This window comes from Acipenser ruthenus, chromosome 34 (genome assembly GCF_902713425.1).
Source record: "Acipenser ruthenus chromosome 34, fAciRut3.2 maternal haplotype, whole genome shotgun sequence".
In the NCBI taxonomy this organism is placed as follows: Eukaryota; Metazoa; Chordata; class Actinopteri; order Acipenseriformes; family Acipenseridae; genus Acipenser; species Acipenser ruthenus.
The window spans coordinates 4860281-5078178 of NC_081222.1; the positions used below are offsets into that span (position 1 = coordinate 4860281).

Consider the following 217898-nt stretch of genomic DNA (forward strand, 5'->3'; position numbering starts at 1 on the left):
CAGCGCCCAGACGGGGGGGAGCCCGTGCATCCAGCGCCCAGAAGGGGGGAGCCCGTGCATCCAGCGCCCAGAAGGGGGGAGGCCCACAGGTCCAAAACCTAGGCCTCCAGCAACAGAGGAAGAATACCTGCTGCCTCTGCCTCCTCCACCTCCACCGCTTCCACCAGCAGGAGCTGCCTCTGCCTCCGCCACCTCCACCGCTACCACCACCAGGGGCAGAGCAGCGGGAGCTGCCTCTGCCCCCTCCACCGATAGGAGCAGAGCAGCAGGAGCTGCCTCTGTCTCCGCCACCTCCACCAGCAGAGGGTGAGTACCTGCTTGTTCCATCTCAACCGCCGTGGGAGGACTGCTTGCCCCTCCCACCTCCACCAGCAGAGGGTGATTACCTGCTTGTTCCATCTCAACCGCCGTGGGAGGACTGCTTGCCCCTCCCACCTCCACCAGCAGAGGGTGAATACCTGCTGGTTCCATCTCAACCGCCGTGGGAGGACTGCTTGCCCCTCCCACCTCCACCAGCAGAGGGTGATTACCTGCTTGTTCCATCTCAACCGCCGTGGGAGGACTGCTTGCCCCTCCCACCTCCACCAGCAGAGGGTGAATACCTGCTGGTTCCGTCTCCACCGCCGTGGGAGGACTGCTTGCCCCTCCCACCTCCACCAACAGAGGGTGAATACCTGCTGGTTCCACCTCCACCGCCATGGGAAGGACTGCCCAAGGATGCCTGCCTCGCACCGCCCAAGGATGCCTGCCTCGCACCGCCCAAGGATGCCTGCCATGCATCGCCCGGGGAGTCCGCTGCTGCCGTCGTCTCCCGAGGGTCCGCTGCTGCGGTCGCCGCCTGGGGTCGCCACCGGCTCTGCTTTGCCTGGGAAGCTGCCAGCTATGAAGATGGGGGGTGAGGTCAGGAGACCAGCTCCCCCCGCAGCAGTTTCGCTGCAGGAAATTCGGTGGCTGGAGCCCCAGAAGAGGGAGCTGCTGGCTACAGAGAGTGGGGGGGAAGGTCAGGAGACCACCCCCACAGGCCGCCAGATGGCCGCAAGTTTGCTTTGGCCGGAGGACCCGGCCTGTGTACGGTCAGCCTGGCCACTACAGCTGTTGGGGTGGGAGGAGGACCTTCCATCGTGGCCGGCACCTTTGGCCCGTTGCTGCCCCTGTTCCTGGGCCGGGACTATGAACCGGGACTTTGGGGACTGAGGGGGGAGGTGGCCTTTTAAGGCCATGTGTGCTGCGCACAAGGGGGGGCATGTGTGGCGGAGTGTCCCGCCCCTTTACTCCTTTGTTTATTATTTATTTTATCTTATGATTTATGTTTATATTATGACGAAAGCCAATTGTTATTTGTTATTGTTTTATATTTTAAAACCTCGGAGGATGCGTGACTGATCAGCTACTGATTATTTTTTTTTTTTAAATTTCTATAAATTTAGTCGTTGCCAATTATTTTTATTATTTTCTCCCAATTTAGAATGGCCAGTTATTTTTTAAGCTCAGCTCACCGCTGCCTCCCCTGCGCTGACTCGGGAGGGTGAAGACGAACACACACTGTCCTCCGACGCGTGTGCCGTCAGCCGACCGCTTTTTTCACACTGCGGACTCACCATGCAGCCACCCAAGAGCTACAGCGTCGGAGGACAACGCAGCTCTCGGGCAGCTTACAGGCAAGCCCGCAGGCACCCGGCTATGGAATAGCCTGGACTTGAACTCGCGATGTCCAGGCTATAGAGCGCATTCTGCACTCCACATGGAGCGTGTTTACTGGATGCGCCACTCGGGAACCACAGCTACTGATTATTTAACCAGCTGACAGTCACGCATCCTTACTAAAGTCATGCAGACTGTGGCCGAGGGGTAATAAGATAATTAACAGCTAGTTAACCCCTCGGCCAGAATATAAAAGCCTGCAGCTGTCTGCGCAAGGGGGGAGAGACGAGACGTGCTTTGTGGAGAGAAAAACAATTGCTATATTTAAATATACTTGTTTCGTTATTGTTTGTTTGGCCAACGTGCCCTTTTGTTTTGTGGTGTTTTGTGTTTGTTTAAATCTTTTGCTTTATTATTTAATAAAATAGCTGAGTGCCGTAGCTCCTTTCTGGTCCGTGATGTCATCACTGCAACAACCACTCTGCCACAGGCCCACTTTCCTAAAACTTTACGTATTTTCGGTTCACAAATTGTTTTTCAAGAGCCCGGAGTCTCATTGAAAGAAGCTGAAAGAGCGCTCATGTCCTTGTCGTGTTTCTTCTTGATGCGTGTTGTAGTTCACAGTATTACTAGCATTCTCTGTCCTTGTAGCTACTTCAGTATTACGGCATCTACCCATTGACAATGGCAATTGACTTAACCACAGCTAGCAATGTTATAATAATACAGTACAGAGATGACTATCCAGAAGTCTCATCAGCCAGATTTCCCAATTTCTTCATTGGTTTAAAACAGTTTCTTAAATGGCTGCGTTGCACTTTTAAAGCACTTTTAAACACTTTTGGCGCTTTCAGTAGTTTTCAGAAGATAAGCAAGACTGCTCACACTCCCATTGTGTGGTTACTTGACTTTGTACTGTAATGTACTGCTTGGTTTCAGACTGCTGGCAGTATTTTCTGCAAACATGGTACTTCTCACCTGTACTGGGGAGGGTTACACTATGGTATACTGGCTGTACTTGCAGGTTAAACATGATGCTGAGAGCTTTGAGGCCACAGAGGTGCTTTAAAGTTACAAGTCTTTGACGTAGAGACTGCAGTGCAGATCCTTTAGCTCAGCAGTTCCAAGTCTTTGTGAATTCATTTATTGCCACAACAACAAACAATAGAGGTGAGGGGTCACGGGGCAGCTGAGTGGCTTGTGGATTTGGGTTTTGAGGTTTTGCTTCTTTCTCACTCCCTCCCTCCTCTCTATCTCTCCCCTTGCTTCACAAGGTCCAGGTAGATCTTTGACTTGAGGAATCGCGGGTACGAATCCTTCTCCATGAGGCTGTAGACCCGCGTTTGCGCCGCGTCGAAGCAGCTTCTCGTGGGCTGAGCCAGGCTGTGCATGATAGCCTCGCGGGTTTCAGAGTCCAGGTTAATCTGCAAGAAGGAAACTGGGAATTTTTATCTGAAAGTGAAAAAACACCATTACAAAGAACTTAAGACTACTCTCAAGTTCCTCAGTTAAAAGTCACAGTTGTTTTATCTGGTTTGGTAACTTTATTGGGTTTGTTTCTCCTCTCTGAAAAACAATTGCCAATGATGAATTGGAGTAAACAGCTTTGAGAATTTAGCCCAGAGTCTTACTGTAGAATATCGACACAGCTGTACGTAGATGTAAATTTAATAAATAGGTTCAGGTCCAGTTTGTAGATTTTGTATTTTTCTTCACAGGAGCAGTGTTGTTTATTTTTTTCTCACCTCTTTGGGAGCCTGTATTCCGATGTAGTCCGAGAATATTTTCCGGGCTTTGGGAATGACGTTTGTGGCTGGCTTGGTGCCGCGGTAATCCTGGCAGGCCAGCCAGAACTCTATATTCTCTTCACTGAACTCGGAGCGCAAGAACGAGCGGAATGCCGCCACCCCATCTGAGAGAGGAGATGAGATAGTGAGAGAGAGATAGAGAGGGAAAGAGGAGGGGAGGATAGGTGGGAGAGAGGAGATGAGAGTGAGAGTGAGAGAGAGGGGAGAGGTAGTAGAGAGGGGATAGTGAGAGGGAGATGAGAGTGGAGATATAGGGAGACAGGATATAAGAGGGGAGAGAGATTGGGATGAGATAGTGGGAGGGAGGAGATGGAGATAATGAGAGGAGGAGGGAGGAGATGAGAAGAGATAGAGAGGGAGACCGGATATAGGAGGGGAGGGAGAGTGGGACGAGATAGTGGGAGAGAGGAGATAGAGATAATGAGAGGAGGATGGAGGAGATAGAGAGGGAGACAGGATATGAGAGGGGAGGAGAGAATACGATGTTAGAAAAGCAGGAGTTGTCTGACTGAGAAAGCCTTCCAGGTTGTTGACTCTCTGACCTACCCAGAGCAGTTTGTCGTTTCTTCCAGCTTTTTTACAAATAGTTTTTTTCTTTCACCATTCATTTATATTATGCCATTTTTTTTTTTTTTTTGTAAGACAGGGTGTTGTCACTCACAGTGATGGGACAGGAGCACCTCGAGTGATCGACTCCATTCCAGCGCCTCCAGTGAGGTCGGCCTGCAAGAGAAACAGGGGTCACTGCCGTGAACAGATACTGCACAGGGTGGGGACAAGGGTCACTGCCATCAACAGATACTGCACAGGATGGGGACAGGGGTCACTGCCGTGAACAGATACTGCACAGGATGGGGACAGGGGGCACTGCCGTGAACAGATACTGCACAGGGTGGGGACAAGGGTCACTGCGGTGAACAGATACTGCACAGGGTGGGGAGGGGTCACTGCCATCAACAGATACTGCACAGGGACAGGGGTCACTGCGGTGAACAGATACTGCACAGGGTGGGGAGGGGTCACTGCCATCAACAGATACTGCACAGGGTAGGGAGGAGGGCTGCTGAATTCTGTTTCATTTCCTAAATCTTTACACTTTAGGATTAAACATGGTTAAACGTTTCAGTTTTAACACATTGTGAATTTTTGTAACCAATCAGAAAGGCCATCATGAGAAGCTCTCCATTAGAGAGCTTTTATGATGCAACATTAATGAGGGTGAGACTAGACAAGGAGAGTGGGAGAGGGGTGCTGCTGCCCAAGAGGAGAGGAATGAGTGCTGCCTTTTTCTTTCTTTCATTTTACAGTACTTTCTCTTTTTGTTTTTAATTTGTTTATGTAGATTCTGTCGTGGTTAAACGTTTCAAATGCATTGTCATTGACATTCTGAGTGCAAGAGTTCTGTACACTGTCAGAGAAATAAGTGTCGTTGCTGCAAAGGGGACTGTTAATAAAATGTTAATGCTCACTTGTCATCCTTGTCTGGCTTCTCAGAGCTACCCTCGCTGGATGTGTTCTGGTCGCTGCAGGACTGGTCAGGTTTCTGAAGCAGAAAACTCAGCCTATTCTTCACCTCTTTAGTGCTGGAGCGAGAGAGAGAATGAAAGGAGGAGTGGATAGAGATGAAAGAGAGAGAGTGTAAAGCTATGCAAGGTGTTTCTTGAGTTTGATTCAGTATCCTCCATCCTACTGGTGTAGTCGAGGGTAAACTTGGATAAACTGAGTTTATCACTTCTCATTTAAGAAATAAAGTGTTTACTCGCTCCTGTCCTGTCCTGCGATAAGCAAATCCTGGCTATTCCAAGGGTTAACGCAAAGGCACATTCCAATTTATTATATGAAGTGACTCGGTCATTTAAAGACAAGCAGAATCTCTTCCGATTTAACCTTTAACCCACAATTCTGCACGTCCACCACAACTGACATGCACGTAATCAGGGGCGTGGGAGCTGGGGGTGCGGCAGCCCCCCTGGCTTGAAGTACAGGGGTGCTGTGCACCTGCAGGTGCAATGATAAATCCTGATAGTTTCATGGATCTTATGATCTGTGTGTGTGCAGGTCACTGCTTCTTTATATTGCTTTGGAACACAAACGATAACAGCAATCAGCGCTGACAGTCACAACAGGGCGGATATTTTACAAATCACACCGTTGCAATCTCGTGAGAGTCGATTAGTTGTTGGAACGCATAGAAGCTAGCAAGTACAGTAGAATGCTTCTTGAAAATGTCCCAAAAAGAATATCAGATTCTTCAGCAGCACCACCTGCTAAAATCAACAAATGCTGCTAACCGGAGGTGCTGCTTTCTAGAGCAATACTAGTAAAAACACACGTATACAATGACATTCCCTCGTGACAAAAAATCAACAGCATCGCAAGTCAATCATTGGAACCTGCTGACTGTCCTTGTGTAAGACTACTGTAAATAAAATACAACTGTTATGTGTTTTTACAAGTGAACATTTCTAAATTGCAGTACTTAAGTGGATCACAGCATTATAATCTACTTTTCTGGAAGCCAGCACTCCTCTCTGCGCTGGTTATGTGTGGTGAAGTGTTGCCCTGCCTTTGCTAGACCAGCTGTGTTGTGTTGTGTTGTGTGGTGAAGTGTTGCCCTACCCTTGCTAGACCAGCTGTGTTGTGTTGTGATGTGTGGTGAAGTGTTGCCCTGCCCTTGCTAGACTAGCTGTGTTAGTCGGAAGTCGGCCATCTAGAAAGGGGGCGGAGCAACAGTACACTAAATCATACACTAAAGGAAACGATGTGGTAGCCGCGGATTGGAGGAACGGTTGCACTAGTTAACCAAGGGTCATGCTTGACGGTACAAAAGGGGACGTAGCGAAGTGATCTGTTCCTTTTGTATGGTTAAATTGAACCGGAAGGAGAACGTGAATCGTAATCGTGAGTGTTTTATTGTTTTGTCGTGTCTAAGGAACCACTTTGTTATTAGACAGCTGAACGATCCGGAGCTGTCGCCAAAGGCCAGCACTTACCCGGACAACGCTGCACCAATTGTTTCACGAATAAACTGCATTTATACCACGAGCACTGTATCACTCACTGTGGGCTTGTGTTTGTGTTACGTGTGGGAGTTAAAAGATCGGAACTATTATTATTTCGGGACCAACCCGTGGATGAAAACAGAGCAATACACGCCACTGTATTGCCTGTTATCATTGTTATTATTTACTGTCTTTGTGTCATCAGACCAATTGGAATGCAAATAAAATATCATTGCACCTGGTTTAGCGGTGTTTATCTGTTTATTGATCACCGCTGCATTCCTGCACCTGCACACTGTTAACCACTTTGCCACAGCAACACAGAACTGTGTACAATCCTTGGGGACCAGGATTAGGGAGGAAATACACTGAGATGTTTTGTATTCACGCTAGATTTGCTCCAAGCGTTTTATGGTAAGCATGTTGTAAACACTGTTGCAAGGTCCATGGTTAAAACATTTGTTTTACTGAAATAGAGAAACAGGTGTTGATGCTGGCTTTGTTTAATTAACACGTTCAACATAATAGCAACTGAATGCACGGCTTACATGGGTTACAGGGTTACATGGGTTACAGTTTTGTTCAATGGCTTTCAGCACTCCCACTATGAAAATTGTTCCAGTGCCTCTGCACACCAGCCACAGTTGTTGTTTTACCACTACACCACTGCTCCATCTCCACCCTTCTTCTATCTGACCTTTAATGAGGAGTCCTGACCAGGTGCTGTGGCCAATCAGAGGCCGTCAATGCTCATGTGTAACGGGTATAGAAAACAGGGTCAAACAACAACGCGTGATTTCATTTTAATTTATTATTTATTTCTTAGCAGAAATTTGTAGCTAGACTACTTATAAGTAGTTTAATGGGTTCTTCGCAAATTCTGAAAAAGCAGATTTGTAACTACATGGCACAGGGTCGCAGAGATGACACAGACCCAAGATTTAAAATAAATATTGTTTTATTATTGTGCAGGAATTTCATTGCAGCAGTTAAAATAAATAGTGTTCTGGTCCTTATTTAAGACAACAGTTATACATGACACACAGTAGCAGCACGAGAGGTTAGCAGCTGGCTGGGGAGAGAGTGGAGAGAGAGAGGTATAAGAGGAGAGGGGAAGAGAGTGGACAGAGTAGAGAATAGAGAGGGTAGAGTGAAGAGAGGATGGAGGGGGAAGGAATGGAGTGAGTACAGTGGAGAGAGTACGAGAGAGAGTACAGGGGAGAGAGTGGTTTGAGCAGAGGTGGAGACATTTTTGGTAAAAAGGGAGGGGAGGTGTTCACATGGTTCCATCCACTCCGCTCCCCCTGCTGGTTTTGCACCTGTTTTGGATCCTGAGTCAGTCGGTATCTGGTGCTTTGCATTTTCTCTTTGGAGAACTGCTGCTTTTGAAATGGAAATGCTCTTGCTGATTGGAAGGGTCATCCTTGTGAATGAGCCTCACAGCTCTCCTCTGTGTGGATGTGTTTGTGTGTGTTCTTCTCAAGGAAATGCATTTCAATAAAGAAAGAAATAGCGAAGCTAACAGTCAGTTACCATGAGAATGCTGTCCAATCAACAGGGTTGCGGTTTAAAAAAAAAAAAAAAAAAATTGGTTTAAAGTTTGGATTCCTGGGCAGGATAATAAGTGATCAAGCCAAAAGTTTTTATAATTTTCTTGTAGAGATTTGGAATTCTAAAGTTTTCTCATTGAATTGAATAATAAAATGCGCAGGCGTGTTTTCAGGTGCATTTCGACAATAGTTTACACATTGATTGTTCTTGTTTTTGAGTAATAGTCCTCAATGTATTGATTATGGTCAATTAAGACCTGCCAGCTATTCAAAAAGGAAACTGGTTTCTGATTGTATCTCTGCTGCTTTAGGGACCAAAATTACCATACGCTAACCCGTCCAGCTGAGCCTGACTCTGTTGCTATAAGGGTGTCTCCTTGTGAGCACTTTTGGGTGGACAGCAGGATCCCGAGGCGATGCTGAGTGTTTATGTTCTAAAACAGGGAGACAGTGGTTTGTTTGTTTGTTTGTTTGTTTGTTTCGTTTCTGTTATGAAACGGAGACACTCTGGTTTGTTTGTTTCGTTTCTGTTATGAAACGGGGAGACACTCTGGTTTGTTTGTTTCGTTTCTGTTATGAAACGGGGAGACACTCTGGTTTGTTTGTTTCGTTTCTGTTATGAAATGGGAAGACAGTCTGGTTTGTTTGTTTCGTTTCTGTTATGAAACTGGGAGACACTGGTTTGTTTGTTTGTTTCGTTTCTGTTATGAAATGGGGAGACACACTGGTTTGTTTCATTTCTGTTATGAAACGGGAAGACGCTGGTTTGTATGTTTCATTTCTGTTATGAAACGGGGAGACACTGGTTTGTTTGTTTCGTTTCTGTTATGAAATGGGAAGACAGTCTGGTTTGTTTGTTTCGTTTCTGTTATGAAACTGGGAGACACTGGTTTGTTTGTTTGTTTCGTTTCTGTTATGAAATGGGGAGACACACTGGTTTGTTTGTTTCGTTTCTGTTATGAAACGGGGAGACACTCTGGTTTGTTTGTTTCGTTTCTGTTATGAAATGGGAAGACAGTCTGGTTTGTTTGTTTCGTTTCTGTTATGAAACTGGGAGACACTGGTTTGTTTGTTTGTTTCGTTTCTGTTATGAAATGGGGAGACACACTGGTTTGTTTCATTTCTGTTATGAAACGGGAAGACGCTGGTTTGTATGTTTCATTTCTGTTATGAAACGAGGAGACACTGGTTTGTTTGTTTCGTTTCTGTTATGAAACTGGGAGACACTGGTTTGTTTGTTTGTTTCGTTTCTGTTATGAAACGGGGAGACACACTGGTTTGTTTGTTTCGTTTCTGTTATGAAACGGGAAGACGCTGGTTTGTTTGTTTCGTTTCTGTTATGAAATGAGGAGACACTGGTTTGTTTCCTTTCTGTTATGAAACAAGGAGACAGTCTGGTTTGTTTGTTTCGTTTCTGTTATGAAACAGGGAGACACTGCTTATTTGTTTTGTTTATTTATGAAACGGGGAGACACTGGTTTGTTTGTTTCGTTTCTGTTATGAAACGAGGAGACACTGGTTTGTTTCCTTTCTGTTATGAAACGAGGAGACACTGGTTTGTTTGTTTAGTTTCTGTTATGAAACGGGAAGACACTGGTTTGTTTCCCTTCTGTTATGAAACGAGGAGACACTGGTTTGTTTTTCGTTTCTGATATGAAATGGGGGACACTGGTTTGTTTGTTTCGTTTCTGTTATGAAACTGGGAGACACTGGTTTGTTTGTTTGTTTCGTTTCTGTTATGAAACGGGGAGACACTGGTTTGTTTGTTTCGTTTCTGTTATGAAATGGGAAGACAGTCTGGTTTGTTTGTTTCGTTTCTGTTATGAAACTGGGAGACACTGGTTTGTTTGTTTGTTTCGTTTCTGTTATGAAATGGGGAGACACACTGGTTTGTTTGTTTCGTTTCTGTTATGAAACGGGGAGACACTCTGGTTTGTTTGTTTCGTTTCTGTTATGAAATGGGAAGACAGTCTGGTTTGTTTGTTTCGTTTCTGTTATGAAACTGGGAGACACTGGTTTGTTTGTTTGTTTCGTTTCTGTTATGAAATGGGGAGACACACTGGTTTGTTTCATTTCTGTTATGAAACGGGAAGACGCTGGTTTGTATGTTTCATTTCTGTTATGAAACGAGGAGACACTGGTTTGTTTGTTTCGTTTCTGTTATGAAACTGGGAGACACTGGTTTGTTTGTTTGTTTCGTTTCTGTTATGAAACGGGGAGACACACTGGTTTGTTTGTTTCGTTTCTGTTATGAAACGGGAAGACGCTGGTTTGTTTGTTTCGTTTCTGTTATGAAATGAGGAGACACTGGTTTGTTTCCTTTCTGTTATGAAACAAGGAGACAGTCTGGTTTGTTTGTTTCGTTTCTGTTATGAAACAGGGAGACACTGCTTATTTGTTTTGTTTATTTATGAAACGGGGAGACACTGGTTTGTTTGTTTCGTTTCTGTTATGAAACGAGGAGACACTGGTTTGTTTCCTTTCTGTTATGAAACGAGGAGACACTGGTTTGTTTGTTTAGTTTCTGTTATGAAACGGGAAGACACTGGTTTGTTTCCCTTCTGTTATGAAACGAGGAGACACTGGTTTGTTTTTCGTTTCTGATATGAAATGGGGGACACTGGTTTGTTTGTTTCGTTTCTGTTATGAAACTGGGAGACACTGGTTTGTTTGTTTGTTTCGTTTCTGTTATGAAACGGGGAGACACTGGTTTGTTTGTTTCGTTTCTGTTATGAAATGGGAAGACAGTCTGGTTTGTTTGTTTCGTTTCTGTTATGAAACTGGGAGACACTGGTTTGTTTGTTTGTTTCGTTTCTGTTATGAAATGGGGAGACACACTGGTTTGTTTGTTTCGTTTCTGTTATGAAACGGGGAGACACTCTGGTTTGTTTGTTTCGTTTCTGTTATGAAATGGGAAGACAGTCTGGTTTGTTTGTTTCGTTTCTGTTATGAAACTGGGAGACACTGGTTTGTTTGTTTGTTTCGTTTCTGTTATGAAATGGGGAGACACACTGGTTTGTTTCATTTCTGTTATGAAACGGGAAGACGCTGGTTTGTATGTTTCATTTCTGTTATGAAACGAGGAGACACTGGTTTGTTTGTTTCGTTTCTGTTATGAAACTGGGAGACACTGGTTTGTTTGTTTGTTTCGTTTCTGTTATGAAACGGGGAGACACACTGGTTTGTTTGTTTCGTTTCTGTTATGAAACGGGAAGACGCTGGTTTGTTTGTTTCGTTTCTGTTATGAAATGAGGAGACACTGGTTTGTTTCCTTTCTGTTATGAAACAAGGAGACAGTCTGGTTTGTTTGTTTCGTTTCTGTTATGAAACAGGGAGACACTGCTTATTTGTTTTGTTTATTTATGAAACGGGGAGACACTGGTTTGTTTGTTTCGTTTCTGTTATGAAACGAGGAGACACTGGTTTGTTTCCTTTCTGTTATGAAACGAGGAGACACTGGTTTGTTTGTTTAGTTTCTGTTATGAAACGGGAAGACACTGGTTTGTTTCCCTTCTGTTATGAAACGAGGAGACACTGGTTTGTTTTTCGTTTCTGATATGAAATGGGGGACACTGGTTTGTTTGTTTCGTTTCTGTTATGAAACTGGGAGACACTGGTTTGTTTGTTTGTTTCGTTTCTGTTATGAAACGGGGAGACACTGGTTTGTTTGTTTCGTTTCTGTTATGAAATGGGAAGACAGTCTGGTTTGTTTGTTTCGTTTCTGTTATGAAACTGGGAGACACTGGTTTGTTTGTTTGTTTCGTTTCTGTTATGAAATGGGGAGACACACTGGTTTGTTTGTTTCGTTTCTGTTATGAAACGGGGAGACACTCTGGTTTGTTTGTTTCGTTTCTGTTATGAAATGGGAAGACAGTCTGGTTTGTTTGTTTCGTTTCTGTTATGAAACTGGGAGACACTGGTTTGTTTGTTTGTTTCGTTTCTGTTATGAAATGGGGAGACACACTGGTTTGTTTCATTTCTGTTATGAAACGGGAAGACGCTGGTTTGTATGTTTCATTTCTGTTATGAAACGAGGAGACACTGGTTTGTTTGTTTCGTTTCTGTTATGAAACTGGGAGACACTGGTTTGTTTGTTTGTTTCGTTTCTGTTATGAAACGGGGAGACACACTGGTTTGTTTGTTTCGTTTCTGTTATGAAACTGGGAGACACTGGTTTGTTTGTTTGTTTCGTTTCTGTTATGAAATGGGGAGACACACTGGTTTGTTTGTTTCGTTTCTGTTATGAAACGGGGAGACACTCTGGTTTGTTTGTTTCGTTTCTGTTATGAAATGGGAAGACAGTCTGGTTTGTTTGTTTCGTTTCTGTTATGAAACTGGGAGACACTGGTTTGTTTGTTTGTTTCGTTTCTGTTATGAAATGGGGAGACACACTGGTTTGTTTCATTTCTGTTATGAAACGGGAAGACGCTGGTTTGTATGTTTCATTTCTGTTATGAAACGAGGAGACACTGGTTTGTTTGTTTCGTTTCTGTTATGAAACTGGGAGACACTGGTTTGTTTGTTTGTTTCGTTTCTGTTATGAAACGGGGAGACACACTGGTTTGTTTGTTTCGTTTCTGTTATGAAACGGGAAGACGCTGGTTTGTTTGTTTCGTTTCTGTTATGAAATGAGGAGACACTGGTTTGTTTCCTTTCTGTTATGAAACAAGGAGACAGTCTGGTTTGTTTGTTTCGTTTCTGTTATGAAACAGGGAGACACTGCTTATTTGTTTTGTTTATTTATGAAACGGGGAGACACTGGTTTGTTTGTTTCGTTTCTGTTATGAAACGAGGAGACACTGGTTTGTTTCCTTTCTGTTATGAAACGAGGAGACACTGGTTTGTTTGTTTAGTTTCTGTTATGAAACGGGAAGACACTGGTTTGTTTCCCTTCTGTTATGAAACGAGGAGACACTGGTTTGTTTTTCGTTTCTGATATGAAATGGGGGACACTGGTTTGTTTGTTTCGTTTCTGTTATGAAACTGGGAGACACTGGTTTGTTTGTTTGTTTCGTTTCTGTTATGAAACGGGGAGACACTGGTTTGTTTGTTTCGTTTCTGTTATGAAATGGGAAGACAGTCTGGTTTGTTTGTTTCGTTTCTGTTATGAAACTGGGAGACACTGGTTTGTTTGTTTGTTTCGTTTCTGTTATGAAATGGGGAGACACACTGGTTTGTTTGTTTCGTTTCTGTTATGAAACGGGGAGACACTCTGGTTTGTTTGTTTCGTTTCTGTTATGAAATGGGAAGACAGTCTGGTTTGTTTGTTTCGTTTCTGTTATGAAACTGGGAGACACTGGTTTGTTTGTTTGTTTCGTTTCTGTTATGAAATGGGGAGACACACTGGTTTGTTTCATTTCTGTTATGAAACGGGAAGACGCTGGTTTGTATGTTTCATTTCTGTTATGAAACGAGGAGACACTGGTTTGTTTGTTTCGTTTCTGTTATGAAACTGGGAGACACTGGTTTGTTTGTTTGTTTCGTTTCTGTTATGAAACGGGGAGACACACTGGTTTGTTTGTTTCGTTTCTGTTATGAAACGGGAAGACGCTGGTTTGTTTGTTTCGTTTCTGTTATGAAATGAGGAGACACTGGTTTGTTTCCTTTCTGTTATGAAACAAGGAGACAGTCTGGTTTGTTTGTTTCGTTTCTGTTATGAAACAGGGAGACACTGCTTATTTGTTTTGTTTATTTATGAAACGGGGAGACACTGGTTTGTTTGTTTCGTTTCTGTTATGAAACGAGGAGACACTGGTTTGTTTCCTTTCTGTTATGAAACGAGGAGACACTGGTTTGTTTGTTTAGTTTCTGTTATGAAACGGGAAGACACTGGTTTGTTTCCCTTCTGTTATGAAACGAGGAGACACTGGTTTGTTTTTCGTTTCTGATATGAAATGGGGGACACTGGTTTGTTTCATTTGTACTCACATGGTGCTGTTTCTTTTCTTCTCATTGGACTTCACTGTGCTCTTGGATGAGTTAGTGCTGTCAATCAGCTGGAGACAGACAGACAGACAGACAGATTTAAAACAATGATCAATGATTAGTCCAGTGGTCTGATGTAGGCCATCCATGTTTGTTTTATTTATATTATTTAAAATTGAACTATGAGGAATGCAGAGTTAGAAACTCACTCTAGCCCTGCTGCACCCAGACCTGGTTTTCAGAACTGCCCTTGCTTAGGTAGTGTATATTACTAAAATGATTAGGAGGCAGGACTGGGTTCTAACCCTGCTCAAACTCATTGAGGGGAGCTCTGAACCCCAGGACTGTGTGCAGGGGCTGTTGTGCACAGCAGGATGGTTTCAGAAGAGGGTGTACTCACCAGTGTGGAGGTCTGGAAGGTGTTGAAGGCAGAGTCCTGCTTGGGCGGGGCTTGGTTCTGGGTTTCAGGCAGCGAGCTGACAGAGATTTCCTGGTACACAAGATCCTGTGACATCAGCGCTTCTTGTGAAAGCACCTGAGACTCCTGCCCCCCCGGCGCCCCCCCAGCCCTCGCGGCGCCATGACGACGTAACAGGAAGCAGTCACACAGTCCTGATGACATCACTGTGATGACTTCACTGCTTCAGCCAGACAACGTGGGCTTCGATCCGCGAATCCCGCTACCTCTCTCTTTAAGTGCCTCTGTGTGTTGTCACTCGTCTCTCTGAGACGGGACTGGGATTGGAAAGTGTCCCATCGTGTACCCCCCTCTCCGGGAGAGTCCTGTGCCACTCTCTGCCCTGCCAGGGTAGGAAGCGAGCAAAGTGTGAGATTCCGTTTCGGTTCCAACAACTTTAATGCAAAACTAAGTTTAAAAAAAGCTAAATATATAAACATATAAAACACAAAGTCACCCAGTTCAGTGACATATTCAAAATATTTATTTTCAAACTATTAACGCCGTTGCCAAAATCTAATAAACAAAGTAAACGCCGTGTTCTTAAATTGAAGAATCTACCCTATCTGCTTTGATCACTGCATGTATAATTGTACCATGTTAAGTTTCCTATCTGTGGTATTCATTATAATGTATACAGTGCATGTTTTGGCAAGGAGACTTTTCTTACCCCTTAAACAGTTTTAAAAACTTTCAAAAAATCTTGACCAAAGGGTTTATGAAAGTAGTTTCCCATTCTTATACTTCAAATCTAAACTACTCTGCTTTACCATTGCAGCACAGTGCCTGTGCTCTTCCTTGATCTCACTATGCTTTTGCATTGCTTTACCGCTTCTGCTTGTATCATGGTAAACCACAGTAAACCTTCATAAGATTTAGCGTGCACACAGGGCTGTCAAATAACCAGTGCCTGCCAAAGATGAAATGAGGACCACAGGAGCGACCCTGGGGCCTCAGCAGAGCTGAACCTGCACAGAAAACCTTTACAAAGATGAAATGAGGACCACAGGAGCGACCCTGGGGTCTGAGCAGAGCTGAACCTGCACAGAAAACCTTTACAAAGATGAAATGAGGACCACAGGAGCGACCCTGGGGTCTGAGCAGAGCTGAACCTGCACAGAAAACCTTTACAAAGATGAAATGAGGACCACAGGAGCGACCCTGGGGCCTCAGCAGAGCTGAACCTGCACAGAAAACCTTTACAAAGATGAAATGAGGACCACAGGAGCGACCCTGGGGCCTCAGCAGAGCTGAACCTGCACAGAAAACCTTTACAAAGATGAAATGAGGACCACAGGAGCGACCCTGGGGCCTCAGCAGAGCTGAACCTGCACAGAAAACCTTTACAAAGATGAAATGAGGACCACAGGAGCGACCCTGGGGTCTGAGCAGAGCTGAACCTGCACAGAAAACCTTTATAAAGATGAAATGAGGACCACAGGAGCGACCCTGGGGCCTCAGCAGAGCTGAACCTGCACAGAAAACCTTTACAAAGATGAAATGAGGACCACAGGAGCGACCCTGGGGTCTGAGCAGAGCTGAACCTGCACAGAAAACCTTTACAAAGATGAAATGAGGACCACAGGAGCGACCCTGGGGCCTCAGCAGAGCTGAACCTGCACAGAAAACCTTTACAAAGATGAAATGAGGACCACAGGAGCGACCCTGGGGTCTGAGCAGAGCTGAACCTGCACAGAAAACCTTTACAAAGATGAAATGAGGACCACAGGAGCGACCCTGGGGCCTCAGCAGAGCTGAACCTGCACAGAAAACCTTTACAAAGATGAAATGAGGACCACAGGAGCGACCCTGGGGCCTCAGCAGAGCTGAACCTGCACAGAAAACCTTTATAAAGATGAAATGAGGACCACAGGAGCGACCCTGGGGTCTGAGCAGAGCTGAACCTGCACAGAAAACCTTTACAAAGATGAAATGAGGACCACAGGAGCGACCCTGGGGCCTCAGCAGAGCTGAACCTGCACAGAAAACCTTTACAAAGATGAAATGAGGACCACAGGAGCGACCCTGGGGCCTCAGCAGAGCTGAACCTGCACAGAAAACCTTTATAAAGATGAAATGAGGACCACAGGAGCGACCCTGGGGCCTCAGCAGAGCTGAACCTGCACAGAAAACCTTTACAAAGATGAAATGAGGACCACAGGAGCGACCCTGGGGCCTCAGCAGAGCTGAACCTGCACAGAAAACCTTTACAAAGATGAAATGAGGACCACAGGAGCGACCCTGGGGCCTCAGCAGAGCTGAACCTGCACAGAAAACCTTTACAAAGATGAAATGAGGACCACAGGAGCGACCCTGGGGTCTGAGCAGAGCTGAACCTGCACAGAAAACCTTTACAAAGATGAAATGAGGACCACAGGAGCGACCCTGGGGCCTCAGCAGAGCTGAACCTGCACAGAAAACCTTTACAAAGATGAAATGAGGACCACAGGAGCGACCCTGGGGCCTCAGCAGAGCTGAACCTGCACAGAAAACCTTTACAAAGATGAAATGAGGACCACAGGAGCGACCCTGGGGCCTCAGCAGAGCTGAACCTGCACAGAAAACCTTTACAAAGATGAAATGAGGACCACAGGAGCGACCCTGGGGCCTCAGCAGAGCTGAACCTGCACAGAAAACCTTTACAAAGATGAAATGAGGACCACAGGAGCGACCCTGGGGTCTGAGCAGAGCTGAACCTGCACAGAAAACCTTTACAAAGATGAAATGAGGACCACAGGAGCGACCCTGGGGTCTGAGCAGAGCTGAACCTGCACAGAAAACCTTTACAAAGATGAAATGAGGACCACAGGAGCGACCCTGGGGCCTCAGCAGAGCTGAACCTGCACAGAAAACCTTTACAAAGATGAAATGAGGACCACAGGAGCGACCCTGGGGCCTCAGCAGAGCTGAACCTGCACAGAAAACCTTTATAAAGATGAAATGAGGACCACAGGAGCGACCCTGGGGTCTGAGCAGAGCTGAACCTGCACAGAAAACCTTTACAAAGATGAAATGAGGACCACAGGAGCGACCCTGGGGCCTCAGCAGAGCTGAACCTGCACAGAAAACCTTTACAAAGATGAAATGAGGACCACAGGAGCGACCCTGGGGTCTGAGCAGAGCTGAACCTGCACAGAAAACCTTTACAAAGATGAAATGAGGACCACAGGAGCGACCCTGGGGCCTCAGCAGAGCTGAACCTGCACAGAAAACCTTTACAAAGATGAAATGAGGACCACAGGAGCGACCCTGGGGCCTCAGCAGAGCTGAACCTGCACAGAAAACCTTTATAAAGATGAAATGAGGACCACAGGAGCGACCCTGGGGTCTGAGCAGAGCTGAACCTGCACAGAAAACCTTTACAAAGATGAAATGAGGACCACAGGAGCGACCCTGGGGCCTCAGCAGAGCTGAACCTGCACAGAAAACCTTTACAAAGATGAAATGAGGACCACAGGAGCGACCCTGGGGCCTCAGCAGAGCTGAACCTGCACAGAAAACCTTTACAAAGATGAAATGAGGACCACAGGAGCGACCCTGGGGCCTCAGCAGAGCTGAACCTGCACAGAAAACCTTTACAAAGATGAAATGAGGACCACAGGAGCGACCCTGGGGTCTGAGCAGAGCTGAACCTGCACAGAAAACCTTTACAAAGATGAAATGAGGACCACAGGAGCGACCCTGGGGCCTCAGCAGAGCTGAACCTGCACAGAAAACCTTTACAAAGATGAAATGAGGACCACAGGAGCGACCCTGGGGTCTGAGCAGAGCTGAACCTGCACAGAAAACCTTTACAAAGATGAAATGAGGACCACAGGAGCGACCCTGGGGCCTCAGCAGAGCTGAACCTGCACAGAAAACCTTTACAAAGATGAAATGAGGACCACAGGAGCGACCCTGGGGTCTGAGCAGAGCTGAACCTGCACAGAAAACCTTTACAAAGATGAAATGAGGACCACAGGAGCGACCCTGGGGCCTCAGCAGAGCTGAACCTGCACAGAAAACCTTTACAAAGATGAAATGAGGACCACAGGAGCGACCCTGGGGTCTGAGCAGAGCTGAACCTGCACAGAAAACCTTTACAAAGATGAAATGAGGACCACAGGAGCGACCCTGGGGCCTCAGCAGAGCTGAACCTGCACAGAAAACCTTTATAAAGATGAAATGAGGACCACAGGAGCGACCCTGGGGTCTGAGCAGAGCTGAACCTGCACAGAAAACCTTTACAAAGATGAAATGAGGACCACAGGAGCGACCCTGGGGTCTGAGCAGAGCTGAACCTGCACAGAAAACCTTTACAAAGATGAAATGAGGACCACAGGAGCGACCCTGGGGCCTCAGCAGAGCTGAACCTGCACAGAAAACCTTTACAAAGATGAAATGAGGACCACAGGAGCGACCCTGGGGTCTGAGCAGAGCTGAACCTGCACAGAAAACCTTTACAAAGATGAAATGAGGACCACAGGAGCGACCCTGGGGCCTCAGCAGAGCTGAACCTGCACAGAAAACCTTTACAAAGATGAAATGAGGACCACAGGAGCGACCCTGGGGTCTGAGCAGAGCTGAACCTGCACAGAAAACCTTTACAAAGATGAAATGAGGACCACAGGAGCGACCCTGGGGCCTCAGCAGAGCTGAACCTGCACAGAAAACCTTTATAAAGATGAAATGAGGACCACAGGAGCGACCCTGGGGTCTGAGCAGAGCTGAACCTGCACAGAAAACCTTTACAAAGATGAAATGAGGACCACAGGAGCGACCCTGGGGTCTGAGCAGAGCTGAACCTGCACAGAAAACCTTTACAAAGATGAAATGAGGACCACAGGAGCGACCCTGGGGCCTCAGCAGAGCTGAACCTGCACAGAAAACCTTTACAAAGATGAAATGAGGACCACAGGAGCGACCCTGGGGCCTCAGCAGAGCTGAACCTGCACAGAAAACCTTTACAAAGATGAAATGAGGACCACAGGAGCGACCCTGGGGTCTGAGCAGAGCTGAACCTGCACAGAAAACCTTTACAAAGATGAAATGAGGACCACAGGAGCGACCCTGGGGCCTCAGCAGAGCTGAACCTGCACAGAAAACCTTTACAAAGATGAAATGAGGACCACAGGAGCGACCCTGGGGTCTGAGCAGAGCTGAACCTGCACAGAAAACCTTTACAAAGATGAAATGAGGACCACAGGAGCGACCCTGGGGCCTCAGCAGAGCTGAACCTGCACAGAAAACCTTTACAAAGATGAAATGAGGACCACAGGAGCGACCCTGGGGCCTCAGCAGAGCTGAACCTGCACAGAAAACCTTTACAAAGATGAAATGAGGACCACAGGAGCGACCCTGGGGCCTCAGCAGAGCTGAACCTGCACAGAAAACCTTTACAAAGATGAAATGAGGACCACAGGAGCGACCCTGGGGCCTCAGCAGAGCTGAACCTGCACAGAAAACCTTTACAAAGATGAAATGAGGACCACAGGAGCGACCCTGGGGTCTGAGCAGAGCTGAACCTGCACAGAAAACCTTTACAAAGATGAAATGAGGACCACAGGAGCGACCCTGGGGCCTCAGCAGAGCTGAACCTGCACAGAAAACCTTTACAAAGATGAAATGAGGACCACAGGAGCGACCCTGGGGCCTCAGCAGAGCTGAACCTGCACAGAAAACCTTTACAAAGATGAAATGAGGACCACAGGAGCGACCCTGGGGCCTCAGCAGAGCTGAACCTGCACAGAAAACCTTTACAAAGATGAAATGAGGACCACAGGAGCGACCCTGGGGCCTCAGCAGAGCTGAACCTGCACAGAAAACCTTTACAAAGATGAAATGAGGACCACAGGAGCGACCCTGGGGTCTGAGCAGAGCTGAACCTGCACAGAAAACCTTTACAAAGATGAAATGAGGACCACAGGAGCGACCCTGGGGCCTCAGCAGAGCTGAACCTGCACAGAAAACCTTTACAAAGATGAAATGAGGACCACAGGAGCGACCCTGGGGCCTCAGCAGAGCTGAACCTGCACAGAAAACCTTTACAAAGATGAAATGAGGACCACAGGAGCGACCCTGGGGCCTCAGCAGAGCTGAACCTGCACAGAAAACCTTTACAAAGATGAAATGAGGACCACAGGAGCGACCCTGGGGCCTCAGCAGAGCTGAACCTGCACAGAAAACCTTTACAAAGATGAAATGAGGACCACAGGAGCGACCCTGGGGCCTCAGCAGAGCTGAACCTGCACAGAAAACCTTTACAAAGATGAAATGAGGACCACAGGAGCGACCCTGGGGTCTGAGCAGAGCTGAACCTGCACAGAAAACCTTTACAAAGATGAAATGAGGACCACAGGAGCGACCCTGGGGCCTCAGCAGAGCTGAACCTGCACAGAAAACCTTTACAAAGATGAAATGAGGACCACAGGAGCGACCCTGGGGTCTGAGCAGAGCTGAACCTGCACAGAAAACCTTTACAAAGATGAAATGAGGACCACAGGAGCGACCCTGGGGCCTCAGCAGAGCTGAACCTGCACAGAAAACCTTTACAAAGATGAAATGAGGACCACAGGAGCGACCCTGGGGCCTCAGCAGAGCTGAACCTGCACAGAAAACCTTTACAAAGATGAAATGAGGACCACAGGAGCGACCCTGGGGCCTCAGCAGAGCTGAACCTGCACAGAAAACCTTTATAAAGATGAAATGAGGACCACAGGAGCGACCCTGGGGTCTGAGCAGAGCTGAACCTGCACAGAAAACCTTTACAAAGATGAAATGAGGACCACAGGAGCGACCCTGGGGCCTCAGCAGAGCTGAACCTGCACAGAAAACCTTTACAAAGATGAAATGAGGACCACAGGAGCGACCCTGGGGCCTCAGCAGAGCTGAACCTGCACAGAAAACCTTTACAAAGATGAAATGAGGACCACAGGAGCGACCCTGGGGTCTGAGCAGAGCTGAACCTGCACAGAAAACCTTTACAAAGATGAAATGAGGACCACAGGAGCGACCCTGGGGCCTCAGCAGAGCTGAACCTGCACAGAAAACCTTTACAAAGATGAAATGAGGACCACAGGAGCGACCCTGGGGTCTGAGCAGAGCTGAACCTGCACAGAAAACCTTTACAAAGATGAAATGAGGACCACAGGAGCGACCCTGGGGCCTCAGCAGAGCTGAACCTGCACAGAAAACCTTTACAAAGATGAAATGAGGACCACAGGAGCGACCCTGGGGCCTCAGCAGAGCTGAACCTGCACAGAAAACCTTTATAAAGATGAAATGAGGACCACAGGAGCGACCCTGGGGCCTCAGCAGAGCTGAACCTGCACAGAAAACCTTTACAAAGATGAAATGAGGACCACAGGAGCGACCCTGGGGCCTCAGCAGAGCTGAACCTGCACAGAAAACCTTTACAAAGATGAAATGAGGACCACAGGAGCGACCCTGGGGCCTCAGCAGAGCTGAACCTGCACAGAAAACCTTTATAAAGATGAAATGAGGACCACAGGAGCGACCCTGGGGCCTCAGCAGAGCTGAACCTGCACAGAAAACCTTTACAAAGATGAAATGAGGACCACAGGAGCGACCCTGGGGTCTGAGCAGAGCTGAACCTGCACAGAAAACCTTTACAAAGATGAAATGAGGACCACAGGAGCGACCCTGGGGCCTCAGCAGAGCTGAACCTGCACAGAAAACCTTTACAGAGATGAAATGAGGACCACAGGAGCGACCCTGGGGTCTGAGCAGAGCTGAACCTGCACAGAAAACCTTTACAAAGATGAAATGAGGACCACAGGAGCGACCCTGGGGCCTCAGCAGAGCTGAACCTGCACAGAAAACCTTTACAAAGATGAAATGAGGACCACAGGAGCGACCCTGGGGCCTCAGCAGAGCTGAACCTGCACAGAAAACCTTTACAGAGATGAAATGAGGACCACAGGAGCGACCCTGGAGTCTCAGCAGAGCTGAACCTGCACAGAAAACCTTTACAAAGATGAAATGAGGACCACAGGAGCGACCCTGGGGCCTCAGCAGAGCTGAACCTGCACAGAAAACCTTCATAAAGATGAAATGAGGACCACAGGAGCGACCCTGGGGCCTCAGCAGAGCAAGGTTGATGCTACAAGTAGAAGCTATCATAATATATACACGTTTAGAAATGCTACTGTATCGAGGCAGATCTGTTTATTAAAGTCGAGAGAGCTAAAGCTGTTACACAGACAGATAGACAGACAGACAAGGGGATGCCCTTTTCAGCAACCTTAAAACGAAATTAACCAACAATAAAAATGCACAGTTGCTAAACTTAGAAACACTAAAAGATACAAACTAAATTAAATGACAAACATTTGGATTAGGAGTCTGTCGGTAGACATAACATGCATAACTATTAAACACTCAGTTATGCTGACTTTAGAAATATTCAAAGAAAGGTACTGATTTAAATGATGAACTTTCTAAAAGATAAACATACCTTTTTTTTCTGTAGAAGGCCTGTTTTTCAGGGACGGATTTGAAATATTCTCTCTGATTCTTTACCAAAAAAGGTGTTTAATATCTAGAAGTTATATATTAATGCAAATAAAATATCGATTTCTTTGCTGATGATTAATTCTGAAGCCGAAAGCCGTGATGAGGTTAATTCAAGAAAGAAAAGCGAGTGAGAAGAACAGAAGGAGGGGGATGAGAGGGGAGGAGGGAGGAGAAGAGCATGGACCGGCTTAATAAAAAAGTGTTGTTTTAACCTTTTAAAATAGCAAAATCATCAAAAAGTTCAAAATATGGCCGTCCTGTTTAGTTGTGACTTGTCCCTTTTGAGAAGCTCCCAGATCCTTGAGGCTGAACTGTGAAGAAAGAGAAAGAAAGAAGCCAGAGTCTGCCCCTTGGTCTTTCTTTCATTTCTTTCTTTTTTCTTTTCGTATGTTCCTTCGTTCTTTTTTCTATTGTTTTTTTTTTATTTACCGTTTCCCAGGAAAATATAAATCCCCCTTTCTTTGTTTTTCCTTAAAAAAAAAAATCAACTCAGACATACACACAATAACACTCACACAGACAAAAAAAAATCCTCACTCTTAAAAATAACAACCAATCAGCATGCTCGATTGAGTCTTGGAAACGGTTACCCGTGACAACGCTCAAGCAAAGAGATGCAAAGCAATCTTCAGTTGGCCAATCAGAGAGCAGGAAAATAATAGGGGAGAAACCAGGAGGGGGGTGAGGGGTAATTCTGAGGGGGTCTGGGAAGAGTCCAGCGTTGTCACAGTAACACACCATTATGGGATTGTGTGTGAAAGGTTCCAGTGAACATGCAATCTTTATTAATGAGCACAAACACACACATTACACAACACAATAACAATACCGTGTCTGTCTTTCTGTCTGTCTGTCATAGAACTGCCTTGATTTCTCACAGTCCTCCCCACACTTTTACTCTTGCAGACGATTTGCATTGCATTTAAATGCAATCCGACAAAACTATTTTATACAAATATTTTGCGTAGGTACTGTTACGATGACCGTGTGTGTGCGCACTGGTTTAGATATGCAGGCTCAGGTCTGAAGCACAGAGCAGCTTCTGAGTATGTGAGTAGGTATCAGCTTCGATTACATAAGGTGTGTGTGTGTGTGTGTGTGGGGAGGTCTCAAAGGAATTACAAGGCAATGTTTTTTGTTTTGTTTTTTACAAAGAATCGGCTGTACCCTCATTATTAACTGGACTAGAGGGAGCACCCTTTCTCTTACAGAGTGAGGGAGGGAGGAAGCAGTTCAGTCTCCATGCCTCGAGCCTGCCCTGGACTGGAGGGAACATCCTTTCTCTTAGAGGGTGAGGGAGGGAGGGAGCAGTTCAGTCTTGATTGTTATCAGAACTTTCCCATTTCTGGTAGACTGTTTGCAATTGTGCTACTCCCTACAAATGTATAGTGCTGCAGGGATCACATGTCACTTCACATGACCAACCTAATCTGCACATCTGTAATTCAGGGACAATGCCAAATCCACTCGGGTAGGCAGGTCCCAATAAAGTGACCAGGCAGTTTGTGTAACAATGATAAAAATAGACGCCCAGGTTTGATCCAAGCAAGCATGCAATGCACCTGTCTCTCAATCGCACCTGACATGCAAACCTAGCACACAATACAGGCCTGATTGGGTCTGATAGAAAATGTTTGTTTTTTATCAGTGACAAAAAAAATCTATAATTTCAACAACAACCTTAAAAAAGTCTTTTAAAACCGCAGCCTGCTGCCCACGCCCAGGCTTTGAGAGGATCTTGATAGACGCCATCACTTAATAAAAACCTTAATAATAATAGGAAAACTCAAACGCAAATGAAAGACTGGCAGGCAAGGCGTTGAGAGGTCGAGGGCTTTCTAGTGCCCGTGTCTGATTGCTCCATGGTGTTCCCTCGTTATCTCACCCTGCCCATCTTGTCAGCACTCTGAAGGTCAATGCCATTAGCTGCCATTGCATAATTGCTGCTTCTCGCCAGTTTATTGGCTACTCGCGTTTGTTCTTGGCTGTTATACAGAATATATATTGCAGCTTCTATACAAGTACTGACTTGTATCTGTAGAGCGCACCAAACAGGATTCAGTTCGAAGGCATTTCATTTTAAAACTACTCTACAAAAAGTACACACAACACTTTTATTTCTGTTCATTTTGGGGAATACGAGACCGCCGTCAAAATGTGCAAGGGACTGTCCGCACTGCCATCCACTTGTTTGGAGAGGTGAGATTGTTATAACAGCTTGTGACAACGCCACAATATATGTGCATGGTAATTCTTGCAGTTGACAAGTGTTTTTTTCCATTTGCTTATCTGTGTGTTTTCTGTGCTTTACCCCCGTTTGTTACCAGTGAGTCTCCATTCTTACTCGTGCTTTACCATGCTCCCTCTATGCTTTCACTACACTTTGCTTTTACAACTCTCATCTTTTAGGGGGTTGATTTTTGTAAGCTTTTCTCTTCCATGTACTTCTATAAGGACACATTTCGGGACATACTGTACATGTACTGTACAGAATCAAAGCTGTTTTGTAATGCCAAGAGGCGGCTGTATTGCAGTTTAAATCTCACCCTTCTCGTGTTGTCTTGCATTATATTGTATTGTATTGTATTATATTGTGTTATGTTGTGCGGTATTGTATTGTATTCTCTTTGTCTATAGCAGAATTAACACATCCATATCCAGAGTCTGTTCTATCAAATGTTCATCAATCCTGTGATGATTATGAATCACTTTAACAAGAAAGTCACTGACATTAGAAATCAGATGCCTAACTGCGTACCAAATGTAGATGTGTCATCTAACAGAAATAATGATACTCTTACCCTTGGTCATACAGCACCCAGACACACTTTACAAACTTTACAGCATTTTTCCTTCCTTTGTGAACTGGATCTGGTTACTACAGTTAAAAAGGTGAAAACCACAATACGTGTGTTGATCCTATTCCCACTTCACGTTTTAAAGAAGCATTCCCCAGTATTCCCCTGCAGTTTTGAATATTGTTAACCGTTCTCTTTTATCTGAACTCATTCAACACTGCTGTAGTAAAACCTCTGCTCAAGAAACATTGGAGCCCAATGTTCTTAACAACTACAGGCTTATTTCCAGTCTGCCATTTCTATCTAAAGTCTTAGAAAGAGTAGTGGCTGAGCAACACATTTCTGGGAGTTCATAACATTATGAGAAATTTCAGTCTGGGTTCAGGTCTTCTCATAGCAGTGAGACAGCACTTATTCGAGTGGTAAATGATGTGCTGTGATCCTCGGTCATGGGCTCACCTTCGGTTCTTATGTTACTAGATTGAAGTGCTGCGTTCAACACTATTGATCATTCTGTTTTATTAATTGATCGCTTTAAGAACGTGGTGGGATTGACCGGTAGTGACCTGTCTTGGTTTTGACCCTCCCTACCCCTGGGCGGCGCTCGGCCAATTGAGCACCGCCCCCTGGAAGCTCCCGTCCTCGGTCGGCAAAGGAATAGCCTGGACTCGAACTCGCGACGTCCAGACTATAGAGCGCATCCTGCACTCCACGTGGAGCGCCTTTACTTGATGCGCCACTCGGGAGCCCCGATATATTCATTTTCATTTTCACCTCTCACTCTCAAACAGGGTGACACCTCTCTCTCTCAAACAGGGTGACACGTGTATCTCTCAAACAGGGCGACACCTCTCTCTCTCAAACATAAGAACATAAGAGAGTTTACAAACGAGAGGAGGCCATTCAGCCCATCTTGCTCGTTTGGTTGTTAGTAGCTTATTGATCCCAGAATCTCATCAAGCAGCTTCTTGAAGGATCCCAGGGTGTCAGCTTCAACAACATTACTGGGTAGTTGGTTCCAGACCCTCACAATTTTCTGTGTAAAAAAAAAGTGCCTCCTATTTTCTGTTCTGAATGCCCCTTTATCTAATCTCCATTTGTGACCGGTCCTTGTTTCTTTTTTCAGGTCTAAAAAGTCACCTGGGTCGACATTGTCTATACCTTTTAGGATTTTGAATGTTTGAATCAGATCACCGCGTAGTCTTCTTTGTTCAAGACTGAATAGATTCAATTCTTTTAGCCTGTCTGCATACGACATGCCTTTTAAACCCGGGATAATTCTGGTTGCTCTTCTTTGCACTCTTTCTAGAGCAGCAATATCCTTTTTGTAACGAGGTGACCAGAACTGAACACAATATTCTAGGTGAGGTCTTACTAATGCAGTGTAAAGTTTTAACATTACTTCCCTTGATTTAAATTCAAAACTTCTCACAATATATCCGAACATCTTGTTGGCCTTCTTTATAGCTTCCCCACATTGTCTAGATGAAGACATTTCTGAGTCAACATAAACTTCTAGGTCTTTTTCATAGTTCCTTTCTTCAATTTCAGTATCTCGCATATGATATTTATAATGCACATTTTTATTGCCCGCATGCAATACTTTACACTTTTCTCTATTAAATTTCATTTGCCATGTGTCTGCCCAGTTCTGAATGCTGTCTAGATCATTTTGAATGACCTTTGCTGCTGCAACAGTGTTTGCCACTCCTCCTATTTTTGTGTCGTCTGCAAATTTAACAAGTTTGCTTACTATACCAGAATCTAAATCATTGTAGATTAGGAATAGCAGAGGACCTAATACTGATCCCTGTGGTACACCACTGGTTACCTCGCTCCATTTTGAGGTTTCTCCTCTAATCAGTACTTTCTGTTTTCTAGATGTTAACCACTCCCTAATCCATGTGCATGCATTTCCTTGAATCCCTACTGCGTTCAGTTTGAGAATTAATCTTTTATGCGGGACTTTGTCAAAAGCTTTCTGGAAATCTAAATGTTGTATGCTTTGCAGTTATCCATTTTCAATGTTGCATCCTCAAAAAATCAAGCAGGTTAGTTAGACACGATCTCCCTTTCCTAAAACCATGCTGACTGTCTCCCAGGATATTGTTACCATATAGGTAATTTTCCATTTTAGATCTTATTATAGTTTCCATAAGTTTACACATAATAGAAGTCAGGCTTATTGGTCTGTAGTTACCTGGTTATTGCGTTTGCAGTTCCGAGTAGTCTTTCTGTGTACTTTTGTTTTTGGTCCCTTTTAAATGCTCTGTAAAGTGCCTTTTTCCGCTGAATATTTTTTTTTAAATTTATCTATTAAACCATTTTAGCCATTTTGTTTTAGATTTAGATTTGTCTACTTTTGGGATGTAATTGTTTTGCGCCTCTAGTACTACATTTTTAAAAAACAGCCATCCTTTTTCTGTGGATGTTTTCTCTATTTTACTCCAATCTACTTCTGTTAGTCTCTGTTTTATACCTTCATAGTTTGCTTTTCTAAAATTGTAAACCTTGTGTTATTGTAGTTTCAGCTGGTTGCTTACACCCTCCTGTTGTCTCGTTCCCCTGACAGAGCCAAGGAGATGAAGGTGAAGCTGGCTCATCTGGCAGACAAGCAGGACCGTGCTCCGCGCCACAAGTGAGTCTTATTGCTTTGACAAGAGGGAAGGAATCGGCAATCTCAGCAATGACAAGCTCAGGGTCTTCCTCAATGACAAGCTCAGGGTCTTCTTCAATGACAAGCTCAGGGTCTTCCTCAATGACAAGCTCAGGGTCTTCTTCAATGACAAGCTCAGGGTCTTCCTCAATGACAAGCTCAGGGTCTTCTTCAATGACAAGCTCAGGGTCTTCCTCAATGACAAGCTCAGGGTCTTCTTCAATGACAAGCTCAGGGTCTTCCTCAATGACAAGCTCAGGGTCTTCTTCAATGACAAGCTCAGGGTCTTCTTCAATGACAAGCTCAGGGTCTTCCTCAATGACAAGCTCAGGGTCTTATTCAATGACAAGCTCAGGGTCTTCCTCAATGACAAGCTCAGGGTCTTCTTCAATGACAAGCTTAGGGTCTTCCTCAATGTCTGCACTGTTTTTCTTTTGGCACAGTATTTCTAAATGTACCAGATTCACGCGGCCCCTGTTTCTATTTATTTATTTAAAGTTCTTGCCTGTTTCTGGACTAACAGATACAGCACGTAACTAGTTGGAGGGAGGGAGGTGGGGTTGTCTGATTTTCTGGTTATTGTGGTCTGTTGTAATGATGTAAACAGTGTGCAACAAATAAACCTGTGATTTGTAACCTTTGATAAATAATAAAGTACTTTTAGTTACTTATGAACGAACCTAATAACACAAATTAAATTCATGTCCTTCGTTACGTCTTTTACAGGGAAGAGGGCTTGCTGCAGGATTTTGAGAAACTCCTGAGCAGTAAACGTACGTAACAGTTTTTTTATTTTGTATTTAATCATATGTTTATCATATGTTATTCCTACTGTGCCCATCCACTCTCTCATTTTTATTGTTTAAATCAATTGCTACAAAAAAAAAACTTATCACACTTTCACAATACAGCTGGGCTAATCAAGGGAAAATTAGCGAAAATTACCAGAGGCTACATTAAAATGTGCCTGCTATTCTGTTTAGCTATCGCTCTCCTCTCTCCCTCTCATTCCTGTACTCTAACTTCAGCAAGGAGAACCTTTGTCTGTCTGTTCCAAAATGTGGAGAAAAAAAAAAAAGTTTACACTGTGGCTAATCAAGCTCATATTAAAACCTGGCATGAGAGAAACTGCTATGCAAAGGAGTCTTATTTCCATCCCTATAACCACATCTCATCCCCTCTCCCTCTCCTTCCCTTTCTCTCTTCCTCTCTCCCCCTCTCCCTCTCTCACCCCCTCTCCCTCTCTCTATCTCTATCTCTTTCTCCATCTCCTCCCCCCTCTCTCCCTCCCCTCCTCTCCCTCTCTATCTCCTCTCTCTCTCTCACTCACTCCCCTCTCTCTGACTATCTCATCTCCTCTGTCAGATGGGGTGCAGGCATTCCGCTCGTTCTTGCGCTCGGAGTTCAGTGAAGAGAATATTGAGTTCTGGCTGGCCTGCCAGGATTACCGCGGCACCAAGTCCCCCGGCAAGCTGGTCCCCAAAGCCAAGCGCATCTACAGCCAGTTCGTGGCAGTGCAAGCTCCCCAGGAGGTGAGAAAGAGAGAGCCTTTACTTTCGCTACCCTCGCCCCTGATTAATCTTTACTGTTATAAAAGCTGAGCAAAGTGTAATAAAGCATGGTGAAAGCATGATGGCAAAGGAAAGGTAAGCACTGTAAAGCACAGAGAGGTACGGTACAGGAGTATTTAAGTATAGTGAGGTATGGTAAAGCATATAAAAAAGCAAACCATGGTAAACTACTGTAACCCTTAGAAATGTTTACTTTTCCAAGGTTGCGGTCACAAACTTTTATGACTTTTATGGTCCCCGACTGGCTCATCCAGTTAAAGCGCTGCCGCTGGGAGTGCAGAACGAGTCACACAGCTTGGACGGCGCCAGTTCGCGTCCGGGTTGTGCAAAGAAGCCGAATTTTGCTGGGGACTCCGAAGGGGGCGTCACATTGGCTCTGACACTCCCCGGTGGGGGATGGGAAACCGGCAACAGCTAACCCTACTGACCAGACACCGAGCACATTCAGAGTGGATCAAAAGTAGGGCTGATCTCTGTTCTCTGGGATCGGTAGCCCGCCCACCTCTGCTCTGGTTTGCTCGGCGTAAAAGCTATTCTGGCTTTAGGCTTGTGAGATCGGAGGACGCTCACACGCCCTCAGAATGACTGTGCTGTGTGGAGACTCACCGCGGTGAGGAGAAAAAAATAATTAATAAGAGCTGGACAAGAGGCAGTGAGGTGGAAGAGGAATGTCAGAAACGGAAGACAATAACAATGATGATCCTGATTCACAGGCTCCTTCTATTAGGAGGATTCCACTATAATTGTACCAATTAGACCTGTTAAGGCTACTGTGGAGGCTTTTTCCTTGATTACCTTACAAGAACTGACAGAGCTAGCCCTGCATACGAGACCCCCTACATACGCTCTTCATCCCATTCCTACTAAAACTATTTAAAAAAAAAAGTTGGTGTTATAAATACTCACATTTTAAATTATAAATGTATCACTTTCCTCTGGTACAGTTCCCTAAGCACTTAAGGTAGCCGTGGTAAAGCCACTGTTCAAAAAAAAGAAGTGGACCCCTTAAGTCCTTAATTACAAGGAAATCTGCCATTTTTAAATATGGTTCTAGAGAGAGTTGTTGCAAATCAATTATACTCGTAATAGAGCGTATGAAAAATGTCACTCGATTTCATGCTGCACTGAGATAGCCCTTGTTCGAGTAGCAAATCATCTGTTGATAAGCTCCGACTCAGACTTTCCATCAATTTTAATTCTCCTAGATCTAAGTGCTGTTTTTGATACTGTGGACCACTCCATTTTATTGAATGGTCTTGAAAGGTCAATTGTTCTGACCAACACAAAAAATATTTGTGAGAGAAGATTGTTTTTTTTTTTTTTTTATTACCCGCAAGCACGCAAGCTGGTCTAACAAAAATATTTCTTGTTTTCCTACTCCCCAACCGCTAGGGCAGCTGGGATATCAGAATCAGCACTGTAGACTGAGATACAGGATTCAGTTGCATTCCAGTGTCATGGGAGGAGACAGTGCTTGGCTGGTTTAATGTCAGTTCATACCGCCGATCTGAGCCCCCCCATACCATTGCAGGAGGCAGCCGACAAAAACTCTGAATCCTTTTCACTCATTCCCTTGCCTGGAACATCCTCGTCACAATTTCTGCATTTATTTGAATTGTTGTTATTATACAAACAGCCGATCTGATTTTACAGAACTTGTAAAATTTTCGTAGCATACTGTCTGTTTTCACACACCACCGTTTTGTGAGAATTTGTGACGCTACAGTCAGAACATACTTCCTTCGACTGTTTGAACAAATGCCACATTTCAGAACACTGTTTGTGGTGCCAGATTATGAATGTTTCTGAAGTTTTTTCTTTAGATTTTTCCAGTCCTTCACTCCATTTTCAGTGAAAGCGGGGTCTTTTTAACTTCTCAAAAAGTGTCTGCAAGGAAAGCAGAAAACCGCATCTTCCTGCTTTACTGTACTCTAAATATGAAAACATATTTTAATATTCTGATGAAAATGAATGGTTTTGCTTACCAGACAGTTTTCGGATAAACAGGTATACAAGGATATGACGGTCCTGTTGCGGAATCACCAAGGTCCAAAATACAGGATTTAGTTGCATTTCAATGTCATTGGAGGAGACAATGCTTGGCAGGTTTGACATCCATTCTTCCTGCCGATCTGAGCCCCATATAGATAGTCGAAAGTTTATGGTAAGAGTGCAGTTATTTTTTTGCAAATATACCTTATAAAATACATTGAATGGCCCTTGATTATAAGTATGATAGTAAGTACGTGTTTAGAAGCTTAAAAAACAGTATTAATAATTGATTTAAATAGGTGTGAAGTGATGGAAATGGTGTTTGAAATTGGTGTAGGTACTGTAGGACTGCAGAACAGGTTAACAGATTTAAAGGTTTAAAAAAAAAAAAAAAACAGTGCAAATTGTTGTCCTGACTTTGTTTGTTTTTCTAATTTGCTTAAATAGGCATAACATGTTTTAAAGTACAAGCTAATGCTATATTAAACTTAATTTATTTGACCACCTTATGTTGGGGGAAAAAAAAACAAAAAAAACATGTCAAATATATATATATATATATATATATATATATATATATATATATATATATATATATATATATATATATGTATGTATAATCACTGAGTGGTTTCGAGGTCTGTTTTGTGCTATAAATTATTAAACAGTACAAGTTCTCAAAAAGACGCAGGAGAATGAATCCAGTTTACAGCTTTTATTTGTGACTGTCAGTCCGACTATTTTTCAAACTCAACACAATGAATGAAACTTAGTATTCAGACTCACTTGTAACATAGTAATAAAAAAATAAAAAATGCAAGTCTTAATTATACAGTGCTGTCACAAAGACGGCCGGAGTGGGTGGCGTCAGACCAGATGCAGGAAATAAACAGACAGAGAGGTGTGGTTTGGTGAAGCTGAGCGAATGCTTTCGCTCAGCATTTAATAACAGAACAGAAAATAAAAGGTTTGAACACAAAAACAGGACACGGCACTTGAGGCCAAAATAAATAGACGAACAAAACGAACTAACACTTAACAAACGGTGCACGGAGACAAACAAACACGGTGAGAACAAACACTTTACGTTTACGTTTTTCTTTCTCCTTCTTTCTCTCTCCCGTTCTCCACTCTCGAACACCCAACCACGACTGCAAGAAATGTGCGTCTATATATACTATTGTGCTGGGATTCAATTACTAATTAATTATTCACTTGAATCCCAGCACGTGAATTAATTCTGTGCAACCCCGTGCTCACATATTACATTTAACCAGCACGTGAAGTGATTTGTGCCCTCCTCGTGCCTAAATACAAATCTACACTTTTTAAATACACGTGAAACACAGACCCGTTTATATCCCATGTACCAATGACTATACACCAACATTAACACACGCACGCAACATACAACACATAATATGCACACAGGGGCGGGGCACATTGCCACAAGTGCCTATAGTAAGCATTCACCCCCTTGGACGTTTTCACAGTTTATTGTGTTACAACCTGAAATCTTGATGCATTTAAATGGGATTTTTTTTCTTTTTGATTTACACAACCTACTCAACACTTTGAAGAGGCAAGAGAATTTTGTGAAACAGCAGTTATTGAAAAATAAAAAAAACTGAAATGTCTTGGTTAGGTAAGTATTCACCCCCCTGAGTCAATACTTGGTAGAACCACCTTTGGCAGCAATTACAGCTGTGAGTCTTTTGGGGTAAGTCTCTACCAGGTTTGCACATCTGGATCGTGCAATATTCGCCCATTCTTCTTGGCAAAATTGTTCAAGCTCTGTCAGGTTGGATGGGGATCGTTGGTGGACAGCAATCTTCAAGTCTTGCCACAGATTCTCAATCGGATTCAAGTCTGGGCTTTGACTGGGCCACTCTAGGACATTCACTTTCTTGTTTTTAAGCTGACTTCTATTCAATTGTTTGTCCTTTCATTATAATATTTATGTTATTTTTCAAATTGACCGGTCACGGTTGTTCTAGGTATGCCTATAAACGCAGTAGTTCTAGTGTTAAGTAATTGAGAGCTCAGCTGGAATGAAAACCAGAAGACACATGGGGTCCCCAGGACCAGGGTTGGGAAGCCCTGCTTACTCCCTTCACCACACAAAAGATTTATCCTTCATATACAACTGGCCATTCTCCAATTAGCACTCAATTACCTAATTGGGGAATGGCCACACCTGTGATTGTTGGCCGGGACAGATTTAACCCCATCACTGCCAACCTAACATTCCCACACGCACTTTTCACAGCAGTAAGGCTTTGCCCTGCAACATTCGCTTTGATAATAGAGATACCAGAGCCAACCGACATGAAAAAGACAAATTGGCTGCTATCAGGAAGTGTGGGATAAATGGCAAGACATTTTGCCTTTGCTTTACAACCCAGGACCAAAAGTTACAGTGGATGAATGTCTTGTCCTCTTCAGAGGAGGCTGCCCTTTAGGCAGTATATGCCTAACAAGCCCGCTAAGTATGGCATAAAAATATGAGCAACCTGCGATGCTAGATCCAGCTATGCATGGAATATGCAAGTGTACACAAAGAAACTGCCTGGAGAAGCACCTGCAAGAAATCAGGGGACACGAGTAGTGTAGGAAATGTCTCAAGAACCAAGGTCATGATGTCATGTGTGACAGCTTCTTCCATCCTACAGACTTGGTGCTGATTATTTCTATAGGAATGAGATGTTGGAGAAGTTTCAGTCTGGTTTCTGTTCAGGACATCGCACAGAGACTGCGTTAGTAAGGGTCTGTAATGATCTCCTTCAGGCTGCTGATTCTGGTCAATTATCTGTTTTAGTTTTACTGGATCTTTCGGCCGATTTTGATACTGTAGACCACAGAATCTTATTGGAGAGAATGCATAATCTTACTGGAATTGGAGGCATTGCCTTGGAGTGGCTTTGCTCCTATATATCACACCGGCACCAATTTGTTTTTTTGGGTCATTCATTTTCTGAAACCGGTGATGTGAAGTATGGAGTTCCACAAGGCTCTGTGCTTGGCCCTTTGCTGTTTAGCATATATATGCTCCCCCTTGCATCCATCATTGCTAAATATAACCTTGGATTTCACTACTACGCTGATAACACACAAATATACTGTTCATTTCTACAAAATCAGAATGGCAGCTGCTGTTCTGTCTCAGTGTTTGGTGAGATCCAAGCATGGATGACTGCTAATGATCTGAAAATGAATCCACAAAAGACAGAGTTGGTTGTTGGTTGGCTCCAGGCACAGTTTGGCTAAATCGTCGTGTGTTAATATTCCTTTTGATGGTCATTTTTTGAATCCCTCCAAGAGTGAAAAATTTGGGAGTTATCATGGATTCTGAATTGGGTCTGGATGTCCACATTAGTTCAGTAGTTAAGACGTCTTACTTTCAGCTGTGCAATATAGCTAAATTGAATCCGATCTTGTCTTGCAAAGATGCTGAAATGCTGGTGCATGCTTTAGTGATGTCTAGATTGGACTACTGTAATGCTCTGTTTTCTGGCCTACCGGACTCTACATTACAGCGGCTCCAACTTGTTCAGAATGCGTCAGCTAGAGTGCTTACTAGCACGCGTTGCTCACAGCACATCACTCCTGTTCTCAAGTCACTGCACTGGCTTCCTATTAAATTCAGGATTGATTTTAAGATCCTGCTTCTTACTTATAAAGCCCTTCATGAATCTGTGCCTTTGTATCTGCACGATCTCATTGTACCTTATACTCCCAGTCGCACTCTATGGTCAGCAAGTGCTCATCTTTTGGTCCTTCCTCGCAGACACTTAAAATCAGGAGGAGGAAGAGCTTTTAGTTGTTGCGTACCTCGTCTCTGGAACTCTATTCCAAGTGATATCAGATGTGCAGCTACAATGTAATCTTTTCAGTCAGGTTTAAAGACGTATTTGTTTTCACATGCTTACTGTTAGACTGGGTTGTTAGCCATTTGTTTTTGGGTCCTGTTGTAAAGACCCCTGGGATGCTTCACATGAAGAGCGCTATATAAGAGCAAATTGTATTGTATTGTACTGAAAAGAAAGTTGACCACGCTTGAAAAAGTGGGAAAAAACAAGACTGAGCTTCCAAATGAGATTGCAAAAATAAAGAACTGAATTGTGCACTCATCAAAATGAGATTTTACAGAAAGTGCAGAAGTTCAAAGAGCATACAGTCCAAAAAAAAGAAAGAATGTTATTGTGATGAACACGATGCACAAGGATACCCCAGTGTGTACCAGGGATGACAAGCAGCCAGAGGTGATATTGACTACAATTCCTCCAAAGGGGTTGACAACGTGGATAAACTGACAGCAACCTACACCTGTCAGCACATGACTGTCTGCTGGCCTCTGGTCATCTTCTACAACCCCGGTCCTGGAGAGCTACTGGGTCTGCTGTTTTTCATTTCAACTGAGTTCTCAGTTACTTAATGGCACCAATTATTGGCTTAATTAGTCAAGATTAACAGGTGTTCCAGATCTTTAGCCACTAATTATGTAAAGACACCTATAAAACCTGCAGGTGGAATTGGACGGGATCTGGATACTAAGCAGGCGCAAACATTACACTGTGTAACAAATTTGTTTTTTTATTTTGGTTCCTGGGTAGTGTTATTTCTTAATTGCTTATGCCTCAAAAGTATAGAAAATGGCTATTATTCCCCACAAACTTTGCTTTTGTGACCAGGACAGTGATATTTTGAAATTTACCTATTTTCCAGAACATTCCGGATAGATTCAGTGCTGAGTAAACTTGGAGTAACTTCTAGAACTTTCTAGAACTTTCCAGTAATATAAATAGTAGTATAAATACAGGGGCCTTAAGCCCACCAGTTCAGTTTAGTTCCAGCTGCCTAAGTGGATACATATCTGCATTTTTCTGAGATGGCATCTGGCAGACGCATTTTGAGACTTCAAAATAGTGGCATTCCTGATGGGTCTCCAAGGCGGTTTTACCAAGTTTCCCTGCTATCTTTGCCTTTGGGACAGCAGGGGCACCAAGGCGCACTACCACAGGCGGGACTGGCCACAGCGGACCGAGTTCTCTGTGGAGAGGAACAAGGTCAAGTGGGAGCCACTGGTGGACCCCCGGAAGGTGCTGATGCCACCACTGCACATCAAATTGGGCCTTATGAAACAATTTGTCAGAGCTCTAGATAAGGAGACGGCAGCCTTCAAGTACCTTCAAGAGTTCTTCCCTAAGCTGTCAGAGGCAAAGGTCAAAGCCAGTGTCTTCGTCGGACCACAGATAAAGAAGATCCTGGAGTGCAATGAATTCCCCAAGAAGCTCACTAGTAAGGAGAAAGCGGCTTGGAACAGCTTTGTCGCAGTGGTTCGAGGTTTCCTGGGCAATCACAAGGCCGAAAACTATGTGGAGCTGGTTGAGACTCTGGTGAAGAACTATGGCACAATGGGCTGTAGGATGTCCCTCAAAGTCCATATCCTTGATGCTCATCTTGATAAATTCAAGAAGAACATGGGAGCGTACTCGGAGGAGCAAGGCAAGTGCTTCCACCAGGATATACTGGACTTTGAACGTCGCTACCAAGGACAGTACAGAAAACATGTTGGGAGACTACATTTGGGGGCTGATTCGTGAAAGTGATTTACAGTATAATCGTAAATCTCGAAAAACTACTCGCTTCTAAATCTTTTGTAGTCATTTTTGTATTACTTTAGTATAAATACATGTTAATTTGGATTCATATGTTGTTTTTTTCTGACTTTATGTGAACGAAAAGACACAAATTTGCCCATTTTCTCATTGGAAATAGGTAAATTTCAAAATATCACTGTCCTGGTCACAAAAGCAAAGTTTGTGGGGAATAATAGCCATTTTCTATACTTTTGAGGCATAAGCAATTAGGAAATAACACTTACTACCCAGGAACAAAAATTGTGTTACATAGTGTTATAATGTGAGAAGGATTTTGCCTTGCATTTAGGCAATTGCTGACCCTACAAAAACTTTACACCTCTTATACAAGGTGAAAACCATTGTAGAAGCGAGTAACTAGGACCTGTATAAAAGCACACACCTGCAGAGACCTGTCATTGTCAGGATGGCTGCTGTGGTACACTTCCTGATGCGGTGACACTTGGCTCTTATTGAGGAGAGGCAGGAACACGTTCGGAGGAGAAGGGCAAGACGAAGAAGACCCTGCATATTCAATAGCAGGGTCACTTTGTTTGGGATGCCGGAGGATGCGATGCTAAAGCGTTACCGTCTCACTCCACTGGACCTAATAGCTGAATTGAGGGGATGAGCTAGACCCCAGCGTCAATCTAGGGACTGCTATCCCTGCACATGTGAAAGTGCTGTGTTCTCTACACTACTTAGCCTCTGGTTCCTTTCAGACCACAGTTGGAATGTCTGGAGGGATCGCCCAATCCACCTTTTCCAGAGTGCTAGGCACATTTCTGGATGTCATGCTAATAAGGGCAGGCCAATACATATCATTTCCTAAGGATACTAGTATAACCGATGTTGGCTGAGGCATTTACAAACAACTCTGTTTCATGCTGAGTGGCCTCAGCCGTAAGGACTCATCCTCTTTCTCAGAAAACTTTCCTGTGCGCCTAGTGGACTTTGCTGCCCTTCCTCTGACATATTTGTTTTTTGGTATGTACAACAAATGTCATACAGCGACTACTGCTCTCTGTTCTCCTAACTCTGCAAGTGCAGTCGCTAAATAGACCGATGCACTCATTGAGAGCCTCATTATCATAATTGCGGCTCATTATTTGTGCGTGTTGAGTAATTTGCATTGCTCTTAATCTTGCATAGGGTGTCGTGCAAAATAATTGCCTTGCCGCAATGCAATTTGAATTTTGCATCCACAATTATTTGTACTGCCCCTATACTTACATCACCCCTTAATGTCCTGTTTTTGTGTGTATCCACATTTATTGGGACATTTATCAAGAAATGTTATTGGAAATTATTGTACCAGGTATAATTAGTGGTTTATGAAAGTTTTCTAATATTTAATTTAAAACAGTAAAAGCTATGCAAAGAAAAAATATTTAATCAATTCAAGGCTGTTTCAATGTGTTTAAAATTGCACCGGGTCAATATGACCCTAAACATTATTATTCTTCTTACTGTTATTAATATTTATTTATTTGGCAGACACCTTCATCCAAGGCGACTACAGGTTTTACAGGGCAGTAGAGGGTTACAATGCTAGCTCAATATTTAAATACAGTGTAGTTTACAGTATGTGCAAATAATACTTCTAAACAATATGAACCAGGATTACAACAAGTTATATCTACAATGACATACAGTAGTGCAGTAGTGCAAGGATAGTGGATTAGCTGAGAATGCAGTAACGTGATGTACAGGTCAGGCAAGTCCAGTGCATAATAGGATGGGTAGAGCAAGAGATCTACAAGTGCAGTCTGAACAGGAGGAGGCAACGGAAGGCGGTGAGAGGCGGGGCAGTCAGGAATTTCTCCGGTAGCTGGTTCCACCACAGAGGGGCTAGGGAAGAGAAGGAGCGGGCATGGGAGGATGGAGATGACCGGTCAGCCTGTAGAGCAGGAGCGGAGAGGGTGAGAGGGGATGTAGGGGACACGAGGGATTGGAGGTAAGAGGGGGCAGTGTGATGAACAGAGCGGCAAGTAAGAACCAGGGTTTTGAATTCAATGCTAGCAGAGACAGGTAGCCAGTGGAATATGACCATAATGAGAGGGTTAAAACACTGGCCCCCTCTCACTCCTCCCAATACATTAATAACACTGGCCCCCTCTCACTCCTCCCAATACATTAATAACACTGGCCCCCTCTCACTCCTCCCAATACATTAATAACACTGGCCCCCTCTCACTCCTCCCAATACATTAATAACACTGGCCCCCTCTCACTCCTCCCAATACATTAATAACACTGGTCCCCTCTCACTCCTCCCAATACATTAATAACACTGGCCCCCTCTCACTCCTCCCAATACATTAATAACACTGGCCCCCTCTCACTCCTCCCAATACATTAATAACACTGGTCCCCTCTCACTCCTCCCAATACATTAATAACACTGGCCCCCTCTCACTCCTCCCAATACATTAATAACACTGGTCCCCTCTCACTCCTCCCAATACATTAACTATCACCTCAATGAAAATGTTCAGAGGAAAGACCCTAACTTACAACTATCTTGTTTGTGTGTGCCTGTGCATGTGTGTTGCATGTATATGTGTGTGTATGGATGTTGCATGTATGTGTGTATGTGCATGGATGTTGCATGTGTGTGGATGTTGCATGTATGTGTGTGTGTTGCGTGTGTGTATGGATGATGCATGTGTGTGTGTATGGATGTTGTGTGTGTGTGTGCGTGCGTGTGTGTGTTATCCAGGTGAACCTCGACTCAGAGACACGTGAAGCCGTGACTGTGTGCGTGTCAGAGCCCACACCCGCCTCCTTTAGCGCGGCCCAGCAGAGGATCTACACCCTGATGGAGAAGGACTCCTTCCCTCGCTTCCTGAAGTCTTCTTACTGCCTGGAGGCCCTGCGCAGCCTGTGAGCGGCGCCCCCTGGAGGAGACAGCACGAATCTGGAACTTCACTAAAACAGAGCAACGCTAACTACCTTCAATTACCTAGGGCAGTACTGCTGGAGCTGCAGTAGTATTAGTCTGCCCATGCCGTCATATCTGTCTGTGTTTGTAGTTTATTTCGTCCACTAACCTCTGGGATTGTAACTTTGTTTAATTTTGAATACTGTACTAGACAGCTCCCTTTATATATAAGCACTGTAACAAACGCACACCATCATAAATCCTAATGTGTTTTATTTTAACAGTGAAGAATATAACAGATTTTAAGATAACATTCTGTAGCTATTTTTCCATTTATTAATCCTTTCACCTCTGGAATAGTATGTTGTTGTTTTTCTGTTTGTTTTTTGTATAGAGCACTGCACGATTCCAAACCCCTGTATATTTAATATTGAACTAATACAAGCTGTCATTAACCCTATACTTTTGCAGTCTCCTTTTTTCTAATACTGTACTGCACAACAAACCAGTACACCATGCTGGTTCCCAGTCTTTCACTCATTTAGTAATACTAAAATAACCTTGTTTTTTAATAACATGGTTTTAATAACATATCAAGGTGAGAATTATTTCTAGAAATACAAATAGAAACTTAGTACATTCAATAACAAACATTTTTACAAGTCTTTGTCAATGTCTTCGGGTGTGCATTTCTTTGTCAGTATCTTTTTTTCGAGTCGAACCATTATTGCATGTATTAGGTTTCTTTTAGTATTTCTAAATTCAGCGTTATTGAGTGTCAAATAGTTATGGATGAGAATTCATATTGCTACGAACGATGGTTTAACCCAGAAGTCAAGCAAGTTCTTTGACTAAACCTGAACTCAGCACTGTGGGCTCAAACTCTGATATTATTTCAAGTACCGGAGGGCCCAGGTAGACCTGGTTTCTCCAAGGAAGTGAGGTGGTGCAGTGGGCTAGAGCAGCAGCCTGCTATCAATTCATCTTTGAGGACTGGGTTCAAAGCCAGCTCAAGTCTTTCATTATTTTCAAATAATTGGTTATTTACCTAAAAGTCTGTGTGAAACAAAGCTTTCCCGTGGTGCAGTGGGCTAATAAAATAGCCTTTTCTGCCTGCTCTCCTTAAAGACCGGAGTTCAAATCCAGTCCCTGTCGTAAGTATGGGTGTTGGTAGTGTGGAAGAGCAGGAAGAACATTGGTGTTGTGGTTCAAGTCTTGTGTTGTGTGTAAGTGTTTTTCCCAGCACTTTGACATTGAGTTTAGCTCGATGATATTTTAAACGCAATTCTATTGCACCTTTCACAAACTGGCAATCACCGCCTTCACATTGTGAAAAGAATGAACTCCCACAGTGGTGGGCATTTGGCAGTGACATTAAGGGTTAGGGTATTGACAGTGGTATTAAGTGGCTCTCTGGTTAGCTCAGTTAAAGAGCGTGCTTTCTATGTTGGGTTCCTTTTGTTTTTGCTTCGATTTCAAACGTTGTCATTTTTGACAGACTCACTTTCACGCAAGGTGGCACAGTGGTCTAATTCACCAGTCTTGAGGGTAATAATAATATAAAGAGGTTGATATGATAGACTGTCACAAGAACCCAGGTGGCACAGTGGGCTAATTTAATATCCTACTGTGCTGTTCCTCCTTGGAGGACTGGTTTCCGACCCAGCTGGTCTTACTTCATTTTCAAAGAACAGGTTCATTTTCAACATACACAATGAATAAACAAGCTTCCTAGCAATGTAACATTGCTTCAAAAAAGCTGGGTTTTCTGTGTTGAGGAGGAGAGTGCTTACAAAAACACAACCGAAATTGAAACTGACAACCAGAGAGGATGTCAGCAGAAGAATTCTCAGCTCTGTCACCTTTGCGACCCTGATGCTCTGCCTGAAGCAGACACTGTTGATGTAAGCGTGCGTGCTGTGCTTTTAACACTGCAGCGTGCTATGGAGCAGCATCCAGATATAAAGACGAATTGGGATTTTTTAGAAAACGCTGACAAAGTTTGCTGTCCATACTTGCAAAAACAGACTGTCCAGGTGCAGAGTTCTTCGCTGGAAACAATTTGCAGTACTGTAGCCTACCTGTACTGTACATTTCTGCTCTTGCATTATTTTTTATTACATTCATAGTTTTTTTTTTATTAGTGTAATGTGTGTCTTAATAAAGATTTGTAACCGCATACACACGTGTTTGTTTTGTTTACTGGGCTTGTGATTGGGGGTCATTTTGAATGGCAGGTTATTTTGTTGGAGTTTATACCGTCCATCGCTTGCTGTGGACGAATCACGTTCTCACAAAACGCGCCCGTTCTAAGCGGCGACGACTGTACTGAATTGTTGGTCATGTGACCCCAGCATGGGACGCGAGTGTCAATCTAGCAAGGGGTTCATAAACATGTGCTGTAAATGACAATGTGACGAAACAAAACTGCCGCTCTCCCAGCTCCCATTGTTCTGGTTAAGTCTGATCTCTGTGGGTCCAAAGAGTTTAATCATTAGCGCTGCTGTTTGTTTTTTCTGGCTGGAAATATGGACATAGCTTTTTTAATAATCACGTGCGCAGGAATGGTGTCAAAGTTTGCACATGTGCAGTACACTGTCAGAATACGTTTTCTGAAAAGCATGTTCACATGACATACATTGTATTAGTTTTTGGAGTACTATTGGAATATTTTAGGTGGTGTTTTCCAAAAACTCACTTTCAAATTTTTTCAAATGCGTTTACGTGACTTTTGATATCAGATGGAAAACTATATACTGTATTCCAAAAAATATCAGAATCCTTATGTTCATGTAAACACACTGATTGTCTTGTTTTGTAAAGTTGAAATGATTAAATCAGTGTCTGGACTTTGTCTGAGAGAGTGCGGTCAACATTTTTTTTTGTGAATGTATCAGTTTCTTTCTTTATTACGCACCTCATCAATTGTGATGAGAGCTACACCTTTTTGTGATTAGTGAAACTGAGTCTGTCAAAAAGGACAAAGTCTTTGAAAATGAAGCAAAATCAAAGAACCCAACATGGAACTTGGAAAGCAGAGTCCCATGCTCTACCAGTTGAACTACCCAGAGAGCTGCTTAATACCACTGTCAAATGCCCACTACTACCTGAATTCATTCAATTTACAATGGGGTGGTGGTGATTGTCAGGTTTAATGTGAAATGCATTTAAAATAAAATCCAGTTACTCAATGTCAAAGTGCTGTGAAACACACTTGCACATGGATCGAACCACAACACAGTGTTTATTTACATTTAAATCTCTTAAATCAGAGAACACCAGTCGTGCTGTGCCACTGTGTTGTGGATCTGGTTTCACAGTTCACTTGTACTGTGACTGTGAGCTGGGTTTGAACACAGACTTCCAGGGGGTAGAGGCACACAAAGCTACTGAATTAGCCCCATGCACCACCTGGCTCCTTGTGACAGTCTAGCACTCTAACATTGTACATAAGACTAGCTCAAGCTGCCCTTTTCGTTTCTTCATATTGCACAGCTGTGGCGTTGCATGCCAGCAGTGAGAGGAGTGATTGAATCCAATAACTAGTCGAAGATCATAATGTCACTTGTCCTGGAGGCTCTCGGTCAGCTGTCGACACACGACCCTGGCAATGACATTCCTACACTGGAGCCTCACTGCTCACCCACAGGAGCGATCGCCTTATAGACACTATTACACTTAGCAGCCAGAGGGGGGGGGGGGGCTGTGTGGTGCAGCCTTCATCATTTATTCTTGGAACAAGCTGTATTTGGAGTTTATGATGTGCTTATGCACTGTACAGCGCCTTGCAGTGTTAATGTGCTGCAAAGGATCTTGTTTAACATACAGCAGAATTGATTTAAATAATTGGTTTGCTTAAATTCATGTAGAGCAATGGGTTGAAACCTGGGTCTGGTTGTTAAGAATTACATTCGGTATATTTATTTCTTCATCTTCAAAGCATTAACTTTGTAGGCAATGTTAAACAGTGCCTTAGCAAGGAACTGAGGCTGAGCAGTGGTCTGCTTCTCTGTCCATGCAGACACATTCATGTGGAGCCCTGGAATTAAAATCCAGATTTGGGGGTTAATTATATTCAGTGTATTTCTTTATTTCTACAGTTTCAAAGTAACTTTGGAGGTCGACTGTTTAAAATCCTGCTTGTGCTACTAGTATTAACCAGAGGTCTAGTTCTTTTGCTTTGCATAGCGGTCACCCTTAACTGACTGGGTTCAACACCTGGCTGGGTATGGTTTTGATTCCTTCAGTTTCAAAGAATTGACTAAGATGGAGCAGTGGTCAGTTCAGGGGTTTTCAACCAGGTCTTCTAAGGGTCATAGGGGGTACGCAGGACGACTCAGAAATGCACAAATAAAAATGAAAGTAAGAGAAAATAATGATCTTGAATGTATTTGATGGTATTATATATTCTCTAAACCACAATGTATACTTATTTAAGCTTTGTTTAGCAGCTCAAAGTTAACCGCTAATGAAAAAAAACACACAGAATCTTTCAAATCCAGGCGTCTGGCGCTTGTGCCTGGAGAGCGCTCTGTGCTGCTGTTTTCAGTTTGTCCTATCAGTGACGCACAGTGTTTCTGCGTTTTTTAGAAGTGTAAATGATCTGGTAAACATAAAGAGTCATCACAATACTCATACTTTTACGTTTTTTGTTTATTACCGCAGCTGCATTTTATTAACAGCAGTAGCGGCTGGTTGAATATGTGTTCGGTGTTAAATACATTTCTTACTTGCAATAGAAAACAAAAAAGTCAGAAAGTGCAAAGCAACAAAGTTATACAGAGTCCCTTTGGATCATTTTTAGTTAGTAATTAATTATAGTTTTATCTTGAGGTTAATGTTTTTGATACTGTAAACATTTTAAACGCCACACAATTATGCTGAGGTGGGAAATAGTAATGTGATAAACATTTACAGTGCAGACTATTTTGTATTATTTGTAATGACTTTTCCCAATAGAAAGCGAAAGATTCCTAAATACTACCTTTTAATTATTTGCATCCACGTTTTAAGAATGAAGCCTACTGCTTGGTTTTCTATCTCAGCAATTTGTCAGTCCCAGACTGTTGTGTAAAATTCTATATTAAACAGGAGAAAAAAGAAATGTGTTAACCAGATTATTCTGCCTTTTATTGCAACTGTGGTACCATTCACTGAGTGAAAATTATAAAGGGTACTTTAGCTAAAACCTCCTGACAGAAGGGGAACAATTTTAAAAAAAGGTTGAAAACCCCTGGTCTAGTTCACTAGCCTTGTATACCTGTTTTTCTTGACTGACTGGGTTCGAGCCCATAAAAAGAAGATGTATGCTTTCAGTTTGAAAGAATGAACCTTACAGGTAATGAACACTCCTGTAGAGCCGAGGCAGAGCAGTGGTCTAGTTTGCTAACCTTGCATGCCTGTCACCCTGAACTGACTGGGTTCAAATTCAGGTTGGTTGTTTCTTTATCACTTCAATTTTCACAGAATAAACCTTATAGGCAATGTCAAGCAGTCTCTCCTAAAGACCAGGTTGGTACAGTGGGCTAGTTCACTAGCCTTGAGACAGGCTATGGGAAAGACACATGTGAAGGACGTCAGGCCCAACTGAGCACACATATGGAACCAACTGTACCAGAGTAACACCACACGTGAAGTGTGACTGGAACTACCTGGACAAGGTAACATCCAAGGACACAAGCAAAGACCACCTCCCTCCACCCCTCCAACAGCAAAGATCACCTCCCTCCATCCCTCCACCAGCAAAGACCACCTCCCGCCATCCCTCCATCAGCAAAGGTCACCTACCTTCACCCCTCCAACAGCAAAGCCCACCTCCCTCCACCAGCAAAGACCACCTCCCTCCAGCCCTCCAACAGCAAAGATCACCTCCCTCCAGCCCTTCAACAGCAAAGATCACCTCCCTCCAACAGCAAAGACCACCTCCCGCCATCAGCAAAGATCACCTCCCCACCCCTCCAACAGCAAAGACCACCCCCCGCTATCCCTCCATCAGCAAAGACCACCTTCCTCCATCAGCAAAGACCACCTCCCTCCATCCCTCCAACAGCAAAGACCACCTCCCTCCATCAGCAAAGACCACCTCCCTCCATCCCTCCAACAGCAAAGACCACCTCCCTCCATCCCTCCAACAGCAAAGACCACCTCCCTCCATCCCTCCATCAGCAAAGACCACCTCCCTCCATCCCTCCAAGTCACTTTAGCTGGATTTTAACTCCAGGTCCCCAGGTAAAGGTATAGCATGCTACTGAATCAGCCGTGTTGCTAGTTGCAGCTAAGTGAAGCAGATGTGTTGCTGTTTATCACATTCATTATGAGATGTAAGCACCAGCTTTCAGGACCTCTGAAGCCTCTTCAGGTGTGTACATTGAAAGTGGAAATGTAATGAAAACCTGGAGCCGTATTTTACATTTTATTTTATTAAAAAACAAACAAACAAACAAACAAACAAGCACAAAATGAATTGTAAAAATCAGAATAGTAAAAACGTAAAAACAAGAGTTTTCTATTGTTTTTATTGTAATACATATATCTGGTGTTTAAAGTTTCGTTTAATTTTCTCTGTGCTGTTCCGATTCAGCACGCCGGCGCCTCGCAGCGCTGCTCCATTGAAACCTTGGGATCCCCAGTCAGGGACGCCTCAGGGCAGGTCACAGGTAGACCCTGCGTAGGTCAGCTGGAGAGGTGATGGTGCTGCACTGCGGGCATAGCTTCTTCAAACCCTGGAGGATTAGAGAGGGAGAGGGAGAGAGAGGAGAGGGGGAGAAGCAGAGAGGCGTTGAATAAGAGTTGCAATCACAACCACTTTCTGCCAGGTAATTATGGAACTCATTGAGAACACTTCATACAAGAACAGACCCTTCTTCACAAACTTCGAATGAAAACATTATTCACATAGTAATAAAGGCATCAAGAGAGATTGTTGTATTCTTATTTTAAACAATTTTAAAACATTGGCATATCTAGTGACCAGCGTTTGGGTTCAGCCTTCTCTAAACCACCTTGTTTTGTGTTGAGAGGCACACATTTACGAGATGTTAGTTCACTTGCTTTTTTCTAAAATAAGACATATACATGTTCTTACACCTTTATCTAACATAAATAGCTAATGTTATTGTTGTGCTCAATGTAGTGCAGCACAAGAAACTAATGTCACCCTTCCACAGGAAAAAAGTTTGAAGTGAAGGGTTTTATCACTTGTACAACATGTAATGTAATCTACATGACAAAATGCCATGTGGACTTGCTTACATAGAAAAAAACATCACGACAGTTAAAACAGAGAATTAGCGAACACAAGGAAAGGGGTCTTGCACTCTGTAGACACAAGAATACAGAGGGGAATAGGTGGGGTTCAGTACTTCAGGACAGACCTCCACTACACAGAATCTGTAATGAATGGTAACAATTCAGAGGCTGTGTGGTCCAGTGGTTAAAGAAAAGGGCATGGAACCAGGAGGTCCCCGGTTCAAATCCCACCTCAGCCACTGACTCATTGTGTGACCCTGAGCAAGTCACTTAACCTCCTTGTGCTCCGTCTTTCGGGTGAGACGTAGTTGTAAGTGACTCTGCAGTTGATGCATAGTTCACACACCCTAGTCTCTGTAAGTCGCCTTGGATAAAGGCGTCTGCTAAATAAACTAATAATAAAAAATAATAATAACAACACTGCATATGAATTGAGAGAGAGGGGTCTATTACAAAGAATTTCAGATGGCTGTATCACATATCTATACATACAGATAGATAGATATTATACAGTATATTATTACAGTCATTGTTATTATGGTAATGTACTCACGAGTGATCTGAGCCAGCAGTCTTCGCAGTGGATGTGCCAGCACTGTATAGAAGCCACAGGGACAGAGTAAGAGCCCTACCAGAGAACAAAGAGACCAGCACAATTCAGAACCCAACATCAAACACAGGCTCCAGACACAGCACAGAGAGACCAGCACAACTCAGAACCCAACATCAAACACAGCACAGAGACCAGCACAACTCAGAACCCAACATCACACACAGGCTCCAGACACAGCACAGAGAGACCAGCACAACTCAGAACCCAACATCAAACACAGCACAGAGAGACCAGCACAACTCAGAACCCAACATCAAACACAGCACAGAGACCAGCACAACTCAGAACCCAACATCACACACAGCACAGAGACCAGCACAACTCAGAACCCAACATCAAACACAGGCTACAGACACAGCACAGAGAGACCAGCACAACTCAGAACCCAACATCAAACACAGGCTCCAGACACAGCACAGAGAGACCAGCACAACTCAGAACCCAACATCAAACACAGGCTCCAGACACAGCACAGAGAGACCAGCACAACTCAGAACCCAACATCAAACACAGCACAGAGACCAGCACAACTCAGAACCCAACATCAAACACAGCACAGAGACCAGCACAACTCAGAACCCAACATCAAACACAGGCTCCAGACACAGCACAGAGAGACCAGCACAACTCAGAACCCAACATCAAACACAGCACAGAGAGACCAGCACAACTCAGAACCAAACATCAAACACAGGCTACAGACACAGCACAGAGAGACCAGCACAACTCAGAACCCAACATCAAACACAGGCTCCAGACAGAGCACAGAGAGACCAGCACAACTCAGAACCCAACATCAAACACAGCACAGAGAGACCAGCACAACTCAGAACCCAACATCACACAGGCTCCAGACAGAGCACAGAGAGACCAGCACAACTCAGAACCCAACATCAAACACAGCACAGAGACCAGCACAACTCAGAACCCAACATCAAACACAGCACAGAGACCAGCACAACTCAGAACCCAACATCAAACACAGGCTCCAGACACAGCACAGAGAGACCAGCACAACTCAGAACCCAACATCAAACACAGCACAGAGAGACCAGCACAACTCAGAACCAAACATCAAACACAGGCTACAGACACAGCACAGAGAGACCAGCACAACTCAGAACCCAACATCAAACACAGGCTCCAGACACAGCACAGAGAGACCAGCACAACTCAGAACCCAACATCAAACACAGGCTCCAGACACAGCACAGAGAGACCAGCACAACTCAGAACCCAACATCAAACACAGCACAGAGACCAGCACAACTCAGAACCCAACATCAAACACAGCACAGAGACCAGCACAACTCAGAACCCAACATCAAACACAGCACAGAGACCAGCTCAACTCAGAACCCAACATCAAACACAGCACAGAGACCAGCACAACTCAGAACCCAACATCAAACACAGCACAGAGACCAGCACAACTCAGAACCCAACATCAAACACAGGCTCCAGACACAGCACAGAGAGACCAGCACAACTCAGAACCCAACATCAAACACAGCACAGAGAGACCAGCACAACTCAGAACCCAACATCAAACACAGCACAGAGACCAGCTCAACTCAGAACCCAACATCAAACACAGCACAGAGAGACCAGCACAACTCAGAACCCAACATCAAACACAGGCTCCAGACACAGCACAGAGAGACCAGCACAACTCAGAACCCAACATCAAACACAGCACAGAGACCAGCACAACTCAGAACCCAACATCAAACACAGCACAGAGACCAGCACAACTCAGAACCCAACATCAAACACAGCACAGAGACCAGCACAACTCAGAACCCAACATCAAACACAGCACAGAGACCAGCACAACTCAGAACCCAACATCAAACACAGCACAGAGACCAGCACAACTCAGAACCCAACATCAAACACAGCACAGAGAGACCAGCACAACTCAGAACCCAACATCAAACACAGCACAGAGACCAGCACAACTCAGAACCCAACATCACACACAGCACAGAGACCAGCACAACTCAGAACCCAACATCAAACACAGCACAGAGACCAGCACAATTCAGAACCCAACATCACACACAGGCTCCAGACACAGCACAGAGAGACCAGCACAACTCAGAACCCAACATCAAACACAGCACAGAGACCAGCTCAACTCAGAACCCAACATCACACACAGCACAGAGACCAGCACAATTCAGAACCCAACATCACACACAGGCTCCAGACACAGCACAGAGAGACCAGCACAACTCAGAACCCAACATCAAACACAGCACAGAGACCAGCACAACTCAGAACCCAACATCAAACACAGGCTCCAGACACAGCACAGAGAGACCAGCACAACTCAGAACCCGACATCAAACACAGCACAGAGACCAGCACAACTCAGAACCCAACATCAAACACAGCACAGAGAGACCAGCACAACTCAGAACCCAACATCAAACACAGCACAGAGAGATCAGCACAACTCAGAACCCAACATCAAACACAGCACAGAGACCAGCACAACTCAGAACCCAACATCAAACACAGCACAGAGACCAGCACAACTCAGAACCAAACATCAAACACAGGCTCCAGACACAGCACAGAGAGACCAGCACAACTCAGAACCCGACATCAAACACAGCACAGAGACCAGCACAACTCAGAACCCAACATCAAACACAGCACAGAGAGACCAGCACAACTCAGAACCCAACATCAAACACAGCACAGAGAGATCAGCACAACTCAGAACCCAACATCAAACACAGCACAGAGACCAGCACAACTCAGAACCCAACATCAAACACAGCACAGAGACCAGCACAACTCAGAACCCAACATCAAACACAGGCTCCAGACAGAGCACAGAGAGACCAGCACAACTCAGAACCCAACATCAAACACAGCACAGAGAGACCAGCACAACTCAGAACCCAACATCAAACACAGCACAGAGACCAGCACAACTCAGAACCCAACATCAAACACAGCACAGAGACCAGCACAACTCAGAACCCAACATCAAACACAGGCTCCAGACACAGCACAGAGAGACCAGCACAACTCAGAACCCAACATCAAACACAGCACAGAGAGACCAGCACAACTCAGAACCCAACATCAAACACAGCACAGAGACCAGCACAACTCAGAACCCAACATCAAACACAGCACAGAGACCAGCACAACTCAGAACCCAACATCAAACACAGGCTCCAGACACAGCACAGAGAGACCAGCACAACTCAGAACCCAACATCAAACACAGGCTCCAGACACAGCACAGAGAGACCAGCACAACTCAGAACCCAACATCAAACACAGCACAGAGAGACCAGCACAACTCAGAACCCAACATCAAACACAGCACAGAGACCAGCACAACTCAGAACCCAACATCAAACACAGGCTCCAGACAGAGCACAGAGAGACCAGCACAACTCAGAACCCAACATCAAACACAGCACAGAGAGACCAGCACAACTCAGAACCCAACATCACACAGACTCCAGACACAGCACAGAGAGACCAGCACAACTCAGAACCCAACATCAAACACAGCACAGAGAGACCAGCACAACTCAGAACCCAACATCAAACACAGCACAGAGACCAGCACAGGCAACAAACCAACCCTTCCTTGACGCATTTAGCTGAAAAACGACGGTGTCCATAACGCATTGACTGTCTACTGAGACAAGATTTAAGGCCAAATCTGGTGTTTAGAATATAAAATAAACAGCCCTGCAACTCCTCACCCTGCCCTGGAACTGTGAGACTTACACAAGTGCCCTCATTGGAACCTACAGCAGCAGCTACACCTGTAACAGCACTGACAGTGTGGATCACACACTCACAATGTCAATGACAGAACCTACAGCAGCAGCTACACTTGTAACAGCACTGACAGCGTGGATCACACACTCACAATGTCAGAACCTACAGCAGCAGCTACACTTGTAACAGCACTGACAGCGTGGATCTCACACTCACAATGTCAATGACAGAACCTACAGCAGCAGCTACACCTGTAACAGCACTGACAGCGTGGATCTCACACTCACAATGTCAATGACAGAACCTACAGCAGCAGCTCCACTTGTAACAGCACTGACAGCGTGGATCACACACTCACAATGTCAATGACAAAGCATTCAGAACGTTTAAACCACAACAGGTTCTCTATAAACAAATTAAATAAATCTGTTAATATCAGCTTGTTTATTTAGATTTCAAGATTCTATAATTAAATTATGTTGGGTGGCTCCCTCTAATCAAGTTGAGAGAGTACCGATGTCCCAGGAAATAAGTTGATCGTGAAATAAGTTGATCAAGTTCTAGAATTTAAAAAGGGGAGGTTCCATTGTTTCTAATGTAAACGAGCCTAGGCTAGGAAATAAGTAGATCGGATATATTAATGAACAATAAATAATTTTAAATTAATTTTGTAAGTATAATTTATATCAATTAGTAGATCTGATTTATTCGGCAGTATGCTGCTAGATAAGATGATGTGAATATTGCTTTAGATCCGATATATTAGCCTAACAAAAATGCATAATTTAAAATGACTTTTGTACGTATAATTTACATTAACATGTAGATCGGATATATTCGACAGTATTACGCTAGATAAGGGAATGTGAATATCGCTGTAATATATATTAGCAGCAAATCATTTCAAATGAATTGTATGATTGTACATTTCTGATTGTGTATTTCTGTTTGTGTAACAAATGTTAACTAGCTAAACATGTTGCGTATTGATGTTATTTTGCATTTCTGGAGGTGTTTTTGTTTTGGGAAGCACTACAGTATGGATAGCAGGTATGCGAGCGATTGACCAAAAGTTAAAGCATGAGTTTCAATCATGGAAAAAATGAAGCTCCATGCTGCGATTACTAACTAGGCCACGGAGCACATCAATCACACGATGTACTTGAAAAACGTTGCTTATACAGTATTATTATTTTATATTTGTTCTTTCATTTATTTTTACATACAGTACTTTGTATAATTAGGACAGAAAACAAACAGGAGACTGGTTATCATAGTGCATGTATTTCAATTACAAGTTTGGGACGAAACAATACATTAATTAATTAAAAACTAAAGAGTTAACGTCTTTGCTAAACCGTGGTAAATACCTGTAGTTCAATACCAACCATGATTTTGTGTTGTGAGAGAGATCATACAGTATATGCAGGATACTATATATCCGCATCATTTTAAAATGGTAAATCCCTGTAGTACAACAACCAATAAGACATATAACGAGAAAGAGATACAGTATATTGAATTAAAGTGAATTATCACGATTTAAAATCATGTAGATATACACATATATAAGGTATCTCTCTTCCTCATTATATATGTCTGTTGTCTTGAATAAAATACGACTTGCCCTGCTAATATGATGGATGCAGCATGTCTATTACTGAAACATTTTAATTTTGAATAAAGATTGACAACATTTTGACATGTAAAATCATTTAATATATAAATAAATCTCCGTGATCACACATAAACTACATCAGACTGATACTGATGTTATAAAAGCATAAAAAGACAGAAGTTTAAAACAGTTTACCACAGAAACAGCCGTCGATCACACATTTTAAAGTTCATACGAAAAGACAGTGGCACGAACACGCACCAACATACACAGTCTAGTAAATAAAAATAAAAAGCCATATAAAAATAAAAAGCCATGCAGTGAACCTCCCCTTTAATCAAACTGGAGCCCCGCCTTACTTTTGTCTACTTTTGCCTTACTGCTCTTGCGAGATCAACTTATTTCCTACGACACCGGTATTTCATTCTCTTGCACTTTTTGTATGATAGACACAGCAGAGTGCCTGACAATGAAATACACTCCCAACTCGATTAGAAGGAGCCACCCAACACTTACAAACACACATTCTAGCCAAGCACTGAAGCAATGTATTGAAAGAGTTATTTTTCCGGGAGCTCACCAGACAGACGTGGCAGTGGTACAGCTCCCTCTGCTGCAGTCTTCGGGTGAGGGCGCTGATCTGAGCCCTGAGGGACTCCGCACTCTCCCTGGCACTGCTGAAACATCACACACACACACAGCAGCGGGGTTAAAACAACAATCACTTACACTTAACTTCATAATAATCCTGCTGGTGCCATCCCCCCATCCCCCACATCCCCCCATCCCCTAGCCTACTGTGGGGTCTCCAAAAGTGTCCCACAGTAAAAGCACAGCAAAGTGTAACAAAGCACGGTAAAGAATAGCGATGTATGGTACAGCATATTAATAAACATGGCAAAACAGGGTAAGCTATAGTGAATGTATGGGAAAACTGCAGAAATATGACAGTAAATTTTTATAAGGGCTGTCTTACAATACAGTTTGTTCATAACTTTTGATTATTTTTCCCTAGTTTATTAGCCCTCGCTGTGTGCATTCGAAATACAAGCCTTCCGTACACAGCTTGATAACTGTCCCCACCTCCCCCAACCCGCTTAGAACATGCAGACTGGACTGGACAGTGTGAGTCTCTTACACCAGGACATACAGAACAAACACAACATGCAGGCTGGACTGGACAGTGTGTGAGTCTCTTACACCAGGACGTACAGAACAAACACAACACGCCGAGCAGATTGGACAGTGTGTTTGTCTCTTACACCAGGACGTACAGAACAAACACAACATGCAGGCTGGACTGGACAGTGTGTGAGTCTCTTACACCAGGACGTACAGAACAAACACAACATGCCGAGCAGACTGGACAGTGTGCGAGTCTCTTACACCAGGACGTACAGAACAAACACAACATGCAAGCTGGACTGGACAGTGTGTGAGTCTCTTACACCAGGACAAAACAAAAACACCTCCAGAAATGCAAAATAACATTAATACGTAACACATTTTGCTAGTTAACGTTTGTTACACAAACAGAAATACACAATCAGAAATGTACAATCATACAATTCATTTGAAATTATTTGCTGCCAATATATATTACAGCGATATTCACATTCCCTTATCTAGCATAATACTGTCGAATATATCCGATCTACATGTTAATGTAAATTATACATACAAAAGTCATTGTAAATTATGCATTTTAGTTAGGCTAATATATCGGATCTAAAGCGATATTCACATCATCTTATCTAGCAGCATACTGCCGAATAAATCCAGTCTACTAATTGATATAAATTATACTCACAAAATTAATTTTAAATTATTTATTGTTCATTAATATATCCGATCTACTTATTTCCTAGCCTAGGCTCGTTTACATTAGAAACAATGGAACCTCCCCTTTAAATTCTAGAACTTGATCAACTTATTTCCAGATCAACTTATTTCCTGGGACATCGGTACTCTCTCAACTTGATTAGAGGGAGCCACCCAACATAATTTTATTATAGAATCTTGAAATCTAAATAAACAAGCTGATATTAACAGATTTATTTAATTTGTTTATAGAGAACCTGTTGTGGTTTAAACGTTCTGAATGCTTTGTTATTGACATTGTGAGTGTGAGATCCACGCTGTCAGTGCTGTTACAAGTGTAGCTGCTGCTGTAGGTTCTGTCATTGTGAGTGTGAGATCCACGCTGTCAGTGCTGTTACAAGTGTAGCTGCTGCTGTAGGTTCTGTCATTGACATTGTGAGTGTGAGATCCACGCTGTCAGTGCTGTTACAATGTCAATGACAGAACCTACAGCAGCAGCTACACTTGTAACAGCACTGACAGCGTGGATCTCACACTCACAATGTCAATGACAGAACCTACAGCAGCAGCTACACTTGTGAGAGTGTGAGATCCACGCTGTCAGTGCTGTTACAAGTGTAGCTGCTGCTGTAGGTTCTGTCATTGACATTGTGAGTGTGTGATCCACGCTGTCAGTGCTGTTACAAGTGTAGCTGCTGCTGTAGGTTTCAATGAGGGCACTTGTGTAAGTCTCACAGTTCCAGGGCAGGGTGAGGAGTTGCAGGGCTGTTTATTTTATATTCTATATATTTTATATGAACATGGCTGGCTGCCTGACGAGTCCACATGCTGGAAGCCCCTTGGCTCCCAGACCCTTTTCCAATACATTCTATAAAATTACATGAAACATAAACCACTCGCAGCCAATAAACACCAGATTTGGCCTTAAATCTCGTCTCAGTAGACAGTCAATGCATTATGGACACCGTTGTTTTTCAGCTAAACATGCAGACTGGACTGGACAGTGTGAGTCTCTTACACCAGGACGTACAGAACAACCACAACATGCAGACTGGACTGGACAGTGTGTGAGTCTCTTACACCAGGACGTACAGAACAAACACAACATGCAGACTGGACTGGACAGTGTGTGAGTCTCTTACACCAGGACGTACAGAACAAACACAACATGCAGACTGGACTGGACAGTGTGTGAGTCTCTTACACCAGGACGTACAGAACAAACACAACATGCAGGCTGGACTGGACAGTGTGTGAGTCATTGCAGCTTAAAGCCTTGCAGCTGCGTGTATTTTTCTGATCAGCTGAAACTCGGAGCAGCTGATTCAAATCCCGCGGCGTTCTGGGACACGGGGGAGGAGCGGAGCACGCAGCACAAACACAAACAAACACAAACAAACAAAAGGCAGGCAGACTTCCCAGCGACATCGTGAGAGAAGTACGAGTGGACAAGTACAACGCAGTTAGAAGCAGTTGAAAGCAGGTTGACAGCTGCAGAAGCTAAACTAAACAAAAAAAAAAAAAATAAAAAATGGTCTTCAAGCCAGTAATCTGTGACAACTGCATGATGTGGGAAATCCGAGAAAACCCAACAGAGCTCAACCAAGTTTGTGTAAAGTGCCGCACCATCCAGGACTTGCTTCAGCGATTAAGCCTGCTAGAAAAGGAGCTGGAGGAAATGAGACAGCAACAGGAGCTTGAGGAGCTGACACACCCACAATTCATGGAAGTCTGCACCCCTAGCAGACTGAAAGCCAACAGGGAGATGGAAGAGAGTCGAAACAGCTGGGTTCAGATAGGCAGAAGCAGGGAAAAAAAGAAACTTCGTCAAACACAACCACCAGAAATCCAGACAGTCAACACATTTGAGCCACTTCAACATTTAGATGACCAAAACCAACATCACGAGAATGAAAGAAACAACACCCAGGACCCTATAAACAGTGCTGACCAGGCAGCAAAAAGAAGGGAGGTCATGATTGTTGGGGACTCCATACTGAGAAACACAGCAAGTTCAGTTTGCAGTTTGGACCCCCTTACTACAACAGTGTGCTGCCTTCCAGGAGCCTCAGTCAAGCACATCACTGAGAATGTGGACAGGCTCCTAGAACGAACAGGAGACAACCCGGTAGTAGTCGTCCACATTGGTACAAACAACATTGGAAGAGACAGGCCAAGATCCCTGCAAAACAAATTCAGAGAGCTAGGAAGGAAATTAAAAGACAAGACCAAAACTGTGGTATTTTCAGGGATACTGCCGGCGCCTTGCAAAGGACCATATGGACAGCTGGAAATACAAAATCAAAATGCATGGCTGAAATCGTGGTGTACACAGGAAGGCTTCAACTTTCTTGAACATTGGAGCACATTCTACAACAAGGACTATCTATAAAGGTGGGACGGACTGCACTTAAACAGAAAGGGAACCAATCTACTCGGAGAAAGGATCCTTCAGGCGGTACAGAAGCATTTAAACTAGAAAGGAAGGGGGGAGAAAACAAAAAAACAGAAGGGAGACTACATCAAAACAAGGGCAACAACTCAGGTAAGACAACTATTAAATGTATTTATCTTAATGCTAGAAGTCTCAGAAACAAAATGTTAGAACTTGAAGCTACTGCACTAACAAGTAACTACAATGTGATAGGTGTTACAGAAACTTGGTTGTCAGAGAGTGATGGAGACGAATATAATATTAGTGGGTACACACTGTATAGGAAAGACAGGCAGGACAGAAGAGGCGGAGGGGTAGCGCTATACATAAAAAATAGCCTTGAAGCCCAGGTGTTAAATCAGGACAAAGAAAACAATGCAGAATCAATATGGGTCAGAATAATGGACACAAATTCAAAGGGCATAATAATAGGAGCATGCTATAGACCGCCAAATTCAGACGCTGAGCAAAATAATCTGTTATACAATGACATTCGAAATGCGTGTAGCAAAGGAGAAGCCATACTAATGGGGGATTTCAACTTCCCCCGTATAAAATGGGAGAACCCGGTGGGGAGCATGACGGACGAAATTGAAATGGTGGAAATGACAAATGACTGCTTCCTAACGCAATTTGTCAAGGCACTGACTAGAGGGGAGGCATGCCTTGACTTAGTCTTTTCAAATAATGAAGACAGAATAACTAAAACAGAGGTCAGAGAGCCATTGGCAAACTCAGACCATAACATGGTCTCATTTGAAATATTTTTTAAAACCCCAAAAGTAATGACTAAAGCTAAGGTTTACAATTTTAGAAAAGCAAACTACGAAGGTATGAAACAGAGACTAACAGAAGTAGATTGGAGTAAAATAGAGAAAACATCCACAGAAAAAGGGTGGCTGTTTTTTAAAAATGTAGTACTAGAGGCACAAAACAATTACATCCCAAAAGTAGACAAATCTAAATCTAAAACAAAATGGCCAAAATGGTTTAATAGATCAATTAAAAAAAATATTCAGCGAAAAAAGGCACTTTACAGAGCGTTTAAAAGGGACCAAAAACAAAGCACACAGAAAGAGTACTTGGAACTGCAAACACAAGTCAAAAAGGAAGTTAGAAAGGCCAAGAGAGAGATAGAAATCAATATTGCCAAGGGGGCTAAAACCAATTCCAAAATGTTTTTCCAATATTATAACAGCAAGAGAACATTCAAAGAGGAGGTTAAATGTCTAAGAGACACAAATGGCAAAATCATAGATGAAGAAAAAAAAATAGCAAATATATTAAATGATTACTTTTCACAGGTTTTTACAAAGGAGGACACGGACAACATGCCCCACATGTCGACCTGTTCCTATCCAATTTTAAATAACTTTAGCATAACAGAGGCAGAAGTGTTAAAGGGCCTAGGAGCTCTTAAAATAAACAAATCCCCTGGGCCGGATGAGATCCTCCCAATAGTACTCAAAGAAATGAAAGAAGTTATTTACAAACCGCTAACCAAGATCATGCAACAGTCTCTTGACACAGGGGTTGTACCAACAGACTGGAAAATAGCAAATGTAATACCAATCCACAAAAAGGGAGACAAAACCGAACCAGGTAACTACAGACCAATAAGCCTGACTTCTATTATATGTAAACTTATGGAAACTATAATAAGATCCAAAATGGAAAATTACCTATATGGTAACAATATCCTGGGAGACAGCCAGCATGGTTTTAGGAAAGGGAGATCATGTCTAACTAACCTACTTGACTTTTTTGAGGATGCAACATTGAAAATGGACAACTGCAAAGCATACGACATGGTCTATTTAGATTTCCAGAAAGCTTTTGACAAAGTCCCGCATAAAAGATTAATTCTCAAACTGAACGCAGTAGGGATTCAAGGAAATGCATGCACATGGATTAGGGAGTGGTTAACATGTAGAAAACAGAAAGTACTCATTAGAGGAGAAACCTCGAAATGGAGTGAGGTAACCAGTGGTGTACCACAGGGATCAGTATTAGGTCCTCTGCTATTCCTAATCTACATTAATGATTTAGACTCTGATATAGTAAGCAAACTCGTTAAATTTGCAGACGACACAAAAATAGGAGGAGTGGCAGACACTGTTGAAGCAGCAAAGGTCATTCAAAATGATCTAGACAGCATTCAAAATTGGGCAGACACATGGCAAATGAAATTTAATAGAGAAAAGTGTAAAGTATTGCATGCGGGCAATAAAAATGTGCATTATAAATATCATATGGGAGATAGTGAAATTGAAGAAGGGAACTATGAAAAAGACCTAGGAGTTTATGTTGACTCAGAAATGTCTTCATCTAGACAATGTGGGGAAGCTATAAAAAAGGCTAACAAGATGCTTGGATATATTGTGAGAAGTGTTGAATTTAAATCAAGGGAAGTAATGTTAAAACTCTACAATGCATTAGTAAGACCTCACCTAGAATATTGTGTTCAGTTCTGGTCACCTCGTTACAAAAAGGATATTGCTGCTCTAGAAGGAGTGCAAAGAAGAGCAACCAGAATTATCCCGGGTTTAAAAGGCATGTCGTATGCAGACAGGCTAAAATAATTGAATCTATTCAGTCTTGAACAAAGAAGACTACGCGGCGATCTGATTCAAACATTCAAAATCCTAAAAGGTATCGACAATGTCAACCCGGGGGACTTTGACTTGAAAAAAGAAAAAAGGACCAGGGGTCATAAATGGAGATTAGATAAAGGGGCATTCAGAACAGAAAATAGGAGGCACTTTTTTTACACAGAGAATTGTGAGGGTCTGGAACCAACTCCCCAGTAATGTTGTTGAAGCTGACACCCTGGGATCCTTCAAGAAGCTGCTTGATGAGATTCTGGGATCAATAAGCTACTAACAACCAAACGAGCAAGATGGGCTGAATGGCCTCCTCTCGTTTGTAAACTTTCTTATGTTCTTATGTTCTTATGTTCTTATGAGTCTCTTACACCAGGACGTACAGAACAAATACAACATGCAGGCTGGACTGGACAGTGTGAGTCTCTTACACCAGGACGTACAGAACAAACACAACATGCAGGCTGGACTGGACAGTGTGTGAGTCTCTTACACCAGGACGTACAGAACAAACACAACATGCAGACTGGACTGGACAGTATGTGAGTCTCTTACACCAGGACGTACAGAACAAACACAACATGCAGACTGGACTGGACAGTGTGTGAGTCTCTTACACCAGGACGTACAGAACAAACACAACATGCAGGCTGGACTGGACAGTGTGTGAGTCTCTTACACCAGGACGTACAGAACAAACACAACATGCAGACTGGACTGGACAGTATGTGAGTCTCTTACACCAGGACCTACAGAACAAACACAACATGCAGACTGGACTGGACAGTGTGCGAGTCTCTTACACCAGGACGTACAGAACAAACACAACATGCAGGCTGGACTGGACAGTGTGTGAGTCTCTTACACCAGGACGTACAGAACAAACACAACATGCAGGCTGGACTGGACAGTGTGTGAGTCTCTTACACCAGGACGTACAGAACAAACACAACATGCAGACTGGACTGGACAGTATGTGAGTCTCTTACACCAGGACGTACAGAACAAACACAACATGCAGACTGGACTGGACAGTGTGTGAGTCTCTTACACCAGGACGTACAGAACAAACACAACATGCAGGCTGGACTGGACAGTGTGAGTCTCTTACACCAGGACGTACAGAACAAACACAACAAACACAAATTCACAAGCACGTCCCTGAATTATTTCAAACGGACTGTGTGTGTAATATTTCAATGTAAATGTATTGCCCATGTTTTGTGATGTCTCGTGTGAGAGACTCTCTCCCAGGACCCTCTTGTAAACAAGATGGTGCGCTTCAATGGTTATTCTCTTGGGACCAAATAATTAACAAAATACCAATTGCAATTTCACTAAGATTTGAATAAAGTACCAATTGAAATTTCACTAAGATTTGAATAAAATACCAATTGAAATTTCACTAAGATTTGAATAAAATACCAATTGAAATTTAAATAAAAGATTTGAATAAAATACCAACTGAAATTTAAATAAAATATTTTAATAAAATACACATTTCATTTCAATAAAAGCTCTCTGAGTGATCGACCCTCTCCAATTGGTTCACTTACCCTGTCCCCTCATTCGCTAAGCCTTCTTCCTGTAGTGTGCTGGGCTCCGCATCCCAGGACTGGACCCTGTCTTTGATTGGGTTTCTACAGTGTCCATGGTTACAGAAAGCAATAATGTCATTGGATCACTGAAACATGAGTGTAATCAGGCTCACTAACTAACCAAATGACCAGGAATGACCTCATTAACATCAGGTACACAAATCAAAATGTCTTTTTGTAAAAGTTCCAAATGACTGATGTGTAATTCGATACAGATGGAAGTAGTTTCAAACCCTGTAATAAAAAGCAGGCTGCTGTAGTACATATTATATACAAGCTGCTTAAAAGAAGGAAAAAAACATTTGAAGGGAAAGTAATAGAATTCCCTAGTAGTTGATCGTTCCCTGTGCACTGTAAAGCAATTTGTTTAGACGGTCCTGGTAGTAAAGTGTCCTGGTTGCTTGTGTGAAAGGATACTGCGTGTGAGTGAGGTGTGAGGAGTCGTCAGGGTCCGAGTCAATCTCCAGCTCACTGTCAGGACTGGGCGGGGTCCCCACTCTGCAGCCTAGAGATAGGGAGGGAGCACTGAGATCACGAAGCTAGCGCAGAACATCCCGCTCGTACACTACCAACTACAGACATAGATACATGAATAAAGGGAATTAACTCTGGACTGTGTTCTTTTCTTTTAACATGATTTCTAACATGGACTTCTCTCTCTCCTGCAGCCATTCTTCTAGTCATTATTATTTTTTTATTTAAGAATTCTAACAATTCTATATAACAGGATCAAGATATGCTGAAACCGGAGAAGCACAGACCCTCCCCCACAAACCCAAACTAAACCTGAATTTGAATCTTAGAAATACTTACCCAAATACTAAAAAATAGACTACAAGTCTTTTTCAATGTCTTCCATAGAAATACTAATAGAAACCTAATACATTCAATGGCAAACATTGCCTTCAATTGCCTGTGCTTGCCCGGTGCGTTCTGGTGCTGCACACTTCAATGCTCTGCAGTACCTTTGCTGTCCAGCAGTGTGTGTGCGCTGCTCTGAGCTGGGCTGCGGTACTCCAAATCCTCCAGACTGTCCCCCTCAGACTCTGGCAGCCTCACCCCCTTCAGAGAGAGGCTCTCCAACTGCACAAAGAAACAAGAGGGGAGCCCATCAGCACAGCACCCACACTGACGCTGACACACACACCAAGAGGGGAGCCCGTCAGCACAGCACTCACACTGACACACACACACACACCAAGAGGGGAGCCCGTCAGCACAGCACCCACACTGACACACACACACACCAAGAGGGGAGTCCATCAGCACAGCACCCACACTGACACTGACACTGACACACACCAAGAGGGGAGCCCATCAGCACAGCACCCACACTGACACACACACACACACACCCACCAAGAGGGGAGCCCATCAGCACAGCACCCACACTGACACACACACACACCAAGAGGAGAGCCTGTCAGTACAGCACCCACACTGACACACACACACACACCAAGAGGGGAGCCCATCAGCACAGCACCCACACTGACACACACACACACACACACACACCAAGAGGGGAGCCTGTCAGCACAGCACCCACACTGACACTGACACACACACCAAGAGGGGAGCCCATCAGCACAGCACCCACACTGACACACACACACACACACCAAGAGGGGAGCCCATCAGCACAGCACCCACACTGACACACACACACACACCAAGAGGGGAGCCCATCAGCACAGCACCCACACTGACACACACACACACACACCAAGAGGGGAGCCCATCAGCACAGCACCCACACTGACACACACACACACACCAAGAGGGGAGCCCGTCAGCACAGCACCCACACTGACACACACACACACACCAAGAGGGGAGCCCATCAGCACAGCACCCACACTGACACACACACACACACCAAGAGGGGAGCCCGTCAGCACAGCACCCACACTGACACACACACACACACACACACACACCAAGAGGGGAGCCCATCAGCACAGCACCCACACTGACACACACACACACACCCACCAAGAGGGGAGCCTGTCAGCACAGCACCCACACTGACACACACACACACCAAGAGGGGAGCCCGTCAGCACAGCACCCACACTGACACACACACACACCAAGAGGGGAGCCCGTCAGCACAGCACCCACACTGACACACACACACACCAAGAGGGGAGCCCGTCAGCACAGCACCCACACTGACACACACACACACCAAGAGGGGAGCCCGTCAGCACAGCACCCACACTGACACACACACACACACCAAGAGGGGAGCCCATCAGCACAGCACCCACACTGACACACACACACACACCAAGAGGGGAGCCCGTCAGCACAGCACCCACACTGACACACACACACACACACACACACCAAGAGGGGAGCCCATCAGCACAGCACCCACACTGACACACACACACACACCCACCAAGAGGGGAGCCTGTCAGCACAGCACCCACACTGACACACACACACACCAAGAGGGGAGCCCGTCAGCACAGCACCCACACTGACACACACACACACCAAGAGGGGAGCCCGTCAGCACAGCACCCACACTGACACACACACACACCAAGAGGGGAGCCCGTCAGCACAGCACCCACACTGACACACACACACACACCAAGAGGGGAGCCCATCAGCACAGCACCCACACTGACACACACACACACACCAAGAGGGGAGCCCGTCAGCACAGCACCCACACTGACACACACACACACACACACACACCAAGAGGGGAGCCCATCAGCACAGCACCCACACTGACACACACACACACACCCACCAAGAGGGGAGCCTGTCAGCACAGCACCCACACTGACACACACACACACCAAGAGGGGAGCCCGTCAGCACAGCACCCACACTGACACACACACACACCAAGAGGGGAGCCCGTCAGCACAGCACCCACACTGACACACACACACACCAAGAGGGGAGCCCGTCAGCACAGCACCCACACTTATAAGTGAGAGTACAGAGAATTCAAAAATCAGGATCCACATCAGTGACTAGAAATACTTCATGAAGAAGAAAAGCAATTGATAAGCCGAAAACTCACTATTTTAATAACCAGCTACAGCGTTTAGGCTTCTGCCTTCTTCAGATAGCATGGTAGAAATAGTTAGGTAGACTGATGATGATGTCGTTGTTATATATATATATATATATATATATATATATATATATATGTGAATCAGTGGCTGGAAATCCTGGCCTGTGATTGGTTAAAACCTCATCATCAGCGCAAAAACAGATTACACCACTGGGCAATAGTCTCCATCTGTCATGTGATTGGTTTACATCACTGTCAGTCCCGCCCCTTTTCAAAGGAACGCCCTTCTCCCCGCACTCACAACAAGACGAAATGGCTGAGAACAATTCTGTGATTTACAGAAAATGAATTATAAAAAAAAAAAAAAAAAAAAACTACAAAAGAAAGATGCTCCAAACACTAAAATGGTGATTAAAATGTCACTGTCACTGTTTACATTCGACGATGTAAACAAATATAACAGCTGGGATATGAACTGGACTATGCAGCAGTCAGCAAGACGCACGGAGAGCTGGACGCCAGAAGAACTTTTATAACTACTGTATGTGGACTTCAAAAAATGTTTTATTTATTTATTTACTTATGCTGTATCAGCTATCTTTAAACAACATATATAAAGTCGTATTTATTATCCAACCTTGCCTCGCTTATTTTTTTGACTGATTCATATATTAAATATGTACAGCAGACTCAGCCATAGTGGAAAATTAAATGCCCCTCGGGAAGACTATTGTTACCTGAGGCTTCGGGCATTATAGCCCCGTCGGTAACTATAGTCTTCCCTTGGGTCAATCATTTTCCACTATAGCTCTCCTGTCCAGTCCATATTTACTATATATATACCAAGACCTACACTCACCAGACAGTAGATCCATGTTGTACAGAGAAGCAGTTATAACCAAGTTTTACAGCTTATCTGCTGTCCACCAGGCAGCCACCAGGTGTCACTGTTGCAGCTATTTAACTGAAACATACACTGCAGTGCTGTCACTTTCTCTAAATGCAGATGGTATGTATTATATTATGTACTGTAGCATTTTTATGTATATTAAAAGTGGTCTAGATTGCTGTCTATTAAAGTCCCATGCATAGGAAAACCAATTAAAAAAATATATGTCAGAAAGTTGCACCTGCTCATCATCGGCCATCTTCATCCTTTTACACCGGCCAGCTCTGACTGCAAAAAGAACAAACAGAGATAAACACAGAGGCCACCAGCAGGGGGCGCTGCAAGACACTGGGGGAGCACGAGAGAGAAGATAGGGGGATACAGAGTGTGGGAATAAGAAAAAGGTAAAGAGGGAGATGAGGGAGAGAGGGCATATATAAAAAATTATTTTCTCCAATCTAAAAATAAAATAAAAAAAGTAACAGACTGAGAAAACAAAACATAGATTTTCTTTATTCTAGTCTTGGAAACTGGTGTACTTCTGCATTTCTGATCACAAGGAGGGGTTTATGGACTGTGAAAACACGACTACTACTGTTCCCAATGATAAGAATGATAAGAAGCAGCAGACCCTCCTGGTGACGGTTCTCAGACTGTGCCTCACCTCCCAGTCTGCCCTCTCTGTTAGTCTTCACCTGCTGGAATATCTGAAGGGTTAAAAGGAGAAGCTCGTCAGATGGGATGCCCCGGATTCCTGGCTGTGTGAAGTGAAGTGAAGACTCGGCACTCACCTGCTGTCTGTCCAGTTTGTGAGCCTCGTCCCCCGATAGAGGGGACCCCAGGGGTGAGTCACAGGGACGTACACTGCACACTGGGGACAGAGACTGAAACAGAGACACAGGCATTAGTGCACACACACACTCACACACACAGACAGACGCACACACTCACAGACACACAGAGACACAGACACACACACACAAACAGACGCGCACACACACACTCATACAGAGACATAGACACGCACATAGACACACACACACACACAGACATGCACTCACACACAAACATACATACAGAGACACACGCACACACACACACACACTCACGCACAGAGACACACGCACTCACACACACACACACAAACATGCACACAGAGACACACACATAGACACACACACACATAGACACAGACACGCACACAAACATACCGAGACACACACACACAGACACACACACACATATAGACACACAGAGACACACATTCACACGCACACACAGTAATGCACAAAAACACTGAATCACTCATTTATGTACTCCGTGATACACATATACACACACACACACACACACACACACACACACACACACACACACACACACACACACACACACACACACACACACACACACAGTCTTAGTTACTTTCACCCTTTATAAAACTTCACATGTTGCATGTTAAGCCTGCAGTTACTAGATTTCCCCCATGTTTATATTCTGCATTTCCTCGGTCTTGTTTTCCGCACACTGACTCACCTGTGCTGGGGGCTGTGTCAGGCTCTCCAGCACTGCTTCACTGTGAAACTGGCTTCTGTAAGACAGACAGAGAGAGACACACAGAGGGTTAGTTTGAGATCTCCATTGCACATTGGCATGCAGTAAAACTTATTGAAATAGAAATCAAGGAGACAAATGTTTTGGCTGTGCCTTCATTCACAGTTGTAACCCTTAACTAACATGACTGCAGTTCTTGGGTTTTTTACTGTAAAATAATTTTAGAGATGGTGTTGAGCTCGTCTCTGCATGTCCTGCTCGAGGAGTGACTGTGCTATTGGGGGGAGGGGGGGGGGGCACATTTTGTTTAATGTCCTAAACTTTTAAACTTTAGGATTGAACATGTTTAAATGACTAACATATTGGGACATTTTTTGTAAGCAATCAGAAAAGCCACCATGAGAAGCCCTCCATAGAGAGCTGTTACTTTTCAAGGATGCAGCATTAGTGTGGATGAGACCGCATACTGTTTGTTTTTTAAATACCTTCTCATACAATCGGTCAATTGCTGTGAACATTTTGTTGTTATGAAATCTATTCTATTTTTTTTGTTTTATACTTTACAAATCGTACATATAAATATATTTCTATTGCATATGGGGGGGTCACGGGCTCATCTGGGACTGAGCTGAGCCAGTCTCTGAGCCACTAACCCCCTACACTGTGCGGGTCTCTGAGCCGCTAACCCCCTACACTGTGCGGGTCTCTGAGCCGCTAACCCCCTACACTGTGCGGGTCTCTGAGCCGCTAACCCCCTACACTGTGCGGGTCTCTGAGCCTCTAACCCCCTACACTGTGCGGGTCTCTGAGCCTCTAACCCCCTACACTGTGCAGGTCTCTGAGCCGCTAACCCCCTACACTGTGCGGGTCTCTGAGCCACTAACCCCCTACACTGTGCAGGTCTCTGAGCCACTTACCCCCTACACTGTGCGGGTCTCTGAGCCACTAACCCCCTACACTGTGCGGGTCTCTGAGCCGAAAACCTCCTATACTTCGGGTCTCACCTGGGGCTGAGCTGAGCCAGTCTCTGAGCCGCTAACCCCCTACACTGTGCAGGTCTCTGAGCCGCTAACCCCCTACACTGTGCGGGTCTCTGAGCCGCTAACCCCCTACACTGTGCGGGTCTCTGAGCCGCTAACCCCCTACACCTGTGCAGGTCTCTGAGCCGCTAACCCCCTACACTGTGCGGGTCTCTGAGCCGCTAACCCCCTACACTGTGCGGGTCTCTGAGCCACTAACCCCCTACACTGTGCGGGTCTCTGAGCCGCTAACCCCCTACACCTGTGCAGGTCTCTGAGCCACTAACCCCCTACACTGTGCGGGTCTCTGAGCCACTAACCCCCTACACTGTGCGGGTCTCTGAGCCGCTAACCCCCTACACCTGTGCAGGTCTCTGAGCCACTAACCCCCTACACTGTGCGGGTCTCTGAGCCACTAACCCCCTACACTGTGCGGGTCTCTGAGCCGAAAACCTCCTACACTGCGGGTCTCTGAGCCACTAACCCCCTACACTGTGCGGGTCTCTGAGCCGAAAACCTCCTACACTGCGGGTCTCTGAGCCGCTAAACCCCTACACTGTGCGGGTCTCTGAGCCGCTAACCCCCTACACTGTGCAGGTCTCTGAGCCGCTAACCCCCTACACTGTGCAGGTCTCTGAGCCACTAACCCCCTACACTGTGCAGGTCTCTGAGCCGCTAACCCCCTACACTGTGCAGGTCTCTGAGCCGAAAACCTCCTACACTGCGGGTCTCACCTGGGGCTGAGCTGAGCCAGTCTCTTGAGCCGCTAACCCCCTACACTGTGCAGGTCTCTGAGCCACTAACCCCCTACACTGTGCAGGTCTCTGAGCCGCTAACCCCCTACACTGTGCAGGTCTCTGAGCCGCTAACCCCCTACACTGTGCAGGTCTCTGAGCCGCTAACCCCCTACACTGTGCAGGTCTCTGAGCCGCTAACCCCCTACACTGTGCAGGTCTCTGAGCCGCTAACCCCTTACACTGTGCAGTTCTCTGAGCCGCTAACCCCCTACACTGTGCAGGTCTCTGAGCCGAAAACCTCCTACACTGCGGGTCTCACCTGGGGCTGAGCTGAGCCAGTCTCTGAGCCACTAACCTCCTACACTGTGTGGGTCTCACCTGGGGCTGAGCTGAGCCAGTCTCTGAGCCACTAACCCCCTACACTGTGCGGGTCTCACCTGGGGCTGAGCTGAGCCAGTCTCTCGATCTCGCCGCGCAGATGATCCCGCAGGTCTGCTCTGGTGAGCTCCAGGTGACACAGCGGGCATCGCAGACTCAGCAGCGCCCCTTCGCTGCGCTTCTCTGTGAAAAGAATCAACATGATCATCACCAGTGCAGAAATATCTACTGGCTCTGTCTCTTATAACTTCATCCATAACCGTTACACACTCTTGTAATGAATCAGCACCTCATTGGTCTGAACGGAGAGGCTGTTTCAACCACAGGGGTCAGGATTCTTCCCATTGGCGCCACTGTAATGAACTGGCATCTCAGCCCATTCAATTGAATGGCGAGGGCTGGACATGAACCGCAAACCTCACGGTTTGAAGAGGAGTGACTTACCGTTCAACTAAAGAGCCAGTTCTGCACTCCACAGGCATCTTGTGATGATATCAGTATTATTACCTCAACAGCCACTAGGAAGAGATCCATTACAACACAATCACACTAAATTAAAAAGTACATTCAATGACAAACATTTCTGCTAGAAGTCTTTCTCAATGTCTTCAGTGTACATTCAATGACAAACATTTCTGCTAGAAGTCTTTCTCAATGTCTTCAGTGTACATTCAATGACAAACATTTCTGCTAGAAGTCTTTCTCAATGTCTTCAGTGTAAATTCAATGACAAACATTTCTGCTAGAAGTCTTTCTCAGTGTCTTCAATGTTGTATTAGGGGAAATATGCCAAGCAATGAGTTGATTAGTTATGGACGAAGCTCCACTGCTGGAATGAAAAAGAAAATCATTTATTGAATTTAAGACATTGGGAAAGACTTCTAGTCAAAACGTTTGTTGTTCGTGAATTTATTTGGTATTTCTCTTAAAACTTCAACTGTGCTCAATGTTCCACTGCTTTGCTTCTATATCGGAAAGGAAACAGCCCCAGCTGACAGGCCAGTTGGTTTGCATTCTCCATAGGTACGCTCTTCCAAGCTCATGAAGAGAGAGGCAGTCTCTGTCTGCCGTAGCCATGGTGTGGGGAAACAACATTACCCTACTCTGTGCGTAGACAGCAGAGATGCAACAATGAATCCGTTATTGATCATTCTATCAGCATCCACTGATCGATCTAACTGAACTGGTGTCCTATTTGGTGTCTCGCGCCTCACCTAGTACCGGAAAATCATTCTGCATTAATGAGGAACTGTCAAATATAATACTGTACCCCAAAAAAATAAAGGTAGCAACACTTTTAAAAACAGAACATGAAGTAGAAATAGTGTCCAGGTACACCCTGTAATTCAAGGACTGTACTCATTTGAATTGTACTTCCTCCATTAATTAAACAAGGGTTTTACTGTACAATACCCCAGAGACATGTGTGTATTTAAGCAACATACCTGATTATAACCTTAGAAAAGAAAAATCACATGACTCTGTGTCGGACTGCAGTCAGACTTCCATTGATTTTAACTAAAAGAGACTTTCAAATCATGACAGGTGCCAGATTGTAGACAGATCACTCCATTAGTTTCAATAGGGATTTGATCGGCATCCCAAAATGATGCTGAATTATATAGAATGCTGCTTTGTAGAGGGGCAGTATATATCACGGAATACATATTATTGTCAGCACAGGCATGTCTTCAGTTGAATTGAAAGGTTTTTGTGCAGAGTCAGTCGACACATTTGTTCTTTTATTTTTTTGCTTCTGTTTTTTTTAATGATGAAAGTGATCGACTACCTCACCTGATATTCTAATAGGAATCTCTAATAATTAGACAGGACTGTTCTTTCTCAATCATTGTACAGCAGTACCAAAAACAAACACTAAAACATTTCAGCGGAAGTTTTAAAGCTATGAGCTACCACCTCCACCCCCGGGCGTGTAATATCTGATGAATACATCCCCATGTCAGATACAAGTCTGCGGAGCAAAGTCTTCCTGCGGGATGAAATCGGGAATTTTACGCTGCCTGGGTGGGAAGGGTAATTGGAAAGACGTGAGAAATAATAAGATGGAACTGACTCTCCCCGCCCCCCCCACACACACACTATCCCTGAGTCTAAAGTCAAGCAGGTCTGTTTATTGTGCTATCTTTTTCAACTGTCCCTCCCTCCCTCCCTTTGCCCTCTGAAACACACAAGATGTGCCAAACGCTAGTAGGACAAATTAGCAGACTGGCTGTGCTGGAAGGGGGGTCTATTATTGCCGTGAAACAAGGGGAGGGCCACTCCTTGACCCGTGCTAATCTGCAACAGCTGACCTTTGCCGACACCCTCTTACCCCTGCGCTGTAATTCATCTGGGAGGATGAGAATGGAATACATTGACACACACTGTGGGACAAGCTGCTGAGCGAGGGGGTAAGGGGTCATCTACAAACTACAGCATTGAACGAACAGCGTACAATTGGAATGGGGATTCAAGTGGTCTTTGCTCTTTTCAATTCTTTTTTTGGTTTGTTATTGTTCTTCCTGTTAATTGACAACCTCCCCAAAGTAGAAAACTGCAGGTTTAATCATCCTCTTGAAAAGACTGTGAAATTTGATTGACTTTGTATTTAAATAGAATAAGAAAAGCACTTCCACCTGCACTACTGTCTATAGGGACCACTGAATTAAACAGCCCTTCATTTGAATGTGTGTACCCTTAAACAACATCATAGTGATCTTCAATGGCAATGCTGACACACATTGGCACTGCAATGGCAATGGTTGTGAATTATACAAAGGGGCAATGGTAGCACAAGTATAGGGCAGCTACAGCACGCTAACTATATCCTTCCCAAATGATCTCAAATAACAATGCAGACAGACATTGGTGATCCAATGGCAATGCAATGGTTCTGCATTCAGGGGCAATGGTAGCAGTCTGGAATGGGACGAGGCTGCCATTGGTAGAGAATGGAACCACACTGAGAATATTTCCACAATGATATATGAACCAACACACAGTGCTGGTAATCCATTGCAGTACCATGGTACTATATCAGGACACTGTACACTACTGTGTAATATTTGTTTCCACACAAATCCATTCTGTGTCCATTGCTAGTGGTCTGCTAATGGTTGTGCTAAACTGTGGTTTCTGGAGGGTAATGCACTGGGATTGTAATCTCAATGGGATTTGGCAATATGAATTTCTGTAAGGATCCCCCCCCCCAAAAAAACTATATATATATATATATATATATATATATATATATATATATATATATATATATATATATATATATAGTGGTTTGCAGAAGTATTCACCCCCCTGCAAAGTTTTCATATTTTGTTGGCACCTGAGCGTGCTCCACGACGCTTTCAAATTAGACTTTACATGTAGAATCTACACAAACTACTCCACATTGATAAAGTTAAAAAATGCATATAGAATATAAATAAGTAAGATTTACAGAGAAAAACAGATTAATCTCAGTTGCATAAGTATTCAACCCCTTTGCTACTGCAGCCCTAAATCAGCTCAGGTGCAAATGATTTGTCTGAAAGGTCACAAAATTAGTGAAATGGTTTCAGCCAGCATGTACTCAAAGTGGTTTAACTTGTAGATAATTTTCCTCAGGTATATAAAGACTTTCAAGCTGCAACTCGCATAGTGATCCAACAAAGCAACCATGAAGACCAAGGAGCTTTCGAAACAAGTCAGGGATAAAGTGGTAGAGAGGCACAGAGCAGGAGAAGGGTACAAGAACATTTCAAAGCTGCTGATTATCCCTCTCAGCATAGTGAAGTCCATCATTATGAAGTGGAAGATGCATCATACCACCCAGACACTACCCAGATCAGGTCGCCCTCCAAAACTGAGCAGCCGGGCAAGCAGGAAACTGGTTCAGGATGTCACTCTGAAGCCAACAATGACCTTGAGAGATCTGCAAAGTTATGTGTCAGAGCTGACCTGTATGAATGGGTGGCAAGAAAGAAGCCATTACTCAAAAAGCCTTATCTTAAAGCACGTATGGAGTTTGCGAAAAAGCACGTAGATGATACTGCAGACATGTGGAAAAAGGTTTTGTGGTCAGACGAGACAAAAATTGAACTTTTCGGTCTAAATTCCAAGTGTTACATCTGGCGCAAGCCCAACACTGCACATCACCCAGTCAACACCATCCCAACTGTCAAGCATGGTGGTGGCAGCATCATGTCATGGGGATGCTTCTCTTCAGCAGGGACTGGGAAGCTTGTCAGGATTGAGGGGAGAATGGATAGTGTAAAGTACAGGTGAATCCTTGAGGAAAACCTGTTTGAGTCAGCCAAGACACTGAAACTGGGGAGGAAATTCACATTTCAGCAGGACAATGACCCGAAGCACAAAGCCAAAGCCACAATGGAGTGGTTGAGCAAGAAGAGAATTAATGCTCTTGAGTGGCCCAGTCAAAGTCCTGACTTGAATCCAATCGAAAATTTATGGCGAGACTTGAAGATTGCAGTGCATTTGTGACAGAGAGCGAATTAATCTCCCTCCCGACCTGTGAGGGCGCTGTATAACAGCAACAACGTGCCCCATACCGGATGGTTTGGCAGTTCATTCCAGGGTGAGTCGGAAGTCAGCCATCCAGGAAGGGGTGGAGTCACAATACTAGAAGTCATCGCCTTAATACGGTAGACGATGTGTCAGTCATGGATTGGAGGATACGTGATTGCACTCGCTACCGAAGGGGGCGTGACGGAGGGTATTTCAGGAGATGTGACGATGCAATCTGTTGCTTTTGTTATGGTTATGGAAAGACCTGTAAAGGACGAGTGAAACTGAAAGTAACAGTGAGTGTTTGTATTTGTGTTTGTTATTTTTGTAATTATTAGACGGCTAATCAAACCGAGAGCTGTCGTTGTTAAGCCAGCATCCAACCCGGATTACAAACACTGAACCAGTCACAGTTAACTGTGTATTCAGCACCAGCACGGGAGCACCGCCAAAGGACGCGGAGCCATGCCTTACAGTGCCTTTGTGTAGTATTATTATTTCAGGACTGAAACCCTGTAGTTGCCAGCATTATTATTTAACGGTGCCAAACCATGAAAACAATTAAAGAACTGTTGGGACCGTGAACACTGTTTGTTGTCGTTGTTTGAGCACTGCATCACCACTACACCTGCGCACTGCAAGCCACTTTGCCACAGCATTCCAAAATGTTTTGGACATATGAATTGCTTTTCAAATTGTAAGTTCTTGGAAAAATGGTTCTATTATGTGAAGCAGACATGCCCATCTGTAAGGTTGCTATAGTGGTGGCAGATCCAGCAGCTTGCACTGAGATAAACAGGAGCTCTCTCGAACCAGAGGCACCATTCTCTACACTGTAGGGTTACTGTAGTGTAGCTTTATTATACTTTGCTGTACTTTTACTGTGAGAAACTTGTAGAATTTATTTATTTATTGCATTCATACAGCGCTTTTTATACAAAAGTATCGCAAAGCACTGTACAGTACATCGCAGAAAAAAGATCAAACCACAAAACATTTGTATAGCGTGTCACACATACAACTGCCACAGTCATTTAAATAACAGTATACACAATACAAAAGCAGCAATTATAAAGTTACATTAACACCCACTAAGAAAGCCAATTTATAAAAGTGCATTTTCAGTCTTGACTTGAAAACTGTAACGGTCCCAGCTTCCCTGACAAACAAAGGCAGAGCATTCCATAATTTAGGAGCTCTGCAAGAAAAAGCCCTCCCTCCTCCCGTGTTGCTTTTGTTGACCCTAGGAATAACCAGCAGCCCCGCATCCTGTGATCTCAGAGTGCGGTTTGGAAGATACGGGGTCAGTAACTCCTGCAAATAACTAGGTGCTAAAGTTAACAGCAAAATATTAAAATCAATTCGATATTGCACAAGGAGCCCATGTTAAGAGGCCAAAACAGGGGTAATGTGTTCACTTTTCCTGGTTTTAGTCATAATTCTAGCTGTGGTATTCTGAACAAGCTGCAGGCGGGATACCACACGTTTTGGGACACCAGAAAAAAGTGCATTACAATAATCAATTCTAGATGAAACAAAGGCATGCATTAGCCTCTCGGCATCAGATATGTATAATTGGTCTAAGTTTGGCTGTATTTCTCAAATGGTAAAAAGATACTTTAGTAACTTCCCTAATATGAGTCTCAAATGAGAGATCAGGATCAAAACTCTTAATTTCTAGTTGTTTGTTTTTATGAGAGACTGCAAAGGTCGAGCTCATGTAGTCCCACATTTCCTTTTAGTTGGTTCTGTGAGTCCACTACCATAACCTCTGTTTTATCTGAATTCAACATTAGAAAATTATGTGACATCCAATGCTTGGTGTCTAAGGCAAATAGCTAATAACACCCAGGCAGAAGAAATTCCTGGCTTTAGGGACAGATATAGCTGGGTATCATCAGCATAGCAATGGAAGTTCACTCCGTGTCTGGGGATAATGTCACCTAACTGTAGCATATATAATGAAAACAGGAAGGGACCTGGAATGGAGCCCTGTGGAACACCACAGACAACTTCCGATAATGCTGATTTTACCTGCCCAATAGAGACAAACTGAAACCTATCAGAAAGATAAGATTTGAACCAGGATAGGACAAGGCCAGACAGTCCCACTGTGCTTTCAAGATGATTCAGTGGGATGGAATGGTCTACAGTATCAATGGCAACACTTAGATGAAGAAAAAATTGATGGAAAGCCTGAATCAGAGTTTATCAGCAGATCATTCACTCTGACAAGGGCCGTCTCGGTGCTATGTGCAGCACGAAAACCAGACTGAAACTTCTCGAATATACCATTAAGAGTTAGAAATCTTGTAACTGAATTGCAACAACTCTCTCTAGAACCTTATCTAAGAATGGTAGTTTGGAGATTGGCCTATAGTTATTGAGGACTTCAGGGTTCAAATTGTGCTTCTTAAGCATAGGCTTTACCACAGCTACCTTAAGTGTTGAGAGAACTATACCGGAGGAAAGTGAACCATTTATAATTTTTTTTTTTAAACGTGGGTATTAATAACACATTTTAATTTATACATTATACATTTGAAGCACCCAATTGTATTTTAGGCTCAGCTCACCGCTACCACCCGTACTGACTCGGGAGCGGCGAAGAACACACGCTGTCCTCTGAAACGTGTGCCGTCAGCCGACCGCTTCTTTTTACTCTGCAGGCCCACCATGCAGCCAGCCCAGAGCTGCAGTGTCGGAGGACAACGCAGCTCTGGGCAGCTTACAGGCAAGCCCGCAGGCGCCCGGCCAGACTACAGGGGTCGCTGGTGCGTGGTGAGCCGAGGACACCCTGGCCGACCTAAGCCCTTCCACCCCGGGCGGTGTTCGGCCAATTGTGCACCGCCCCCTGGGAACTCCCGTCCACGGTCGGCAGTGGAATAGCCTGGACTCGAACTGGCGACCTCCAGGCTATAGGGTGCATCCTGCACTCCACGCGGAGCGCCTTTACTGGATGCGCCACTCGGGAGCCCCAATAACCCCAAGAACATCTTTTAATAGATTTGTAGGAATGTAGTAGCTCTCATATGTAGAATTAGCTCTGTCAGTTCTTGTAAGGTAATGAAAGAAAAAGCCCCCATAGTAGCCTTAACAGGTGTAGTTGGTAAAATTCTGCCAGAGTCCTCCTTAATAGAAGGTGTCTGGAATCTCATTTCTGATGTCTAGTATTTTTTTAAAGAAATGTAGGAAGTCATTATAGCTGTGAGAGGAGCCAATGTCAAGGGTAGGACTATCGGGGAGGATTCATTAATTTATCTAGGATAGCAAAATAAATCTAGGATTATTTTTATTTGTTTCAATTAAATTAGAATAATATGATGATCAAGCCAACGCCAGAGCCTTCCTATATTTAACCAGGTGGCCCTTCCATGCGATGTAATGAATGTCCAGTTTAGATTCCCTCCATCTCCATTCTAGTTTACGACCCTCATATTTCATCTTACGAGTTGTATCATTAAACCACGGTGAGCTTTTTTTAAAAGACACTCTGAGTTTTGATTGGCGCTACAGTATCTGTAGGTATTAACCAGCTCATCTACTGATAAGGACTCAGAGAGTGGTAATGAGCTCAATACATCAGAAAGCTTAACAGCAGTTGAAGAATTAATTACCTGGGATTTAAATGTACGGTCCACAGTCTTTGTAGATACTGGCAGATTCACCTCAAAAAGAATGGCAAGATGATCAGAAATAGTAAGATCTAGGGTTGTGATGTTCTTAACAGCTAAACCACGAGAAATGACCAGATCTAAAGTATGGCCACGATGATGCGTAGAACATTTGACATGCAGGATATAATCCAAGGAATCCAGTAGCCTCAAAAATTAGAAAGAACATAAGAACATAAGAAAGTTTACAAACGAGAGGAGGCCATTCAGCCCATCTTGCTCGTTTGGTTGTTAGTAGCTTATTGATCCCAGAATCTCATCAAGCAGCTTCTTGAAGGATCCCAGGGTGTCAGCTTCAACAACATTACTGGGGAGTTGGTTCCAGACCCTCACAATTCTCTGTGTAAAAAAGTGCCTCCTATTTTCTGTTCTGAATGCCCCTTTATCTAATCTCCATTTATGACCCCTGGTCCTTGTTTCTTTTTTCAAGTCAAAGAAGTCCCCCAGGTTGACATTGTCTATACCTTTTAGGATTTTGAATGTTTGAATCAGATCGCCGCGTAGTCTTCTTTGTTCAAGACTGAATAGATTCAATTCTTTTAGCCTGTCTGCATACGACATGCCTTTTAAACCCGGGATAATTCTGGTTGCTCTTCTTTGCACTCTTTCTAAAGCAGCAATATCCTTTTTGTAACGAGGTGACCAGAACTGAACACAATATTCTAGGTGAGGTCTTACTAATGCATTGTAGAGTTTTAACATTACTTCCCTTGATTTAAATTCAACACTTCTCACAATATATCCAAGCATCTTGTTAGCCTTTTTTATAGCTTCCCCACATTGTCTAGATGAAGACATTTCTGAGTCAACATAAACTCCTAGGTCTTTTTCATAGTTCCCTTCTTCAATTTCAGTATCTCCCATATGATATTTATAATGAACATTTTTATTGCCCGCATGCAATACTTTACACTTTTCTCTATTAAATTTCATTTGCCATGTGTCTGCCCAATTTTGAATGCGGTCTAGATCATTTTGAATGACCTTTGCTGCTTCAACAGTGTCTGCCACTCCTCCTATTTTTGTGTCGTCTGCAAATTTAACGAGTTTGCTTACTATATCAGAGTCTAAATCATTAATGTAGATTAGGAATAGCAGAGGACCTAATACTGATCCCTGTGGTACACCACTGGTTACCTCACTCCATTTCTATGTTTCTCCTCTAATCAGTACTTTCTGTTTTCTACATGTTAACCACTCCCTAATCCATGTGCATGCATTTCCTTGAATCCCTACTGCGTTCAGTTTGAGAATTAATCTTTTATGCGGGACTTTGTCAAAAGCTTTCTGGAAATCTAAATAGACCATGTCGTATGCTTTGCAGTTGTCCATTTTCAATGTTGCATCCTCAAAAAAGTCAAGTAGGTTAGTTAGACATGATCTCCCTTTCCTAAAACCATGCTGGCTGTCACCCAGGATATTGTTACCATATAGGTAATTTTCCATTTTGGATCTTATTATAGTAGAATCAATGTCAACATGAAGGTTCAAATAACTCAAGGGTTTATAATGTGTTATGGGTTTATAATGTTTTTTTTTGTTCAAAGTCTTGACTGGGCAATTTCTCTTAACCCTTTGTGTTCACATAAACTGTTTGAAAAATGTCTAAAAGTGAATGTGCCTCGATGAACAATACGCCTCCAGACATCTTTTTTTATAATTCATTTGAAGCCTGCGCATGAAGACTGTCCACATCTTTTTAATGCGTTTGAACTTTTTCGTCTCTGCCTCTTTCTTGCTCTTTTTTTCTCTCCCTCCTCCCTCAAAGCTCCATCTGGTGCGTCTCCGCTCATAGCCCCCCCCCCATAGGAACAATAACCCCAGTGCTCAAAATAATGGGGGAATGAATAAACGGTTGTGATTACCATGACAAAGAGTCGAGTTGCCAGGGATTGTGCTTCTAAAGGCCACCATGGTTTAGTCAGAGGGGAATAAAGTCCAGCCTTCTTTTCACTTTCCCAGCAATGTGACAGACAGACAGAGGCTCAACATACAAAGGGTTAAACTATAAGAATCATCCATTTCAACTTAAACGCTCAATCAAAATTGTAATATAAAACTTTAAGAAAGTCAAGTAGACAAACGTTTAGGCTAGTGCCTTCACACTAGTACTCTAGTGTGTTTCTTCAGTGTACTCTAGTGTGTGTTTCTTCAGTGTACTCTAGTGTGTGTTTCTTCAGTGTACTCTAGTGTGTGTTTCTTCAGTGTACTCTAGCGTGTGCTTCTTCAGTGTACTCTAGCGTGTGCTTCTTCAGTGTACTCTAGTGTGTGCTTCTTCAGTGTACTCTAGCGTGTGCTTCTTCAGTGTACTCTAGCGTGTGCTTCTTCAGTGTACTCTAGCGTGTGTTTCTTCAGTGTACTCTAGCGTGTGTTTCTTCAGTGTACTCTAGCGTGTGTTTCTTCAGTGTACTCTAGCGTGTGTTTCTTCAGTGTACTCTAGCGTGTGCTTCTTCAGTGTACTCTAGCGTGTGCTTCTTCAGTGTACTCTAGCGTGTGTTTCTTCAGTGTACTCTAGCGTGTGTTTCTTCAGTGTACTCTAGCGTGCTTCTTCAGTGTACTCTAGCGTGTGCTTCTTCAGTGTACTCTAGCATGTGCTTCTTCAGTGTACTCTAGCGTGTGTTTCTTCAGTGTACTCTAGCGTGTGTTTCTTCAGTGTACTCTAGCGTGCTTCTTCAGTGTACTCTAGCGTGTGCTTCTTCAGTGTACTCTAGCATGTGCTTCTTCAGTGTACTCTAGCGTGTGTTTCTTCAGTGTACTCTAGTGTGTGTTTCTTCAGTGTACTCTAGTGTATGTTTCTTCAGTGTACTCTAGCGTGTGTTTCTTCAGTGTACTCTAGCGTGTGTTTCTTCAGTGTACTCTAGCGTGCTTCTTCAGTGTACTCTAGCGTGTGCTTCTTCAGTGTACTCTAGCATGTGCTTCTTCAGTGTACTCTAGCGTGTGTTTCTTCAGTGTACTCTAGCGTGTGTTTCTTCAGTGTACTCTAGCGTGCTTCTTCAGTGTACTCTAGCGTGTGCTTCTTCAGTGTACTCTAGCATGTGCTTCTTCAGTGTACTCTAGCGTGTGTTTCTTCAGTGTACTCTAGTGTGTGTTTCTTCAGTGTACTCTAGTGTATGTTTCTTCAGTGTACTCTAGTGTGTGTTTCTTCAGTGTACTCTAGTGTGTGCTTCTTCAGTGTACTCTAGTGTGTGCTTCTTCAGTGTACTCTAGTGTGTTTCTTCTTGCTCTTCAATGCAAATGAGGACAAAAGAGAAATAATTCTGGACTTTGAAATGTTTGTCATCGAATTGCAGTTTCTTTTATTATTTCTAAATTCAGCACTGTTGAGTGTTTAATAGTTATGGATAATGTAATGGTTCTGTATTACATTAAGGGGTAATGGTAGCACAAGGGCAGGTACAATGGGATTAGGCTGGCCTTGGTAGAGAATGGGACCAGAGTGGGATCATAGTGACGTATCAATGGCATGACAATGGTATGAACCAGTACACATCTCAGGAGAGAGAGAAGAGAGAGAAGGAAGATGACTGGTAGAATCTCATTTTGAATTAGAGATGATGGAGGGAGGGGGAGAGGGGATTCAGTCCATGGGGTTGAACTAGTTGCTCATTTTGCAGAAGAGAAGGTAGGGCAGGGGTGGAGAGCACGCTCACTTGCTAGTGAAAAGCTTACATTTGTACCAGATCAGCGCTCCTCGTCGGGAGACACAGCTCTGAGAGGCGGCACACCAAGCCGAGCCGACACACCCGATAATTACCACCACCAGGCGGAGACTCTGACTCTGAGACTCAAACACACACACACAAACACACACACACTCAAACCCTCAAGCGCACACACACTCAAACACACACAGTAAAACTCTCAAACACACACACTCAAACCCTCAAACACACACTCATACACACACACACTCAAACCCTCAAACACACACACACAAACCGTCAAATGCACACACTCAAACCCTCAAACGCACACACTCAAACACACACTCAAACCCTCAAACACACACACACTCAAACACACACACTCAAACCCTCAAACGCACACACACACTCAAACCCTCAAACACACACACACACTCAAGCACACTCACTCAATCACTCCAACATTCAATCGCACACACTCAAACACACACACACTCAAACCCTCAAACGCACACACTCAAACCCTCAAACACACACACTATCACTCAAACACACACACAATCACTCAAACACACACACAATCACTCAAACACACACACAATCACTCAAACACACACACAATCACTCAAACACACACACACACAATCACTCAAACACACACACTCAAGCACACACACAATCAATCACTTAAACACTTTTAATGTGCAAAAATACTGTGGTAAACTTAATAAGGGTTCCACAATAGTAACATTGCTGCCATTTAAACTCATTTATCATTTCTCTTGTTGAGTTCAGATTTATGCAAAAAATGTTTATCCTTCTGTGCACACTGCTTTATCAGAATACAAAGCAGACCTTGCTGGCATGCCACCCTCTTACACTTGCAGCACTAGGAGGTAATAAACCGAAGCGGCTGACTTGCGGAAGGATTTGTGTCATTTTAAATCAACCCCTAACTCAATGCAAAGCTATTACAAGTGGGACTAATCAAAAAAAACAAAACAAAACAAAACATAATTGCAATTATCTTCATATGCCAGTTTTAACTGACACTCAGCTCCCCTAACCTTCTGATCTGTAACCAGCAAACCGTATAAAACTTGTAAAAGCCTTCCATTGCTACAGAAACTCTCTCTCTCTCTCTCTCTCTCTATGCCTCTCCCTTTCCTCTGTTTCAGATGCATGGCACACAGGTGACAGCAGTAAACCACAACTACTACTAGTCTCTCTTTATGATCCCCACAAGCCTCCTGATTTACGAGCGCACAGCTCAGAAGACTAGTAAATAATTTAAGTACTTGGGGGGGAATTGGAGGGTACCTTCTTTTTCTTTTAAATCTTTTATTTTTTTAACATCCTGTTGTTCCACTTACTACTGCACACCCCCCCCCCCCCCCCCCCCCCAAAGAAAAAAAAGAGCAGCTCTCCTTAACCTTCTTGCAGGTGGCTAAACAATACCCCCCCCCCCCCCCCCTGCAGTGCTCAGCTCATCCTCTAATTTCCATGAGAAGAGAGGGAAGTGCTTGAAGGAAGATATCACAGCGATCTCAATGGACGTGTGAAAGTGGAAATGATAGCACTTGGGTGGGCTGTAGAGCGAGCCAAGGAAAGAAAAAAAAGAGCAGTCTGTTGAAAAGAAGGACAGAGTACAGAGAGAAAGGGGGTGGCTCTTTTTATTAAACTGACTTCAAGGTCCGTACGACGATGATAAAAAGGCTCTTTGTAGAAGCGATTGTCTACCTTTTAATTTAGTTTCTCTTCATGTTATTAGTATTGTAGTATTTAGGTCTATTCAGTTGACCTAAACGCTGGTCAAGATTTTACTTTAGGGCCCTCCATGCTATTATCTTTATGTGTTAAGCTAAATTTGTACAGTATGGCTCCCCTGTGCTACCCCCAACTGTGCTGCACCCTGCTCCCCTGTGCTGCACCCTGCTCCCCTGTGCTGTCCCCTGCTCCCCTGTGCTGTCCCTTGCTCCCCTGTGCTGTACCCAGCTCCCCTGTGCTGCACCCAGCTCCCCTGTGCTGTCCCTTGCTCCCCTGTGCTGCACCCAGCTCCCCTGTGCTGCACCCAGCTCCCCTGTGCTGTACCCTGCTCCCCTGTGCTGTCCCCTGCTCCCCTGTGCTGCACCCTGCTCCCCTGTGCTGCACCTTGCTCCCCTGTGCTGTACCCAGCTCCCCTGTGCTGTACCCTGCTCCCCTGTGCTGTCCCTTGCTCCCCTGTGCTGTACCCAGCTCCCCTGTGCTGTACCCAGCTCCCCTGTGCTGCACCCAGCTCCCCTGTTTTGCACCCTGCTCCCCTGTGCTGCACCCTGCTCCTCTGTGCTGTCCCCTGCTCCCCTGTGCTGCACCCTGCTCACCTGTGCTGTACCCTGCTCCCCTGTGCTGCACCCTGCTCCTCTGTGCTGCACCCTGCTCCTCTGTGCTGTCCCCTGCTCCCCTGTGCTGCACCCTGCTCACCTGTGCTGTACCCTGCTCCCCTGTGCTGCACCCTGCTCCCGTGCTGTACCCTGCTGCCCTGTGCTGTACCCTGCTGCCCTGTGCTGTACCCTGCTCCCCTGTGCTATACCCTGCTCCCCCTGTAATAGGGTATACACAATGTTCTTTCTCTTAAAGACTCCCAGGCCATGTTGTTTTACAGAACTTACTGGTGCACAGAGCATGGCTTCAGGGGCCGGAAGTGTTTAGGTACGGCGCTGTTTACATCAATAGGGTAGAACCCCTTTCTTCGTAGGTGTTAATTTGCACCAGGGGATTATTTAAAAGGAATACACTACTCTTCCTTCCTTCCTTCCTTTCTTTCACTCTCCCTTTCTATACCTCCTCGCCCCCCTCTCTTAATCCTGTTAATCAGGAAGTTGGTCTTTAGGAATGATAATAAGAGGGAGAATAAGAAGAGCAAGCGGTGGAAATAATCTGGAAATGGGAACTAAACCCGGCTCCACCCGTAGCAGCCAAGGTCAGGGGGTTTGAAAACTTGAGAATCAGAACTCCCCACAGTAAAAGTGCAACAAAGGGAAATAAAGCACAGTGACAACATGGTAAAGCATAGGGAAGCATTGTAAAGCACAGAGAGGTGTGGTAAAGCATAGGGAAGCATTGTAAAGCACAGAGAGGTGTGGTAAAGCATAGGCAAGCATTGTAAAGCACAGAGAGGTATGGTAAAGCATAGGGAAGTATTGTAAAGCACAGAGAGGTGTGGTAAAGCATAGGGAAGTATTGTAAAGCACAGAGAGGTGTGGTAAAGCATAGGCAAGCATTGTAAAGCACAGAGAGGTATGGTAAAGCATAGGGAAGTATTGTAAAGCACAGAGAGGTGTGGTAAAGCATAGGGAAGTATTGTAAAGCACAGAGAGGTGTGGTAAAGCATAGGCAAGCATTGTAAAGCACAGAGAGGTATGGTAAAGCATAGGGAAGTATTGTAAAGCACAGAGAGGTGTGGTAAAGCATAGGGAAGTATTGTAAAGCACAGAGAGGTGTGGTAAAGCATAGGCAAGCATTGTAAAGCACAGAGAGGTATGGTAAAGCATAGGGAAGTATTGTAAAGCACAGAGAGGTGTGGTAAAGCATAGGGAAGTATTGTAAAGCACAGAGAGGTCTGGTAAAGCACAGGCAACCATTGTAAAATACAGAGAGGTATAGTAGAGCATAGGGAAGCATTGTAAAGCACAGAGAGGCACAGTAAAGCATAGGGAAGCATTGTAAAGCACAGAGAGGTGTGGTAAAGCATAGGCAAGCATTGTAAAGCACAGAGAGGTGTGGTAAAGCATAGGCAAGCATTGTAAAGCACAGAGAGGTGTGGTAAAGCATAGGGAAGTATTGTAAAGCACAGAGAGGTATGGTAGAGCATAGGCAAGCATTGTAAAATACAGAGAGGTATGGTAAAGCACAGACAAGCATTGTAAAATACAGAGAGGTATGGTAGAGCATAGGGAAGCATTGTAAAGCACAGAGAGGCACAGTAAAGCATAGGGAAGCATTGTAAAGCACAGAGAGGTGTGGTAAAGCATAGGGAAGCATTGTAAAGCACAGAGAGGCACGGTAAAGCATATTTCAAAAAGAACATGGCAAACTGGTAAATGCATTGTGTAACCATGGGGGAAAGCTGCAAAATCACTTTGCAAGGGAGGTTAGTGTAAGAGCTGTTTCTTGCCAGTTCCTAGATGCATTGTAGCTATGGCCCATATTCTTAAGACTTTGATAACTTCTAACTGACTTGCACGGCTTCCTTCACTTCAGATTAACTAGCTAATTTAAAAGTTTTCTTTTAAGGTTTCAACTTTACAACCCTCCTGGATGTATTCTAAGCAGCTTTCTGAACATGTAGACTTCTACAGTATTACTATCACAGTCCCTGACCCTTTCACCTTTACCCCCACCCCCCTCGGAGCACATTTAAAAAGGGTCAGGGGGGGTCTTCCTTTTTTTTGTGTCTTTCCAAGAAGAAGAAATCTTTACATCGCATGCACCCACCCATACCACCCCCCAGAGATTGGACACATTTGTGAATTGCTCAGAACAGCTTGCTACTCCCCCCGCCTGCCTCCGCTCCCCTCCTCCCCTCTACAGTGCCCCCTCCTCCTCTCCCCCGACACAAAGGGACCAGCTTCTACTGACTCCCCTCTTAACACGGCAATTACCAGGACAAGGCCTCTACACAGGGTCCTTTCTACTTCAAATAGGAGATCATTTCACACCGCTAATTCAATCTGTGTTCAGGACAGACGCTCAGAAAGAAGACAGACGAGGAGAGAGAGACAGAGAGAGAGAGAGAGAGAGAGAGAGAGAGACAGAGGGAGAGGGAGAGGGAGAGGGAGAGAGAGAGAGAGAGAGAGAGAGAGAGGTGTGAGAAGGGGAGAGGGTAGTATGAGAGGGAGAGAAGGGGCGAGGGGAGTGTGAGACGAAGAGAAAGGGAGAGAGGAGTGTGAGAGGGAGATAAGGGAAGAGGGGAGTGTGAGACGAAGAGAAAGGGAGAGGAGAGTGTGAGAGGGAGAGAAGGAGAGTGTGAGACAGAGAGGAGGGGAGTGTGAGACAAAGAGAAGGGGAGAGGGGAGTGTGAGGTGGAGAGAAGGGGAGAGGGGAGTGTGAGAAGGAGAGGGAGAGGGGGAAGGAGGGGAGAGGGAGAGACACTATAGGATGGGACTGTTACACTTATACCAGCTTTTTAAAAATGAACAAATAAAACACAAAGGATAAAGATGTGCGATTTTTTTAAAGCTATAAGCACTCCTTAAAAACATATTTTCCATTCCAAAGCTTATACGATGCAATGACTGTGCCACTGGTAACCACGGTTTTATTACTACAGTACTATACTTTCCTATACCTATTGAAACATGATAAACATGTTCAATAATGTAAGCAGTTCCTCACCTCTCTTGCCCACGCTGGATGCCAGGGGGCTGGGAGTTCGTCTCAGATGCCCGGCCGGGGTGCGGGCTCTCTTCCCCGCGGAGCTGGACCCTGGTGGGTGGGAGAGGGGGGAGGAGGGGGTCCCCTCCTTGTCCAGCGGCAGGTATCTGATCTGGGGGGGCTCCACGGGCAGCTTGGTGCGGTGCTTGACTCCGCTGGCGGCAGCGACAGCTGCAGCGTAGGCGCTGGAGAAACGCTCCACCTCGTCTGGGAAGGGCAGGGGGGGCGTGTGGAAGGGCCGCAGGGCTCCGTACCCCCCCAGGCCGGGGTGCCTGAAGGCGGGGGGGTGGGGGAAGGGGAGGAGGTGGGAGGAGGAGGGGGAGTAGTCGCGAGCTCCGCTCAGCCTCTCCGAGTGGTGGTACATGGCTGCCAGAGAGTAGGAGGCGCCCAGGAAGGGCATGGGGCTGTCCACCCCAAACTGGCGTCCCGGCTGCTGCTGCTGGCAGGGGGGGCTCCCCCGAGAGGGATCCCCCGCTGAGGAGGCCAGGACCATGAGGGCAGGAGAGGCCAGTGGGTTCAACAGGCCAGGGGGGGTCTCCATGGCTCTGTGAGGAGGAGGCACTGCCACACACACACACAGGTATGCACACTCACAGTAATCCACACACACAGTAATTCACACACACACACACACAGGTATGCACACTCACAGTAATCCACACACACACACACAGGTATGCACACTCACAGTAATCCACACACACAGTAATTCACACACACACAGAGGTATGCACACTCACAGTAATCCACACACACACACACACACACACAGGTATGCACACTCACAGTAATCCACACACACACACACACACACACAGGTATGCACACTCACAGTAATCCACACACACACACACACAGGTATGCACACTCACAGTAATTCACACACACAGGTATGCAAACTCACAGTAATCCACACACACTGGTATGCAAACTCACAGTAATCCACACACACTGGTATGCAAACTCACAGTAATCCACACACACTCTCTCTCTCTCCAGTACTCGTCCTTTCTGATGTCTGTCTTCTTCTTTTCACCAGTCGCTGCCAAAAAAATTAAAAGCATTAAGTTAAGGAAAAAAAACCAAACAGCCAAATTACAAAAACAACAAGGACTGAATTGAAATATCTAACACCAGGGAGGAAGCAGAAAGTGAAAATACAACAATTAAAAAAGCAAGGACCAGAGGAATGTATTATCAACAAGGCTAGTAAGTTATTTCTTTCAAGTTTTATGCATTTCCAATTGATTTAAAAGTAAAATAAGTTCTTGGTTTATGTGTGTGTGCATTTGTGCGTCTGTGTCTGTGTGTATGTGTGTGCGCATATGTGTGTGGGTGCGTGCGTGTGTGTGTGTGTGTGTGTGTGTGCATGCGTGTCTGTGTGTATGTGTGCTCATGTGTATGTGTGTGTATGAGTGCGCATGTGTGTCTGTGTGCGTGCATGTCTGTATGTGTGCACATGTGTGTCTGTGTGCATGTGTGTGTGTGTATGTGTGCGCATGTGTCTGTGTGTGTATGAGTGCACATGTGTGTCTGTGTGCATGCATGTATGTGTATGTGTGTGTGTGTTGTCGCAGTTTTATGTCATTGCAGTTGTTTTATTAGTGAGAGTCCCTGTGTGTGTGTGTGTGTGTGTGTGTGTGTGTGTGTGTCTGTGCAGCGGGGGGAGCTGTGCAGATAGAGTCTGGAAGTCTTTGACAGGAGAGCTCTAACTGGGCCCCAGTGAGTAAGGGCAGTCCCTGTAAAAGCTGTGTGCTGGGGACACAATGGTGAGGTGACAAAGTACATTAGAGATCACTTAGAGCCATGAGCTCCTCACACCAGCTCTGTACCTGCATAAGAGGTGACTATCACTGACTATCACAGTGGAGTAGCGTATTCCCCTCCCCCTGAACACCCCCTCTCTTCCTCTCTTTTCACCTTTTCACTAATAAAACAATTACAGTAGCATAAAACTTGCACATTTGAAATCACCAAATTACAAAACAGCAACAATTCTGACAAAGACAACACACCATACGCTGGTCCTGATTTTACCAATTAAACCATTAAATAATGTCTCAACGCCTGGAGGAAGCACCCATCCTATGCTTTCAAAACCAGTGCCGCTGTCAGTATTTAAAAAACGACCAAATCACAAAACAAACAACAACTGTGATAAAACCGACACTTTTGTGATTTGGCAATTATTTTAAACGTAGCAATGAGGATAGCAGTTCCAATAATAACATCTGATCCCAGATTAAATGGTTTCTTACAATGCTTTCACAATGTTTACACTCGCATTACATTATTTGCTTTTTTGCATCCTAACTTTTTTCTACCTAAAAACTACAGATTGTCCAGATTTCACCTTGAAATCAAGAGAGACATATTGTGGCACTCAGTGAAGCATAGACTCAACAGCCGTGCGCGGGACAGCCCTGTCTAATATTTAAAAATTGTCGGAAACATTGCTATACAGTAATTTGCTGGACTTACTATACTGTCATATTTGATACAATCATGCAATTATATAACACATTGTAAACAGCTACACTTAACATTCCCATGTTGTTTTTGTTAAAACAGTCATTATTTCCCATAAAAATATGTTCAGGCTTTACAGACCAGCTTTAGGTATAAAGAATCGGACACTGTAAATAAATAAACCATTAGCGCTGAGAAAGTTAAGGTGTGGGGGCTGTGAGCCTTGGACAGCGATCATGACTAAACCCGACAGCTTCAATCTGTCAGGATGTTTCGATTGGAAAGCAATAGGATATGGAAATCTCCGAGTCTGGCGTGGAGATGAGCTGTTTAAAAAATCACCCCTCTGTCCTCGAATTAACCACCAGCAACCTCCAGCAGCAGGGTCAGCATTTGCAATTCTAATTCCTGAAGAGGATCATTTATAACATACGGGATGCAACTCATATGTATAAGGGTCCTATCCTCCAAACCTTCAGGACTTATCGTGCTAGAAATGTATTTTTTTTCTATATGCTCAATGTTTTACTAGTTTTGTAAAATCTTTCAGCTTAAAATCTTTGAATTCATATTTTCACTTAAAAATCTTTCAATTCTTTATTATTTAAATCTTTGGAAGTCTTTGGTTATTGAAATATGTTTTGTTTTCTAAATGACTTGTTCATGTTGTTTACAGGCATCCACCCAACACTTGGAGAACATGTTAGAAGTCATTAAATCAACATTAAAAAGTACTGCATCTGTTTCTACAGAGCATGCTGTAGTTTAAACGTTCCGAACGCTTTGTTATTGACACTCTGAGTGCAGATCCACACTCTCAGTGATGTTATACATTGTGAGTGCAGATCCACACTCTCAGTGATGTTATACATTGTGAGTGCAGATCCACACTCTCAGTGATGTTATACATTGTGAGTGCAGATCCACACTCTCAGTGATGTTATACATTGTGAGTGCAGATCCACACTCAGTGATGTTATACATTGTGAGTGCAGATCCACACTCTCAGTGATGTTTTACATTGTGAGTGCAGATCCACACTCAGTGATGTTATACATTGTGAGTGCAGATCAACACTCTCAGTGATGTTATACATTGTGAGTGCAGATCCACACTCTCAGTGATGTTATACATTGTGAGTGTAGATCCACACTCAGTGATGTTATAACTGCAGCTGCTGCTAGTAGGTTCCAACGGGGACTGACTTATAATGAACAAAAACAGCTTTAAAAAAAATATATTATATATATATATATATATATATTGTAAAAGGCACTAGAATGGAAGATTGGGGGCTCGAATATATGCAAGTACTTGTTTAGTTTAACTGCATTGAAAACAAGCATTTTCTCTCAGAAACTAAATACTGTTGTAATCATTCTCTGCTGATTGTAAGAGCTGCATCCGAATTTACTTACTTGATAACAATATTGCAAATTAAATTCTAAAGAAATGGGTCGATACGGTTTTCTATTCTGTAAATGACTAACAAACAAACAGATTAGCAATCTGGATTTTTTGTTGATGTCTAAGAACCAGCATGTGTTAGCTTGTGAAAGCAAAAAAGATAAGCTGATTTGAGTGTGTACAACATGTCCACTCTTATTAAAAACACTTAATTTATAGTTCATTTATTTCATTTTGATTCTTTCTTTTAACTTTGTTTGCAGTTCTTTGGGTTTTCTTCAATTACCTCATTACATTTTTGTTCAGGTCAAACCAAGGTTTGAAAATATTAAGATGAAATATTATTCCATATTATTTGTTATTCATTAAAACATTGACACAGTCAATGAACCTTGGTCTAGTGTCTGACTAGACTAGGATTTATGATAACCTGTTTCATACAAGGCTTTCAGAATCAACTTCCATTTGGCTGAATTCAACTGACTTTAAAACAGAGAAAATACAAATTAATGAATAGGTGAATGGGTAGCTGTGTTTATAATGTGTATCTGTGAGGGACACCACATGTGCTTCTTTAACTGTGTGGATTCACAGCTTCTTCAAACACATTGTAACCCAAATAAAGAACCCGGACTGAAGCGCACGCTTGCAGCCTCACCGCCAGCATCTTATATTCATTGTTTATTAATTCATTATTAATTGGTTGATTGATTGGTTGGTTGGTTGGTTGGTTGATGTGTCACAATTTACAAATCTATAACCCATTACAATCCAGAAACACAATGCAGGACCTGCCAGTCACATTAAACTGTGGATAAATACAATATTGAATTTAACAATAACGTTCATTATTTAATAATACACTTCCGTATTGATGTCTGTGTGTGTGTGTGTATATATATTTATATATATATATATATATATATATATATATATATATATATATATATATATATACACACACACACACATATATATATATATTTTTTTTCTTAACAATAAAAACATACAGTTCACCCATAACTATTACAACACACAATCGTCCTGAATTTAGAAACACTAAAATTCAATGTTTTGAATAGAAGTCCTTTTTGAAGACACTGAACGTTTGTCATTGACTTCATTAAGTTTATTTTAGTGTTTCTATTGCAGGCATTGAGAAAGACTTCTAGTGGAAACGCTTGTCAATGAACTCACGTTTCTTACAGTCTTTCTAAAAATAAATAGTTCCAAAATAATTAAAAAGATTTTTATTTTAAGTGAAGTGTGAGTAGCTGTTCCACATAGAATATGCATGAACAAGACTTATTTTTGGTGCTACTGTACCTTTAAGAGTCTAAGATAGGATATATATATATATTATATACACACACACACCACTAGCTTTCCAAAAGTCTCTTCTTCAGATAAGAGGTAGAAGTTAAAGACAAAGAAAAGTCACAATCTCAGACTCAGAAAATTACAAATCCGTTGGCTCATTCTGCAATGTTAGTTTGTAAAAAACACAATGCCATGCCCGTGGAGATATGAAACAGTTCTTACCGTGTCGTGGGTTTGTGTTGAGCTGGGTATTCAGGATGGGGTAAGTTCCAGGGATGATGAAATGTTCTCAGTTTACTGACAAGCACCAAAAGCACTTTTTAGAAGGCAGTGTTTTCAAATATCCAGTTAACTCGGTTAAATGGATATTTTTTCTTTCTTTCTCTTTCTTTCTTTCTCTCTTTCTTTCTAGTTCTCCTTGTCCAATCTAAAACTACTATCTTTCTTGTTAAGAACAATATATATTTTAATACAATTGTAACTTGTGGCACCAATTCTGCATTTGATGAAGCATATTCTGTAAACCTGTTTTCTTTTCTATTGTCCTTGTTTCTTATTCTTTCACGGAGCCTCTTCTCCTGTCCTCTTCTTTTTGTGTCTTGTCTTTTTCTATCCAGTACCCTAGCAGTCCTCCTTTCTTTCTCTCTCTCTACGACAGGAACAGTTGATCCAGTCTCAGCAGTACACTTTAAAGCCTTGTCAGTCCAGTGTCCAAGAAGTCACCGCAGCACCTTCTCAACACCAGAGTTAAATACCAGTCTCAGAGGTGACAATGAGATGGAGGGAAGTAAGGGGGGGGGTTACCAGCTGCCTACGACTCCTATTGGTCCCGTCCCCCCCCCCCCCCTCACACTGTCTCTCATTCTCTGCTTCCCTTGCACATGAAGAAGCAGTCATGAAATCATTTAGACAAAAAGGCAGACAGACAGACAGAAAGTTGACACATTTTCTTAGCTTTTTTAACAAGCTTTGTCTTTCTCCGGTGCAGAACGTGGTTTCTACTGGTTAGCACTGCACTCTGTCCTGTTTCCAGCCTTGATGAGAAGCGGTGCTACTGTCCCAGCCTGAATCTAGCAACCTGAGCCTCCTATGGCTTAGGCTATGACATGTATATGAAAATAGATATGTGTGAACAATGATGCGTGAATATGTACTGTATGTAACTATATACTATAACTTAGATTCTGTTTAATTTACGAAACTTTTAACCTTTAGGACTGAATACGTTTAAACAACATTAACACACTGGGACTTTGCAAGCAATCAGAAAAGCCATCATGAGAAGCCCTCCATCAGAGAGCAGTTACTTTTCAATGATGTTAACATTAGTGTGGATGAGACTGCATGTGTGCACTATCTACGTGTGCATGGAAAAGACTTTGAATCAATAACCGCACACTGCACACATCCTGCTGTACAAACACTACAGCTGACCTCTGTGTTCAACAGGCATGTCTTTGATAATGGTGACCCCTTTTAAAACATCAAAGCAGCGCTCCAAATAAGGTTTTGGGGCGGGGAGTAACTTACCCTCTAATTAACACTGAGAGAGTAAAATGTATTTTCAGGGGGTAAAATGCAACGTTAATTTGAAGTCATGAGTAATCTCGATAAATACTGTACAATCTTTAACGGTAGTGGGGTAGGCATTAAAAAAGAGCCTTCCATTTTAACTGCAATGTTACTTTGAACTACTGTACAACCACACATGTGTTCCACAAGACTCTATCGGCTCAGCGCATTTCTTTCAAGGTATCACACTGACTCTGCAAATTACATTACTTATATTTTTAATTAAATTAAATTCTTAAACTCAGTGAACATGTTAAAACTTCAATATAAAGCCATACAGATAAATAAAATAAGGAAATGTATTAATAAGTTATAAAACAGTTTGTTTAATATTATAAGCACCTTTTTTTAGTGGTTGCCTCGGACGATGGTTCCAGTTGGGTTTGTAGCTTCGAATTGTTCAACCTGTAGCTTCGAATTGTTCTTATTCTTACTGTGATTGGCTGCAAAGACAACAGGACTAGCCAGAGATTGGATAATGTGTGTTGGGTTGTTTTTTGTTCTGTACTGTTTTCTTGTAATTGAAGACATTGCATTCTGGGAGATGTAGTTGTTAGTGGAAGTTAAATTTAAATTGAATTGAACTGATATATAATAATAATACAGTCACTACTCACATATCCAACACTATAAAACTTTGACTTCAGTGACGGTTAAACGAGTGTGATGCATATCTGATTATTTCATTTTGGCCTGTTCCATCCCTAGTCTGTTTTTCAGGGTACACAAAAAAGATACGTCAAAATGTCAAAAATACATATCTGAAAGGACTGTGTTTTAAGATAAGTAGGCTTCCATTTAGATGTACTGTAGTTGGTTTTGTTGTTACAGTAGTAGATTTTCAACAGAAATATTTTAATTCAGAATGATATGATTGTGAAAATATCACTTGCCAAAAGAGACGACTGCGGACACATGGACTATAATACAGTACATACTTTTAAATCCGCTAAGTATTGTAGCAGTATGTAAATTTCCCCATTAACGACCCAACAGCAAAATGAAATCAAAATGTTACCGATTCACAGAACTGCGTTAAACGTAAAAGGCAATGCAATTTAGCAAAAGATTAAAAAAAACAACAACAGTTTCCAGAATTAAAACCGTATCCAAAGTCAGTATTCAAAATTGCAGAATATAGTGCTCAATAAGGCCCAAATGTTACAGTTCACTTGCAAATGAAAATGCCCAAAAACAACTAAAGATCACAGATTTAAAAAAATGCATCCCAGTATCTAAAACTGTTTACTGATTAACTTGTACATTACTGTAGCTTGTCTCGCTCGCTTTGTTTTTGCTGCATTTTCATCATGTGAAATTGGAGGAAGCGCTGTGTAACTGCAACATAAAGACAGACTGATTTGACATGCGAGAAAAAAACAAAACACTGGCTGTAATGGATAAACAAGTACATTGTAACATTGAAGAGATGGGCTTTGTATCAGAAAACAGGTGACGGAAATCGTGTGTGACTGGTATGTGCATTAATTTGTTACATATATATAATGGGGATTATCCGAGTGCTGACTGTAATTGATCTCTGTAATTAAATCACAACATGTTATAATACGTTAGTCCACATGTGTGCATTGACTGTATGTTTTACTGGAAGACTTAAACACTACAGCTACTCTGAACTGGTTGAACTGGTCAGAGGGCTGCTCTGAACTGGTCAGGGCTCCCTGTCCCCCCCACCCCCGGCAGCTGCCTGATCTCTCCAGTATCAGCAGTCAATCACTTGTCAAATACTGGCTTCACACTCAGGTTGGGAGGCTTGCTAAGAGCTGCACAGCTGCTATAAAGAGCCATGACTGTGAGGTACTGTGACAGAAATACAATGAATCTTGGTGGTATATCTCCCTCCCGACCTGTGAGGGCGCTAAGCAGCGAGAACAGTACCTTGGACGGGCTGGCCCAACAGTTGTTTCTCAGGGTTCAAGGGAAGTCGGTGCATTAACTCATTGACCTGGAAGGGAAACGATGTGGCAGTCGCGGATTGGAGGGGCGGCTGCACTCGTTTACCAAGGGGTCATGTGTGACGGCATAAAAGGGGATGGAGAGACGCAATCTGTTCCTTCGCTTTGGTTTACAAATTGAACCTGAAAACCAGTGATAAAAAGTATTGTGAGTGTTTGTTTGTTTTGTCTATAATTGTTCTTGTTTGTAATTATTAGACGGCTAACACGTTCCGGAGCTGTCGCTAAGGGCCAGGACCAAACCCGGAACAGCACTGCACTACTGTCACTTATAAACCTGTATCACCCACCACGAGCACTACAGCACTGCACTACTGTCACTTATAAACCTGTATCACCCACCACGAGCACTACAGCACTGCACTACTGTCACTTATAAACCTGTATCACCCACCACGAGCACTACAGCACTGCACTACTGTCACTGTTATAAACCTGTATCACCCACCACGAGCACTACAGCACTGCACTACTGTCACTGATAAACCTGTATCACCCACCACGAGCACTACAGCACTGCACTACTGTCACTTATAAACCTGTATCACCCACCACGAGCACTACAGCACTGCACTACTGTCACTGTTATAAACCTGTATCACCCACCACGAGCACTACAGCACTGCACTACTGTCACTTATAAACCTGTATCACCCACCACGAGCACTACAGCACTGCACTACTGTCACTGTTATAAACCTGTATCACCCACCACGAGCACTACAGCACTGCACTACTGTCACTGTTATAAACCTGTATCACCCACCACGAGCACTACAGCACTGCACTACTGTCACTTATAAACCTGTATCACCCACCACGAGCACTACAGCACTGCACTACTGTCACTGTTATAAACCTGTATCACCCACCACGAGCACTACAGCACTGCACTACTGTCACTGTTATAAACCTGTATCACCCACCACGAGCACTACAGCACTGCACTACTGTCACTGTTATAAACCTGTATCACCCACCACGAGCACTACAGCACTGCACTACTGTCACTTATAAACCTGTATCACCCACCACGAGCACTACAGCACTGCACTACTGTCACTGTTATAAACCTGTATCACCCACCACGAGCACTACAGCACTGCACTACTGTCACTGTTATAAACCTGTATCACCCACCACGAGCACTACAGCACTGCACTACTGTCACTTATAAACCTGTATCACCCACCACGAGCACTACAGCACTGCACTACTGTCACTGTTATAAACCTGTATCACCCACCACGAGCACTACAGCACTGCACTACTGTCACTGTTATAAACCTGTATCACCCACCACGAGCACTACAGCACTTCACTACTGTCACTGATAAACCTGTATCACCCACCACGAGCACTACAGCACTGCACTACTGTCACTGATAAACCTGTATCACCCACCACGAGCACTACAGCACTGCACTACTGTCACTGATAAACCTGTATCACCCACCACGAGCACTACAGCACTGCACTACTGTCACTGATAAACCTGTATCACCCACCACGAGCACTACAGCACTGCACTACTGTCACTGTTATAAACCTGTATCACCCACCACGAGCACTACAGCACTGCACTACTGTCACTGATAAACCTGTATCACCCACCACGAGCACTACAGCACTGCACTACTGTCACTTATAAACCTGTATCACCCACCACGAGCACTACAGCACTGCACTACTGTCACTTATAAACCTGTATCACCCACCACGAGCACTACAGCACTGCACTACTGTCACTGATAAACCTGTATCACCCACCACGAGCACTACAGCACTGCACTACTGTCACTTATAAACCTGTATCACCCACCACGAGCACTACAGCACTGCACTACTGTCACTGTTATAAACCTGTATCACCCACCACGAGCACTACAGCACTGCACTACTGTCACTGTTATAAACCTGTATCACCCACCACGAGCACTACAGCACTGCACTACTGTCACTTATAAACCTGTATCACCCACCACGAGCACTACAGCACTGCACTACTGTCACTGTTATAAACCTGTATCACCCACCACGAGCACTACAGCACTGCACTACTGTCACTGTTATAAACCTGTATCACCCACCACGAGCACTACAGCACTGCACTACTGTCACTTATAAACCTGTATCACCCACCACGAGCACTACAGCACTGCACTACTGTCACTGTTATAAACCTGTATCACCCACCACGAGCACTACAGCACTGCACTACTGTCACTGTTATAAACCTGTATCACCCACCACGAGCACTACAGCACTGCACTACTGTCACTGTTATAAACCTGTATCACCCACCACGAGCACTACAGCACTGCACTACTGTCACTTATAAACCTGTATCACCCACCACGAGCACTACAGCACTGCACTACTGTCACTGTTATAAACCTGTATCACCCACCACGAGCACTACAGCACTGCACTACTGTCACTGTTATAAACCTGTATCACCCACCACGAGCACTACAGCACTGCACTACTGTCACTTATAAACCTGTATCACCCACCACGAGCACTACAGCACTGCACTACTGTCACTTATAAACCTGTATCACCCACCACGAGCACTACAGCACTGCACTACTGTCACTGTTATAAACCTGTATCACCCACCACGAGCACTACAGCACTGCACTACTGTCACTTATAAACCTGTATCACCCACCACGAGCACTACAGCACTGCACTACTGTCACTGTTATAAACCTGTATCACCCACCACGAGCACTACAGCACTGCACTACTGTCACTGTTATAAACCTGTATCACCCACCACGAGCACTACAGCACTGCACTACTGTCACTTATAAACCTGTATCACCCACCACGAGCACTACAGCACTGCACTACTGTCACTGTTATAAACCTGTATCACCCACCACGAGCACTACAGCACTGCACTACTGTCACTGTTATAAACCTGTATCACCCACCACGAGCACTACAGCACTTCACTACTGTCACTGATAAACCTGTATCACCCACCACGAGCACTACAGCACTGCACTACTGTCACTGATAAACCTGTATCACCCACCACGAGCACTACAGCACTGCACTACTGTCACTGATAAACCTGTATCACCCACCACGAGCACTACAGCACTGCACTACTGTCACTGATAAACCTGTATCACCCACCACGAGCACTACAGCACTGCACTACTGTCACTGTTATAAACCTGTATCACCCACCACGAGCACTACAGCACTGCACTACTGTCACTGATAAACCTGTATCACCCACCACGAGCACTACAGCACTGCACTACTGTCACTTATAAACCTGTATCACCCACCACGAGCACTACAGCACTGCACTACTGTCACTTATAAACCTGTATCACCCACCACGAGCACTACAGCACTGCACTACTGTCACTGATAAACCTGTATCACCCACCACGAGCACTACAGCACTGCACTACTGTCACTTATAAACCTGTATCACCCACCACGAGCACTACAGCACTGCACTACTGTCACTGTTATAAACCTGTATCACCCACCACGAGCACTACAGCACTGCACTACTGTCACTGTTATAAACCTGTATCACCCACCACGAGCACTACAGCACTGCACTACTGTCACTTATAAACCTGTATCACCCACCACGAGCACTACAGCACTGCACTACTGTCACTGTTATAAACCTGTATCACCCACCACGAGCACTACAGCACTGCACTACTGTCACTGTTATAAACCTGTATCACCCACCACGAGCACTACAGCACTGCACTACTGTCACTTATAAACCTGTATCACCCACCACGAGCACTACAGCACTGCACTACTGTCACTGTTATAAACCTGTATCACCCACCACGAGCACTACAGCACTGCACTACTGTCACTGTTATAAACCTGTATCACCCACCACGAGCACTACAGCACTGCACTACTGTCACTGTTATAAACCTGTATCACCCACCACGAGCACTACAGCACTGCACTACTGTCACTTATAAACCTGTATCACCCACCACGAGCACTACAGCACTGCACTACTGTCACTGTTATAAACCTGTATCACCCACCACGAGCACTACAGCACTGCACTACTGTCACTGTTATAAACCTGTATCACCCACCACGAGCACTACAGCACTGCACTACTGTCACTTATAAACCTGTATCACCCACCACGAGCACTACAGCACTGCACTACTGTCACTGTTATAAACCTGTATCACCCACCACGAGCACTACAGCACTGCACTACTGTCACTGTTATAAACCTGTATCACCCACCACGAGCACTACAGCACTGCACTACTGTCACTGTTATAAACCTGTATCACCCACCACGAGCACTACAGCACTGCACTACTGTCACTTATAAACCTGTATCACCCACAACGAGCACTACAGCACTGCACTACTGTCACTGATAAACCTGTATCACCCACAACGAGCACTACAGCACTGCACTACTGTCACTGATAAACCTGTATCACCCACCACGAGCACTACAGCACTGCACTACTGTCACTTATAAACCTGTATCACCCACAACGAGCACTACAGCACTGCACTACTGTCACTGATAAACCTGTATCACCCACAACGAGCACTACAGCACTGCACTACTGTCACTGATAAACCTGTATCACCCACAACGAGCACTACAGCACTGCACTACTGTCACTTATAAACCTGTATCACCCACCACGAGCACTACAGCACTGCACTACTGTCACTTATAAACCTGTATCACCCACAACGAGCACTACAGCACTGCACTACTGTCACTGATAAACCTGTATCACCCACAACGAGCACTACAGCACTGCACTACTGTCACTGATAAACCTGTATCACCCACCACGAGCACTACAGCACTGCACTACTGTCACTTATAAACCTGTATCACCCACAACGAGCACTACAGCACTGCACTACTGTCACTGATAAACCTGTATCACCCACAACGAGCACTACAGCACTGCACTACTGTCACTGATAAACCTGTATCACCCACAACGAGCACTACAGCACTGCACTACTGTCACTTATAAACCTGTATCACCCACAACGAGCACTACAGCACTGCACTACTGTCACTGATAAACCTGTATCACCCACAACGAGCACTACAGCACTGCACTACTGTCACTGATAAACCTGTATCACCCACAACGAGCACTACAGCACTGCACTACTGTCACTGATAAACCTGTATCACCCACAACGAGCACTACAGCACTGCACTACTGTCACTGATAAACCTGTATCACCCACAACGAGCACTACAGCACTGCACTACTGTCACTGATAAACCTGTATCACCCACAACGAGCACTACAGCACTGCACTACTGTCACTTATAAACCTGTATCACCCACAACGAGCACTACAGCACTGCACTACTGTCACTTATAAACCTGTATCACCCACAACGAGCACTACAGCACTGCACTACTGTCACTTATAAACCTGTATCACCCACAACGAGCACTACAGCACTGCACTACTGTCACTTATAAACCTGTATCACCCACCACGAGCACTACAGCACTGCACTACTGTCACTGATAAACCTGTATCACCCACCACGAGCACTACAGCACTGCACTACTGTCACTTATAAACCTGTATCACCCAACACGAGCACTACAGCACGCACCCAGGACTGGTGACCGTGTTTGTATATTGTAGGAGGGATATCTGTGTTTATTATTTGGGACTGCAACCCCGTTATTATTTACTCCGTGCACTACACATCTACACATTGTTGTGTATTTCCGGGGATTATTATTTGGTCACCAGACCTGGATTATAAAAATAAACCATTTCCAACTGGATTATAAACCTCTCTGTCTATTAATTACGCACTGCATCTCTCCTGCACCTGTACACAATAAACCACTTTGCCACAGGTAACCTCTCTGTCTATTAATTACGCACTGCATCTCTCCTGCACCTGTACACAATAAACCACTTTGCCACAGGTAACCTCTCTGTCTATTAATTACGCACTGCATCACTCCTGCACCTGTACACAATAAACCACTTTGCCACAGGTAACCTCTCTGTCTATTAATTACGCACTGCATCACTCCTGCACCTGTACACAATAAACCACTTTGCCACAGGTAACCTCTCTGTCTATTAATTACGCACTGCCTCACTCCTGCACCTGTACACAATAAACCACTTTGCCACAGGTAACCTCTCTGTCTATTAATTACGCACTGCATCACTCCTGCACCTGTACACAATAAACCACTTTGCCACAGGTAACCTCTCTGTCTATTAATTACGCACTGCATCACTCCTGCACCTGTACACAATAAACCACTTTGCCACAGGTACTGATCAGCACCCAGCTTGGTCCTAGTTTAGCAAGTGACTGACAATCAGGGGAGGGCTGATTTACCATTCAGAGTGAAACGAGTGAAGCAGCTGTTTGGGTTTGTGTGGATCGCTGCCCAGTCAACACCAATGACCCTCAGCTGTGGAGATCTTGACCTGAATGATAATCGAACAATTGGTTTGTGCAACTCTATTATCAAGGTGTTTAATCCAGACCAATGTGATTTATAACAAGCTCTATATTTAACACATGTAAGGTGTCTCTCATTCTAGAACAGTAATCTTGTGCAAGTCTGCCTGCTGTATGTTTCTAAGTGTATTTTTCTTTGCCGTGTCTGTTCTGTGGCAGGGAGAAGCCCTGCTGGTGTAAATAGTGTGTGTGGAAATGTAAGGTCGGCAGGGATAGGGTTAAATCCTTCCCTGCCAGCAATCACAGGTGTGGCTATTCCCCAATTAGGTAATTGAGTATAAAAAGTAAGCAAAACCCTTTGTTTGTGGAGGAGGATGTTGGAACTGTGATTTTTGTATTGTTTTGCAACGTGGTAGTGAAGGTTAATGCCCAGCGTACAAGTGTGTTTTTCTTTTGTTAAACCTTTTATTTTGGCCCTTGTCGCGTGTATTGTTTGTTCCTGTTTGTTTTTTTGTTTAATAAACGTGTGCTTAAACTGCAGCTTTCTGTCCCTGGGTCTAATTCCTGCCAGCAGCTAGACTGAGCCGTGGCGCTACCCTGTCACATGTGGAGTCAGAAGTGAGACCCAGGGCAGGACTGCAAATTATATGTATATATATATGTATATATATATATATATATATATATATATATATATATATACATATATATATATATACACACACACACACACACACATAATTGGATCTGCTGGAACCCCAACCCAATGAGATGGTGGACTGGAGAACCTCCTCGTGGCCTCAAGGAGCAAGGTTGGTGCCTTACGTGCGCGGAGTTCGGGCACGTGTGCTGCCCCCTCCAAGAGGAAGAGGAGGAGCTGCCTGCCCGAAGGCTGGAGAAGGGGAGGAGAGGCTGTTCCCAGAGGCGAGGAAAGGAGCCGTTGCCAACTCCAACGCCAGAGAGGGAGCCGCTGTCACCCAGACAGCCAAAAGGGGAGGAGTCTCTGCTGTCTCTAGTGCAAAAGGAGAAGGAGGCGCTTCCGTCTCCAGCACTGGAAAGGAAGGAGCCGTTGCCATCTCCAGTGCCAAAGGAGGAGGAGCCGCTGTCATCGTCAGAGCCGGAAGGGGAGGAGCTTCCACCTCCACAGTGAACAGGGCAACTGCCAGGCCAACCTCAGCATCCGCTCCACCTGCTGCTGAGGGGAGCACGGAGAGAGCCAGCCGCTCCACCTGCTGCTGAGGGGAGCACGGAGACAGCCATCCACTCTACCCGCTGCTGAGAGGAGCACGGAGAGAGCCAGCCACTACACCTGCTGCTGAGGGGAGCACGGAGAGAGCCAGCCACTCTACCTGCTGCTGAGGGGAGCACGGAGAGAGCCAGCCGCTCTACCTGCTGCTCGGGAAGCACGGAGACAGCCAGTCGCACGTCCACATCCAGAGGGCTCAGTGCCCCGCTGCTGCCAACGGCACTGCCAGAGTGCCCCGCACCGCGGCCAGCATCACCACTGCCAGACTGCCCCACGCCTCCTCCACCGCCGGAGCGCCCCACGCATCCTCCACTGCCGGAGCGCCCCACGCATCCTCCACCGCCAGAGCGCCCCGTCCGTCCTCCACCGCCAGAGCGCTCCGCGCCTCCTCCACCGCCGGAGTGCCCCGCGCCTCCTCCACCGCCGGAGTTCCCCACGCATCCTCCACCGCCGGAGTGCCCCGCGCCTCCTCCACCGCCGGAGTGCCCCACGCGTCCTCCACCGCCGGAGTGCCCCACGCGTCCTCCACCGCCGGAGTGCCCCACGCATCCTCCACCACCGGAGTGCCCCACGCATCCTCCACTGCCAGAGTGCCCAGCGTCTCTGCCTACGTTGCCATTGCTCAGGCTTAGGGGGTAGAAAGCGGGTTAACCAGGCACCTCCTCACAGAAGCCCAGGGGTCACAAGAGGAGTTAATCGGGCGCCCCTGCAGAAAGCACAGGACCACCATGGCCCAAAGGAGGAGGCGAGGGGAACACCTCCACCTCAACCCCGGGCAACCCGCCCGCCAACCCACCCACAAGAATCCGTGGGGGAGAAAACCAGACAAGGGGGAGGGGGGGAGGTGGCTGATAGTAAATCTGTCCCTGCCAGCAATCACAGGTGTGGCTATTCCCCAATTAGGTAACTGAGTACAAAAAGGAAGCAAACTCCTTTGTTTGTTGGAGGAGGTTTGTTTGAAAGAGTGCAAGAGGAATTAAACTCTCAACTTCATTAGAGGCATCTACTGAACATTTAGAAAGCATTTCATATACACCTGTGGTGGTTTAAACATTTAGAATAGGTACTGCTAATAGGTTCCTAATAGCAGCAATCCCATGTAGACCTTGCCCTTTACAGTAACTGTCTACAGTACGTGTGGTGGTGAACATTGAAGCAGTTCTTTATGACCACCAGAGGAAGCTATGTGATTATTACACGTTCAAAGTTGCAGCCTCTGGTTGCCGAGAATGTCAGTGTCCTGATTATCAAGGCTGGAGGGTAGGGGGTAGCAATATTTATTTATTTTATTTATTGCATTTATATTTTATATAAAAGTATAGCAAAGCACTGTACAGCACATGGCAGAAAAAAAGAACAAACCACAATACATTTGTATAGCGTGTCACACATACAACTGCCACAATCAGACCATTTAAATAACAGTATACACATAATACAAAAGCAGCAATTTACACTAGTTACACTAAAACCCACTATGATAAGAAAGACATTTTATAAAAGTGCATTTTTAGTCTTGACTTGAAAACTGTAATGGTCCCAGCTTTCCTGACAAACTAAGGCAGAACATTCCATAATTTCGGAGCTCTACAAGAAAAAGCCCTACCTCCCGTGTTGCTTTTGTTGACCCTAGGAATAACCAGCAGCCCTGCATCCTGTGATCTCAGAGTGAGGTTTGGAAGATACGGGGTCAGTAACTCCTGTAAATAACTAGGTGCTAATCCATTCAGGGCCTAGCAAGTTAACAGTAAAATCTTAAAATCAATTCTGTACTGCACAGGGAGACAATATAATAAAGAGGCCAAAACAGGGGTAATATGTTCACTTTTCCTGGTTTTAGTCAGAATTCTAGTGGCGGTATTCTGAACAAGCTGCAAGCAGGATACCACACGTTTTGGGACACCAGAAAAAGTGCATTACAATAATCAATTCTAGATGAAACAAAGGCATGCATTAGTCTTGTGGCATCAGATATGGAAATAATTGGTCTAAGTTTGGCTACATTTCTCAAATGGTAAAAAGATACTTAAGTAACTTCCCTAATATGAGTCTCAATGATAGATCAGGATCAAAGACGACCCCCAAACTCTTAATTTCTAGTTTATGTTTTGATGAGAGACTGCAAGGGTCGAGCTCATGTAGTCCCACATTTCCTTTTAGTTGGTTCTGTGATCTCACTCGCATAACCTCTGTTTTATCTGAATTCAGCAATAGAAAATTCTGTGACATCCAATGCTTGATGTCTGTAAGGCAAGTAGCTAATAACTCCTAGGCAAAAGAAATTCCTGGCTTTAGGGACAGATATAGCTGGGTATCATCAGCATAGCAATGGAAGTTCACTCTGTGTCTGCTAATAATGTCCATGGAATGGAGCCCTGTGGAACATCACAGACAACTTCCGATCATGCCGATTTTACCTCCCCAATAGAGACAAACTGAAAGAAAAGATTTGAACCAGGATAGGACAAGACCAGACAGTCCCACTGTGCTTTCAAGATGATTCAGTGGGATGGAATGGTTGACAGTATCAAAGGGAATAGGACTTGTATACATTCAAAATGCTAAAAGGTATAGACAATGTCGACCCAGGGGACTTTTCTGACCTGAAAAAAGAAACAAGGACCATGGGTCACAAATGGAGATTAGATAAAGGGGCATTCAGAACCGAAAATAGGAGGCACTTTTTTACACAGAGAATTGTGAAGATCTGGAACCAACTCCCCAGTAATGTTGTTGAAGCTGACACCCTGAGATCCTTCAAGAAGCTGCTTAATGAGATTCTGGGATTAATAAGCTACTAACAACCAAACGAGCAAGATGGGCTGAATGGCCTCCTCTCGTTTGTAAACTTTCTCATGTTCTTCTTATGTTCTTATGTTATTTTATCAACATCGTCATGAAAACAGATCGAAATGTATATAAAGTGAGTAAATCTACTCAAAATCAGAGCAAACATTTGGGGGAAAACTGGCAATAGTAAAAATGCTGCAGTCCAGTAGTTATACGTGGTTAGACTATGCATTTTGGTTTGCCATGCTGTGTAGCACGCTTTACTATACCTCTCTGTGCTTTACAATGCTTCCCTATGCTTTACTATACCTCTCTGTGCTTTACAATGCTTCCCTATGCTTTACCAGACCTCTCTGTGCTTTACAATGCTTCCCTATGCTTTACCAGACCTCTGAGATTTACAATGCTTCCCTATGCTTTACCATACCTCTCTGCTTTATAATGCTTCCCTATGCTTTACCAGACCTCTCTGTGCTTTACAATGCTTCCCTGTGCTTTACCATACCTCTCTGTGCCTTACAATGCTTCCCTATGCTTTACCATACCTCTCTGCTTTATGATGCTTCCCTGTGCTTTACCATACCTCTGTGCTTTACAATGCTTCCCTATGCTTTACCAGATCTCTCTGTTCTTTACAATGCTTCCCTATGCTTTACCATACCTCTCTCTGCTTTACAATGCTTCCCTATGCTTTACCATACCTCTCTGCTTTATGATGCTTCCCTGTGCTTTACCATACCTCTGTGCTTTACAATGCTTCCCTATGCTTTACCAGACCTGTCTGTGCTTTACAATGCTTCCCTATGCTTTATCATACATCTCTGTGCTTTACAATGCTTCCTTATGTTTTACCAGACCTCTCTGTGCTTTACAATGTTTCCCTATGCTTTACCAGACCTATGTGTGCTTTACGATGCTTCCCTATGCTTTATCATCCATCTGTGCTTTACAATGCTTCCCTATGCTTTACCAGACCTCTCTCTGCTTTACAATACTTCCCTATGCTTTACCAGACCTCTCTGTGCTTTACAATGCTTCCCTATGCTTTACCACACCTCTCTGTGCTTGACTGCGTTTTCGACCCTGTGCTCCGAGCAAACACCTGCAATGACGAGAGACAGAGAGAGAGAGAGAGAGAATTACAGGAGAGAACAAAAAAATGTATCACAAAGTTTATTGTTATTACTATTGCACCGTAAAGCAAATATGCCCCCTCCCAAAAGCAAAAGGGTTGTACAAGGGGAAGAGAGGGGGGTTGCTGAAAACGAGTCAATGTTGAGAAAGGTATTACTGGTTTCTGCATCTGCAATAAATAAATAGCAAAATCAACACTGAAGTATCTATTATCTTCTTAGTCAACCAATTCCTTTTTTTCCATACCCACACTGCCATCTAGTGGGGAGAATATAAATGACCCTGAAGCCGGTCAGGAGTGTAACAAACGCTCTCCAGTGAGCCAGTTCAGAAACTTTCTAACTGAACCATATTCTTAAAAATACAAAAAATACAAAATACAATATTTAATGTGAAAGAATACAAAAGAAAGAAAGAAAGAAAGAAAGAAAGCTCCATAGTGCAGAACCTTCAAAAGTTGGCTCATGAATGAATGCTAATTAAGAGGGGAGGGAAAAGGAAAAACCTCTAAACCTTTAAAAAGAACACTGGCAGTCAGTGAAACCAGCCTCCTAGCCTGCTCTCCAATCAGAATCAGAGGCAGTCACGCTCCTAGCCTGCTCTCCAATCAGAATCAGAGGCAGTCACGCTCCTAGCCTGCTCTCCAATCAGAATCAGAGGCAGTCACGCTCCTAGCCTGCTCTCCAATCAGAATCAGAGGCAGTCACGCTCCTAGCCTGCTCTCCAATCAGAATCAGAGGCAGTCACGCTCCTAGCCTGCTCTCCAATCAGAATCAGAGGCAGTCACGCTCCTAGCCTGCTCTCCAATCAGAATCAGAGGCAGTCACGCTCCTAGCCTGCTCTCCAATCAGAATCAGAGGCAGTCACGCTCCTAGCCTGCTCTCCACACACCCTGACACACGCGCACACACACACACACACACACACTGAGACACACACAGAGACAAAATGACACACACCCTGACACGCACTGACAGACAGATACACACAGAGACACACACATACGCACAGAGATGCACACAGAGACAGAGAGACACACACAGACACAGACAGAGACACACACACAGAGACGCAGAGACACATACAGACACACACAGAGAAACACGCTGACACGCAGAGACACAAACACAGACTGACACAGAGACACACACTGACATGCATGCAGAGACACACACAGAGACACACACTGACACACACAGACAGACAAGAGACACGCACTGACATGCACACTGATAGAGACACGCACACACTGACACGCACAATGAAACACAGAGACACGCACACACACAAACACACTGACATATATACACACACAGAGATACACTGACACACACAGAAATGTAATTACTCTGTTCATCTGTTTGGGGGGCTGAATCTGAGCTCTGGCTTTCATTCAGTTCTTTTAAATTTGCCTGACTTGTGTTTACTTGCAGCGTTTAGGATAAAAAATAAATAAAAAGAGAGGGTTGTGTTTTTTATTCTGGGAGGGCACCTGGTAATGCTCTACCCGACAAGCCACAGGGTCTCAGGTTACATCTTTTAAAACATTCAAATCCTCACACTGGTACTTCAAAACATGCCGCCTGATTGCTAATTGTTTGCTGTCTGTGTAGTTTAGTCTAATGTCTCTTTCAAGTAACAGAAAAAAGAATACCATGGCTTGAGTTACATACAAGGAGGGAGAAACTGCTTTAGACGCAAACAGTGAGGTCATCTTAAATCTGAAAGTACCGCAATGCCAATACACCTACAGATTACAAAAATCACACAAATTCACGTTTTAGTTGCACATTGAACTTGAGCTAACATTTACTAGGTAATGCCTGCGTCTCACATGCGACTTTTATAGGCTACTCCCCCTTGAGTGCTGCCAGATTGGCAGTTTTGAAAGCATCTTGCGGGTAAATACTGTCTTTGGTGGTTTGGTTATTTTTATTGTGCATGTTTTTTTTTCTATTCCTTTTGATTATTATTATTATAAGAACATAAGAAAGTTTACAAACAAGGAGGCCATTCAGCCCATCTTGCTCGTTTGGTTGTTAATAGCTTATTGATCCCAGGATCTCATCAAGCAGCTTCTTGAAGGATCCCAGGGTGTCAGCTTCAACAACATTACTGGGGAGTTGGTTCCAGAACCTCACAATTCTCTGTGTAAAAAAGTGCCTCCTATTTTCTGTTCTGAATGCCCCTTTATCTAATCTCCATTTGGGCAGCAGTGTGGAGTAGTGGTTAGGGCTCTGGACTCTTGACCGGAGGGTTGTGGGTTCAATCCCCAGTGGGGGACACTGCTGTTGTACCCTTGAGCAAGGTACTTTACCTAGATTGCTCCAGTAAAAACCCAACTGTATAAATGGGTAATTGTAGTAAAAATAATGTGATATCTTGTCACAAAGACGGCCGGAGTGGGTGGTGTCAGACCAGAGCCAGGAAATAAACAACGGAGACTTGAGGTTTTGGTGAAGCTGAGCACGTGATCGCGCTCAGCATTCAATAATTAACAGAACAGAAAATAAAAGGTTTTAAACACAAAACAGGACACGGCACTGGAGCCAAAATAAACAGGTAAACAAAATGAACTAACACACAAAACAAGTGGACGAACATTAAACAAGTACCGTGCTGGCACTTCCAGCACGCTGTAGCAATTGTTATTCTTCCTTCCTCTCTCTCCTGTTCTCCACTCTCGAACACCCAACCCCGACTGAATGAAACGTGCATCTATTTATGCAGTTGTACCGAGACTCGACTGCTAATCAATCATTCAATTGGAGTCGCGGTACAACTGCACGTGAATCAATAAAGTGCAGTTCCCCGTGCTCACATATTACATTTTACTTGCACGTGAAGTGCTGTGCCATCCTCGTGCCTAAATACAAATATACATTTTAAGCACTCGTGTTACACAGACCCGTTTATATCCCGTGTACCAATGACTATACACCAACATTTAACACACCCAACATACAACATATAACACAGAAAATACACACAGGGGCGGGCACTTCGTCACATATCTGTATAATGTGAAATAATGTATAATGTGATATCTTGTAACAATTGTAAGTCGCCCTGGATAAGGGCGTCTGCTAAGAAATAAATAATAATAATAATTTGTGACCCCTGGTCCTTGTTTCTTTTTTCAGGTCAAAAAAGTTCCCTGGGTCGACATTGTCTATACCTTTTAGGATTTTGAATGTTTGAATCAGATCGCCGCGTAGTCTTCTTTGTTCAAGGCTGAATAGATTCAATTATTTTAGCCTGTCTGCATACGACATGCCTTTTAAACCCGGGATAATTCTGGTTGCTCTTTTTTGCACTCTTTCTAAAGCAGCAATATCCTTTTTGTAACGAGGTGACCAGAACTGAACACAATATTCTAGGTGAGGTCTTACTAATGCATTGTAAAGTTTTAACATTACTTCCCTTGATTTAAATTCAACACTTCTCACAATATATCCGAGCATCTTGTTGGCCTTTTTTATAGCTTCCCCACATTGTCTAGATGAAGACATTTCTGAGTCAACATAAACTCCTAGGTCTTTTTCATAGTTCCCTTCTTCAATTTCAGTATCTCCCATATGATATTTATAATGCACATTTTTATTGCCTGCATGCAATACTTTACACTTTTCTCTATTAAATGTCATTTACCATGTGTCTGCCCAGTTCTGAATGCTGTCTAGATCATTTTGAATTACCTTTGCTGCTGCAACAGTGGTTGCCATTCCTCCTATTTTTGTGTCGTTTGCAAATTTAACGAGTTTGCTTACTATATCAGAATCTAAATCATTAATGTAGATTTGGAATAGCAGAGGACCTAATACTGATCCCTGTGGTACACCACTGGTTACCTCGCTCCATTTTGAGGTTTCTCCTCTAATCAGTACTTTCTGTTTTCTACGTTAACCACTCCCTAATCCATGTGCATGCACTTCCTTGAATCCCTACTGCGTTCAGTTTGAGAATTAATCTTTTATGCAGGACTTTGTCAAAAGCTTTCTGGAAATCAAAATAAACCATGTCGTATGCTTTGCAATTATCCATTTTCAATGTTGCATCCTCAAAAAAGTCATGTAGGTTAGTTAGACACGATCTCCCTTTCCTAAAACCATGCTGGCTGTCTCCCAGGATATTGTTACCATATAGATAATTTTCCATTTTAGGTCTTATTATAGTTTCCATAAGTTTACATATAATAGAAGTCAGGCTTATTGGTCTGTAGTTACCTGGTTCAGTTTTGTCTCCCTTTTTGTGGATCAGTATTACGTTTGCTATTTTCCAGTCTGCCGGTACAACCCCTGTGTCAAGAGACTGTTGCATGATCTTGGGTTAGCGGTTTGTAAATAACTTCTTTCATTTCTTTGAGTACTATTGGGAGGATCTCACCCGGCCCAGGGGATTTGTTTATTTTAAGAGCTCCTAGTCCCTTTAACACTTCTGCCTCTGTTATGCTAAAGTTATTTAAAATTGGATAGGAACATGTCGACATGTGAGGCATGTTGTCCGTGTCCTCCTTTGTAAAAACCTGTGAAAAGTAATCATTTAATATATTTGCTATTTTTTTTCTTCATCTATGATTTTGCCAATTGTGTCTCTTAGACATTTAACCTCGTCTTTGAATGTTCTCTTGCTGTTATAATATTGGAAAAACATTTTGGAATTGGTTTTAGCCCCCTTAGCAATATTGATTTATATCTCACTGTGTGGAGTAGTGGTCGCCTTTCCAACTTCCTTTTTGACTTGTGTTTGCAGTTCCAAATACTCTTTCTGTGTACTTTGTTTTTGGTCCCTTTTAAACGCTCTGTCAAGTGCCTTTTTTTGCTGAATATTTTTTTTAATTGATCTATATTTGGGCCATTTTGTTTTAGATTTAGATTTGTCTACTTTTGGGTTGTAATTGTTTTGTGCCTCTAGTACTACATTTTTAAAAAGCAGCCATCCTTTTTCTGTAGATGTTTTCTCTATTTTACTCCAATCTACTTCTGTTAGTCTCTGTTTCATTCTTTCATAGTTTGCTTTTCTAAAATTGTAAACCTTAGCTTTAGTCATTACTTTTGGGGTTTTAAAAAATACTTCAAATAAGACCATGTTGTGGTCTGAGTTTGCCAATGGCTCTCTGACCTCTGTTTTAGTTATTCTGTCTTTGTTATTTGAAAAGACTAAATCAAGGCATGCCTCCCCTCTAGTCGGTGCCTTGACAAATTGCGTTAGGAAGCAGTCATTTGTCATTTCCACCATTTCAATTTTGTCCGTCGTGCCCCCCATTGGGTTTTCCCATTTTATTCAGGGGAAGTTGAAATCCCCCATTAGTATGGCTTCTCCTTTTCTACACGCATTTTGAATGTCATTGTACAACAGATTATTTTGCTCAGGGTCTGAATTTGGCGGTCTATAGCATTCTCCTATTATTATGCCCTTTGAATTTGTGTCCATTATTCTGACCCATATTGATTCTGCATTGTTTTCTTTGTCCTGATTTAACACCTGGGCTTCAAGACTATTTCTAATGTATAGCGCTACCCCTCCGCCTCTTCTGTCCTGCCTGTCTTTCCTATACAGTGTGTACCCACTAATATTATATTCGTCTCCATCACTCTCAGACAACCAAGTTTCTGTAACACCTATCACATCGTAGTTACTTGTTAGTGCAGTAGCTTCAAGTTCTAACATTTTGTTTCTGAGACTTCTAGCATTAAGATAAATACATTTAATAGTTGTCTTACCTGAGTTGTTGCCCTTGTTTTGATGTGGTCTCCCTTCTGTTTTTTTATTTTCTCCCCCCTTCCTTTCTAGTTTAAATGCTTCTGGACCTCCTCAAGGATCCTTTCTCCGAGTAGATTGGTTCCCTTTCTGTTTAAGTGCAGTCCGTCCCACCTGTATAGATAGTCCTTGTTGTAGAAAGTGCTCCAATGTTCAAGAAAGGTGAAGCCTTCCTGTGTGCACCACGATTTCAGCCATGCATTTTGATTTTGTATTTCCAGCTGTCCATATGGTCCTTTGCAAGGTGCCGGCAGTATCCCAGAAAATACCACAGTTTTGGTCTTGTCTTTTAATTTCCTTCCTAGCTCTCTGAATTTGTTTTGCAGGGATCTTGGCCTGTCTCTTCCAATGTTGTTTGTACCGATGTGGATGACTACTACCGGGTTGTCTCCTGTTCGTTCTAGGAGCCTGTCCACATTCTCAGTGATGTGCTTGACTGAGGCTCCTGGAAGGCAGCACACTGTTGTAGTAAGGGGGTCCAAACTGCGAACTGAACTTGCTGTGTTTCTCAATATGGAGTCCCCAACAATCATGACCTCCCTTCTTTTTGCTGCCTGGTCAGCACTGTTTATAGGGTCCTGGATGTTGTTTCTTTCATTCTCTTGATGTTGGTTTTGGTCATCTAAATGTTGAAGTGGCTCAAATTTGTTGGATGTCTGGATTTCTGGTGGTTGTGTTTGACGAAGTTTCTTTTTTTCCCTGCTTCTGCCTATCTGAACCCAGCTGTTTCGACTCTCTTCCATCTCCCTGGTGGCTTTCAGTCTGCTAGGGGTGCAGACTTCCATGAATTGTGGGTGTGCCAGCTCCTCAAGCTCCTGTTGCTGTCTCATTTCCTCCATCTCCTTTTCTAGCAGGCTTAATCGCTGAAGCAAGTCCTGGATCGTGCGGCACTTTACACACACTTGGTTGAGCTCTGTTGGGTTTTCTCGGATTTCCCACATCATGCAGTTGACACAGATCACTGGCTTGAAGACCTTTTTTTTTTTGTGTTCAATTTTTTTTTTGTTCTTATGTTCAATCCCCACGATCGCCTGCACACAGTGATGCTGGTTCCGATGATCCCGCTGCACACACAGTGATGCTGGTTCCGATGATCCCGCTGCACACAGTGATGCTGGTTCCGATGATCCCGCTGCACACACAGTGATGCTGGTTCCGATGATCCCGCTGCACACACAGTGATGCTGGTTCCGATGATCCCGCTGCACACACAGTGATGCTGGTTCCGATGATCCCGCTGCACACAGTGATGCTGGTTCCGATGATCCCGCTGCACACACAGTGATGCTGGTTCCGATGATCCCGCTGCACACACAATGATGCTGGTTCCGATGATCCCGCTGCACACACAGTGATGCTGGTTCCGATGATCCCGCTGCACACAGTGATGCTGGTTCCGATGATCCTGCTGCACACAGTGATGCTGGTTCCGATGATCCCGCTGCACACACAGTGATGCTGGTTCCGATGATCCCGCTGCACACAGTGATGCTGGTTCCGATGATCCCGCTGCACACAGTGATTATTATTATTATTTATTTCTTAGCAGACGCCCTTATCCAGGGCGACTTACAATTGTTACAAGATATCACATTATTTTACATACAATTACCCATTTATACAGTTGGGTTTTTTACTAGAGCAATGTTGGTAAAGTACCTTGCTCAAGGGTACAGCAGCAGTGTCCCCCACCTGGGACTGAACCCACAACCCTCCGGTCAAGAGTCCACAGCCCTAACCACTACTCCACACTGCTAACCAGTGATGCTGGTTCCGATGATCCTGCTGCACACACAGTGATCACACGTTGGTTGTCTGTTTGCTCACCCTGGTTAAACACGCAGCCTTGAGGGTTCTCCACCAATTCATCTCTAGGCTTGAAAAAGAACAAATAACTGCTTTTCCAGCTCCCTTTTCCAGCATGTGGCCAGGGCTAACTGACTATCAACTGATCAATTAACACACGGCCAAATTCCACACTTGTTCCAATCTAACCCCAGCCCTGCCATATTCAGCACAAACCTTTCAATAAACTATTGACAAATACAAAATACAAAAAACCTTATTTACATAGAATGTACATACTGTGGTAGTCTAACATAATATTGTACAACTTTAGGGCGTTCTTTTAAAGTTTTGAAATTCTGATTGCCTTTAAAAAAGCTTTTTGTCATAGTAAAATATAAAATAGCCAGAGTTTAAATTACTGGAAGTGCGATTGTTTGTGTTGTTTTTGTGAATGACAGTAATTTAAGTCATTTCAGTATTTCTCTATTCTTTGTTGTAAGCCTTCGTTGTATAACTTGCATGATGTACTGTATTCCGTGATTAAGGTTACCAGTGCAGCAACTGTACATACTTTGATTATCAGTGGCTCTGAATTCCTTTGTACTGAAGAATGCCACACGTGCTTCATTTTAAAAGAGAATCATCAGCACATCAGACAGCAGCCTCCCCCAGGAGCTCTCCCAAGTCATTTACCTGATCCCAAGGTGCACTGTGTGTGGGTGTGTGTGTGTCTGTGTACGTCTCAAAGTGTGTGTGTGTTGCAGTGTGTGTTTTTGTGTGTGCGTGAGTAGTGTAGTGTGTGTGTGCTCTGTTGGCGGTCTGTGCGGAGAGTGGAAGTGAGTGCTGGAATCCCGGTTGCCGTGGAGACGGAGTGTTTGTTAGCAGCAGCAGCGAGGGCCATGGCGTGTGAGTGTGAGTCAGAGTCAGGGGGAGACGAGCAGGGCTGGCACACAGCCACGCAAAGAGAGAATACTATAGAATACATACACTGCACTGTACAATACACACAGCCAGATACACTATCTAGAGCTCTATATATTTACACAAGAGACATAGGTTTTTGCTATTGATTCCAGTCCGCTGTGCTGCAACGCTGTTCATAAAATAAGCTACACATTTGTATAGTGAAAAGATAAGAAAAGAACAAATGCAAAGTTTCATTCATTTAGTTTCTAATACAAATAAGTGTGTGAAGTGCAAAGAGAGAGAGCGAGTGTGTGAGTGGGGGGGTTGTCTGAATGGAAGGGTTTTTGTTTTTTCTAAAGAGTTTGTTCTATTTCCGTACATTCACAAAAAACTAAAAAAAAAAAAAAAAAAATGAAGCCAGCAGGAAGTGTGTGTTGCTAGGAGACCCAGATGTGAAAGGGCGGGGCAGCTGTTCTGGGAAAGGGAGAATGTGGTGACTGAAATTAAACTAAAATAACCAGAGAGCCACGCAAAATAATACATGCCGTCATGTCTGGGAATCGGGGGAGGGTGGGAGAGCGGGAGAGAGAGAGAGAGAGGGAGCTGTAGAGAGGGGTAAAGGGTAGAGGGGGAGACAGCCAGTGAAACACTCAGCAGTACCAGGTGCATTAAACAATATGATACATCTATCCTTATAAACGTTTCCCACAGTAAAAACACAGCAAGGTGTAATAAAGCACAGTGAAATCAGGGTGTAGCACAGGTAAGCATTTAAAGCCCAGAGATGTATGGAAAATCATGTGTAGCAAAGCATATGATAAAACATGGTCAATTATGGTAAATGCATAGTAGAATCATGATAGGAAAAGCATGGGGAAGAACTGCTAAATTGCACTGCAAATTTACCACGCATGTCTACAGTCTGAAACTGACCAGCAGTATATCTACACCAGCAGTGCACCCAGACACTCCCAGTACATTCCACTGCACAGATATATATACTCTAACACACAGACACAGAGGAGCCCTCTGTCAATGCAATTTCAGACAGCAATACACAACTGTAAAAGGTTGCTCCAGTAGCTGTACGTTCCATTGAATTGTTGCTTTCCTGCTAGACAACCTGCCTCAATGCTGTGCGCTGGCTTTGCTTTGAGTGTGATTATTAAGCCAAGCACACTTTATAGGAAAACGGCAATCCAACAGGGACATCCCCATATCTTTTGTTTTCTTGTTTTAGTTTCCTCCCCAAAACAAGTACAGTGCCGTGAAAAAGCATTTGCCCCCTGTCTGATTTTCTGCATTTTTGCATATTTCTGACACTGAATGTTATCAGATCTTCAACCAAAACCTAATATCAGATAAAAAGGGACCCTGAGTGAACAAATAACGCAAAAAAATGATACATATTTCATTTATTTATTAAAAAAAGTTATGCAACACCCAATGCCCCCGTGTGAAAAAGTAAATCGCCCCCTTAGACTTAATAACTTTAGCAGCAGTGGAGCCCCAGAGCCTTAGAAATGGCTTTGTAACCCTTTCCAGACTGATAGAAATCAACAGCTTTTTTCCAGAGGTCTTCAGGAATTTCTTTTGTTCGTGGCATGATGTGCCTCTAGAACAGGGGTGGGCAATCCTGGTCCTGGAGGGCCGGTGTCCCTCCTGGCTTTTGTTCCAACTGTGCTCTAAATTACTTAATTAGACCAATAATTGGTAATAATCAGTACAATTAAGTAATTTAGAGCACAGCTGGAACAAAAGCCAGGAGGGACACAGGCCCTCCAGGACCAGGATTGCCCACACCTGCTCTCAGACTCCCTCTATATACTACTACAATCCACAAAAAAATCTGACCAAATACAATGTGAAAAATGTGCAAAAATGCAGAAAATCAGACGGGGCAAATACTTTTTCACAGCACTGTACATGTTGTTCATCCACACAGGAACACACACACACACACACACACACACGTCTTTTGTTAAATGCAGTTTTGAAAGCCAGGGATCTAAACATAACAACTTAACAATAGGCTGCAGCACATAATAATTATCCCAGCTCCTCTCGCTCTCTCTCCGTCTCCTCTCACGACAGCACAACCCTGTCCCGAGGCTAACAACCCGAGATTACAGCCAAGGTGTTCGTTCTGCAAAAGAAAAGCTGCAGTTTGTTTTTGAAACACGTACATCAGGGTCTGCGGCAAAAAGAAAAAAAAACCACATGTCCCGCAGAAGTTATTCAAAGAACGTCTGTATGAATAATACCAAATAAATAAAAAAAAAACTAAATAAAAATGAAATCACGCAAAAAAAAAATCAAAATAATGGAAGCATGGCGGTAACACTTGGCGGTACTACTTTCTGGTCTCTTTCCCTCTGCCTTCAAAAAAGCCTCTATCACTCCCCTCCTCAAAAAACCTACCCTCGACCCCACCTCCCTCCAGAGCTACCGTCCTGTCTCCCTCCTACCCTTCCTCTCCAAAACCCTCGAGTGGACTGTACACCGCCAGCTCTCTGCTTTCCTGTCCAACCACTCTCTGCTTGACCCTCTCCAATCTGGCTTCCGCTCTGCTCACTCCACTGAAACCGCCCTCCTGTCTGTCACCAACTCACTTAAGTGTGCCCGAGCTGCCTCTCTCTCCTCTGTCCTAATTCTCCTCGACCTCTCTGCTGCCTTTGACACTGTTGATCACTCTATTCTACTATCATCTCTTGCTGACCTGGGGATCTCTGGCACTGCTCTGGCCTGGTTCTCCTCCTACCTCTCCAACCGCACTTACCAGGTAACCTGGCGTGGAGCAACCTCCACACCTCACCCTCTCTTAACTGGAGTCCCCCAAGGGTCAGTCTTGGGTCCTCTCCTGTTCTCTCTCTACACCCGCTCCCTGGGCCCCCTCATCGCATCCTATGGTTTCTCATACCATTTCTATGCTGATGATGCTCAGATTTTCCTCTCCTTCCCCACCTCTGACTCCACCATCTCCTCCCGTATCTCTACCTGTCTGTCTGCTATTTCCTCCTGGATGCACTCGCATCACCTCAAACTCAACCTCTCTAAATCTGACCTCCTTTTCTTTCCCTCCTCCTCCCCCTCCTCTGATCTCTCTATCTCTGTTCCTCTGGAATCTACCACACTCTCTCCCTCTTCCTCCGATAAGAACCTTGGAGTCACCCTGGACCCCTGCCTCTCTTATTCCCAGCACATCTCCACTCTGGCACGCACTTGCCGATTCTTCCTGAGCAACATCCGAAGAATCCGACCCTTCCTCACCAACTATGCTACCCAGCTCCTGGTCCAGGCCCTGGTACTCTCCCGCCTAGACTACTGCAACTCCCTCCTGGCTGGCCTCCCTGCGTCCGCCACCCGTCCGCTCCAGCTCATCCAGAACTCTGCTGCCCGCCTGGTGTTCTCTCTGCCTCGCTTCGCCCACGCTACTCCACTACTCCGCTCACTCCATTGGCTCCCGATCACCGCTCGCATCCAGTTCAAGACTCTTGTACTAGCCTACAGATGCCTTGACCAGACTGCACCCAGCTACCTCCAGACCCTCATCTCTCCCTACACCCCCACTCGACCTCTCTGCTCCGCCTGCACTAGAAGACTAGCTCTACCTCCGCTACGCTCCTCTGCCTCCAGAGCCCGCTCCTTCTCCAACCTTGCTCCGCAGTGGTGGAATGACCTTCCTACAGATGTCAGGACTGCCCAGTCCCTGACCACATTCTGGCGCCTCCTTAAGACTCACCTCTTCAAACAGCACCTGTAGAACTCCTCTGTTTGTATCCTGGGACACTATCACCCTTCATGTAAATGTGCTTTATTTTGCTCTTATCTGCCCCCTATTTTACTGCATTTGATCCTGTACTTCAGAATACTGTAATCTGCCAAGTGTTTAACCTGTAGTACTTTGTATTTAATCATATCCTGATGTAACTATCACTATTATCTGCTGTATTATTGAATTGTGGTTTGTCACACTTGTACTTTGCTTGAACAAAAGTTATTGTATTTCTTGCTCTTATTGTATTACTTGTATTGTAACACTTGAAATGTATTTGCTTACGATTGTAAGTCGCCCTGGATAAGGGCGTCTGCTAAGAAATAAATAATAATAATAATAATAATAATAATAATAATAATAATAATAATAATACTGCTCTTCTACCCGACCCCGTGACTTTAAACAGAACAACAAGTAGGGCACCATGACCTGCACACACTGACTACTTTCTTAGAGAATACACCATGACCTGCACACACTGACTACTTTCTTAGAGAGTACACCATGACCTGCACACACTGACTACTTTCTTAGAGAGTACACCATGACCTGCACACACTGACTACTTTCTTAGAGAGTACACCATGACCTGCACACACCGACTACTTTCTTAGAGAGTACACCATGACCTGCACACACTGACTACTTTCTTAACAGCGTACACCACGACCTGCACACAGACTACTTTCTTAGAGAATACACCATGACCTGCACACACTGACTACTTTCTTAGAGAGTACACCATGACCTGCACACACTGACTACTTTCTTAGAGTACACCATGACCTGCACACACTGACTACTTTCTTAGAGAGTACACCATGACCTGCACACACTGACTACTTTCTTAGAGAATACACCATGACCTGCACACACTGACTACTTTCTTAGAGAGTACACCACGACCTGCACGCACTAACTACTTTACATAAGAACATAAGAAAGCTTACAAACGAGAGGTGGCCATTTGGCCCATCTTGCTCGTTTGGTTGTTAGTAGCTTATTGATCCCAGAATCTCATCGAGCAGCTTGTGGAGTAGTGGTTAGGGCTCTGGACTCTTGACCGTTGTGGGTTCAATCCCAGGTGGGGACACTGCAGCTGTACCCTTGAGCAAGGTACTTTACCTAGATTGCTCCAGTAAAAACCCAACTGTATAAATGGGTAATTGTATGTAAAAATAATGAGAACTTGTAACAATTGTAAGTTGCCCTGGATAAGGGCGTCTGCTAAGAAATTAATAATAATAATCAAGCAGCTTCTTGAAGGATCCCAGGGTGTCAGCTTCAACAACATTACTGGGGAGTTGGTTCCAGACCCTCACAATTCTCTGTGCAAAAAAGTGCCTCCTATTTTCTGTTCTGAATGCCCCTTTATCTAATCTCCATTTGTAACCCCTGGTCCTTGTTTCTTTTTTCAGGTCGAAAAAGTCCCCTGGATCGACATTGTCTATACCTTTTAGAATTTTGAATGCATGAATCAGATCACCGCATAGTCTTCTTTGTTCAAGACTGAACAGATTCTATTCTTTTAGCCTGTCTGCATACGACATGCTTTTTAAACCCGGGATAATTCTGGTCACTCCTCTTTCTACAGCAGCAATATTCTTTTTGTAACGAGGTGACCAGAACTGAACACAATATTCTAGATGAGGTCTTACTAATGCATTGTAAAGTTTTAACATTACTTCCTTTGATTTAAATTCAACACTTTTCACAATATATCCGAACATCTTGTTGGTCTTTTTTTATAGCTTCCCCACATTATAATATTTTATAGCTTCCCCACATTATTATTTTTTATAGCTTCCCCACATCTGTATTATTGGGGCAGCAGTGTGGAGTAGTGGTTAGGGCTCTGGACTCTTGACCGGAGGGTCGTGGGTTCAATCCCAGGTGGGGGACACTGCTGCTGTACCCTTGAGCAAGGTACTTTACTCACTGACTACTTTCTTAGAGCGTACACCATGACCTGCACACACTGACTACTTTCTTAGAGAGTACACCATGACCTCCACACACTGACTACTTTCTTCGAGAGTACACCATGACCTGCACACACTGACTACTTTCATATAGGGGAATGCCATTTCACAATTTCACAGCAAAAAATTTTCACAATTTGATTTCTCACACACCAGAACACGAGCACCGTCCAGTCCATTAGTAAAGTGCCAGTCGACCAGGGAGAGTGTAGTTCACAATATAATCCCCTTTGTGTGACTATGAAGAAGAGGAAACGGAGGAATCCAGGATAACAACATTATTATTATTATTATTATTATTATTATTACAGACAGGTTTCTCACTGCAAGGGGATCAGAACAAAAGATTTCCAGTAGCAGCTATTATTTTATTTTCTCAATGGTAAATCAGTACATTTTCTGGGGTGTAAAAGATTAGCAGAAACAGCTCCTCAATATCAGGGGTGTGCTGATACTTGTACTCAGTAACTGCCTTCAATAAGTATTAAATAAATCAATTTATTAATGTGTTGATTTCAAAACAAGAAAAACTGTCCTCCCCTCACCTTTACAATTGAGTACTACATCAATGGTAATAACTTCCGTGTTTTAAAAGCCGACTGCAAGGGAATTTCCTTCTCATCTGGTGCGCTGACATTTTTACTGCTGCACTGCAGTTACTCCATTTTATAGAGAGAGATACAGAGAGACAGACCCTTATAAAACATTATTATTATTATTATTATTATTATTATTATTATTATTATTACAGACAGGTTTCTCACTGCAAGGGGATCAGAACAGCAAAGTGTAATAAAGCACAGTGAAAGCACACTAAAGCATAGGCAAGCATTGTAAAGACCATGGCAAAACATGGCAAACCATGGTAAACTATGGTAAATGCAAAGTATAACCATGTGAAAAGCATGGGGGAACACTGCAAAAATCCCGTGGTAACCTTTTCTAAGGGGAGAACAGAGAGACATGTGTTTTGCCTCAAGGGGTTCTGTGCTCAATCAGTCTTTCTTCCCACATCCGGGGAAGCCACAGTGACGTCACGAGTCTCTCCTCACTCCCTCACTGGGAGTGGGCAGGGGGAGAGTGCGCTCGCTGCTTTTATTTGTTTGTATTCCCTGTTGCCCTGGCGACGACATCTCTGTGAAAGAAGCAATGAAGAAATAGAAAACGGAAGCAGAGCAGAGGCGTGGCTGTGCTGTAAGGAGGTGCAGTGCTGCATTGTGTAGGACTGTAAATACAACAGGGCTGGGCAAACTGACTGAATGAGCCGGTTACGTGGAGCCAGGATTAAGCCTCTGACGCCATCAAGATGAGATTAGCGCTTGGCATGAACTGGACTGACTTCACACACCTTTTTAGTCACTAATTTTCAGTGCTTAAATAAAGAGATTGGACTGCTGTACTGGGCAGGCACACAGCAGACAGACCTAAACATACCCCTTATAAGAGTGTCCCATAAGAAAAGCATAGCAAAGTGTAATAAAGCACAGTGAAAGCATTGTAAAGCACAGAGAGGTATAGTAAAGCATAGGGAAGCATTGTAAAGCACAGAGAGGTCTGGTAAAGCATAGGGAAGCATTGTAAAGCACAGAGAGGTCTGGTAAAGCATAGGGAAGCATTGTAAAGCACAGAGAAGTCTGGTAAAGCATAGGGAAGCATTGTAAAGCACAGAGAGGTATGGTAAAGCATAGGGAAGCATTGTAAAGCAAAGAGAGGTATGGTAAATACAAAATGACCGTGGTAAACTGTGAAAACTGTGTAAACTGAACTGTGTGGTGGTTTCTGGATTGGGAATTGAGAAACCCAGGCCTGAATTATAGGCTGTCTGTCAGTCAAAACAAAGTAGTCAAAAGAAAAACTAATCATGAAAAAAAAGGAATTTTAAGCAACAATTAAAAAAAGCTTAAATTCTTCTTTAGAACAGTGCACAGTCGTTAAGTAGTACATTTTTTTTGTTTATTTGTATTTTTTCATTCTTTGCTGCACTTTGCAAATTCTTTTATGTAAGCTGCTTCAGGGAAAACACGAAGCAGCATGGCTGGAGAGCACGTGGAGTGAGCAGAGAGAGAGCAGGAAAGAGAGGGAGAGGGAGCGGGAGGGATTCCCTGGGTTTCCCTCCTAATCACCTGCTCAAAAAGATATCTGTGGAAAAAAACCTCTCCCACACACAGAACCTCTCCCACGCACAGCCAGACACAGAGAGAGGGGGCATCCTGTTATCCCTCCCCAGAGAGAAGACACTGTGCCAGGGCCATTCCCATTTCCTGTTTGGAATGGTTGTATAATTAGGTCCCAGCTGCCATAACAACCAAACCTTTTACATTTTTTTTCATATTCCAGCCCCGTGCTTCCCCACATGTGAGCTCACTTTACTAAATAAGGTCTTCTTTGTTCTCTTAAATACTTCAATTCCTTTTAAAAGAAAAAGGAGTTCAACAGCAAGACAACTAAAAAGTATCATGTACAGATAGACACATAGATTTAAAATAGTTTTAAAACCATACAATGTTTCTTTAAAGAATGTTTCTTATTTGCATGCAGTGCTTTTATCACTAAACTGTTTCCACATCTAACTACATTTTCAAGCCATATGTACTACTATTTTACTCTTAATTTTCTATCATTTTGCATTTTTTTGCATTTAGTACAGTAATCTAAATGAAAAATATTACTCCGGGACCACATCTGAATATGATTGCTGATTGTTTAAGGTCGGGGACAGTTGATGGGTAAAGGGGACTGTCTCGGTCAAGCCGGGACGCTTGGTCCCCTACGTGTACACAGCAGGGGAGAACAACTACTGACCTAAGTCCAATAGTCGAGGGAAAAACAGTCAGTCAGCCAGTCACCACTGTGAACGTACTGTGAGGATGTGGGAGAGGTTATAGCCGAGGGGAATTCTGTTTATATATATATATATATATATATATATATATATATATATATATATATATATAAAATGATTTCCATTACATGAGGGTAGATGTTAAAACTTCATGCTGATTTGAACTCGGCTCTCGCCAAAATAAGCACCAACTAAGACGTAGCTTTACAGTAAACTAATGTGATCCATCTGCGTCTCCATCCATTTACGTTTCCTTCCATATGATGATGTAGATATCCTTCTGCCTGGTGTTGATGGCTGAAGTGTAATGCTGGCTCCAGGGATCAGATTATTTTGCCTCCCCAGTGCATCAGCACACACAATGGCTCCGGGGATCAACCACAGTGCGGTCTCCCCAGCGCATCAGCATGACAACCGTCTGGACTGAGCTAATTAGGGTACATCTCTGGGGTCTTCAAGTGGGCACCGTCCATCCTCTGTGTTTCGTCGACTAGCCCACGACACCTCAAGAGGGCTCAATGGTGATTCTGGCGTCCCAGCATCACCCCCCTTCGTCCCCCACTCAACTCAACCCAGCTTACTTACCGGTACATCAGCGTTTCTTTCTTTCTATTGTGCTTGAGATCCCCAACCAGAATCTTTCCGTCTCAACCACAGCCAGTTGCTGCTCCTCTATGCTGCTTCAGATAAGTTCTTCACTGTGCAACGCAACTCTTGGCCACTGAATCCGACATCTCTGAGAAACCGGTGCCACAAATCCTCGACAACCCACCTCCACTGGGTAAACCTGGACTTTCACTGTCCCACCTCAGTGGCTAGTTGAGCATACCGCAGTTTCTTCCTCTCATATGCCTCATCTACATTATCCATGTTAACTCTACCAGGTGAACAAGGCATGCTGATCCAGACCACAAGACAATATCTGGTCGAAGATTAGTGGTGGCAAAAATAAGCCGTTGACCAACATCTGCCAGCATTTTCAGTCTCTAGCAGCTTCCAGTTGTCCTGGGCGAGGCTTGGTTTTAACACCTTGGTGGTTGCTCTCCTGGGCGGAGGAATGTTGTCTTTTGTGTGTAATGTTTTGATGGAACTGGTGGCAACTTATTGGTCATGTTACGCTTGTCATCCAATGCTAAGGCCAAACATCGCAGCACCTGGTCATGTCGCCTTGCTCCAACCGCAGACACAAACCTGGAGTTCCATGTGTTTCCTAACTGTAGATCTTGAACTAGTCTTTTGTGAAGTACTCTCCATACTCATATCCGTTTCAGTTCCTAAGTCGTTAACCGTGTTGTCCAACGTTGAGTCATCTTCCGCCCCCGCTCTCGCAGACTCTAGGGGTATTTTTCTCTTTAATTTCTTAGAAGCCTTGTGTGGGTGTCTCCAGCATCCTGTAAACACAGAGCTGGATACTGCCGACAAGGGTTGCTAACCCTTGCCAGCCCCAATGGGGTCTCTTTCCTCCTGTCAGCAGTCTCTCCAGGCTTTCACAAGGTCTTTCCCTTGTTGCCAGCTGCACTATTCACAGCAGTCACTGGACGTATCCAGATCTTCATGATTTCCATTATATGAGAGTAGATGTTAAAACTTCATGCTGATTTGAACTCGGTTCTCGCCAAGATAAGCACCAACTAAGACGTAGCTTTACAGTAAACTAATGTGATCCATCTGCGTCTCCATCCATTTGCGTTTCCTTCCATCTGATAATGTAGATATCCTTCTGCCTGGTGTTGATGGCTGAAGTGTATTGCTGGCTCCAGGAATCAGCTTATCGTAGTTTTAGTGGACTTCATGGCCAGTGCTTCTAACACAGTGTCTAATATAATATATTAAGCACCAAGTTTTGAGAAATTGAGCATTTAACAACTTTTCTGTATTCAATGCTGCAGAGTGAATGTTTTTTTTTTACCGGATTTCATTTTGGAATCTGTCATGGTATTCATTCATTGAAATCCAGTGACGGAGCAAGCGGGCGAATCGCGCTGATCCGGATCACGCCGCCACCGCACTGCTTAGCAGACAGGGAGCCTGTTCAAACAGAATCATCCTCGGAACTCCTGGTTCATTTAGGGTTAAACAAACCTTTTTTCAAAGCACACTCGTTGTATAAACAGATTTTCTCTGAATGCTCAGGCAGTGCTGTGGTTACTTCACTCATGAAGACAGATGTTCACAACCACTTCATGGAATGACTCAAGTGCTCTATGAAGGTTCATGCTGTATCCTCTAAATATAATACCATTTAATACTGCTGTCTTCTCCCCAGCCCCAGTTTTAATTCACTTGCCGGGAAAGCAGTTTGTTCATTAGTGTAATTACATGTTGTTGCAGGCAGACTGCCATAAAGATATTGCAAGGCAAGTTCAGGAGGTGTTCTCTACATGTGCCTGTCTGCAATAGAAATGTTGGGTTGTGTGCTGGTGCAGAGCTCTGTGTCTAGTTGCTGAGCTCTGTGTCTAGTTGCTGAGCTCTGTGTCTAGTTGCTGAGCTCTGTGTCTAGGTGCTGAGCTCTGTGTCTCGGTGCTGAGCTCTGTGTCTCGGTGCTGAGCTGTGTAGTTGCTGAGCTGTGTGTAGTTGCTGAGCTGTGTGCCGTCACTGTACAGCTCCCAGCAGTGAAAGGGTTAGGTGTTGTGGAGTGTGTGTTTCCCCGTTGCCAGGCAACACTCCCGCTCTCAGTTCTTTGATGACTGTGAAGAATGCTGTGACGTCGGCCAGGCTGCTGCCGTTGCAGTGGGGAGTGTCAGTCTGACTGCTGTGTTATAAGCTACTGTTTTGGTCTGGTTGTCTGTACACATTACCACGTCAGGACAAGCCGCGATGGGCGGGGGGCAGCCGAGCTGTCTCGAAATTACCGTAAACCACCTAGAGCTAGGCACAACGTGTTTTGCTGTTTCTTAATTTTAACCTAAAGTCTCTGTTTTTTCAAGTACTTTATCAGAGATTGTCCCTAATATGAATTAATGTTTTTCTTTATTTAATTTAAGAACATAAGAAGAACATAAGAAAGTTTACAAACGAGAGGAGGCCATTCAGCCCATCTTGCTTGTTTGGTTGTCAGTAGCTTATTGATCCCAGAATCTCATCAAGCAGCTTCTTGAAGGATCCCAGGGTGTCAGCTTCAACAACATTACTGGGGAGTTGGTTCCAGACCCTCACAATTGTCTGGTAAAAAAGTGCCTCCTATTTTCTGTTCTGAATGCCCCTGTGGTATTATTATGATCATAAAACGAGGACCAGTCCTGTGCTTTCTGCTGCACCAGCTTTCCAAGCTCATAACTCAAGTGCCTGTCAGTGAGTCGCACACCCCCATCAGGCTTCCACTGACAAGGAGGGAATTACATTCTGAGTTTAACCACAAATCCACAGGGACATGACCGAGCACAGGGTTACAAGCAGAATTAGAAAGCGATGATAATATACGGTCAAAACTGCCAAAAAAAGGTAAGACATACAGTATACCTGTATATGTGCAGGGGTGATGATGTTTATTAGATAAAGTGCGATATAAAATTGCTAGCATTCAGGACCTCCAGTCTCTCTTCATCAGGTGTGTTAGCAAAAATGTGAAGCCCTTTCAAAAATATTAGACATACCAGAGAGTGTAGCAATGGAATTATTTGTGGAGCTGCCATTTCCTCCACGGTTCTTTCTTTCACTTGCCCTGTCCACAGTGTGCAAAGCAGCAGAATGGAGTTTATCTGATCTGTCCATCAAATAAAGCATAACGGGGGGGGGTGGGGGGGGGGGTGGACTAAACTATGGTAAATGCATAACATAACCATGGGAAAAGCATGTGGGAAAACTGAAAAAATAATGTACAAAAATACAATGGTAAACTTTTGTAAGGGCAGTCGCTGACAGGGAAGCTGCAGCTCTTCTACTCGGAGCTGTGTGGTTCCAGCCCCTCCCTCCCTGTCAGTAATTGCAGGGGCAGTGCCAGACGGATCTGTCATTTCACAGGGGGAGGTGGCCTTTGTTTTAAAAGGATATCCCTTCTAGGCAGGGTGAGGGGCTCTGGAGCATGCCACTGACACTGCGCTGCGTGCCGGCATCTCTGCTGAGAACAGGACAGCTTGAGTCTCTCGGACTTTAATAACCCCAGGCAGCCTGGGGAGAGGGGGTGGAGGGGCAGCAAACTTATTTAATAAGCATGTTTAAAAAAAAACTGAAGAGAGAAACCACAGCAAGTGGGAAAACTACTTCCCCACCAATGTGCAGCAGTTACGGTAAGTTCAAACTAAATTATGTTATTTTATTTACTTATCTAGAATTCTGCTGTTAAAAAAAAATACTAAATATAAAGATTTATTTTGTTGTTGTTTCACTGTGGTTGTTGGATTATCACCACAATGCTATCTGGTGCAGCTCTGCAAGGTAACAGTGTTTTAAACTTTCTTCAGTTTTGCTTTTTCATCACCTTCTCATTGTGTGCAAGAATAAGAAGAGCTCTCTTTGTGCTGATATACTTAGATAAAAAAATGAATCTCAGTTCATCTTGGTGTTAATCGCATATTTAATTGATACAATTACTGCATCCATCTCATTTAAGTTTGTTTTCATTATTATTATTATTATTATTATTATTATTATTATTATTATTATTATCCAAAAAACAACCCAGCATAAAAACCCATTTTCCTATTTCTGAATTCTCTTTATAGTTTTATATTTATTTACAATCCTGCATTTGCTGTTAAATTGTTTGAACCTCCTGCTAAATCCTAATGGAGTCAGTTTTATTACTCACCTTACTGCATTTACAATGATCCGTTTCCTTTACTCATAAACTGATGTTTTTCACTGCCGTTTAAATAATAATAATTTTAAATTCTCTTTTATTAATAACTTGAAATTGCCTAAATATAACAAAACATTCACAGAGTAACGGTTATATCCTCCATAACTGTAAATAATATAGTTCAAAATAAATGTGGTGATTGAAATAAAACAAAGCTGTAATGTTAATGGGTCTGCAGTCGGTAGCTATCCACTTTGAAACAGCACTGGTTATAGTATCGTACTTAGCTTGATTCATGGATCTGCAGCGATCCTGAATTTCTAAAGAGTACTCTATAGAAACGGATGGGTTTCATCTGTTGTTGTATTGTTGTGTCTGTAACTATTAGAAAGTGTATTTTGAGCATGTTTAGCACGTAGGTGGTACAGCAGACGAGATGCACGTCTGTGATACTGGAACCCACTGTGACAGCTGATACAAGTGACCCTCTTTCTATCCAATGAACCATCAGAAAGTTTAAAAACAATAAACTTCCCATTCACAAGTGAGTGCTTCGCTACATAATGCGGTTCCGTGACTAATTTTATATTCAAACGATGACTTCACTCATTCAGCACTCGAGTGTATTAAAATGGTGGTGCTGGAAATGAATTACAGTATGCCATGAGGGACAAGACAGAGGAGTGCGTAAAACAGCCTTAATATATATATATATATATATATAAGAAAAGTAATTGATAAACTCAAAACTCGCAATTTTAATAATTAGCTACAATGTTTGTTTCAGATATCATGGTATAGATAGCCAGGCTGATGATGTTTGAACATTTCAACATGTCTTTCCCAGTGCACTCTGGGCCACACCTGCCGTGAGCACGCACACATGCACATGCACATGCACAAGTACACACACACACACACACACAAAGTACATGTACACACACAAGTACACACACACACAGACACGCATATTAAAAGAAGTGCAGGTTTTCAACTACAGACTGCACATGCTTTAGTCTCGCCACACTCCTAACAGCTGTTGACTAAACTAAATACTTTAGAAGTTTCTAACAACTTTTAATTCAAAAAAAAAAAAAAGAAAACATAATAAAGATTTCAATATTTAAAAAAAAAAAAAGCTAACTTTACAAGAACATGTGACAGATTTTAACAAGCTATGAAGCTAACTTAAACTGCCTTAAATAAATTTTACCTGCGGCTGTGTTTACTTCTAGTTTTGTTACTTTACCAGGAGGTTTTTTCTCTTTTCAGAAAAAAGGTTTTGGAAAGCAGCAAACTCAGTAGACGTGTACTCTAGTCTACAGTAGCGTGCAGTCATGGGTGTGTCATTTCTTCAAAAAATAAAACCCAAAACATGGTGCAACCCCTACTGTCAATGACTTCTTTATATAACATTGACAGCAGTGCTACAGCAATCCAGGCTCTCTGGCTGATTCTCACATTCCCTGAATAAAGTGTTCCACAGTAACAGCACAGCAAAGTGTAATAAAGCACAGTGAAAGCATGGTAAAGCACAGGTTAGCACAGAGAGGTATGGTTACCCAAACACAAAATAAAAAAAAGCATGGTAAACTACAGAAAAAGCACTGGATAACCATGGGAAAAGCATGGTGAAAAACTGCAAAAGTGACTGTGCAGATTTACTTTTATAAGGGTTAAGTTCCAGTACAAAAAAAAAGCTCTAATCGGCACTTTAAATAAAAGAAATAAACACAATTATTTTGCTCTCAGTTTAAATCAGTCTACACAAGAACAGGGCGGGGGGGAAGGGAGACTCATTAATTACACTTTAATTTAATTTCCTTTTAAATTCGGAAAGCACTTCAAGACCAAGGCACTAGGTAGCTAAAATTACATTCCCCATAATTACACGGGCCTTGGGACCACAACGTGCAGATGACTGTGGGATTGTACCCTATAATGGTTAACAGATTGTGCAAAAACAACTGCAGACTTGTGTGTACGCCATCTTTCAGGATGTGTCAGGCTCCTGTAGAGCGCTGCTGGGCATTAATGAGCGACATTACTCAAAGCTAAAACTAACCAGGAGCTATAATGGGACGCTCTGAAACTTTATTTGCGGGCTGGGTAAAATGTACTAACGAGGCCCCTGGACGATCGCGCTTTGTGCAGAATTAAAAAACATTTAAAAAAGAAAACAAATGAAAAGATATTCCTGTAGTGGATCCAAGGAGTAAAACAATGTGATTATTATTATTATTATTATTATTTATTTCTTAGCAGACGCCCTTATCCAGGGCGAGTTACAGTCGTAAACAAAAATACATTTCAAGAATCACAGTACAAGTAATAATACAATTAAGAGCAAGATAAATACAGTGACTTTGGTTCTGGCAAGTACAAGTATGACAAAATTCAATAACGGAGCAGATAACAGTGTCAGTGATAGTTACATCAGGATATAATTACATACAAAATACTACAGATTAAATAACACTTGACAGATTACAGTACTCTAAAGTACAGGATTTAATGCAGTCAAATAGGGGGCAGATAAGAGCAAGTAAAGCGCATTTAAGGAAGAGTGATAAGTGTCCAGAGGGAAAAAAAAGAGGAGTTCTACAGGTGCTGTCTGAAGAGGTGAGTCTTGAGGAGGCGCCGGAAGGTTAGATTAATTATTATATTAAAACTAAGACAATTACAGCAAAAACTAAAAACTGGTACACAGTGAAGTTACTCTTACTGTAAGAATCTCAGATAAAGTACAGTTCTACATTAACAACTTCTGATTGCTATTTTTCTTGCTGGTTTTGAGATATGTGTTGTTTTATTAAAATACAATAAAATGGGGGCATGTTTTGCTTTGTGCCTTTTTAAATATATTCAAATTCCGCTTAAACTTTTCGTATTTCCCTGGGATTGTGAGTGAGGGAGAGATGGAAGATTGGCTGATCAAACTGTAAAGATTTGATCAGTTTGGTGAATATCTTGCGTCTCTATAATCACATGAACTTATTCAAGGGTATTACAAGTGTGCAGTGTGTGCTTGTGATCACCCTTTGCTGGTTATTACTGTATACTCGCTTCTGGTAATACATGCTACATTTTGAAAGTTTTGTTGTAAAGCACAAAACGTTTAAAATATAGGGGGGTTTTAAACTTTTGCAAAACAAAAAATACTAAGTGGCCGATTTCACACAGGAGAAGAATGCTTTGGTAATCGGCCTTTAAGAACCTTAATTAGGAAAACTATGAGTCGATTAGAGAGCCGTATCTGTGTGTTACATGCATTTAAAACTATGAGTCGATTAGAGAGCCGTATCTGTGTGTTACATGCATTTAAAACTATGAGTCAATTAGAGAGCCGTATCTGTGTGTTACATGCATTTAAAACTATGAGTCAATTAGAGAGCCGTATCTGTGTGTTACATGCATTTAAAACTATGAGTCAATTAGAGAGCCGTATCTGTGTGTTACATGCATTTAAAACTATGAGTCAATTAGAGAGCCGTATCTGTGTGTTACATGCATTTAAAACTATGAGTCAATTAGAGAGCCGTATCTGTGTGTTACATGCATTTAAAACTATGAGTCAATTAGAGAGCCGTATCTGTGTGTTACATGCATTTAAAACTATGAGTCAATTAAGAGAGCCGTATCTGTGTGTTACATGCATTTAAAACTATGAGTCAATTAGAGAGCCGTATCTGTGTGTTACATACAGTGGCACGCTTGAGGATTGATTTATTTTAAATCAATTTAAAGAGTTTTTTTACTACCCAGGTATCGATTTATTAATTTGAGAATTTAATGAAAATGTAGAAAATATGACAATGCAGTTGTAAGCGCAGGTCTCTGGCTGGCATAAGAAAGACAACGCTAAGACAAGTTCCTAAAATTCGTTTGAACTCTGTCGGAGCCGGGGCATGAAGTTATAATGCCCCTTGTCTTTGGAACTTGCTCCTGATTCATATCAGGGATGCTAGCACAATTGAATCTTTTAAATTGTGTTTGAAAACGTATTTGTTTGGGTCTGTTTATTTGTAGCTGGATTATATATTAAACACAGGGTTTTTTATATTTATTTTGTAAAGCACCCTGGAATGCTTGCATAAAGGGTCCTATATAAGTGAAATTTGTATTTTATTGTAGTTGTATTATTATTATTATTATTATTATTATTAGCATCCAAAAAACAACCCAGCATAAAAAGAAACTGTTGTCCTATTTCTGGATTAATGTTGTTGCCCCTTCTTTATAGTTTTATATTTATTTACACAGAATTATACAGAAATTCCAGCATTTGCTGTTAAATTGTTTGAAACAACTGCTAAATACCAATTGAGTCAGTTTATTGCTCACCTTAATACATTTCAAATTATACTGTATATTTTCTTATCAGTTTCCTTTCATATATGTATCATTGTGTATAATAATAATAATAACTATTTTACAAAAAATGATAGTAGTCAATAGATAGATCACAGGCATTGCTCCGTTTCATTTTGTTGTGCTGGCATATTATAGAACACTTTGACAAATCCATACATGTTTTATATCACTCTGTAGGTATGAGCATTCAGTGTTTGAATGTAATTTAAACCACGTTAATAACTGTAAATATAAACTCACACACACACACACGTGTGCATTATTATACATTTATACTTTTTTATTTATTTATTTATTTTTTCTTATTTTCGGCACACACTTCCTCGCCCCTCTGTTACCAGGGAAAGTCAGGAAGCAATCAGCACAGCGCACACACAAACTAGATGAAAGCCAGGTATTAATACCAAAAAAAAAGGAAAAGTCAAGAACTAATACAGATATTGAAATACTTTCTGTGGTATATTTCTATTGAAGCAGCGCGGCGAGTTACGTGAGAAGGTTGCTTTGATTATCTGCTGTCTGAAGCGCAGTAAGGGTAGGTCCAAAATAGGTTGTTTTAAACTGACAATTATTCAGCTTGAAAACAGACAGAAATGTAATCTCGACATATTAAGGAACAAAATGATACCGAAAAACCTTAGTGTGATGGGGGGTGCAGCCACTCAGAAACAAAAGGCTTTCTGAGTTGGGGCTCATGGACTATAGCTTCCTATGCAAACACAGACTGCACTCGCTGCATTGCATTCGCTCCAGTACCGTATATTAAACAGGGTCAAGAAAGAGGAGTGCAATTAACATGTGTTAAAAAAATGAATCTCCAAAGAAATGAACGCATTAATCACAGAAGATAACCCTGATTCATTGACAGCCCTAATAGATAGATAGATAGATAGATAGATAGATAGATAGAGAGATATAGATATATGTGTTGCTTTCCTAAATAAAGCCTAGCTCAGATTATAACTGAAGGGCACAGGTGCTGAGGGTGTCTGCTCTGGAGAGGTGTACTTCATGAGGTGACACTGACAAGGGGATAGCTGAATCGAGTGTCTATCAAGGACAAATATTTGAATTGTCAAACAAGCACTGCTTGGAATGTTTTAGATTGCAAGAAATACCATGTTTCACATCCGTTCATTTAACACAATGTATAAATGACTAACAAAAAGATGCATGAATGAGGTCTGGTATAAATCACCCCCATTGTACTGCACAAGAGTGTTTCAGTCTCTTTCTGTAATGGGATTTGATTGACTGTACAGAACAGTGTTTCAGTCTCTTCCTGTAATGGGATTTGATTGACTGTACAGAACAGTGTTTCAGTCTCTTCCTGTAATGGGATATGATTGTACTATACAGAACAGTGTTTCAGTCTCTTCCTGTAATGGGATTTGATTGTACTGTACAGAACAGTGTTTCAGTCTCTTCCTGTAATGGGATTTGATTGTACTGCACAAGAGTGTTTCAGTCTCTTTCTGTAATGGGATTTGATTGTACTATAAAGAACAGTGTTTCAGTCTCTTCCTGTAATGGGATTTGATTGTACTATAAAGAACAGTGTTTCAGTCTCTTCCTGTAATGGGATTTGATTGTACTGTACAGAACAGTGTTTCAGTCTCTTCCTGTAATGGGATTTGATTGTACTGTACAGAACAGTGTTTCAGTCTCTTCCTGTAATGGGATTTGATTGTACTATACAGAACAGTGATTCAGTCTCTTTCTGTAATGGGATTTGATTGTACTATAAAGAACAGTGTTTCAGTCTCTTCCTGTAATGGGATTTGATTGTACTGTACAGAACAGTGTTTCAGTCTCTTCCTGTAATGGGATTTGATTGTACTGTACAGAACAGTGTTTCAGTCTCTTCATGTAATGGGATTTGATTGTACTGTACAGAACAGTGTTTCAGTCTCTTCCTGTAATGGGATTTGATTGTACTGTACAGAACAGTGTTTCAGTCTCTTCCTGTAATGGGATTTGATTGTACTGTACAGAACAGTGTTTCAGTCTCTTCCTGTAATGGGATTTGATTGACTGTACAGAACAGTGTTTCAGTCTCTTCCTGTAATGGGATTTGATTGTACTGTACAGAACAGTGTTTCAGTCTCTTCCTGTAATGGGATTTGATTGTACTGTACAGAACAGTGTTTCAGTCTCTTCCTGTAATGGGATTTGATTGTACTATACAGAACAGTGTTTCAGTCTCTTCCTGTAATGGGATTTGATTGTACTGTACAGAACAGTGTTTCAGTCTCTTTCTGTAATGGGATTTGATTGTACTATACAGAACAGTGTTTCAGTCTCTTCCTGTAATGGGATTTGATTGTACTGTACAGAACAGTGTTTCAGTCTCTTCCTGTAATGGGATTTGATTGACTGTACAGAACAGTGTTTCAGTCTCTTCCTGTAATGGGATTTGATTGTACTGTACAGAACAGTGTTTCAGTCTCTTCCTGTAATGGGATTTGATTGTACTATACAGAACAGTGTTTCAGTCTCTTTCTGTAATGGGATTTGATTGTACTATACAGAACAGTGTTTCAGTCTCTTTCTGTAATGGGATTTGATTGACTGTACAGAACAGTGTTTCAGTCTCTTCCTGTAATGGGATTTGATTGTACTATACAGAACAGTGTTTCAGTCTCTTCCTGTAATGGGATTTGATTGTACTGTACAGAACAGTGTTTCAGTCTCTTTCTGTAATGGGATTTGATTGTACTATACAGAACAGTGTTTCAGTCTCTTTCTGTAATGGGATTTGATTGTACTATACAGAACAGTGTTTCAGTCTCTTCCTGTAATGGGATTTGATTGTACTATACAGAACAGTGTTTCAGTCTCTTTCTGTAATGGGATTTGATTGTACTATAAAGAACAGTGTTTCAGTCTCTTCCTGTAATGGGATTTGTTTGACTGTACAGAACAGTGTTTCAGTCTCTTTCTGTAATGGGATTTGATTGTACTATACAGAACAGTGTTTCAGTCTCTTTCTGTAATGGGATTTGTTTGACTGTACAGAACAGTGTTTCAGTCTCTTCCTGTAATGGGATTTGATTGTACTGTACAGAACAGTGTTTCAGTCTCTTCCTGTAATGGGATTTGATTGTACTATACAGAACAGTGTTTCAGTCTCTTTCTGTAATGGGATTTGATTGTACTGTACAGAACAGTGTTTCAGTCTCTTCCTGTAATGGGATTTGATTGTACTGTACAGAACAGTGTTTCAGTCTCTTTCTGTAATGGGATTTGATTGTACTATACAGAACAGTGTTTCAGTCTCTTCCTGTAATGGGATTTGATTGTACTGTACAGAACAGTGTTTCAGTCTCTTCCTGTAATGGGATTTGATTGACTGTACAGAACAGTGTTTCAGTCTCTTCCTGTAATGGGATTTGATTGTACTGTACAGAACAGTGTTTCAGTCTCTTCCTGTAATGGGATTTGATTGTACTATACAGAACAGTGTTTCAGTCTCTTTCTGTAATGGGATTTGATTGTACTATACAGAACAGTGTTTCAGTCTCTTTCTGTAATGGGATTTGATTGACTGTACAGAACAGTGTTTCAGTCTCTTCCTGTAATGGGATTTGATTGTACTATACAGAACAGTGTTTCAGTCTCTTCCTGTAATGGGATTTGATTGTACTGTACAGAACAGTGTTTCAGTCTCTTTCTGTAATGGGATTTGATTGTACTATACAGAACAGTGTTTCAGTCTCTTTCTGTAATGGGATTTGATTGTACTATACAGAACAATGTTTCAGTCTCTTCCTGTAATGGGATTTGATTGTACTGTACAGAACAGTGTTTCAGTCTCTTCCTGTAATGGGATTTGATTGTACTGTACAGAACAGTGTTTCAGTCTCTTCCTGTAATGGGATTTGATTGTACTATACAGAACAGTGTTTCAGTCTCTTTCTGTAATGGGATTTGATTGTACTATACAGAACAGTGTTTCAGTCTCTTCCTGTAATGGGATTTGATTGTACTATACAGAACAGTGTTTCAGTCTCTTCCTGTAATGGGATTTGTTTGACTGTACAGAACAGTGTTTCAGTCTCTTTCTGTAATGGGATTTGATTGTACTATACAGAACAGTGTTTCAGTCTCTTTCTGTAATGGGATTTGTTTGACTGTACAGAACAGTGTTTCAGTCTCTTCCTGTAATGGGATTTGATTGTACTGTACAGAACAGTGTTTCAGTCTCTTCCTGTAATGGGATTTGATTGTACTATACAGAACAGTGTTTCAGTCTCTTTCTGTAATGGGATTTGATTGTACTGTACAGAACAGTGTTTCAGTCTCTTCCTGTAATGGGATTTGATTGTACTGTACAGAACAGTGTTTCAGTCTCTTTCTGTAATGGGATTTGATTGTACTATACAGAACAGTGTTTCAGTCTCTTCCTGTAATGGGATTTGATTGTACTGTACAGAACAGTGTTTCAGTCTCTTCCTGTAATGGGATTTGATTGACTGTACAGAACAGTGTTTCAGTCTCTTCCTGTAATGGGATTTGATTGTACTGTACAGAACAGTGTTTCAGTCTCTTCCTGTAATGGGATTTGATTGTACTATACAGAACAGTGTTTCAGTCTCTTTCTGTAATGGGATTTGATTGTACTATACAGAACAGTGTTTCAGTCTCTTTCTGTAATGGGATTTGATTGACTGTACAGAACAGTGTTTCAGTCTCTTCCTGTAATGGGATTTGATTGTACTATACAGAACAGTGTTTCAGTCTCTTCCTGTAATGGGATTTGATTGTACTGTACAGAACAGTGTTTCAGTCTCTTTCTGTAATGGGATTTGATTGTACTATACAGAACAGTGTTTCAGTCTCTTTCTGTAATGGGATTTGATTGTACTATACAGAACAATGTTTCAGTCTCTTCCTGTAATGGGATTTGATTGTACTGTACAGAACAGTGTTTCAGTCTCTTCCTGTAATGGGATTTGATTGTACTGTACAGAACAGTGTTTCAGTCTCTTCCTGTAATGGGATTTGATTGTACTATACAGAACAGTGTTTCAGTCTCTTTCTGTAATGGGATTTGATTGTACTATACAGAACAGTGTTTCAGTCTCTTCCTGTAATGGGATTTGATTGTACTATACAGAACAGTGTTTCAGTCTCTTCCTGTAATGGGATTTGATTGTACTGTACAGAACAGTGTTTCAGTCTCTTCCTGTAATGGGATTTGATTGTACTGTACAGAACAGTGTTTCAGTCTCTTCCTGTAATGGGATTTGATTGTACTGTACAGAACAGTGTTTCAGTCTCTTTCTGTAATGGGATTTGATTGTACTATACAGAACAGTGTTTCAGTCTCTTTCTGTAATGGGATTTGATTGACTGTACAGAACAGTGTTTCAGTCTCTTCCTGTAATGGGATTTGATTGTACTATACAGAACAGTGTTTCAGTCTCTTTCTGTAATGGGATTTGATTGTACTATACAGAACAGTGTTTCAGTCTCTTCCTGTAATGGGATCTGATTGTACTGTACAGAACAGTGTTTCAGTCTCTTCCTGTAATGGGATTTGATTGTACTGTACAGAACAGTGTTTCAGTCTCTTCCTGTAATGGGATTTGATTGTACTATACAGAACAGTGTTTCAGTCTCTTTCTGTAATGGGATTTGATTGACTGTACAGAACAGTGTTTCAGTCTCTTTCTGTAATGGGATTTGATTGACTGTACAGAACAGTGTTTCAGTCTCTTCCTGTAATGGGATTTGATTGTACTATACAGAACAGTGTTTCAGTCTCTTCCTGTAATGGGATTTGATTGTACTATACAGAACAGTGTTTCAGTCTCTTTCTGTAATGGGATTTGTTTGACTGTACAGAACAGTGTTTCAGTCTCTTCCTGTAATGGGATTTGATTGTACTATACAGAACAGTGTTTCAGTCTCTTCCTGTAATGGGATTTGATTGTACTGTACAGAACAGTGTTTCAGTCTCTTTCTGTAATGGGATTTGATTGTACTATACAGAACAGTGTTTCAGTCTCTTTCTGTAATGGGATTTGATTGTACTGTACAGAACAGTGTTTCAGTCTCTTTCTGTAATGGGATTTGATTGACTGTACAGAACAGTGTTTCAGTCTCTTCCTGTAATGGGATATGATTGTACTATACAGAACAGTGTTTCAGTCTCTTCCTGTAATGGGATTTGATTGTACTGTACAGAACAGTGTTTCAGTCTCTTTCTGTAATGGGATTTGATTGTACTATACAGAACAGTGTTTCAGTCTCTTCCTGTAATGGGATTTGATTGTACTGTACAGAACAGTGTTTCAGTCTCTTTCTGTAATGGGATTTGATTGTACTGCACAAGAGTGTTTCAGTCTCTTCCTGTAATGGGATTTGATTTTGTGTTGCCAGGTTTATTCCCCCCACCCCCCCAGAGAGATTGTTTTTACTGTATGAATTATATTTTTGTTACCCAACTAAATCAAAACTGAAGAATATTTGAAAATTCATTTAAATTTGAAAGAATATTACAACACGTTTGTCCCAGCGCTATTTTAAAGGAACGGACCAAATCATACTGGTATGAAGTGTTGCAGGTTACAAAGTGTCAGAAGGCTGACAGGGATTCCGCTGATCTGAAAGAGGTTTCACTGGCAGTGTTATTGTATTAGGCGCAGTGTAATCATCTTGGAAGTTGTCGCACTTACGACCCTTTGGAAAGTTTACCACTTTTGGAAATGTGCACAGATGTTGTGCATTTCTCCCATGCGTCTCCTTTTACTATATTTGACCCTGGTTTTCCATGTTGTTTAACGTGCTTTACCACACCTCTCTGTGCTTTACGGTGCTTGTTCTGCCATGCTGTCACTGTGCTGTATTACACTTTGCTATGCTTTTACTACACGCTTTCTATTTATGGATTTCATTTTACTTGAATGAACTCCGGTTTGGTGTTTAGGAAACTGTATCTATACAGTCGCTGGAATGTAATTCTCATGTTAAAAACAATCCCCAATAACCCTTAAGGCCACACAGCTTGTTGCAACGTTAGGCAGCTGTTGGAAGAATTTATCAGAGGCGATGCTTTCTTTGCACGTTCAAACACAGGGAAATACCTGTCACCCAGATCAAGTTGCCATGAGGGAGAGAGAAAGGGGGAAAAACAGGTAGTAGAAATCTGTGCACAATATATTGCAGCTGCAGCCACCTCATTTCAACACATATCTGTTCTTACTGGTACTTTTTATATCTATATACAAATACACAAATATTTCCGTACATTTTCTGCACTAACTCTGGCAGACCTTGTCATGTGACTTTTCACTCCCCCCTCACAGTGTTGCAGGTACCGCCCAGCACTCCCCCTCACTGTGCTGCAGGTACCTGCCCAGCACTCCCCCTCACTGTGCTGCAGGCACCTGCCCAGCACTCCCCCTCACTGTGCTGCAGGTACCTGCCCAGCACTCCCCCCCACAGTGCTGCAGGTACCTGCCCAGCACCCCCCCTCACTGTGCTGCAGGTACCGCCCAGCGCACAGCCCTGCATTGTTCCAATGTTTTCGCATTACGTTTGCCCCCGTCTTCAAAGTCTTACAGCATCTAGAGAATCTCTCAACATGCCTTTCTACTAAACCCTTTAGGTTCCCTCTCAGATAGTAAATACTTGGAAGACAGCCAGGCGGTTTCAAACTAAACCAGTGTTTCTCAACCCTACCAGGGCTTGAAACTCACACTAACCCTGCTGCTGCACCCAGTCCTGGCATTCAACCCTCAATGAAGTCTATTACTGAAATCATCAGGAGTTTAATAATGTTAAATACATTGTTCCTGCATTACAGCTGCATAGAAAACTCCAATGCGGTGATGAGAAGTGTGGTCAGTTGAGAGCTTGTTTACTGTCAATGTTGGGGTACATGCCTTCCGATAAAGGAGGCGGCACTATTTAATTTTAAAAACATACCCCTGCTGGATCACACAGTTTATTTGATTCCCTGTTTCCATTCACACCCTGTGATTTACATCGCTCCAAACTTCAGGGAATTATAATTTATGTTAAAAAAATAAAATAAACAATAATAGTTATTATAATTATACCAGGCTCTAAATTAGTAAGAAAAAGGGAAAGGCAAAAATGGCCTTCAGTTCAATACATTTGAGGGCACCAAGCCAGTAAACTTAAGTCAAGGCCAAAGTTAGGAGGATTCATATACTATTATTTATTCAGAAAATGCAGGGGGGAGGGTTGCCAACCAGCAGCCTAGACAGGGCTCCAAACCCATCTGCTGTGTGTGTACTGTTCATGTACAGCAACTATTTATAGTTTCAGTGAGTTTCATTCTGTTATTTACGGTATTAAAAATAACAACACACTATCATATATGAGATATTTCCAAACCATTCCTCTTCATTGCCACAATCGGAGAGCTAACTTTAGTGAACGGCAGGGTTTCTACTGCAATCAAATAAGCTGCAGTGCATTTCATTTGGAATTCCCTAAATGTTTTTGGGTTTCTTTCCCCTGTACACTTCCCAATTACAGTCCCAAGTATTTATATGTGTTCTGCTGTCACAGTTCTTAAAATGGTCACTGAGAAATAAACTCTGCAGCAGCTGACCCTGCTTTAGTACAAACCCATTATGGTAATGCCTTACTGGAGTTCACAAAGAAAACTTTTTTCAGCTTGATACGGTAACCTTTTCACTTCCGTTATTTATTTATTCATGTTTAATTGTTGACCTTTTGCTGCGTTTCAGTTCATTATCATTATTTTCTTCATTTGAACTTTTCAGGGCATTTTGTTAATGGCACGGGTGCAACACACAGACCTTAAGTGTATTTGTATTTATATTTTTCGTTGTTATTGTTCAAAATTTCTTGAATGCAGCGTTTCATTTCAAGCAACATTTTTATAAAACTACTGGCACGCGTTTGTCCCACAGCTGCTGCAGGAAACTGGGGTTGCCGTACTGTGCCGGTGTTAATACAGCACATCTGGACAGACTGGTGAAATAACTAGCATTTTTTAATGGAAATTGTACACATGCTATATGTGTAAGTAGACATGTTTTACAGTAACTCGCTTACAAAAAAATCAAGTCCAGCAAAGTTTCTAGACTGACTGGTGCATTTACAGTATTTCACATTAGATAAAGTGGGAACACAAAAGCGAGCCTAGACATCCCTGTAAATTTACAGCTCACAGGCATAACATGTCAAACAAAAATGCGCTTGCTCCAGGTTTCAGGCACTTCCAAGCACGGTCTGCAAGCAATGACAAACATTTTTTCTTTTAAACTGCTACAGTCTTTCTTTTTGCTTGACTTCCTGCAGTACTGTCTGTACATGAACACGTGATCAAGTGAGCACTCCCAGGCTTTACCAGAAACCTGCTCTTCACGTGAGGTATCTAAAGAAATCTAAAACAGAATAAAACTACCCCGAACTTTTTATTTTTTAATTAGGAGTTGAGTGAACGTTTGTGTATTTGTGTAAGTATTAAAAGTTGCCAACAGCTGCTAAAATGTATTAGCGAAAGTAAAATAAAAAAGTTGCAGTAATTAAAAATATCTAGTAGACTACATGTGTTAGTGCTGACCGTGCTGTTTGTTCAGTAACTTGCATTCAAAGTAATCAGTCTGCAGCCAGTTGTATGATTTCTAACTTGTCATTCAAGCCGGAGACTAGCTCCTCTTCCTGTTGGGCTGACTGTACTGCCACTGATTGACAGACGGCATTCAGTGGGTGCGACTAGAACAGAGATTTTCTTTCATTAAGCAGAAAAAGGTTAAAGGGAATTTCCGATCAATTATTTGAATATACAGATATTCCTCTTACATGCCTTAGAGACTCATAGTTGGGGGGGGGGGGGGGGGCAGGGGGAGGCAAAAACATTTCGGGGGGGGGGGGGCAAGCACCCCCTCCCGCCCCTGCTGTTCTGCCACCTATTAATTTTATAGTCTGTATATCAATATTGAAATATTGTATTTATTATTGTTATGTGTACTACACATGCACAACAATCAAATTAGCTTATTTGTTAACGTGGATTTAAAACAAACATGCATGCAAACAATACAATCAAGTTTCACGTGCAACGCTACCTGCTGAATTATTATTTACTGACTCCTAATCACAGGAACAGTTAGTACAGCTCTTAGAAACACTTACCGTAGACAAATGCATTGCAAACTTAATGCTCCATATTGAAGCAGTGAGGTATGGAAGCAACGACATTTCTGAAGCAAAAAGTAAGCGTTTGTCAAAGAGTGATTTCAAGCACACACAAACATACACTTATAACTACAAATTCAGTTTTTTTAATTCTATTTTATTTTTTGCTAAAAACACATTTCAGTAAATATTCAAATACAGCCATTTGTTAAAGAAAGAAAAAACATTTCACATTACAAATCGATCTCCTGAAGATAAAAATAAATTAAACATTTATTTACTTTACACCTAGACAGATAAGATGACAAATGTAACATTAAAAAAAAAGGTTTTGTATCTGAAAAATAACTAATGTGGTGCTTTGGTCCTGTATCTTTATTCAATTCCCAACGAACCCGGACCAGAATTTCACGCATGAGCAGTACAGACGAGATCTGCTTTTTCACGGTCTACCAATTTCCTGTGTCATCTGCTTTTTTTCCTTTAAGATCGACGTCTTCACGCATTCGTAAATAATGACCCAAGTGTTGTGAGTGGAACTGGCGCGAGTTAACCACGCAATATCATGCAATCGTGTTATTGTTTGGACCCAAACACTTCCTAATACAGAAGTCTCTCTCGTTGCTGTAGTTGAAAGGGCACTAGTCTGCGTGAATAGACAAACATTTTGAGGGGCATTGCAGCAATAAGGGCACCCACAGCAACTGCAGCATGGCCAGCGTTATCTTCGAGTGTACACACACACACACACACACACACACACACACACACACACACACACACACACACTGTATAAAGATAATACACATTTAAATAATAATAATAATAATAATAATAATAATAATAATAATAATAATATTAAATCAAAATATTCCAACCTGGAAAAATGTTGAGTGGGAGGGAATCTGTAATGGAAATGTTTAACCAGGCTCAGTCTGGATAGAACTGTCTCATGTGCCTATTTGTGTGTGAGTACTGTAGGTCTGATGGTCTAAGGAAACTATGCAACAGATTTGCCATGGAAAAAGAGCCTGGGTAACATACTTCTATAGTTAACTCACTCCCCAAGCACTGTCTGCTACACTGAACTTCCTGAACATTACAGTGTCAAATGCTGCTGGCGAGGCGGGACCCTGCTAATGCTATACTTGCACTGTTGTTTTTAACAAGGAACAAATGAACATCCATTATCAATCCATTCTATCCAAGTAATGCATCTAATTCCCAACACCGTTTATTAGAATAGCACCCTAAATTCCCTTTAAGAGTGTCCCCCGCAGTAAAAGCACAGTGAAAGCATGGTTAAGCAATGGTAAACACTAAGCCTCGGGAAGTATGGTAAAGAGTTAAAAAAAAAAATAATACAAATGACAGCATTTGACTTGGGAAATATAATATAAACAAACTGGACTGTCAGCAGTGCCCGGAGGGATATGTGGCTGGAGGGATGTGTGGCTGGAGGGATGTTGCTGTGAAAAGACACGAAGGAATTGTATTTTGGTGTAAAGCTGAACCTGACTGGGACACTGACTGCCTGCAGCTTTTAATGAAACTAGAACTATGGAAGACTGCAGCAAACCAACACCAATTACACTGTAGTGTAAAATGAAACCTGATCCTGCAGCACTGCAGCCCTGAAGAAGCTTGTCATGTTTACATACAACGCTTGTGTCGGGTCGAATGAGAAAGAAAGAAAAATAAATACTTTGTGTTTCCAATTATTATCAACATACAATAAATACTTATTAAAAATTTAAAGTAGAAAAACATCAATAATAAGGAAGAAAGAAAGAAGTTATGGTTTCACTGAGCATTACTGAACTGGACTGCATTGCTTCTGAGTCATTGCATCATGTGATGCCCTCTCTCTCTCTCTCTCGCTCTCTCTCAAATATAAAGATTGAAAAACCGCTCAACCAAAAATAGCTGCCTGCTCTGAATGTGCTTCTCACGCACACCGTACAGGCTCTGCCAGCTGTGAGGCAGGGAGGGAGGGAGAGTCTGTACAATGGAGGTACAGGAAAAACCAACTGTCAACATTTAATTAAACTATTCTTGCTGTATATGTCTGTGTGTCGTGTTCTTGTTTACTTGAGTCAGCAGTTAACTATTTCGGCAAAGCTTTGGAATAAAACTCTTAGCATGCCAAGAAACAGACTGGTGAGAGAGAGAGCGAGAGAGAGAGAGAGAGCGCGAGAGCGAGACAGAGAGCGAGAGAGAGCACGAGAGAGGAGACAGAGAGAGAGAGAGAGAATGAATGAATGAATGAATGAATGAATGACAATGTCCCAGGGTTGTCTTTAGCAATGGTTTAGGGTTTATTATTTCTGTTTTACTTTAAAATAATATATATATATATATATATATATATATATATATATATATATATATATATATATATATATATATATATATAATTTCAAGTTTTACACAGAGATGTGAAGTAGTTCCAAGGACGAGCATAGGTTTTCATTTTCGAATATTCGTACAAAATTGTTATAAATATTTGGATATTCTTTCATTTTGAATTAACTGTGAAAAGTCTATTAAACAACCCAGACATTTAATTTAGGGGCTTGTGAGTGATTAGACTAAAATTGCTTATTATTCACTTTAGAAATGCAGATTATGTTTTTGTTATTTTTCTTTTTATTTCAGACAGAAAATGCGATAGACGATTTCGAGTAAACAGCTTTCAGAATTTAGCCCAGTGTTGAGAGAACTTTATATAGTATCTCCACAGTCTCTTCTTCTTATTATTATTATTATTATTATTATTATTATTAATAATAATAATAATAGATGTCCTACTCTCTTGTTTTCTTTGTAGGCACCAAGCTGCAAGCTGCACGGTCGCAGGGGTGGCCAGTCGTACTGGTTTTGAGCTGTACATACTGGAACAGCAAGGCAGGTAAAGCCTGTAGCTTATCTGTAGTAAATACATTTAACTGCAATAGAACTTCATAAGTCCTGCTTTTTACTGTTCTTTTATCTGTAGTTTTTGTCCCACTGGTTTCTGTCACAGTAACAGAGGTTTTTCTACTCTGACTTGTCCAGAAACATTAGAGCTGCAATCAGCAGGCAGTTTCCTAACAACAATGATCATCAATAATCAATGCATTGAGAACGCTTAGCATTCAAAAGCAAGGAGCACAACGATAAAAACGTGTGACTCTTTACAAACCCTCGAAATACAACTAAAACATGCCTGTGCATATTATTACACACATGAATAAAATATATGCATTGACACAACTTTACTATTAAACAGCATGGAGCAATAAGCCTTCTAATTCAACGAGAAACACACGTGTGCTAGTAATATAATCCATGCATGAGGCTCCAAAGAGAGCACCAGGGCGGAAACCATCACTGAAATAAAAGCTGTGTTGATCTATAATCCACTAAATCAATGAGTTGTTGCGTCTCTACTAAACAATGCTACTCTGAGGGGTACAATACCTGGATAACATGGAACTGCTATTCTGCACAGAACACTACCTTGGCATACTGTATTAACCAAAGCCGACATAATGGATGGATCAGTTGGCTTCACTAATGATCTGTACATTTTAACAGCTCAGTGTGTGTGGGGGGGGGGGGGGGGTCCCTTATAAAAGTGTCCCTGTAGTTAAAGCACAGCAGAAGCATGGTAAAGCATCGGCAAGCATTGTAAAGCACAGATGGTAAAGTGTATTGAAGTAACATGGTAAGCCATGATAAACTATGGTAAATGATCATTTGATCTTATTTTGTGTATGCACACTGTGACTTTAGTATATCGTTACACGCCTAGATATCACACCTTTAACATGTCAAGTTTGCACAGGTTTCCGAAGGCTGGATGCTTCAGAGTAATGTCAGTGACAGAAGCAATGCTAAGTGGTGCTGTGGTGCTCAGGCACAGTCATTGTGAAACTGGGCCAGGCGTTCTGCGGTTCAGATCGAGAGAGTGGAGAGCTGCGATGCAGAGCGACTTCTAGGAAAACAGTTAGGTTTATTTCCAGGATAAGGCAAGATCAAGGCAGATAAGATAGGCGCTTTAGAAAATTGCACTACTGTTACATTTGTTCTTATTATATAAAGATTATAATATTATACACAGTTTTAATATATGTAGCAACAGGAAGAGAACATTTTTGGTGAACGTTTTGACTTGAAGTCTTTCTCAATGTCACGTCAAATCGATTGAAGAAATGAATTTCTTGTGAAAGAATTCTAGTCGTTCTCAGACTGCTCCAAGTTTATTTCAGCATTACAACAGATGTTTAATGCAGAATTACAGTTTTTGTATTTTTAATTTTAAAAGTAGCAAACCCAAAAACAGTTTTTGAACAAACAACCGAACTCCCTGGTAGCTCTCTCTAGCTCTCATTTTTGATCATCCAGAACTGTTAAACACTCAACAGTGCTACATTTAGAAATACTAAAATAAACAAAATCAATTCAATGACAAACGTTTCAACTTGGGGTCTTTCTTAAAGAGTAAGCAGCAGGGTTCCAAAAAATATAGCGTTGCCCATCCCCGCGTGCTGCTACAACTGTTTAAATAACGGACCTGTCATTTCTCTTTTCATTGTTAACACCCTGACAACTTTTTACACTTATAACTTTAAAGTGCGTTTCAAAACTCCTTTCAAATTGTCTGCTCCAGTGCACTGATAGTGTCAGGATTACTGCCCACATTGTCAAACAGGTAACACAGCGATAACGATCCATGATGTGGTACGGAACAGAAAAGCCAGAGCACTTGTTATGTTTTGTTTCGGATTTAGAGGGCAGATCTCAAACCTCAGTGCACTAGAGCGGACATTTTGAAAAGAGCTTTGAAACAGACTTTAAAGTTGTAAGTGTAAAAAGTTGTCAGGATGTTAACAATGAAAATAAAAATAACAGGTAGGTTATTTAAACAGTTGTAGCAACACGTGGGGGTGTATGACACTATTTTTCGGAACCCCGCTACTTACTCTTTAATTGGTTTTAATAGAAATACTAAAAGAAAGTTAAAGTAAATGACACACATTTGCACTTCTCAATGTTCTGTTGTGCTCGATGCAGCTCAGCCCTGGTTTTTAGGCTTTTTGTTTTGTTTGTTTTTTTCTCTGCCGTTTCCTCGCTGAACAGCTGTTGTCGATGGGGATTCCTGGCGGCGTGATTTCAGAATAAATGGCAGAATCACATTGCCAGGGATTTCCAATCGCTGACAAGCAACAGATCACAGAGGCAGCAGACATACTATCAGAGAGGCAGAAAGGCAGAGGGTGGAGGGGTTGAAAATAGCGAAGCTCCTGTGAAGGAGGGGGTCTCTTTGGTAAAAAGAAAGCTTAGGAAATAAGAGCATGGAGCACCACGTTGGAGTGTTAATGTTTCTATATATATATATATTATTGGTGGGCAGCGATATGAACATTCTATAGGCCATTGATATCGTGCATGTATTTCAATATCGATAATATCTAAGTCTTCCAAATCACAGCAAAATATAATCACACAATTGTAATATCAAAATATTTATATTTACATGAGATGTAAACAGATATTTCCATATGAAAAGCAATAACTGACTTTAACTTAGTGGTGCTTTGCTTCACAATATCCATGGAGAAAGACAAGGTCTTGTTATCTTGTATGATTCCATTACCAGCCGCCTCCATCCCACAATATTTCCATATTCACTGCACACAGACTCCGGGGGTGTTCTTTCTAGCCATTCTAGCAGTAATTGAATCTTCAGCTGCTCTGCGTGTGAATGCTGACTCACGACACCTCAAAGTATTAAGTACAGTGTCATGCCGAATTTTGCATTATTTTGAGATGTGTTTTGATGTCTAAAAAGTTTGTAATACCAAAAGTCCACATTTAAACCACGGCGATGAATAAATTCATAATAGTGTAAGGAATCACACAGAAAAATGAAATGAAATGCGGACGCCTGCGCATATCTCCAAATAATGCAAAATTCACAAGGTGCAAAACACACCGGCAACACTCTACGGACGGCCAACAGTGCCAAACTTAATGCAGCATGCAATGGAATAAAACGGTTAAATAATACTTGTGTGTGTGTGTGAGGCGTTTCATTGCCTAAGAGACTGACAGTGATGGGCATGTATAGTGTTTACTGTATCTTAATATAAAATAAACTTCATTATGTGTTTGTATTTTAGCAGTATAAAAGTGTATCTCTGCAAGCTTTCTGTACGAGAAAAGCATTTTAAATCCCACGATATCGCGATATGGAAATTTCAAATATGGAGCTATCATTTCAAAATATGGATATTGGTGCCCAACACTAATTATATATATATATATATATATATATATATATAGACACACACACACACACACACTCACTGTAAAGAGTGTTAAAGACAATATAAAACCTGTATTGATCAGAGCAGTACTGTCTGTTATTTCGCAGTTGACAACAATACCTATACAATCTCACAGAGCATGATTGACGGTCGCTTTATTGGGCTCCGCGGTGAGGATGTAAAGAGGGCAGAGACTGGGAGGGATGTTGCAGCTCTCGAGAGGCAGGGCTTAGTTCGCTGGTGAACAGAGTTATAAATCTCCCTGTGTTCACAGTGGCTAAGTTCCGCTGCTCTGAGCACTGGCACCTCTCCACACAGGCACTGCTGCACATTTAAACTGAAACTTTAACACACTGTGAATATACTGTACTAATGCAAAGGCAAAATATTAAATAAGCATATGTATCTAGTTATCTACATATTTAGACTTTTGTTTTGTTTTTGTAATCTGTCTGTGTGAGTCTGTGTTTGTCTGTGTGAGTCTCTTCGTGCCTATGTGTCTGTCTGTCTGTCTGCCGGGCTGGCGACAGGTTTTTGTGCACCTGCAGGGGGCTACATGACTTCAGCGCATTTTCTTTTTTTTACTGTAGCCTACTTAGTACACAATTAACAGACAATAGAACACACACTTTACAGAAATAATATATTTTTTTAATTTAGATAAAAAATTATTTACTGCAGTTTTTTTTTCTTTTTTGTAGTCTTCCTGTCGTTTTTGACATCCGGATTTGTGTTTCTTTTCATGATGGTTTAAAATCGTATAACTATAATAGGCGTTCAGGCGTTATGGTAATAATAGATTATAATGATAATGAGGCTCGAAAAAACACTTGTCAAATGAAACTCTTGATTGTTGGAAAGTAAATGTGACAATTATAGGATGTCTTTAACTGGCGTTCAGCTTTAAAAAGACCTGGGGAGGACGGAAGCCAATAGGGATTGAGAAAAGGCAGGACTAAGGGAACAGGACGCAAGCAGGAAAAGAGAAAAGAAAAAAGGGGAGCTCTGAAAAGTTTCACTGCACTGCACGTATACAGTTCAGTTTTGTGAAAACTAAACGTTTTGTCTTAAAGGTTGCTTGAGTAGGATAGCTGACACAGAAATACTACATATACTCTGAATTTGCAATTTCCTTTGTGTGTTTGTGTGTGGGCCCCCCTCTGGCGTCTGTGTGAGTCTGTCTGTGTGTATGTTACAGGTTCCAGGCTCCCCAGATCTTGCCTCCTGTGCCTACTGAGCTGATAATCAGTGCTTACAGTCTAACTGGCTCAGTTCAGCAGGAACAGGAGTCCTGCTCCCATCACCCACAGCCTCCAAATTCCAGGGGCTGGCTGCACCAACAGTATTCACATCTGACTTTAAACTATTTCCGACTTAAAACAAGGAATAAACCGGATGTAAAATGTACGGCTGTTGCACCACCAGGACGGAAGTGTGTCTAAGTTACACCTGGGCTTAAATCCTACGCCTTACAAAGGGTAGGCCTAAAAAATGAGTCTGAGGTGCATCTCCATGGACACGTCAGTTTAGAGCTACACTTCAACACCATGAAAGGAAACTGAAAAGTAACAGAATGACACGTGTTGTCACGCTCTGAAAGCAGCACCGGGGCTCTATGGAGTGAACCAGGCTGAGGGGCAGGAGGAATCCTGACGTGCCAAACAGAAACGCTGCACACTCACCGGCCAAACAGGAGGAATCCTGGCGTGCCAAACAGAAACGCTGCACACTCACCGGCCAAACAGGAGGAATCCTGACGTGACAAACAGAAAGGCTGCACACTCACCGGCCAAACAGGAGGAATCCTGACGTGCCAAACAGAAACGCTGCACACTCACCGGCCAAACAGGAGGAATCCTGACGTGCCAAACAGAAACGCTGCACACTCACCGGCCAAACAGGAGGAATCCTGACGTGCCAAACAGAAACGCTGCACACTCACCGGCCAAACAGGAGGAATCCTGGCGTGCCAAACAGAAACGCTGCACACTCACCGGCCAAACAGGAGGAATCCTGACATGCCAAACAGAAACGCTGCACACTCACCGGCCAAACAGGAGGAATCCTGACATGCCAAACAGAAACGCTGCACACTCACCGGCCAAAGAGACACTCATTGCCGTGAGGTTTTTCATACAATTGACATTTTTAATGTTAATACGTTTAGAAAGTTTTTGATACAATTGCAAATATTGTTTTATTACCCATAAAACAATGTCATTATTAACTACCTGAAAATGAATAATCCTTTTAGATAGCAATATATGACAGCGGACACAAAAATGTTTATAACATAATAATAATAGTAATAATAATAATAATAATAATAATAATAATAATATATTAAAAGCAAATAAACTTCCATTAGCAAATGTTATAACCTGATACACTGACGTTTATTTTTATTATGTAAGAACATCGACACACTGAACATTAGCTTCTAGCAGCCAGAAGCGGCTCAATAAATATGAGACCAGTATTTTTTTTAACATGTAGAAAACAGAAAGTACTGATAAGATGAGAAACCTCAAAATGGAGCGAGGTAACCAGTGGTGTACCACAGAGATCAGTACTAGGTCCTCTGCTATTCCTAATCTACATTAATGATTTAGATTCTGGTATAGTAAGCAAACTTGTTAAATTTGCAGACGACACAAAAACAGGAGGAGTGGCAAACACAGTTACAGCATCAAAGGTCATTCAAAATGATCTAGACAGTATTCAGAACTGGGCAGACACATGGCAAATGACATTTAATAGAGAAAAGTGTAAAGTACTGCAGGCAGGCAATTAAAATGTGCATTATAAATATCATATGGGTGATACTGAAATTTGAAGACAGAATCTATGAAAATGACCTAGGAGTTTATGTTGACTTAGAAATGTCTTCATCTAGACAATGTGGGGAAGCTATAAAAAAGGCCAACAAGACGCTCGGATATATTGTGAGAAGTGTTGAATTTAAATCAAGGGAAGTAATGTTAAAACTTTACAATGCATTAGTAAGACCTCACCTAGAATATTGTGTTCAGTTCTGGTCACCTTGTTACAAAAGGATATTGCTGCTCTAGAAAGAGTGCAAAGAGCAACCAGAATTATCCCGGGTTTAAAAGGCATGTCGTATGCAGACAGGCTAAAAGAATTGAATTTATTCAGTCTTGAACAAAGAAGACTACGCGGTGATCTAATTCAAGCATTCAAAATCCTAAAAGGTACAGACAATGTCGACCCAGAGGACTTCTTTGACCTGAAAAAAGAAACAAGGAACAGGGGTCACAAATGGAGATTAGATAAAGGGGCATTCAGAACAGAAAATGGGAGGCACTTTTTTACACAGAGAATTGTGAGGGTCTGGAACCAACTCCCCAGTAATGTTGTTGAAGCTGACACCCTGGGATCCTTCAAGAAGCTGCTCGATGAGATTCTGGTATCAATAAGCTACTAACAACCAAACGAGCAAGATGGGCCGAATGGCCTCCTCTCGTTTCTAAACTTTATGTTCTAATGCTGTGTGCAGTCTCTTACAGGCAACTCATTTGTGACTGCTAGTAACAGGTTAGACACTGCTGTGTGCAGTCTCTTATTGTACAGGGAACTCAAGCAGGGATTGCCAATATTGGCTGAAAACAAGGCAAAAAGATTACAAACAACAAAATACGTTTACGGTATGTATGCATTTTGCTATTACAAGCATTGTATGATTAATTAGGTTTTTACATTTCATATGCAAATCTTGTTCACATGAGCGCGCATTCCTTACACCAGACATAGGATATTAACGCTGGACGTGGTTGAGCAGGTTTGTAGGCCGGTGCAACAGGCAACATTAGAATATTTAAGATTGACTTTTAAGACTTGGATTTACATCCGGCTGGTGCAACCCACCCAGGACTCCAACATCCACTCACTCCACTCCCTGTAGAAGAGTTCCCCACAATAAAATCATAGATTAAGACGCAGTGAAGCATGGCAAAGCATAGGCAAGCATTGTAAACCAGAGAGAGGTAAGGTAAAGCATAGGCCAAGGTCTGGTGGTACTGTGTTACACTGTATTACAGTATACTGCAGTTTTGATAGCCCTAGGCTGACTGAGGAATATGTCCAGGTTTGGGCTGTGGAAAAGGCTGCAACCCTAGTCAGTCCAGAGCACTCGGTAACGGTTAGAGTGAACCGCAAAAAGAGCGGTAATTAAACAGGAAGTATGAGTAATCACCATGGCAACAGGGCAAACAGGGCAAAAACAAACCAATAGTGATCTCAGCTTCCTGGTATTAGCTGAAATCAATTTCACAGCAAACCACATTTTCCGCATTTGAATCATATTTTAAATAAATACTGTTTAAGCGTCTTGATTACAAACTCACTGTAGTCTTGCTGCTGCTGCACCCAGTCCTGGGGTTCAGGGCTCCCTTCAATGAAGTCTATTATTATTGAAATAGCTCAGGAGACAGGAATTGGAGCAGGGTTAGAAACTCACTCTAGCCCTGCTGCTGCTGCTGCTGCACCCAGTCCTGTGGTTCAGGGCTCCCCTCAATTAAGTCTATTATTACTGAAATAGCTCAGGAGACGGGAACTGGGGCAGGGTTAGAAACTCACTCTAGCCCTGCTGCTGCTGCTGCTGCACCCAGTCCTGGGGTTCAGAACTACCTTCAGTAAAGTCTTAGTGAAATTATCAGCATCCACAATAAGGTACCTTCTTAGAATTTTGTATTTATTTATTTATTTTTATTTAATGCACCCAATTTTATAACGTACTTCACAAACCTCAGCTTCCACAAAGAGCAGTTGCCATGGCAGCACAGCAAAACAACACAGCAACACAGCAGGCAACAGACAGGAAGTGGAATGTAAACCACCGCTTGAAAGTAACAATGAAAGCACCAGAAACGTACCCACAGAGCAGGGAAATGATGTCACGCAGCAGTCAGCGTTTTCCTGTCTCTGTCTGACAGCTCTGCGGTAAAGGTCACACAGTCGCTGATCATGCTGGGTCAAATCACTCCTTAGGCAGCACCCTACCACCACAGATACTAGCGAGTTTAAACAAATACATGCAATCAAACTACCAAGACGACTATATCTTCAATATATCCTTCTTTATGTTCATGTATACAGTTAATTTAATATTTTAAACAGAATTCCCCATTAACTTAATAGGTATCATAGCTTAACAGTGCTTTAATTAAATAAAATCAGACAGCTCAGTTTAAAAGTAAAATTACTTTTGTTTATTTCAATGTTACAAAATGTCTACGCACCCTGAAATCTAATAAATCATCATATAGTTACCAAACTTTCATTTAGAAATTGGTTTTCCTGGTTGAGAGAAAGAGACGGCAATCTGTCTTGAGAGCATGCTTGCAGACTTCCCCAGTACAAAAGGTGACATTTAGATTGTGCGAGATCCCTATAACCTACACAATACATGTAAACATGAATACATTGTAACCACAGTAGTGTTTGCACTGCAGGATGTGTGCAGTTTGAGCTTACTGGTTCAAAGTCTTTTCCATGCACACATAGATAGTACACACATGCAGTCTCATCCACACTAATGTTAACATCATTGAAAAGCAATGGCTCTCTAACGGAGGGCTGTTCTGATTGCTTCCAGACATTCCTAACTTGTTAAAGCTTAAACTTTTTCAGTGTGTTTAATCATAAAGTTTAAACGCTTTGGAACTCAAACTGAACATAATATCATTAACAGACATTGCAGAAGACATTGTGCCCTGTTCCCCAGTGTGCTAGGATAAGGCATGACTTCAATCATTTAGTAAATCAGGCTATAATCAAATGTTCTGTATTTCTGTAATTACACCTGATTCATATTGCATCTCTCTTAAACTGGGACACAACTCAAAATAAAGGGGGCATTTTCAACACAACTTCATAAAAAAGTGCAAATTCTAGGCCATTATATTTAGGGTGCTGCGATACTGGGAGGTTAGGACCCCCGGATCTACAGAGTGCACCCTGAATATATGTGGCAGGAGAGGGTGTTTTTTGTGGTGGTACTCCAGCACTGCCCTCTGTGTTACTGGTCTGTGTTTATAAACCACAGGGGCACTGGTGTTCTTCCATAGTGATGTGGCTGCATGTGAACCCAAAATAATTTTAACATTGAAGACACTGAGAAAGACTTCTACTTGAAATGTTTGTCATTGAGTTTACATTGAAGACACTGAGAAAGACTAGTGGAAACGTTTGTCACCGAATTTATGAAGTTTCTTTCAGTATTTTCTAAACTTTGCACTGTTGAGTTTTTAATAGTTACATATGGCTTTACAAAGATTTACAAATACGTTCTTTAACGTTTCATCCACTAAACGGAGATTCATACCCAATAAAGGAAAACTTTTTATTTTTTTATTATTATTTTTTTTACACAGTATCTACTCCATGTCCTTGTGCTGTAACAAGATCTGACCAAATAAAATGTTTACAACAAAATGCATGGGTGTCGATTTTCTTGTTAACTAAAGGTGATTTGCTGTATAAGATGATATTACATTATATTATATCAGAAACAGGAGGTGGACGCTGGATGACCTGATATGAACAGCAGCCCTGTATTAGAATATATATTACATGGCAGACAGCGAGTGAGTTACTTATTAAATCCCTCTCTCAACTCTTTTCTTGCTCACATTTAGAACTATGGAGTGTAAAAGTCTGTACAGACCACCCACCCCACAAAGTCACTCGCACACACACACAGATATAAACACAAAAAGACACAGACATTCTCACACACACCTGTACAGACACACTCTCACATGCAGACACACACAGTCTCACACACTCATGCACACAGCACTGCTCACGCGAGTCGCTGGCCTGTGCTAACGTGGCAGATTCTCTTTTTATTACCATCACTATTGGGAGGCGTGGGATGCAGGGAGGCCAGCAGGGCAGTCTCCACTGTGTTGTCTCACACTCTCTACTCAATCAGCACGGTGCAGATACACTAATACCACATGCAGGTCGCCACATGATCTGTGATGGGCCTCATGGGCTTCTTGTTTGATGCATAAAGAGATCAAATTATCATTTAATGAAGGAATATTTTGTTAACAGACTCAAATGAAATGGAATAGGGAGAGTATGTAGGGTCGTGGGTAGCTTATGAGGTTCGCTTTCTCAACATCTGCACCAAATCAACCCACTGATTCATAAAAAACAAGACAAAAAGAAAGGCATCATTGGAGCCGCACACTGCTCTCTGCACTTCGTCCTCGCTCTCTCACGGCCGCTCTGCACAAAGGTCTCAATAACAAGAAGTATAAAAAGAAAATATTTCGAGTCATTACAGCATTTCAGGAAATGACTGTTTGTGTCTGATGGGCAGTAAACGTAGTCTGTGGAGAGTTATAAATATCCACTGACATCACAGCCTCGTTGCCCTCCTTCAGTTAGTCACCACTGCATTCAAATCTCAAAAAGCACAGGTGTGCAATCAGACTCCCCCTTGCAGAGCGGTTTGAACCAGTCCAGTTTTACATTCATAATCAGACTCCCCTTGCAGAGCAGTTTGAACCAGTCCAGGTTTACATTCATAATCAGACTCCCCTTGCAGAGCGGTTTGAACCAGTCCAGTTTTACATTCATAATCATACTCCCCTTGCAGAGCGGTTTGAACCAGTCCAGGTTTACATTCATAATCAGACTCCCCTTGCAGAGCGGTTTGAACCAGTCCAGTTTTACATTCATTCTGTGAGCTTAATAATAACAAGACTCCCATTGGAAGGCGTCCTTGTAATTACTTAAATGACAATAAGTATTGTATTTGGACTGACAACACTTTTCATATTATTATTATTATTGGATAAATGCAGACGCCTTTATCCAAGGCGACTTACAAGTATTACAATAGAAAATTCAATATTCAAAAATATTGTATACAGGGCAGTACAGAGTTATAATGCAAAATTAATATTTAAAATTAATATTTAATACAATATGAAATATTACAACTAAAATACAATATGAAATAGGATGCAACAAGTTAGGATTACAACAAGTTATATCTACAATGACATAATAGTAGTGCAAGGATAGTGCAAGAGTCCAGTAACGTGGTTCTGAGGTCAGGCAAGTCCAGTCACAAACTTGAGCATATTTAAAATCCATATTTACTTTAACACTGGTATTCACATTGCTTGTGTTCTGCCATTATTTGCTACCCAACACTTTTTGCCAACTTCCTATACTGCGCATGCTCACCACTGTTTATTCAGTGAGAAACAGCTACCCAGGTTAGAGCGCTTTCATTTATACAAATCGAGTATCAAGACACAGAATTATTAGAATTACTTCAAATGACAATATAATGCATATTATATGATCGATAGGAAAACTATTACGTTTTTGTAAAACACCCATTTATAAGGTTAGCAAAATATATTTTATTTTGTGTGACAAGTTCTTTATTATTATCATTATTTAGAATGAATGAGAAGATTGCTGCTGTCTAATATTTGCAAGGTTGGCATTTTCAGACACCACAATACGGCATGACAGAATTTATTATTGCCTTTTCCCTATAACAAACAAGGATGGCAATTTCTGACAACATTTTGACACCTATAAATTGTCAGAAATTGCTACGGGTAGCACATTCTGACAGGGAGGCACATTGACGATGCTGCTGCACAGTAAGTTTCAGTCAAGGTCTGAAAGGGGGTTGTGCATTTCTTGAACAAGGGCGCCTTCCTGTGGCTCACCCAGTAAATGACACCACCCCCTCCCCACACACACACACAGAGCTAAACTACAGGAGCTTATGATGTTGTGAAGAGTGGCGGCTGACAGCCAATAAAAACAGGGAGGCAGAAAACAGGCAGCGGGTTAGGGTTAGAGTTAGGGTTAGCAGCAGCAGAATCGTATTATTGTATTTGGACTTTAAATATTATTATTATTTATTTGGCAGACGCCTTTATCCAAGGTGACTTACAGGTGTTACAGGGCAGTACAGGGTTACAATGCAAGATTAATATTTAAATACAGTATAGTTTATAGTAAGTACAAATAATACTACTAAAATACAATATGAAATAGGATGCAACAACTTATAGCTACAATGACATCATATTAATGCAAGCCATTTACTTCAAAGTTGATTCTCTACTTACCCATATGTATTTATCCCGGCACAAACGGATTTTGGTATAGGAACAGCAGGCATGCATGGCACAGATAGCAAGCTGGCATGTTATCCAATGAACTCAAACTGAAGTAACTGGGGTATTTCCGGTGTTAAACCGCTTTGGGACACTCATTTCAAAGTTGAATCTCACACTGGGGGAACCCCTCTACCTCAACCATATTCAGTGCTTAGCTAGGGGGCTGGTTTTAGCCGTGCGTTATTAACCATCAGCAAAAAATCTCCATCCGCCCCCGAAACTAAATCCTGGCTACGCCACTGCATATGTATTTATCCCGGTCCAAATACAAAAACAGCAAAACTCATACAAAAATCAGGGACGTCATCATCTGCAAGACTGTAACTCAGTGAGAGTTCCTGCACTCATCCAGTCTGCAGTAACGAGGTGTGAACTCAAAACCTGTCATATAGTAAGAAAAAAAAAATCAAACAACCTCAAGTGTACTTTTATTTAATATATAAAGCATTCTAAAACAAAGACCTTTCAAACAACTTCTTCTTCAGATTAAGTTGAGTTCAATGAAAACCTTTCCTCACCTCGGTTTAATAATATTTTATGCGCCGAGTGTCTAGAAGAGCGAGTGCGAGCTGTTATTGAAGCTGACACCCTGGGATCCTTCAAGAAGCTGCTTGATGAGATTCTGGGATCAATAAGCTGCTAATAACCAAACGAGCAAGATGGGCTGAATGGCCTCCTCTCGTTTGTAAACTTTCTTATGTTCTTAAGAGCCACTGTGAGCTCTAGTTGTTGTTTATTCTATATATCTGAGCTCCCATATAAATAATAAATGTAAATAAAAAGATTCAATGTACATTTTACTGTTGTATCGTCATTATTATTATTATTTATTTCTTAGCAGACGCCCTTATCCAGGGCGACTTACAATTGTTACAACATATCACATTATACATTATTTCACATTACTTTTACATACAATTACCCATTTATACAGTTGGGTTATTACTGGAGCAATCTAGGTAAAGTACCTTGCTCAAGGGTACAACAGCAGTGTCCCCCACTGGGGATTGAACCCACGCCCCACAGGTCAAGAGTCCAGAGCCCTAACCACTACTCCACACTGCTGGCCGTCATGCTGCCTCGCTGTAATTAAGCAACAATATCAATTTAGAAAAAGGTTTAACACTTACTTTACAGATTAATTTCTTTCAGTTTCGGGTCGATGTTACAAGCTTGTCCTCTCAAAGTGTCTTGGGATAATGGACCCAGCTGCCTTTAGATTTACCTCCGTCCATCAGGGTGCTGCTTAATTACAGTTGTGCCTATGGCCAAACAGACGTTCATGAAAAACGAGAAAACTAAAAACGGGATATAAATAAGCATTGACTAAACTTGTGGGGACAAGGGGACATGCTACCTAAAAAGAGGGCTGTCCCGGGAAAACTGGAGCATTACTACTACCAGCACTACTACTAATAATACTATTATAATAATAATAATAATAATAATAATAATAATAATAAACAACAACATTTGAATATTGTATTTTCTATTCAAATACTTAAGTCACCTTGGATAAAGGTGTCAGTTAAATTAATAAACAAATAATAATAATAATAATAATAATAATAATAATAATAATAATAATAATAATAATAATAAACACAAATGTCTTCTCAGTTCATGAAAATTAGTACTGTGTTATGATTAAATCTAATTATTGATCTTAAGTCATATATTTTCATATGGTCATACAGATAAGTCATATGCTTTGAGTTCACACTTCATTTACAAACCGCTAACCAAGATCATGCAACAGTCTCCTGATACAGGGGTTGTACCGACAGACTGGAAAATAGCAAACGTAATACCGATCCACAAAAAGGGAGACAAAACCGAACCAGGTAACTACAGACCAATAAGCCTGACTTCTATTATATGTAAACTTATGGAAACTATAATAAGATCCAAAATGGAAAATTACCTATATGGTAACAATATCCTGGGAGACAGTCAGCATGGTTTTAGGAAAGGGAGATCATGTCTAACTAACCTGCTTGATTTTTTTGAGGATGCAACATCGACAATGGATAACTGCAAAGCATACGACATGGTTTATTTAGATTTCCAGAAAGCTTTTGACAAAGTCCCGCATAAAAGATTAATTCTCAAACTGAACACAGTAGGGATTCAAGGAAATGCATGCACATGGATTAGGGAGTGGTTAACATGTAGAAAACAGAAAGTACTGAGTAGAGGAGAAACCTCAAAATGGAGCAAGGTAACCAGTGGTGTACCACAGGGATCAGTATTAGGTCCTCTGCTATTCCTAATCTACATTAATGATTTAGATTCTGGTATAGCAAGCAAACTTGTTAAATTTGCAGACGACACAAAAATAGGAGGAGTGGCAAACACTGTTGAAGCAGCAAAGGTCATTCAAAATGATCCAGACAGCATTCAAAACTGGGCAGACACATGGCAAATTAAATTTAATAGAGAAAAGTGTAAAGTACTGCACACAGGCAATAAAAATGTGCATTATAAATATCATATGGGAGATACTGAAATTGAAGAAGGAATCTATGAAAAAGACCTAGGAGTTTATGTTGACTCAGAAATGTCTTCATCTAGACAATGTTGGGAAGCTATAAAAAAGGCCAACAAGATGCTCGGATATATTGTGAGAAGTGTTGAATTTAAATCAAGGGAAGTAATGTTAAAACTTTACAATGTATTAGTAAGACCTCACCTAGAATACTGTGTTCAGTTCTGGTCACCTCGTTACAAAAAGGATATTGCTGCTCTAGAAAGAGTGCAAAGAAGAGCAACCAGAATTATCCTGGGTTTAAAAGGCATGTTGTATGCGGACAGGCTAAAAGAATTGAATCTATTCAGTCTTGAACAAAGAAGACTACGCAGTGATCTGATTCAAGCATTCAAAATCCTAAAAGGTATAGACAATGTCGACCCAGGGGACTTCTTTGACCTGAAAAAAGAAAAAAGGACCAGGGGTCACAAATGGAGATTAGATAAAGGGGCATTCAGAACAGAAAATAGGAGGCACTTTTTTACACAGAGAATTGTGAGGGTCTGGAACCAACTCCCCAGTAATGTTGTTGAAGCTGACACCTTGGGATCCTTCAAGAAGCTGCTTGATGAGATTCTGGGATCAATAAGCTACTAACAACCAAACGAGCAAGATGGGCTGAATGGCCTCCTCTCGTTTGTAAACTTTCTTATGTTCTTATGTTCTTATTACTGCAGACTGGATGAGTGCAGAAACTCTCACTGAGTTACAGTCTCGCAGATGATGACGTCCCAGATTTTGTACGAGTTTTGCTGTTTTTATTAGAGAATTTGTTTTGGGTCGGGTTAAATACATATGGTTGACATAGAGGGGTTCCTCCTCTGTGAGAATCAGCTTTGAAATAAGTGGCCCAAAGCGATTTAACCCCTGAAATACCCCAGTTACTTAATCAATTTGTGTTAATTGGATAACATGCCAACTTGCTATCTGTGCCATGTTTGCCCGCTTTTTTTTGTATCAAAATTCGTTTTGGGCCGGGATAAATACATATGGGTGACCCCTCTACGATTATAAGCAGCACTAAGACCTTGGGCATAGGGAGCATGCACTTCATCTTTAGTAAGGGCAGGTATTAGGTTTCACCTGAAGTATGGGCAAGGCAGCTAAGGTGATTGAGGACGTTAGCACAGCTCAATCACCTAACCGCCTCAACTGATAATTTGAATCAGCTGCACCTGATTCCAGCCTGTGTAAAAGCTGAGGCTTGGAGTCAGAGTGTAAGACTCGACTCTCGGCCCGGCCCAAAAGTCTGCATTTGACTCAAGTCATACATAGTCTTCATGATAAAATAAAATGCACAATCAGTTTTGTTTTCAATGACCGCAGCCTTCTGATGCGTACAAGCAGGGCTGCCAGACACTCCTCTCAAAATCCCCCCTACCGGTGAATAAAAAATCCCCCATTTTCAGCTACAGACTATTATTAGGTGTACTTTGCATGGACATAAAATATGAGTGAATAAATAAAACTATCAATGCAGATGTATTAAATATATGTAGATCTTACTAGGGCTCTAAAAACTGCGGCTTCCAGGAGTAGAGCTTCCAGGCAGTTCTGTTCCTTGGTGATGTTATACATGTTGCTGTTGAACTTCTGCAGTATTTGTGGAGTTGGCTGAAAGCTCCTGCAGTCCTGTCCCCTCCACTCCACTTTCCAAAGTTTTGCACTGAAGTCGATTTCTTAGTTTTGTTTTCATCATTGGAACAGTGCTGAAAGTTCGTTCCACTGCTGCATTTGATACTGGCAGTGTCAACATGGCGAGAGCAAGCTGAGCCACATGATCAAACCGCCTGTCCCTGCAGCATCCCTATCTTCACAGACCTCAAACCAGAAGGATGACTCGTTAGCTGTTTTGTCCCAGGTCTTGTTGGTTAAACTGGACCATTGCTTTTCAGTTCCTCTTATCTCTTGACAAACCACCTGGAATTCCTGAGCAATACTTGTGATGGGTCTCTTGAGTTGTGATAATGCCTCTTTTGGGTGCAGCATGTCCAGTTTCTCCAATATGCTTATATTGGCTGGTAGTCGAGCCCACAATTGATGTGCCATCTTGTGGCAAAGTGCCCACCCCTTGCGTATTTATTTATGTATGTTTTCACTTCTTCTTCTTCTTATTATTATATTGTATTTTTATGCAGGCGGACGAAGCCGTCCATCTTATTATTTACTGTTTGAGACCGGTGTAAAAGCCGTTCTTATAATGTGTAGTCGGTGGGGATGGGGTTAAAACCCCTTCCCTAGAACCCTCGTGGGAATGTGGCTGGAGCCTTAACCCTTTGCGGTCCTTTGTCGGACTGGGTCCAACATCATTATAGCAACGCAATAAACGGGTGTCTAGTTGTTTTTTCTCCGGAAAAAGCAGAGAAAACCATTAAATTGCCGAGTGGGAGCGACAGGAGCAGAGACCAGTCGAAAAAAATAAATAAATAAATAAATAAATAAAAAGGCGTATCTCATGAATAGTCATACATGGTATCAGGTATCAGATAACGGGGGTGGTCGTAAGTAAACAAGTTGGCTGACTGAATCAGCGCACAGAAAACACAGACATTTGCAGAGCTTTTTTGAGATGTTATAGTAATAAAATAATGACTTGGATCGCATTATTGAGGAGTTTGGTGATAAAACGAGTGATCCGGAGATGATCGATCAGTATGTACGACTATTATTATTATTATTATTTATTTCTTACATAGGTGAACGCTATAGCAAACGAAAGGGTGGGGCGGGGCTGGAGATGCCTAGTGAGTGCTTTGTTGATATGCAGGGCCATTTAAACCCGTTTGACTGTGGAAAAAAATACTTTTAAAAAGTGCGTCTAAAATTAACTGCGCGTGTGAAAATTAATTAGACCTGGCGTGCCTGACGCGCAATTAATAAATGGACCGCAAAGGGTTAAGGTAATTAGTGTATTAAATTAGGTAATTAAGGCTCCAGCCACAGAATATAAAAAGACACACTCCAGGCTTATTGAGGGGGAGAGTGTCAGAGGAGAGACGTGAGTCTAAATGAATAGAAAAACAATTGCTACATCGAAAACATACTTGTTTGAAAGTGTTTGTGTTTGTTTTACTTTGGCCAGAGTGCCCTTTGCTTTGTTTTGTGTGTTCTTTTTGTTTGATTATTAAATACGAGCACAGCAGCGCTGTTTTGCTGTACACACTTTGTTATTATTTCATTTCCTGGTCCGTGACATCACCACACCTGCGCACTGCAACCACTCTGCCACATATGGTGTCCTGCGTGGGATAAACGCCTCCAGGGGCCGGTTGTTCTAAAGGGATCCGATCCCGGATCCGGGCTCAGATGTTGATCTTGATCCTAGTTGCGTTGTACTAAACGGATCAGAGCTCAATCTGAGCTCAAATCTGAGCTCAAACCTGATCTTGCTTTTGAGCAGGATTAGAACTTGATTCCACTTTTGAAAAATTGAGGAACTAAACAAGATTGAAACAGAGATGATTTAACGTTTTAGAAAACATTAAGCAACAAGGCATTTAAAAGTAGCTGTAACAGTACTGTATTAAGATAATATCAAATTAGAAAAAAAACAACTTTGTACAATACTAGTTTGTGTTTAGCTATATCTGACATTTCTGTTTTCGTCGTAAAGGTGATTTAAAAAAAAAAAAAAAAATAATAATAATAATAAAAAAATTGGAAGGCTGGAGCTGGAGAGACGGCTGCGGGGAACTGGAGGACCTCCTCAGTGGTCTGGAGGACCAAGGCTGGTGCCTTGCTTGTGGGGTATATGGGCAGACGGTGGTTGTCTGCTCCTTCCAAAAAGAGGAGGAGGAACCAGCCCAATAGAGGAAGGTGGAGAGAAGGAGCAGGAAGAGAAGGGGGAAAGGAAAGCTGCAGCAGCCACAGGTGTGGTGATGTCACAGAGCAGGAAATGAAACAATAACAAAGTTTGTACAGCAAACAGCGCTGCTGCGCTCGTATTTAATAATACTATGTAACACAATTTTTGGTTCCTGGGTAGTAAGTGTTATTTCCTAATTGCTTATGCCTCAAAAGTATAGAAAATGGCTATTATTCCCCACAAACTTTGCTTTTGTGACCAGGACAGTGATATTTTGAAATGTACCTATTTCCAATGAGAGAAAACGGGCGAATTTGTGTCTTTTCGTTCACATAAAGTCAGAAAAAAACAACATATGAATCCAAATTAACATGTATTTATACTAAAGTAATACAAAAATAACAACAAAAGATTTAGAAGTGAGTAGTTTTTCGAGATTTACGATTATACTGTAAATCACTTTCACGAATCAGCCCCCAAATGTAGTCTCCCATCATGTTCTTGTTATACTGTCCTTGATAGCGGCGTTCAAAGTCCAGTATATCCTGGTGGAAGCGCTCGCCTTGCTCCTCCGAGTACGCTCCCATGTTCTCCTTGAATTTATCAAGATGAGCATCAAGGATATGGACTTTGAGGGACATCCTACAGCCCATTGTGACGTAGTTCTTCACCAGAGTCTCAACCAGCTCCACATAGTTTTCGGCCTTGTGATTGCCCAGGAAGCCCCGAACCACTGCGACAAAGCTGTTCCAAGCTGCTTTCTCCTCACTAGTGAGCTTCTTGGGGAATTCATTGCACTCCAGGATCTTCTTTATCTGTGGTCCGACGAAGACACCGGCTTTGACCTCTGCCTCAGACAGCTTAGGGAAGAAGTCTTGAAAGTACTTGAAGGCTGCCGACTCCTTATCTAGAGCTCTGACAAATGGTTTCATAAGGCCCAATTTGATGTGCAGTGGTGGCATCAGCACCTTCCGGGGGTCCACCAGTGGCTCCCACTTGACGTTGTTCCTCCCCACAGAGAACTCGGTCCGCTGTGGCCAGTCCCGCCTGTGGTAGTGCGCCTTGGTGTCCCTGCTGTCCCAAAGGCAAAGATAGCAGGGAAACTTGGTAAAACCGCCTTGGAGACCCATCAGCAAAGCCACCATTTTGAAGTCTCCTATGACCTCCCAGCCGTACTCATCATACTTCAAGGCGTCCAGCAAGGTCTTGATGCTGTTGTAATCCTCTTTGAGGTGCACCGAGTGAGCCAGGGGAAGAGACGGGTACTTGTTACCATTATGGAGCAGCACGGCTTTGAGGCTCCTGGATGAGCTGTCAATGAAGAGGCGCCACTCATTCTGGTTACAGGCGATTCCGATTGCCTCGAACAGACTGGTCACATTGTGGCAGAAGCAGAGCCCATCTTGACGGGTGAAGAAGCTGGAAAAAGGTTGGTGACTCTTCCTCTGATCTGCGACTTGCACACTTTCATCCAACAAGTTCCACTGCTTGAGCCTAGACGTCAAAAGCTCGGCACTGGACTTGGTGAGACCAAGATCTCTAATCAAGTCGTTGAGGTCTTTTTGGTTGGGGTAGTATGGGTTTCTCTCCTCAGCTCCACCTCTGAAATTGTCATCTGGATCTACAACGTCTTCCTCGCTCTCTGACTTGCTGCTCTCTTCTAAAGACGGCTGCTCTCTCTCCGGAGGAGTGGGTACGGGGAGCTCATGGCAGTGTGGCACCGGGGCGATGGATGAAGGAAGGTCCGGATACGTGATAGCAGGTGCATTCTTGCCAGTCCGACGTTTGGAAGGGTCCACCATGCAGAAGTAGCAGTTGCTTGAGTGGTCAGTGGGTTCCCGCCAAATTCTTGGGATAGCGAACTTCATGGCTCTCTTTTCCCCTCTGTACCATCCTACAAAAATACATTTATTTCACCCATGACTAATGTGTAAGCAGGGCCGTGTTAAGCCAATGGGCTACATGGGCTGAAGCCCGGGGCCCCGCCTCCTAGGGGGGCCCCCGTCGTCCCTGTAAAGCAGTGGTCCTCAAAGTGGTGCCCGCTGGCAAATTCTGTGCTGCTCGCTTATGCTGTGCTTGTACGTACTCGACATATTTTTTTCTTTCCTGAAGTACCTCTGCGATACGATCATCCAACTGAATATCTGCATTTTCTCTGCGGTAGCCCAACCATAAATTAGCTGGGTGGGACATTAACTCTGTCTGTTTCAGTTGCAGGTACTGACAGTAAGTTTAACCAATAGGAGAATCAAATATCTGCCAAGTTTACGCAGTTGTCCAATCATAATTAAGCAGAGGCCGTTCACGGTATTCTGCATGAAAATTGAAGGCGAGTGAGTAGCCAATGGGAAAGTGAAAGATCCGACAGCTGTCCAATCATTCGTGAGCAGAGGCGGGCTGTTAATATGCCGGGTAAATACTGAATTTCGCCGACTGTTATTGAGAAAAATAATACATTTCAGTATTTAGAATTGAATTTTCTCTATATATATATTTTTAATTTCACCAGACAAGGGAAACACCGTAGTAGATTTAGTTACAAATCCACTTTCTCTGAATAATTGTACTGGGAGATGAGCGATCTTTAAAAAAGAGTAGTGTTGACAGATTTGACAAATTGACACAAAGCGAGACGCTATCCTCTTATTTTAGTTTATTCATGGTTATCTATGTAAACATGTTATTTAAAAATATTTGCATTGCGTATTTTATATGAATTATTTGAAAAATAAGCGCAGCACACACAATTACTGCCTGAGACTTGGCCTTATCAGCGTAAACAAAGAATAACTCCCACTAAAACTCTCTATATAACGTTATACTATAAGAACCTATGCAGTAGTCAGCGTGCCCGCAAACAGCCAAGTAAGATCAATTTATGCCCGTGCCCAAATTACTTTGAGGACCACTGCTGTAAAGTCAAACTGATAACGGTTGGCAAATAAAAAAGCACGTACTAAACTAAACAATTTGCCTATTTTTTAAAAACATTTTGTGTCCTTTTGGCATGCCGTAGTTATTTGACGAAATAAAAAAAATCTTATGCTAACTCAAATAAGAAAAGCTGAGTAGCGGTGCGAAAAAAAGAAAAATCATTAAACTCAAACTAGCTAAATCCGAGGAGGTTATAAATAGTACCCCAAAACTCACTAAACTCTTTAAAAGTCAGTGTCAGAAGAATGAAAAGTTAGGAAGAGCCACATGAGTCAGAGGAGCAAGCAGAGAGCAGAGAGTCGGTTAGCGCTGGGTGCACAGACACTACAGCAGAGGAGAAAAACGAGAGCTAGCCATTGAACTGCCAATTTAAGGCGAGAGAAACTGACAAAACAGATAATGCTATTGCTAGCTCCGATACGGCATGTTGGGGTCTCCAAGGGGGCCCCTGAAATGTCAGTAGCCCTGGGCCCCCAAATACCTTAATACGGGCCTGTGTGTAAGAGATTCTCGCAACATTTTTCATATATGATATATTTTTTCAATAACATTGAAAATTGTAAAACATTTTAAAATTAAAAACTTTTACAATTTTAAAAATTAACAAATTTTATAACATAAAATTCCGAGCAACAATTGTCCATCTTACCTTCCAGAGTTTTTCTGCAGTGCTCGCAGGTGAAATGAGGTGCCCAGGGTTTGTCTTGATCCCCGACAGGCATGCCGAAATATGCCTTGTAGGCCTCACACATCTTAGCAGATGCTTCCACGGAGTACTTTTTCGCTCTTGTCTTGATAAATTGGCCGCAGACATAGCAAAATGCGTCTGCCGGATGCTTGCAGCCTCTTGATGCCATCTCAGAAAAATGCAGATATGTATCCACTTAGGCAGCTGGAACTAAACTGAACTGGTGGGCTTAAGGCCCCTGTATTTATGCTACTATTTATATTACTGGAAAGTTCTAGAAAGTTCTAGAAGTTACTCCAAGTTTACTCAGCACTGAATCTATCTGGAATGTTCTGGAAAATAGGTAAATTTCAAAATATCACTGTCCTGGTCACAAAAGCAAAGTTTGTGGGGAATAATAGCCATTTTCTATACTTTTGAGGCATAAGCAATTAGGAAATAACACTTACTACCCAGGAACCAAAAAAAAATAAAAATTTGTTACACAGTGGGAGGAGGTCGGGGATGACGGCTGGGAGGCCTTTTTAAAGACCCTCGCAATGGAGTTGTGCCCTGGCTGTGGGGCATATGGGTACACGTTGGCCAAATACCCCACGCAATACGAAGAGGGGGAACTAATGCCCAAGTGGGGGGAGCCCGTGCATCCAGCGCCCAGAAGCAGGGAGCCCGAGCATCCAGCGCCCAGAGAGGGGAAGCACAAGCGTCCAGCACCCAGAAGGGGGGAGCCCGTGTATCCAGCGCCCAGAAGAAGGGAGCCCGTGCATCCATCGCCCAGAAAGGGGGAGCCAGTGCATCCATCGCCCAGAAGGGGGGAGCCCGTGCATCCATCGCCCAGAAGGGGGGAGCCACTCTGCCACACCTCTGCACCCACCGCACCTGCGCACTGCAGCCACTCTGCCACATCTGCACCCACCGCACCTGCGCACTGCAGCCACTCTGCCACACATCTGCACCCACTGCACCTGCGCACTGCAGCCACTCTGCCACACATCTGCACCCACCGCACCTGCGCACTGCAGCCACTCTGCCACACATCTGCACCCACCGCACCTGCGCACTGCAGCCACTCTGCCACACATCTGCACCCACCGCACCTGCGCACTGCAGCCACACATCTGCACCCACCGCACCTGCGCACTGCAGCCTCTCTGCCACACATCTGCACCTGCGCACTGCAGTCACTCTGCCACACATCTGCACCCACCGCACCTGCGCACTGCAGTCACTCTGCCACACATCTGCACCCACGCACTGCAGTCACTGCCACACATCTGCACCCACCACACCTGCACACTGCAGCCTCTCTGCCACATCTGCACCCACTGCACCTGCGCACTGCAGCCACACATCTGCACCCACCGCACCTGCGCACTGCAGTCACTCTGCCACACATCTGCACCCACTGCACCTGCGCACTGCAGCCTCTCTGCCACATCTGCACCCACCGCACCTGCGCACTGCAGTCACTCTGCCACACATCTGCACCCACCGCACCTGCGCACTGCAGCCACACATCTGCACCCACCGCACCTGCGCACTGCAGTCACTCTGCCACACATCTGCACCCACTGCACCTGCGCACTGCAGCCTCTCTGCCACATCTGCACCCACCGCACCTGCGCACTGCAGTCACTCTGCCACACATCTGCACCCACCGCACCTGCACACTGCAGCCACTCTGCCACACATCTGCACCCACCGCACCTGCGCACTGCAGCCACTCTGCCACACATCTGCACCCACCGCACCTGCGCACTGCAGTCACTCTGCCACACATCTGCACCCACTGCACCTGCGCACTGCAGCCTCTCTGCCACATCTGCACCCACCGCACCTGCGCACTGCAGCCACTCTGCCACACATCTGCACCCACCGCACCTGCACACTGCAGCCACTCTGCCACACATCTGCACCCACCGCACCTGCGCACTGCAGCCACTCTGCCACACATCTGCACCCACCGCACCTGCACACTGCAGCCACTCTGCCACACATCTGCACCCACCGCACCTGCACACTGCAGCCACTCTGCCACACCTCTGCGCACTGCAGCCACTCTGCCACACATCTGCAGCAGCATCCCCTTGCACTTCTCCTTCACTCACTCGACAGCCATTTTGTCTTTAAGACCGTCTGCATAAGTAGTAAAATCATAACCCAGGTACATGGTTGCTGTAGGCATGATATACATCTCAAAATTACAAGTGACAGCTCAGAGTAGGGAATTCTCTAGCTGATCTGTATGGGTCTATCATCATTTCACAGAGGACACTTGCTGTATAGCACCTTTCTGTGTAATTTGACATGCCAAGATATAACCTGACTTTCTTCGCTTTGCACTGTGTGAGAACCAATTATAGATCTCACGTACAAGAAAATACAAATGCCTTGGCAATACTTCAGAGGCCTTGCTGCCAACTATGTTTACAGAATGACAGGTGCACTTCACCAGGACTAAATGAGGGACCTTTTCCTTAGCAGGGTGTACACTGAATGGCTGCATCCTATCATTACACAGGACATCTTCTTCAAGTGCAATACAGAGTGTGTACAAGGGATTCTGCATCTGTCTCAACCACTGGAATTCATTTAAAAATGGTTGACACATCTTCTTTTTTGAAGAACTAGGCTCTCTAATCACAACAGAAAGTGTCTGTGTGAATGTTATATCGGTGCTCTCATCAGTGATAAGTGAATATAAACTGTTACCAATATCTGCCAGCAGCAATTTGTGTAACTCAGGATCCAAAACGTTAACACTCAAAGCAGTACACTTGGTGCTTCAGAACAGAAAGATTGGGGATCTAAAGATGGTAGTAGTTCTGATAAATGGTCAATTGTTCTAATCGAACAAATGTTCTGCTGTGTAACACACTGATTTTTAATTATGCTTCTTTACCTGCTGTAGGAATGCGGACAGTAAAATATAGATTGGCCGAAGTTCACCTGTTCACTCTACAGACTGAGCCTTTATAATTAAAAAAAAAAATCCGTATACAAAAATAGTAACACTTTATCAATAAAAAAAATCCAAACCAGATGGTGATTTTATATTTAAATATAAAAGTTTTAAGGGTTCAAGCAATCCTCCTAAAAACACTGCGGAGCCGCCACTGACGCCATTTTGAGCTGTCATCTCATGCATTTTGGTTGAGGCGGTGTTTTGAGATCAACATATATGATACTACAAGCAAAATTAAAAGTAAATTGCGCATGCAATGTTTTCTTCAATTAGTATACTATAATTAATTGTATGTTTTGAATATAAATTACATTTTAATTCAATTTTTACCAGTTTCAAAATGCTTGCGACGGTGATATTAAGCATAAGAATTCCGATATTTTTCGGAAAACTAAGTTTTCTGAAAACGAATTCCGATACCAAAAGTCGTGCAAACACAGTTTTCGGAAAATGTATCGGAATATTCCTAAAGTCAGTTTTCGGAAAACAGCACCTAGAAATTTCCGATTCAATTCCAAAAATTAACCAAATATATGTCATGGAAACGCACTTCTCAGAAAACGTATTCCGATAGCGTACTGCACATGCGCAAACTCTGACCTTCATTCCTGCACGTGGTTTTAGAAAACAGAAAATAAGAATAATAATAATCTGTAGTCAGTCTGCATGCATCCGTTTGTCTAGTTAGGGATAAAGTAATACATTTGTTAAAGTCTGTATGTATTTGTTAATAGCCCATACTGAAGCAGCAAATGTTTTCCAGCTTTAAAATGACGTGAACATTTAAAATAATCTCTGCAAAAGAAACTGGTAATAGAACAGGATGAGCTGCTGGAAAGGCTGACTGGACATTGTGGGGGGAATCTGAACAGAGGTATAGGATAGTAATCTTTGAATTTAAGACCTGACACTTCGTGCTCTGTGCAAAGCTCTCCACAGAGGCAGAATCGCCAGACGCCTGTTTTGCCCACCCTAATTAAGCACATTTAAACCATAATTAAACTAGACATATACCTTTATGTAAAATAATTCATAAAATCGTTAATTAAATTTTACTTGTACAGAAAATACTAAACCTAAAAATATAACAGGCTAACTAACACTGCAGTCGGACTGTTCACAGTAGTACTGGTACTGTTTCCATTGCACAATGAAAAACTAAGATGTATTAACTAATAACATCTACACGTACCTTTCAATTCCGGTTCTGCCTCCCATTTTTTTGTGTATCGCTGTTGAGAAGATGTTTTTGTTGACATCATTAAGATATATGTCAAAATATTTCTAGCGATTTCCCGCCTCTCGTACTCGCTGCTCGCTCGCTCAGCAGCTATGGCGTCACACCCCCACACACACAGCAATGCTTAATAAGTTTGATCCTACCTCAAGGGCTAGAAGAGTATAAATATGATTGATCAAATCATATATGCAACACTTGGAGGCGGAATAAAGCAATAGGATTCGTAAATTCGATCAGTTGCCTGTCGTTAAAAACTGATCAGGCGGGAGTTGAGAGAGTATGTATGATTGGTCATTTCAAGTGGGCGTGTTATTGTGACACATCAATACGTGGGATTGGTTAAAACTACAGCATGTGCTGCAATTGGTACGCTACTGCGTCAGTTACTCGCTGTTAGAAAGCAGGATAAGTGTCATTGAAAGACCTTTAAGAAGCTAATTACAGAGAAAATAACATTTCCCAGTTTTATCTGAATCCCCCCGATTTAAAAATGATTATCAACCACACATTCTCCCAATGACGTAAAAAAATTAACGTAATAATGCACTGTACCAGAAATGAACACACACAACCACCATCCGGAGCTTTAATAATTGTATTATTATTATTATTATTATTACATTCCCGTAGCCTACAGCCACTGGCACTATAGCACATGGTACATGATTAGTAATGAAGCTGCTGCACGGTCATCTTTTTATTCCAGAATTCCCGAATTGAATTAATCAGCTCTAGACGTGTTTGATTAATTTAATACATCAGTGTTTGCATCCTGGATACATGTTTTAGAGTTAGTTTGGTTAAAAGCGTTTTGCTTTTTTAAAGAATACATTCATAAAAACGAAAATGGACAGACCAGACCACAGATTTTGGGACTAGGCACAATCAGCATTGCCAGACGAAAGCAGTTTGAGGACGGAACTGTATTGTTTTCAATGCATTTTTAATTAGTGGCCTGTGGATTTTGTCATAGTGGGTGCACAGATCAATTACACCGGTAAAAAAAAAAAAAAAAGTTCGTTTGCGCTGCTGTGGTATTCTGCATGTGTTTATGAAACAGCAGCTACAATACCAGTCTTTTTACGTTAGTAGGGTTATTCAAAATACAATTTACTGTACGTTTGCGCATTTGAACTACATGGATGATTTTATTTTGACAAACTACTGGGATTTTATTGTGCTAAATATAGGTGGTTAAAGGGTATATGGTGCGATATGTTCTTTGTGAAATATTTTCGCTATTTTTTTAAGCGCATTAGTGAAAACCCCTTTTTTTATCTGAAAATAACGAAACTTACTTGCCGGTATTTTGTAACAAGCATTATTATGCTAAACCCTTGGCCTTTCAAGATACGTTTCTTTCTGTAATATTAAGCAAATTAGCTTGAGTTTATTGCTTTTGAACTGGAGCATATATGTGCGAGTATGCGATGGTTTTAAAACTCTGAATTGGCCTGAGTTCCTTTACTTGGACTGTTTTCCTTTGTAACTGCTGTTTTAAGCTCAAATATAAAATTAAATACCACAAAATGTCCTCTCATATGGTTAAGGTATCTGGAAAACAAACAGTTAATCTCTCTCTCACTCTCATATATATATATATATATATATATATATATATATATATATATATATATATATATATATATATATATATATATATATATATATATATAATCACTGTTGAGAAAAACACTCAAGCTGCCATCAGTTAAATTGTAAATACATGGTTAAATGCATTCTTTTGTTTTGTTTTGTGGCCTCTGTATGGACCTTGGACCTTTAAAGGTGCACATCAGTGGGGCAATATGACCACATTGTTGTGCCTCTCAGTTTTGTATTTGTAATTGAAATGTTCTTTTCTTTTTACTTGTAGATTACTAATCTCCTGTAGAACTGTCAGAACTAATGACTGGAACTGACTCCAGCCAGATCGGTGACTCGACTCGATTACAACACTGCTTTGAGTCTGTTTGGAAAGAGATGAAAGGAAGGTGCGAGCGCACTTACTGCTAAAAAGACATTGTAAGAAAATTGGCAAACGGGGATAGCCTGTCCCCTTTATAGCATGAATTTGTTTGACCGTGCCTTAAGGTCAGACTCTGTGAGCTGAAGACCCCAAAACAAGGATTAGGGTTATTTGGGGTTTTGGTTTTATTTTACGCAGTTAGTGACAGAATATTTGTTGTCTACTTCAGTAAATATTGGAAATGCGCCCCGTGCGTTACAGTATCCTGAGCCTGCGGAGTGATCCCTAAAAGCAGAAAAACGCTGACCCGGACCCTGACCCCAGTGCTTAACAGTATCCTGAGCCTGCGGAGTGATCCCTAAAAGCAGAAAAACGCTGACCCCGACCCTGACCCCGACCCCAGTGCTTAACAGTATCCTGAGCCTGCGGAGTGATCCCTAAAAGCAGAAAAATGCTGACCCCGACCCCGACCCCAGTGCTTAACAGTATCCTGAGCCTGCGGAGTGATCCCTAAAAGCAGAAAAACGCTGACCCCGACCCCGACCCCAGTGCTTAACAGTATCCTGAGCCTGCGGAGTGATCCCTAAAAGCAGAAAAACGCTGACCCCGACCCCGACCCCAGTGCTTAACAGTATCCTCAGCCTGCGGAGTGATCCCTAAAAGCAGAAAAACGCTGACCCCGACCCCGACCCCAGTGCTTAACAGTATCCTCAGCCTGCGGAGTGATCCCTAAAAGCAGAAAAACGCTGACCCGGACCCTGACCCCAGTGCTTAACAGTATCCTGAGCCTGCGGAGTGATCCCTAAAAGCAGAAAAATGCTGACCCTGACCCGTACCCCGACCCCGACCCCAGTGCTTAACAGTATCCTGAGCCTGCGGAGTGATCCCTAAAAGCAGCACGAAGGTGAATATTATGATCAGAGGTGCCTTCCTACACCAGACGACAGGGGGCACTACATCACTAATATATATATATATATATATATATATATATATATATATATATATATATATATTACACACACACACACACACACACACACATTTGAGTAGCACTGTGGCACTTATCACTGGCTATCTGCCTGTTTTCTCTTCCAAACTGTCATCTGCATTTATGTAACTTTCTAGTTGTTACTTTGTTGTCCCAGCAGCTGCTGCAAGGTTTACATCACAGCAGAGCATACACTGCAACTCCCAGAGTGCATTACAAAACAACTGCAACTCCCAGAGTGCATTACAAAACAACTGCAACTCCCAGAGTGCATTACAAAACAACTGCAACTCCCAGAGTGCATTACAAAACAACTGCAACTGCCATGGTCCAGGTCAAGTCGCGATTAAACGCAGTACTGATTAGACGAGATGAGCTGGACAGGGACAGAGGGAAAGAGAGACAGCTGGACAGGATGCCTGAGAGATCCTTCTAATAGTACTCAAAGAAATGAAAGAAGTTATTTACAAATCGCTAACCAAGATCATGCAACAGTCTCTTGACACAGGGGTTGTACCGACAGACTGGAAAATTGCAAACGTAATACCGATCCACAAAAAGGGAGACAAAACCGAACCAGGTAACTACAGACCAATAAGCCTGACTTCTATTATATGTAAACTTATGGAAACCATAATAAGATCCAAAATGGAAAATTACCTATATGGTAACACTATCCTGGGAGACAGTCAGCATGGTTTAGGAAAGGGAGATCGTGTCTAACTAGCCTGCTTGATTTTTTTGAGGATGCAACATTGAAAATGGATAATTGCAAAGCATACGACATGGTCTATTTAGATTTCCAGAAAGCTTTTGACAAAGTCCCACACAAAACATTAATTCTCAAACTGAACACATTAGGGATTCAAGGAAATGCTTGCACATGGATTAGGGAGTGGTTAACATGATTTAGATTCTGGTATAGTAAGCAAGCTTGTTAAATTTGCAGACCACACAAAAATAGGAGGAGTGGCAAACACTGTTGCAGCAGAAAAGCTCATTCAAAATGATCTAGACACCATTCAGAACTGGCAAATTACATTTAATATAGAAAAGTGTAAGGTACTTCACGTTGGCAATAAAAATGTGCATTATAAATATCATATGGGAGATACTGAAATTGAAGAAGGGAACTATGAAAAAGACCTAGGAGTTTATGTTGACTCAGAAATGTCTTCATCTAGACAATGTGGAGAAGCTATAAAAAAGGCCAGCAAGATGCTCGGATATATTGTGAAAAGTGTTGAATTTAAATCAAGGGAAGTAATGTTAAAACTTTACAATGCATTAGTATGACCTCATCTAGAATATTGTGTTCAATTCTGGTCACCTCATTACAAAAGGATATTGCTGCTCTAGAAAGAGTGCAAAGAAAAGGGTTTAAAAGGCATGTTGTATGCAGACAGGCTGAAAGAATTGAATCTGTTCAGTCTTGAACAAAGAAGACTACGTGGTGATTCAAGCATTCAAAATTCTAAAAGGTATAGACAATGTCAACCCAGGGGACTTTTTCGACTTGAAAAAAGAAACAAGGACCAGGGTTCACAAATGGATTAGATAAAGGGGTATTCAGAACAGAAAATAGGAGGCACTTTTTTACATAGAGAATCATGGGAGTCTGGAAGCAATTCCTCAGTAATGTTGTTGAAGCTGACACCCTGGGATCCTTCAAGAAGCTGCTTGATGAGATTCTGGGATCAATAAGCTACTAACAACCAAACGAGCAAGATGGGCTGAATGGCCTCCTCCCGTTTGTAAACTTTCTTATGTTCTTATATATATATATATATATATATATATATATATATATATATATATATATATATATATATATATATATATATATATATATATATATATATATATATTGGGTTACACACACTTTCTATTCTGTAAATATTGTGTCACTGATACTGAAATTCAAACTGTGGTTGCCCTTAAACAAGTTTCACCTAATAACAGCACAGCAAAGTGTAATAAAACATAGGCATGCAATGTAAAGCCCAGAGAGGTATAGGGTGTGAGCTGGTGAACTGCGTCCCTCTGTCAGTTATGAAGGCTAAAGCTGCTCTATAGAACACCACACAATACTGACCCCACATCATACAGCACCACACAATACTGACCCCACATCACAGAGCACCACACAATACTGACCCCACATCACAGAGCACCGCACAATACTGACCCCACATCACAGAGCACCGCACGATACTGACCCCACATCACAGAGCACCGCACAATACTGACCCCACATCACAGAGCACCACACAATACTGACCCCACATCACAGAGCACCGCACGATACTGACCCCACATCATACAGCACCACACAATACTGACCCCACATCATACAGCACCACACAATACTGACCCCACATCAGAGCACCGCACAATACTGACCCCACATCACAGAGCACCACACAATACTGACCCCACATCATACAGCACCACACAATACTGACCCCACATCACAGAGCACCACACAATACTGACCCCACATCACAGTGCACCGCACAATACTGACCCCACATCACAGTGCACCGCACAATACTGACCCCACATCACAGAGCACCACACAATACTGACCCCACATCACAGTGCACCGCACAATACTGACCCCACATCACAGTGCACCGCACAATACTGACCCCACATCACAGAGCACCGCACGATACTGACCCCACATCACAGTGCACCACACAATACTGACCCCACATCACAGTGCACCACACAATACTGACCCCACATCACAGTGCACCGCACAATACTGACCCCACATCACAGAGCACCACACAATACTGACCCCACATCACAGAGCACCACACGATACTGACCCCACATCACAGAGCACCACACAACACTGACCCCACATCACAGAGCACCACACAACACTGACCCCACATCACAGAGCACCGCACAATACTGACCCCACATCACAGAGCACCACACAATACTGACCCCACATCACAGAGCACCGCACGATACTGACCCCACATCACAGTGCACCACACAATACTGACCCCACATCACAGAGCACCACACAATACTGACCCCACATCACAGAGCACCGCACAATACTGACCTCACATCACAGAGCACCACACAATACTGACCCCACATCACAGAGCACCACACAATACTGACACCACATCACAGAGCACCGCACGATACTGACCCCACATCACAGAGCACCACACAATACTGACCCCACATCACAGTGCACCACACAATACTGACCCCACATCACAGTGCACCGCACAATACTGACCCCACATCACAGAGCACCACACAATACTGACCCCACATCACAGTGCACCGCACAATACTGACCCCACATCACAGTGCACCGCACAATACTGACCCCACATCACAGAGCACCGCACGATACTGACCCCACATCACAGTGCACCACACAATACTGACCCCACATCACAGTGCACCACACAATACTGACCCCACATCACAGTGCACCGCACAATACTGACCCCACATCACAGAGCACCACACAATACTGACCCCACATCACAGAGCACCACACGATACTGACCCCACATCACAGAGCACCACACAACACTGACCCCACATCACAGAGCACCACACAACACTGACCCCACATCACAGAGCACCGCACAATACTGACCCCACATCACAGAGCACCACACAATACTGACCCCACATCACAGAGCACCGCACGATACTGACCCCACATCACAGTGCACCACACAATACTGACCCCACATCACAGAGCACCACACAATACTGACCCCACATCACAGAGCACCGCACAATACTGACCTCACATCACAGAGCACCACACAATACTGACCCCACATCACAGAGCACCACACAATACTGACACCACATCACAGAGCACCGCACGATACTGACCCCACATCACAGAGCACCACACAATACTGACCCCACATCACAGTGCACCACACAATACTGACCCCACATCAGAGTGCACCACACAATACTGACCTCACATCACAGAGCACCACACAATACTGACCTCACATCACAGAGCACCGCACGATACTGACCCCACATCAGAGCACCGCACGATACTGACCCCACATCACAGAGCACCGCACGATACTGACCCCACATCACAGAGCACCACACAATACTGACCCCACATCACAGAGCACCGCACAATACTGACCCCACATCACAGTGCACCACACAATACTGACTCCACATCACAGAGCACCACACAATACTGACCCCACATCACAGAGCACCACACAATACTGACCCCACATCACAGTGCACCACACAATACTGACTCCACATCACAGTGCACCGCACAATACTGACCCCACATCACAGAGCACCGCACGATACTGACCCCACATCACAGAGCACCGCACAATACTGACCCCACATCACAGAGCACCACACAATACTGACCCCACATCACAGAGCACCACACAATACTGACCTCACATCACATAGCACCACACAATACTGACCCCACATCACAGAGCACCACACAATACTGACCCCACATCAGAGCACCGCACGATACTGACCCCACATCACAGAGCACCACACAATACTGACCCCACATCACAGAGCACCACACAATACTGACCCCACATCAGAGTGCACCACACAATACTGACCCCACATCATACAGCACCACACAGTACTGACCCCACATCAGATCCAAGGTTACTCCTCCAGATAACACAATTCGATTTTCTTTTCTTTTTTTATTTCAGTTTTTGTGTAAAAAAAACCCTCATAAACAATAATAAACAAATAAATTAGGAAATACACATTAGGAAAAAAAAAACCTTCTTTTTTTGTACAGTATAATATAATCATGTTATTGAAGTGTATTATAGGAAATATATATATATATATATTATATATATATATATATATATATATATATATACATAAATAAAGAAAACAACAGATTTCAGGAGTCCCTCAACATACATTTCTGAGCATGGTTAACAGAAACATTGCAGTAGCCGTATTTATATATATTTGTACACAATACATCTCGCAACACAGTGCTGCTGCCACCAACATATGACGCCATACAAAAGGTTCTTTCTCATAAATTGTACAAAAAATGTTAAAGAAAAAACTAAACAAAAAAAGAAAAAATTATCTATTGTACAGCTTGAAATTAATATCTCAACACAACCTCCTCAGGAAATGGCAAGAGAGGCTTCTGGGAAACACATTCATTTAAAGTCTTTCCTTCCGAAAATGTCTACTGGGGTGCGTTCAAAAGGCAGAGCGTTATGTGGCACTTTCTATTGAACGACCCGCAGGCCGAGAGCTCTTCGTAACGTTGTCTAACGTTCTGAGGAGCTTACTCATGAGTGTTTCAAAACGGCGGAGGTACAAGAACAGTTTTGATCAACATATCTGTGTGCATTCATTTTCGTAAAAAAAAATCTGATAGTTTATTTTAATTAACAGCGTAATTAATTGAGTGTTTTTCCTTTTAAACAAAGTGACTCTGCAGCATAGTATGCAACACTCAAACGCTCTGCTTGTTACTGTTGGTTCGGTCGGCCTTGCATTAAGGAATGTTTTCTTAACTGTGTTTAAAAAGAAAAACAATGGACGAATAGAGCCGAGTTAAAGGTGAACTATATATGATGCTGTTTTTTTTGTATTTAATTTTTTTTATAGTTTTGCTATTTCTGCGAGATTAGTAGGCTTCACAGTGTATCTCGGCTGAAAAAGCACAGCATTATAGGCTACACTGAAAACAATACTTACGTACAATAGAAACATCTAATTGCAAGTGTAAACTGAACTGTAGCCACCTGTAAATAAAACATGCAATATGGAACAATCACAGTACTGAGGAACAGTGCTCTCCACATAGTTTTCAATCCGTACAGAACTCTTGCATGTGTTTGAATTCACTGCCGCTAAAGCCATGGTGTTGGCTCTCGATGCAAGTGCAATAGAGGCATTAAACAGCAGATTTTCTGCATCTTTAATAAATTCATCCAAAAACAACGCTAGTGCTGTGTTTTCCGCCATCTTGAAAGTTCTCTCTTCCTAACACACTGTTCAGTAAGAGCTAACTTACTTATGTTACGTAGCGCCACGACAGAGCGCTCTGCCTATTGAACGCAGCCCTGGTAGTGATGTTTTAAAGAACTACATGTGGGGGAAACAACTGGTGAATTAAACACAACCCCTCCCCACCCACCAAAAGATATGACTTCATTTATATTACTGAACTGAGGAATGCATGATGGGAAGGGTAGTTTTCCTACTATAACCACCTTTTTGACTTGCTTCTTTTTCAGAAAAGCATTCATTTTCTCCAAAAGCAGCAGCAGCAAAAAAAATACACAAATGTAACAAATACACAAATAACAAAAATAAACAACAGCAAATAACAAAAATGACAAAAGGAGGATGGCTTCTGGTTTCGGCAAAAAAATCTAGGATATTCTTGAACTGCTCTGTCCTTTGGGGTGAGTATACATAACGAATCGTAATAAATACCAGTTTAATACTGAAGGTAGGAGAACATGCCTGCAGCTGCTACCAGAGAGAGGCATCACTGCGCTCATATCTGAACTGCACTGACGTCACAAGATTCCCTTTGGCTGTGCAGAAACTCGTACACGACACTGCCTTGAAGTATTTATTGTCAATGAAAGGTCAGTTAACGGCTTCGGTACAGCAGTATGGTAATACAAATGTTACCCCACCCCCCCACCCCCCCCGGATGACAGGAACATAATCTTCCAATCAGCTTTTAAAACACGCCATGCAGAAGTGAATTTCCACAGAGTGGCACTCTGTTGTAAAGGTGAGGGAATGACAGCTTTTCTTGTTTTGAAATCAGCCTGTTCATGAATGGATTTATTGAATACCTGCCAATAAACACTTCTGAAAGACAATTCTGAGAACGAGTATCAGCACCCCCTAATTTCCTATTTTTAGATTTTATTAGTTGAACTTCAAGCAAATGGAACTGTGTGCGTCCCCCACAATAATACTTCGAGTCAGTCCCGCTGTTCGGTCACTCTGACTATCTTATTTTTGTCTTTTTTTTTTTTCCCAAAAATTAAATAAATAAATAACATAGAAACAGAAGTATAAGTAGAAACAACCTTAAAGTAAACAAAAAAAGAAAGTGATTCCCTTGTCCCCTGTCCCCTTTACCCCAGGCATATTTAAAAAACATGTTTAAAAAGTTGCAGTCACATATACATATATAAATATATTTGTGCATATATTTTGCTACATAAAAAAAATGGTTCAAATCCATCCGTTAATTTGGTTAGTTTTTTTCAAACCAAGACCAGGAGATGGTGTGTCTTATCATATACACCTCGAAGTAAATCCAAATAAAAAAGGGTGTCTCGTCAATTCCAAATCACACATATAAATATATATGTATAAAATCAATATAGCTTCATATACAAGTCTTTTCTTGTCTGTTCACAAGTTGCATTATTTGCTTGTTCAGTTCAGTCCTCTCATGCGCTCGGTTCAGCCGAATCGTTCCCTGACCAGTAGCATCAGCTTCTTCTTGCCCTTGTAGGTCTGCTTCAGGTTCTCGATAAACTGTCCGAACTGGATGTGCCCGTCAGGGGCCATGAGGAAGGTATCCCTGGCCTTGCCGAGGAACTCGATGAACTCCCCATAGTGCCGGGGGCTGATGTGGGTGAGCCGCGAGTGTGTGGTGTTGACATACGCACCTATAGCGGCCTCCAGCATCTGGCAGAGAGGGGTCTTGCTGCCGTCGCTGCCGCTGCTCAGCAGCCCTTTCCCCGAGTTTCTGCGCCCGGGGAGGGGGGGCAGGCTCCAGCGGCGGAGGATGTCGGACAGGACGGGGGCGCACTGCACGCTCTTGATGACCAGCGGCACCAGTGCTGCCAGCTCGTTCTTGCCCAGGGAGTGGCTGAGGGAGCAGGCCCACAGGACGTCATTGACAGCTGGATGGGTGTCCTGGTTGTAGGAGATGCTGAGGTGGGACAGAGCCAGTTTGGCCAGCTTGTAGGCCCTCAGCGGCAGCCCGCGGTGCTCCATGTAGCGTGCGATGGTGAAGAGGTGGGCGTGGCCCATCCCTGTGGCTGTCGAGTCCAGCACGATCTGGTAGGCAGCCTCGAAGGCGCCGTGGTCCTTCTCGCAGAGCGTCAGGGCCGGCAGGGCACAGTTCTGGGGATCCTTCATAGCGCACTGCAAGGCCAGGGTCCGCGCGCAGCCCCCCAGCTCCTCCCGCTGTGCGTAGTCCAGCCCCAGCCGCAGCACCGTGGCGTGGGAAGTGGCTGTCAGTGCCACCAGAGACGTGGCCTCGACGGGGGTGAAGAGGGCGTACCAGCCCTGCATCACGCTGATCAGAGCTCCCATTCCTGCAGAGAGAGAGAGAGAGAGAGAGAGAGAGAGAGAGAGAGAGAGAGAGAGAGAGAGAGAGAGAGAGAGAGAGAGAGAGAGAGAGAGAGGTTAAAGAGAAAGCATGCAGCTAAACAACACAGAGCAACAGTGTGGCTAATGCTTTTGAGCCGAAACCTTTGTTAAGGCCTGGATTAAAGCAAAATGAACTGTATGCTCTGTTATAGCTACTGCAAAGTATAGCTATAGCTGCAACATGAATTTAAACCTAGACAGACATTGAAACATGAATAATCCTTCTAAATTATCTTCAATAGACAGAGAGACAGTGGTGTTGCAACGGCAATAATGGTTCTGTGTTATGCTAAGAGGCAATGGGATCTTCAATGGCAAAGCAAACACATTTTCCAGGGGCACTACACCAATGGGATGCTTAGTAATAAAAAAAAGACAGACAGGCAGACAGAAAGACATACAGAGACACTAACAGACAGGCAGAAAAATGGAGAGACAGACTAACAGATGGAGAAACAGACAGGCAGAGACACAGATGGATGGACACAAAGACAGGCAGGCAGACAAGAGAGAGACAGACAGGCAAACAAGAGAGAGACAGACAGGCAGACAGACAGACAGACAGGCAGACAGACAGGCAGAGAGAGAGACAGACAGGCAGACAGACAGGCAGAGAGAGAGAGAGACAGACAGGCAGACAGGCAGGCGTACCGATCTCGGTGGTGCAGCTGACCAGCCAGCGCACCATCTCCCTGCGCCTCCAGTTCAGGGTGTTGAGGGTCATCCTCATGACCTGCAGCCCCAGCTCCAGGGCCACGTTGAGCAGGGTGAGGTCGGGGGCAGAGCTGGGGGGCGTGGCGGCCTTGCAGGCGTCCTGGGCCAGCTTGAACAGGAGAGCCGGAGAGTGGATGTTCTGCTGGATCGAACCCAGGACTGTGCGCAGCCACTTGGGGTCTCCTGAGCAGAGAGAGGGGGAGAGGAGGGTTAATATACGAGACACACAGAGTCCACAGGCTGAGATCAAAACAGCACCCTTATAAACGTTTACCACAGCAAAGTGCAATACAGCACAGTGAAAGCATGGTAAAGCATTGGTAAACACTGTGAAGCACAGTGAGGTATGGTAAAGCATATTAAAAAGTATTGAAGAATTGAATCTATTCAGTCTTGAACAAAGAAGACTTGCGGTGATCTGATTCAAGCATTCAAAATCCTAAAAGGTATAGACAATGTCGACCCAGGGGACTTTTTTGACCTGAAAAAGAAACAAGGACCAGAGGTCGCAAATGGAGATTAGATAAAGGGGCATTCAGATCAGAAAATAGGAGGCACTTTTTTACACAGAGAATTGTGAGGGTCTGGAACCAACTCCCCAGTATTGTTGTTTAAGCTGACACCCTGGGATCCTTCAACAAGCTGCTTGATGAGATTCTGGGATCAATAAGCTACTAACAACCAAACAAGCAAGATGGGCTGAATGGCCTCCTCTCCTTTCTTATTTTCTTATCTTATATCAAACTATGGTAAATACATAGTACAGCCAGGGGAAAAGCACAGCAAAACTGCAATAAATGTCATTTATAAAGCTCCTGTAATATGCACACCCCTCAAAGTGCTTCACAGCGCTCAAAATATATAAGAATGGGTAACACAATTCAATGGCAAACGTTTTGACTGGAAGTCTTTTTCAGTGTCTTCAAATCTTCAAGAACATTGAGTAATGTATTCTAGTATTTCTATTGAAGACATTGAGTAAGACTTCTTGCTGAAACATTTGTCATTAAACTTATTACGTTTCTTTTAGCATTTGAGTGTTTAATGGTTCTGGAAGAAAGTATAATACCACACAGTCAGCATACACCAGCTAGCAGCCCTGTGTGTGGGACTGGATCAGCAGAGTAGCGCTCACCTTTGGCAGCAGTCAGCATGGTGGAGGCCAGCTCGCACTGACGCGTTTCCAGGTGTCCCAGTATAAACCAGCGAGGGAATCGATTGGTCACCACCAGGTCCAGAGGGTTCAAAGGTAAGAGGTCAGCGTGCTGGAACTGAGACTCCAGAACAGGCAGTCTGAGGGAGAGGCGGGCAGTAAGCACTTTGTTATAATGCATTCAGCACATACAGAAGGCAGAGACAGACATCTACCCCTTTCCCAGGTGATTTTCACAGGCGATACAGGCACACAGACAGACAGAGGCACTACAGTTTCTGTATTATGCTAGGGTCAGTGGAAACACGCAACTATAATTTTGCACAGTCATTTTCCAGTTTTCCCCCATGCTTTTCCCATGGTGATACTATGCATTTACCATGTTTTTTAAATATGCTTCACCATACCTCCCTGGGCTGTACAATGCTTGCACTGTGCTTTATTACACTTTGCAACGCTTTTACTATGGGAAACTTTTTATAAGGGTAACATTTTCCAAATGTTGACCAACTGGGGGGTTAAACAGTTAACAGGGTGACAATTTGTACAACGGGAAAGGGGAGAGGCAGGGGAGAGAGGGCAGGCGGAGTCATGTGTGAAGAGAGAAACACCTCAACACACTGTGCTGGGAAAGCCTTTAGTCTGAACCACCACTAAGCAGAGTGAGAGAGTGTGTGAGTGTGTGTGTGTGTGTGTGTGTGTGTGTGTGTGTGTGTGTGTGTCCGTCTCATTTCTGTTCCTACACGTAACACTAAGGACAGAGAGTGTGTGTGTGTGCGTCACATTCTCTCTCTCCTTTCTGTTATTGTTTTTCATTTTCTGTCTACTTCAGCTTCTTGCTTTGAAGACCACACAAACTCCAGGAAGTGACATCATAGCTGTGCTTTGGGGAAACACGCTTTCAACTCCTCTGCCACTTTCCCTCCACACACACACACACACACACGCACCCGCACACACGCACACACACACGCACAGCGGCACCTCAAATGTCAGCACTGCTCGTGTGGCACAATGGTTATTTCTGTTCTAATTTCACCAGATTGGTTTTCAGTTTTTTCTTAATTCGGAAAACTAACTGCATGCATTTTTTATTATTATTATTATTTGATTTTTTAGCAACTTGCTCTGTAACAACTGGACTAGGAAGTAACTACAAATAGTTAAAAAAATATATATTTTTTTACATTTAGTAAAAAAACATTTGAAACCTTTATAAAAGTAACTGTATCTCAGGAGTTTACTATGCGTATACTCCCATTGCATAGCAGTTTGATCCATTCCTGGTTTTACTATGAGCTTAATAAGATACTCCTGAGCTTGTTATCTATACACTGTAGCTAATCAAGCTTGTAGTAAAACCTGGACTGGGGGAGACTGCTCTGCAACAGGAGTCTTATTTCCATCCCTGGTTACACTGTGCTATGCTTTTGACTCATTTAGAAGGAATCAGCTCAAGCGTGGTGACGATGGTGTCTGCAGCAGACGGAGGTCCCGGCTGGGCAGGGCTGTCTCACCTCATCGCTCGCAGAGACACTTTGTAGGCGAGCTCGGGGTCGATTGGGAGGAGCGAGGAGAAGAGGAAGCGAGCGAAGGTGTGCATCGGGACGCTCTCTCTGTGCACCAGCTCCCCAAGCCCACTGAAGGGACCACCTGAGGGGAGAGACAGGGTTCAACAGGGCTGCAAAGGGCTAATAAAAATCCTAAAAACAGAAAAACATTTTACTAAACTTTTAACCTATTTTATGTAGATCTTGCAATGACTTTTTGGAAAAGGTTTCATCATTTAAGAATCATGATTCATTGCAAAAGCACTGTAACTGAATACTGTGTAAAGGAAATGGACATAAGTTCCTGATCTATTAGTCTACTTTTTCATTTTAAAATGTGCCTGACAGTTGGAACTAATAAGCGACTTTTTTCCTCTCATCCGGGCGCTGAGGTCGTAAATGTGAAAATGTAAAAATGTCAGTGAAAATGTCAGCGCCCAGGATAAGAGGAAAATTTGCTTCCAAATCAGCTTTTAAACACTCGATGTGGCAGTTAATTGCTGTTGATTGGTACTCGATTGTAAAGGTGAGGGAAGGATTGCTTTCTTGTTTTGACATCCGCATGTTAAACAGATTTATTCAATATCTGCCAATAAATACAAGTATCAGCACAGCCCTAGTGATAGACAGAGAAATACATTCAAAACTAAATTGTAACTGTTGCTTGCTCACCCTCCAGCAGCAGCTGAGTCTGCCTGCGCAGCAACTGCCCCAGTCTGTCCTCCAGCGGGATGTCAGCCAGCAGGGAGATGAGCTGCTCCTCCGCCCTCACCACCTTGTCCTGGGCATACAGGCCCTCCGGCATGGCCCTCTGCTGCCCCAGCCCGCACAGCGCCACCTCCAGGGCCAGCATGAAATACGACTCGCCCGAGCCAGGGGGGGAGGAGGGCAGAGGGGTGTGGGAGTACACTGGCTTCTTCAGCTCACAGCCCAGCTCTACAGAGAGGAGAGGGAGGAGTCAAGGCAGGGATGGCAATAAGACTCCTATTGCACAGCAGTGTTTCACCCAGTCCAGGTTTTACTACGAGCTTGATTAGCCACAGTGTATAGGCAACAAGCTCAGGTGTGTCTCATTAAACTCCTAGTGAAGCCACAGTAAGCACGCCTCACTGCAGCAGCCCGTACAGTGCAGGAGTGAGAATGGTACCTGAGTAGGGGAGGGGCCCGTCCTCTTCACTGCGACACGCCTCTAGGAATGTACGCACCAGGCAGCCAATAGGGTCCAGGGGGTGGCCAACCCAGCCTTCCGGATTGGATATCGAGGTCACACCCTTCTGCAGCAGTTCTAAAGGGGCAGGAGTCAAGGAACACAAAAGAGTTAAATAACGTTTCCATGAACCACATAACCCGGGTACGTGCTCGGGTTGCTCCCCCACACCTCCGTTTCCATGTTTTTAAATTATTCGAGCTGGCTCCCAATTCGGGCGGGAGCCCCAATTCTCTGGCCCGATTTCACTCCTGGGGCTGCCCTGAATTCTAAAGTCTGAATTCGGGCTGGGAGAAAATTACATCACTAAATGTCAATCAAAAATGTTGTAGGGGGCGGGAACATACCGTATAACGGGACATTTTGTCTGATATTAAATTCGGCGGATTTGCTACCTTGGGCGTTTTTCACTTCGCACATTCACAAAGAAAAATGCAACGCAGTTTTGCATTTATACTTTTAATTCCAAAAACATTCAAATAAATGTTTTTTTTAATGAAATCTGTCTGCTAAAACAGTATCTCATTTATAATAACTCGTTCAACTAGCATCTAATGCCACTGCAACAACTTGGAGAACAACAAAAAAGGCCTTCTAGGGGGCTCCTTAGTGGTGCATCCAGTAAAGGCGCTCCACGTGGAGTGCAGGATGCGCCCTATAGCCTGGACATTGCCGGTTCGAGTCCAGGCTATTCCACTGCCAACCATGGACGGGAGCTCCCAGGGGCTGGCGCACAATTGGCTGAGTGCCGCCCGGGGTGGGAGGGCTTAAGTCGGCCAGGGTGTCCTTGGCTCACCGCGCACCAGCGACCCCTGTAGACTGACCAGGCGTGCCTGTAAGCTGCCCAGAGCTGCATTGTCCTTTGACGCTGTAGCTCTGAGATGGCTGCATGGTGGGTCTGCAGTGTGAAAAGAAGTGGTTGGCTGATGGCACACGCTTCGGAGGACAGCGTGTGTTCGTCTTCACCGCTCCCGAGTCAGCGCAGGGGTGGTAGCGGTGAACTGAGCCTAAAAACAACTGGACATTTCAAATTGGGTGTAAAATGAATTGGCGACTACTAAATAAAAAAGGCCTTCTAATCAGTTAGACTAGCAAGCACTGGTATAATCAGCTCTGTTTTATACAGTGCAGAACGTTTTGTTTATGGACTTTGCGATACTTGCACGGTGGGTGTCTTCAGGAATATCGACAACATATAGACAATAACAATCAACCATGTCGTTACAGACTTTCTAATAAGTCTGGCATAAACAATTTGTGCTGTTAATTAAAAAAAAAACAACACATGAAAAATGCTTAACATAAAAGGGAACAGTGCTACTACAGTAACCGGTGCAGTTTACAGTGCCTCTGATCGCATCAGATCAATTCCAGATTGTTTAAATCCTTTGATGGAAATGTCAGGTTTACTTTTAATGTTTGTAAGCAAATTGGCTTCATCATTGCCATTCTCATATCCACTTTGACATCTGACACATTATTTCCCTTGACGAGTTCTGGGAGAATTCTGACTAATTCGAGCTCACTTGAGTTGACTCGAGATGGCTGTCCATGGAAATTAGGTATTTTAATTGGGTATTTTACTAACTCACCCTTATAAAAGTTTACCACCATACACATTTTCCATGGTAGTTTTGCAGTCCCCCCCCAAAAATGCTTTTCCTATAATTATACAATGCGTTTATTTCCAAAGTTTGCCTTGTTTTCTATAACTCCACTTTCCCATGGCACTCTGGGCTTCACAATGCTTCACAATGTCTTTACCATGCTGTGCTTTATTACACTGTACTGAGAGGTATGGTAAAGCATAGGGAAGCATTGTGAAGCACTGAGAGGCTTGGTAAAGCATAGGGAAGTATTGTGAAGCACTGAGAGGTATGGGAAAGCATATTAAAAAAAACATGGCAAAGCATGGTGAACTACAGTACAGTAACCATAGGAAGAACAAGCTGTAACTGACCATGCAAGAACACCGTGGTACACTTTTCTAAGGGTTGTACAGCATTGCAGCCGGTCAGTGGTGACAGTGCATCTCATACAAGCAGGCAGTGTCTTACCTTTCTTCTGCTGCTTGAAGGTCTCCAGCTGGTGTCTCCTCTGTAGCCGCAGGGTGTGCACCACAGCGCCGGCGAGCCGCAGGGCCTCTTTGGAGTACCCGTGGGAGCGCAGGGCGTCGACACGGGCACAGGCTGTGGGGAGCTGCTCCCCCAGCCACACAGGGCGCCCCTGGGGGTCAAAGGTCAGCGTCTTCTCTGCATGGTCTCGTTTGAGCAGTGCCCCCTGGCTGCCGGGGGTGCAGGTGTCGCCCCGGAGGATCCTCTGCAGGTGAGGGTCCCGCCAGTGCAGGTCCCAGCACCGGATAGCTCTCCCAAATACCGTCTGTCTGACAGCGCCCCCCGAGGCTACAGTGGGAATACAGTAATTACATATTCCAGGGTTGGTAATAACACTCCTATTGCATAGCAGTTTCACCCATTCCAGATTTTACTACACGCTAGATTAGCCACGGTGTATAGCTAACAAGCTCAGATATGTCTTATTAAACTCATAGCAAAACCAGGAAGGGATCAAACTGCTATGCAATGGGTCTTATTTCCATCACTGTAATCAGACCCCCCCCCCTCCACACCCCTCTCTCCTCTCCTTACCTTGACTGTGTCTCAAGCTGGGCTCGGAGGAGCCCGGTGTCTCGCTGATATAGTTCCCCTCCTCCAGCGGGCACACATCCAAGCGGTTCCACTTTGTGAGCAGCTGCAGCCAGCTGGCTCGCTCCTCGGGCTTCGCATGGGGGTTCAGAACCACACAGACCCACAGAGCCCCTGGGACAGAGGGAAGGGGGGGGGAGAGTGTCATTAACTGAGTTTGTCCCACAGGAAATAAAGAAATGAAGAAAGTACATCACTAGTTTCTGATCAGAAACAAGCTTCAGAATGTATAAAAAAATGTGGTAAAAGTTTATAACAAGTTCTACTCTACAGTTTCACTTTATATACTACATATGTTTATTTATTTATTTATTTATGTATTTATTTTTATCTATTCATTGCATTCACATGGCGCTTTTTATACAAAAGTATCACAAAGCACTGTACAGTACATAGCAGAAAAAAAGAACAAATCACAATACATTTGTATAGCGTGTCACACATGCAACTGCCACAGTCAGACCCTTTAAATAACAGATTTAAAAAACAGTATACACATAATAATACAAAAGCAGCAATTTTAAAGTTAAATTAAAACCCACCAAGATAAGAAAGCCATTTTATAAAAGTGCATTTTTAGTCTTGACTTGAAAAATGTAATGGTCCCATTCCATAATTTAGGATCTCTACAAGAAATAGCCCTGCCTTCCGTGTTGCTTTTGTTGACCCTAGGAATAACCAGCAGCCCCGCATCCTGTGATCTCAGAGTGCGTTTTGGAAGATACGGGGTCAGTAACTCCTGCAAATAACTAGGTGCTAATCCACACACTTGTGTGTGTGGCTGTGTGTGTGTGTCTGTGTGTCTGTTGTCCAATGTGTGTGTTATTAACCAACTTCTAGGACCCAGGCAACCATGGACGGGCCGAATCACCACTTCACGTTTATAAAAATACTGTAAACAAGTGCTGCTTCCTGTGAGTGTGCGTTCTTACCGAGCTCGTCCCAGAGCTGCCTGCACTTGTCCGTCATGCCGGTGCCCTGCTGCCTCCACAGGGCCAGGCGGGGGTCCTCCATGAACTGCTCTGTCATCAGAGTGAGCATGCGGGCGCCATTCGAGTCCCGCATCCGCAGCATCTCTCGAACCTGCAGCCAGAGTCACAGTCAGGGGCAGGGGCAGAATCAGGGCACAGAGTTACAGTGTGTGAGAAACAATCACAGAAATACACACAGACCAGACCAAGCTAGACAAACAGACACTCTCACACACACACACACACACACCCCATACCACTCACTCACACACACACACACACACGCACCATACCACTCACACACCATACCAGTTACACACACACACCATACCACTCACTCACACACACCATACCACTTACACACACAATACCACTCACACACACACACCATGCCATACCACTCACAAACACACCATACCACACCACTCACACACACACCATACCACTCACAAACACCATACCACTCACACACACACACACACACCATGCCACTCACACACACACACACACACACACACCATGCCATACCACTCACAAACACCATACCACTCACACACACACCATACCACTCACACACACCATACCACTCACACACACCATACCACTCACACACACCATACCACTCACACACAATACCACTCACACACACACACCATGCCATACCACTCACAAACACACCATACCACACCACTCACACACACACACCATACCACTCACAAACACCATACCACTCACACACACACACACACACACCATGCCACTCACACACACACACACTCACACACACATACCATGCCATACCACTCACAAACACACCATACCACACCACTCACAAACACCATACCACTCACACACACACACACACACACACACACACACACACCATACCACTCACACACACACACACACATACACACACACTCCCTTATAGAAGTTTACCATGGGAAATTTGCAGGGTAATTTTGCAGTTTTCCCCCATGCTTTTCTCATGGCTACACTATGCATGTATCATAGTTCAATATGGTTTGCTACATTTTGCTTAACATGCTTAACAATGTCTCTCTGGGCTTTACAGTGCTTACCTATGCTTTACCAGACTTTCACTCTGCTTTTATATGGGCTAACACCTAGACACACAGTGACACACACACAGAGAAACACACACAGAGACTCACTCACACACACAGACACAGTACCACATTCACACACACACACAGACACAGTGACACACACACAGACACACAGACACAGTGACACACACACAGTCACACACACAGTGAAACACACAGTCACATACTCACACACACAAAGACACACTCACAGACACACACACAGTGAGTGACACACACAGTGAGTGACACACACAGTAACACACCCAGAGACACAGACAGACACAGTGACACACACACACATTCGCACAGAGACACACACACACACTCACACAGAGACACACACATACACACTCGCATAGAGACACACACACACACACACTCGCATAGAGACACACACACACACACTCGCATAGAGACACACACACACTCGCACAGAGACACACACACACTCGCACAGAGACACACACACACTCGCACAGAGACACACACACACACTCGCACAGAGACACACACAGGAGGGTCCCATACCTTATTGAACATAGACTGTAGCTGCTTGCCCGCCCCGTAGTACCCCCCGTTGGAGAGCAGCTGCTTGACCTGCTGCAGGACCTGCTCCTCGTCCAGGTGCCAGCAGTTCTCATCCTGGATCCCGGCGCCGGCAGTGGGGTCCGGGGCTCCTGGGGGGCCAGAGGGTTAGAGAGGAACTCGTATACACTGAACTATAGTAATCACCCAGGGCAAAGCATTAGACAAGGTATAAATAAGCACAGAAAACATACGGTGCAGAATGTTCATAGTACTAATACATTACAGTGTAGAGCTGTATAATCTGATCTGTAGGTGGCAGTGAAGCAGGCCAGCTGTCTTCTTGTAGTAATCGACCTCAATGTGCAAGATATCTGTGAAACTGGGATTCTGATCTAAAGTGTGGAAGGAAAAGGGGAGCCCCCACCCCAGTGCCTCTTCAATCCCCTCCCAGAGTATTACAATTCTCCCATCACTCTTCCAATCCTCTCCAAGTCAAGTCGTCCCTTCCCCCCTTCCCCCACCTGGTCTGCCCCCAGCCACTCACCGTTCAGCCTGTTGATCTCGGAGCCCAGCTGCAGTATGTCGTCGGCAAGCCTCTGCGCGGTGGGCAGCACCTGGGTGTGGTGCTCGGAGATGAGGTACTGCACGAACTTCTGCAGCTGGTCGCGGTTCATCTGGGAGAGCGTCTCGGAGATGGGCAGGCGCAGCTCCACCTGGCCAGCCCAGCGGATCCGGTGCAGCGACAGCGCCACCACGTGGCCGCAGTAGAAGATGTCGCGGTTGCCGCAGCTGCAGGTCACCGAGGTGATCTTGCAGCGGTCGAAGCTGATAGAGACGCGGAACACGCGCTCCGGCTCGCCCTGGCTGGCCGGCTCCCGGACTGTACCACTCAGGTGGAATCCTGGAGAGAGAGAGGAGAGCGAGGGAGTCAGAGAGATACAGGGCTGGAAATAAGACTCCCATGCCTGGTGAGTTTAATCAAACACTTCTTATCTATACATTGGGGCTAATCAAGCTCGTAGTAAAACCTGGAATGGGTGACACTGCTAAGCAACAGGAGTATTATTACATCCCTGTACAGTCTGTGTTGTATACAGGAAACCCTGGCCACCTACCCACATGTTTCCCCTAGTAAAAGCACAGTAAAGTATAATAAAGCACAGTACAAGCATAGCAAAGTGTAATAAAGCACAGTGAAAGCATGGTAAAAGCACAGAGAGGTATGGTGAAGCATATTTAAAAAACTGCATAATTGCATAGAATAACCATGGGGAAAAGCATGGGGGAAACCTGCAAAAATATTATGGTAAAAGGGTACAAGGAACCCTTATAAAAGGTCCCCACAGTAAATCTGCACAGTACATTTCTCATGCTTTTCCATGGTTATACTTTGCTTTTCCAACAGCTCACCCTGGTTTGACGTGGTTTTTTGAACATGCTTTACCACACCTCTCTGTGCTTTACAGTGCTTTCCTATGCTTTACCATGATGTCACTGTACTTTATTACACTTTGCTGTGATTATTGTTATTATCCTCAATATATAATGATGATTATTATTATTATTATTATTATTATTATTATTATTATTATTATTATTATTATTATTATTATTATTCATAATAGTAATAACAAATAATATATTGAAATATCTATTGCAGACCTAGTATGCATGTGGGTGAGGAGAAGTTCAGTGAAGCAAGACAAAACTCAGCCGAGTACTGAACAAAAACTATCACACTCACTCCTCAATCAGTAACCCGGCTCACACTCGCTCCTCAATCACTAACCCAGCTCACACTCGCTCCTCAATCAGTAACCCAGCTCACACTCGCTCCTCAATCACTAACCCAGCTCACACTCGCTCCTCAATCACTAACCCAGCTCACACTCACTCCTCAATCAGTAACCCAGCTCACACTCGCTCCTCAATCACTAACCCGGCTCACACTCGCTCCTCAATCAGTAACCCGGCTCACACTCGCTCCTCAATCACTAACCCAGCTCACACTCGCTCCTCAATCAGTAACCCGGCTCACACTCGCTCCTCAATCAGTAACCCAGCTCACACTCGCTCCTCAATCAGTAACCCAGCTCACACTCGCTCCTCAATCAGTAACCCAGCTCACACTCGCTCCTCAATCACTAACCCAGCTCACACTCGCTCCTCAATCACTAACCCAGCTCACACTCGCTCCTCAATCACTAACCCAGCTCACACTCGCTCCTCAATCACTAACCCAGCTCACACTCGCTCCTCAATCACTAACCCAGCTCACACTCGCTCCTCAATCACTAACCCAGCTCACACTCGCTCCTCAATCACTAACCCAGCTCACACTCGCTCCTCAATCACTAACCCAGCTCACACTCGCTCCTCAATCAGTAACCCAGCTCACACTCACTCCTCAATCACTAACCCAGCTCACACTCGCTCCTCAATCACTAACCCAGCTCACACTCGCTCCTCAATCACTAACCCAGCTCACACTCGCTCCTCAAATCAGTAACCCAGCTCACACTCGCTCCTCAATCACTAACCCAGCTCACACTCGCTCCTCAATCACTAACCCAGCTCACACTCGCTCCTCAATCACTAACCCAGCTCACACTCGCTCCTCAATCACTAACCCAGCTCACACTCGCTCCTCAATCACTAACCCAGCTCACACTCGCTCCTCAATCAGTAACCCAGCTCACACTCGCTCCTCAATCACTAACCCAGCTCACACTCACTCCTCAATCAGTAACCCAGCTCACACTCACTCCTCAATCACTAACCCAGCTCACACTCGCTCCTCAATCAGTAACCCAGCTCACACTCGCTCCTCAATCACTAACCCAGCTCACACTCGCTCCTCAATCAGTAACCCAGCTCACACTCACTCCTCAAGTCCAGTCCAGTTCAAACTAGTTCACCCCCCACCTCTCCCCTCCCCTCACTCATCTGTCGCTTCCCCGGACCCTCCCCCATGTCGTGTGTCTCAGCCTCCCCAGGATTGCCCCCTCCCTCTGTAATAATGCAGGGGGGCGGGGTCCTGTTAATTAAATTCTATTGATAATAGAGATGCGCTCAGGGGACTGAAACCTGGTGTAAATCTGCATCCCAGGATCCCTGGGGGTGGGGGGGGTGCGCACAAAGGGAGGATCTTCCTCCCCACCTCCCCTAATCTCTTCCTCCTTCTCTCACTCACTGCCTCAAGTCATTCATCAACTGTGCATGCCCCTAGGGAGGGCAAATTACCCCCCCCCCCCCCCCCCCGCTGCATATAGCTCATGCATCTTTAAAGCGAAAATTTGATAAAACCTTTTCATATTTTTTATACACTATATGTTTTACAGTTGTGTAAATCACTATCTTATTAACTGTGTGTATGTAGCTAGCTAGATAGAGCTAGATAGATAGATAGATAGAGAGACAGATAGATGCTTTGTGTTGTATTTATCTATCGCATAAGCAACGTTGACTGATTCTATGCCGCAGTGCTGTTGCATTGTTACTGTTTGACCAAAGGTTGAAATTAATCCATCAATAAATCCATTGATCAATCGATAAATGAAAATCTATTATGAACTCAATCAATTCCTACTAAGGTTATCACATGATAGATAGACAGACAGATAAATGCCTCTTTGAGGAAGGGGCTGAGCAATGCTGCCTCTTTGAGGAAGGGGCTGAGCAATGCTGCCTCTTTGAGGAAGGGGCTGAGCAATGCTGCCTCTTTGAGGAAGGGGCTGAGCAATGCTGCCTCTTTGAGGAAGGGGCTGAGCAATGCTGCTTCTTTGAGGAAGGGGCTGAACAATGCTGCCTCTTTGTGCAGGTCTGTGTTGAGACTTGTCCCTGCTTCTCTTTCTCTGTTTCATCGCGTCACTCAGTGAAACCATTTGGAAATATCTGCGTACTCTCCAGTTCAACCTGTTCCCTTGCCCTATGGCAGCCAAAACAAAACAAAACAAAACAAAACAAAAACCATTGACTCAACAAATTTAAACAAACCTGTTCATCAGTCACTCGACAACACAAACCAAACACAAACCTTAACAAAACTCCGGGTTTCTACCGGCTTGTCTTTCCACCAAATTAATGCGGGTCGGAGAAATGTCGCCAAACTACCTACACTGTCTCCCATGTCTACAGTCACTATCAGAACCTGAAACCTTCACAATCATCCCCACAATCTGAAACTCATCCCAGTCACTACCACAATCTGAAACCCATCCCCAGTCACTACCACAATCTGAAACTCATCCCCAGTCACTACCACAATCTGAAACTCATCCCCAGTCACATTACCACCGTTTTCGGACTCCTGCATGCAGTGGCACTGGAACAATTTTTAAAGTGGGGGTGCTGAAAGCCATTGAACAAAACTATAACCCCTGTATATGATGGAAGCCTTGCAATGTGGAGCAGCAGTGTGGAGTAGTGGTTAGGGCTCTGGACTCTTGACCAGAGGGTTGTGGGTTCAATCCCAGGTGGGGGACACTGCTGCTGTACCCTTGAGCAAGGTACTTTACCTAGATTGCTCCAGTAAAAACCCAACTGTATAAATGCGTTATTGTATGTAAAAATAATGTGATCTCTTGTAACAATTGTAAGTTGCCCTGGATAAGGGCGTCTGCTAAGAAATAAATAATAATAATAATAATAATAATAATGCCAGGGGTTGCTGCCGCACCCCCAGCACCCCTAGTTCCAGCACTCCCGCCCGCAAGTCTCGTTTATAAAGATGCTTGTTGCGATGAACAATGCAAAGTTGAGTATTTATAAAGCCGAGCTGATTCTGAAGACAGATTGCAGTTCGCTCTCCCATTTTCATTTTTGTATTATTATTATTATTTTTTTTAATGATATTTGTCAGATACAACATCCAGTTATAGTATTGATGCTGTGGACAGGACATGAGATGTACTGTGTATTCGATTTATCCAAGTGGTCTTTAAATAAATCAAGAAAGAATGTGTTTTAAAAACAGCACAATAAACTCTTTCAATTAAATCTGGCCCAGGAAGATTTCACAGAATCCCCAAACCTGACAAACCGACAGGATTTCCAAAAAAGTATTATGAATGGGCTCCTTGTTCAACAGTGAACGATCTACCCCACATTATCCTTTAAAAAAATAACGCTAATAACAATACCAATAAAATGCAATCCTGCATGGGTTAGGAAGCAGGTTTTTCTTCATAGCTAAGTATTTCCCAGCTGTGACTGACACTCCCTCCTGAGCTCTCAAGAACTTTATAACCCCTTTACGCTAGACAGAGATAGAGGTCCAGGGGCAGCATCTGTGCAACAACACTGCCTTATTACCCCAAGGGGTACAGGGGTATAGACGCGTGTCCAACAACCCCCCTTCAACATCTATCCCATCCATCGATCACATACTGAGAGAGAAAGAGACAGAGAGTCTTCTGCTCTTAAAATCATTAGTGACCTTCTCCCTTTTCTCCCTTGCTATTTCACCATTGGTTAATTCACGGTTAGGCAGTCATGTCTTCTATTTTCCCCTAATTCACTGTTTTTCAATATTTCATGGTTTAATTGATTTATTTTTGACGTGCAAGTCAGCTGGTGCAATAGGCCATGCATGCCTGTGTGTAACACAGGGATTGTGCTGCTGCAGGGCTCAGTGAGACAACCTGAATGGTGCTTGCAAAGGAAAGGGCCCTTATTCTTTATTAGATAATGAGAGCATTATTTTGATCCGTATTAAGGACACTGGGGCTGGAGTTGGGGGGGAACGACACAACAACTGCCAGATCGGCGAATTTACAGAGCGACTAACTCAGAACTCGTCTCTCTTTCTGTCTAGCTCATCTTTCTTTCCATCTACCCATCTGTTTGTCTCCCTCCCTCTCTCAGCTGTCCATTGTTCACTCATTCACACACATACCCCATCGAGCAAATCAGCCAATAGGACCCCTGCCCTACATATAAAGAACTGTCCCTGTCTGCAAATCAACCAATGAGAGAATCCTGCCCTATATCTTAAGCCCACACATATGTATGCACATATGGCCAAGCAGAGGGGGCTTAGATTAAATAGTGAGGAGGCTAGGGTTGGGGTCGCAAGCCAAAGGAACCCTTTGTGGGGTATGTACAATATAGGCCTTGTCAGGAGGGTACACCCCAAGGGTAAGAGGAGGGGTTAGGAAACAATCTGGGTCACTTCCTTGCAGAACTTGCCTTGGCACTGTGTAGGAGCCTATCACAGTTACAGTGCACACTATATAGAGATGGCATCAATGCACATACAAGCCATGCTTGTATGTGTATTTCTAAATGCAGGTGCTAATGAGTGTTTAAAAGAATAGCCACGGATGCTAGTCTGGTAGTCAGAAAAGCAGCCTAAACTGAAACGGGGGCATGCTGTTGTAGAGTACTGTTCTTCTGTTCTCTGCATGTTGGGGGGGGGGGGAGCTAGGGGGGTAGGAAAGGGTCTGATGAGTAATCAAAGGAGCTATTTACTTGTTTTAAAAGTTCTTATTGTTGCACCTAACTGCTGGTCCCATCCATTGTGTCACCCTGTGTGTGTCTGTCTATCTGTGTGTGGGTTTGTGCCTGTCTGTCTGTATCTGTGTGTGTCTGTCTATCTGTGTGTGTATGTGTCTGTCTGTCTATCTCTGTGTGTGTGTGTGTGAGTATGTGTGTGCCTGTGTCAGTGTGTGTAGGGGTGTGTGTGTGCCTGTCAGTGTGTGTCAGTGTGTGCCTGTCAGTATGTGTTTGTGTGTCAGTGTGTGCCTGTGTCAGTATTTGTGTGTGTGTATGTCAGTGTGTGCCTGTCTTAGTGTACGTGTGTGTGTGCCTGTGTCAGTGTGCGTGTCAGTATGTGTCAGTGTGTGTCTCATTTTGTGTGTGTGTGTCAGTGTGTGCCTGTGTCAGTATGTGTGTGTGTGTGCGCGCCTGTGTCAGTGTGTGTGTGTGTCAGTATATGTGTGTGTGTGTCAGTATGTGTGTGTGTGCCTGTCAGTGTGTGTGTGTCAGTGTGTGCCTGTCTCAGTGTGTGTGTGTGTGTGTCAGTATGTGGGTGCGTGTGTGTAATTAAGAACATAAGAAAGTTTACAAACGAGAGGCCATTCAGCCCATCTTGCTCGTTTGGTTGTTAGTAGCTTATTGATCCCAGAATCTCATCAAGCAGCTTCTTGAAGGATCCCAGGGTGTCAGCTTCAACAACATTACTGGGGAGTTGGTTCCAGACCCTCACAATTCTCTGTGTAAAAAAGTGCCTCATATTTTCTGTTCTGAATGCCCCTTTATCTAATCTCCATGTGTGACCCCTGGTCCTTGTTTCTTTTTTCAGGTCAAAAAAGTCCCCTGGGTCGACATTGTCTATACCTTTTAGGATTTTGAATGCTTGAATCAGATCACTGCATAGTCTTCTTTGTTCAAGACTGAATGGATTCAATTCTTTTAGCCTGTCTGCATACAACATGCCTTTTAAACCCGGGATAATTCTGGTTGCTCTTCTTTGCACTCTTTCTAGAGCAGCAATAACGAGGTGACCAGAACTGAACATAATATTCTAGGTGAGGTCTTACTAATGCATTGTAAAGTTTTAACATTACTTCCCTTGATTTAAATTCAACACTTCTCACAATATATCCGAGCATCTTGTTGGCCTTTTTTATAGCTTCCCCACATTGTCTAGATGAAAACATTTCTGAGTCAGCATAAACTCCTAGGTCTTTTTCATAGATTCCTTCTTAAATTTCAGTTCTTCAATTGAGGGATAGCTTCACGATGCACTACTGCTGTTCTCCAGCTCATTGCACGAATGCCCCCCCGCATTGCGGCCCGTTTTATAGACGCTGTAGCATAAAGCCCACATGCGTTACCATTGACCTGCAATACAGCTATTCAGGCTCTTGACTTGGGATGACTGAGTCAAGCAGTGAGTCAGTGGCTACAACTGCTAAACTACTGCCTTGTTTCCATTGCCTGCTGCCCACGGTTAGCCCCTGCAATCAAAAGAGCCATTCAGGACTTTTTCAAAACCCGGTCAACCTCGGAAATTCTTGACATGCGTTAAAAGGTCACTGAGGGATTGTGGGATCCTACTGTGTTTTGTTTTAAGAAACAAATAATTAACTATAGGCTGATTACAAATATAAAGGAATCTGGTTAAGAAGGAGAGCACAGCAAACACATAGCTAGGTTCTGCCGTTGTGTTTATCATGAATCAAAAAATAAATAAAAAAATGCAATACCACTTCAGACTTTTGTCTTGTGTGCTGAAGCAGGATGAACATTGTTCAGTTTAACAAAGAAGAAAAAAACAATGAAGAAAATGTGATATGGGTGCTTTACCCATATGAAAAAAAAAGTTAGCCACAATGGTAGCGATTTCCCTGTGGGTTTCTTCTCGAATCGCACCTCCTGGCTACATGATGACACACTTCCTTTGAAGCCAGTTTGGCTCAATCGAGCATGAGATACACAACCTGACCAGAGAGCAGTGCTCAGACGCTCGGGCGAGCCGTGGAAACAGCCTGTTTTGTTGCCGTGGGCAGCCGTACATGGGAGCGCAGGCAGTTAAAATGGGCAGAAGTGTGTGTGGCTTGTGTAGAATGGTATACTTGTGACTGGAGTTTGTGCAAATGCAAATGTGTTCGTTTGTGCATGTCATTTTTCTAGGACTTTAGATTTGTATGTTTTTGCATTTGTTTTTGACATCTCTGTGTTTTGTATTTCCCGGTACAGGACTCAGTATGCTGTGCTTTTACTATGGGAAACATTTACAAGTATTCGTTTACCATGGTTTATTTTTTTTAATCAGCTTTACTATACCTCTCTGCTTTACAATGCTTCCCTATGCTTTACTAGACCTCTCTGCTTTACAATGCTTCCCTATGCTTTACTAGACCTCTCTGCTTTACAATGCTTCCCTATGCTTTACTAGACCTCTCTGTGCTTTACAGTGCTTCCCTATACCTCTCTGTGCTTTACAATCTTCCCTATGCTTTACCATACCTCTCTGTGCTTTAAAATGCTTCCCTATGCTTTACAATGCTTCCCTATGCTTTACCACACCTCTCTGTGCTTTACAATGCTTCCCTATGCTTTACCATACCTCTCTGTGCTTTACAATGCTTCCCTATGCTTTACCATACCTCTCTGTGCTTTAAAATGCTCCTATGCTTTACAATGCTTCCCTATGCTTTACCACACCTCTCTGTGCTTTACAATGCTTCCCTATGCTTTACCACACCTCTCTGTGCTTTACAATGCTTTTATAAGGGATGTTTCTAATACAAAAACAACATCATCCAATAAAAGAAAAAAGGAAAGTAGTTACTTTGCATCTGCACATGCATTCTCTTTCCGGGGGAAGCTAATTCACTGTGCTGTTTGGCATCATTTGTTATTCAAAGCGTGAATAAAGAGAAGAGACAGGCCTGTGCGCCCCGAGCCCAAACTAAAGCCTGGGATACAAGTATCAGCTTCCCCCAGGCACATAGAGGGTGTGGGGGAGGGGTGGGCTGGGGCGCCATTTAAAAGCTTGGGAGTAGGGGTCTTCTATCTTAGGATCTGAAAAGTTTTTTTTTTTTTCTTTCTTAATGAAATTCTCAATAGATTGAATTGCAGTACATGGATTTCTTATTCAAGTCTTTTAATTGACGCTTTTACTGCACAACTGATAAGATACAGCAGTGGTTGTTTTCATTAGTTAAGGAAAGTAGTGACATTACTGCAGACCCATATGCAAAAACACAAGGGCTGGAATTTGACTAATTTAGAAACGTGCAGACAAGTCTTCAAAACACTCTGACACACACACACACGCACACACACAGACACACACACACTGACACACACATACACACGCACACACACACACAGACACACACACACACAGACACACACTGACACACACATACACACGCACACACACACACACACACAGACACACACATACACATGCGCACACACACACACACAGACACACACACACACTGACATACAGACACACACACACACACACACAGACACACACTGACACACACATACACACGCACACACACAGACACACACACACACACACACACACACACACACACACACATTTGCATTCCTATATTTCTGGGGGACTTCTAAATGACTCTCACTATTTTTATTTACTATTTCTAACTCCAGTCAGACAAAACCCCACACAGGGTGACAACAAACCAAATATTTTGGCTTTTTTTTAAAATGCACATTTAAGTTCTTAAAAAGGTGTTTTACATAGTGGGGATATCCCCACAACGTTGTTTTTTCAGGAGTTACTATCTTTGTGGGGACATTCTCAAATTTTGTCACCACAGTGATAGTAATACATGCCCACACACACACACACACACACACACACTCTCTCTCTGACATGTTACAACAGCATTTCAAAAACCCATCCGGAAAACTGTCAAATACACTCTGTCCAAAACCACACTGAGAAAGGCTTACTTAGTTTCTTTTAGTATTTCTAGATTTTAAAATAATAGTACATCCACCCCCCCCCCACACACACACATTTGTGCTGGGAAAAAATAATTAATAAATAAATAAATACATAAATACCACCTTGTTTAAAATTGTCCATGAAACAATATATGGCCATTAACTGGAGATTTGCTAATGACTTCATAGTGAAGATGGGAAATGATCCTAGTTCTCCTGGCTCTTCTTAAAAATGAAGGAAAGGGTTGGGGGTTCAAGCATGTGTAAACAAGCCCACACAGTGTTGTCAGGCGAGACCCCTGGCTAAGGGGAGAGACTGCCCCCGCTCTCATGGATTCAGAGATAACTAGGCTTCGTTCAACAATGGGGAGATGATCTGAACACAATGCAGGTAAACAGCAGCTGTATCAGGAGGGCAGCAGCAGGGCCAGCAGGCAAACAAGGGGTTAATGCCGGCAGGAAGCGTGTGTGCAAAGTTTAGATCTCTACCCACCGCGACTCACAGCTGTACCATTGAAAAAAAAATCATATTTTAGCTTTCGTGTATCTCAATCACAAATGAGAAACGTGTTAATAGTAACATCAATTTAATTTACTGTTTTTTTTTTTTCTCACAAACAACTAAATTGGCTTTTAAATTGGCCAAGTCTTAATTTTTGATTAACAAGCAGAACGTACCAATGAGATCGAAACATGTTAATAAGCAACTAATCTTTATTGGTAGAATAAAAAATAAAGTATTTGATTCTGGACACACTTTGTTACAATTGTTCTACATGACTGTATTTACATGAATAAAGAGGAGTTGCTTCTGCTTTGAAATGAAAAAGACTTACGATTTAAAAGCCCTTTTAGTTTCATAGAAAAACCCTGTAAATTAAACCAATGTTACTATTAACACGTTTCTCAGTTGTGATTGAGATACACGAAAGACTTAACAGGTATCAATTGATTTTTTAAAGGAGAGCAGAGTAGAAAAGTTGACGGAAAACACTGAAAACCAGAAGCCCTGATTATAGGTCCTGTCCTCATTGGAACTTGTTGGCATGTGATACACTTAGAATTTTGCTGAGAGCGTAGATATCCACTAATGTCAATGACAAAGCATTTGAAACTGTCAGCTTGATTAGAGGTAATCATCAAACACTCAGAAAAAAACATTCTGAGAAATCTCTCAGAAACTGTAAAATGGACATCAGACAGTTTGTCAGGCAGGCTAAGAAGTTTGATGATCAAAGCATTTTTTTAAAACGTCTCACCTCACCCCATGTTGAATTTGCTTAATCCTCACCATCAAACAAGTTCCCATGAACAAGATCAGGTGGGTAGATTCCTCCCTGGCACCGGGAGCAGACACCCTGCCCTGCCTCCCAGTACCAGCAGATTCCTCCCTGGCACTGGGAGCAGATACCCTGCCCTGCCTCCCTGTACCAGCTGATTCCTCCCTGACACTGGGAGCAGATACCCTGCCCTGCCTCCCAGTACCAGCAGATTCCTCCCTGGCACTGGGAGCAGATACCCTGCCCTGCCTCCCTGTACCAGCAGATTCCTCCCTGGCACTGGGAGCAGATACCCTGCCCTGCCTCCCTGTCATCCTGTCCCAGCTGTTTGCAAACCTTGATTTATTCATTTTCCTGGAGAATGGCTGATTCAGGGAGCTGGTGTGGAAGCGATGGAGCTCGGAGGGGAGAGTCTGTGGCAAGGACGTGCAGGAGGTGTTTTCAAGCTGAATTCACAAGGCAAGGGCATCCTGGCCCATGGGAACAGCAAGTAGAACGAGAAAACCAGGTCCTGTGTGTGAGTGAGTGTGTGGTTGGAGTGTGAGGTGTGTAAATAGTAACACAGAGAACCGACATACTGAACAGGCTCGCTGACAACCAGGTGAAGAGGGAGACGGAGAGACGCAGAGAAACTGCATTCCTTCAGGAGACTTGTTTAACTGGCCCTGCAACCTTCACTCCATCAGAGTGCAGAGAGAGAGAGAGAGAGAGAGAGAGAGATAGAGAGAGAGAGGGTGGAGACTAAAAATAAATGAGGGGTGAAAACCAGGAGCCCCAGCTTCATGACACACAGTGAGGCGGTGGTGGTGGAGGGGGGCCATGCTAAGTTCAACAGTAAATCCAAGGGCAAAAATCCCAACCCATCTCCCAGCAGTGCACTGGGACAGCACGGTGAGTCTCTTGGGTGTGATTCTATGTAAAAAAGGCAGGAAAGGAAGGTCTTGCATGAATAATTAAACAGCCTCACTGAGACCTACTGTAGAGACCGCTGCCCGGGGTCTAGGAGGCTGCACTTTGGTTTTTAGAGTCTTTATACCGTGTTGTTTGCAGCCCACTGAAGGTCTATCAAGCACACCACAATGCCAGGACAAGACAGACACGAGGAGCAAACTCTGCCTTACAATCACAAGACAGATACGAGGAGCAAACTCTGCCTTACAATCACAAGACAGATACGAGGGGTAAACTCTGCCTTTCAATCACAAGACAGACACGAGGGGCAAACTCTGCCTTACAATCACAAGACAGATACGAGGGGCAAACTCTGCCTTACAATCACAAGACAGACACGAGGGGCAAACTCTGCCTTACAATCACAAGACAGACACGAGGGGCAAACTCTGCCTTACAATCACAAGACAGACACGAGGGGTAATCTCTGCCTTACAATCACAAGACAGACACGAGGAGTAAACTCTGCCTTACAATCACAAGACAGACACGAGGAGTAAACTCTGCCTTACAATCACAAGACAGACACGAGGGGTAAACTCTGCCTTACAATCACAAGACAAACATGAGGGGTAAACTCTGCCTTACAATCACAAGACAAACACGAGGGGTAAACTTAAGGTAGAGAAAAAAATTATACACACACTCTGTTTACAGCTACAGATGAGGACTAGAGGGGAGGGAGGAGGAGGAGGAGGTGAAAACTAGAGGGGAGGGAGGAGGAGGAGGAGGTGAAGACTAGAGGGGAGGGAGGAGGAGGAGGAGGTGAAGACGAGAGGGGAGGGAGGAGGAGGAGGTGGTGAAGACTAGAGTGGAGGGAGGAGGAGGAGGAGGTGAAGACTAGAGGGGAGGGAGGAGGAGATGGTGGTGAAGACTAGAGGGGAGGGAGGAGGAGGAGGTGGTGAAGACTAGAGTGGAGGGAGGAGGAGGAGGTGCTGAAGACTAGAGGGGAGGGAGGAGGAGGAGGAGGTGAAGACTAGAGGGGAGGGAGGAGGAGGAGGTGAAGACTAGAGGGGAGGGAGGAGGAGATGGTGGTGAAGACTAGAGGGGAGGGAGGAGGAGGAGGTGGTGAAGACTAGAGTGGAGGGAGGAGGAGGAGGAGGTGAAGACTAGAGGGGAGGGAGGAGGAGATGGTGGTGAAGACTAGAGGGGAGGGAGGAGGAGGTGGTGAAGACTAGAGGGGAGGGAGGAGGAGATGGTGGTGAAGACTAGAGGGGAGGGAGGAGGAGGAGGTTGTGAAGACTAGAGGGGAGGGAGGAGGAGGAGGTGGTGAAGACTAGAGGGGAGGGAGGAGGAGGAGGTGGTGAAGACTAGAGGGGAGGGAGGAGGAGGAGGTGAAGACTAGAGGGGAGGGAGGAGGAGATGGTGGTGAAGACTAGAGGGGAGGGAGGAGGAGGAGGTGGTGAAGACTAGAGTGGAGGGAGGAGGAGGAGGAGGTGAAGACTAGAGTGAAGGGAGGAGGAGGAGGAGGTGAAGACTAGAGGGGAGGGAGGAGGTGCTGAAGACTAGAGGGGAGGGAGGAGGAGATGGTGGTGAAGACTAGAGGGGAGGGAGGAGGAGGAGGTGGTGAAGACTAGAGGGGAGGGAGGAGGAGGAGGTGGTGAAGACTAGAGTGGAGGGAGGAGGAGGAGGAGGTGAAGACTAGAGGGGAGGGAGGAGGTGCTGAAGACTAGAGGGGAGGGAGGCGGAGGAGGTGGTGAAGACTAGAGGGGAGGGAGGAGGAGGAGGAGGTGAAGACTAGAGTGGAGGGAGGAGGAGGTGAAGACTAGAGGGGAGGGAGGAGGAGGAGGTGGTGAAGACTAGAGGGGAGGGAGGAGGAGGAGGTGGTGAAGACTAGAGGGGAGGGAGGAGGAGATGGTGGTGAAGACTAGAGGGGAGGGAGGAGGAGGAGGTGGTGAAGACTAGAGGGGAGGGAGGAGGAGGAGGTGAAGACTAGAGGGGAGGGAGGAGGAGCAGGAGGTGAAGACTAGAGGGGAGGGTGGAGGAGGTGAAGACTAGAAGGGAGGGAGGAGGAGGAGGTGAAGACTAGAGGAGAGGGAGGAGGAGGTGAAGACTAGAGGGGAGGGAGGAGGAGGAGGAGGAGGTGAAGACTAGAGGGGAGGGAGGAGGAGGAGGAGGTGAAGACTAGAGGGGAGGGAGGAGGAGGTGGTGAAGACTAGATGGGAGGGAGGAGGAGGAGGAGGTGAAGACTAGAGGGGAGGGAGGAGGAAATATGTGGGCTAGAGGGGAGGAGGAGGAAGGAGGGACAGGTGAAGACTAGAGGGGAGGAGGAGGAGGGAAGGAGGAAGAGGAAAGTGGGGGCAGGTGAAGGCTAGAGGGGAGGAGGAGGGAGGGAGGGGGAGGAGGAAGAGGAAGGTGGGGCAGGTGAAGGCTAGAGGGGAGGAGGGAGCAGGTGAAGACTGGAGGGGGGGAGGAGGAGGAGGAGAGAGGGGGAGGAGGGAGCAGGTGAAGGCTAGAGGAGAGGAGGAGGAGGGAGGGCGGGAGAGAGGAGGAGGAGGAGGAGGAGGGAGGGAGGGAGGAGGAGGAGGAGGAAGGTGGAGCAGGTGAAGACTAGAGGGGAGGAGGAAGCAGGTGAAGACTGGAGGGGAGGGAGGAGGAGAGAGGGGGAGGAGGGAGCAGGTGAAGGCTAGTGGGGAGGGGGAGGAGGAGGAGGAGGAGGAGGAGGAGGTGAAGGCACAGAAGACCTTGAGCAGGGCGATGTCAGCTAACCCAGAGTCTTGTCACACAATGTTGTGTATCAAGGTTTAATGTAATACAAAGGCCAAATGCTGTCCTGTAAACATTACGATCTGTCAGATAATTACCCATATTTCATCTACGTGAGGCACCGATGCAGATTTAAAAAACAGAGCGTGTCATTTGTTTAAAAATGCAAAAGTCTAACCAAAAAATCCCATTTTGATCAATTTTGTGTTTTAAGGTCAAACTTATAAGAAACTATTTCAAGCAGACGAACGGTCATTGAGCCAAACTTAGAGCCAAATTCACAAAGCACTCGGGTGTGCCGAGACTCCGACTCGGAACTTCCTTTAAGAAGCATTTATCAGCAGGTATTAAATAAATACAGTCAATAATGTGTTGGTTTCAAAACAAGAAAAGCTGTCCTTCCCTCACCTTTACAACAGAGTACCAATCAACTCAATTAACTTCCACACTGTGTGTTTTAAAAGGCTATGGAAAATGAATAGTCAGTAAAAATGTCAGCCACATCTGAGCTTGTTACCTACTCAAGCTTGTAGTAAATCCTGGACTGGGTGACGACTATGCAGTAGGAGTCTTATTCCCATCCCTGTACTGAACAGATTGAGTGTGACAGTGTTGGTTTCTTTATTTGTGAAAAGTACAAATGACTGGAGGGGTGCACCTCACTCACCCACTTGCAGCACCCTGCTGACGGCTCCGGGGGTCTCCAGCAGCTTGCCCCCCTTTTGGAAGGGGATGCCCCCCTCCCTGTCCACCTCGGGGCCCTGGCAGCTCAGCGAAGAGTACATGCAGATCTCACGCTCGCTGCGCGGGAACGACCAGAACACAATGCGCTTCTGAACCGGCTCAGGAATCCGAGAGAAACGCTCCTCCACCTGGGAGAGAGAGAGAGAGCGAGAGAGAGAGAGAGAGAGAGAGAGAGAGAGAGGGGGGGGCAGAGAGAGGGGGCAGAGAGAGAGGAGGGCAGAGAGAGGGAGAAAGAGGGGGCAGAGAGAGAGGGAGGGAGAGAGAGGAGGGCAGAGAGAGAGAGGAGGGCAGAGAGAGAGAGAGAGAGAGAGAGAGAGAGAGAGAGAGAGAGAGAGAGAGAGGATGGCAGAGAGAGGGTTCAGAAACAGCGCATAGCTCTCTATCCAAGGAGAAACAGGATCCAACAGGATACTCATCAACCACTAGAAATACTTCATGAAGAAGATTAACTGAAAACTCACTGTTTGTATATATGAAAACATTTTTTCTGGATGTACACAAAGGTTTCAATGATTGAAGAGCATTGCATTGGGAGAATGGGTTATGTCACATTAGTAATGTCTTTAGAATATGTTGCATGCTGAAATACTGTTCTCATGTGTCACAACTGAAACACTACCAGACTATTATTATTTGTTTATTTAGCAGACGCCTTTAACCAAGGCAACTTACAGAGATGAGGGTGTGTGAACTATGCACCAGCTACAGAGTCACTTACAACAACGTCTCACCCGAAAGATGGAGCACAAGTAGGTTAGGTGACTTGCTCAGGGTCACACAGTGAGTCGGTGAGTGAGCCAGGATTTTAACCGGTTACAAGCCCTTTTCTTGAACCACTGGAGCACACATGAATACAAGCTGTTAATACAGCCTGCACCCCCTCGCTCACGTATCTGTGTGCAGCAAGTATCCAGTACTACTGTATAGAGGCACCGTGTTGAAAACAATCTAATACAAATACAACACACTGTGCAGAACTGCTGTGTGCAGGGAGGGTGGCTCCAGGATGCGGGCACACTGAGAACACTGTGTTTTTGTTGTGTTATACCTGTGTATAACAGGGATGGTGACAACAAAGGCTGGGGAGGGGGTTAGGGCAGGAGGGGTTAAGCAGAATAATTCCACTGCAAATCCAAAATCCTCCAGGCTTGGCCGGTAAATCCAAGCAGTGCCCTAATCTCACCCTGAAGCCACCACTGATCACTGTGCTGGATGTGCAGGTCAAGCACCAAAATATATATATATATATATATATATATATATATATATATATATATATATATATATATATATATATATATATATATATATATATACACCAAATGAATAAAATGAAAAGGTTTTTTGCATGTACAACATCATTTATTTCAGGATGTTTCAGACAAAAGCCCTTCTTCAGCTGTGTAGAAAGTCAAACACAGTAAACTTGTTCTTTTTCAGGAATTCTGTGGATGACATCATGTCAGAAGAGAATGTTCATTCCCAAAGTTCCTAGTTCGAAGATAAACTCGCATTCCCTTTGTTTCCGAGCAGCATTTGTTCCACAGTGCGGACCGATCCCACAGATGGTGATGTCTTCAGCAGTGTATTCTCATTGTTGAACTGTCGAGACTGGAAATGTAGTGGTGCTGATTCAAAAGCTTCGTAAATGGTCCACAAAGTGGTCTGCTAAATGCCTTTTAGTTCCCCCACTGTTCAGTTTGTGGCGGTTCTTGCAGATAATGCAGTTTACTATTGCTTTACAGGTGCATGTAAGAGTCATAGGTGTTGAATGGTGATTTAGTGCCTCTGGTCTCAGTTTGGGTGTTCATGCATTTATAGTGAACTTTACCGCACTGTGTTACTTTTCTTTCTACACAGCTGAAGAAGGGCTTTTGTCTGAAACATCCTGAAATAAATTATGTTTTAATCATGTAAACTTTTTGTGTACATGCAAAAAAAAAAAAAAAATGTGCACCATGTGATAGATATAGTTATACCTCCTTTCAAACACACACACACACTATATATATATATATATATATATATATATATATATACACACACACACACAGGGGGGGGGAGTTGCTCTTTTTGTTGATATATCTTCTAAGCTTTCTAAAATAATCAGCTACAGTATTATTAATGTAAAGTCCCTGTCTAAATGTGCTTTCAGGTATTATTAAACAGTCGAACCCGTCTGACGTGCGGTTTGTGACGAGTCAGTTCCACACAGATCTCAGCAGAGACACGGTCAGCATTCCCCTGCGCCGATGCTTCTGCTTTTAAAATAAACACATTGCAGCGACACGACTTAAGAGATAACTGTGACTGCTGCCAGCCAGCTGTATTTGTGTATGCCTACGCTTTATTCGATTCACTACAGTAGCGTTATGATATATACCGCATTCAATACAGTATCTTGCCTATTTTGTGAACGGTGGATTTAATACTGCAAGGCGCTGCAAGTCTTTTGAAAGAATCCTCAAATCGATGCTTGAAATGATTTTAAGCGACACACACCAGACACGGTCGCTCGCTGCTATCCCGACTGCGTGCTGTGTTTCGGGGTTTCACTTTCCACCATCTGCTCGGTGTATGATGAGCTTCATTTGACCGTGACAGCGTGGGTTCAATTGGCTATTTATGAACTGAAACGGAATATTAGCCTTTTTCCTATAACGCGCAATATCAACTTCTTGGGAACTGTACACTTATCCAAGCTGCCGTTCACAAAGCATTTTTTAAAATGTGTATCATTTTTGTTTTCGACTAAATTCCACATGTATATATTTTTTATTTAAGCTTTATTTCATGCCAATGCTATAAGCTTTACATTTTGTATTTTGTTACAAATAACTCAAGTTATTTTAGGAGCTCCGACAAGACTGTACTGTGTGTGCATATATATATATATATATATATATATATATATATATATATATATATATATATATATATATATATATATATGAGTATGGAGTTATAAACAGAAGTAATATTTTACAGTGTGTTGCGTGATGTAAAGGCAATGTGTCACCATGTAAGTACTACGAGACTAAATCCAAGGGTTTAATAATATGTACACACAGACTGCACTGCCGTATCTGTGCAAAAAGTGTCTGATACTATTGTAAAGTGACGCTGCGTTGAAAACGATCAAATAAATACATTTTAGTGTAAAAATACAAACACAATTATTTTGTGAATTTGCGTGTAGGGCACCACAAAGTCCACATGACGTGTGTGTGTGTGTGAAGTCCTAGCACAAACTAAACACTGTGTTGGTTTTAACGCTTATTTTACTATTCAGTGTAAATATCATATAAAAAACAATTCTAGCCACATCAAGATCTATCCCCTGTTGTTGCTATGGGCTAAACACATGTATTTATGGAAAGAAATAAAGACTATGGGTGATTCTGCTTTCCTTGCTATATAGCTGACAAAGCGCTTCGTCGCTCTAGTACCTGATCGTGGATTTGCACTCACAGAGCGCACTGCCCCATTATGCCATCATGAGAATATAATCGGGTAGGCTGCCCATTGTCTGTGGAACGCGTTATTCTCTAATTCAGTTACACTAGTACTTCCTGTTAACTTCTCTCGTCCCAACGAGACCGAGTGTTATTGTAGTACCCCACCCCGCTCCCTTTGCCTCGTTGTACTGAAGTCAATGCAGCAGCCCGTATATCCAGGAGGTTAAATACAACAAAACAGCAACTAGCCTACAAAATCAAACCGAAAACAACAAATACAGTGTACTTTCCGAACCCCACATATCCTTATTGCGATCAGTACACATGTTATTACATTATTATTACACATTTCATATGAACCGTGGTCATGAGATTATTATAATAATGATTATGTAAAAATATACGTGTCAACATTGCCTGGAATTAAACAATGACCCACGTGTTTATAGACAGAGTATTCACTTTATTTGAACTTTACCGTGTATTTCATTAACCCCCTAGTTTGACCCGGTACAGTACCGTGTTTACTGGTAGTATTAGTAGTATGGTTGATCTTAGTTACCTGTTCAAATGCCCAGCTCTCTGCCACTCTCTTGGCGCTGAGGTCCAGCAGCGACTCGACTCTGCACTTCTGCCCGTGTCTGAGTGACCCATCCCGGGTTGCCGGAGCCGATGATACCGCGGTACATCTCCGCTTCGCTGCCGGTGGTTCCATTCACACAGAGCAGCCACACGCTGAACCTTAACCCCCTTTCCGAGCCACAAGCGTCAGGCAGGGTCAGATATATACGACGGCCACACGCCGCTTGCGTTGTGTGTGTTGAGGCTAAAACAAAACAGGAATAACAGTGGGATTTGAACACATAAATGCCTCGAGTTGTCAGTGTATTCGCCGCCCCCTCCGCCTCGAGCCCCGGCCGTGGAATGGTCAGCTCCTCGCCGCGAGCTGTAATAAACAGGACATCACACGCGCGCGCTGGAGTCCCGGGCTGGAGATTTCCCTCTCGTGTTTTTTTAACGTCGCGAGGCTTCTTTGAAAACGGCTTTGTTTTCAACAAGGACAGGAAATAAAGAAAATAATGGAAATGGATCTTTTAACCATCCGCTCTCCGTTGTACAAATGATTTCCCTTTGTCGGTATTGTTCCACTGAATCCTTTTCTCGGCGCAGTCCAGTCCGGTTCGGGTCAGCGTTATTTCCGTTGGTTTTGGATGGTGTTAAATCAGGTCCGCCGATCTTGCTTTTAACTGTGCTGTGTTTTTTGTAATACTCCTCGTGCGTCAATCGTACGGTCCCTTTAAATCTCACAACAATGTACATCTATCAATTTCAACACTTCTATATCACAGCGTTACGGGACTCGCCCACACTGTCTCCGCATTGGTTCGCTCTGGGGGGTCCCGACTCTACGATTAGGTAAAAAGCCCGCCCGTCAATATGCGAGCCCGCCCCTCAACCCTTGGACTCGACCGTTCGAACGCCAGTCTAGCGCGCCACCGCCAATCGCATTGCTGTTGTGCCATAAAGGGAGTGGAAGTCCATATATGGGCATTGCTTTCATTCATAACTTTTTTGAACGTGAGTCAGTGGAATCCACCCCCTTAAACTGCGCCTCAATGGAATGGGGTCTCTTTGATGTGCTCGCCTTTGAAGTCGCAGATTCAACAAGAATTCTCAACCCCAAAGGCCCACCCTCCTTTAGCTCTAAAATCTAAATCTATACATAATCTACATAACACTTATTTAAATATATTATATTATATATAATATATATATATATATATATATATATAATATGTGTGTATATGTATATATATGTATATATGTGTGTGTATATATATATATATATATATATATATATACATATACACACACACATATATATATACATATACACACATATTATATATATATATATATATATATATATATATATATATATATATATATATATATATATATATATTTATATTATCTCCTTATCCTGTTCCTTTTACTATGCTTTACACTTTGCAATGCGTTTTTTAACCCTACTAAAATCAGTTTATGTACATTTTCAACTTGACTTCTCTTTTGAATTGGATAATAGCAGTAATTCATAGCGAGGACACGACGCGGGACACGTGGGTCTCGTGCAGTAACAGTAGAGGGATCCGGGGTCTCACGACTACAACATTTCCTGCTACTCGGGAAAAGACAGCATCTTTAAGCAGCTCCCGGTCCCTGACTGCTAATTCAGCAGCTTCACAGACACACGGATAACGGCAGTCTGGTAATACTGTACCATGGGATTTGCGCGGAATGGTTCCCAGGTTTATGCTCTGCATTTACCGTAGTGTACCGTGTTTTAACCGAGCTTTATTGCTGCACACTTTGCAGTGCCTTTACTATGGGAAACGGTCAAGAACTGTTGAAACCATGTGCTTAATGTGCACTTCCATTTACCGCGCAGTCTTCCATAACAACATCCGTGTGGATGCTAAAATAAAAAGAAAAAAAAAACACAAAAACTTTATTTATAAGAAATATGAACTAGCAGTCCCAGTTATTTATGTTTTACGTATTTATTTCTTTGCAGAGGTAGATCAGGTGCAGTTCGATTCGAGTCTTTTCTTGCTAAACGTAATACGTATTACTTTAGATGTGTTTCCTCAGAAACTATACGTGTAAAATATCGCATTATTAATGTCGATTTAAATGTTAGACGTGTTCTTTTACCGTATCACACTTAGACTTCTCGAAATGCTTGCATTTCAATTGTTAATTTCTAAAATGTAAATTTTACCATCAATTTCAAACAAAAAAATATATTTTATAAATGTCAGTTGTATTTATAAAAGGCCAGGTTTGCTTTTACGATTTGAAAGGAGAATTCAAGTTATATATATATATCTTCTCCAAGTGGAACTGTTTTATTGTATATCGCGTTTCAAGTCACAAACTTTGCAAAATTAGCAGTTTATATCTCCGTAGTTTTGTCTATTACAGTTGTATTAGATTTACAGAAACTGTGGAAGGGGTGAAATTAAGTAGGTCTTCATTATTTTATTATTAATACATAAAAAGCCCAACATATATAATAAACAAGCAGTGTCTCTCAGACGTCTAACGTGTTTGTTTTGCATAATCAAATATCTTTCATTCAATCTTTCTTTCGTTCTTCCTTATTTTCCCACAAAGTTGTCACTTTTCTCAGTCGAAAAACATTCACACGTAACACAAATGCTTCCCTCCTCGGGGAGCAACACGCATCCATAATAATCACACACACTCTGCCCCGCAGACAGGGGCAACTCGACACCCAGGCCGGTCTGCTGATAGGCGTGGAAAATAGGGAGTCATATTCTCACTAAATGTGGATTAGAAAACAAAATTCCTGCTGGCGTTCTAATAGTTATGGGTCCCAAATATGAGGCATCTAATTAGTGTTGCACCCCAATAGTTTATAGTACATTGACCGTTGCATAATATACATATATCTATATACAACGTTTCAGCTTCCGCCTTTTACACATACCATGGTAGAAAATATACCATGTGATAGATATAGATATAATTAGGTAGGCAGCTAGATACTATAATAACTATTTATTAAAACATAAGAACATAAGAAAGTTTACAAACGAGAGGAGGCCATTCAGCCCATCTTGCTCGTTTGGTTGTTA

General features: G+C 43.3%; 4 protein-coding genes across 10 annotated transcripts in view; 1 reads left to right on the top strand and 3 right to left on the bottom strand.

The window, feature by feature from the left end:
- The window catches only part of LOC117402041 (regulator of G-protein signaling 5), a 130826-nt gene extending 89929 nt beyond the window's left edge, over positions 1-40897 (top strand). The window contains exons 3-7 of one of the 3 annotated variants that reach the window (XM_059007260.1): positions 4092-4218; positions 28268-28333; positions 29078-29124; positions 29717-29883; positions 40276-40897. In XM_059007260.1, coding sequence (XP_058863243.1) covers positions 28278-28333; positions 29078-29124; positions 29717-29883; positions 40276-40443 — 438 coding nt within the window. In that variant the 5' untranslated portion in view covers positions 4092-4218; positions 28268-28277 and the 3' untranslated portion in view covers positions 40444-40897. Of the gene's footprint in view, positions 1-4091; positions 4219-24885; positions 25097-28267; positions 28334-29077; positions 29125-29716; positions 29884-40275 lie in introns of those variants that run through there. The other 2 variants (XM_034002857.3, XM_059007259.1) reach the window with 2 other exon arrangements.
- Positions 1383-23393, bottom strand: LOC117965541 (regulator of G-protein signaling 8-like). 3 transcript variants are annotated; one of them, XM_059007256.1, is made up of 7 exons: positions 22839-23315; positions 14327-14726; positions 13930-13997; positions 4919-5032; positions 4111-4172; positions 3387-3553; positions 1383-3065 (listed from the first exon to the last, which is right to left on the bottom strand). In XM_059007256.1, exons 2-7 carry the CDS (start codon positions 14546-14548, stop codon positions 2892-2894), a joined length of 807 nt encoding a protein of 268 aa, XP_058863239.1. In that variant the 5' UTR covers positions 14549-14726; positions 22839-23315; the 3' UTR covers positions 1383-2891. The 3 variants fall into 3 exon arrangements, with proteins under 3 accessions (XP_058863239.1, XP_058863240.1, XP_058863241.1); XM_059007258.1 differs by having other exon boundaries at positions 3009-3093; positions 22839-23393; XM_059007257.1 differs by lacking the exon at positions 4919-5032 and having other exon boundaries at positions 22839-23323.
- A 5994-nt stretch (positions 40898-46891) lies between the features above and the next one.
- Positions 46892-173591, bottom strand: LOC117965634 (E3 ubiquitin-protein ligase Rnf220-like). 3 transcript variants are annotated; one of them, XM_059007253.1, is made up of 14 exons: positions 173298-173591; positions 160317-160448; positions 86961-88041; positions 69811-69934; positions 67600-67654; positions 66855-66947; positions 66728-66770; positions 66305-66351; positions 63097-63214; positions 62549-62636; positions 62090-62173; positions 54256-54352; positions 48239-48313; positions 46892-47159 (listed from the first exon to the last, which is right to left on the bottom strand). In XM_059007253.1, the coding sequence occupies exons 3-14, from the start codon at positions 87538-87540 to the stop codon at positions 47088-47090; spliced, it is 1476 nt and encodes a 491-aa protein (XP_058863236.1). In that variant the 5' UTR covers positions 87541-88041; positions 160317-160448; positions 173298-173591; the 3' UTR covers positions 46892-47087. The 3 variants fall into 3 exon arrangements, with proteins under 3 accessions (XP_058863236.1, XP_058863237.1, XP_058863235.1); XM_059007254.1 differs by lacking the exons at positions 160317-160448; positions 173298-173591 and adding an exon at positions 92418-92936 and having other exon boundaries at positions 54256-54349; XM_059007252.1 differs by lacking the exons at positions 160317-160448; positions 173298-173591 and adding an exon at positions 92418-92936.
- A 9749-nt stretch (positions 173592-183340) lies between these two features.
- LOC117402095 (zinc finger SWIM domain-containing protein 4-like) lies at positions 183341-215622 on the bottom strand. The gene is made up of 13 exons (XM_059007247.1): positions 214796-215622; positions 210699-210903; positions 195202-195558; positions 194658-194806; positions 192979-193129; positions 191990-192160; positions 191399-191743; positions 189282-189419; positions 188807-189070; positions 188102-188237; positions 186567-186724; positions 185369-185614; positions 183341-184662 (listed from the first exon to the last, which is right to left on the bottom strand). The coding sequence occupies exons 1-13, from the start codon at positions 214946-214948 to the stop codon at positions 183800-183802; spliced, it is 3336 nt and encodes a 1111-aa protein (XP_058863230.1). The 5' UTR covers positions 214949-215622; the 3' UTR covers positions 183341-183799.
- Positions 215623-217898: the final 2276 nt, after the last annotated feature.

What these genes read in the sequence shown, in the direction of transcription:
- LOC117965541 (XM_059007256.1), bottom strand. Translation starts at nt 14,548, where the DNA reads ATGTCATCAGGACTGTGTGACTGCTTCCTGTTACGTCGTCATGGCGCC. An exon ending in GGTGCTCCTGTCCCATCACT is followed by an intron (nt 3,554 to 4,110) that starts GTGAGTGACAAC and finishes CTCCTCTCTCAG; the next exon opens with ATGGGGTGGCGGCATTCCGC. An exon ending in GAATACAGGCTCCCAAAGAG is followed by an intron (nt 3,066 to 3,386) that starts GTGAGAAAAAAA and finishes TCCTTCTTGCAG; the next exon opens with ATTAACCTGGACTCTGAAAC.
- LOC117965634 (XM_059007253.1), bottom strand. Translation starts at nt 87,540, where the DNA reads ATGGAGACCCCCCCTGGCCTGTTGAACCCACTGGCCTCTCCTGCCCTC. An exon ending in AGATGGCCGATGATGAGCAG is followed by an intron (nt 63,215 to 66,304) that starts GTGCAACTTTCT and finishes TTCTTTGTGCAG; the next exon opens with TTGGAGAGCCTCTCTCTGAA. An exon ending in ACCACTGCCACGTCTGTCTG is followed by an intron (nt 48,314 to 54,255) that starts GTGAGCTCCCGG and finishes GTTCTCTGGTAG; the next exon opens with GGCTCTTACTCTGTCCCTGT.
- LOC117402095 (XM_059007247.1), bottom strand. Translation starts at nt 214,948, where the DNA reads ATGGAACCACCGGCAGCGAAGCGGAGATGTACCGCGGTATCATCGGCT. An exon ending in CGAGATCAACAGGCTGAACG is followed by an intron (nt 194,807 to 195,201) that starts GTGAGTGGCTGG and finishes CTGGCCCCCCAG; the next exon opens with GAGCCCCGGACCCCACTGCC. An exon ending in CTTCAAGCAGCAGAAGAAAG is followed by an intron (nt 189,420 to 191,398) that starts GTAAGACACTGC and finishes CTGCCCCTTTAG; the next exon opens with AACTGCTGCAGAAGGGTGTG.